The sequence below is a fragment of the Lithobates pipiens genome, unplaced genomic scaffold, assembly GCF_037356315.1.
Source record: "Lithobates pipiens isolate NorthernLeopardFrog02 unplaced genomic scaffold, aLitPip1_a1.2 Scaffold_18, whole genome shotgun sequence".
Classification (NCBI taxonomy): domain Eukaryota; kingdom Metazoa; phylum Chordata; class Amphibia; order Anura; family Ranidae; genus Lithobates; species Lithobates pipiens.
In genome coordinates this window covers 380,266,087-380,554,444 of record NW_027507758.1, presented here as the reverse complement: position 1 = coordinate 380,554,444, position 288,358 = coordinate 380,266,087, and the positions used below count along the sequence as shown (strand labels likewise).

The following is a 288,358-nucleotide window of genomic DNA, read 5'->3' as shown; positions in this document are numbered from 1 at the left end:
GTACAGGCAAACTAACGTACCTGTGCATGGCCCTTTAAGAGAAGGCCAGCGGTAAGCTCCGTGTGTCGGATCATGGGTCCCATGGACTCAATCACTGCAGGGATACCCGCGATCGCCTCACGGAGAGGAAGAATGAGGAAGATGCTTGTGTAAACAAGCATCTCCCCCTTCTGCCGAGTGACAGTGTCACTGATCTCTGCTCCCTGTGATCGGGAGCAGAGATCAGTGACCTGTCACACATAGCCACACCTCCCCACAGTTAGAAACAATCCTCAGGACACACTTAACCCCTACACTGCCCCTCAGTAGTTAACCCCTTCACTGCCAGTGTAATTTACACAGGAATCAGTACATTTGTATAGCACTGATTGCTGTATAAATGACAATGGTCCCAAAAATGTGTCAAAAATGTCCAATGTGTCCGCCATAATGTCATAGTCATGATAAAAATTGTTGATCACCGCCATTACTAGTAAAAAATAAATAAATAAAAAATATATATATATAAAAAATAATGCTTTTTTTTCAAAAGTGTCACTCTTTTTTTGTTTATAGGGCAAAAATAAAAACCTCAGGGGTTATCAAATACCATCAAAAGAAAGCTCTATTTGTGGGAAAAAAAGTACGTACATTTTGTTTGGGAGCCATGTCGCGCAATTGTCAGTTAAAGCAACGCAGTGTCGAATCGCAAATAGTGCTCTGGTCAGGAAGGGGGTAAATTCTTCTGGGGCTGATGTGGTTAAAGTGTGTGTTTAGCCAACACTTTTTTTCAAGTTTTGGTTAGAAAAGGGAAGTATTAGTACCTCTGTTAAGGTTCCCTGCTAGGTATTTTCACAATCTCTCTACTTTTCCCGGTGACCATTGTCACTAAAGCAGCAAGTTAGGGAAATCCAACATTTTAGACCAAGAAGTGAGGGTGATGGAGACTCTGCTTACTTTGTAGCAATGTTTTCTTGCTTCTTACTGCACTTCCAGGGCCAAATGTAAAAAAATCTTCCCAAGGGGACAGAGCTAGCAAAAAAAAAAATGATAAAGACTTTAACACATTCCTACTTTATCGAAAGCTAAAAAAAAGTTTGATTATCATTACACTATACACCAGTATTAAACCCAAAAGCAAACATTGATTATAGCTGTGTCCTCTGCTGGCTGTTTGCCCACACACTATTTTATTCTGACTCTCCCCCCCGCCAGTGTGTGGCCAAGTATACAGGAGCACTGGGACTTCTATGTATGTGGACAGCTACGGTTTTCCATTTTCTCCCACTGGTGCACTGAGATTGGCGCTGCCCTGTGTGTGCTCTCTAACCACTCCCCTAACCCCCGCTGGCCTGTGGTTGCTTACTGTGGTGACTGGAAGGCAGTGAGGGCTCTGTAAAATCTGCCCATTCCTCCCCCTCCCTCCTAGCAGCAGCGGTGAGGAGACTGGAGGAGGAAATAGTGCATGGGACTCTGGCATATGTAGTTCCCAAGGAGTGCAAGGTGTGATGTACAATGGAGGTATAGAGGCTAATGGAATTACAGACTTCAATACCCACAAATCTCTGAAATCAGAGGAGAAAAGACCCAGGACAGTTCTCAGGCATTCTGAGAGACTGAGAGGTCTTTGCTGAGAGAAAGCCAAGATGCATTGATGTGTTGCCTTTGCTGAGCCCATATGGAAACTGGGTTCATTTGCTGTGTCCTCAAGAGCCTGAAGACTGAGCTGCAGAGGGATCGCTTGCTGTGCCTTGGGACCAGAGCTGAGGGACCCACTGCAGTGAGTGCCCACACCAGACCTGCATGACTAAGCCTTACTAGGATCCAAGCAGAGAGCCTGAGCCTTGTGGGACTGAACATCAGAGAACTGCAGATGTGCAGTGATCTGGATTGGAACCCTGTATACCAGGAGTGGTGAGCTGAACATCTGTGCTTATCTCAACATTGACACAGGTAGTTAGGTAGTTCAGGAGAGGCTACCCTTTGTTTAGCAGACCACTAGCCATCTGATGTGCACTCTTGAAGGCATAGATGTGCACCACCTACAGAAGAGCCCCAATGAAAGCCAGATAACACTAACAAATAGGGGTATGGCACTTTGCCATTATTTTCAGGGGCACCCCTCGGTTAGGAATGCATACCCCCACCCGCTATTGGGGCTACATGCAAAGTGTGTACACTAGGACCTTTATTTAGCAGGGGCCCCGCTTTCAGAATACAATAATGCAGTGGGGGGAGATCCCTGCATTCACATCCACTTTTTTTGTACAAATCACTGGTTGAGAAAAAAATAGCCAGCTTAAAACAGGATGTGTGCTACTGTGCCATTATCAGCTCAACAGCTGAAAATAAAAGGGAAAAGCCTAATTAGTAAGCTGTATTACATATGTTGTTTGTTTTTTTTTTTTTAAGTTTGATACTGCCTTTACTTCAAACGTGTGCTCACGTACTTATTTTCCATATTTTCACAACACTTAATTTAGTTGCAATGTTGTCAACCTTTTCTGTGTTTTTCCAAGTTGAAACTAAAAGAAGTTATGCTGACACACTGGGGTTGATTTACCAAAACTGTGATGTTGAGGCATTACTGCAATGTGCTTATGTACACGGGAAGTTCATACTAAGAGTTTGCGTATAAAGCAGGGAGACAAAATATAAACAAAGCTAAGGCAAACTGTATTTTCTTTTTAACAAAATATATTATTATTATTTTCTTTTAGTTAGAGTGCTGAACAAAACTAATGATTATTTTTGGAGATTCCAGTTATACATATCAAGTATTCTATAATAAGATAATATTCACATTTAAAATTGTATTCCCCAACCCCTATTTTTTGAACATGCAATGAGTAAAAATTTAATTGTAGCACAGAGAAAAGGAACTCTACTACTACTCTTACATTTAGATATTATATTAATTTAGAAATACAATTTTTGGAAGGGGAGAGGGTGTTGAAGTCATAATCCGCTGTGCGGAAAATCTCACCAGTGAAAGTTTAGAAAGATGTGAGAAATTAGCAACAGTCAATGGGTTCTCATCTAAAAATGAAATATCAACTTTGAACCTTTAAACGGTGTATTGGCATTCAGTGATCAGACCTTGTTTGTTGTTCTAAATGTTTAAGGTTATGGTATCCATAAAGTATAGCATTATGTGCATTTTGAAAACATGGTGCCTAGTATGTAATTAAATGTTTAATATTCAGAAATTAGAATAGGAATAGGGACAGAAAATCACTTTAATGCCATTAAGCAGAGCAATGTTCTGCAATATATGATCTAGCAGTATTTGTTTTAATACAGAAGTAGCCAAACCTATATTTATTTCTATAAATAAGATGTTTAGCTGGTAACAGCTACCCTCTACAGTCATGAATGTCCTTATTCTCTATGCAGAAAACTATAGGTAATAAATGGTGGGTAAAATAACTGTAGGAAAAGTTATACGGTAAAGAAGAGAATACTGTGTAACCTTTTACTTTGCAACATTTGACTTAAAACTGAACTGTAGATATATATAAAATGATGATGTTGCCTGTATTCATTAATACATAATTAAGGCTTCATTCACACCTAAGCGTAACTGTAGCACCATGTTTTTTTTTAGCTTTTTTGTGTTTCTTTTTTTGTGGTGCATTTTTGGAGCAGCACTATTTATTTGAAGGGGCCTCCCTCCACTCCAAAACGTGCCAAAGAAGCTCATGTACCAAATTTTGGCACAGAGCCAGGCACATTTTGTGATTTTTGCTGTGATTTTAGCATGTCTTGTCACTCGACAATCGTGGCAAAACTGCACAGCATTTGGGGTGCTCTTAAGAAATAATGACATTGCAAACACACTTCACATTTTGCTGTGATTCTGGAATCGTGGGCAGAATCTTGCAATTCTGACCATAACTCCATTATGCTCAGGTGTGAATGGAGCCTAAATGTATTTTTAACATGAGCATGGTAAGTATATGAACTAGTATCAGTCTCTTGCACCCCCTGTTCAGCTCAGACTGGAAAGGGGAAATGCAGCATGAGGATCCAATTAATTTTCAAGCAGTACTGTGCTAACAAGGAAAATGCTGACAGAAGGAGAGAGTAGAGTGACAAAGAGATGTAAAGAGATATTTCAGGTAAAAATTTCATACAAGGCAAGATCGTTCAATGGTTGTGCCAACTCCAAAAAATTGAGGGGGACAGGGGAGCTCCAGCGCACAGCCAGTTATTGACAGTCTTAGCTGTGCATGTTTCCCTATGAATTTGTGTAGAGATGGGTGTGTCCTTCTCCTCCATTCAGGTCTCAGATTACACTCAGCTCTCCTCTCTGAGCTGTGCAGTTTGTGATATCAGATCCCCATCTCCTGCCTCTGGAAGCTCAGACAAGCTGTGTAAATTCTGCACTTTGAACTGAGAGAGGGCTGCATATAAACAGGTACAACTTATGCAGGAGGATTTGTTTCATCTCTGTGTGCCACCTGAGGCTAATCACTTCACTGGAAATACTGTATGTAAGGGTTTAAAACCACTTTGAAGTCATTCTGAATATGTGTGCTTTTTTGTGCACATTTTATAATGTTATTGTAGTTACTGTATTTACCAATCCACCACAAATGTCAATTGTCCCAGGTGTTACATAGACCTTTCAGGACACCAGGAAGCTCAATTGAAAGCTTAATTTAAGTACTAGGAATATAAGAATACATGAACTGGACAAATGATAAAGTTTGTTTTATATTCTTCTTAAAAGCTAGAATTTTGAACTTGTTCTATTTCTTCAAGCATGTATACTGCAAACAAACCTCTTTCAATAGCGGGTATTTTTATAAGTAAAAGCTTTAAAAAAAATGCACTTGTAGCTCTACTAAAACCCTCTTCAATAGTATAGCATAAAATAAGTCAGGATGTTTTTAAAGCTGACTGTCATCTCCACATTTTCCATTTCTATCTATTGAACAATACTCCATATTTATCAAGTTGTGTCTTTTAAAGGGTTTTTTTTTTGGAAATGTTCCCATTTTATCTTTCAGCTTGCATCCTTCCTTATATTACCGAATTCTACTCCCGAAGGTAACACTCTCTTCTCCTCTATTGACCACTGCAATTTCTTTGAGAATTTTTACATTATATTTATCAGATCCCTTTTCAGTCCATCACTTTCTGACAGCTATTTTTTTTTTATTATTACTTATTCAGTAAAATCCAGCTGCACGAATCTGACAAAGATTAAATCTGCACTTTTTCCCTTTATAAATTCCCTAAAAGGAACTATTGACAAAATCTCTTCCGTGCTCATTGAAAATAAAAAAAACACCTTTGTGCTCAGGCGGTATTAAAGATTGCAGCTTTCAGATGTATACTCTTGTATTTATACTCTGCAATATTGCTTCTTTAAGTTCTTATCTCTCTCTACTATAGGTATTTTTGATGTGCCGGTGCTGCCGATATTTTGTCATATACATCTATAATTACATATTGGACAGATAAAGTGTTTTGTAGAGTAAATATGAAAGATCTATAACATATGTGGTTCTTTTTTGCCAGGTCTCCATAGCCTGAAGGTTTATAGAGTATGCCTTTTTCTATAACAGAAAATACTAAATACTGTAGCATGTGGACCTCCAACTCAATGGTGATACCTTGATACATCTTGCAAAGGCGGCATACTCCACACTTCAGTGAAGGATATAGGCTATAAGTCTGATAACTGAAGACGGAGGATCACATACCATACACTAAGTGTCATTTCAAGGTATATTATCAGATGTGATAATAATTCTTATTTCATCAAGGAGACAGGAATTTAAAAATGTTTTCTTCACTTGAAAGCTTTTTTAAAGTGAAGGTTCATGCATTATTAAGCTATGGCATTTCCCTTGTAGTTTTATCAACTGATTCAGGCAGCTTTGTCAATAGTTGGATTGGCTAATTTTCTGTGTTATGATTGCTTTAACTTTTCACCTGTCAGGACCAGATGAAAGGCTAGTTATCGCATAATATACAGTACAGTGCTGCTGTTGAGTGATGATGAGTAAAACTCATGAATGAGCAAACTACACAATTTCTTGTCTTGTCAACTTGTCTTTAATATTATGGGGGATTCAAGAAAGCTGCGGCACCACTTTTCTGCCATTAATCCCTCTTGTTAAGGTATTGTGCCAAATTCATGAAGCATATGCAACACTTTTGGCTCTGACAACTACTCGTACAGCATATTCAAATGTGTCAATTTTGCATTGTGTTGCATCGAATACAACAAAATTAATTGGGTCATGTTTAGTGCCACAATTTCAAAATAAAATACTGACAATTTGTATCTTACGAAAGTGAGCTAATTATGACTAACTCTTTTTTGGCGTATAGCGATAAACTGGCTCAGACAGATTTTTCCAACGTGTCTTGTATGCATTCTAAAAGTGGTCAAGTACAAGTTCTAGACAGGTACATGAATTTGGAGCATGCTGCGTCAATTTTGCAACACATCAGAGGCCTGATTCTCAAAATATGTCTGCACCAGGGTATGTGTTTACATATTTTTTTATTTGTTATTTTAATTTAAATATGTATTGTAAATAATTAACCATAATTAAACCTTGTTAAAGCCTGACACCCAATAAAACATTCCAAATAAGATCGCAGCCAAGTGGTTCCTCACACCTCAATCGTAAGGCTTGGATATAGGGGCGGTCCCAGCCAGTATTGTTTTAAAGGCATTCAAAATGCTTTCTTTGTTTGAAAAAGGTATTTATTGTAGTTATATTCCCTGTTTTGTTTGTTTGTTTGCCTTACCTTGTAAAGATGGGCATACATGGTGTGGCTGCACCATGTGTGGCTGTTTGTAGTGTCATGGCTGATCATCTGCCCATGCCCATGTATTTCAGCTAGTTTATACCTATTCACCAAAGGGACAAGATACATTTCCTTTTCCAAGGTGACACAGCATCAGTTTCATGCCTTATCATGGGTTGGATGTTGTGTTGTATCACAAATGTGTGCGTGCTAATGTAAAAAATAATGTAATGCAATGTAATTACATTAATATAATGAGGCGGCACTGATGGGCACCGATAGGTGGCAGTGAAGGGCACTGATGGGTGGCAGTGATGAGTACTGATCGGTTACACTGATAGACAGCACTTGTAGGTGGCACTGATTGGCACCACTTGTGGGCATTGATGGGTAGCACTCGTGGGCACTTTCAAATAGTATAAATGAGGCATAATTGCCTCTTCTGTTTTGGGGCCGATGTCCCTTGAAGAGGAGCCGTGATTGGCTTTTTTTTTCTCCTCTGCTGTCAGCGTAAGGAGAAAAAAAACAATCACAGAGCTTTTGTTTTGATATGTGATCAGCTGTCATTGGCTGACAGCTGATCACATGGTAAGGGGCCAGGACCGGCCCCTTACCCGGAACGGTGATCACCTGAGTCTCAGTGACTCGTGATCACAGTGTTCTCCATGCACGCTCTGTAGGGTGCGCTCAGGGAGCGTGCACAGGGAAGGCCGTCATATGACGGCCTCCTGGAAATTAAATTCAATGTCAAGTGGTTAAATCTGTCCAAACAAGAGTCTAGTAGACATCCCGGGTATGATACAGTTTGAAACATGATATCATAAATTATAATATAATAAATAAATATTAATAATTATAACAAATAATAATATAATAATAATAAAAATTATTCAATAATGTAATCAAATCAAAAACATTGAATTTGCTCAGTTGCAGAATTGTCACTGTTATTACTTTCAGTGATTGATGACGGATTTCCCCAAAAATCACTATCGTTCAATTCTGCAAGTGATTCTAATTTATTATCGCTGTTTTCTAGCTGGTCTAAAACCACTTTTGATGTAAAGGGACGGTTATGGTTGCTATGGACAATCTCCAATTTCCAGGCAGAAAGAACAGTATTTATAATATAAAACTGCATGCAGGGCACTGGACAAACCACTAGGGACAAGGGATGTGAAATAATCTGATACAGTAATGTAATCTGTAAGATTACAGTGTACTGTATGTGTATTGTGTTTTTTACTTTTTTGAATTTGGCGCTGTTCAAAACGCTCACAGGAAACGGAGCTCGGCTCTGTGATAGATCCGGTGGAGGATGGCTTGCACACTGCGGGGAGACATCACAGGATCCTGGGGACAAGGTATGTTTGCTGTACCTGGATCCCGAGTGTGGCTCGGGGGTTACCGCTTTTGGTGCTGAAAATCCACCCCGAGCCATACTCGGGAATACCCTTATTTAAAAAATATCAATGTGTGTGATCACCCCTCACAAAACGTTAAATGACCAAACATGTAATAAATGGAGCGATGATAAGTCAATAGGTAAATTCCTAAAGAAATCTTTACAAGAAAAAGAAGTCCGATCACCGTGATTCAAAAGAAGAAAATACATTATTAAATGTTGTCCTTCAAGTGATGCTCCACCGCAAAACGTGCATGAGAAATGCAAACTCACCAAATCTAAAAATCATAAAAACCTTGAAGCAATGTTGGGTTTCTTGCAGCCAACAGCATAAATGAAAATGGTCCCCTTTATCTTTGGTTTTAACTAGGCAATATAAGTTGGAGAAAACATATAGAGGATCATAGCACAACAAGTTTTTCAAAATAGATACAAGCAGGTAAATGTAGCAATGTCCACTTACATTTGTATGTGCTATTTGTTAGCACCAACATGTACAGCTTTGAAACCAGTATGCACGTCGTCCTGTCAGCCACGGGGTTGGAAACCAGCAAGGCTGGATATGACATCAGTAAAACTCAGACAAGCAGCCTGTTCAGATCGTAAACCTGCGTAACTCTCACCTGCACAAGCACTAGACGGAGAGACTCAGGGATTGTAGGATATATAGTTTCTTCACAGGAAATGTCACACAAAGGTCATGTGTGACCCTTTGCAGAGCCATGCTAGATACCTCATGTTTCTACACATGTTTTCTATGTTAAAAGCGCTGTAAAATCTCTAAACATTTTATAAAGCCCATATGTCAATAATATCCGTGAAGGGTGAATAAGGAAATAAAAGTCAACTTTGCCCATTTAAAAAAATTGCAGCTATGTGAGACAATTAGGGATCCCATGTAGTGCTTAACCACTTCAATACCGGGCACTTTCGTCCATTCCTGCCCAGGACAATTTTCAGCTTTCAGCGTTCTTGCACTGAATGAAAATTGCGCAGTCATGCAACACTGTACCCAAACTAAATTTTAATCATTTTCTTTCCACAAATAGAGCTTCCTTTTGGCGGTATTTGATCACCTCTGGGGTTTTTATTTTTTGCTAAACAAGCTAAAAAAGACCAAATGTTCTTAGTTTCTGTCATAAAATTAGCATTCTCTTTCACTGACGGCACTGATGAGATGGCACTGATAAGGTGGCACTGATAGGCACCCATAGGCAGAACTGATATGCAGCACTGATGGGCACTGATAGCCAGCAGTGATGGGTCCTGATAGGGGCCACTGACAGGTGGCACTGATGGGCACTGACAGGTGGCACTGATGGGCACTGACCGGTAGCACTGATGGGCACTGATAGGTGGCACTTATTGGCACTGACAGATGGCACTGATGGACACTAATAGATGGCACTGATAGGCAGCAATGATGATGAGGTACTGACAGGTGTTACTGCTGGGCACTGATTGGCACTGTGATGGGCACTGATTGGAACTGTGGTGGGCACTCAGTGGCAGCTCTTGGACACTGATTGGCAGCTGATGGGCACATCTGATGGGAGCTGTGCTGATAATCAATGTGATGATTATCAGCAAAGACCCCCCCCCCCCCCGACAGGGAAAGATGCAGATTGTCTATCCCTGTCAGCACAAACTGAGGAATACCGCTTACTGGCACTTCTTGGTTCACGCAAGGATCAACTCTGATTGGTCACAGATGATCATGTGGTAAGCAGCCTCTTACAGAGGCTGCTTACCACGATCGGAGGTGCGGCGTGTAAGACTGACACGCCGCACTAGCAATCGCTATGCTGCACGCCCCCGCGGGCGCATACACCGGCATTATCCTGCTGAACATTGTATGACACCCGACCGTCAATCTGCTATAGGCCGGGCGGGAAGTGGTTAAGCATGAATTTACTTTGTGAATGTAAATGGGGTCTAAATTTAAAGTGGGGTCCAAATTCCCGTATTAAGGTAAAAAACTTTATACTAGCTGTTTCTCCAACACTTACCTGAAATCTCTCTTGATCCAGCTGTGCCCGTCTGCAGCAGCACTGGTCTCTTTTTCTGCCTTTACAGGACAGACTATTAGTGGGAGCTTAGTGGGAGCCATTGGCTCCTGCTGCTGTCAGTCAAATCCGATGAGAAGTGAGCAAGAGGCATGGCAGAGCCGCGCTGTATATGTCTATGGATGCACACAGCCCAGCTCTGGAGCACACCCGCACATAACTTGCTGTGGGGGTACACGCAGGAGTCGAGAATTGCTGGTGGGGGACTTCAGAAGGTAAGGTACCTCTACGTGTAATATGCCTGCACAAAAAGGTAAGTATAAACCTCCTTTTTATTTCAAGGTAGAACAATAGGAGCCTTTAATATCACATAGATCAATAACATAGCCACAAGACTGAAAATCACCCATGCAGTTGGCCTTTGTGACTTTATGTAAATATACATCCCACTTAAACAAAAATGTTGCAATTAAAACACAGCCTCTTACAGACTACCGGCTAAATTGCTTAAATGTTAGGTCAGGGCTTTTTGTTATACAGCTGGTTTGCTGATTTCCTTTTTTTTCTAACTCTAAGTCTGAAAAAGTGAAGGTCAATGTATTTCTATGTTCCAAGGAAGACTATATTTGAAACTGACTAAACCTGTCTCAAAATTAGTGTCATTTTAACCACTCTTTTCACAGCTAGAAAAAGGTTTTATGTGGACTTCAGCTATCAATGTAACAAGAGTACTGTTTCTCATATGAAAATGACCGTACATCACATTGCCAATGCAATAATCTGGTATGGTTTACGAGCAAAAGAAAGGTCTGGTAAATGACTTCAAGATGTATAGTGATATTTAAGGGCCACCTTCACCTACAACTGATATAAACAAGATGAACTCTTTTTACAGCTGGATTTTCAAAACATTATTTACTCGAAATTACAAGGAATTCATCAGCAAAACACGATACAGAGCTAGTTATTGTGTTATCATGGCCCTTGGGTAAAGGTAAAAGAAGCCAGCCTGTGATTCAACTGCTCATCATTCACATAAAATGTTAGCTGTGGGATACAAATCCACAAACCATTAAGGGCCCATTTACATTGCTGTGTTGTTGTAATGTACAGTAAAAAGTGCATTTTAATGCTCATTACTACAACACACAGTAAAACATGAAACAGGCAGTGGTGCATTGCGGTGTCTTTCATTTTGGATGGTATCCCAATACACCCAGGCAGTGTAGCACAACTCATGTGCATTTTAGCACATACACGTGAACGACTTTTGTATTGTAGTGTGCTGCTTTACTTAATGTCTAGTAAAATATGCTTTTGGGAGCATTGACAACTCATTCTAAATGAATGGCTGCCTTACAAAAATGCACATGACCACACAAAATACCACCCACTAATATGTGTGCAGCAGCCTAAATGAGCCCTAGAGCAAGTTAGGATTCGTCTCTGATTTCTCTTATTTAGGAAGTACTCAATACCTTAAGGTAGAACTCCATCTTTGGGTGCACACCCCCACTCCCTGAAGCACCTTTTTAAAAACAAAGCCCTGTATTCATACTATTTTTCATGCAGCTTTGACATCACAGGTCCTTTCTCTTCATTTGTGGTGGTGACAGGCATTCCTCCTAGACTGAGTCTTGGAGTATTGTGAGACTGTAAATCCTCCAGGAGAATGTGTCAATGACAGGCTGGACTCACAGAAAATGGGCAGAATGATGTGGTTGTCATTCTGCCTAAAGGGAGCCTGCAGAGAAAACTAGGGACAACTCTGAAGAAGTTAAGTAAAGCTTGAGCACTTTTATTTTAATTGGGGGCTGAAAATGATGACAAAAGTAAGTTGAAGCTCTGCTTTAACATTAGGGGAAACCTGTACTAAAAATTTTATTGTGGTCAATGCTAACCCCCCTTGGTATCCTGGTTTCTGCAATTGACATATTTTCATTGAAGTGGCTTTTGTTATTAGGTGGTATGTTGGGGTTTTCATTTCCTTTGCATATTTTGTTATTGTATGTTGAATTTTTTTTGTACGTTTCAGGTACTCAAAGCAGAGCATTCACTTGTTACGGACTATTTTTTTCTTTGAGCTGCCATTTGTTTGCTGCATGTGGCTACATCGTTGAAAGTTAAAAAAGCTACGTTCAAGAACAATGTGCATCTAAACCACCTCAAATTATATCACTCACATTTTCTGCCCCTTCCTCTATCCCCATAAATAAAATAAAAGTTAGACATACATCAGTTAAGCCTACTATCCCTACTTAAAATTGTCCCACTGCTGGACAATTTTAAACTGCTTTATTTTCTGCAGTATCTTATTTTTTTATAGTAAAACCTCAGACAGTGCTCCTTTTCTTTAGTAAATATGGCCATAGCCTGCTGATTAAAATTGTCCTGCTGCTCGACAATAGTAAACTACAATATTATATAGAGTCTCTTAATTTATGTAGTAAAACACCTACCTGTTTTGTTTTTCTCTAGGACAATTCAGCCAATTCAGTATCATTAAAAATGTCCTGCTCCTGGACAATTTTACAATGTTGTATCATCTGTAGCCTCTTCATTCCTATAGAGTGCTTGATAGAAATTGGGCAGCAGCAGTACAGAATTGTATCAGTGAGATCAGGCACAGCCTTTAAAAGCTACTGGACAAGTTCATGTCACTGGTCAAAGCAGATCTATTACCGTTTGATAAAAAAGTGTTGGTGCTACATTTGAAAAAAAAATTTGAAACTATAATGAATAATGTTGGGGTGCTACTGCTGTTTGTAAGTCAAGCTAATTGGAAAAGAAAAAAATCAATTGACTGCCCCCTAAAATTTTATTCTTTCCTAACACCACATACGGACTTTAATTGCTATTTTTTTTTATTTCCTTGTACATGATTGAGTATTAACCAATTCAGCTCTGGAAAGTTTTACCCACTTCCTGACCAGGCCATTTTTTGCGATACAGAGTATACCGATAAAAATCCAACTAAATCCAATATAATAAAATGGTGGGAAAACTCAACCGATATTATGGTGTTACCGATTCATCGGTTAGGACGAGATGCCTCCAAAGCAAATGAATCACAGAACAAATTGGGTTTGGGATAAAGAGATATCCCTGAAAAGCAATGAGGAGAATAAACTACAGTATATGATCAGGGCCGTCTTTAATATTGATACTGATTTCCAAAAAACATCTGTATTATTCTCCTGGAGCTCCCGCAGCAAAGGCATAATTGGTCATTATTAATAAAGCAACCAATTTTTGGTCCAAGAACTCCTCCTCTTCCTGTTCCTGGACTGAACTTGGGTCAAAGTAATAACTCCAAGGCCACTAATAAATAACAGGTTATCTCCTCTGATTCTGCAACATGTCTGGTTGATGAATGGCCATTCAGGAACGAACTGAAAAGAACAAAAAGAAAAGTGCAGGCTGAAAAGCACAAAATGAAAAGCGCGAACTGAAAAGCGCTAATTTAAATGAGCAACACTTACACTCACCAAACTTCTACTAATACGAAATTAGCAGAAGGAGCCCAAAGGGTGGCGATAAAGAGCTGAAAAAACACGTAGTACGTTTATTACAACACTACATTCGCGTTTGTTGGCCGACAATTCCGTGCTGTTTGTATGCAAGACAAAATCCAGGCACACGCCTTCGGACAAAAGTCTAAGGTTTTCTCTGCAGAAAATCCGATCGTGTGTACGAGGCTTATGAAGCATTGTCAGGTTATACATCTGCTGAAGCTAGGAAACTCTTCCTCTTTGAATGACTGTGGTCAACAAAGCATGAAGAAAAGTGCAATCCCTCAGAGGAAAAATAAGCATAAAGAAACACCAAGAGGTGAAGTACTTGTTAGCAAACAGAATGTGCTAAAGTTCATGTTCTATGTTTTAATGCTGCCATTGAAATCTGTAACGACAGTATGTCGTCATTCAGAAATAAAGAATGTTTTAAAAAAAACACCAAGAGAGGTTCTAAAGGTCCAACCCTTCGTGACTATGTCCAAAACAAAAACTGAATGGCTTGGCTGGAGGTACAGTATACATGTAATGTTTATTTGCACATTTACAGCATTCATTTTTTCTGTTTGCACTTCCGTTGTTTGGCAGCAGAGCAGTGTGAAACTCATACCGTTAAATGTGTTTTGACATAGACACTGCATAAGGTGAATCATAAGTGATGTTGCTGTTTATATATGAGGTGTTACAATGTGTCTCATTGTGTCACACTTTCAAACACTTTTCTTTTTTCCCTTTACTGATTATAGTTTGTGGTACTACTGCAGAATTTACAAACAAAACTATACAATCTAAAATGTAGTACTGCAAGCATTGTTGTTCACAGTTTAAAATGCATATAAACCCTAACAATATACTTCTGGTCTGTTACATATAATTGAAAGTGTTTTGCTATATCCAAGGTTCTTTTTCAGCTTGAACATGGCAGAAATCTTTTCTGCCACCTCCAGCAGCCCTTTCCTTTCCAACCTGTCACTAAACACATCCCATCGCTTCCTCTATTGGTTCTGTGTGCTATTGCCAGACACTCAGGGCATGTATCAGTGGGTGCCCCGGGTCCCTAAGCCACAAGTGCCACTTTTTTTTACTCAAATGGTGCTTTGAGAGGCAGTTTCTGTCCCACCCTACCTGTCAGATCTGTGTAGCACTGAGCCAAAAGAAGTGTTTTCAAACTCCTCCTCAGCTCTCTGAAACAGGTCTGATAGATGGAGAGGGCACTGAGTGGAAAAGAAAACAATGCACACCTAACACAGCATTGCTGACTGTAACACTCTGAGGTTTTTGAGAGGAGGAGAGAGAAAGCTGTGGAGGGGGAGGGGGGGAGAGAGGTATCTGTGGGGAGGTAACAGCTGGGGAGTGGGGGGATTTGTGAAAACAGCTGGGAATGGCAGTGGGGATGTATTTGTAAAAAGAGGCAAGTTCTGTAAAGGGAAAGGGGAGCATGCTGTGCAAAGTGAGCTGTGTACAGGGGAAGAAAAAGGAGAACTGTGGTTGGGGAAAGAAGAGGTGAGCTGCGGATGGGGAAAGAAGATGTGATTTGTGGACGGGGGAAGAAGAAGTGAGCTGAGGACAGGGGGAAGAAGAGGTAAGCTGTGGAAGATTAAAGAAGAGGTGAGCTGTGAATGGGGGAAGAATAAGTGAGCTGTAGACAAGGGGAAGAATAAGTGAGCTGTGGCTAGGGGGGAAAATAATTGAGCTGTGGACAGAGGGAAGAAGAAGTGAGCTGTGTCCAGGGAAAGAAGAAGTGAGCTGTGAACAGAGGGAAGAAGAAGTGAGCTGTGTGCAGGGAAAGAACAAGTGAGCTGTGGCCAGAGGGAAGAAGAAGTGAGCTGTAGACAGCGGGAAGAAGAAGTGAGCTGTGGACAGGGGGAAGAAGAAGTGAGCTGTGGCCAGGGGGAAGGGGGAGTGAGCTGTGGACAGGGGGAAGAAGAAGTGAGCTGTGGACAGGGGGAAGAAGTGAGCTGAGGACAGGGGGAAGAAGAAGTGAACTGTGGACAGGGGGAAGAAGAAGTGAGCTGTGGACAGGGGGAAGAAGAAGTGAGCTGAGGACAGGGGGAAGAAGAAGTGAGCTGAGGACAGGGGGAAGAAGAAGTGAGCTGTGGACAGGGGGAAGAAGAAGTGAGCTGTGGACAGGGGGAAGAAGAAGTGAGCTGTGGACAGGGGGAAGAAGAAGTGAGCTGAGGACAGGGGGAAGAAGAAGTGAGCTGTGGACAGGGGGAAGAAGAAGTGAGCTGCAGATGGGGAACGAAGAGATGAGCTGTGTACAGGGTAAGAAGAAGGAAGCTGAGGACAGGGGGAAGAAGAAGGAAGCTGAGGACAGGGGGAAGAAGAAGTGAGCTGTGGACAGGGGGGAGAAGAAGTGAGCTGCAGCTGGGGAAAGAAGAGGTGAGCTGTGGACAGGGTAAGATGACGGAAGCTGAGGACAGGGGGAAGAAGTGAGCTGTGGGCAGGAGGAAGAAGAAGTGAGCTGCAGATGGGGAAAGAAGAAGTGAGCTGTGGACAGGGTAAGAAGACGGAAGCTGAGGACAGGGGGAAGAAGAAGTGACCTGTGGACAGGAGGAAGAGGCGAGTTTGGACAGGGGAAGAAGGGGTGAGCTTTGGACAGAGGGAAGAAAAAGTGAGCTGTGGACAGGGGGAAGAAGAATTGAGCTGTGGACGGGGGAAGAAGAAGTGAGCTGTGGACAGGGGGAAAAAAGATGTGCGCTATGGACAGGGGGAAGAAGAAGTAGGCTGTAGACAGGGAGGAAGAAGAATTGAGCTGTGGACAGGGGGTAGAAGAAGTGAGCTGTGGACAGAGGAAGAAGTGAGCTGTGAACAGAGGGAAGAAGAGGTGAGCTGTAGACAAGGGAAAGAAGAGAAAGGAGAAGAGACTTTTCAGCACTGCTAAGCTTACCACTGTAGATTACAGAGGGTTTTACACTAGGGTGGCAATGCTGTTCCTTCATAATTACAGTACTTAAATGCATTGTTCCACACTGCGGTCATCTTGGTAAAGGTGCTGGGCTTTGCTTCCTCATGACAGTGTGAACCCCCTTACAAAGCAGAGAGATCCTTGCACTGCACTGTGACAATTAGGGATGGGCTGAACAAACACCTGTTCAGTTCGCACCAGAACTTTCGAACATTGTGAAAGTTTGGACATGAATAACGAACCCCATTAAAGTCAATGGGCCCTGAATGTCAAAAATCAAAAGTGCCCATTTTGAAGGCTTATATGCAAGTAATTGGGCATACATTGGTTATAGGGGTCCAGGTCCTGCCCTGGGGGACATGTATCAATAAAAAAAAGTTTGTTAAAAACGTAATTTTTAAATGAGCAGTGATTTTTTTGATTTTTAAACTAAAAGCATAAAAATGAAAATCTCCTTCCAATATAGTGCCTGGGGGGTCCCCTTATTCTACCTTTAAATTGACAGATCTGTACCATGTCTAGAATCTGCTGCAGCAATAATTGCATATATAAAGCCAAAAAAAGGACATTTTCCCTGCAGGCTGCCTTTATTTCATTTAGCAACAACTGGGAAGCCAGTGTGTAGGATGAGGCCACAATGTAGTGCACTGGGAACAAGATTAGAGATTTTTTGGATACATTTTGGTGTCACTTTGACTTTGGATAGACGTAGCGGGTGTGTAAAAATTGATCTTTGGGTGTCGGTGGTGCCTTCCCACCATAACAGTATAGAGGTAATCATGATGAAAGCAAGAATTGGCCTTGATGTAAAAAATTGCAATGATATGCACCTGTCAAACACTGGTCTTTAGGTGTTAACTGTGACCATGAAACCATAAAACATTCTTCCAGGTGAAATGATTGAACACCCTCAAAGCAAGGCAGCCTCAATGTCCTGCAGAGATTCCACATCCCAAAAAGACTTAATCGGTGACATTGGCATCAGGGGCTTCCTAGCTGGTAATCCAGGACCGATTTATTTCTATAAAAGTCAAACTATCCACAGAGTCTGTGGACAGACGCATTCTATGATCAGTAACAAAGCCTCCTGCAGCACTGAATGCTGGTTGCAGGGCAGCCCAACAACTCAATAGCATACTGGGCAAGTTCTGGCCAATGGTCTATTCTCATGACCCAGTAAGTCAGTGAATCGTCAGCTGGAAAGCTTTCCATCTCTGTTTTGGCCCTCGAGGTAATCGTCCACCATGTGATGCAGACGCTGCCGATGGGATGTGGGAGCTGACAGCCCTGGGTGGCGAGGACTAAAAAAAATCCAAAATGCCTCACTTATGTGGACGCCTTCTCCAACGCTCCTCTCTTGAACAACAGAAGACTCAAAACTACGTTTTCCACGACACTGTAAACCTACTGGAGTCAGGAAAAAATGTTCAATAAAATCCTCTTTATCGTGTCCTCAAGAGATTTTATCTTCTGTACTCTCTGTGAGGACGGCATGAGTTCTGAGACCTTCCCCTTATAATGGTAGTTATGGAGGTTGCAACCAGTAATCATCCTTCTCCTTTATGCCGCGTATTCTTGGGTTCTTTCTTAGGCTTTGAAGCATGAGATTGCCCATGCGCCTCAAATTTGCCGAGGCTTGAGCTGCAGACTCTTCAGGGTAACTCAGGATGATAGCATCTGGAACTTCCTTCTCCCAGTCACGTACTACTCCCAAGGGTCCTGGGGTTGAAAAGTCATCGCTTACAGATTGACGCATGTCTTCCTCTTCTTTGAAGCCTATGAAAGTGCCAGAATCCTCCTCCCCTCTCTCCTCCTGTGTGTTCTGTGACATAGGAATGATGGTGTCTGGATAAAGTGGGCCTTGAAAGGAAAGGAATTCCTCCTCTTCCTTCTGCTGCTCTGACTCCAGTGCCCTGTCCATAATGTCCATAATGCAACACAGAGTCTGCTGCAGCAGGAACACAACAGGGATTGGGTTACTCATGCATACGCTATCACTGCTCACCATGGCTGATTTTCGGCTATGGCAGGAATAGAATAGATGTGGAAAAGGAGGCAGGTTTATCCACTCTGGCAACTGCAGGGGACTGCACACTTGTCTCTGCTTGCGTGACCAAGGATGAGGAGGATGGGAAAGGTTTAATAAGCCAGTCCACCACCTCCTCTGTATACTGTGGCTGGATAGCACAAGAAACTCACAAAACAGAGGAAATGATGCCCTGCATGAGGACTGACCACCACGTCCACCTTTGCCTGGGGACACATTTGTTTCTGGCCCCCTTACAGTGCCAAGGGAACATCTGCCTCTCTCTTCTTGTTGTCCTTCAAGACATCATTGGGAGGGAGGGGGCAGTGCTTATAAGTAAATGTAAAAAAGAAGTTGAAATCTGTACATAGATGCACTTTAATCAATGTAAAGAGGTGTTTGGTGCACTTTAATTTGAGTACTCACAATACACATACATACTCTATGGATTCACTATAATATACTGCAATATAATGCGCCAAACGTTCAGTGACACACAGAACTATATGGTGTTAAACTGGCAGTAATGTACACAAAATGATATGGCATTAAACTGGCAGTAATGCACACAAAACGATATGGCGTTAAACTGGCAGTAATGCACACAGAACTATATGGCGTTAAACTGCCAGCAACACACACAAAATTATATGGCGTTAAACTGTCAGTAATGCATGCAAAACTATATGGCATTAAACTGGCCATAATGCACACAAAACGATATGGCGTTAAACAGGTAGTAACGCACACAGAACTATATGGCATTAAACTGGTAGTAACGCACACAGAACTATATGGCATTAAACTGGTAGTAACGCACACAGAACTATATGGCATTAAACTGGCATTAATGCACGCAAAACTTTATGGCGTTAAACTGGCAATAACGCACACAAAATGATATGGAGTTAAACTGGCAGTAACGCACACAGAAGTAAATGGCGTTAAACTGGCAGTAACGCACACAGAAGTAAATGGCGTTAAACTGACAGTAACGCAATCAAATTGCCTGAAGGGGACAATATTGAATTTAACCACTTCAATGAAGAGCACTTATACACCTTCCTGCCCAGAGCAATTTGCAGCTTTCAGCACTCTGTACCCAAACAATATTTTTATAGTTTTTTCCCACAAATAGAGCTTTCTTTTGGTGGTATTTGATCACCTCTGGGGTTTTTATTTTTTGCATTACAAATAAAAAAAGAACAAAAATTTTGAAAAAAAAACTTCTTAGTTTCTGTAATGAAAATAAGTTTTCTCCTTCACTGATGGGCACTGATGAGGCTGCACTGATGGGCACTGCTGAAGCAGTACTGATTGGTACTGATGAGGTGGCACTTATATGCAGCACTTATAGGCACAGATAAGCAGCACTGATGGGCACTGATATACAGCACTGATATACAGCTCTGATGAGCACTGCTAGGTGGCACTGATGGGCACTCATAGGTGGTACTGAGGGGTACTGATAGGTGGCACTAATAGGTAGCATTGGAGGGCACATATAGGCGGCACTGATGGGCCCTGGTGGGCACTGATTGGCGGCACTGATATATGGTACTGATAGGCAGCACTGATCAGAGGTACTGGCAGGCATCACTGATGGACAGAGCGCCATCCCTGATTGCCTTCCCTGGTGGGCTCTAGTGGGCTTACCTGGTGGTCATGGCTGGGCATCCCTGGTGGCCATGGGTGGTCATCCTTGCTGACCATGGGTGGGCATCCTTGGTGGCCATGGGTGGGCATCCTCAGTGATCCTGTGTGGGCATCCTTTGGGGGGCTGTACTGATAATCAATTAATGCAGACCCCGCTATTAGAAGAGCAGCCGAACGGCTTTCCTTTACTCGCGTCTGTCAGCGTTTTACTAAAACTGGAGCACTCAGAATCTAGTGCAGCTGTGCATGGTAGCCATTAAGCTTCTAACTTAAGCTGTTCAATTAAGCTTTGACAAAAACACTTAGAACATTACATTTTTTGTATGATTTTCTGATCAAGTATTCTAGGCATTATTGTGTGTTTTTTGGGTGTGGCTACAAATGAGGGTGTGTTTTGTGGATGTGGTTAAAAGATCACAAGGGTGTCTCCAGATTTCTACTTAAAAATGTGGCCAAATTATAATTAGGCGATGCTGTTACAGAAATGTAGCACCCTCTAGTGTGCTACTAGCGATAATACAGGTAAAGTATAGTCTGGCCCAGGAATAAACATGAGCCATGGAATCTGGGTCAGGGTTATTAGAGTTTAGGGCTGGATGGCTCTAGCATATGGAAGAATATTCTAGGAATTAGTGGGTGGTAGCTAGGAGTGTTGTCTTGGATATTTAGGGGCCCTTAGCTAATCCCCAGGAAGTGGACCTGGCAGTGAACTAAGGAGCCCTTACATAGACATGAGCCATGTTAGCCCACGAGTTGTGTGGAAGATGGAGAAGCAGTGTTGAGGGAGTCTCTCAGTGGCCCTTAAAGGGACCTCTGCCAGGGAGGGGTTTTACCTCTGGCCAGAGCTCGAGTGGCTGGCCTGGAAGGATCCTACCACAGAAGGCAGTAGGAGGAAAGCTTTCCAGAGAAACAGCAGGAGCAAAGAGAGACAGAGTGAGTAGATCAGCACAGTGCAGGGACAGACAAGGGGAGGGACTGCCATCTGTAGCAGGTCTCTCTTGAAGACAGCGGTGTGCTTAAGTCTTCATCTAACCTTGCCCTTGGAGATCTCCAGTGTGTGTCAGTCAGGTAGACTGGGAATAAGAAACAGCCAGTTGGGCTGGTGGAATGGCAGCCATGTGAGCTAGCATTCTGCAGGAAGTAGAGCTGGGACCAGTGTCTACAGGGAAGCAGAAAGCGATGCAGCATGCCGTTCTCTTCACATGTGCTACTTTTCTAAAGGGACTGGCAGTTCCTTGCCTGTAAAGTGCTGTTGCTAAGCTAACAAAAAGACTGTTAGGCCGCGTACACACGCGCGGACTGTTCGCCCAACTTTGTCTGTCCAACAGTTTCGGCTAACAGTCCGCTCAAACTTAGCATGGACGGACATGGCCACACACGACGGACGGACAGTTTGCTGAAACCGTGCGCGATGACGTGAACGGCGCGTACGACGGGACGAAAAATACGACGTCCTATACATTGCATTATAGCTTTCGGCGTGAAAATCCTTTCTGAGCATGCGCGCAACTTTGTTTGACGAACAAGCCTACACACGAGCGGACTGTTCGCTGAAACAAGGTTTCAGCGGACAGTTTTACGGAATTTCCGAAAAACCTTGTCCGTCCAACTGTCCGCTGAAACTGTCCGCTGAAAGCCCACACACGAGCGGACTGTCCGCCCAAACACTGTTCAGCGGACAAAGTTGGGCGAACAGTCCGCGCGTGTGTACGCGGCCTTAGCTCCTAAAGGAGTGAACCCAGCAGAGTTGTGCAAAGGATCAAGATTTGTGCAGGAATAATGGAAGTGGAAGTTGTAACTAGGGTGGAAGCTGTCCCTGGATCAGTTGTTATTATAAATGTGGGCATCCCATAATCCCTACCCCATCAAAGTTATTATCCCCTAATAAAAACAACAAAAACAAGCAAAAGACTGTGTTTCACACCCCACATAGGAGCCGCAAGTGAACTAGGATCAGCTGCAGATCCACCAAAACTATATAATATGAATTTCCACTCATATATGTAATATAAGTGTCAGTGAGATCCTTTTGATATATAGTTGTTGGTAGCTCAGCCTCTAAATGAGTCAGTACAGTGTTTGGTAAGCATTAGGACAGATCTTTCCACAAACGTACTTGTTTTTAGGGACTGACTTGGAGCTGAACTCTGCCTAAAAGTTTTTGCAGAGCTCATAGTGCACTAAGCTTTGTAAATAGAGTGAATCTTCTGTGCTCAGACCAATCAATCAGTCATGTGCTTTCAATTTATTTTTTTCTTCCTTAGCACAAACAATATTTTTTTTAAATTTTTGCTATAATAAATATCCCCAAATAAAAAAAAATGATTTCTTCATCAGTTTAGGCCAATATGTATTCTCCTACATATTTTTGGTAAAAAAAAATAGCAAAAAGTGTATATTGATTGGTTTGCACAAAAGTTATAGTGTCTACAAAATACAGGATATCTTTATGGCATTTTTATTATTATTATTATTTTTAATAGTAATGGCGGTGATCAGCAATTTTTAGCAGGACTGCGACATTGCAGCAGGCATATCGGACACTTTTTTGGGACCACTGGCATTTTTTACAGTGATCAGTGCTATATAAATGCACTGATTACTGTATAATTGACACTGGCAGGGAAGGGGTTAACACTAGGGGTGATCAAGGGGTTAAGTGTTCCCTAGGGAGGTGTTTCTAACTATGGGGAGTGGACTGACTGGGAGTAGATAGAGATCGCTGTTCCTGATCACTAGGACAGTAGATCTCTCTCTCCTCCCCTGTCAGAATGGGGATCTGTTTGTTTACACTGACAGATCCCCGTTTTGGCTCTCTGTGGAGGGATTGCAGTTGGCTGACAGACATTGCGGCCGATGGCTACGAACATCAGCTCCCCCACCCCTGCTATAGCTCTTAAAGGAGCCAACGTACATCTACAGCGATTTGTGGGAAGGAGACAACCTGCCACAGTATAAAATAATGCAACAAAATGTTCAGAGATAAACACTGAATTGTGGGTGTGGCTGAATTTTGCTAACAGTGAGAGGAGCTTAAAGGGCCCCCTCCCCCCAAGCGCATATTCCCCACAGTACAGAACTACCCTACCATGCTTAAATTCTCCTTAAAGAGGAGTTCCAACCTGTAAAAAAATAATAAGAAAAGTCAGCAGCTACAAATACTGTAGCTGCTAACTTTTAATATAACGGCACTTATCTGTCCAGGGATCCCACAATGTCCGCACCCCAAGCCGATTTGTCAGTTGGCTTTGGGTGCAGGCGCTGTTGTCATGTCAAATAGTGTCCCCCGTCGGATAGTGTCCACTGTGTACTGCGCATGCTCAGTATACGTGACAAGCAGATTCCGAAAATATCCGAAGATGAACGGCGCCCGTAAGTCCAAGTTCAAGCCCCACCATCCCTGCCCGAAGCGTGGAGAGCGTAGCGAGGCCGCGAGGGGCCGTCCACTTGGATGGTGGGGCTTGCACCTCGACTCACGGTGCAGGTGCCGTTCATCTTCGAAGATTTTCTGAATCTCCTTGTGCTCCGTACTGCGCAAGCGATGCGCCTGAGCAGTACACAGCGGACACTATTCGATAGGCGGACATTTTTGGAAAGAACACCGGCATCTGGAGTAAGGGAAACAGGAAGTGAAGCCTTGCGACCTCACAGCCTGTTTCCTACTGTGCATGTTCGAGTCATGCTGCACTTTCTGAATGGACCTGCCATCTTCTGGGACCTCTGTGTGTCCCAGAAGGCAGCTGGGGCAGGAGGAAGGGTCTGAAATGTCATAGATTACCGTGCAGCAATCTTACCCAGAAGTGGAAGTGGGTACCTGTCAAAACCAGGTGCTCCCACACCTCCCCCCAAAAAGTGCTAAATGTGGCAGTGGAGGGGTAAGGGTGCCACCAAGCGAAGCTTTCCCTTTTGGGTGGAGCTCGGTTTTATGTACAAACCACCCTGGCACACACCCCTCAGTACAGGCCAAAATCTCTTCACACACACACAGCACACCAGCAAAAAACCTCTCAGTACAGACCCCACCCTCCCATCATAGACACCCTTCTCAGTACAGACCCTTTAGACGAGACCCCACTCCCTACTACAGACCCCTCAGTACAGACACTCTCCACAGTACAGACCCCTCAGGACAGTGCCCCCAGTACAGACTTCCCTTCCCTGTAAAAACCCCTCAAGGCAATCACCCTCCAATACAGACACCTCTCCCCAGTAGAGGCAGCTCAGGACAGTCATTCCCCCAGTACAAACTTTTCAGTACCAGCCTCCTGTCCAGTAAAAACCCCTCAGGACAGTCACCCACCAGTACAGACCATCCTCGCCAGTACAGACCTCTCAGTATAGATCCCATTCAAGTATAGACCCCTCAGTACAAACACCCCTTTCCAGTCCAGACTCCTTAGGATAGCCATCCACAGTACAGATACTCCCCACCCCTGCCTAGTACAGACTTTTTAGGAAAGTAACCCAGTACAGATCCGCTTCCTCGGTTCCCTCAATAAATACAGTCACCCAGCAGTATAGACAACACTCTCCAGTACAGATCCCTTAATATAGACATAGATTCCCCTTCAAGTACAGACTTTTCAGTACAGACACCCCTCCCCAGTACTAACCCCTCAGGGCAGTCATTCCATAGTAGAGCCCCTCCCTCCCTGCCCAGTATAGACCTCTTAGGAAAAACAGAGAAATAGGCACATAGTATTAGATGCTTCAAATGCAATAAATGGATGTAGAATGGCTAATAAGATGTGGTAGAGTTCAGAGTTCAAAGGGACTGTAGTAAACAGAGAGGTTAAAAACACGGTTCAGTGTTTTAAGTCCATGGTTCAAGGGAGCCATGGTGAAAGGGTTAAATGCAATATAGTCCATACACCAGGGCTGGCTTTTCTCAAGAGCTGAAGAAGACTCTGAAGCTGTAGGAGCAAAAAGAAACAAGAGAAGCGCCTCTAGATGTAGACTGTAACAACATTTTAATAACTCATAAATAAAGCAACTTACATGCAGTAGGAGACTAAAAGGCTCATTAGTGTAACAATTCCAATGGAAAGTTGCCACTTCGCAGTGATGGGAGCTGGAGGTAACCTGGTTCATAGTTGCTGGCAAGGACCGCTTGTGTGAGATGGAAGGCTCATTAGTGTGAAATCCTCATGGAGGGTACACCACAACCCAGGGGTAGATGATGGAGGAAAGCCATGTTAGCCTGCTGGTATTAGTTGAAGAGTCGACCAGACCCACCGGTGAGAGGAAGCAAGGGCACGAGTGCTCTGTAGAAAACACTGTCAGTGTGGTGATGTCAATGGGAAAGGATGCAATGTGTTCCTAAGCATGCGCAATGGCAGAACCCAGCAACCCAGCTGAGAAAGCAGCTTGAGAAACTAGTCCTCTTGCCAGGTACTGGCATTGCACATGCTCAGAAACATGTTACATTCTTCACCAGTGACATCACTACGCTGACAGTGCATTCCTCAAAGCACTCAAGCCCTCACTTCCCCTCTCCGGTGATTCTGGCCAGCTCTTCCACCGATACCAGACGGCTTTCCTCCATCATCTACCACCGGGTGGTGGCATACCCTCCATGAGGATTTCACACTGATGAGCCTTCTATTGCACATGAGCGGTCCTTACCAGTGGCTGTGAACCAGGTTACCTCCAGCTCCCACTACCATGTAGTGGCGACTTTCCGTGGGGATTTTAACATTAATGAGCCTTTAAGGCTCCTAGTGCGTGTGAGTTGCTCTATGAGTTATTCAATTTTGTTACAGTCTACACTTTGAGACACTTTTCTAGTTTTGAGACACACTTACCGCTGTCAGGGGGAGCAGAAGGTGGAAACTCACTAGGGGTGTCCCCCTAACATGCTTTTTTTGTGTTGCACTGCAGCCCAATGCAGCACAACAAAAGATTGTTGGATGAACACTGCACCCCTAGGGAGTCAGCTGCTGATGCAGACCGCAAACCTCCACCCCCCCCCCCCCCCCCCACAATAACTACATGGGATGGCGTTTCATAGAAAAACCACAATGGGACCCCATTCTCTCTAAACTCCATCACAATAGGAATATCTCTAATTACTTTAATGGTTGTATTCATGCTATTATGTATACTGCTAACCAATACAGTACTACAATAAGGTAAATTTTAGATAAAATATTCAATAGGGAATCAAAATATGATTTGTAAGGAAAAGAGAGAAAATGCTTGAAAGTGTTGCACAATGGGACACATTGCAACACCTCATGTAAACAGACTGTGAAAACTCTTGTAAGATTTGTTTTATACAGCATGTATGCCAGAACGCATTTCATCTATGATTCCCATGGAGCCATGTGTTAAAATATCTGAGAGGAAAGAAAGGATACTCTAAACTTGTGAATATGCTAAGAATGTTAGCTTCAAACTTAATTTTGCGGTATGATTATAATTAAACCACCGCCTGTAAATTAAATGTAATTTCAGTTTAATATATTTATATCAAGCAGTTGTTGTATGTAAAAATTTTGAGCTTGAATTACCAAAGTAATAGAGCTTCTTCAATTATGAAAGTGAAAGTTATCTTGTTCCAAATATTTTTCTGCTATTGAACAAGAAGTTTGCTAGCATACATTCATGTTTTTTTGGGGGTTTTTTGTAAGTGTAATGCCTTTATGGTTTAATTAAATTATGTTCTATACTATCTGGTGCACTGTACTGTTTTATCTCTGTCTAGGAGATACAAGGCTGCTAGCATAAACAGTAGAGGTTGGCGTGTGTCCCTATCATAGGGATGAGCGTCCCTATCAGATAACCATAGGGACAAGTGACTCTGCCTGGATTCAATTTGCATCCAGCATTAAAAAACAATCTCAAAATTAAAAAAAGAATCAATTCTTGATATTTCATTAATTCCTATTTCTGGGGCTATTAAACAAATTATTGTAAAGAGAGTCCTAGGAATCTGGTCACTGTCATAGGGGACACATATCGATGCTAAAATTTCAATAATAAAAAAATAAAATAACGTACAGCAAGGAAAGGGCCTTTACATGCAACTGCAAGGGCTACATCAAAGACACAAAAGACTATTTAAACTACAGGTCTGAGGTACACTTTAAAGCTATACATGGGTTATGAAACAGCATAATGTACACTGACAGTCTCTCTTTTTTTATTTGCTTTTAGGTGTAGCTTACTTACAGCACTCGTGCTTTATTCCAGTTTAAAACAAAAATAGATTGATTTATAAAGAACACATACAGTAAGTCAATGTTGTCCTCCAACTGCTTAACCCACTTACTGTATGTATAATGCTTGTTTTGTGACGGTTGATAAGTCCCCCAGGAGCATGTATAGCTTCCTACTTCTCCTCCCCTCCAGCACCCTCAAATTTCCCCTTCTTGGCCTAATAATGGCAGCATCTGGCAGCATATACAAAACCAATGTTATCTCCAAACTGGGTCTACACTGGGACCTTGTGATTAGCAGCTTCTGCCTGCAAGCGGATAAGCAGATGTTTTGCTATTTTTATTTTCTTTCAAACCATGGACTTAGAATATGCTTTTTTTTTGTTTACTTGAAAAAAAAAAAAAACATTATTTTAAAAAACTAAAAAAACAACCCTAAAATAAAAAAGAACAGTTCAAAGCATTTTAGCTTCAATAGGCTTAAAATTCAGAAGCACTTGATGGAAGTTATCCTACAATAAAAATGATAACTTTGCAGCTGAGACACAGCTTCAAAATCGAAAATTCCCAGTGAGAAGACGACAAGTTTTTAAGCCTAAATAGACCTCAAATTCAGAAACGCGGCCGGAGGTCTCCTGCAAACAATTGCTGAAACAGAACTACTAAAAAATAAATTCCAGGGCGAGGGCAACACACTTTTAAACTAGGCATCAAATTCAGGGACACATGGCAGTAGTTTTCCTGTAAAAACTATAGCTTTGCAGCTGAGACCACATAAAGAGAAAAACAAAAGAGTCTATTTAAAAAAAAAATTATCTGTAAGAGAATGGCATGGTATTAACCACTTGACCTCAGAAAGATTTTACCCCCTTCATTACCAAAGCATTTTTTTCAGCACTGTCCTATTTTATCAGGCAATTTTTCTGCCATCTTAAAGCAGAGTTCCTCCCACAAATGGAACTTCAGCTTTAAGTGGAGGTGACCCCCTGACATGCCACATTTGGTATGTCATTTCTTGGGGGGGGGAGAGTGGATACCCTCTTTTTAGGGGCATCCAGCTCCCACTTCCTCCCAGGGCTCCATTGGAGCCGGACAGAAGTTATCATTTTATTTCACACAAATAGAGCTGTCTTTTGGTGATATTTAATCACTACTGTATTTTTTATTTTTTTGTTATATAAACAAAAAATAGCAAAAATTAAAAAAAAAACATGTTTCTATTATAATATTTAGATTTAAATTTACAAATTTAGAGAGAGACAGAGTGAGTGCAAGTCTGATACTGACCGCCTAAAGTTGTAATATTTTTGCCACAATTTTTGCTAAATTAAGAAAAAAACTTGGGAGATTTTTTTCCAATTTTTTTTTTACATATTGTCATCAGTACAGTACAGCATCATATGACTGATGTGGCAGTGATCAGAGATACTGACTGGTGACAGTATGTGAAGAAAAATGTAAATCATTTTTTATTCAATTAAAAAAAAAATGCATTTTTTTTTTTTACATGTTGTTTTCAGAGTAGTTCAGTGTCACCAGAGTGGCACTATATTACTCAGGGAGGTGATCAGGGATTAATTTACACTGGAAGTGATTGTTATAGTGATGATCGCTGTAACAGCAATCATTTTAACTATCATGAATGGCTTTCCTTTATGACTTATTGGGGCCTGTTTACAAAAGGCAAATCCACTTTGCACAGCATTCCCCAGTAATTATGCAATACAAGTCCAACCCCAGCACTTGCTGTTTACAACTTTCAATGCTGCTGGCTGTGTTAGCTTATAGATGGAAGGGGGAGGAGAGGAGTGTCTTGCCATTGTAGGTTACAGTACTGTGTGTTTCTATTGATGCACACCGTGTATAGCGACACCATTCTCATCCCTGCATGCAAGGGTAGCTCCATAACATACTAAAAGAGAAAGGAGTAACCTCAAAACAGAAAACCTGGGGCAGCTATCATGGCACTAGCTTAAACAGGAACAGGCAAGGAGTAAAAACTAAATAAAACTGCATACCCAGAAAGTAATTAAATTAGCTGCTGAAGGAGCTTACAAAACAGAAGATTTACTATCACTTAAAAAAATTAAATAATGCACAATTTGAAATTATTTAAATCTGTATTTTTTAAAACTTCTTTAAAGTCCTCACCTCAGAGCTTTCCAGCGTTCTCTGGGAAGGTTGGCCACCAAGATTTACAGTGACTACATTTACTACGCCCCCTCCATGTTAAGGCTTATGACTTTTTTAAATATTTTGTGGCCCCCCAACTAGTCACCCAGGTGGCTTAGCTCTAAATCTTGGGTTCTACTGAATGCTTAGCTTGCTTCCTTTCAGAAGCATCCAACGATCTTACTACTATCATGGTAATCTCATAAAAACCTGGAAATGCACCTTCTGTTTTGCCCATTAGCCAAGCAGGATATTTCATCAAACACTTCCTATGCAAAGTTAGATCATTTCTTCTAGCAGACATAGTATGTAGTAGCAGAATAGCATAATTTGATGTGCTAACAGCAACCTGCTGGCCACATACTTGTTCAAATGCATACAGGTTACCCACACCTACAGAAATCAATTAAACAGCCTGTTTTTCTTGAAACTACGGATCTTCAGATGTTGCTACATCCACCCTTTCATCTAAACCCACCTCTGCCATCTAGCAGCACATATTATTGAATAAAATCTCTTTTCTCACTAGACTTAAACAGAGGTGGCTTATGATTATTCAAATTTTTGATGTCCAACCTCTTCTTGACATGCTGACATTATGGACACCCTAATAGAGGTTTCCTCCATATTTTTGAACCTGTGAAAAAATAAAATTTGACTGGACCCAAGTAACAACATACATTGTGGACATTACCAACCTAATTCTTGTTATGTCACTTATAATATGTCTCCTCCTAGGTCTAATTGGTGACCAGGCTCCAACGAAGGTAGATGCATATTTTTGATAGGACCTCTACTGCACCACACCAGAAAAGCTATCACTGTGCCCTGCAATTTCAGAAAAATCTGATCAGCACCAGTCTCCCTCTATATCAGGAAACCTATAAAAACAGGAAATACTCAGCCAAACTCTAGAAAGCATGAGCTGTTGGATACCATATCTACTGCAAGTAACCTTCAATGAGTCATCACCTAGATACCCATCTTTATCATTCCTTACTTTACCTTCTGCCCAAACTTTTGTGCCCCTTGACTCCTCCTAGTTACGCTGCTTAATGCCAATATACCACTACAATTTAATAAACCCTATCTATTGCCTTGTGAACTGATTGGTCAATGACCGATTTATTGCTCCATTGCCCCTACATCTTTTTTCTCCTCTGAGGTTAGGTGTATCCCAAAAAGGCTGTCTTGTTTATCACAATGCTTTCCATATTTCTTTCTTTGGTATGTATATACATGTATATACAAGAATTTATTAACCACCTGTGTACTGCTTTTCCAGAGGATTAATGCAAGGATTAATCCCTTTGGATTTAACCTGATATACAAGTTGTAGTATGTTTTGTATTGTTGTACTCCATTAAAACTATAAATAAATAACTATAAAAAATGTTGTGCTTGTTATGCCGTGTACACACGATCGAACTATCAGGTGGACCGGACCGTGTGTGGGCTCCGGTGGACTTTTTCTTCCCAAAAGTCCGGCAGACTTTGAAAGAAGGCTTGACCAAAATTGTCCGCCGGACTCGGCATCCCCCGGGACTGTGACATCATAAGGGGCAGGTCACCATGTGGCATCACCCGGTGACCCCACCCTTATGCCTATATAAGTCGCCATGCAATGGGTCCCTCGCATTACAGCCGGAGAGAGCGTTGTGTCAACATCGGAAGGAAGAAGAAGGAAAAGGCGGCGACGGCGGCGACGGCGGCGACGGCGGCGACAGCGACGGCGAACGAGAAGACCGAGCCAATGCTAGTAAAAAAGCTGGAAGGAGATAGCGGAGGAGCACGGCAGAAGAACCGAAGAGTGGGAGAAGAGGCCGGAAAGCGCGGAGAAGTCAGAAGAAGATCCCCGAAGTCAGAAGAAGACCCCCGGTCGGCGACGATGACAAACGAGAAAGCCAGGCTCCTCTGCTAGCAAAAGAGTGGCAAAAGAGCAGAATATAGTGGAGGAGTCCGGCGAGAAGACCCCCGAAGTCGGAAGAAGACCACCGGAGCTGTCTAATAAACTACGTTAAAAACCTGTGTAGTGTGTTTTTTATTACCACTTTTCCCCCAAGGTGAATGGGTAGGGGTACGATGTACTCCATACTCATTCACACAGGGTGGGGGGGCAGGATCTGGGGGTCCTTTTATTAAAGGGGGCTTTCCGGATTCCGATAAGCCCCCGCCCGCAGACCCCGAAAACCAATGGCCAGGGTTGTCGGGAAGTATGCCTGTAAAGGGGCGCATGTTTTCCGTGTTTAGAACAGTCTGACAGCAAAATTACATTTCTAAAGGGAAAAAAAGTCATTTAAAACTACTCGTGGCCATAATGAATTTTCGGTCCGCAATACACATAAACGTTCATTGATAAAAACGGCATGGGGATTTCCCCACAGTGGAACCCCGAACCAAGATTTACAAAAAAAGGGACCCCTGAAGGGTCTGGTGTGGATTACCATTTTTTTTTTAATATTGGCGTCGGGTTCCCCTTAATATCCATACCAGACTTGAAGGGCCTGGTATGGAATTTAGGGGTACCCCCATGCATTTTTTTTTACATTTTGGTTCGAGGTTCCCCTGTCGGGAAATCCCCATGCCGTTTTTATCAATTAACCTTTATGTATATTGCGGACCAACAATTCATTGTAGCAGCGAATACTTTTAAATTACTTTTTTTTCCTTTAAAAATGTAATTTTGCTGTCAGACTGTTCTAAACACTGGAAACATGCACCCCTTTACAGGCATACTATAGACACCACCCAGGTACAAAATTTAAAGGAATATTACACTTTTATTGTTTCACTTTAAGCATTATTAAAATCACTGCTCCTGAAAAAACTGCAATTTTTAAAACTTTTTTTGCATTGATACTTGTCCCCTGGGGCAGGACCCAGGTCCCCAAACACTTTTTTTGACAATACCAAGCATATAAGCCTTTAAAATGAGCACTTTTGATTTCTACCATAGACTTTTAAAGGGTGTTCCGCGGCTTTTGAATTTGCCGCGAACACCCAAAAATTGTTCGCTGTTCGGCGAACAGCCAATGTTCGAGTCGAACATAAAGCTCATCCCTGTTTATTACATGAAACTTCTGCAAAGTGTCAAAGTTTCATGTCAGATTACTATACAGATCTGGATGAAATACACAAAGCACACCAAGATTCAAGAACTCATATGCCTCTTTTATTCAGACAATATATTTTTATCCTGGAGTTCAACTTTAAATATCCTGTTGGAAATCTAATATCTGCAAACAGAGAAAAAAACAAAAAGACAATGTTTTTCTTGGCCACGTTTTTGACCAAAATAAAGATTACAGCTTTCAGTTATGATGTTTTGTATCTGATTTGAACATTAACTCAACACATACATAGCAGAAAGTATCAGGATGATTTACACAGTTTCATGGCATGATAACAGAATATAGATATGTACATTATTGTTATAACTTGATATAATATGTAAATGTAAAAGAGGGAATATAAACTAAAAGTTGAAGTCCAGTCAAGCAAGTAAATATACAAATGAAATACATAGATCATTTGTTATATCTGCCAACGCATATATATTTCTGTATATTCAGTCTTAATATTTACACAGCTCTGCCAATCAGCACAGCCCTGCTTGGAAGGGGAGGAGACCAGATTTCTCTCTTCTGCAGTTCAATAATGCTTACAGATTCTTCCACACACACAGGGTGACTGGACAATTCATGGAGAAGTAGCAGGCTGATCAACACATTTCTCTGTGACTCTGCTCTCACCTCTATCAGAATGTTCTTTGCACTGCAGCGAAATGTGTTGGCTCCTTATGCTGCTTTTCTCTTCGCTGTCCAAGCTCTGCTGTACCGGGATTGCAAGAGGCTGATAGTAAATGAGTTGTAAAGGCAGAAGGTTTTTTTATCTTAAAGCATTTTATGCATGCACATCCATGATTTCAATCTCCCAGTCCACCACAGTGACGGGAGTATAGGGGTCGCTGAGGTCGCCATGGCAATCAGGCCCCATGCTGCAGGGGGCCCTTGAGGACCCCCTGTATATCCCCATGGGAGCGGGGCAGCTGTTACTGAGCTCCCCGATTGTCAGCCAAACTGTAATTGGCACTGTGCGGGAGCTCATCGCACTGATCTAAAGTGAAAGCAGTGTGTGTTGTGCTCTTTTTCTCCCACTACAGTGCAGTACCCGGCAGGAAGAGGTAAGATAAAGCACTGCCGTTTTTAAAAATGCTTTCTGTATGTATGTATGTGAGTTTATATGTGTGTGCATGTATATGTGTGTGTGTGCATGTGTATGTGCGTGTAGGTATGTGTGTGTTTGCATGTGTTTATATATGTGTGCATTTATATATATGTGTGTATTTATATATGTATGAGTGTGTATATATACAGTATATGTGTGTGTGTGTGTGTGTTTAGATGCAGTGACGGCCCGTGCATTAAGAGCGCATGGGCACCGCCCCCTCTCTCCAGCCACCCCCCTATCACCAATAGATAGATTTATGCATAGCATGAATCTATATATGGCCACCGCTGCCACACCCTATTCAGGGGCCCGCCCCCTTCTCGTGGGCTGGGTGCCTGAATTACAGTGGCGGGGGGTGTTTTTGAAGCACCCAATTAGAGCCATAGGCACTTATAGGCGTCAAAAAAGGTGACATGCGAGCACCATACTGGGCGCTCGCAGGTCACTCAGCTGTGTTAGAAAAGCAAATGACTTTTCGCTTTCCTAACACTAAACCACCTCTCCGCCAATCAGGTGCTCGGGTCTGTTACCTGTCACCTGATTGGCTGAAACAACAGGCGCCGCTATTGGACGCCTATCAGGCGAAGAGGACGGGAGATAAGGACGTCACCCGCTGCCCCACCAAGACAGGGTAAGTGCCGGGCAGACTGCGAGCGGGCGGGGATCACATTGGGGGCATTCAAGGGCACACTGGCAGCATTTAATGGGCACACTGGCAGCATTTGATGGGCACACTGGCAGCATTTGATGAGCACACTGGCAGTGTTTGATGGCACAGTGGCAGGGTTTGATGGGCACAGTGGCAGCGTTTGGCATATTGGCTGCGTTTGATGGCACAGTGGCAGCATTTGATGGCACAGTGGCTGCAATTGATGGCACAGTGGCAGCGTTTGAGAGCACAGTGGCAGCATTTGAGGGCACAGTGGCAGTGTTTAATGGGCACAGTGGCAGTGTTTTATGGCACAGTGGCAGTGTTTGAGGGCACAGTGGCAGCATTTGATGGCACAGTGGCAGCATTTAATGGGCACAGTGGCAGCGTTGGATGGTACAGTGGCTGCATTTGATGATTTTTTTTCAAAAAATGTTTGTGCCCCCCCCCCAAAATTTTGAGCACCAACCCCCACTGTTTAGATGTATGTATGCACATTTTATGTAAGCGCGTTTAATCCTGACCCGCTATAGAACTGATTTTTTTTTCTTGCTTGTACAAAGTACCAGCAAAAAAATGCTGTTCCTCTGAAAAGCAATCCATACTCAGATCACTTTTCAGAGGCATTTGACAGCCGGTAAAGAGGCAATATGTTACCTCCTGAACACCTGTTTTAACCCCTTAAAGTGAATGTAAAAGTTTGCATTTTTTTTTTTTAAATAACAAACGTGTCATACTTACCTCCGCTGTGCAGCCCGCTTTGCACCGAACACCGACTTCTGGGGTCCCTCGGCAGCTCTCACGGCTCCTCCTCTTATCAAATAACCCCTTAATAGAAGTGCTCTCCTGGGGGGGTTACCAATGTCAGACTCGGCCCCGCCCCCACCTCCTGCGTCACTGGATTTAAATGACAGCAGCGGAAACCAATGGCTGCGCTGCTATCAATCTATCCAATCAGGAGACAAGAACCTCTGGCAAAGGAAGGAGTTCCGCCAGGTGAAGTTCCAGGGCTAAGGTAAGTAAAAGGGGGGGTTGGGGGGCCAGTCACTGGCAGGTGTTTTTCCCCCTTAATGCATAGGATGAATTAAGGTGAAATTAGCATGAGAGTTTGCAACCCCTTTAAATGCGTCATCACTATGCTGCAACTGCATGCAATGCACACAGTAGCAAAGTGGTTGCAGTGAAACCCTATTCACCTAGGTGTATACTTCAAAGGCACTCTGACTGAAAAAAGGTTGAGAAACACCGACATAGAGGAACCCATCTCTATATTTTCCTTCTGCACCCGCTGAACGCCTGCGGGAGGGAGAGGTGGAGAAGCAGGGGGGGGGGGGGTGGAGAAATCGGTTCCTTTATATACAGCCACCCACTTGCGACCGGGCCCTGTTGTTCCGTCACTGGGCTCGGAGGAAAGGCCCCTATCCGGGGATCAGGGGGGCCCTTCATGGTTTCTTGCACCGGGGACCCTGAAGGTTCTAGTTACGCCACTGGTCCACCACATCCCAAAGGTGCTCTATTGGATTGAGATCTGATGACTGTGGAGGCCATTGGAATACAGTGATCTCATTGTCATGTTCAAGGAACCAGTGGTGAGATGATTTGCGTTTTGTGACATGGGGAATTATCCTGCTGGAAGTAGCCATCAGTAAATGGGTACACTGTAGTCATAAAGAGATGGACATGGTCAGCAACAATACTCAGGTAGGTCATGGCATTTAAACGATGGCCGGCTGGTACTAAGGGGCCAAAAATGTGCTGCCAAGAAAATATCCCCCACACCATTACACCGCTACCACCAGCCTGAACCTTTGATACAAGGCAGGATAAATCCAGGCTTTCATGTTATTTATGCCAAATTCTGACCCTATCATCTGAATGTCGCAGCTGAAATTGAGACTAATTAGATAAGGAAAAATGTTTCCAATCTTCTATTCTCCAATTTTGGTGAGCCTGTGAGAATTGTAACTTCAGTTTCCTGTTCTTAGCTGACAGGAGTGGTACCCAGTGTAGTCTTCTGCAGCTGTAGCCCATCTGCTTCAAGGTTCGATCTATTGTGAGTTCAGAGGTGGTATTCTGCATACCTTGGTTGTAACGAGGGGTTATTTGAGTTACTGTTGCCTTTCTCTCTTCTCAAACCCATCTGCCCATTTCCCTCTGACCTCTAACTTCAACAAGGCATTCTCTGTAAACCCTAGATATGTTTGTGCCTGAAAATCCCAGTAGATCAGCAGTTTTTGAAATACTCAGACCAGCCCATCTGGCACCAACAACAATGCCAGTCTGGTGCTCGGTTTGAACTTCAGCAAGTTGTCTTTGGCACCAAGCGCATTATATATTTTTTATCCAATTGAACAGGTGTACATAATAAAGTGGCCGATGAGTGTAGATTCTTAACATGAGCATGAGCATTACATTTAACCCTATGTTGACTTCTGTAGCAGAAGACACTGAAGCAATTCATTTTCAAAGTTCACAGCAGAAGCACTGAAGCACCTGATCTGTGTTTATGTGTGAGAGTAAAAGGCTGGAAAGCCGTGGTTACTGTGGGTGCTTACTTCTGAAAGGGGGTGCATGGTGAGCTGAGCTGCTGAGAGAAACTACTTTAGTATTTCTGCTTTTATGTTTGAGGATGAATTGCTTCCACAGTGTCTGTAGCTACAGAGAGTAGCAAAAGCTTGTTATAAAGCGTATTTACTGTTGTTAACAATATGTTCTTATATGTTCTTAATAGACTTGAATGGCTTAGCCTGGTAACAGGCTTACTTTAAACAATACAGATATTTACTCTGTATAACTAAGTGGCAGGCATTACCTCATATCTTTTAAACAGAATTCATCCTTAAATGCCCTTCCCACTGTATGTTGCTAAAAGCCAATTTCTTATTGGTTGCCCCATTCACACACCTTTGCCCGTACAGGATGTACAGGATTTACATGTTCTGTGCATCCATGTGCAAGTAGTCCCATTCATGTCTATTGGGGCACAGTGGGTACACAGACACAGCCACTGGTCTCAACTTGACAGCCAAGTGGATGCATGACTCCGAATGCACACTCCGTGTTCAGGGATGTGCATCCATACTTGCACGGCTGACAAGTCTGGACCAGCAACTGAGCTCATGCAGCTGCTGTTTATCAATAGACATGAATGAGACTGCCTGCATGCAGATGCATGGAACACCTGTGCATCTGATAGGGTCAAAGACAGGCCTTTGCACGGATATATGTATAAGTATGTCTGTGTATATGAGGCTTAAATGTGACACTAATACTGGCTAACTTTTGTAAAGAGTGAAGAAGAATTCCAGGTATAAATATTTCTACATATTTACATTGGTCCATTTTGGACCAATGTAACTATGCATATGCCATACCTCTGTGATCCTTATAGAAGCTGGATATCACTGTAGTAGGCACCCCAATTACAGAGATCTGCACTAGCTTATGGGTCCCATGCTGAGAGGTTCCCTCACTGTATTGTGAACACAGGACTGCTGGGAACAGGCCATCCTCTCAGTGAATGCAAAGTGTTCTCTGATTGGACAAGGTAGAAATATGAGGACGTGATGTCATGCTCTTCACCTGGTCCAATCAGAGAACAACTTTTCATTGTCAAGTGGCCAACTTCCTGTGTTCCCAATACAGTGGGGCAGCCGTTCAGAAAGGGACTCCGAAGTTAGTGGTTGGGGTGTCCAGTACAGTGATTTCCAGTTTCTATAAAGAACCCATAGGTATGGCATATGCATAGTTACATTGACCCAAGCTGAACCAAAGTAAATACAGTATGTACAAATATCTATACCTGTAATTCTTCGTTTAGGAAAAGGTCATACTAAAAAAAAGTTAACATGTATTTTCGGTTATTTTAACTACTTCCCACCCAGCCACTGGCGGGTGGTCCTTTCCCCATTCTGGGTAGACATTCAGGAATGTCTCTCAGAATGAGTGCTCACAGCGTGGCCATTCTGATCACAGGATCCAGCTGAGCAGAGATCGGAATATGGGTTCTACGATTGGCCCTCCCCATCACCTGAAGGCTGTGTCCAATCACAGCCGTCACAATGTAAACAGAGACGTGTGTCTCTGTGACAGGTCTCCCCGTCGAGCTCAGTGAGAGCTCAGTGCGGGAGGAGGGGAGAGGGGGAATCTGCAGATCTGTTACAGTTCTCTGTATGAGGATGATTTTACACAGAGAGCTGTTACAGATCACCCCATAAAGTACACCAAGCACCACTGATATACCCCTGTCCCTATACACATTGTCCCAATAAAAAATCTGTCTGTCCCTCATCACTGCCAACACCAAATAAACACAGATTTGGGTTATTTTTAAGAAATGTAGCAGCATCATTTTTGGTCAAAATGTATCAATAGAAAATACTTATTTGCTAAATTTTATAACAGAAACTAAGAAAACATAATTTTATTGGAGAATTTTCAGTCTTTTTTTATTTGTAACATAAAAAATAAAAACCCCAGTGGTGATTAAATACCACAAAATAAAAGGTTTATTTATCTGAAACAAATGCTAAAAATTTCATTTGGATACAGCGTTACATGACCGCGCAATTGTCATTCAAAGTGTGACAGCGCTGAAAGCTGAAAATTGGTCTGGGAAGGAAGGGGGTGAAAGTACCCTGTATTGCAGTGGTTAAATACTCCTTTATATATTTTAAACCAATGTTAAATGAAACATCCTAGTAACTGAACTAGAACTGGATAATAAAGACTGAAATTCTGGATTATTCTATCCTTATTATAGAGAAGCACTAAAAAATTCATTTTGCCATTCTACAATATGAAAGCACAGTAATGCACAGTTTATCAGAGAATATATTTAGCTAACTAAAACTGTCATTAGGAAAGTGAGCATCAGGAAGCACTCTCTGCTCCGTAATTGCATATGGTCCTTATGATCACAGATTATCATAATGCCCTTCAACCACTTCCAGGAAACAGTGCTAAAATGCTCATGAGTTAAACATTGAGGCTTGAGAAGCTGAATGAAATTTAGTAAATCCTGTGAAAAATTACTGTAAGTGATGACTTAGCTCTGCTGGAGGAAAGAGTCAGCTGCTGCATGATACTGTATTTATGGCTTCTTTGGAAGAATTTAAATGAGGCAAGTCATATTTTCAAATCTATTCAATTGTCTTCTTATAGTGAAGATATAGGGGCAAGCTTGTGATAACATTGTAATGCCCCCACCTAATCCGTTCCATTTTTGTTATCTTTAGTGAGGAGCACTTTGTTTGGAAACCCACATTTTAATCTGGGGTTCAAGTGGATGGACAGATATAGAAATGCCTTCTTTTTTGTAAGAAAGCAACAAACGAAGCCCCCACATATTATATTAATTTAACATGACATTCAGAAATGTTTTTAATTTAGCTTACAGAATAAGTCAACCAAACAATAATTTCTATATCTGATCTGTGTTGAAACCTCACTGCAATACATTCTACCATACTTTCCACCCACCCTGGATTTTTGAGCATTTCCCAAAACTATGAGGTGTAGCTATTTATCCTTTTGCATTTGACATAAAATAATAAGTGGAAGTAAACCCATCGATTTAAACAGTTAAAAAAAAAAGGCATGCCGGGAATGCTAACTGCACATTGGCTGTGCTCTCAACCAAACTATCAAACCATCCAATGGTTGGTGTCATAACGAATCACATGTGCAGCACCATAGCAGTTGAAGATTAAACAAAGGCAAAGATGGCAGCTTCCTTGGCTGAAAACGATAGGGGAGTTTACTTCCACTTTAATGAAAATATAATGTAGGGAGTGGGTCCAATTTACACTGCTTGCAGCAGGTTTAATCGCTTATGAAAAAGCATCCTTTATGTAGTTTAACTCTCTAGTATCAAAAACCAGCATATTTGTTTTGTATGAATTCATCATTTAATTCCAGAATTATATAAATTAATTCTGTTTGCAAGTATCTGGCTCTGGTGTAAAAAAAAACTTTTTCTTTTGATAGGTAACTGAGCTATTTCTAGCACTGCACAAGCCAAGGTAATCAGTGGATTAACAATGCCTGCATATGCAGTACTTTGAAGTGAACATTCCCAGTATCAAACTAAATTAGGAACCCATCTTATGTTATAGAAATCCACAGCATGCGCTCCTTTAAAAAGCTGCTCCCTTACTTGTTCTTCAACATGAAGTACCCTCAGTGATTTTAACTCCTTTTCTATTATGTCATGTTTTTAAATGGCGGACTGGTGGGCCGTTATTTACTCACTGCTGTCAGATGGCTAATCGCTGAGCTCAGAGCCACCATTAGATGGTTTGGTACACAAACACACTGTAACAAACTGACCCAAGGTGCTTGGTACCATGTCATATCTGTGATTATCCCACTGATCGCATGCTATTCTTTACATGATTGCATCCCCTCTTAAAACAGAGGAAGGAGAGATATTCTGTTATTTTGTGAATGGGGAAAGAATAAATGGATCAACAGAAACAGTTGAATATCAATTTGTTTAGTTTTAGTGATACTGGGATTTTTTAAACCCTTTCACAAACCCTCATCTACTATACATTTCATCTAAATGCTGTCTCTCTATTTGAATCATATATTCTCCCTTCACTACTTTTATCCTGCACATTAACCCCTTTGTCTCTATCCTGCCACTGTATGCCTTCATCCCCTCTTCCCTCTGTGTATGACCTGTACAGCAATATATCTAACAGCAAGTTGAGATGGATACCTGAATCAGTAGCACAAAACGAGCTTCACAATTACACACGTACCCTAATATCCACTATTCTCCCGGGATGCTCTTCCATAGAGCTCACCATAGACTGCATCCACTGCATACCCAAAGCAGCTCACCTAGTGGACTCAGTACCCAGAGATGTACTTATGAGAGTACATTTTTTTCAAACCAAGGAGAATCTGCTTGCAGCATCCAGAGCCCTGGGCTCCTTAGCAGCCCCATATGACAATATATAACTATTTGCAGACCTATCTAAGCACACCCTGCAAATCTAGTGACAACTTAACTCAGTCACCAAAGCACTACAGAATCATCATATCTTGTACAAATGGCACCACCCTGCTACCCTACTCATCAGCAATGGCACCTCATCATACTTGGGGCATTATACCGGATCCACCATGAGAGGACAAAGTGCAAGGCACACAACCTGCACCTTCACAATCTCGAAGATCTACCTCTGGAGGTTTCAAGCAGGACCTAATGATGATGTACCATGGAGACATACCTGCAACCATATTGTCTCTCTCCATCCCCATGAGAGCGAACACCTATTGAGTGAACTTTGATTGTAGTAGCTCCACTGCGTTGGCTTTCTTTGCTGCTACTTCAATTCCAACCGGTTCTATCATTGATAACCTATTTGTCTACACTTGTTTGACTGCTGTTTTTTCCCTAACAGACTCCAGTGTTTTTTTTTTTTTTTTTTGCAACCTCCAACAGGCTTTGCACGTCAACTGTATCCTACCTGCCTAGGTTTTAACTCACTACGTCTGGCTTCAACCTCATGTAACCTGATGCTACACACTGCATAAGTGTATCATACAGGGTTTAGATATCAGTATTCTGTTTACATTTCAAAATGGATCTACCCCTTAAAGGATATGTTTAACTTTGAGAACACATTACATGTTCCCCCCTTTTAGGGTGTAACATGTAACATGCTCCCGCTCCTGCAGCTTCTTCTTAATTCCCCTTCAAAATGTGACAATGGGCTGGGGATCTTCTCCCCGCACCTGCTGTCACATTTTTTTTTTTTTTTTAATCAAAGCTTTTTTATTTGTTTGATGCAGCAAATATTCATACAGGTATATAGCAAACATTGATAGGGCTGAATACATTAACAATCTGTCAGAGATATACAATGCATGTCTTCAAATATAACCATATATGTTGTACTGCACCATTACATAACCGTTAAGGCAAACATTTAGCACTTGGTTGGACAACTTGCAAATCAGAACACAGTCTTTTTTTTTCTTTCTTTTTGCTATCGGATTTTGCTACACCAAGTGTTTAACATAACAGAACTGAAACTTTTTTCCCTTCTCTTCTCCTTCCACCCCAACTCTTCATTTACTTCTTGCTTTTTTCGAGTCACAATAGTCTATCCATTACTTTTTGTGGGGGTGGGGGGCGAGAGCTGAATCAGACAGCCATGACTGCCAGATAAATTCAAAAATTCTAATTTTATCACAACATTTCTTTGTTTCCTAATCAAGAGTGAGTTTACATATATAATTTATTGTTTGCCTGTAGGTACAGTAGGTGCCATCCAGTATCTAGCTATAAGCTTTCTAGCTAGGTATAGTAGCCTAGTACTCATAATGTACATTCCCCTCTGGTACATCTCTTCATCAATCGCTCCCAATAGACACACCAGAGGGGTGGAGGGCACTGATACCTGCCCAAGCCGGGAGACAGATCGTGTGATCTCAGTCCAATACCTGTTGAGCTTTGAACACCGCCACAGCATGTGAATGAAATCACCTTGGTGTGTTTTACATTTTGGACATAGGGGTGAATCCCTCAGGCCCAATGCATACAGTTTCATTGGCATCCGGTAGGTTCTATGCAGAATTAGCTGTTGCGATAACCTATGGGAGGCCGAAATGGAGACAATAGGGATCTATTCCAATGCCATGTCCCATTTATCACCCTAAATCTCTCCAATGTCCGTGACCCATTTAGCTCTACATTTCAACGAGGCATGGTCCTGGGTAGAAGACAATAGTACTGAGTAAATTTTTTTAAATCTGCCCCTTCCCGGCATTTGCTTGAAGTAGCTCCATTAGAAGCGGAGGTGAGGTCGCGGTCAGGGAGGTTATCTGTCCCTGAGTCTAAAAAGCGCATTGGAGTTGGAGATATTGATAAAAACATCTAGTGGAGAGTGTAAATTCTGAGCAAAGTTGTACAAAAGATTTTAATACATTCTCTGTATATATCTGGGGAAAAAAAACATATCCCCTTGCCTTTCCATCGGGTGAATCCTTCCAGTTTATTGAGTTCTGGGTATCTTGGATTATCCCACAAGGGGGGTGAATCCCAGGGGGCCCTTGACCTTCAGTGCCTCCCAGGTTGCCTCCCACACTTTTCTAAGAAGACTCGCAGTTGGGGAGGTCGGGAGCAAGCCAGGAAGATCCCGGCCCAGATCATCTTTATTAAGATTACTCTTCCTACGACCGACAGGGGGGCTCTGCTGGCACAATTTGAAAAAGAACACGGCATTATTCATTCACAGAGTTCTGTTACTGAATGAACTACATGAGAAATGGGAGCCGACTTTCAAGCTCGGGTTGGTTTGGGTTACTAAACGTACAATAGGATCATCTGTGACATCATCTGTTCCCCACCCCATGATCTGCTGCATTTGGGAGGGCAGGAAATATCATTTGGGATGTGGTACCACCAGACCCCCCCTGTCCTTGCTATATTGTAAGGTATTTAAACTGAATCTAACTCCTTTCTGTTTCCAAATGAGATCCTGCATCTGTGTATACTCTTTTTACCATTTATTAGAGATCCACATAGGGGAATTCTGAGAGATATATAACAATTGTGGGGCCCAGATCATTTTTATTAAGATTACTCTCCCTACAACCGACAGGGGGAGCTCTGCTGTCACAATTTGAAAAAGAACACGGCATGATTCATTCACAGAGTTCTGTTACTGAATGAACTACAACAATCGACAGCATTTGTGGCTGATGGCTTGTAGGTCTCAATGAACTACAAGGGGCACTAGTGAGCGCTCTAGTAGTTCATTGATTCTTGCTATCATTCAGTAACTGCCTTCCCATACGAGGTACAGGCAGACTGCTACACAGACAGTCTGCAGGAGCCTGAGATGGCACCTGAAATCTGCTAATAATGGGTTGCAATGCTTTACAGGCTCCAAATAAAAAAAAATAATAAAGATCTTTTTTTAACCTATAAAAAAATGTGCATTTATTATTGTCTTTAGAAAGGGGAACTTATCCTTTAAGGCTCAGGAGAGAATAAAAGTAAGATAATATAAAACCAATGTGTTTTTTCAACACCAGTGTGTACCCTTTTTTGTTTTCCTTCAGTAGAACACTATCAGCTAAGACTTTTCTTTTTTTTTTCTTTTTTTTTTTTTAATCCACTGGAATCTGGTAAAAAGCCAGAATCCACACAACACACTTACATAAATATAAAATAATTTAGCTTCTGATATTGGAAGACTTACGTGTGTAAGTGTGAATGCTAGCGGAGCTCTAATGCTCATAACATCATTATTTTGATTTCTGGTGTAGTGGCCCTTCAAGTCATAAAAAAAAGGAGATCGTTTGTAAGTAAAGTGCATAGTAAGGGTGCCCAATAGATGTGCAAGGTAGAACATTAGCATGCATGAGTGATAAAAGGACAAGACAAGGAACATAGAAGTGATTTAATGCAGAAAAGGCACAGGTGTCTATTTAAGTTTATTAGCACAAAGCAAGGAAAACAACATTAGGTGATTCCAATATGGCCAAGTGACACTGCATTACAGGGAAATGTTTAATTTCCAATGATGCATACATAGACATAATCTGATATTTGTACTGGTTGATATGACAATAACACATCTGGTAAGCTTAGCTATGGGCTATGCTTGTTTTCCAAACTCCATGGAAGCTGTGTGCTGCTTTTCGCTGCTTTATATTAAACTAAGACCAGATAAGAATAAATTAAACCTTTGAATTAAATCCTCTTTGAGAACATACACATTGGGTGGCTGAGGACAAGATTATAAAGTTTTCTCGTAGACAAAACTGCAATTAAGTTGACGCTTGTTTTTCTCTTGCTGGACTGTTAATATCAGTAAACTATAAAACTTTTAAACTACCTCCAGAGGGTCAGGATTTATTTCCTGCCAACTGTGTAATTCAATGGCAAATAGCATCAGGGCATGTGAAGCTTGCTATTATGACATAATGAATCATTCTGGTAGCATTTTGGCAACTGAAATGTATGTCATGTCTTTTAAAAATACAAATTATATTAGAAGCCAAATATGTAATTAACTTGGATTTGGGGTTATTAATTTATTACAAGTTACAGTTGTCTAAAATTCAGGCATAGAGACCTTTGGTTTATTAAGTAGACCTGTTTTAAAAGCTTTAGCTTAATCCAAAAGATTTAGGAATTTAATTGAAGTGATATCTAGTATATATATGGTCTTTAACATTGTTACTTTTTTCCACAGCGATTATAGCTTTATTTTAAAATGTAGAACATTACAAGAGCACAAAGCCAGCGGGTCTGCATTATAAACATGTAGCAAAGCTAATGCTGTCAACCAGGTAGATATACTTTGATCTAATGTATTCTTACAGATTTACTTTCTGGTTGTCCTTCCTGCTCTGGGGGCTGCTGGCTTAGCTTTCTCGGGTGCAGGTGCAGGAGCAGGAGCAGGAGCATGTGCAGGTGCAGGTGCAGGTTTAGACATCTGAGTAGGTTTAACTTCCGGTAAGTCTTCACCATATTTGTATACACTTACAGTAATATCCACAGTTTCACCACCATACTTGTTTCTGACATTAATACCATATTTTCCAGAGTCTTCTGAGGACACATCTTTTATTGTAAGGCTGGCATACTTTCCTTGGTCAAGTGTGGATAGAAAATGGTCAGTTATCTCCAGATCCCTGTCATTTTTCAGCCATGTCACTTCTGGATCAGGGTTTCCAAAGACCGTGCAAGTAAGATTCAATGTCTGAAAATGCAACAAAATGGTATTATTATTTTAAATTATTATTATCATTATTATTATTAGGGAAATTAACCATTTATATTAAATAGATCACCAGATTATTATTCATCTGATCCTCCCTTAAAGCTGAACTTGAGGCAAACAGATATATACACATATAAACTACATATAGCTACCATAGAATTTGTGTTTCTGTCATCCAGTTGTAAGATTTATATGGCTCTGTCAAAAAGTACAGTTCCTTACCCAGCCTCTGAGTGGACAATAAAAGGAGAAGCAGCAGACTGATAATCTCTCTTTTGCACTGCTCTCTCCTTAGCTCACTGTGCTGGTTTTCTGTACAGGGACTGAATGAAGCTGATATTAAATAGAATTCAAGTATACTTTCAAATTAGACATTTCCTAACATCACACCAGCGTCAACCAGACTTTGCTAGATCACTCACTCCTTTTGAATCTCTCTGCGACACGATAGAACCCCAAAGACATCTCATATCTAAAATCTACACCCTCTTCTTCACGGACTGTAATCCCAAATCTCTTAAATCCTCCAGCAGTTGGGAATCAGACCTGGACCAGCAATGGTCAGAAGAAGAGTGGGAAACTATATTCTCTCATATACACAAGGGATCTGTCAATGTGTCAGTTCAAGAAAATGGTTTCAAAATTGCCGCTAAATGGTATAAGACTCCTTCCCAGTTACACAAATTTCTCCCCCAAGTACCCTCTACATGTTGGCGATGCTCTCAGGAAGAGGGAACTTTCCTCCACATTTGGTGGTCATGTCCCAATATCCAACCCTTCTGGACGGAGGTACACCGTCTACTCTGTAAAATCACTACCCTATCTGTTGACTTTACCCCTGCACAATTCCTTTTTCACCATTCCTCGATCTCGAGACCAAAATATCGAGGATCACTGACGCAGCATCTTATTAATGCCGCGAGAATGTGCATCCCAGTCCTGTGGAAATCCAGTACTCCTCCTTCCATCTCGGATTGGTTCCACCGCATTTCTAAGGTGGCTGAGATGGAAGAATTAATACACCAATCGAAAGATTCCCCATTAAGTTTCTGGAAAGTTTGGGCTTGCTGGCAGCATTTCCGAGATTCATCGGAATATTCCTCATTAACCTCCTAGGGTCTTACACTTTCACTTTTATTTTAGCTTTTGTCATTCTTTAGGGCTTATCCCTACTTCTTTATCCACTGTCTAACAACTGGTCTAATGGTGTTTTTAGTTATTATTTATTTTTGTTGAGATAATTGTTGAGAACGTGAACACCCATTTTCTTTATTATTGGGTTATGCTACTGTTCCAATACTTGAGGCCCATATTTCTGTAGAGCATTTCAAGAATTTAAGGCTATTAAAGCTATTCAAGTTGTATTAATGTATTGTAACATTTTAGGGTATTTACCCTCCCCACAGATGCGATATGTTTAAATGACTTACTAAGTACCTGCGGTACGCTATGTCGACTTTTCACATTGTATTTGTTCATACCTTTTATCAATAAAACTTTTGTTGGAAAAAAAAAAAAAAAAAAGAATTCAAGTACGTAAGCTGCTTGCATATACAGGGGGCATAGATGGAGTTATAGCACCACAATTTAAAAATATTAAGTTGTTGGGACTATATACAATACAATGGCACTTACACTGAAGTGTCCAACAGGCAATCATAAATAAGAATTGTGTAATCATATTTAAAATGTCAAATATATGGTTCCTCATACTGGATTAAAACAACTAATAATAATAATATGTATATAGAAAAATTTATGAGTAAAATGGTAAGATAGTGAGCACATACTGTATACAATAAACACTTTTAACAACAGTTTTTATTAAACCCAAGGTAACCTGAAAGCTGAAGTTTTAGGATTTTAGAATTGCACACTCGATCTATACAACAAGGTTCAGTAGAAGAACTGGGGGCATCTCTCCCATATTCTTGTTGTCCAAAATGACAGGGCTAAAATAGTCACCTTGATTAATGTCTAGGTTTGACTACCTTTTAAGCCCTAGCATCCAGCAGCTAGCAAAGATAAGCCAGTACAGACACAACAATGAAAGCAATGTCATGCTGAACTTTCTATACAGAAAAAAATGAAGTGAAAAAGTGTTTTTTTTTTTTTTGAGAGCATAGAAGACTTTTAGAATTATACACTTTAATAGCCTATTATGTTATGGATCAAAGGTTAGGGGGGAAATAAAAAAAGTCTGTCTACCTACAAGCAAATTAGAGGTGTGGGCATAAAGGTGATGTTACTACAATAATTGTAATCACTCTGATGGCCAGATATCACTCTAGCTCAGGATCCAATACCATAGAGCTTTATTGTTGTTATATGACATTGCTTTAACGAATGGACCCATAATTCTTTAAATTCTACTTTGTCTCCAGATACCAGTTTAAAAGCCTTCCTTTATTTTGTTCATATAATCATAAATCCATCTTAAGAAGCTCTGTAACAGCTGCACATTTTCATTGTTTCTCCAACATTCTGGACAATTAGCACAATAACATTTTGCAGGAAAAGGGGTGAGGTTATGGTAATGAAAAGTATTTGAAAGTACCCAATCCTCAAAGCTCTGGTCTAATTTGATTAGCTTAGTTTAAAAAGTCTACCAGTTAGTGCCACACTGTGCAGGCTAGCCCCATGTTAATCCAGACACTTGAGGGGAGTTTTTCAAAGCCAGAATGGGGCCCCCCACATGTAGTTTATTTTACTGTTTTTGTACTTAATAAAATGGCATTGCATGCTTAATAGTTTCCTTGTATTTAAATATTTTTTTTATGTTCTGTTTTGTGTTCCAAGATCAAGTGTCCAACCCTCATTTACAAAGTTATATACATGTAGATGTGGAAGTTTATATAACAGTCAACATATATCAACTTCAGGTAACACTCCAGTCAAAATATTTTATTTTTTATGATAGATCTAAGGTTTAGAACTCTACAAGGTGTTTATTGAAGTCATAGAAACTATGCCATAGAACCTTTTGGTCCTCTTATGTTTTTACTGCTGTCTGTGTGTCTATAAGGAAGATCTCTGCTCACTTTTCTTCAGGTTGGTCACCATAACAAGCACTGAGGGAAAAGCCTCTTTATTGGGAACAGAGACAACAATAAAACGTATTAGAATATTAGAAGTTCAAACCTTTTGGTTGATTTACTAAAGGCAAGTAGGCCATTCACTTTGTAGGAAAAAATCAATTTTGCGAGGGTATTTGCCCCAAGGCTTAGTAAATGTGGCAAAGTTTTACTATCCAAAGATTATCAATCACTTGAAAGTAAAATTAAAAGAAAAATAGAATTTTTACTTGCACATGATTGTATAATGGAAGTCAGCAGAGCGTAAACTCATTCACTAAGCTCTGGCAAATATTCTTGCAAAGTGCAACTTACCTTGCAAAGTAAACAGCCTATATGCCTTTGAAAACGAATGGATTGGTTCTACATATGTTTGTTTTTTAAGGTTATTTTCCCTATCCACTTTCAATCTTAACCCCTTCTCTATTACCCTTGAAACTTATTTTTCTGGAATGTAATGTGCCAGAAAAAAACTAAATGGATTGGGTGGCACATGTTTGGTTTTGAATTCCGTTTTTACTTTTAGGTATGATCTCTTTTTATTGTAGATAGTCTGTTCTGTATGTTTTCACACATATTTATAATTTAAGAGTGCATTATTGTTTTCACTTTTGCTTAATACTGAATGTGCAAGTCTAAAATAAAATTATGTATTTAGCATCTTAATAACAGTATGAAAAATGGTGGTGTTTGTTAGTGTTTTGTGTGCTGGTTTAATATATTGTTCCTTTCTGTAGCTTACAGACATTTAATTTTAATGCATTTCCTTCTAGCTCTGTCTTTGTTAATACCAAAAGGTCCAATGTTCTTTAACGTTGTATAATAAGCCTCGGCTGATATCTTTAAAGCTTTTATGAATGCTTACAAGAATCCCCTTAAGGCAATATATTGTACAAAATAATTTAAAAGCAAGTCTTGCACTACTTCAAATAAAACAGGCCTTCCCTTGCTACACTTTTCTGCCAAGAAAAATTTTAGAGGCACTGAAGAACATTTCAGCTTTTATGAACAATGTCAATGTGTATCCCAAAATGTTGAAAACGTAGTTCCTGGTGTTAATGATCATCAGTTGCAGTAATCGATGTTGTCTTTTAGTGAATAACCAGTATAAACATACAGGGAAATCATAAATCAGAAGTACAGTTAAACCTTGGATTACGAGCATAATTTGTTCTGGAAACAAGCTTGTAATCCAAAGTACTCATAGATCAAAGCAAATTCCCCATAAGAAATAATGGAAATTAATGGAGTATTCGTTCCACAACCATTTATTCATAAGTGCTTCAGTCTATAGTGCATAAAAAAAGATTATAGCAATGTGACCAGGTTATATAACCATAAAATGTCCATCCACAAATGGCAGCCTCCACATAGGGATTAGAAGCAAAATCCAGCAGGAGCTACAGAGTATAAAAGAGAAGAGTCTCTAAGTGCCTCTAAGTCTCTAAGAGCCTCTAAGTGCAGAAATATGGTTACATTAAATGATGGTACAACAATTAGCGACTCACGTGGTTGTCCATCGAGGATGGACTATGTGGAGATCTTTACCCCAGAAGCCTGCATACTTAAATGTGCCTCTTTTAACCACTTCCATAAAGGGCCTATTCTGGCACTCCTCTCCTACATGTAAATATCATTATTTTTTTGCTAGAAAATTACTCAGAACCCCCAAACATTATATTTTTTTTATCAGACACCCTAGGGAATAAAATGGCGGTTGTTGCAACTTTTTATCTCACATGGTATTTACGTAACAATTTTTTTAATTCTTTTTATTTTTAGAAAAAAAACTGTTTTATGATTTAAAAAATAACAAAACAGTAAAGTTAGCCCAATTTTTTTGTAAAATGTGAAAGATGAAGTTATGCCGAGTAAATAGATGCCCAACATGTCACGCTTTAAAATTTTGCACACTCACGGAATGACACCAAACTTCAGTACTTAAAAATGTTTACAGGTTACATGTTTAGAGTTTCAGAGGAGGTCTAGTGCTAGAATTGTTGCTTGTGCTCTAAAGCACGCAGCGATACCTTACATGTGTGGTTTTACAGCGTTTACATTTGTGGGCGGGACTTAATTGTGCGTTCACTTCTGAGCACAAGATACTGGGGACAGGGGAGTTTTAATTTTTTTATTTTTTTACACTTTCTTTTAAATTTTTTATGACTTTTATTCCTATTACTCTCTCTATGGTCGTCATCTGGCGGCAGCCAATTCTTTCTCCCTGTACCCGATGGCACTGGAGAGCCTGGAGGAGTACTGGTTGGTGGATATGTGGATTTGTGATTTGAACAGTGTTTACATTTTACATATGTGGGCGGGACTTACGTGTGCATTCACTTCTGAGCATGAGCTACTGGGGACAGGGATGTTTAAAAATATATATATATATTTTTAAAAATTTTGATTACTTTTATTCCTAGTACAAGAAATGTAAACATTCCTTCTAGTAGGAATCGTTTGTGACAGGTTGTGACCTCTTTATGGAGCGATGCAGGGTCAATAAGACCCCACAGCTCTCCTCCAGGCTGGAAAGCATGAGATCGGAAAAAAAATCTACAATCTTAAGCATACCAGCTGCGATCGTGGCTTTGTTTACATCCGCAGCCCGGACGTGACATCATAAGATCATGCCCAGGCCTCCAACGAAAATCTCTATGGTCGTCATCCGACTGATTCTTTCTCTGGGTCCCCGATGGCATGGGAGAGCCCAGAGAAGCACTGGATGGTGGCAGGAGGGGGGTTGTCCCCTCCTGTCGCCTGTAAGAATGATTAAAGCGTGGAACTGCTGGTATAATCATTGTTATGGTGCACAGAATCGCTGGCTGAAAACAAGGATATCTGAATGATGCCTGTAGATGCAGGCATCATTCGGATATCCCCACTGAAATTCAAAGACGTCATATGACTTCTTTGGGTGGGAAGTGGTTAATCATCAACTCATCAAATGTTGTACCTTCATTAAATGTAACCATATTGCTACACTTAGAAGCACCTCTCTTCTCTTTTATGCTCAGTTGTGATTGTGATACTACTTTTATATCAAGACATCGCTTGTTTATCAAGTCAAAATTTTTTACAAAAAAAAATTCAAACCAAGTTACTCTCAATCCAAGGTTTAAGACCCCTTTCACACCACACCGCTGATAGCGTCGGCGGTAAAACGCCACTATTTTTACCGTTTACCGTTTTGCGGCGGATTTGCGGCGCATTTCGGCCTCTAGCGGGGCGCTTTTACCCCCCGCTAGCAAAGGGTTAAAACCGCCGGCAATACGCCGCAATAGCGGCGTTTTGCCGGCGGTATTACAGCGCTGCCCCATTGATTTCAATGGGGAGCAGCGGTGGAGGAGCGGTAAACACACCGCTCCAAAGAAGCTGCTGGCAGGACTTTTTTTTGACGTCCTGCCAGCGCACCGCTGTAGTGTGAAAGCCCTCAGGGCTTTCACACTGCACACAATGGTGCAGTTTCTTTAGGGCGGATTGCAGGCGCTATTTCTAACGCTATAGTGCCTGCAAAACGCCCTGGTGTGAAAGGGGGTCTTACTGTATAAACATATTTATATTTGCCTGATTTATAAATGCCTGCATTTTTTTTCTCTGAAATACTTTGTAGCTATATATAATATGTCAAATGTTTTACCTGTCAAAAAATTTGTCAATTTGGCTAGCTGATTTTGCAATATATCTACCTCTTCCACACTGCACAGCCAGACATATGGCACAAATATTTTATAATTCAGCAATTTAGCTTCTTGGCTAAGCTTTGGAGCTCCTTATGTCATCTTTCCAACCTCCAGGCTGATCACTGAACAGTGAATTACCAACATACCTGTGCCCAATTAGCAGGGAGCTGAACTAAAATGAACTCTGATCATTAGAGTACCACAAGAATAACTGGACAAAATAAAAACTATTTACAAGGTAATGCAGCAAATGTATGTATATGTACAATATACTTCAATTGTGTATTTAGCATCTTGCCTGCCTTTCTATTTGAAGTATTTATTAATATATATATATATGTATATATATATATATATATATATATATATATATATATATATATATATACGCACATCACACATACACACACTATATTTTTCAATATTATGTTTTATTTCTCTTATGTTTCCATGGTGTTTATTTTTGCATTATTCATATATATATTTATAGTACATGTAGCACAGAACAAATAATATGACTATAAAGAAAATGGCTGTCAAACTAAAAGTCAGAGCAGGATTTGTTTTTTTTTTCATTTAAGTCTTCTGTCTGTGCTATTGCTCTCAATGATGTATATCATGAGACAGCGCAAGGTCATTATCGAACTGGTTTTTCTTTGCTTTTTGCGATGGCAGAATTGGGTCTGGTGTATTTGTGCTACTCCCTACTATACGGATGTTCAATAATGTTAGAGGCAAACTAAATAGTAATACAGTTGGAAAAATTATGAAAACGGTACATTTTTGATATTGGTTTCATACCTTGCTTTCCATTATAGTTACCACATCAGGGAGCCCACCAATTACTTTACCGCGGTCTGCGGATTAAAAACAAACATACTGATCATTATCACAGGTCTACAGTTTTAGAGTGCCTACTACTTAAGGAAAACAACACATGAACTAATTTTATTTCAAAGCATATAAAAAGGTATAGTGCAAATATTGCATATGGTCTCAGATATAAGCATTTTGAGCTCCCTAAGGTCCCTTTCACACAGGGCAGACTCCGTTCAGATCAGCAGGGGATCAGCTCATGGAAACACTGTTCAATTTATGCGTAGTGGACGGGGGGCAGAGACTGCTTTCCTCTATGGATGGCTGGGTGTAAACGGACTTTGCTGTCCATTTACACCCAATTACCTCAGATCCAATCTGCCTACACAGAGGAGGACAGATCCCCTTCTGTTTGATTTTAGCAGACCGGTTCAGATCGAAGGTAGGTGGGTGTAAACGGACAAGTCCGTTTACACTCACCGGTTCATAGGTGTGAATGGACAGTTCAATCAGGTCTGCCTGAAAAACTGACAGATGGACATGATCAGAATGGCCATGTGAAAGGGGCCTTGAGATGGCCATGGAATGCTTTCTGTGCATAGAAAAAAGTAACATTACTCCTAATCAGTACTGATGGCTCCACACTCAATTTTAACAATGGTAAATTGGATCTGTCCAGTAATTTCCAAATTTGCCAGTTCAAATTTTTTCAGTTAATATGAGAGAAGTTCATTTTAACCCTGATATTTAAGTATACAAATTGCGTAAACCTAGACAGACATCAGTCACCTAAATCAGCTAGGTTATTTGGCTAACATGTGACAATCACATTTATTTACAAAAGTTGTGGATATTTTCCCTTGAATTCTAGCCTCTTTTCATATTTTTAAAACATTATTCATGGTTTCATTATCTACCATGCATGTTTTATGAACTTTGGGAGCTTTTAATATAAGGGTGAAATTGCACAATGCAGCTTTTGCTAATTAAGACCTTGAGCTCATTATTACAATAATTTGCAATATACATTTAACCACTTGCCGACCGCCGCACGCCGATGTACGTCGGCAGAATGGCACGGGCAGGCATAAGCACGTACATGTACGTGATTTGCCTCCCGCGGGTCGGGGGCCCGATCGGGCCCCCGCCCGGTGCCTGCGGCGGTCGGTTTTCGTTCGGGAGCGATCCCGGACGAGGGGACGGCCATTCATTCATGGCCACCCCCTCGCGATCGCTCCCGACGAATGGAAATCCCCGGTGACATCACTTCCTCTCCTGTAATGTAAACACAGGAGAGGAAGTGATGTATTCTCTCCTCCGTGTCGGTATTTTTCGTTCCGACACGGAGGAGAGCGGATCAGTGAGTTGCACCAACACATCCCACACACAGTAGAACATGCCAGGCACACTCACACCCCCCCTTTACCCCCCGATCACCCCCCCAATTACCCCTGCCCCCCAGTCACAGTGACACCAATGTCATTTTTTTTTTTTTTTTTTTTTTTTTTGCATTGGTGTCATTTGTGACTGTAATAACTGTTAGGGCAGTTAGGGTTAGCCCCCTTTAGTTCTAATGTACCCCCCTAACCCCCCCAATAAAGGTTTAACCCCGTGATCACCCCCCGTCGCCAGTGTCACTAAGGCTGGGTTCACATTGCAGCGATTTATGAGAACGAATGTGATTCGCACCGCACTGCAGTGCAAATCACATCCGATCTCTGTGCGATTCGAGTTCAGCCATTCGCCGCACCCGCCGCACCCGCCACACCCGCCGCACCCGCCGCAAATTCGCACGGGACCCTTTTTTTGGCCCGCAGCAGAATCGGATCGCATGGGTGTTCACACCATGCGATCCGAGTTTGCAGATCGCACTGCGATATGCGAACTGATCTGGGGGTGTCAGTAACATTTCACTGACACTCCCAGCAGTTCGCATAGGGCAGTGTGAACTGCCGCCGGGAGGCATGCGATGCGGGAACCCGCCGCGCATTCGTGGCGTTCCCGCATCGCTCCAGTGTGAACCCAGCCTAATAAGCGATCGTTTTTCTGATCGCTGTATTAGTGTCACAGGTGACGCTAGTTAGGCAGGTAGGTATTTAGGTTCGCCGCAGCTTTTTATAGCGCCAGGGACCCCCATATACTACCGCATAAAGCCCCCTGATTGCCCCCTAGTTAACCCTTTCACCAGTGATCACCATATAACTGTTACAGGTGACGCTGGTTGGTTAGTTATTTTTTTATAGTTTCAGGGCACCCGCCATTTATTACCTAGTCTCACTAGTGTACCCCTAAATTTAGGGGTGTCTACTTTCTAAAATGGGGTCATTTGGGGGGGGGGTTTGTGCCATCTTGGCATTTTATGGCCTTCAAAACTGTAACGCCCTTAGAAAGCCTGAAGGCGGTGCTTGGTTTTTGGGGCCCCGTACGCGGCTAGGCTCCCAAAAAGTCCCACATATGTGGTATCCCCGTACTCAGGAGAAGCAGCAGAATTTATTTTGGGGTGTCATTTCACATATGCCCATGGCATGCGTGAGCAATATATCATTTAGTGACAACTTTGTGAAAAAAAAAAAAAGTTTGTAATTTTCCCGCAACTTGTGGCAAAATATAAAATATTCCATGGACTCAACATGCCTCTCAGCAAATAGCTTGGGGTGTCTACTTTCTAAAATGGGGTCATTTGTGGGGGTTTTGTGCCATCTTGGCATTTTATGGCCTTCAAAACTGTAATAGGTAGTGAGAAGTGAACTCAAAAAATTACGCCCTTAGAAAGCCTGAAGGCGGTGCTTGGTTTTCGGGGCCCCGTACGCGGCTAGGCTCCCAAAAAGTCCCACATATGTGGTATCCCCGTACTCAGGAGAAGCAGCAGAATTTATTTTGGGGTGTCATTTCACATATGCCCATGGCATGCATGAGCAATATATCATTTAGTGACAACTTTGTGAAAAAAAAAAAAAAAAAAAAAAAGTTTGTAATTTTCCCGCAACTTGTGGCAAAATATAAAATATTCCATGGACTCAACATGCCTCTCAGCAAATAGCTTGGGGTGTCTACTTTCTAAAATGGGGTCATTTGTGGGGGTTTTGTGCCATCTTGGCATTTTATGGCCTTCAAAACTGTAATAGGTAGTGAGGCGTGAAATCAAAAATTTACGCCCTTAGAAAGCCTGAAGGCGGTGCTTGGTTTTCGGGGCCCTGTACGCGGCTAGGCTCCCAAAAAGTCCCACATATGTGGTATCCCCGTACTCAGGAGAAGCAGCAGAATTTATTTTGGGGTGTCATTTCACATACGCCCATAGCATGTGTGAGCAATATATCATTTAGTGACAACTTTGTGTAAAAAAAAAAAAAAAATTTTTTTTTTGTCATTATTCAATCGCTTGAGGCAAAAAAATAAAATATTCAATGGGCTCAACATGCCTCTTATCAATTTCCTTAGGGGGTCTACTTTCCAAAATGGGGTCATTTGGGGGGGTTTTGTACTGCCCTGTCATTTTAGCACCTCAAGAAATGAGATAGGCAGTCGTAAACTAAAAGCTGCGTAAATTCCAGAAAACGTACCTTAGTTTGTAGATGTGACAACTTTTGCGCAAACCAATAAATATACAATTATTGACTTTTTTTTTACCAAAGACATGTGGCTGAATACATTTTGTCCTAAATGTATGACTAAAATTGAGTTTATTGGATTTTTCTAATAACAAAAAGTAGAAAATATCATTTTTTTTCAAAATTTGCGGTCTTTTTACGTTTATATCGCAAAAAATAAAAATCGCAGAGGCAATCAAATACCATCAAAAGAAAGCTCTATTTGTGGGAAGAAAAGGACGCAAATTTTGTTTGGGTACAACATTGCATGACCGCGCAATTACCAGTTAAAGCAGCGCAGTGCCAAAGTGTAAAAAGACCTCTGGTCATTTACCAGCAAAATGGTCCGGTCTGAAAGTGGTTAAAGAGTATTGATATACACTAATACAGGGTTACTGAACTGCACCCATTGGCCTAATATTAATGAATAAACAAATATAATTGCCTATAAAGGTTTATTAGACTATTGCTGGAATACATTATTTTCTTTGTGGGAAGGAAAGTATGTGTATGTATAGAAATAAGAAACAAACAATGTAGAAAAAGGAAAATACTACAGTTTTTTAGCATCAAATGGATAATAATAGTAATCAAAAAGGTAAATATTTCATTATAATAAACATAGTATGGACCATGATAATTTTTCATTGTGGACATATGTATAGTATTAAACATAACATGGGATATGGCAGACCATTATTTATATATACTATGAACTTACTCTTCTCAGCAAAGGCTGCAGCCCTGTGGAGTAAAAAACGAAAAGTAATTGTTTAACATCATTTTTAATAAATCAAAACCTGCACACAAAATAATGAATTTCACGTACTTAAGTCTCTGGAATTCAGCATAGGCTTCATCAAAAGCTGGAATTAAAAAGCAGATATGTAATTTCATTGCCATGACAACAAGTATAGAAGCAGTAACAGAAGTTGTGGTTCTATTTCAAAAGACAGCGGAAGGAAAAAAAAGGACAACATCATTTTTTTTAAATCTTTTCTCATACCAGTGCTAATCTAGGAAAATCCTATAAAAATGTCACGGATATGTAAGATATTACCTTGCCCTGATAAATCAACTGTTCTCTTATAGGATGTTTTAGCTTCAAATATTTCAAATGTATATTTTCCTTTGTCCTTCTCAGTAGGTTCACAGATCTGAAGCCAGGCATATTCATCGGTGCCTCCAATTCTCATCTTTTCACTTGAAGAAATCTTTGACTCCCTGTGGTTGAGAAATCACACACAAATAAGTTGTGTTAGCACATATATAAAGGACAGAAGTATACTAGCTAGCTGTATGCAATTTCTAATATAGTGGCAGATATTATGTATTTTAAAATGTCTCGATGTTTATTCATTAAAAAGGGTAAATTTCTTAAAAACTCCTCTATGTATAATATGATGTCAACACTAAACTATTATTTCGATGGTAGAAAGAAGCTGGCATTTTATAAGCACACAACATCTACTTACATAAACTTTGAGCTCCGGGGGTAACATTTTAATGGACTTTTTTGCTCCAATCTATTTTTCCAGCCCTGTCAGATAAAAGAAACTGGCCCATATTTGCACAAAGGGCCATACTACATAATCTAGTGAAGTGGTAATTTTATACCCTGAAACCTCATCCAGTACGGCTATAAAGTAACAGTACAGACCACAGCAACTTTGTTGTTTTGATAAAACAAAACAGGCTAGGGTAAAAAGACAGCTCATTTAAAAATGGACAGCAAAATACTGCATACCTACCCAAGAACATGATGCTATAGAGCAGGGGTGTCAAAATGGCAGCCCTCCAGCTGTTGCAGAACTAAAGTCCCATCATGCCTCTGCCTGTGGGAGTCATGCTTGTAACTGTCTGCCCTGCAATGCCTCATGGGACTTGTAGTTCTGCAACAGCTGGAGGGCCACCCATTTGACACCTGTGCTATAAAGAGTAGAGTAAATTAATCTATATCTGAACAAGGTAATGACTTAAGCGAGGCGGGATAAGCTGTAAACTTTCCAGGATTAAACTTAAGACATAATGTATGTGGCACAGCGAGTTTGGGCATGCCAGTGCTTATACAGTTTGTGTTTGAATTGTTTTAAAACCTTGGATGAGCAGTGACTCCAATATTGACTTGCTATAAATTACTGATATCCACCCAGTGCTGAAATGTTTGCACCATATACTTGAGATACCCTTTTAAATTTGAGAAGGAAAATAAATAAGGATTGACTGCTCTAGAAAAAGAATAATTTAGCAGGGAAGGCCCCCAAAGACAGCAGTCTAAATGTAGGCCTTCTCCCAGTTTATTTTACTAGAGAGAGAAGAAACTTTCTTCAAAATGGTTTATTGGCAGACCATAATAATGGGTCCAGTTCTGTAACAATAATTTTCCTTTTGCAGAAGTAAAGCTGCCTTTTAGAGTAACAATGGAAAACTTAAACAATAACTATCTAAAGAATGTCATTTTCACGCATCACTGAGATACATTTCAGAAACATTATAGTCAATCTGCAAAAAGGGAAAATTTTTGCTTGAAAACAAAGAGTCACCCCTGCAGTCATTTCCTTTCTAATTGGCACTGCTGTGTACAGCGTTTAGCATTGCAATAATGGCAGACTTTGAAAGAGATAATCTGAACCCATCATTAGCCTAGAAGATGAGAAACTACAGACTCTTGTAAATTAATGAACATTGCTCAAGTTAGGCACTCTCAGATAACTGAGGCATGCTTTGGAAATGAAGGTCTATGTTGCTCTGTAAACAGATGCTTAATTTAATTTTCTTATGTTTCCTACATAGGCTAAACACAAAATGTACCTAACAATAAAAGTTAGAATGTGAGCATTAATATGTTAACATAAAACTCAGCAAATCACTGCTAACATAATATAAAACAGACTTGCAATCAAAATAACTGAACCTAATTAATAGTATATCATTGGGGTAGACTGCAAAGTAGAGCAGCCTAGATTTGTAACTGTTTGCCCACAGAGAAAAAGAGTGTTGTAAAACTATATAAAAGTACATTTAGTTCATCAGAGAAGTCTAAAGGTAACAAAGATGGCATTCCAATGCATACTTTCCAACTTTTTGGGATGGGAATGATATATGTAGGTAAAGGGAACACCCTCTGCCACCTCTTTTATATATAAAAAAAAAAAGACATTAACCACTTCCCACCCGGCCAATGCATATATACGGCCGGGTGGGAGCCGTCTATTCCTGACAGGCCGTTCAGGAACGTCCTTCAGGAATAGCGGGATCGCGCGCGCGCGCGCTCGCGCGGCGGCGCGATCCCGATGTGCTCGTGTCACCCGGACACGGCACATCTCAGATCGGCAGGAGGGCTCTGTGATTGGCCCTCCTGATCACATGACGGCCGTGTCCAATCACGGCCGTCATGTGATGTAAACAAACAGCCGGTTGCTAGGCAATCGGCTCTCCTCTCCTCACACGGAAGTCACCGCTGAGGAGAGGAGAGCAGAACGCTGCAGCCGGCTGATGATCAGTGAGTATGGGCTGCTTTTTACAGCTTTTTACTCACTGATCATCAGTGTAGTGTCAACACACAACACACCACACAGTCCCCACACATGTCCCCAAAACACACATGTCCCCAAAACATACATGTCCCCAAATAATAAAAACACATGTCCCCAAATAATAAAAACACATGTCCCTAATAATAAAAACATGTCCCCCACATATGTCCCACTAAAATCACATGTCCCAATGATTATCTGCACACATATGTACGTGATCACCTGCACACATATGTACATGATCATTTGCGTACATATGTCCGTGATTACACAAACCAATTATTATACACTTAACGGAATTTTTTTTACCAAAAACATGTAGCAGAAAACATTTTGGCTTAAATTTATGACAAAATTTGATTTTATTGGATTTCTTTTCAAATAGAAAAAAGAAAATATTGTTTTTTTTCCAAATTTCCGCTATTTTTGCGCTTATATCGCAAAAAAAAAAACCGGAGTCGTGAATAAATAACACCAAAATAAAGCTCTATTTGTGCGAACAAAATGATAACAATTTCATTTGGGTACAGTGTAGCATGACCGCGCAATTGTCACTGAAAGCGCTAGAGCGCTGAAAGCTGAAAATTGGGCTGGGAAGGAAGGGGGTGAAAGTGCCCTGTATTGTAGTGGTTAAGCTGTGCATACATTTTAAACACTGTAGATCCCTTTAAACACATTTTATAATATATATTCTGAATTTATGCTTTTTTTTAAATATATATAGCTTAAAGTCAACAATACATGCTTAAAAATTAATGCAATCCTGACATTTGCACTGCTATTTGCATAGCGTTGCTATATTGGGTGCAAATGTACAATTCAATTCTGAAATCCAGTGTAGATACACTTTTTTAATTCAAATTATGTATAGCAAAAGTAATTTTATAGGTTAGAAATAGTTCCCAAGTGCTATGCATGCATCTTTTATGTATTAAATATCATTGTATGCAATTACAGTTAATTCCCACAACAATTTAGAAGGTCTGTTATTTACTTCATAAAGTTTGTGCTCTAATTATTTAATATGAAGCTGACTTTTTCCATCACAGTCAAGTTAAATCCTGAATGTGTCTATAATTTCATTTGGAATATGTATGTGTCCTTAGGCTTGTCATCACTAATTTAGAGAAGTGGCTCTAAATGTTCTTGTTTTCCCCACTGACCACAGATATCAATATCGCCAACAGTGCTTGTGTTTTCCCTGAGCAAAACATGAAAGCACACGGAAAGAGAAGATAATTCATCATATGAGTAAATAAGCTACTGCCTATAAGTAAGAAATACATTTTATAATGTACAGTAAAGAAAGCTGAAGTTCAGATTTTGTGACTCATCAGGGCATACTAGTGGGTTTAGTCAGGTCCAAAAGCTGACATTCCAGACTACACTTGCATAGCCACCTGCTTTAGTAATATGGTATTGGCAAGAGTTATTAAAATATAGTGATTGTACTTGTACTGAAAGTCAGCTTTGCTAAGGAGGTGGTTGAGCAGAGCATGGAATTCCTCTAGTGCATCAGTTGGGTGCACAGGGCTCTTTGATGTAATAGATTCCGAATAATCTAAATTAACAGTCTGGTATGTTATGGGGCCCCCAATGTGAGATTTGAGAGTCACTGAAGTCAAGTCAAGTCAAGCTTTATTGTCATTCTACTAGACATGAGGACATACGGTAGAACGAAATGTTGTATCTGACAGGACCATGGTGCTACATACTAATTAAACATAATTATAAATATACAAAGAATAAAACACAGCGAAAAACATACAATAAAAAATAAAAATTATAGACTTATACACATTTGGGAACTACGTAACTGTACATATACTGTGTATTTCTAAGAGTCTTTGTAGCAGCAAATGTTTATAAAAGTGTCTAGTGCATATTCAAGAGTAAAAAGGAGGGGAAGTGAGATGTTCCTGGTCACAATATATAGGTTGTAGAAGAGGTGTCAAAGAGAATTGGAGTTGAGGGCTCTCACAGCCTGGGTGAAAAAACTGTTGAGCAGTCTGACAGTCCGGGTTGTGATATTCTGGTACGTTCTACCTGATGGCAAGAGCTTGAAGAGACTGTGGGAGGGATGGGTAGAATCCTGCACGATACTAATAGCTTTGCATGCAAAATGTCTAGAATGGAGGGTAGAGAGACACCAATAATCTTTTCAGCCATCTTTACTAGCCGCTGCAGGGCCTTGCAGTCAGCACAACTGCAGTTCCCATACCAGGCAATGATGCAGCCGGTCAGCATGCTCTCAATGGTTGCCCTATAGAATGTAGTAAGGATGGGTGGGGGGAGACTGGCTTTTTTAAGGCGGCAGAGAAAATATAGGCACGTTGTGCCTTCTTGGTTAATAACGTGATGTTGGTTGTCCAGGTAAGATCCTTTGAGGTGTGTACTCCCAGGAATTTAGTACTGCTGACTTTCTCCACAGTCAAGGTGTCAATGGTCGATAGAAGGTAGATGAAGGGAGTCTGCTGGGTTGCAGATCTGAGTCACATGCAAAGAAGTGTAGGGTAAAGGGATAAGATGTTTGTGTAAATCTCCTTTAAATGCTGATCATTGGCTTCTCAGTTTCTTACCTTGTTTTGGTCATGCTGTGGTTAGAATGGGAATTGGGTACTGTATAAATTCTTGTAGTCAGTGATTACGGTCATATATGGTACGGTGGGCTCCTTACATGCCCCTTTGTTTTTATTCTGTTTTGATAGGGCCCTTTTTTCTGTTCTCTTTAAAAAAAATTGAGCTTTTGTTTTAGAGGTGGTATTTTTTTTTTTTATGTTGATAGAGCTGTGTCCAAATTAGATAGGGTTGTTGGAAGCAAAGCATTCAATTATACTGACCACCTGCTCTTGGAGCTGCATTTGTTTGTAGCACGTTGCTTCATTATTTGAAAGAAAACAATCTAAGTGTGCTTAAACCACCAATGTGCAATTTTACACTGTTGTATCCCCAGCATTATGCTATTTTTGTATTGAACCCCATTCATTGATCTTTGTCTCTAATAAAATTGGGCCTAGCCTTGTGCATTAAAAACATCCCACTGCTGACCAATGTTACACTACTGTATCATCTGCTGTATTACATGTTAGCCTGTTATCCCTGATTAGAATGATCCTGCAACTGACCAGTTTTACACTGCTGTATCCCATGCAATATTATATTTTATTTCTTGTAGTAAAGTACAAATCTGTGCCCTTTGCCCTTGCTATCTAAAATTGTTGTGTAATTTTACATTTCTATGTCATCTGTAGTCTCTTATTTCTTGTAATAAAATAGCTCTCTTCTCTTTCACTAGTACACTTCGGCTGAAGCTATTAGGGTTTGTAAACCTTAAAGAGGAGTTTCCCCTAGAAAAAAAATAATTTAAATTTAGCAGCTACAAATACTGCAGCTGCTGACTTTTAATAATCGGACACTTACCTGTCCCAGGGTCCAGCCATGCGGGGGAACGAAGCCACCTAGTCCCCCCCCCTCTCGGCGGCGCCAGCATTGCAACTGTAGGCACCCGGCTGTGGCTTTCCAGCCGGGCACCCACTGTGCATGTGCGAGCGGCGCCGCGTGCTGTGATTGGCCCAATCTGAAAATCCACTCAAAGATACAAAAAGGCTGACAAGATTCTAAATATCATGTGAATGTGGTATGTGAGAGAAAAGCACATTCGGAGAGCTGGGGTCAGGAATGACATTGGAAAATACTTCTATTTATTATGAAAAGTGAAATTCTGACAAAAAAAAGTTTCATTTACTATGAAGATATGAAGGTGAGTTACATTGCCAATAGCAGCCAGTTAGATTTCTGCTTACTTATTTCAAAGAAAAATAAATGTAGTCAGACTACTAAGAGTTAAGACAATCTAGAGCTTGTTCAACATGATAAGGAACAATGTTAATAAACTCCATACCTCTGGTACCAGGACACTTTCATGTCTTCTGAGAAGTATTTCATGAAACAATGGAATCTAATTCCTTCTGGTGTGCAGTGGATTTTCAGCTCAGAAGCAGATGATCCTAAAAAAAGGAATAAGAAACACTACATGATATCATTTCCTTTTATCCTTGCTTAGAAATGTTGTTTGGGAAGGCAGAAAAGCACAGTAGTTCTCTGGTAGGTTTAGCAAGAAGAGCTATTTTCGTCAATGCACAGATGTATCCTTTGTAAGCTTCAGTTATATTTGAAATAGTTTGAATAACTGACTTTGATGCATTTTTAGGACAGTCCCCCTTCAAGAATGCAGACAGCTAGAATAAGACATTAGAGTTCTCAGGTCTTTCAGGGTATTATTCTTTCAAAACCACCTTGTTTTTACATTGCCTTCTTAACAATGATCTTTCAAACACAACATGCCTTGGTGTGTATTTTCTCTATAAAATGATAAACACTCAGTAATTTCAGTAATTATCTTTATAATAGACTTCATCTTCCGAGAGCCATAACAAGATATTTCAATGTGTCTGTTTTTCCTTGCATTAGGAGATTATTAACATTATATATCACTATAAAATAAAAATATGTAGTTTAATTGGGTTTAGGCAATGTAAATCACGTCTGCTACCTCACGCTCTCAGTGTTAACATAATGGTCATTCTGTGTTTTTAGTTACTTTAAATATGATTAAGAATGACAATATAATACACAACTGTCAAAAGTCAGTCCATAAACATGCTTTGGCATATGCTTATTGGAAATATGTAAAATGTAGTTTCAACAAGAAAAATTAAGTGTATATTGCATTTTATCATAGAAAAATTGCAGATCTTTATCTGTGTGGCTGGGGTGTGCAGCTTATGGGTTGGTTTCCTAATGGGGTCTCAGAGTCCTCCGATTTTCTGCAGTCCCTTTGATATTCGATGCATTAGCAACTGTTTTGGGCTATATCTTATTTTAGCTTCAAGAACCAGTGGCGGAATTATAGGGGTCGCTGAGATCGCCAAGGCGACCGGGCCCCATGCTGCTTATAACTAAAGTGAAAGCAGTGTGTGCTCTTTGTCTCCCCCTACAGTGCAGTACCCGGCAGGAAGAGGTAAGATAAAGCACTGCCGTTTTTGAAAAGACTTTATGTGTGTGTGTGCATTTTGTGTGTGTGCATGTGTATGTGTATGTGTGTGCATGTATGTGTATGTGCATGTGTGTAGATGGCGAGCGGGCGGGGGGGCACACTGGGGGCATTCAAGGGCACACTAGCAGCATTTGATGGCACACTGGCAGCCTTTAATGGCACAATGGCTGCAATTGATGGCACAGTGGCTGCAATTGATGGCACAGTTCTAGCATTTGAGGGCACAGTGGCAGCGTTAAATGGGCACAGTGGCAGCGTTTGGCACAGTGGCTGCAATTGATGGCACAGTGGCAGCGTTTGATGGCACAGTGGCAGCATTTGAGGGCACAGTGGCGGCATTTGAGGGCACAGTGGCAGCGTTAAATGGGCACAGTGGCAGTGTCTGATGGCACAGTGGCAGCTTTTGGTGGCAGTGTTTGATGGCACAGTGGCTGCAATTGATGGCACAGTGGCAGCGTTTGTTGGGCACAGTAGCAGCGTTTGGGTACAGTGGCTGCGATTGATGGCACAGTGGCTGCATTTGAGGGTACGGTGGCAGTGTTTGACGGCACAGTGGCTGCATTTGATGATTTTGTTTATAGAAATTTTTGTGCCCCCCAAAAATGTTGAGCACCAGCCGCTGCTGTTTAGATGTATGTATGCACATTTTATGTATCTGCGTTTAATCCTGCCCCCCCTTCCCATGTTAGAGCTGGGCGATTGTCTAAAAAATTTGTCATTTAAAAAAAAAAAACTCGATTCACAATTCGAATCCAGTTTTTTTTTTTATGGACTCCGCACCAGTCCTGAGGAGCTGTGGACAGGAGTTTTTAGGTGAGGCCGTGGCTTCGTCCTAGTCCGTGGGTCCGGCCTCGTGGACTAGGCCGAAGCCGCGGCCTCACCTAAAAACTCCTGCCCTCATCTCCTCAGGACTGGTGCGGTGTCAGCACCGATCCTGGTGAAAAAATAAATATCTAAAAAAAACTATTTGCTGAAAATTTGAATCGATTTGACCTATCAACTTGATTCAAGATTCAAATAGATTTTTTCCCCAGCCCTACCCCATATGTGTACAATCAAAACAGTTTTTTTTTTTTCTTGCTTGTTCAAAGTTACAGCAAAAAAATGCTATTCCTCTGAAAAGCAATCTGTGCTCCGATCGCTTTTTAGAGGCATTTGACAGCTGGTAAAGGGGCAATATGTTGCCTCCTGACCACCTGTTTTAATCCCTTAATGTGATTGTAAAGGTTTGCTTTTTTTTTTTATAACAAACATGTTATACTTACCTTCACTGTGCAGCTCGTTTTGCACAGAGTGACCCCAAACCTTGTATTCTGGGGTCCCTCTGTGGCTCTCGTGGCTCCTCCTCTTATCAGACAACCCCCTAGGAAAAGCGCTCTTCCGGGTGGGGGGGTTGCCTTGCAGGCGCCCCCGATGCCCGCGTCATTGGATTTCATTAACAACAGTGGGAGCCAATGGCTGAGCTGCTATCAATCTATCCAATCAGGAGCCGAGAACCCCGGGCAAAGGAAGAACGCATCTCCACCTGGTGAAGTTCCAGGGCTCAGGTAAGTAAAGCGGTGAGGGCTGGGGTTCCGGTGACTGCCAGGTGTTTTTTCACCTTAATGCATAGGATGGATTAAGGTGAAAAAACACAAGGGCTTACAACCCCTTAAATGCATCATCACTATGCTGCAACTGCATGCAATGCACACAGTTGCAGGGTGGTTGCAGTGTAGCCCCATTCACATAGGGATTTACTTAGAGGGTGCCCTGACTGGAAAAAGATTGAGAAACACAGACATAGAGGAACCCATCTCTCCATTTTCCTCCTGCAGCCGCTGAATGCCTGTGGGAGGGAGAGGTGGAGAAGCGGCGGCAAATGGAGAAATTGGTTCCTTTACATGCAGCCACCCACTTGCAACCGGGCTCTGTTGTTCCGCCACCAAACTCGGAGTAAAGAGCCCTGTCAGGGGGGCCCTTCATGGTTTCTTGCATCGGGGCCCTGAAGGTTCAAGTTACGCCACTGTTAAGAACAGTAGCAATCTAACACCTCCATTCTACTGTATAAATATAGTGCTTCTGGCATAAAAAAAACAGGTGATCAGAGAACTGTCAACTGTCCTTTTGTTCAATTCACTGACAGCTAACTTCTGACAGAGTGCTTTCAAGTGCACCTGTGCCAAGACCATGGACATTATATTATTTATGTATTTGTAATATGTGAAAAAAGAACATTGAGACAAGCCATTTCTGATCTCTTTAGATGCATGTTATGTGAAGTAATTCATTCTTAAAGGTTCTTGAATACCTCAATGTAGACTCCAAAGTCTAATTCTAGTCAGTTTCTAACAACATCTATGTCTTTACATTGGAAGGTTGACATGCTACCAAGATTCTGCTTAAATATGAAGTAAAATGCAAAAAGGGTTGTGATTTCAGGGCCTTTATTGTGAAATTTCATTATTAATTTATCCACAGTGCCTATACTTTCAAAGTGATCAATGGCTTGTTTTAAAGTGCTTTCACTGCTTCAGAATATACAGTATAAAGACTTTAATATGCATAGCCTATGAACAGTCTTTGCCATTGCCTGTAGATGTGAAAAGCATTTGACACAGTTCCCCATAAACATTTACTGTACAAATAAAAGTCAGTTGGCATGGGCCATAGGGTGAGTACATGGATTGAAAACTGGCTACAAGGGTGAGTTCAGAGGGTGGTAATAAATGGGGAGTACTCAGAATGGTCAGGGGTGGGTAGTGGGGTCCCACAGGGTTCAGTGCTGGGACCAATCCTATTTAATTTGTTCATAAATGACCTGGAGGATGGGGTAAACAGCTCAATCTCTGTATTTGTGGATGATACTAAGCTAAGCAGGGCAATAACTTCTCCGCAAGATGTGCAAACCTTGCAAAAAGATCTGAACAAATGAATGGGGTGGGCAACTATATGGCAAATGAGGTTCAATGTAAAAAAATGTCATATAATGCAGTTGGCTGGCAAAAATAAGAATGCAATCTATACACTGGGGGGAGAACCTCTGGGGGAATCTAGGGTGGAAAAGGACCTGGGGGTCCTAGTAGATGATATACCCAGCAATGGCATGCAATGCCAAGCTGCTGCTAACAAAGTAAACAGAATAGTGGCATGCATTAAAAAGGGGATCAACTACAGAGATAAAACGATAATTCTCCTGCTCTACAAGACTCTGGTCCTGCCGCACCTGGAATATGCTGTCCAGTTCTGGGCACCAGTCCTTAGAAAGGATGTACTGGAAATGGAGTGAGTACAAAAAAGGGCAACAAAGCTGATAAAGGGTCTGGAGGATATTAGTTATGAAGAAAGGTGAGTGAGCACTGAACTTATTCTCTCTGGAGAAGAGATGCTTGAGATGGGGATATGATTTCAATATACAAATACCATACTGGTGACCCCACAATAGGGATACAACTTTTTCGCAAAAGGGAGTTTAACAAGACTTGTGACCACTCATTAAAATTAGAAGAAAAGAGGTTTAACCTTAAACTACATAGAGGATTCTTTACTGCAAGAGCAGCAAGGATGTGGAATTCCCTTCCACAGGCGGTGGTCTCAGTGAGGGGCATTGATAGTTTCGAGAAACTATTAGATAAGCACCTGAATGACCGCAACATATAGGGATATACAATGTAATACTGACATATAATCACACACATAGGTTTGACTTGATGGACTTGTGTCTTTTTTCAGCCTCACCTACTATGTAATTCTACTATGTAACAGGTTCACTTTTAAATTAATACAGCTATAAATAGACCTGTATATGCTGACAATTAAGACTAGTGATAAGGAGATCCGTTTGCTCAAACTAGGATCAACAGAAAATCAGATTCGAGACTCATAACTGGTAAATGACTTATTTGCACCACTTCATGTGTGGGAACTGTTTCTGGGGAACCCACAAGCCATAATGAATATTGGATTTCTATAAATCACACAGATCCTTGTAGGGTGCAGGCTGGGATATCAGTATCAGTATCTACTCCTTCAAATCAGTGACAGGGAGTTTGTGATATTCTGGTATGACGAAATAAAATATAAGCCATAGCTAAGCAATTCACCATATCCAATCCTAACTCGATGCTTATTCTAACAGTGTTTTTCTATTGCATCAGGCAGGACTATAGAATGTATCTTGAGAAACTACTTTATTCTTTTAGTAAAGTAGCAATATTTAATATGTAGCCAGGTACAGTCATATGGGACTACTTTCTGAAAAGTAATGTAAAGAAAATAGAAACAAAAAGTGTAGCTGCCTCTAATGAGCCATAAGGTGTCATCTTTCAAAAGAAAATAGAAATCCTATTGGATGTTGTTGATATATCATTATTTCGATTCCATGCTATTTATGGCTGAAATAGTTCCTACATTTCTCTATGATGTATTTTTGAAGCACTCAGCATCTCAATAGACAATTTTGTTGACAATTTACGTGTGCTTACTCTGCCTTCCCAGCCTGCACATGTGTATATCTCCTTGAAAAACTGAACATAAAAATACACATTAGTCAGCAAGACTTTCATAATACAGATGCACTAAGGAGCATTAGCATATTCATTTTTAGACCCAGTAAAAGAAAATTTAAAATGAGGTAAAACACTTTAAAATTCATTTTGAGCAAGAGCTTTGCAATTACTCAGGGGAGGCTGAGAATGGAAGGAAGAAAATTAAAAAGATAAGATACAGTTTATATTCAAGTGTCTACGGAACCGGTATTGCAATAAAGGTTTGTCTTCTACAATTGCTAACAGACTGAAGGGTATTAAGGCTTTTTAAAATCTATTATGCAATATCAAAGTCAAATGTGGATCATGACTTACAAAATGTCATATGTTGCACAATATACAACATAGAATACAAATCCAGAGGCGGCAAAACCAGCTGTTTCTTTTATTCTAACAGAAAATAACCAAATACATGAAGTCACTTCAAAACGATGTCTTCCATTTGTGTGTGTTCTTATTGCTATAAAACTAAACAAACAGACATCTAATTAGCTACGACTAGCCACTTATCATTTGAATGTTTACTTGCCTTGTAGTAGCCTTTTGTTTTTTATGTGAGGCTACAAATGTCAGTTTGTTATAGTTCTAATATAGACAATTTACCCCAAAAACAATCTGAGAAGATAAAGAGCCTCATCCACAAATACCACAAAGACTTCAAGCTGTCATTGATGTTAAAGGGGACAATACACTGTATTACGATCTGGGGTATGTAAACTTTTGATCAGGGAAATTTGGGTGGTTTCTGTTGTGATTATGATTTAAAAAGAGTAAACACATTTGACTGATAATAGATGGCTTTTCTCTAAAAAATGGCCAAGAAATCATAAATTCTACAAGGGAATGCAAACTTCTGAAACTTATGAGCACAACAGTATATGTTCAGCCTGTTCAGCCTGGAGGAGATGCAATGGCCCAGCTCCTCATTCCCCCCTGCCTCCTATGTTAAGGTTAGTCCCGCCACCTTCCCATCTGCCATTCATCTCTCGTGGGAGGGGTTGCTTACGGCGATCGCTGCCTTCCCGTCCATCTCCCTGGTGGGGGTGGATGGTGTTAGTTTGCCACCCCCCCCTAAATATTTAGCACCGGCGGCTGCTGTCATAGTGTATATTCAATAAAAGACTTTATACTTTATTTAATTTCTTTAGTTCATAACAGTAATGGACAAATCAGTATGACGACCAGATGAATCAGTGAATTGCAAACCAGTCTGTCCAACCACATGTATACATATAGATGTGTCCATGTTCAAGGTATCAAACAACAATACATCTTGACTGCTTGGATTTCTAAATTTCATAGCTCTCCACAATAAGACAAATACTTAATAGAATCCAAAAGTTCTGAATTATGAACTCTCCTGTTTTGATCATCCTTACTAATTAAGTAAGTTTTTTCAACATTTACCAGTTGTCTATTTTACCAGTTTTTAGCTCACTATTCATCGGGGGGCAGCCTTTATTAAGGGAGCAACCCCTACACAGAGACACGGTGAAGAACAAAGCATTGTATGCTGGTAGGGGAGAAAAGATCAGCTTTAGGAATCAATATTGGTGCCCAGTCATTTGCCCTATTGTTGCCATTTTTGGACACTGCTACCAGAGATCAGGTCCTCTTTAACCGCATCTAATAGACAACTGATTTTAATTTAGTAAACATGGTAAAAAACTAAAAAGACTAGTGTCATGAGTATCCCTTATTTACACATGTTTACAAATAAAGAAATTACATAACTATTTCTATTCTCAAAGGTATTTACTGAGCTATCATTACATGGACCCTTATTATTCCACCGGTGACCCCTAAAATGGACTGCTTTGCAACTGACTATTGATGTATTTTGCTTGACTGGCTTTTGCTTAATCATATGTAAATGGAATAAGAAAGAAATATTGCCTTACCACTGACTTTGCTCATTCCAAGAATAATGTCTTCATACACTGGGGAGAGAAAAGGCATTTATAAACACAGAAACTCAAAAGAAAAGATAAATACATAAGAGCCAGAACAATATGGTTCAAACACATCTACAGAAGGGCAATTTCCTTTTTAATCAAGCACATGATGGCATGACATGCAATAAAGTCCCACATTATTCATCATCGTTCCAATCTTGTGTATAAAATGCCAGATTAGTTATTTGACTTTGTTTACACAGCAGAATTATAATTGCTGCTCCAAAATGTTTAGTCAGGTGAATGTCTATAGAAACATAATTCTTGCCATAGTGTATGCTTAGTAAAATATTGCAAATATTGTTGGGATGGAAACTGCATATATAAATGAATTATTTTTATGATATGTACAGTGATGCATAGTAATGTCAAATACTATACTAGCTTTACCATTTTTCGTTATTTAAATACACCACACATTTCATGTGTGTAAAGATTGCAATCATTTTATGCACACATAAAATACACATTGGGGTTGATTTACTAAAACTGGAGAGTGAAAAATCTGGTGTAGCTGTGCATGGTAACCAATCAGCTTCAACTTGTTCAATTGAGCTTAGACCAAAAAAAATGGAAGCTGATTGGTTTACATGCAGAGCTGCACTAGGTTTTGCACTCTCCAATTTTAGTTCTATAACCCCACTGTGTGTGTATATGTTTTACAGGGTTAAATGAGTAGGATTGCTGAGAATTAATAACTTGAAATTCCTCTTCACAGATATTGTCCTGCAAATTAGATGTTTAAAAACTTTCTGTAGTTTAATGAGATATTAAATTAACATAGGGCAGCCTATGAGAAGTTAGCTTTTGGAAGATGAGCACAACTACCGTAATTAAATGAATTACAGCATGTGAAATTTAAAGTGAAATTCTATTATCTTGCCATGCCATGTCATTGTCACGCAATACAAAAGTAACAGAGTTATTGTGTTAGGTATCCTATAAAGTAATGGGAGTTATAGGAAGATACTATACAAATTATAGACCAGAAAACCATTTATTATTCTTAACAACAGCACCTAAACATTCCCTGCTTTCTACTTGCCAGAACTTGTCAAAATATGATGTAGCTACAAAACTAACTCCGGCTTATTATACATGTTCACATAGGTATTTTTGGTACTAGCAGCTCTTCAAATTCTCAAGAAGTAGGGGACAGCATCTTCTAAATAACCATAATTAATAATGTGCTAGGCACAAGCTCCCATTCCATCTCTACAATATATATAGGAGAAGAATAAAACAAGACTTATTTAGAGTAGGTCATAACACTTTTCTGTTACCCTTTTAGCTACCAAAAATCTACCAAAAAGTTTAACCAAAAGTTTTTATGTTTTTGTTTTGTTTTTATAAGAAAACTATTTATAGAATTACAGTCTACAGACATATACATCCATGCAACAGCTTATTTTACATATGCACAGAGATAGCACAATTACCTTTTCTCATACAAATGGGGAAAACCGAAGGCCTTTCTTGGTAAGCTTGGGGTACCTGCATTGGGCAGTACACTACCAACATGCATTTTATATATTTCATAAAGAATAAAAAAAAAATACATATTTACATTTTCCAGATAGTTCAAGAATAGACACATCTTGGCCTCTTTCATCTTTTAGTGTTGCTTTATATTCACCCTGGTCTTTTTTTGTCAACTGTAAAGAAATAACATATGTCAACTGTTTTTACTTTACATTTAAGATCATTATAAAAGGAAATAGACTAAGACTACTCATCTGTACACCTATAGAAAAAAACAATATTGAGCTGTTTGTAAACAAGCGTATGGCCCAGTATACAGAACACAGTAAGGGTTTGATTTTAAAATACTACCTTAGGAATGCGGAATATGCACACTCCTTGTTGCAGATCGGGAGCATCCAATGATTCTGCTGGTATCTCATCCTTGTACCATTTAAACACTGTTTCCTTCTTTATATTTGCCACCTGTAAAATAAAAATAAATTTGCATGTATTTCATCCAGACACTGCTATTTCTTCCCACAACCCAAAACATATGGATAGATTCACTTGTCTCTCTTCCAGGTACTTCTGTTTCCTGCCAAAAATGTACCCAAAAAGTTACTGGTGTCTGATAAAAGTGTACCTAATGTGTGTGTAAGTGTGTTTCTGATTATGGTAGGAACAATACACTGTAATCTACTTCAGGTTGGTATATAAATGCAGTAAATAAAGATTTTTTCCAGAGAGAAACTTTAAGGTGTATTTTCACATTGCCTGGTATTTTGCAGACCTTTTATTATTTCCCTGTAATATTTTTGTCATTGTAATTTTTTTATATAGCACAATTTCACAGTACGAAAAGAGCAGCAACAGAGCTGTAGTACCATGTTTAGCTGTAAGGGAATCACATAGAAAATTGAAAATGTTCTACTTGCCTTGTACCCTATACATTGGTGGTGCTTTGCAAGTGTAAAGCGGACCTGAACTCAAAATGTAAGTATTTGCAGTAAATCATATGTCACAGAGAACATATATAAATGTGTATTTTACCAAAGCTACCTTAAAAAAATACCTTTTGTCTGGAACTCCAGTGCACTTCCAGGTATACAAGAGGGCCTAGGCACTGTGCATACAGCTTAATAACTGCACATCTGATATGTTCCTCTACTGCTAGTCTCACCAGCTTTGAAGGGACAATTGATGCCTTCCCTACTGCACTGCTTAATGTTCTGCTTTCTGTAGGAATGTAAGTACATGAGGAAGTAATGTCCTTCCTCCACACAGAGACACAGGACACAACATAGATGTAATGGGAAAAGATCAGCTGTAGGGAGGCCACAAGCAATACTGGTGACCAGTCCTTTGCCATTGGCCTGTCTTTTTTGATACAGCTACCAGAGTTCAGTTCCTCTTAAATACCTACTAACAAAATACAATGGTTTCCATATATAGTGTTTTGAAAAAGTATTCATACCCTTGACATTTTCCACATTTTGTCTTTTTAAAACCTAAAAACTTAATTTTTTTTTTAATTGGGATTTTATGTCACTGAGCACTCACAGAGCATGGAAGCAGGGATCACTATGGTGTGGCTGGCAGAGGTGATGTAAGCATGCTCAGGTCTAGCATGTGAGCAAACACCAGCAGGGAAGTGTGGGTGGGGCATTTGTATTTACAATTAAAACAAGGCAACCATGCCTAGTGTGAATATAACCCTAAATCATTTGTTAAGTAGATATCCTATTAATAATTGTGACTTTTCTCTGAATTAATGCCAACCCTCATGCAACTGACTTTTTGCTGAACTTGGAGCTCCAATGCCACAAGCTATTAATATAGGTTAGTTTGCATTGTAATCATAAAATATTGATATTCTACAGTGCCAGTGTTACAACCAAAAATGTTAATATATTTTATTTGGATTTTATGTGATAGACCAACACAAAGTGGCACATAAATGTGAAGTGGAAGGGAAATTCTTTGTAGAACCACCTTTTGCAGCAATTACAGCTGCAAGTCTTTTTGGGGATGTCTCTACCAGCTTTTCAAATCTAGAGAGTGACATTTTTGTCCATTCTTCTTTGTAAAATATCTCAAGCTCTGTCAGATTGGATGGAGAGGGAAAAGGGGGAAAACACTGTGCTAAAACAAAAGTGACAAAGTGCAACATACAGCAGCTAACACTCAAACAAACAAAGCTGGACCAAATAAATAAAAAATTGTGTAGCGCTAATATAAAAGCATATAATTATGTATAGGTAAATGGTGACTCAATATATAAGATATCAATGAAGACTAAACATATAAATAGTCCATACCAATATGACACAAGTGAGTGAAAAGAAATAATAAAGAAGTGCAGATATAAAGTCCACAATTCACTGGGTATATGGATTCTATACTGAAAGAGACAGAAGAATGTCCCAGTAGGCAGTCCGCATATAATATGCAAAGAAAATGTATCAATAAAGGTCTTCCTACAAACGAGGTGGAGACTGCATGAATCAACTAGAACTAGAAACTTGGGGTCAAATATGCTTTGGCACAGTACACTCTAGTGTGAATATACACCCTAAATCTCATGCTAATAAGTAATAGTTTCTAGTTTGTAAATATTTTATTTGTAAAAGATCATAAAATCAACATGCTACATTTTACATAACTGCCAGTTTACAGTGATGTCGCATACACATGATCGGACTTTCCGGCAGACTAGGTCCGTCGGAATCAGCCCGTCGCACAATCCCATCATGTGTGGGCTAATCAGATCATTTTTCATTAAAAAAATCAGATGGACCTAGAAATAGAACATGTTTCAAATCTGTCCGACGGGCTCAATTCCTATCGGGAAAACCATTCGTCTGTATGCTATTCTGACGGACCAAATACGATGCAAGGGAAGCTATTGGCTACTGGCTATTGGACTTCCTTTTTTGTCCCATCTTACGTCATCACATTCAAAACGAACGGACTTTCGAACAACGTAGTCCGTTCGTGTGTGGGCAAGTCCATTTGTTCGGAAGGTCCATCAGAACTCCGCCGAAAGTCAGTCGGGAAGACCATCGGACCTAGTCTGCCGGAAAGTCCGGTCATGTGTAAGCAGCATTAGTTTATCCCTATTCTCCTGTTTTGTGAAATCTTTGATTTAAATAATTTTAAATTAATCTAGGGACGAAGCTTGACTGCTGCATTCATAATACAAAGAGAACATTGTATTAGATATTACCCTGTGAATTAATTTTCAGTGCACAAAAAAGAAGTTGAAAATTGTGATATATTTATAAATATATATAATGCTTGGCTAAGAGTTAAATATATATCAATAGCCAACTGCTTGGTAAGAATACAAAGTGAGTGAAACACTTGCTGCAGCTGCTCTCTATAGTTACTGCCCTGTGGTGCCGAACTGGTTAACATCTGTTTCCAGCAAGGGGAGAGAGTCAGATAATACTGCATTATAAGAACTGTCATCCAGAGAAGAGATTCTAGAGAGATAAAGAGATGCCTTTTTCCGGACTGTATTAGTTACAACCAGAGAGTGCACATCCAGTGTGCATCACTTGTTGCATATTGGCCCCCCAAGCGGAATGAAGAAGGATGAGTCCTGGCGTTCTGACAAGTTGCATTACCTGGGTGCAGAACTGAAGGAGGAATAATGGCTGTGTGTGACTGAATTGTGAGCTGTAATATTGCTGGGACTGCTGAGTTGTTATTGCAGTGATATACCATCTGCTGATAGGCAGACTGAGCCCTTTAGGAACTGACTATACAGTTATCTAGTAGCTTTATTCACTGCCTACAAGTTTTACTGGGACTGTACTTATATTCACCACTGGGAAAACTGGGCCCCAACACTAGCTGGCTGAAGAGATTGGACAAAGGACTGCCTTCCCCATAGCTGCTCCACAGACTCCTTTGCCAATTGCTTATTCCAAGCGGTACCTGTAAGAGGACATTGCACCATATCCTAACCATTATCCTAGAGTGCAATCTATACCAGTTATAGTATTCTTTTTCTTTCGACAGAAGGTATATCAATTCCCTCCTATCGTAAGACGGTATAGAAGAATTTAAAGCTGAATAGTACTCAACAAAATGTTGCATAACAGCCTCAGGGTCTGTAATCATGTCCCTGTCTGAGATCATATACATGGTACACTGACCGGAGCCCTCTGATCTGCCACAAGCATTGCCTATAACTTACCATTTTTGTCACCCTTTTCAAAAAGTGAATCAGCATTCACTGAGTCAAGACAAAGAACAGAGAAAAACCAACCAAGTGGCTCCTGCGGGGGTAGCAATATATATATTACACTGAATATATTTTGTTCCTTACATACCAATGCTCACATTGCAAGACTATGTCTTTCTGGCATAGAAAAACATATTTGTGGAAGGAACTCATCACAGGCAGGCTACATCAATAGAACAGAAATCAATAGATATTTTTAATGATAGAATATGAGCAGTTAAGCGTTTAACCATACCTTGCAAACAAGCAAAACTTCACATTCCTCTGATACCTCCCAGTACAAATATTCCTGGAAATGAGGGCCTGTACATTGAAGAAATTAAACTTAGCATCAGAAACAGCTTTGGTTTGATTATTATTTATTTGTAAGTATTTTCTGAACTGATTGTAATTTTTTCCTTAATATCAGGTCTGTTTACTGGCTGATCATTGATACTTCTTAATTGTATATTCCTGTTATATCTGTGTTTACCTCTACCTTGGGTATAAGAGGAAAATATGGGTTTATTGTAACAACCTCGCTGTTTGGATTGCTGATAAAGAATAAGCATGGAGAGAATAATTTAAAAAAAAGTTTAATATGTGTGCTGTATGCTGAAATCACAGACGTTGAACCCAACATTTTGGAGGGGGAGTGTGGAAGGAGGCCACAAATATGTAGAAGTCAGATAGAAGAAATGTTCTGCTTCTGATATAGAGTGGACAACCCGATACAATGCACATACACTCCAGCAAATCTCCAAATTCCTATCCAAATATGAACAGTAAAGCAATACCTGTTTAAAGCAGAATTACTGCTACCACTGTCACTGCAGGGAATGGCCATGAGTGCCTCCATATTGTATTGCATTTTTTGAGATAGCCTCTTTAAGCTTTAACTGTTCATGATATGTACTTATTATTTTGAAGTTCTCAGAATCTGTCTGCTCCCACTTAAAATGAATGATCTGGTTGTTCAACACAGATAAGTTGTACAGCATCTGAAGTTAAACCCCTGCATCAGCACCTAACTTTTTAGAGTCACTAGTAAACATAACATATTGCATAATAACAGCATCACATCAAAATGATGAACTATGTCACATTAATTCTGTGAAATATATGAATGATTACATTCTATAAAATGCCATGAAACTAATTTTAAAATGTTGGATATGATGAGGGTGTATGAAGCACTTTCATCAGAGCTATTACCATAAGGGAATGAATAGACAGTACTTTTCCACTTTACGTTAAGTGTAATGGTGTGTGTTCAAATTCCATTTTAAATGATAAATTCCAGCAATTACTGAAGGAGAAACTCATAGCATAATTTTTTTACGATTTACTGCAGTTGTGCCACTCTAATGAACCTGCCTCTTTAACGCAGGTGTAATATGGATAACACTTTAACCCCTACAACTAAAAGGCAGGACGTAATTTCATACTATTTTCTGTTTATCATGTTTCAATATTAACAAGCTGTGTTGAATGAATGTTAATTAGAGGAGCACTTGTTGAACTGTAAAAACACAGCAATTTTTATGAATGTAGATCATTTAATTGATGCAGTACTTATTATTATTCCATTATACCTTGCTTTCTAATGTATTCCTTCCTCTGGAACTCAGCTTCAGCTAGTACTGCCTTGAAGGCTGTGAATGTAAAGATAAAATGCATTAGAACTAAGCAAATGTGCATAGATAAAAAAAAACAAATTAAATATACAATGGCAAGTGAAATCATTCTTAAATTTTATTTTTACTCTCAGAGAACAATAGCAAAGGCATTTTTGCATTACTAATGATTCACATTAACTCGTTGATATTAGGGAACATTCCTGTTTTTAACATTCTTTAAAAAATTATACTGTAAACTCTAAATTCTACTGGAAACAGCAAAAAAATGTACACATTTATTTTTAGAGGTATTTATAGTGCCAACTATTTTATGCAGCACTTTACATATATTGTACTATTCATATCAGTCCCTGCCTTAAAGAAGCTTGCAATCTATGGTCTCTACCTCACATGCATACATACAAAATGTACTATGTAATCAAAAGCCAATTTACCTACCAGCATGTTTTGGAGTGTGGAAGTAAACACACACAAGCACAATGAGAACATGCAAACTCTTTGCAGCTAGCGTCATCATGGTTGGATTCAAACCAATGACCATAGTGCTGCAAGGCAGGAGTACTAACCATTCTGTTAGTTTTAAGAAAAGAGGAACTCAATTGCTTTCTTTAGTACAGAAAGTGATGGGCAATCTTCCCAACAGAGACAAGCGCACTAATAAAAGCTTGTTAGGTGATTACCCACTTTGCTAAAACAATGCTTTTTTGTTATCTTCCTAGAAAAATTTCAGGACTAAAGTTAAGGAATATTTTCAGAAGATACACAGAAGGTGAAATTCATCAGGGGTTTTAGCTCTTCCAATTGTGTTTTTTGCTTAAAGAGGAACTTCACCCCCACCTAGCATTTTTTTTTATTCTCTGACAATTGCTTCTGTATGTTTTTCCATGTCGCAATATTTTTCTCTGTCACTTTGCTAAAGTGCCACCATTTTGGCCCAAAATCTTGCACATGCACAGACACGCTACATCATCTATGAGACCTAGCAGAGCCAGAACATCCCACATGTGCAGACACACCAGGCTGCTCTGCCAGGTCCTATAGACTCCATAGTGTGTCTGCATATGCACAAGATTGCATTTCATGTGTCATCCTCCCCTAGTACAAAGGTTGCGAATGTTAACCATGTAAAAATTAAAAACATTTAAAAAAAATCCCAATTGTGTAGGAGGGAGGAGGAGCAGGCAGAGGAGAGACAGCCATATTCATGGATGAAGGTCTGCCTTAAGCTGCATGAAAACTTTAAAGCAGAACCTCATCCAAAAGGGAACATTCTTGCTTTAAATCCTCCTCCTGCTCCTCTGCAAAAAATCAGCGTGTCATTTTTTTGGGGGGAGCAGGTACCTAGTTTTGACAGGTACCCACTCTCACCTCTAGGAAATCCAAGTGGAAGTTCTCCTCTCCCCCTCCCTCCCCTTAGTCTTCTGTGACATGTCACAGATCCCAGAAGACTATTCAGAAAGCACAGCACAGTTCGCACATGCACAGTAGGCTGCCAGCTGTGAAGTCACAAGCATCACAGCTGGCTGCCCATACTTAAGATGCTAGCACCGGGAACCTGAAGGCTAGTGAAGGACTAGTCCAAGTGAGGATAGTGCTGGATCTCTGTACAGGTTAGTGTGCTGTTATTAAAAGTCATCAGCTAGAGGATTTTAGCTGCTAACTTTTAATTGTTTTTTCTAGAGTGAAGAGCCTCTTTAACTGTTTTTATGCTTATAATCAACTCCAAAATGATGACTAGTCTTTCATGTAATTCTACAGTTTCATTTACATTTATATAGTTAACCATACCATCTCCAATGAGAACTAATGAAGACTGGTTCTTGGCTTTTCCATCCTGAATTTGTATAGTGTATGTGCCCTCATTTTCAACTGTAAATCTGTCCATGACCATCTCAATAATTCCAGCAGACTTATCGAATTTTATACAATGGCTCTATAAAATAAGATGCAGAACACAGTGTGACTATTCACATTTCAATTTAGAATACAATCATAAAATGTTACCTTGTAAATTTCAGTCACTAGAATATATCAAGTAGGATCATACTGATTTGTCTGAAAGATCACCAGACATACAGTGCCTTGAAAAAGTATTCATACCCCTTGAAATTGTCTACATTTTGTCATGTTACAACCAAAAACGTAAATTTATTTTATTGGGATTTTATGTGATAGACCAACATAAAGTGGCACATAATTGTGAAGTGGAAGGGAAATGATGAATGTTTTTCATAATTTTTTTACAAATAAATATGTGAAAAGTGTGGCATGTACCCCTGAGTCAATACTTTGTAGAGCCACCTTTTGCTGCAATTACAGCTGCAAGCCTTTTTGGGGATGTCTCCACCAGCTTTGCACATTTAGAGAGTCAAATTTTTGCCCATTCTTCTTTGCAACATAGCTCAAGCTCTGTCAGATTGGATGGCGAGTGTCTGTGAACAGCATTTTTCAAGTCTTGCCACAGATTCTCAATTGGATTTAGGTCTGGACTTTGACTGGGCCATTCTAACACATGAACATGCATGGTTCTAAACCATTCCATTTTAGCTCTTGCAGTATGTTTAGGGTAGTTTTCCTGCTGGAAAGTGAACCTCCGCCCTGTATTTGGCTCCATCCATCTTCCCATCAATTCTGACCAGCTTCCCTGTCCCTGCTGAAGAAAGCATCCCCACAACATGATGCTACCACCACCATGTTTCTTGGTGTGTTCAGGGTGATGTGCAGTGCTAGTTTTCTGCCACACATAGTGTTTTACTTTTAGGCCTCATCTGACCAGAGCACCTTCCTCTACGTGCTTGCTGTGTCTCTCACATGGCTTCTTGCAAACTGCAAATGGGACTTCTTATGGCTTTCTTTCAACAATTGCTTTCTTCTTGCCAATCCTCTATAAAGGCCAGATTTGTGGAGTGCATAACTAATAGTTGCCCTGTAAACAGATACCTCCACCTGAGCTGTGGATCTTTGCTGCTCCTCCAGAGTTACCATCGGCTTTTTGGCTGCTGCTCTGATGAATGCTCTCCTTGTCTGGCAGTTTAAGTAGATGGCCATGTCTTGGTAGGTTTGCAGCTGTGCCATACTCTTTCCATTTTGGGATGATCGATTGAACAGTGCTCTGTGAGACGTTCAAAGCTTAGGATATTGTTTTTTATAAGCTAACCCTGCTTTGGAATTCTCCACAACCTTATCCCTGATCTGTCTGGTGTGTTCCTTGTCCTCCATGATGCTGTTTGTTCACTAATGTTTTCTAGAAAACCTCTGAGGGCTACACAAAACAGCTGTATTTACACTGAGATTAAATGACACACAGGTGGACTCTATTTACTAATTAGATGACTTCTGAAGGCAATTGGTTGCACTAGATTTTAGTTAGGGGTATAAGAGTAAAGACGGCCGAATACATATGCACAACACACTTTTTAGATATTTATTTGTAAAAAAATATTTGAAAACCATTCATAATTTTCTCTCCACTTCACAACATTTACGTTTTGGTGGTAACATGACAAAATGTGGACAATTTCAAGGGGTAAGAATACTTTCTCAAGGCACTGTGTATGAGAGGATATGTTCTATCTGTATGTTCTGGCATATCTAATAACAATTTTGGTGTGTTTGAAAGGGCACTTAGCCCTATATATCTTGTAGGAAGCCAGAGAACGAATCTCTGAAATAATTTCAGTGTCTGTGTCTATATATGTCATAAACCACATATAAGAAAAAAAACATTATTTCTATCATTATAGCATTTAGTGGTCATATTTGGGAATTTTATGTTATAACATTTTCTTTCCCTTGATCTTGCTGTTCTATATTTTGGTGTTATTTTTAGACAGCACATTAATCAAGCATTGACAAACAGTATACTGATACCAGACTTGCTAAGATCAGCGTCTTTCCAAACTCAAAACTTGTTTTTTTGGGTGTACAGTGAACAAAATGTATGGATAAACAGAGTTATCATCTTCTAGAAGAATCACAATAAATTTAAAGTGGAAGTAAACCCATGGATTTAAACAGTTAAAAAAAAAGGCATGCCGGGAATGCTAACTGCACATTGGCTGTGCTCTCAGCCAAACTATCAAACCATCCAATGGCTGGTGTCATAACGAATCACATGTGCAGCACCATAGCAGTTGAAGATTAAACAAAGGCAAAGATGGCAGCTTCCTTGGCTGAAAACGATAGGGGAGTTTACTTCCACTTTAAGAAGCATTCTGTGAACTTAACCCACATACCAGTCTATCAAAAATACTTATCATATATACTGTAGGAAAAATTGTATTATATAATATACTTACAATTCTGTTTGAGTTTTTGTCTTAGACCTCCTGTATAGTTTTAATGCTTATATCATAATGAAGAATTTAAGAATCTTTATAGATGGCTACTAACTATTCTCCATTTAGGAGATGTCAAACTGAGCAGTGTTGCATACCAACACAACTACAATGATTGCATGCAGTGCACAGCATTAATTGATTCATAAAGTTAGCATTATTAGCAAGCACGTTGAAAAGGAAACATATCTCTCCTGGATTTGAATTAATGTGATAAAGAAATGATTAGAAACTAGTCATTACTATCTTTTGGTTACCCAGTAGGATTCACTGTGGATGTTCTCAGTCATATAACATAGCCTTTATCTATCAATATTTGTGTTTGTCCCATAACTCTTAACACAGCGCACCTTGTCTGTATGCTTTAATTTGCCTTATAGTCATAAATGATTTGTGTAATGCTTCCAGTAGCCATTTTAGCAGTGGGCTTTCATAATGACTCTAAATTGACATGGCAATAGCACTCAAGCATGGTAAAGCAAATGTAACTGGTTAGAGAATGCTTTATTTCCAAACTGATTTGTACATTTGTTTTGGCCCATATTCACAATGTTGTTTCAAAGCTTTAAAAATATGGCATTGTGATTCTTTATTTAATGGATTGTGACAAGGATTAATGAACTCATTCATCTCTAAATAATACCCCATAAAACATTTTCCAATGCATTCTAATACTGTATAATAATTTTGTATGGTAGGTCTTCAGATGGATGCGGCAAAGTACTCGCCATCCTTATTAGTTTACAATGAGCAGGCTATCTTTATTTAGAGAGCTTTGTTATGCCAATAAGTTTGCGGAACTGATCTAATTAATGATGCATTTATAAGAACTCAAAGTATTATATCCTCTGCACAACAAATCAACCTTTCCAACCAAAGCACTGTATGCAAGAAATTCACAATGTGTTACAAAAAAAAAGAGACATTGCTTTAGGGGAAAGAAAACAATAATCATATCTACTCCTTAGGGGAAAACACAAATATATTTAGAGATTATGTAACAGATCAATATTAGCTGCAGCTTATTATACAGATCAATATCCAAATACCTGCACACTTCCTTTTGGCAAAGAAAATATTACAATAATCCTTTGCCGATACTGCTGTACATTAACTGTTTATATTGTAAGAAGACATCGGATTTTGGAAAACTGGGTTCATTTGATTACGGTACTTTGCAACTGTGTTGTGAGTCATCAGATAATTCTGAAAGCAATTGGTGTAATTCTTCTTAAGGGACCCATAGCCCATTCCATAGCAATAAGCTACGATATTAAGAGGAAGTAAGATTTGTGCAGAAAAACAGCATATTTTACAGTGGTAAATTGAAAGTCTATTAAAGTGATATCAGCAGGGATAACGAAGGATACGCACCTCACTGTTTTTAATCTCAACATCATTCACAACAAACCGGTAGTTCGTTTCTGCAGAGAGGTGTTGGGATTCAATCCAGAAGCGTACCCGGCCTTTTTCCAATATTTCATAAGCCAGTTCTGACTTAAGAGGAATAGCTAAAAGAGAAAACAAGTTGTGCTTGTTCATACATTTTGAACTGCATTCCATACACAATGGCATCTATGCATATCATGACATGAAGACAAAAAAGGGGTAGACTCTCTATAACAGTGTAGTTTTTAGATCAGACATTTTCAATCACTGTAATGGCATATAATGACCCTCTCCCATGAGATAAGCACACACAGCTATATGCAAATAACTTTGGTGCCAACATGTAGCATATGGGACTAAATGTGATAGATATGGGGTGCAATATCTATATTTGTGGCATGAATATGTTTCACTTATGAGTAGAATAAACCCAATATTGCCAGGGCTCCCAGTAGAAAGATTCTGTTATAAAGAAGAGAAACCCTACAACAGACATTCTTAACCACTTGCTGCCCGCCCGACGGTGCAGACGTCATATGATGTGATTGCCTTCCCGGCCCCCCAGGGGGCATGCACCTGCCGCGTCACTGAGGACCCAATGTGTATGGCCGGCAGCTGAGATGTCTGCTGGGCACTCGCGAATTCCCCAGTAACAGAGCAGGACCGTGAATTTGTGTGTGTGAACACAGAGATCCATGTCCTGTCAGAGGAGAGGAGACCAATGGTGTGTTCCTTGTACAGAGGAACACCGATCGGTCTCCTCCCCTTGTGAGTCCCCTCCCCCTACAGTTAGAATCACTTCCTAGGAACATAATTAACCCCTCGATCGCCCCTAGTGTTAACCCCTTCATTGCCAGTCACATTTATACAGTAATCAATGCATTTTTATAGCACGGATCATTGTATAAATGTGAATGGTCCCAAAAATGTGTCAAAAGTGTCCGATGTGTACACCGTAATATCGCAGTCACAATAAAAACTGCAGATTGCCGCCATTATTAGTAAAAATAAAATAATAATAAAAATGCTATTAATATATCCACTATTTTGTAGACACTATAACTTTTGCGCAAACCAATCAATATATGCTTATTTTGTGATATTTTTTACCAGAAATATGTAAAAGAATACGTATCAGCCTAAAGTGAGGAAAAAATTTGTTTTAAAAAAAAATTTGGATATTTATTATAGAAAAAGTAAAAATATTGTTTTTTTTTAAACTTGTCACTCTTCTTTTGTTTATAGCGCAAGAAATAAAAAACACAGAGGTGATCAAATACCACTAAAAAAAATCTCTATTTGTGGGAAAAAATTTATAAAAATTTCATTTGGGTACAGTGTTGCATGACCACGCAATTGTCAATCAAAGTGCGACAGCGCTGAAAGCTGAAAATTGGCCTTGGCAGGAAGGGGATGAAAGTGCTCTGTATTGAAGTGGTTAAAGACATGTAAGGATAAGGGTGTTAAATATTGCCTCATTTACTTTTATTTAACTATTTCCTATAGTAGTATGCACCACCATATTTTACAGTCATTTTTATCTTTCAGCGCTGTTGCACTTTGAATAACAATTGCACAGTCATGCAACACTGTACCAAAACTACATTTTAATAATTTTCTTCCCACAAGTAGAGCTTTCTTTTGGGGGTATTTTATCACCTCTGGGGGTTTGCATTTTTGTGCTATAAATGAAAAAAGACCGACAATTTACAAAAAAAACTGATTGGCACTGATAGGCAGCACTGACGGCACTGATAGGCGGCACTGATGGCACTGATTGGTGACAGTGATGAGCACTGATATGTGGCACTGGATGGGCAGCACTGATGAGGAGCTGCTGACAGGCTTTACTAAGTGGCACATTGATGGGGCACTGACAGGCATTACTGATGGGGCACTTATTGGCACTGTTGTGGGTACTGATCGGCACTGTTGTAGGCATTGGCAAGCGTTTTTTTCAGCTTTCGATTTTCAGCTTTCGGCTTTGTACAAACTAATAATGCAGGAGATAACACGAGGCGTACTATAGACCTCATAGACCTGTTAAACAAGACCTCCCACCCAGCTTTAATCTTAAGCCTTGAGCCTTGCACAAAAGGCCTTTGACTGGCTCAGTTGGCCATATATGTTCACCACCCTCTCCAATAATGGTTTTACTGGTCCCTTCACAACAGCTCTCAAGGCCCTTTATTTATGTCCCTCTCCCAGGTTCAGTTAGCTTCTTATTTGTCATGACCCTTTTCGCTAAGTAACGGAACCAGACAGGGATGTCCTCTGTCACTCCTCCTCTTCATCCTCTGTCTGGAACCCTTGGCGGAGGCTATCCGTTTGCACCCTGATATTGGGGGAGTCCGATTGCACCAAGGGGAATGCAAACTGTCCCTATTTGCGGACGATATCCTCCTAACCCTGTCTAAACCTCACATCTCTCTTCCCAATCTTATATCCCTGCTGAAAGATTTCAGCTCTATATCCGGATACAAAATGAACACAAGTAAAACAGAAGCCCTACCTCTACATATCCAACTCCCAGATCTTACCATACTCCAAAACAACTACTCCTTTCATTGGTGCACAGACTCTCTCGGGTATTTTGGAGTTAATATAACCCCCTCATATTCGACTCTATATCAAGCTAATTACCCCCCACTCTTTCGAGACATTGATAGACTTCTAAAGCAATGGGATTCCTATCCTATCTCCCTTTTAGGTTGCATCAATGTTCTAAAGATGTCTGTAATGCCAAGACTCCTTTACCTCTTTGACACACTCCCGATTCCCATCCCAATGCCACAACTAAAGGCCATGCAAAGAACCTTTCTTAAAGCGGGGTTCCACCCTAAAGTGGAACTTCTGCTGATCGGAACCCTCCCCCCCTCCGGTGTCACAATTGCCACCTTACAGGGGGGAGGGGGGTGGAGATACCTGTCAAAGACCGGTATTTACACCCACTTCCGGGCATAGACTCCCGTGGGAGTCTATGTCATTTCGTGCCCTGCCGCGCTGTCTGCTGGGACACACACGGGTCCCAGTGACAGCGCAGAGAATTCCTATTGCGCTGCGCGACTCGCGCATGCGCAGTAGGGAACCGGGAAGTGAAGCTAATTCGCTTCACTTCCTGATTCCCTCACCTAGAATGGTGATGGCAGCAGCCGAGCGCCGAGCGATCGATCGGCCTCGGCTGCCGGCATCGCTGGAACCCGGGACAGGTGAGTGTCCATTTATTAAAAGTCAGCAGCTGTAGTATTTATAGCTGCTGGCTTTTAATATTTTTTTTTAGGTGGAATCCCTCTTTAACTTTATCTGGCACTACAAGACCCATAGGACTGCAAGCTCGGTAATGCTGGCCCCCAGGGGGCAGGGCGGACTGGGAGCCCCAGACCTGATTAAATACTACTTCGCTACACATCTCAAAACAATTATTACCTGGTCATCCAGGAAGGCTCCTACTATCTGGGCAGAGATTGAGATGAGTATCACTAAACCGGTACACATTTGTGCCATGATTTGGACAGATCTATAATCTTCCATGTGTCAACATAGAAACATATGCCTGGCTCCAATGCTATTCTCTCTTGACATATGGAAGAAATGCTTGTGACAATTCCCCCTTGCTTCTCCATGTCCTCCATTGATAAACATACTGTTCAACCCAGATATCCGTGAAAGCTTAGCATATGACAGGATGCTCCCGTGGACCCAAGCAGGTATATTCCAATTTCACAATATGGTACACCCCCTTACCAGAGCGCTTCTATCATTTGCAGAATTGCAAAAACAACACCAGATCCCCAAACAGCTATTCCACTCATATTTGCAAATTAGACAATATTTTGCCTCTAAATCCCCCACTCTGAGTCTTGACAAACCAACTCCATTTGACTCCATTTGAACTTTTATGTGCTCAGGGACCATATCAGACCCATTTGATTACCAACATTTATAGATTCCTCCATGACTCTACGCCTGTTACCGACACATCCCACTCTTATATATGGAAATGGTCCCAGGTGTTAAAACGTCCCATACCACTTCCGCAATGGCAGAGAATCTGGGAAGCCATCCCCAGGTCATCGCAATGTGTGGAACAGAAAGAGACAGCCTATAAGATGCTACTTTTCTGATATAAAACACCTGAAATTATACACAAATATGACCCTAAGACCCCTAGGGTGTTTTTGCAGATGCCAGGGAGACATAGGCTCCCACTTCCACATTTTTGGGGAATGCCCTTTGATACTCTCATTTTGGTTGATGATTCAGACCTTCATCCAAGATCTGTTCAATATCTCCCTCCCATTGGACCCTATGCATTTTTTACTGAGCCTGCTGATCCCTGGACTTTCCAAATATGCCCAAAAACTCACTACTTTTATTTTACTTGTGGCTAAAAGGGCCATCCCCTTGCGGTGGCTTTCTTCTACACCACCCGCTCTTTCTCAAATCCTACAGGGAGTGGAACAAATTTGCCAAATGGAATGTCTCACTACAATAGTCCATGATACCCTCCCACAGTATTCTAAAATTTGGGATCTATGGGACCATTCTGAACTTAATCCTGGCTCCTACTCCATGCCCTCCAATGATATGTTAAATACCTGAATCTGTGTGCCTATCTGCTAGACACTCTTTTACATGACAGCAATGCCCTAACTTGCCACCTCTTTCGACATATGTTTTTATAGCGAACTATGACCTGTCATGCAAGTCTCTGCTGTACTGGTAGTGCGATGACTGTACTGATTCATTTTTCTTTTTTTCTCTTTTTCTTTTCTCTTTCATTTACCATTTGTATTGTATGCAAATCCCAATGTTCAACTACATACCTTTAATTGTGTATAACTGTTATCCTTTTAATTTCAAAAAATTACAATTAAAAAACAAACAAACATACAAACACCCTAATTCCGTATCCATATTGATAAAGTATATACTAAAATGGAAATAAATACAATGTAAATGAAAATAGATGTTTAAAAAAAAAAAAACATTGTCCACTAAAAGGAATAGGTACAAAGTCCACTCAAACACTTTCATATTTAAAACTATTAGGTGTTAAGCAAAACCTTAAAATAAAAACCCTATATAGGAAAATTTAACATAAAGTTCTTAGTTCACAGAGTATTCTTGGTCTTTTATGGTGGAAGTTCAACTTCAGGAGGACTGTTTATGATTAAAAGCTGTGTGGACTTCATGTTAACATTATTGTTATAATATCACAAATTGATTGTTATGTGGTACTTGTTTTCACATTTAAATAGTGTGTACATTTAACTACAATTTTATCAACACAGAGTATTTTCGTAAGCCATTACAGAGTATCCAGGTGGATAATTTAACTTAGAGCTTTGGGGGGGGGGGGGGGCTGGGTTTTTGGGGTGAGTGAGCTGGGTTTTTTAAAGGAATTTTGTGTTTTTAATGTTGCCCTTCCCCTTTCAGCCTTATAAAAAGAGCTACTCCCTGCTGAAAGGTAATTCTTGCTTTTTTTTGCATAGTATATAGTATCCAGGTCCCTTGTCTTAAAAATTGGGTGAATTTACTATTAAAAATTGCTCCCTTGTTGACCCACTGACTCCCATTCAATGGGGTTCACATAATTTATGGATGCCCTCAAACTGAACCCAAGAAAAGATTTTCTCATTACTTGTCCTGACATTTCATCACACCAAACTAAGACATTATACCAGAAATAAAAAAGGAGTTCTACTTACTTGGATTTCTGATTTCATGGCTTAGAGCCATCAGGCGTTCAAGTTCTAGAACAAAAAAAATAAATTGTTTACATTCATAATTAATTACCATATCTTAAACATTATTATATCTTATATCATATTATTTAGGAAATATTTACAAGCAAATGCGAGTTTATTTATTTATTTATTTTATACATTGTATTTTATAAAATGTTTCCAGCTTTACGTTACAGTATGTTGCATTAATATACTATTGATGTATAATAGTATACATTATCACTATCACAATTACCATAGGATAGAGTTAAATTTAGATTTGGTCATACTGTCAAAAGACAATGCTCTCACCATCAGCATCCAGCACAAAGCTTGATGATATGCCATCAGTATCACTAACTGCCACTGAGTATGTACCCAAATCATCCTTGTCTGGGTTTTTAAAGTAGAGTTTGGAACTGAAAATAAAAGAAGAGCAAGATTAATAACATATTCCCTATGTATGATGATTACATTCAGGGCACAATTTGATGAGGATTAAAGACATACTTTTCTTCAATGGTTTCAGTTTTGAATTTTTGGTCATCACTAATTTCTTCATAAGATTTGCACCAGGAAAACTGAGATGCTTCAGAGATTTCAGAGCAATTGTATGAAAGGTAAATACTCCCTTCTTCATCCACACCAGCAGTGATCTCCTGGACACCTAGTGCAAAAGAAATATGACAGCCAGTGATCCCAAAACAGTTATAGCAACAAAAAGTATCAATCAAGAACAGAAAAGACAGGTGGTCCTAAACTCAGTTCATATTTTTTTTTTTTAACAAAGAGTTATAATAGTAGATCTGTCTTAATGGAGGTACAGGTCATTTTGTAAAGTCTGCAAATTAGAAAGAAAGAAAGTTGTTTGCTCTTAATTTAACTAAAGCTATGTACACTTCCATTCAATGATATGCATACAACAATATGACATTTTATTATTTGGTGTTGCATTGAGTTTGCTTCTTTTAGATCTTGAAACACACATACCTGGTCTTGCATGGACAAATATTGGCTCTGAGATATCAGATGGTCTACCAACTCCTGAAGCGTTAACAGCTCGGATTTGGAAAACATATGTTTTTCCTTCTTCCAGTTCTTTGACCTGGACATCATCATAAAATGAATATTTTAATTAAAGAACAAATCTAGGAAAGTTTTAAAAACTTAAATTTACTCTTCTATTTCTTCAAAAGACATCAAACAATGTTGAATGAGCCAGTGTTACCTATCAACCCTTTTGTAAGTCATCATATCCCACCTGAAAGCTGAAGTAAGGCCTATAGTATATGCTTGGTTAACTGATGAGTTAGTGTGTGTGTGTGCACGTGGGGGGGGGGGGATTAGAAGTGCATATACAAGCATGGAAGCTAGGGATAGTTGTCAACATCTTTCATGATATTCTTTAGCAGCCTAAAACGCTCTAAATAGCTCATTTTTACTATCTAGTCATTATAGCCCAGCTGGAGTATGTGGAACTAAAAAGTATAAGCCCAAAGAGAAAAAAACTCCAGTTCTTAGTAAAAACACATTACAGAATCAGGCCTTAAATGTATTACTTTACTAAGCTTCCCAAAATTCTACATAGCTTGTAACAACAACACACTGAACAAATGCAAGGCCATATAAATGCTTATATTTTTTATGTATAGATCATAGTATGCAATAAACAAGAGATAGCTTGTTTGTGCCGTGTCTGGATTAGGTCTAGGAATATTGACTGACCAATGCAGATTAAAGCCCCATACACACTATCAGATTATCTGCTGACTTTTTCCTTCAGATTTACCAAAACCATATAATATGAGGACAAACCTTAGGAGTTTCAATGTGTACGCAATCAGGCAGGCCCTTCTACTACATGGTTTTGGTAAATCTGAAGGAAAAACTCAGCAGATAATCTGATAGTGTGTATGGGGCTTTAAGACAAAGAGGCAATTATACTTCAAGAGTATTTGCTCTAGATCTGAAGGGAAGCTCTGAAATTAGGAGAAACTCTGCTGATTTTTATCATCCAATTATGTGCATATATGCTATTTTTTTTTTCTTTGCATGTGATTAAGTATTCTTTGCAAAGTGAACCTTTACTTCGTTTACCAAGGTCTGGGATGCACAGTATACAGTATTTTCCTTTAGTAAATCAACCAAAAAAATCTGCCATTAAACTACTAACATGGACACAAATGGTTTAGAAAAACCAAATATGTTTTCAACATATGATGGCCCAGTATATACTGGAACTGTCTATCAGGTGTACCTTTAGGTAGCGGTTTGCTGTTGCAGTCTGGTTCACTCGTGTCCACTCTTCTGCATTCACTTCTTTGTAATCTACAAAATAGCCTGCAACAGGGCTGCTTCCTGAATATATTGGTTCTTTCCAAAGAATCACAAGAGAAGTGTTTCTGACCTCACAGAATGTAAGATCATATGCTGGCCCTATAATAATAAGAAAACAATGCAACATTTGAATTTGTCTCTCTACTGCTGATAAAATTGAATTTTTGGGGCATTGTCACAATACATCATCTTAAGTGAAGTCCAAGGCCAGTTCTGTTATAGATATGTCACCTATCTTTTTACCATCAGTAATTAGAGAGAGAAATAGGCCCATGAGCGGGGTGATTTACCAATGCAAGGTATATCAATGGGTTTACTTCAATGGTGGTCCCATTGGCTACACAGTCCTACACTACCAGATATGGGTGAGCATGGGACTCCTTCCCCAGTGTACCATGTCACAAGGTGGTTCTCAAGTACCTGGTAATAACACATAGGTGAAGGAATTCTATTATCTCATAGCTCACATTGCAAAGCCTTCTAGAAGCACATGCATTGTGCTAAAACTATGTGTAATACCTCATATAACATAATGATGTGCATATCATTAAATATTTATATCTTCTGTTGCTTAACTCTTCTGTGGGATGTAGCTCTTAATTTAGTCATGTTCACAATTTATGCACAAATTGCAGTTTTGGACAGAAGTGTCCCGATTTGCTAAAGGCATTTAGGCTATTCACTTAGACAGGGAATTTTCACTTTGCAATTGATGTTTTCCTTAGTTTGTCAATGTGGTAAAAAATCAATTTGCAAAGAATACAAAATTCTGCTCAAGGAAAAAAAATTGCATTTTTGATTCCACATGATTGGGTGATGGACGTCAGCAGAGCTTCCCCTCATTTACTAAACTAAGGGAAAACTCCTTTGGAAAGTGAATAGCCTTTTTGCCTTTAGATAATCAACCCAATTGTATCCTCTGCACAGACAATTGTTAAATTAGTTAGCGACAATGTTTGGGGCAGTGTCGCCACAATACAGCATCTTAAGTGAAGTCCAAGGCCAGCTCTGTTATAGATATGCCACCTATCTTTTTACAGTCAGTAATTAGAGAGAGAAATAGGCCTTATGTAGCAAGTATTATTATATCTGTGAAGTGATGTGTAATATGTTCCTTATACATGCTATTTAACCTCCCTGGCGGTATGATTATTTCTGATTTTAGGTGCTGAAAGCGGTACCATTATTTTGCATGGAAATTTGGCGTTTTATATTGTAGGCCTGCAATCCTTAGGAATAACTCATCCCAGGTATGATAGTAGTTTGAAACACAATATCATAAATCAAAAAATCAAAACACAAAATCATAAATCAAAAACACTGAAATTTGCTCATTTGCAGAATTGTTGCTGTCATTAGATTTAGTGTTGATGACAAATTTCCCCAGAAATCGCTATCGCTCAATTCTGCAAGTGATTATAATTTATTATCGCTGTTTTCTAGCTGGTCTATAACCACTTTTGACATAAAGGGACACTTTTTGGTTGCTATGGACAATCTCCAAATTCCAGGCAGAAAAAACTGTATTCATAATATAAAACTACATGCAGGGCACTGGACAGACCACTAGGGACAAAGGGGGTGTATAATTTTTTATACAATACTGTAATCTGTAAGATTACAGTACTGTATGTGTATTGTGTGTTTTAACTTTTTTGGTGAATTTGGCGCAGATCTCTGCTCCCGTGTGTTGCAATGTCTCAGGGAATGGAGCTCAGTAGCACTCGGGCACTGTGCGAATTGAACAGAGGACAGCTCGCACACACAACGGGGAGGACATTGCTGGATCCAGGGGACAAGTTAAGTAACTCTCCCTGTATCCTGCAATGCGAGTCTGGCTCGTGGTTACCGCTTATGATACTGAAATTCCACCCCGAGCCAGACTCGGGAATACCGCCAGGGGGGTTAAGGGTAAGTGCAATTTTTAATGCACTATCCAGATTATGTAACCCCAAACACACACATACAGAATAACCTCAACTGCATTTTGTCAAATTAACCTGAAAAGCCATATATACACTATGGCCCCTCATTGCACCAGTCTGCAAACCACAGCACCCTTATCTTTCAAGCTACATGACCTCCTATTTATTTACAAATTCAGTGGGCTTCTTTTTCTCACCGAAAATAGATTTTTCAGTTGAAAATTAAGTAGCTGTACCAGGTTGTGATCGAATCTTTATTTTTATTTATTGTTTACAGAAAATAACTTAGAAATAAACATCTCAGTGTCATGAAAATATCACTCTAGGAAATGGAGTTCCTTGCTGTGCCAGCAATATATCATACAAAATAATATATTGTACATTCTTACATAGATACGTATAAAATGTTCACATACATTATGCAGTAATAGAGCATTTTTTCTGATGCAGAATACCAATATGTAGAGATAAAAAAGGAATGAACATGGTGCTGGACTATTCTATATTTACTTTATACCAATGATATCATGGAATCTCCAAATAGGATAAAGGTGTATGTATGGCTTGCTCTGTAATGTATTGAATTGAGTATTTTAATCTCTCCCAGTGTCCAAAACTGCATCTGATACATAAAATATATGTAGCTGTTTGTTGTCACAAGGGTAATGATATTACTTTCTGAGCTAAATCCAATGTACTTTATACAGAAATGGAAATTTTAGATGGATGAAAATAATATTTAGAGTGCACCATAGGTTTGACATTTTTTCAACAATTGAACATTGCCTTGTATATTTTAAAAACATATGTTAGGACAAAGAAAAATACAACATTTGACCTTAAATGACCAAAAGATAGTAGGACAAAACCCCAAAAATTCTTCAAATATATTAATAGTAAAAGGTCAGGTCTGAGCATGTAGGCCCTTTACAAAATAATCTAAAGTAGGTGATTGGGGACAAAGACAAGGCAAATTTTTTAAATACTTTCTTCAACTTCTGTGCATACACAGGAGCATGGGAGAAATTATGTACATAATAGGGGCGGTATTGATCCACAATGACTCAAAAGGGATATGATCTAGAATTATTTAGACAGAATAAAGGTAGATAAAGCACCTGGATCAGATGGCACCCACCCACGGATCCTAAAAGAATTGAGCTCTGTCATTTCAAGGCCATTGTTTCTAATTTTTAGAGACTTGTTAATAACTGGAATGGTACCACTGGATTGGTGCAGGGCCAATGTAATGCCCATATTTAAAAAGGGATCAAAGTTTTTACAAATTAACTATAGACCTGTTAGTTTAACTTCTATAGACGGGAAGATACTGGAGAGTTTAATAAAAGACCACATAGACGAGTTCTTGTTGGAAAAAATATATTTTAAGCAAAAGACAGCATGGATTCATGACAGAAGTTGTCAAACAAAACTGATTTATTTTTATGAGGAGGTAAGTAAAACCTTGGACAGAGGGGTGGCTGTAGTATACCTGGACTTTGCAAAAGCATTTGACACAGTTCCCCACACATAGCTCATTTGTAAAGTAAAGTCTACAGGCTTGGAAAGATCAATTTGTAAATGGATAGAAAACTAGCTAAAAGATAGAATTCAGAGTGGTTAATGACTCGTACTCAGAATGGTCTAAGGTTATCAGTGCTGTACCCCAAGGTTCAGTGCTGGGATCCTTACTATAATATCTTTATAAATGATATAGGGTCTGGGATTAAAAATACCATTCATGTCTTTGCTGGTGCAACTAAGCTATGCAGTGGAATAACGTCCTCACAGGATGTCTCCAATTTACAAGCCAACCTCAATGCACTAATTGGGCAAATAAGTGGAAAATGAGGTTTAACCACTTAACAACAGCCAAATGCCATTGTACGTCATTACAATGGCATGTACAAGCATAAGCACGTACATGTACGTGCTTGCCTTCCAGCGGATGGGGGGTCCGATCGGACCCCCTCCCGCTGGATGCGGTGGTCTGGTTCGCTTCAGGAGCGATCCGGGACGAGGGGATGGCCGTTGGTTTCTGGCCATCCCCTCTCGATCACTCCTGGCGAATGAGAAGCTTCCTCCCACTGTGTACTGTATACACAGGCAGGGAGGAAGTGATGTCATTCTCCTCGGGGCGGTCTTATTGACCGGACTACGAGGAGAGGACACAGTAAGTCTGCACCAAACACTACACTGACACTAACTAACACACAGGCACACAACACACTTTTGCCATTGTCACTAAGCGATTATTTTTCTGATTGCTGCATTAGTGTCGCTAGTGTCGCTAGGTAGCTAGTTATTTTTTTAGGTTCCCCATCAGGTTTTTATATAGCGCCAGGGACCCCCATATACTACCTAATAAAAATTTGAACTCCCTGATTGCCCCTAGTTAACCCTTTCACCAGTGATCACCATATAAGTGTTACGGGTGACTCTGGTTAGTTAGTTTGCTTTTTATAGTATCAGGGCACCCACCATTTATTACCCAATAAAGGTTTAACCCCCTGATCACCCGGCGGGTGATATCAATTAGGTTTTAGGGTCAGGGTCTGAGTCGCCCCAGGCAGCGCTAGGCTAGTGACAGTACCGCTAACACCCACGCACAAAGCATACACCTCCCGTAGTGGTATAGTATCTGAACAGATCAATATCTGATCTGATCAGATCTATACTAGCGTCCCTAGCAGTTTAGGGTTCCAAAAAAACGCATTGTTAGTGGGATCAGCCCAGATACCTGCTAGCACCTGCGTTTTGTCCCTCCACCAAGCCCACCCAAGTGCAGTATCGATCGATCGCTGTCACTTACAAAACACTAAACACATAATTGCAGCGATCGCAGAGTCAGGCCTGATCCCTGCGATCGCTAACAGTTTTTTTGGTAGCGTTTTATATTTAAATCCGGAAGGCAGTGCTTGGTTTTCGGGGTCCCGTACGTGGCTAGGCTCCCAAAAAGTCCCCCACATGTGGTATCCCCGTACTCGGGAGAAGCAGCAGAATTTATTTTGGGGTGTAATTTGACTTATGCCCATAGCATGTGTGAGCAATATATCATTTAGTGACAACTTTGTGCAAAAAAAAAAAAATTGTAATATTCCTGCAACTTATGGCAAAATATAAAATATTTCATGGACTCAACATGCCTCTCAGTAAATAGCTTGGGGTGTCTACTTTCCAAAATGGGGTCATTTGGGGGGGTTTTGTGTTATTTTGGCATTTTATGGCCTTCGAAACTGTGATAGGTAGTGAGGAGTGAAATCAAAAATTTGCACCCTTAGAAACCCTGAAGGCAGTGATTGGTTTTCGGGGTGCCGTACGCAGCTAGACTCCCAAAAAGTCCCACATATGTGGTATTCCTATACTCAGGAGAAGCAGCAAAATATATTTTGGGGTGCAATACCACATATAACTATAGCATGTGTGAGCAATATATCATTTAGTGATAACTTTTTGTAAACTTTTTTTTTTTTGTGTCATTATTCAATCACTTGGGACAAAAAAAAAATATTCAATGGGCTCAACATGCCCCTCGGTAATTTCCTTGGGGTGTCTACTTTCCAAAATGGGGTCATTTGGGGGGGGTTTGTGTTATTTTGGCATTTTATGGCCTTCGAAACTGTGATAGGTAGTGAGGAGTGAAATCAAAAATTTGCACCCTTAGAAATCCTGAAGGCAGTGATTGGATTTCGGGGTGCCGTACGCGGCTAGACTCCCAAAAAGTCCCACATATGTGGTATCCCCGTACTCAGGAAAAGCAGCAGAATATATTTTGGGGTGCAATTCCACATATAACTATGGCATGTGTGAGCAATATATCATTTAGTGACAACTTTTTGTAAACTTTTTTTTTTTTGTGTCATTATTCAATCACTTGGGACAAAAAAAAAATATTCAGTGGGCTCAACATGCCCTTCAGCAATTTCCTTGGGGTGTCTACTTTCCAAAATGGGGTCATTTGGGGGGAGTTTGTACTGCCCTGCCATTTTAGCACCTCAAGAAATGAGATAGGCAGTCATAAATTAAAAGCTGTGTAAATTCCAGAAAATGTACTCTATTTTGTAGACACTATAACTTTTGCGCAAACCAATAAATATACGCTTATTGACATTTTTTTTACTAAAGACATGTGGCTGAATAAATTTTGCCCTAATTGTATGACTAAAATTGAGTTTATTCGATTTTTCTTATAACGAAAAGTAGAAAATATCTTTTTTTCTCAAAATTTTCGGTCTTTTTCCATTTATATCGCAAAAAATAAAAATTGCAGAGGCAATCAAATACCATCAAAAGAAAGCTCTATTTGTGGGAAGAAAAGGACGCAAATTTCGTTTGGGTACAACATTGCATGACTGCGCAATTACCAGTTAAAGCAGTGCAGTGCAAAATTGTAAAAAGACCTCTGGTCCTTAGGCTGAAAATTGGTCCGGGGCTAAAGTGGTTAATGTTGATAAATGTAAAGTTATGCACTTGGGGGGCTAAAAATATGCATGCATCACAAATACTAGTGGAGTACAACTGGGGGACTCAATGGTGGATAAGGGTCTGGGGGTTTTGGTAGATCATAAGCTCAATAATAGCATGCAATGCCAAGCTGCGGTTTCCAAAGCAAGTCCTTTCTTGTATTAACCCCCTGGCGGCATTCTCAAGTCTGGCTCAGGGTGGAATTTCATTACCATAAGCTGTAACCCCGAGCCAGACTCGGGATCACATTGCAGGATACAGGGAGAGTTACGCACGGGAGCAGAGATCGGCGCCAAATTCAAAAAAGTAAAAATACACAATACACATACAGTACTGTAATCTTACAGATTACAGTAATGTATAAAAAAATTACACACCCTCTTTGTCCCTAGTGGTCTGCCCAGTGCCGTGCATGTAGTTTTATATTATAAATACAGTTTTTTTCTGCCTGGAATTTGGAGATTGTCCATAGCAATAAAAAAGTGTCAATGATGTCACTGGGATACACATGATTGTATATGGTGAGATTTGTTTAGGGGGTTTGTAAAAAGATTTTTCAAAATGTGTTTTTTTTTACTGTTTACATGAAAGGGCCCCATCTTGGAGCCCCCTAATTGTTAAAGGGGGCTTCCAGAATCCAATCATCTCCGCCCAAAGATCCCCACAACCACAAGGCCAGAGTTGTGGGACAGAAAGCCTCAGCCTCATCAACAGTATTACAAGGTGCTTTGACAGGTAGGTCTCCCACGGCAGAAGACCCCCCATGTTGAGGGCATAGAATATGGGGGGGGACCTCATGCCACTTCTTTTTTGTTTTATCTGCATTGGGTCCCCCTTACAATTCATACCAGACCTGAAGGGCCTGGTATGAATTGCAGAGGACCCAATTCCCTTTTTTTATCCTCATCTACTTGCTTACATATCTAGAGATTCCTGTCCATGAAAGTGAATGTTGCCAGTGATATTACTAGTAGTACTGGTAGCAGGAACCTGTTATGTATAGTAGTGGAAGTCATGTAAATGGTGTTCAGTTCCTGCCAGATAGGTAAACGTTTAGCAGTGCCATGAACTGGTAATATAGGAAACATTGATATGCTGGAACAATAGAGACATGCAAATATGTGTCCTTAAAGTTCAGAGAAGACAGAAAGTCACTCTGTTGAAATGGAGGCAATGACAGAATTGATTGAATGTTTGCAGAATTTTTGGGTTTGACATGCAAAGCTATGAGATTCTAAATAAAGACATGTCTGTTTGATTGGCAAACAGATTGACGTATCTTCCCTGATAACAGTTCTGCACAAGAACTAGAGCAACAACACCTTGATCCAGAATGACCAAAAGTAAATAATAGTGGCAAGTCACATACAAAAGACCTAATAAAAAGAATGAGTTCCCCTAATTGATACAACAAGAATGGGGCTGCAGCTCACCCCAAAACTAGAGACCGGGACAAGCAAATGACTGCCATGACTCTGACCCAAAGTTACTCTGCAGAACCTCTTTAATACTGGTCTGACTTGTAGGGGAGTCTTCTGAAACTAGAAAACAAACCACGTTACACATACTCACGATATGCTATGGCCCTGGTCTGAACCTTCCCCAGAAAATATTGGCCCTAAATGTGAGATCTAGTGATAACTAGAATACAAACAAAGTTGTCAGTGCTGTAAGTGCAAAGCCAGCAAAGAGAGAACACTAATGTGTAAAACTTGGGGAACCTATGCTGAGTGAACTGGAGAGTATTCCAGGATTTTACAGTATATATCTGACATGAATCTACCAGTGCATGTTGGCTGACTGGTGAGATTTCTTTTTTTTTTATAATTAATGTTTATTGAAGAAGAGAAGTGTGTACAAAGCATAACGATCAATACATAAACCAATATCAGGGGCAGCATTATTACATCGTTAGTTACAATGAAACAGTCAAATACACCCACCTCTTCCATTATGAAAGAGAGAATACAGTAGACAGAGAAAGAGGAAGAGTAAAGAAAAGGAAAAAGAAACAGGAAGAAAGAGAAAAAGAGAAACAAGGGGGGATGTGAGAGCAGGGGGGGGGGGGGGAGGAAGGCAGACCACCCTCTGATAAACAATTTCAAAGATACAGTTGAGATCGCAAGAACAAGAGCTATGATCACATCACATTGGTTGAGACATTATGGCTGCATAACTAGATGAATATTTAAAGGCAACCCAACAGGCCCAGATCCTCGTCGCCAGCTCAGATTTACCCCGGAGGGAGAGAGTCATGTCCTCCATGTAATATGTGGTATCCACGTTGAGTAACCAACGCTGGAGCGTGGGGATCGTCTTCAGTTTCCAAAACTGAGGAATGAGGGTTTTGGCAGCGTTTAGAAGGTGTGGTGTAATCGACCTTTTATAGGGGCCCGTCGGCTTCCCCGTGCAATGGAACAGAACATACCACGGGTCGTTAGGGACCTCCCACCCCTGGATTTCCTTAATCGTATATAAAATCGCCAGCCAGAATGGGCGGATCCGCGGGCAGTACCACCAAATATGAGCATGAGTGGCTACCTCTCCACACTCCCGCCAGCACAGTGGGGAGGACTGAGGAGAAAACCTGTGTAAAACAACCGGTGTGTAGTGCCATCTGGTCAGAAGTTTATACGCCATTTCCGATGCTTTAGATGATCCAGAGGAGGTATGAGCCAGGGTTAAGATTTGTGACTGCTGGGACGGAGATAAATCCGTATGCAGTTCCCTTTCCCAGTACCGTAGAAATGAGGGAGTACCAGTAGAAGTGAGGGACAACAATGCCTGATAAAAGTACGAAACCGGCCTCTCAATGGGGTCAGGGTCGGCGAATGCGGTTTCCACAGGTGTAAGCTCTGCCAAGGAACGCAAGGGCTTTGGGAGCATGCGAACAAAGTTCAATAGTTGATGATGTTTCCAGCGATCCATGTAGGATATGGGGGAGTCACCCATGATGGAAGAAAGTGGCATAACGCCGGATGGGCCGGTGAAATGATGTAGGCATGGGTTAGTGCCCAGCCGCCACGGGTGAATCTGAGGGTCCATGTTACCCGGAGGGAAGAAATCATGACCCACCAAGGGCATCAGGGGGGAGTTATACAACCAGCCATACATCTTACAGATAGAGTCCCATACCATCAAGGAGGAGTGTGTTAGCGGTGACGTGGTAGGCAAGAGATTCCGGAACTTCCTCGGGTTCAGGTTCAGCGCCACAGAGGTCCGTTTCTAAGTTTACCCAGAGTTTCGTGTCTTTGCAATATTTCAAATCAGAGAGCCTAGTCAGCACAATGGCTCTGTAGTAAAGCTTAAAGTCTGGTACAGCTAAACCCCCTTTACATTTAGGGCAGATGAGGAGAGATCTACTCAGTCTGGGTCTTTTCCTATTCCATATGTACCGGTATACCAAAGATGTCAAGATTGTAAAAAATCCCACCGGTATCCCAAACGGGACCATCTGAAGCATGAAGAGTACCCTGGGCAGCAAATTCATCTTAACCAGTCCAATTCTGCCCAGCCAAGAATGTCGTAGCTGGGACCACTTTTGGATATCTGACCTAAGTGTGCTGAGCAAAGGCAGAAAGTTAGCGCGGAATAGGGACGATAGGGAGGGCGTAAGCTGAATGCCCAAATATTTCATGGAGCTCAACTGCCAGGTAAAGGGATCGTTTTTTTTCAGGTGAGACACCTGTCTGGCGGGGACAGAGATGTTTAACATTTCCGATTTGGACATATTGATTTTAAAATTGGACACCGCACCATAGGCCGAAAACTCGGACATAAGATTGGGGAGGGTGATCAGTGGTTGTTGTACATAAAACAATATATCGTCCGCGTAAGCCGCGTATTTGTGTTCCGTCTTACCTATTGTTACGCCCCGTATGCTCGGGTTTCGCCTAACAAGGGATAGAAATGGTTCCAGGGAGATCGCAAATAAAATTGGCGAGAGTGGGCAGCCCTGGCGGGTGCTATTGTATAGGGTGAAGGGGTCACTAAGGGTACCATTAATCCGTATCTGAGCAGTGGGGCAGTGGTACAACGTCGCTATTTTAGAGCGCAAAGAGGGTCCTATACCCAAGTGCGTCAGCGTAGCCATAAGGAAGTCCCAGCCCACCCTGTCAAACGCCTTTCAGCATCCGTGGAGAGCAACAGGGTGGGCTGGGAAGTCCGCCGCACATATGCCATCAAGGAAAGTGTGCGGAGAGAATTATCTTGCGCCTCCCTCCCAGGGATGAATCCCGTCTGATCCCGCGATATCCACTGTGGAATCAAGGGGAGCAGCCTATTCGCTATGGCTTTAGCATAAATCTTCGCATCAATATTCAAGAGCGAAATAGGGCGGTAGCTCGCGCAGTCACTAGGGTCCTTGCCCTCCTTGGGTAATACCGCGATGTGGGCATTAATGGTCTCCGGGCGAAGGTCCCCGCCGGTCGAGGTCACGTTAGCGTATCTGGTCAAGTACGGAAACAGTATGTCAGCGTACGCTCTATAATAAGACACCGTGAGGCCGTCCGGTCCCGGTGCCTTACCACACGCCATATTTTTCATGGCGCCCAGAAGCTCCGCAGCCATAAACTCCCCCTCCAAGGAAGCCAAAACCTCCTCGGAGAGCTTCGGGAGGGCGGCACGGGCCAGGTAGTCCCCAATAAGGCGTCCCCGGGCATCTCTATCTTGGACACCCTGGTGCACCTGATATAGACGCTGATAAAAGTCCCTGAATGTCTTGGCTATACGGGGGGTCTCAAACACCAGGTCTCCCGAGGGGGTCTTAACTTTAGCAATAAACGCCGCGTTTTTACGCTGTCGCACCGAGTTGGCCAACAACCTACTGGGTTTATCCCCCCACTCATAAAATCGGTGAGCTACTATCCGAGAGCGTCGCTTTTGATCTAAATGAAGGAGGGACTTTAGGGTCTCCCGTTTCTCCGTTAAGGCGTGAAAAAGGGCCGGAGTCTGGTTCAGTTTATGCCGGCGTTCTAAGTCTGTAATATTGCGTAACAAGTTGGACTGTTGTAGTAAGCGCTCCCTCTTTTTCCTAGAACCCAATTCCATAAACTTACCCCTAATATACACCTTGTGGGCCTCCCATAGCACTCCCGGTGAAACGTCAGGACTGACATTAGTCTTAAAATAAAACTCTAAACTGTCACCCATCACCTTTTTATCTGCCTCCTCGGCTATAAGGTCCTCGTTCAACTTCCAATTAGTTGATTTCAGGGGTATGGACGCCACTTTAATGGTTAAGGAGATCGGAGCATGATCTGAAAGGGGGGATGAGTCAATGCTTGACTTCACTATGAGCGGTAGGTGCTGGTGATCAATGAAGCATAGATCAACTCTGGAGTATGTTTGGTGCACAGAAGAATAGTATGTAAAGTCCCTTTCCCGCGGGTGATTCATTCTCCAGACATCCATCAACTGCAGGTCATGGAGCCGAGATCGTATATACCTCAATCCTCTGCCAGAAAGCGAGGAACCACCTCTAGAGGTGTCCAAAGTAGGTTCCAGGGGAACATTAAAATCGCCCGCTAGTAGAATGCATCCACGTGCAAAATTTCGTAGGGAGTAGAGTGTGGAGGCCAGGAAACGCGCCTGGTTTTTGTTAGGGGAGTATAAGGTGGCCAAAGTACACTGCATGCTGCCCAGGGTACCCCGCAGAAACAGAAAATGTCCCGCAGGATCACTCAACATTTCCTCAAACGTGAACGCGGTTCCCCTACGAATCCCATGGCCACACCTTTTGCTTTAGAAATGTCGGAGAGGCTGTAGAACCACGTGGGGTACTTTGGTGAGTGTAGCCTAACTAGAGTCGTCTGCGTGAGGTGGGTCTCCTGGAGGAAGACCACGTCCCCCCGCAAACGGTCCAGCTCCCTATATAAGTTGTGTCTCTTCCCCGGGGCGTGAAGGCCCCGTACATTAAAAGATATAAGGTTCACAGTAGCCATGGGGTCTCAGAAGGAGGAACCGCGACCACCACATCATTACCACTGCAACACAGAGGCGGATCAGAGGGGATGGAGGCAATAGACAAGAGAGGTGAAAGAGAAAAGGAGAGGGGAAGGAAAGGAGACAAGAGAATGAAAGACCCCACCGTAGTGGGAAAAACAAATTGAACCAAAAAAAGTGCTGTCGGAGAACAGCTAGTAGTGCACGCATTGCCATGCCGTGCGCGAGCGGGCTGCGCGACCGCCACAGGGCCCCCACGCCCCCCACCCCAGCAGGGGCACGGATGTCAGGGCCCCGCGCCGGGCAGCCCCCGCTCAAAAAGGGGGGGACGGGACTCGGGCAACCGGGCGCAAACCACACCGTAAAGGTCCAAAGTAGCGCCCCGCGGTCCGGTGCCGACACCAAGGCATAAAAATATAGAAATAACATCATCCAGAACATAATACAGTAAAACACCTGTAGAGAACAATATGAGTATGAAGCTAAGGCGGTAAAACGTATAAGGGGGGGAGATACCGCGAGTCAGTCACGCTCCAAAGGCAAAGGGGGGGAGAGGGAAAAGTAACATGCCATTAAATAAAACGACAAATCAGCAATGTCCACTTCCAGACAGGGGCCCCCAAGGAGGTACCGGGGTGTGAACCACACGGCCAAGGGTGACTCATCCATGGCCTTGCAAAAACTAGTTGCCGCCAGAGGCTGTCAGCTTCCTCGTACACTCTCGGTAAGGGAACCGCCCAACTGTGTTCAGGCGGTATGCCCCACAGATGCAAGTAGACATCCAGAACAAGGAAACAAGCTGTAGGGCAGAATGCCATTTCAAGGGCGGTAATCAGGTGCAGAAGTGCGGCGGGCACGGCTCACTCTCTGCCAGCCCTGGTCAGCCCCAGCGGGCAGAGGCAGAATGCCGTCCTGCCATCCAGGCAGTTCCGGGATAGGAACGGACATATCAGTGCAGAATTTGGGCAGCTCCTCCGGGAATCGAAGTATTGCGGTTTTGCCATCTCTAGAGGCGATCAATGCAGCAGGGAAGCCCCACTTATATTTAATGGACGCCGCCCGAAGTAGTTCCGTGAGGGGACGCAGGGCCCTGCGTCGATCCAAGGTCTCCTTAGCCAGGTCCGGGAAAAAGGATAACATCGCTCCATCAAAATCAAACGGTGTAGCTCCCCTAGCTTTCTGCATAATCAGTTCCTTTTCGGGATAATGGTGGATCCGGCAAATGACGTCCCGTGGGATGTCTGTAGCAAGGTTGCGTGGTCGGAGCGCCCTGTGCACCCGGTCAATCTTCAAGGGGGCGTCAGCGGCTCTGCCCAGAAGACTGTTGAAAATACCCCGAACGGACGGTAAAAGGTCGTCGTCCCCAGTCGCTTCGGGGAGTCCCCGGATCCGAATGTTATTACGTCTGTTACGATTCTCTTGATCTTCGAGCTTGTAAACGGTCGTACGATGCGAAATGGCAAGTTGGCGTGTAGTCGCCTGTAAGGCTCGCATGGCGGTCTAGACGTTGCTCCGTCTCTTCGACACGAACCAGCACTTGCGAGAGATCCGTTCGGACTGCGGAGACCTCCTTCTTAATGACCCGCTCGAGGTTCAGCAGCATGGAGGCTAGATCGGAGGTGGTAGGGAGGCCGCTCACCCTCGGCGCCGCTCTGGCAGAAGGATGTTGATCCTCTTCGTCGCCCGAGCCCACCGAGGACTCGGGCGAGCGCGACCTCCGGTCCGGCCCATCGCGGGAGGCGAGCTCTACTCCACCCTACAGCTTGCGGCCTAGGTCGTCTTGCTCCTCCAACTCGTCCGGTTTCACGGAAAGGAATCGCTTGATTGACCCCGTCGAGGCACCTTTCTTGGGCAGAGACTTGCCCGTCCGCCGGCCCATCGTTCAGGAGGTAAAAGTATGACTTTTTGGATGATTTTATGCAATTTTATCAGTGTCGGCCCCGGAGCTCACAGAGCACACGTCTGCTCTAGCACATCACCAGGCCACGCCCCGACTGGTGAGATTTCCAGGATTTCATATGTCGGGCATGAATCTACCAGCAGTAGATGATAATAGAAATTCTTCCACAAGAACAGTGAACAGCAGAGCCAAAGAAAATGCATCCACTCTCCTGAGGACACTAGCAACAACTGAGGCATGATGGTTGTAGGTGAGGCCATTCTATGCTGGCCAACAGCTTTTTTGCTGTCAGTATCCATTTCTCTTTTGGGAGACAGTGTAACCTGGTGGCCACTATCTTCTTACAAAATACATTTGTGTCTGTGCTGTAATACCAGATTATATAAATATATATATAATACAGATGACATCTCAAATTAAAGCTGCCAGTACTATTAAAATTCAGTAACTGCCGACAAGGGACAATTCTGCATGCTACTGCACTAAAACTTCAAATACTGGGATGTGCAAAATATTCTGCCTTTTGAAATTACAATCCGTTTAATGACCAGCAGCAATCAAAATAAATTACTGAATATCATAGGCTGCAGACATTTATTGTATCCTTTTGTATTTGTTGGTTCACCTAGGCCACATCAGGGTCCCATATAATCTCTATGTACAGGAAATATCTAAATAAATTGGAAATCCACTATAATAAAGCCCAACACAATGATCAAAATGCAGTAATCCATATATTCTAAGTCAAGGGTGTCAAATAAAATTTCATCGAGGGCCGCATCAGTATTATGGTTGCCCTCAAAGGGCCTGTTGTATCTGTAAGACTATACACATTTATCCAGGGATTTTTTGTCACATAAAAGGTGCAGGAACTCAACTAACCCCCACAACCAGCCTAACTGAATAGAATAGTGGGTGTGGCCAAATTGCACTACCAATGGAAGGATCTTAAAGGGGCAATAAATACCAGGAGGTATGTTTAGTGCAGTGTTCAGAGGTGTCCTATGCACAGAGTGAAGTCTCATGGGAGCTTTACATATCTAATGCAGAGTTCAGAGGTACACTACATACATAATGCAGGGTTCAGGGGTGCGCTGCATATCAACTGCAGGGTGGAGGAGTGTGCTACATACAGATTGAAGGGTTTAGAGGTGTACTATGCATAGTGTGCTGGGTTCAGCTCTCTTTCACAAGTTGTCCACATCTCACTTCCACCCCTCTTCAGATCTGAACTCTGCATCACTTTCCCCCATCCCCCACCTTTGCACACATCTCCCTCCACAGCCCTCAGAAGAAGGCTTTGTGTTTACAAGCGACAGTGATGAGTGGGAAATGGAGGGCAAGAGCTGGAGATGGCAGAGTATATTTCTGCCAGGTTACATCTTAAAAAAGCCCTGGGTATGAGGGCCACATGAAATGGGCTGGCAGGCAAGATTCAGCCCATGGGCCTCGTGTTTGACACATGTTCCAAGTTATCCAGAAATCACTCTTTTTAACTAAAAATAACTGATGAAAGCTGACTCCTGGTCAACTGTATCTATAGAGTAAAATTAAACTAACCATAGTTCTAGCACTTAAAAAGACATGAAACTGCATTAAACATTTAGTAAGCAATTTCCAGCATTTGTCATGGCTATCAAAAAATATGCACATTATCAATCCTAACTCAATATTAGCGTGCATAACAAGAGTATTGAAAACTGATAAAAATGGCCTTGTATATGAAGGGATGGTAAAATAAAGAAAAATTTGAGTAGTATAGCTGTCATGGATGATATAACTATTCTGCCGCATGGGATTGTGCTCTGTTCTTGTGGCATTGTGTCTTGTAATAAAATAAGTTGTTTTCTCTGCATGCAGAATTGTTTTTCTTATGCCTAAGTTTCAAGTTTTACTTGTGGTAAATTGTAATGATTAGAGATGCAGCTTCCTACAATTTATCTTTTAAAACTCATCAATAATGAACATATTTTAACACATTGAAGAGATAAATTGCAGATCCCTGACAATGAACTAAATATTAGCTTTTAGTAGCTTATAATATGGGGAACTAATAATGTTTAGTCATTGATATATCCCATAAATCTGCTCTCTTACAAAATGATTGCTTATTTCCGGGTATGTCCTAACAGCTGTTGATAAGTCAAATCAACTTTAGATCAAACCATGCACTGAATTATTATTTTTTCTTAGGAAAATGCTGAAGATCATTTGAGAGAATATTTATAGTATTCTTCAACCCCATATACAAAGCTTGAGTTTTATCCAAAGCATAGCAAGATTTAGACATTTCTTACCAGTCATTTATTTTGGATACAATAGGTTAATGCAAGACACAGGGGCAGGACTAAAGATGTATGAACTGAATAGGTCATACCTGGCTCTGGTGATGTCCATGCCTCACATTTAAAGTGTTCACTTGGATCAGAGGGAAGGCCAAGCCCAGCAAGATTGGCTGCAGATATTTTAAATTCATAGAAAGCACCCTCTTCCAGATTTTCCACCTGGCAAAAGTCAAGATACAAAGTACATACTGTTACAGTCTAAGTAAATTACACATTGCATACAAGAACATTACATCATTTATAAATATCACTGTTGTGCAAGCAAACTCTTACAATGCAACATTCTTATTTGCTCCCTTTGATCTGTTACATTTATGATTGGAAGCATTTTTTATAAAAGCTCATCATTTTTCCTCCAGCTTTGAGCCCACCCCGACTTCCCATTCAAGAATAATAATGTGACCATCAGTCCCCCCCCCCCCCCCCGCATGCCAGGGTGCTAGGTGAAATCATGGACTCTAACCTGTGCTTTCAGCCCCAAATCCAATCACTGTCCAAATCTTACAGACTTCACCTCCGAAACATCTCCAAAACCTCTCTTGTTTTTTCTCGCCTTGACTATTGTAACTGCCTCCTCATTGGCCTACCTCTCCACAAGCTACCCCCTCTTCAGTCTATTATGAATGCCACTGCCAGACTTATCCACATTACCAACCGTTCAGTGTCTGCCACTCCTTTCTGCCAATCCCTCCACTGGTTTCCCATTGCCCAATGAATAAAATTCAAAACACTAATGCCTCGTACACACGATCAGACTTTCCGACAAAGACTTTCCGACAACAAAACCATGGATTTATGTTCAAAGGTTGTTGGCTCTAACTTGTCCTGCATACACACGGTCACACAAATGTTGGACAACAATTACGAATGTAGTGACATACAAGACGAACACTAATTTTACAAGACTGGCTTCTGGGTCGTACTTACGAGCGTGCGTGAACTTTTGTGCAACGGACTTGTGTACACATGATCGGAAAGTCCGACAACAAAGTTTTGTTGGTGGAAAATTTTAGAACCTGCTAGCCAACAATTGTTTTTGCGGAAAGTCCAACAACAAATGTTCAATGGAGCATACACACGGTCCAACTTTCAGCCAAAAAGCTCACATCCAACATTTCCTTTTGGAAGTCTGATCGCGTGTAAGTGGCATTACAATAACATACCAAGCCATTTACCATTCTGCCCCAAGCTATATAACCAATCTTATCTCCAAATGCAAACCGTCCTCTTTGCTCCTCCCAAGGCCTTCTGCTCTCTAGCTTCCCTGTCTCTTCCTCCCATTCTCTTCTCCAGGAATTCTCCGGAGCCTCTCCCATCCTCTCAAACTCACTACCCCAATCCAGCTATCTCCTATTCTGCCCACTTTTAGGCGGTCGCTGAAAACTCATCTCTTTAGAGAGTTCTATCCTGCCTTCAGCTAACAACCGAATCTTCAACTTCCCTCATCAGTTCATCCTTCCCCATTATTATGTTTTGTTTCATCAGCCCCTCCCACTTATATTGTAAGCCCACAAGAGTAAGGGCCCTTCTAACCCTCTTGTATTGAATTGTACTATTGGTGTATTTTCTCCCTTTGTATTGTAAAGCCCTGCGCAAACTATAATAATAATTTTGTTAAAGTTACATAGTTTGGGAGAACATTTAGTTCATCCAATAGAAAAAATAATAATAAAATAATAAAAATATAATAATAATACAATTGAAAAGCTCCATAAACATAACCCTATATCCAAAGATGATCAAGAGAAAGGCAATAAAAATAAAATAAAAAAACGTAAAACATAAAAAATCCTCCCTGATCCCCTAATGCTTCCTTCATCCGTACCTACGCACATCACTTGTCATTGCCTGAACACATGAACGCAAACATCCTTTCACTGATCCTCCTGGCTAGAATGAACCTGGAAGCAATGTGTAAAATGCCCCTTCCAGTTTCTGATGTCACTTTCCTGGCCCTTGCAGGCAGAAGTTAATAGAGTGCTAGATTTGCTTTAATAGAAGGCAAGTGAGACATCAGAGTCTAAGGTTGGGTTCACACTGGTGCGACAAACGCTCCGACATTGGGAGCTCATGTCGCATGACATGTGAAAATCAATGTTTCCCTATGGGAGCCATCTTAACTGGTCTGACACAAGTCGGTCTGACTTTGAAAATGCTCCCCGCACTACTTTGGTCCGACTTTGATCCTACTTCAGCCCATTGAATTTCACTGAGGTGGGATCAATGTCGGATCGCCTTTTTGACTGAATCGACTTGTGCTCTAATGATCTTGAGAGGAAACTCCACGCCAAATTTTAACTGAAAAACCGGCATGAGTGTACTCTGATACCTGAGTGGAGGGAATGGACACACCGCTTCTACACAGTCTTATTGGGAAACATGCACATCTAAGGCTGTAAATCACTTGCTGTGTCTTAGAGGGGGATGGGCTAGCACCATGGATTGCCTGGTGTCAAAGAAAACTGTCAGAAGTGACAGATGCAGATTGCAGGGGAAGGAGAGATTAGCCAGGATCCACACTAGGTGCTATTGATTAAGGTAGACTTTATATGGGGATATGCATTGTTCAGTTTTTAATTGTAAAGGTTTACAATCACTTTGAAACATGAATTATTTACTATGCCTAACAAACTGCCAATAGGACTTCTAGTGCACCATGTCATGCCATGATTGATGTAAGCCATGCCTGTGGCACAATTACCCAAAAAAGGACAATACGACGGGTTCTACTAAAACTTTAGTGTGCAACATCTGGTGCTGCTCTGCATAGAAACCAATCTGATTCCATGTTTATTGTCAAAGCTTAAATGAACAAGATGAAGTTAGAAGCTAATTGGCTGTCATGCACAGCAGCACCAGATTCTGAGTTCTCCAGTTTTAATAAATCTTACCGTAAATGTTAAGCGTATTTCTGTTCTGGTTTTGCACAGAACCTAAAGTTCTGGCCTTTAGTCCCTTTAAAGCAAGTGAGCTGCACAACCCAGGCATCATCGTGTCTGCACTGCAAGTTGTTCTTCCTCCTTGGTGGTGATGGACAGGCCAGAGGCAAACTGGGAGCGGACTGGCTGTTTTGGTGGCCAAGAACCTAAGAGGGGACCTCCTCACCCCCTCATTGTCAGTTGTTTAGGGATACTTTGTGAAGATATTATTACTCTTTTGAATTTCAGATATCTTCACTTGACAGTTGGTGCTCCCCCATTGCGTTTCAAAGGCCCTGTCCCCAGACTTACCCACTAGCAAGTTGCTACCTAGAGACTATTTGAATGTAGTTGGGCCCCAAAAATGAGCCACATACCTCTTATTACTTATCCAGGGTATTTGCTGCATTGAGTGTTGTTTGCTATTGCTTGCAGTGTTTTTCTTCACATACCTACTGTGCTTGAGACAAAGCCTCTGTCAGGTGGTAAAGAGTATTTGTTTTACCTGTCTGTGGGAGAACTCGCCCCATAACAGCAGCTCCTGCCAGGGTAGTGCTACAAATATAGGATAAATTGTTAAAAAAAAGTCTGGGGGTTTTCTATATAAGTGGTTTATTGGTATTTTGAAAGTCTCAGTGGTATGTGAAGAAGTATGACTATAGTTCCACTATTAACAACTATTAATAACTCACTAAGAGTGCCCATAGACATAAATAGACAAACACTCAATATAACAATTTTTTGCTGGATCAGATCAGTATTTCATATGTTTTAGTGCTACAAGACCTCACTGTGGGCTGGATCAATTGGACAGAAAAAAAAGTGGCGCTGATTGCTGTACCAACTCCATAAGCCAACACCAGGAGCCACTACACTGCTGCCCTTTCTGTCCCTCTCCCCTACAATTTATTAGTTTTGCAGACAAGTATATGGAGTGCTATAGAGGGGTCTTATTATCTTGTGCCTTGAGGCTGTCAAAATGTACATCCACCTATTTTTTTAGGGTTGCTGATGTTCAGGATATGATCTGTGCAGCCCAAATAAAAAAGCTGATCCACTTGGGGAGGGCAGGGTGTAAAAAGAGAGCAAATATTGGTCATGTGGAACCCTCTTTAGTGGGACTGCTCAATTTGAAAATAAAAGGATAAGTTCGCCTTTTTGGGCAGAATTTCACTTTTCAAAATAACTAGAAGTGTTTTCCAATGCAATTCCTGGCCCAGCCACCCCAATCGGCAGCAAACTGGTGTAGTTGTTAGCAACTTCACCTAGCAGCAAAAAGGGTTGCTGGTTTGAATCCACAACACCATCTGCCTGGAGTTTGCATGTTCTCCCTGTGCCTGTGTGGGTTTCCTCTGGGTATTCTGGTTTCCTCCCACACTCTAAAGACATGCTGGTAAGTTAATTGGCTCCTGTCTAAATTGGCCCTAGTATATGTGTGTTAGGGACCTTAGGTTGTAAGTTCCTTGAGGGTAGGGACTGATGTAAATGTACAATGCATATGTAAAAGCGCTGAATTGACGGTGCTATAAAAGTACCTGAAATAAGAAAAATACTGTAATTATTGGCATATAACATGCACTTTTTCACCCTGAAAATCGGGTACAAATAGCGTGTGCGTGTTATACGCCAAAACTTAAATTTTAGCTGCCTCGGAGGGGGCAGGGAGGGGGGCGGGATGAGTGCCGTTAGATTACATACAGTGAGAATCTCCTGTTTACTTGGCGGCCTCTGTAATAGGAAGTCCCTTCTGCTGGGCCGCCATTGGACTACTGTTCTGTCTATCATAGGAAATTCTCACTGTATGTAATCGGTTGGCACTCATCCCGCCCCTTTCCCTGTCCCTTTTAGGTTGCAGATGGGCATTGATTAGGCTGCACTGATGGCAATGTTGAGGCTGCTGCATTGAAGGCAATGGTGAGGCTGCTGCATTGAAGGCAATGGAGAGGCTGCTGAATTTATGGCAATGGTGAGGCTGCTGCATTGATGGTAATGGTGAGACTGCTGCATTGATGGCAATGGTGAGGCTGCTACATTGATGGCAATGGTGAGGCTGCTGCATTGATGGCAATGGTGAGGCTGCTGCATTAAAGGCAACGGTGAGGCTGCTGCATTAAAAAGCAATGGTGAGGCTGCTGCACTGATTAAAAATGGTGAGGCTGCTGCAGTAAAGGCAATGGTGAGGCTGCTGCATTGATGGCAATGTTGAGGCTGCTGCATTGATAGCAATGATGAGGCTGTTGCATTGAGGCAATGGTGAGGCTGTTGCATTGATGGTACTTGTGAGACTGCATTGATGTGGACTGATGAGGCTGCATTTATGGCATTCGTGAAGCTGAAGATGGGCATTGATCAGGCTGCATTGATGGCAATGGGGAGGCTGCAGATGGGCACTAACCCTTTTTTTGCTTCAAAGTTCCTTATTTAAAATGTAAGCTTTTTTCCCTGAAACGTCCCTCTTAAAATGAATGTGCGCATTATACGCCAATAAATACAGGTAAATGTGCTTTTTTTTCTCATAACATCCTCCACAGGAGGTATAGAATCTTGTCAGTTTTTTTGTATCTTTGAATGGATTTTCAGATTCCATCACTTCCTGTAGCTTGCATCAACATTCACTTCCTATTATGTCATCTTCCAGCAGCCTTCACTTTCTTGTTGCATCATAGAATAGGGTATGATAGGTCATGTTCACCACTCTGGACCACACTTCCATCATTGCAATACCACCTTCCACCCACTACCTATACAATCTGATTGTACAATCTCCTTTAGATCTCCCATCAGCTATGTAGTACTAGTAGTACTAGGGTCTGTCTGATTGGATACAAATTGAATGGATTGTTCAGGTGTGACCCCCTATTCCATAGGTCTGGTAACTCTAAAGAAAATTGTATAGGGATTGTACAATCAGATTGCATAGTGTATGGCCATATTTATACAAGTACATAGGAGGGAGTGGATGGGGACACTGAGTTGTCAGGCCTTGTTTACATCTTCACATAGCGAAGACTCACATTCCCGCATGCGTTTGTTTTGGGTGTTTTGGATCGTTTTCACTGGTCATGCATAAGGCAGCCCATCTACTGCAGAACTATTTTTTGAAGCAGCGCATAGTGTATTATCGCAGTTTTTGGTGTGTTTGCCACACCGGGGGAGCCTTTAACATTTCTGAAACACATGGCAAAGCGCGTATTTTCTGTGTGGTTTGCCATGCGCTTGGAAACATGTAGATGTGAATGGAGCCTCATTGTTCTTGTGTAAATGCACCAAATTCATTTTTAGACCCCATTCACACCTATTGTAGTGAGAGCACATGTTTTTGTCTTGTTTTTCCAGTGACACACATAAGGCAGCCCATTGATTTCAAAAGGCTGCGCTACACCTTGCAAAGTAGCTCGTGGGATGTTTTTGTAAGTTTTTTACAGCATTTGTCATTCGTGGGATGCAGCAAAATGTGTATTTGCTTCTGTAATTGGTGTGTTGTTAACAATTAATGACACTGAAAGTGCAACTAGGTAATTTTAGATTTATAAATGTGGTCATAAATTATACAATCTGATTTTTAGAAGCTCTGTACAATCTCCTTTAGATTTACCAGAACTATATAATAGGAGGACCATCTATTTAATCACTCTGTATCCAATCAGGCAGGCTCTTTGCCCCGTGGGCTGTATGTTGTCCTAGGGAATTTAGCATGCATCCTGAGCCTGTCTGAAGGGGGAAGCCAGACAAATGCACACATGGAGGAATGCCGGAGGTGCTGTGAAAATGTAGTTGATGGGTGAAGGTGTGCTAATGAGGTCAGCTGGTAAACTCCTTCCTGTGTTGTACTGGCTAGTCTGTCCGTGTCTGTATACCAGGGAGTAGGGATTTGTGAAATATAGCCATGGATGAGGTAGGCCTTGTTTTCAAAATCAAAGAAAACTTGTATTTTTGTGCAACAGAGGTACATTAACCTCCCTGGCGGTATGATTATTTCAGATTTTTGGTGGCGAAAGCGGTACAATTATTTTGCATGGAAATTTGGCGTTTTACATTGTAGGCCTGTAATTCTTAGGAATAACTCACTTAAATCTGTCCAAACCAGAATCTAGTAGACATCCTGGGTATGATAAAATTTGAAAAACAAAATCATAAATTAAAATATAATGAATAACTATAAAGAATTGTACCAAATAATAATATAATAATAATACAAATTATTCAATAATGTAATCAAATCAAAAACACTGAAATTTGCTCAGTTGCAGAATTGTCGCTGTCATTACTTTTTAGTATTTGACAACGTATCTCCCCACAAATCACTGTCGCTCAATTCTGCGAGTGATTCTAATTTATTATCGCTGTTTTCTAGCTGGTCTAAAACCCCTTTTGATGTAAAGGGACAGTTTTGGTTGCTATGAACAATCTCCAGTTTCCAGGCAGAAAGAACAGTATTTATAATATAAAACTACATGCAGGGCACTGGGCAGACCACTAGGGACAAAAGGGATATGAAATAATTACATACAGCAATGTAATCGGTAAGATTACATTATAATGTATGTAATGTGTGTGTTTCACTTTGGCGCCATTCTTCGTCCCCATGCGTCGCAACGCTCACAGGGAACAGAGCTCGGCTCCATGATAGATCGAGCGGAGGACGAGCCGCTCGCACTGCGGGGAGACATCGCTGGATCCAAGGGATAAGGTAAGCACACTCATCCTAGATCCTTCGATGCGATCTCGAGTCTGGATCGGGGGTTACCACTAATGGTACTGAATTTTCACCCCAAGCCAGACTCAGGGGGGTTAATGGTATATTGGCACCTAGGGGAGCTGGATTTTAGGGGGAAAATAAGGTGAACTTAGCCTTTAAATACTTTAAATCGTGTGGCAAGTTGTTAATGATGTTTGTGGTATACAAAAAATATGAAATGGCACTGGAATCAGCCAAAGTAAATAAAGTCGTATTTGGTAAAATGTGGCTGGAAACAGATACACAATGAAAATAGCTTTGCAGGTTCCAGACAATATAGGGGACATTGAGTCTCTGGTCCATACACAGATAAATGATGCATGATTATCCAAAAGCCAAAGAAACCAGTTGCTAATTTTATGATTTGTATGTTCCTGTCAATATAAATCTGGAGCAATTATATATAAAAAATAAAATAAATAAAGTGGTGTTGCTCATGTCAAGCCATCAGCTGTTTAGGCTCACTTTCTTAATAGGTAAATATTGACATCTATATAATCAACTGTTAGCAGGCAGGAACTATTCTATCCTTTGCATCCCTAAACATTAGGTTTAATAAATGAACCCTATTAAAACCAACCACTGTTTAATTATTTTTCCTTTTTTTTAATACTGCGGCTGGAGCTGTATGTATCGTCCTGTTTTTAAATCATTAAAATAAATGAACAAAAGCAAATTCAACAGAGTATAATCAATAAGAACATGCTGGTTCTATGGTATTTCTCTGACTGATACTGTAATGAGCTTGTGAACGACGAGCCTGTAAACAATTGCAGTAATTATAAACAAACAACATTAAGGAAATACATTTATTGCCGGTACTATCACACAGCTCTGAAGGATATGCTTTTTGTGAATTTAATGTCTTAATAATCATAACAAAATCAGCATAATATTCTAGGGATTAGCGCTGATTTTCTTTTCGGGCTTCACGTCAATATAACTGCTGTAGCAATGAGAACAAGTTCAATTCACCTTATCTCTAATTCTTTGACTCAGAAAACTCTATACTTACAAATAAAGAGTTATAAGGAAACTTACTTAGTGGGCTAAAATTGCATATGCTATATCTTGGAAACTTTTAGAGGATGACATTTTTTATTTGCCAGTATTATTAACTTAAAAGGTTTTTTAATGTGTAAAAGTAACATGTTACCCTGATGTGTTCTTTCCTGTTTGTGTGCAGTTGATTATTTTGCCTCAGCGGATCTCTTATAATAAAACTGCCTGTTTATATTTCCATTTCCCTTATGGTCTTCTTCTCCCCTATTATTTTTATTATTAAATTATTATTATTATAAGATATTTTCTGTACATAACAATGCATAAGATATTTGGGGTACTCTGTAATTACTAGAGGTATGTGTAAACTACCACCATCATTTCACTGACTTTTGGTTGTTCTTAATGGTGTAGTATGGGAAAAATCAGGAATAGAAATAGAAAGTTAGCAAGTTAAAGTAATGGAAAATAAAAGCTCTACCCCAATAAACCAATAGTAGATGTCTATTCTATTCTAGGCGACATACAAGGTGCGACATATGATCCGACTTTGGGAGCGCATGTCACATGATGTGTACAAATCATAGTTCCCTATGAGAGCCATCTTATTTGATCTGACACAAGTCAGTCCAACTTTAGAAAAGGTTCCTGCACTACTTTGGTCAGACTTTGGTCCTACTTCAGTCCATTGGATCAAAGTCAGATCCTCATCCTAACCATCCGGCTTGTGACATCTGACATGGTGATTACAGAAGCAGGAAAAGGAATTTAAGTCACACTGGAATTGTTTTGATTGGTCAAAGAACAAGTCAAACTATCGCAAAGCTGGAACAAAATTATATCCTGTTCATTCAAGTCGGATGGAAATAGGACTGAAGTAGGACTGATGTAGGATCGATGTTGCAGGGTAAAGTAGGATCGACAGTCTACAACAGTCGTGTAGTACCAGTGTAAATCCGGCCTCAAAGTGTAAGAAAATGCTACATATAATTATGCTTAAACCACTGCTCCATCACCCCTCCCCCTCCTCCTACCTATGCTGTATGGTGCTGGTAAGAAAGATCTGTGTAAATACCTTATTTCATACCCACTCCAATCAAGTCAAGTGACGCAGAAGCTCTGGCTCCCTTGTATCATGGGATATTCAAATAAGAGGCTGAATTCCCGGGAGCTGTAATGTCACTCATCAGCTTCCATTGCCCATCCATTTTTGGGGCACCCTCCTACCCTACCCTGCAAAAGAAGCCGTATCTTCCGCATTACATGCGTAGACCATAAGAGCACGTGACTAGGACATGACTAAGCATATTTATATGTAGCCTTTACTTCCACATTAGGTTTAAATCATGATGATGTAATGATGAAGATAAAATGAGAATCAGTCTTCTAATGATCGAAAAACAGGGTGGGCACAGGCAAAAAATTGTGGCAACAAGTGCAAGTTTGCTGACACTTATTTCCAGCTGAGGTGAAAAATCAGGAACATTTTAGAGACAGTCTGGTTGCGAAACATACCAGTTTTTTGATGTTTTGCTCTAAAGCTGTGCTTTATTAAATTGGGGTATTTAATGCTTAAACAAAATCATGTATACTGCAGAAAGGAAAAATATCAAGTCATGTTCTCCCTGTGCCTGTGTGGGTTTCTTCCGGGTATTCTAGTTTCCTCCCATAATCTAAAGCCATGCTGGTAGGGTAATTGGCTCCTGTCCAAACTTGCCCTAGTATGTGTATGTATGTACATAAAGAACCTTAGCTTGTAAGATTATTGAGGGCAGGGACTGATATGAATGCATAATATATATGTAAAGCACTGTATAAATTGACAGCGCTATATAAGTACCTGTAACAAATAAAGTCAACATCCTGCATATCATTATTATTCTTAACCTCAGATACTGGAGTGAAATTGTAATTAGGTTAGGTTTAGTTTAGACCATAATTCATATTTAACACAACAAGGCTAAATTACTAAAGTAGCTTACTTAAACAAAGAGCTATATTTCATTTCCACAGTCTAATCATGTTTGAGTAACATATAAAGACAGGGATTTTCTTTTCAAATGATGGCATAAATAACGTGAATCTTGTTAATGTTCACAAATATTTTCATAGATCAGCCTCATGGATGCTACAAAGTTTATCTTTACCCTACTGTAGTTGTTAAAGTGAACCTATATGCAAATGTTACCATGAAGCTATTTAACCATACAAGCTGGTATTGATAACAGAATAATAAACCAAACTTCTAGCCTTTTCTTGAGAAACATTTCAGTAGACTAAAAAGTCACCTTAACCTCCCTAGCGGTAATCCCGAGTCTGGCTTGGGTTGGGAATTTTCTAGCAGGAACGGTAACCCCGAGCCAGACTCGGGATCGCATCGCTGGATACAGGGGAGGACACAGGGGGAGTTACTTACCTTGTCCCCTGGATCCAGCGATGTCCCCCGCGCTGTGTGATCAAGCTGTCCTCCGCTCGATTCTCAGTGCCGAATGCCGCAGAGCTCCGTTCCCTGCGGCGTTACGGTGCACGGGAGCGGAGAACGGCGGCAAATTCAAAAAAGTAAAAAGACACAAAACACACACAGCACTGTAATCTTACAGATTACAGTGCTGTATTAAAAAATGACACACCCCCTTTGTCCCTAGTGGTCTGTGCAATGCCCTGCATGCACTTTTATGTTATAAATACTGTTTTTTCTGCCTGAAGTTTGGAGATTGTCCATAGCAACCAAAAAGTGTACCTTTTTCAGTGTTTTAGGATTTGATTACATTATTGAATAATTTTTATTATTCTTTATTATATTATAAACTTTACCATACCCGGGATGTCTGCTAGACTCTGGTTTGAAGAGATTTAAGAGTGTTATTCCTAAGAATTACAGGACTACAAAATAAAAGCCAGATTTCCATGCAAAATAATTGTACCGCTTTCAGCACCTAATTCCAGACTGAATCATACCGCCAGGAGGTTAAAGGCCGGTTTACACTGGTCCAACACATGCTCTGACTTTGAGAGCACAAGTCGCATGACATGTCAAAATCAATCAACCTATTAGAGCCGTCTTAACTGGTCCAACTTTGAAAAAGGTTCATGCATTACTTTGGTCTGACTTGGACATGTTTTCAGCCCATTAATTTGAAAGTAAATTGCATCCAAGTTGGATTATCATCTTATCTGATCCGACTTGTGGCATGCGACTTGTGCTCTGAGGATCTTGAAAGTGAAATGCACCGTAGAAAACGAAAACAAAAAACAGTGTTGGATTCCCCCCAAGATCATACCAAACCCTTCAGTCTGGTATGAATTTTGAGGGGAAAGCCCACGCCAAAAAAACAAAACGGCATGGGGTCCCCCACAAAATCTATACCATACCCTTATCCGAGCATACCGCCTGGCTGGCAGGGCACAGTGATATCACAAGTGGTGAGGTCCCCGGGTGACGTCACTGGATGACAACTCCCCGTAGCTATATAAGAACTGGCAGACAATGGACCTGATACCATGGTAGCAGCCAGCATCAGAGGAGGACTGTTCTTTTTTTATATTTAGGCAGTGGCAGAAGACATTACCGGAGAGAGAAGACTGGAGGAAGAAGACATCAGAGAAGGGAGAAGATATCACCAGAGGTAGAAGACATTGCCAGAGGGAGAAGACATTGGTGGAAGAAGACATCAGAGGAGAGAGAAGACCGGAGGAAGAAGACACATTGGAGCGATCACATTCTTCATTTTTAATAAAAGACTTGTCAAAAACCGTCTCTTGTTTTTTGTAGGAGGGGCCAAGAGCTGGGGGCTTCCAGTTTCCGATAAGCCCCCTGCCCGCAGAACCCCGCAATCACCGCCCATGAATTTTGGGGTGACCCCACGCCATTTTTTTGTTTTTATTTTAGTATGGGCTCCCCCTCAGGATCAACAGCAGACTCAAAAGGCCTGGTATGTATCTGAGGGGGCCATGCCATTTTTTTTTTCATAAATTTGGCATGAGGTTTCCTCAGTACCAGAAGCAAAGGAATTGTTTTGATTGGTCAAAGAACAAGTCACAATCATCTCAAAGTCAGATCAAAGTCACATCCTGTTCATTGAAGTCACATCGAAGTCGGACCTGAAGTCGCAGGACAAAATCGGATCGGAAGTCGTGCGACTTCCGTGTCGGACCAGTGTGAACTGGGCCTAAATTGTAGGTGTAGCCTACCCAGTTGTAAACCTTTTTTATGCAAACTGGTTTGTTTACGATTATTGATAACCCTTACCTGACATTTGACATTGTATTTGAGAGTGTTCTATGTACAGAAGGGGACATATAGGCAGTCTATGCTGCAGCATAAGAGCCCAAAAAAATTAAAACCAGATTCACACAAGTAGGATATTTATGGAGGGCTGGTTGGAAAAGACACAGTAGAGTACATTTGGACCATCTAAAACCCTCTATGCAATGAACAGTCTTATATTTAACTGTTTAACCACTTGCCGACCGGCTCACGCCGATATACATTGGCAAAGTGGCACGGGTGTGCAAAATTACATACCCGTAGGTCACTCCATCATCGACAGCTAGCAGGCAGCCGCGCGCAGCACACCACAGGAGAGTGCCTGCCATGGGAGCGTGCCCGCAGGTCCCGTGGACTTGATGTCCGCCAGTGGCCCACGATCATGGCATAGAGAGACAAAACGGGGAGATGCTATGTAACCAAAGCATTTCTCTGTTCTGCCTAGCAAGATGACAGGGATCTACTGCTCCCAGTGATCAGGAGCAGTTATCTCTGTCATGTTCTAGTGAGCCCAACCCACCTACAGTTAGAACACGCTGAGGGAACACACTCAACTCCTTGATCGCCCCCTAGTGTTTAACACCTTCCCTGCCAGTGACATTTACACAGTAATCAGTGCATTTTTAATGCACAGGGAGTGGCCGGAGGTGGGTGTAGACCGGATACCTGAAGTGAAGTGAGAAGGCGCTTAGAACGCCATATTCTGTATTTTTTATGTTGTTTTTATATAAGCGTCCAATCATTTTTACTTAATAATTTATGCGGTTAATTAACTTACTACACTATTGGAGGCATTACTTTCCTTCTCTTCCTCCTGTGGTGATTTTGGTCACCATTTGAGCATATAGGGCCGGACACGGCTTATCAATCACTGAATCCCAATACTTGGTGTATCATTCCTGGACGAGGATGCCATATTGAAGGCTGGACCAGCATCCTGGTGTGGATGCTGGTTATTTACATATTTGAGGTGAGAGTTCTGTGAGCTCATTTCCTATTGGATATCCAGTATAGAAGGAAGTTAAGTCTATCATATGATATAATTGAGAAGTGGACTTTTCTTTGACATATGAGCATATATTTATATATGGACTCTGATTATTTTTGTTTTAATCTGATTTATTTTTGATATAATATTTTTGGGGTCTTATTATCATCTGATACCCACTATTCATCCTTTTGACCATTTTTCTTGGACTACTATATATTGTCACAACACTATTTAGGTTGATTGCTAATGTGCCAATGAGCAAGATCACTGTTTATTATTAATGCTTTTTTTTTGGTGTAATGTGAACACGAATAGGTTTTGCAGCAGGTTTATTTTATGAGCACTTTTTCTTTTTTCTCATTTAGAATATACATTTGTTTGTGTGTTTTATTGTGTATTTTTCATTAGTTGTTTAGGGACATCTTTTTGGTAGCGCGAAGGCCTTTTTGTTTTATAATTAAAAAACATACATACAAGACATGACAACGTTGTCACAATAAGGCGCAGGACCAATATGCCCCACTCATATACATCCCCACATACGCCCAGCCCAATTTAAAAACATTAACATAGGAAAACAGACACTATTTCAAGAACTTGTAATTAGTAAAGATGTATAACTAAATGTCCATCACAGACGTGTTGCAGTTCCCAGTGTCCATATTCCAAGGATGTTTCCTAATTGATATTTAAAGAATAATTAGTGAACCGTAATCTGAGCCAAGCAAGTGCTAATGTTCGAACTGAGATACCACAATTGTCAATAAAGACTTATCAGGAGGGTACGTGAATAAGAAGCCTGGTATACACACAGGAACAGTGTAAAAAGTAATTTGTTTCCTCCCAATCGTTATTGATTCTACTGCAACATGCACAGTTAACAGGGTCACATCATATAGTCATATAATCACTACTCGTATAAGGAAACTGAACAAGGAAGAAAGCGGGTAATTCAAATGGTAGCCCAAAGACTCTCACAGTAGCCGCCAAAGGCTCCATAGCCTCCGTGATCTCCCAGTTTTGCTTGTTCCTCCGGTAATAACAATGCTGCTGACAAGTGAGTCAAATCAGAGTGACCATATGTGCAGGCAGCTAACTGCGTCTCATCTGAGTGTTGAACAGTCTAGTCAGCTATTGTGGCTCAAAAGGCTCAACAATCTTTACAGCGCAGGCATAAACAAATAGAACAACCAGAGATGGAAGTGCGGAAATACCATGCACATTTTAGCTGGAACGCACAGTGTATGATGGGGCTGGTCAGACGCTCCCTACAACAAAGCTGCTCAGGAGGTACATGCTCAGCCCTTTTTGGGCAGAGTAGTTGCATGCACAGTTACGGGCGGCGCCATTTTTAAATATAAATCAGCAGTGTCATCTCTGTGAGGTCTCTCATAATGGCTGGGTATTACCCCTCTGCATCCTCTGACTACCTCCTGTTATTGCTCTCCTGCACCATGTCTGCAGCCTCTGACCATCTCCCCTCGCATGATGTCCACAGACTCTGACTATCTCCTCCTGCACCATGTCCACAGTCTCTGACTACCTCCTCCTGCACCATGTCCGTAGCTTCTGACATCTTCACCTGCACCATGTCTGCAGCCTCTGACATCTCTTCCTGTACCATGACTCTTGTTTTATTTTTTCCCTTATATCAAACTTATTTAATTTATATATGGTAAAGGTGAGCAACAGTTGGGTTTCTATATAACTCATATATATATATATATATATACACTACTGTTCAAAAGTTTGGGGTCACATTGAAATGTCCTTATTTTTGAAGGAAAAGCACTGTACTTTTCAATGAAGCTAACTTTAAACTAGTCCTAACTTTAAACAAATATACTCTATACATTGCTAATGTGGTAAATGACTATTCTAACTGCAAATGTCTAGTTTTTGGTGCAATATCTACATAGGTGTATAGAGGCCCATTTCCAGCAACTATCACTCCAGTGTTCTAATGGTACAATGTGTTTGCTCATTGGCTCAGAAGGCTAATTGATGATTAGCAAACCCTTGTGCAATCATGTTCACACATCTAAAAACAGTCTAGCTCCTTCCAGAAGCTACAAAACTGACCTTCCTGTGAGCAGATTGAGTTTCTGGAGCATCACATTTGTGGGGTCACCAAAATGGCCAGAAAAAGAGAACTTTCATCTGAAACTCGACAGTCTATTCTTGTTCTTAGAAATGAAGGCTATTACATGCGAGAAATTGCAAAGAAATTGAAAATTTCCTACAACGGTGTGTACTACTCCCTTCAGAGGACAGCACAAACAGGCTCTAACCAGAGTAGAAAAAGAAGTGGGAGGCCGCGTTGCACAACTAAGCAAGAAGATAAGCACATTAGAGTCTCTAGTTTGAGAAACAGACGCCTCACAGGTCCCCAACTGGCATCTTCATTAAATAGTACCCGCAAAACACCAGTGTCAACATCTACAGTGAAGAGGCGGCTGCGGGATTTTGGGCTTCAGGGCAGAGTGGCAAAGAAAAAGCCATATCTGAGACTGGCCAATAAAAGAAAAAGATTAAGATGGGCAAAAGAACACAGACATTGGACAGAGGAACACTGGAAAAAAGTGTTGTGGACGGATGAATCCAAGTTTGAGGTGTTTGGATCACAAAGAAGAACGTTTGTGAGACGCAGAACAAATGAAAAGATGCTGGAAGAATGCCTGACGCCATCTGTTAAGCATGGTGGAGGTAATGTGATGGTCTGGGGTTGCTTTGGTGCTGGTAAGGTGGGAGCTTTGTACAGGGTAAAAGGGATTCTGAATAAGGAAGGCTATCACTCCATTTTGCAACGCCATGCCATAACCAGTGGACAGCGCTTGATTGGAGCCAATTTCATCCTACAACAGGACAATGACCCTAAACACACCTCCAAATTGTGCAAGAACTATTTACAGCCGAAGCAGGCAGCTGGTATTCTATCGGTAATGGAGTGGCCAGCACAGTCACCAGATCTGAACCCCATTGAGCTGTTGTGGGAGCAGCTTGACCGTATGGTACGCCAGAAGTGCCCATCCAACCAATCCAACTTGTGGGAGCTGCTTCTAGAAGCGTGGGGTGCAATTTCTCCAGCTTACCTCAATAAATTAACAGCTAGAATGCCAAAGGTGTGCAATGCTGTAATTGCTGCAAAAGGAGGATTCTTTGACGAAAGCAAAGTTTGATGTAAAAACAATGTTATTTCAAATACAAATCATTATTTCTAACCTTGTCAATGTCTTGACTCTATTTTCTATTCATTTCACAACGTATGGTGGTGAATAAGTGTGACTTTTCATGGAAAACACAAAATTGTTTGGGTGACCCCAAACTTTTGAACGGTAGTGTATATATCGATAATAACAAACCATGGGGTCTGCATTCAGGTATATAACAATATTTTATATATTCTTTATATATATATATATATATATATATATATATATATATATATATATTTATGGTTCAGAGCCCTATGACCGATACGTATAACGATGACAAACAGGGTTAACATAAACTTACCACTTGAACAGACCTGCAGGTGTGCCCTGGTCTAACGTACGGTATACCAAAATAAGGGGGCATACCCTAGATAAGAAATGAGGATTAAATTAAATGAACATGAAATGAAGTGAAATGAGTACTCTGTGAGGAGTATGATGCCTTGAGAAATGCCCTAAAAAGGGGATGGGAGGGTGGGTATTGCACACAGGAACCGACAAGGAACACAGCAGAATGGGCTGATTAAATACCCCTCCGGGCTCCTCCCATAAATTCCGGCCACCGTACTGGCTGATAAGGAACACAGCTGAACGGGCTGATCAATTACTCCTCCGGGCTCCTCCCATAAATTCCGGCCACCATACTGGCCTTTTACATATATATATGGGTTTGAATGGCTACTAAAGGTAACCATCCTCATCTGTGGTCTGTTTGCTTGTAATTAGTGTGTGTGCATAAAAGGTCAATAAGTTTCTGGACTCCTGACAGACCCTTACATCTTTCATCCAGTGAGGCACTGACGTATCTGGATTCTGAGTCATGGGGAAAGCAAAAGAATTGTCAAAGGATCTGTGGGAAAGGGTAGTTAAACTGTATAAAACAGGAAAGATATCTAAGGAATTGAGAATGCCAATAAGCAGTGTTCAAACGCTGATCAAGAAGTGGAAAATGAGGGGTTCTGTGGAAACCAAACCATGGTCAGGTAGACCCAATAAAATTTCAGCCTCAACTGCTAGGAAAATTAAAAATTGTTTGGGATGCAAAGAAAAACCCATAAATAACTATAGGTGAAATACAGGACTCTCTGAAAACATGTGGTCTGGCTGTTACAAGATGCACAATAAGGAGGCACTTGAAGAAAGATGGGCTGCATGGTCGAGTCGCCAGAAGGAAGCCATTACTACGCAAGTGCCACAAAGTATCCCTCTTACAATATGTAAAACAGCACAGAGACAAGCCTCAAATTCTTTGGCTCAAAGTCATTTGGAGTAATGAGACCAAAATTTAGCTTTTTGGCCACACCCATAAATGCTACATTTGGAGAGGAGTCAACAAGGCCTATGATGAAAGTACACCATTCCTATTGTGAAACACGGAGGTAGATCGCTAATGTTTTGGGGATCTGTAACCTACAAAGACACAGGAAATTTTGACAAAATTGATGGCAAGATGAGTGCAGTATGTTATCAAAAAATACTGGAGGAACATTTGCATTCATCAGCTAGGAAGCTGCGCATGGGACGTACTTGGACATTCAAACATGACAATGATCCCAAACACAAGGCCAAGTCGACCTGTCATTGGCTACAGCAGAATAAAGTGAAGGTTCCAGAGTGGCCATCTCAGTCTCCTGACCTCAATATCATTGAGCCACTCCGGAAGATCTCAAATGTGCAGTTCATGCAAGACAGCCCAAGAATTTATAGGAACTGGAGGCTTTTTGCAAAGAGGAATGGGCAGCTTTACCATATGAGTGGATAAAGAAACTCAATCACAAATACTACAAAAGACTTCAAGCTGTCATTGATCTTAAAGGGGGGTATGAAGAACTGGAGTATATAAACTTTTGATCATGGTTATTTGGGTAGTTTCTGTTGTGATTATGATTTAAAAAGAGTAAACACAGCTGACTGATAATAAATGGCTTCAGCCAAACACGTATTCATATTTTCTGAAAAATGGCCAAGAAATCATAAATTCTGCCAGGGTATGTAAACTTATGAGAACAACAACTGTGTATATATACATATACACACACACACACACACACATGTATATTATATACATGTGTAAGTCCGCCCAAGCATATGACTTTCTTTACTTCGCTGCTATGGGCTCTAACACTAGATCTTTTGTAGACCTAGCAATGCCCCTGCTGGTTTCATTGAACATATGCCTACTTATACATTTTTTTATTAAACTTTATGCCTAGGTTTATCTAGTCCCTGTTGACTTCCTCAGTAGTTAAAATATAAAGGTTCCAATTCAGACTTTCACACTGTAGCTTATCATAAATAATCCTCATCACATCCCATAATGTGTTTATGTTGCTGGTGGGTAGTTAATTTAAACCTGCCATGTCATGGGTGTGTTTAATAATATTTCTAGCTGAAGTCAGCAAAACACTGTATGAAAAAAACTGCTGTCTTTTTTTCCCCTTTAATACTCTAATCATATTTGCCACAAAATGAATTGTGGAAATGTAAAATTAACCTGCACCCTTGGAATTTATTACATATACTATTACAATAATACATAATTACAGAAAAAAAAGATTCATAGGATTAAAAACTAAGGAAACTATTAGATTGGCAAATAGCTGCTCAAGAGATAAAGATTCATCACTGGGAGACAGAGTAAGCTCTAAAATAATTGTGCGAAAGTACTATTAGATCTGCTTTGTCCAAATTACTTGCAGATGTAATTTGTTTCATGAGGGTACAATGCTATATTATCTCATTGAATTCTGACAGATTGATGACTGCTAAAATCTACTAGTTGCTGTGTTCCTGGCATATGAACTCTAAATGCATCAGTCTGTCATCTAAAAAGAGTACCACAATTGTGTTAAATCCCATTTAACTTAAAGTGCTCTTTCAAGTTGCCTTCAGCTCAGCATCGTTCAAAATTACTTGAATGTGGAATTTGTTTTATTTGAAACATCACACATGGTACACCAAATTCTATTTCACCAAGAAATCAGATTTTATGAACTTTGACCAATCAAGGTACCTGCAGACATATGGATGGGCATTCAGAGAAATAAGACAGATGAGAGTATGCTAACATTAAAGGGTAAGGTCACCTTTACAGAAAAATCTGTAAGGTGACCGTACACAGGACCCCCTCCTTACTCCCCCCCCTTTAATCCCGCTGACCTGGACCACAGCAATCTTTTGTTCTGAGCCCCAGTATATCCGCATAAGGAGACTAGGGCTTAGACATCCCCTCGGCATCCATGCATCTTCTTCCCAGCTGACAGGATGGGCTATGCTGCTTCTGATTGGTGGCGCATATTAAAGTAAAGTAGAAGGATGGAGACATGGCAAAGGTATTGAATGTATTCTTCTCCTCAGTCTTCACAAGGGAAACGTTGGGCTTCAGTAACCAAAGCTGCAATGTTTATCCTGATGACACATCACCGGAAGCACCCTCATGGCTAAATTAGAAATAGACTTGAAAAACGTAACATTAATACGTCATCTGGACCAGATGACGTGCACCTGAGGGTTCTTAACCACTTGTTGATCAGCGGCTGTCATTATACTGTGGCAGATTGGCACAATCCCATGAGCCATCGTAGCTGTATGTCGGCTCCTTAAAGTGGCATAGCAGGCAAGCACGTGCCGTTGGAGGCACGTGCATGTGCCCGCTAGACTGGGAGGGTGTCGATACTTGTGATGGGTGGACACGATGACCGCCAGCCATGAGCGATCACAGGCACGAGAGGCAGAACAGGGACGTGTGTGTGTGTGTGTGTGTAAACACACAAATCCCTGTTCTGTTCTGAGAGGAGATGCAGATCGTGAGTTCCTAATAGCTAGGAACCATGATCTGTCATCTCATGTAGTCAACCCTCACCCCCTACAGTTAGAACACACAGTCAGGGAACACAGTTAACCCCTTGATCGCCCTCTAGTGTTAACCCCTACCCTGCCAGTGACGTTTATACAGTAATCAGGTACTGATCGCTGTATAAGTGTCAATCATCCCAAAAATGTTGCAAAAGTATCCGATGTGTCTGCGATAATGTCGCAGTCATGATAAAAATTGCAGATCTCCGCCATTACTAGTAAAAAGAAAATAATAATAAAAATGCCATAAATCTATCCCCTATTCTTTAGACACTATAACTTTTGCACAAACCAATCAATATACACCTATTATGATTTTTATTATCAAAAATATGTAGAATACATATCAGCCTAAACTGAGAAAAAAAATATATTTTTAAAAAAAAATTGGGGATATTTATTATAGCAAAAAGTACAAAATATTGTGTTTTTTTCAAAATTGTTGCTGTTTTTTTGTTTATAACGCAAAAAATAAAAACCACAGAGATGATCAAATACCACCAAAAGAAAGCTATATTTGTGGGAAAAGAGGATATCAATTTTGTTTGTGTACAGCGTCGCACAACCTCACAATTGTTAGCTAAAGCAATGCAGTGCCATATCGCAAAAAGTGCTCTGGTCATTAAGCAGCCAAATCTTCCGGGGCTGAAGTGGTTAAGGAACTCAGTCAAGTAATTGCCAGATCATTGTTCCTAATTTTTACGAACAGTCTACTGACTGAAATGGTGCCAGCAGATTGGAGAAAAGCCAATGTAGCTCCGATATTTAAAAAAGGGCCAAGATACATCCCTGGAAATTACAGATCAGTTAGTCTAACATCAATAGTATGCAAGCTTGGATTCATGAAGAACCTTAAACTGCATAGAGAGTTCTTTACTGTAAGGCCGCGTACACACGGGCGGACTGTCTGTCCAACTTAGTCCGCTGAAACACATTTCAGCGGACAGTCCGCTCGTGTGTGGGCTTCAGCGGACTTTTTCAGCGGACAGTCTGGCGGACTAAGTCTTTCGGAATTTCCGTAATATTGTCCGTCCAACTTTGGTTTCAGCGGACAGTCCGCTCGTGAGTAGGCAAGTTGGACGGACTAAGTATGGCGCATGCTCAGAAAGGATTTACACGGCCGAAGGTTGCATTGCAGTGTATTGGATGTCGTATTTCTAGTCCTGTCGTACGTGCTGTACACGTCATCGCGCAAGCTTTCAACGGACTGTCTGTTCATCGTGTGTGGTCAAGTCCGTTCATTCAAAAGTAGGACGGACTGTCTGTCGGATTGTCTGACGGACTTAGTTGGCCAGACAGTCCGCCCGTGTGTATGCGGCTTTAGAGTGGTAAGGATGTGGAATTCTCTTCCACAGGCAGTGGTTTCAGTGGCGAGCATCGATAATTTAAAAAAACTATTAGATAGGCACCTGAGCGACCACAACATACAGGGATATATGTAAGAATGCTCCGAAACGTCCCTCCAGACGGGGTATTTTTTTCAGCATTCAGCTGAGGAAGTTTCTCAGCCCCTGACTCCTGACACAGATATATCGGGGCTCAGAATGGAAGATTGCGCAGTCCAGGTCAGAGGGACCAGGGGGAAAGGGGGTGAAGAGGGGATCCTGTGTAAGTTCACCTTACAGATTTTTCTGTAAAGGTGAACTTACAATTTAAGTGGAAAGAATATGGCTTAATTAATGAGTGCTAATAAGTAGACATGTGTACACTGAAATATTTTGTTTCGGAACTTTGTTTTCGTCCAAAAAATACATTTATTTAGTTACTCCCAAAATTCGTTTTTATTTATTTTGTTTAGTTAAAAAATGCATCTGTCCGAAAATCCAAAATAATTAAGGTCGAATCTGTCATTGAAGTCCTTATGGTGTCTGTCAAATGAAGATTAGACGGAGCAGCTAAACTGTACGACGCCACAATCATACATTTCCTGTCAAATGTTCCGTCTACAAGATATAGTAGAATTCTAATGTTGTATGACACTAGTAATAATTATATTTATTATTATTACTAGTCAACCAACATTAGAATTCTTCTATAGCCTATGGGCGAAGCATTTGATCACTCGCGGTGACTGCTTCATCAAATCTTCATGTCAAATCTTTTCTCTCTATGTCGAATAATCTTGGACTAATTGAGTTAGGTTAGGCACATTCAACCTTTTTTGCTATTGTCTCTATAATGTTGAATCCTTTTTCTCTATGTCAAATCTTTTCTCTCTATGTAGAATAATCTTGGACTAATAGAGCAGCGGTTAGGCACATTCGACCACAGGTTCAATGGACACAGATTGCTATTGTTAGCGTCATGTCGAATCTCTTATCTATATCGAACTGTTGTCACAACGAAAACGAAAATAAAGCATTTGTTTATGTCGGATCTTTCAGTTTTTGGATTCTGCAGTTCATCATCGTTTGTTAAAACGATAACAAAAATACCCGAAATTTTGACGAAAATGTATTCAGACGAAAATGGATGCACATATCTACTAATAGGCACAAAGGCACTTATCACTGGTCATGGTGATTAAGTTTCTTCAAAAAATGTAAGGACAACTATAACAAATATTTTTCCTATATTTTCACAAAAATCTCTGTTTTTGTTGGCACCATTTTTGGTGGATTTTAAAGGGGTTGTAAAAGCTCAAGTTTTTTTACCTTCATGTATTCTATGGGTGACATGTCAAATTGCATGTCAAAATGGCCCGATGTGAACGTGGGTTAAATTTGAATTTTTGAGCAGGAGTAAGTAGGACAAGTGAAGAATGAAGATTTAGCTTTGAGAGCAAAAGTTTTCCTACCACACTTTATGGAAGCTAAAATGCCATATATTTGTTCTAAACTGAATGTGCTTCAAGCACTGGATAATAAATATGAAATTGTTAAATTTTGTATGCTTTTAAGATGTTCTTAAAGTGTATTTTCGATAGGTAAATGTAATAACAATGTTCAATAAAAATAATATTTTTTTTCAACATGAAATTAAATTTAAATATTAAAGCCTAAGGCCTTACAATACAAAAAACAAGTTTTGGCTGGAGTTGAAGTTTAGCATACAATATACTCAGTTAACAGGTTGAAGTTAATTATAAGAATTAAAATGGTTCTAAAGCCTTAAGATTTGACTTAACACTCTGTGCTGCAGGATCCCCCCATCCACCTATACTTACCTGACCCCAATCCAGCAAAGTGCATGAGAGCAGCGGCTCTCATCACTGTCTTCATCCTAACTGGGCAGATTGATAGCCATTGGCTCTGCTTCTGTCAATCAAATGCTGTGACGAGGCCGAGCCTCCCGGTCTGTGTCATTGGACGCAGACAGGGTGGCTCAGGAGTGACTTTTTATGGGACACTCGCTCAAGAGAAGAAACCTGGCGTGAGGGGTGACCCCAGAAGAGAAGGCTGTTCTGTACAAAAGTATCACACAGAGCAGGTAACTTTAACATGTTTATTATTTAAATTGAAAAAAAAAACCTGCAGGTTTAATGTTACTTTAAATTTAAATCTCTCTTTCAGTATTGATACCTATAAGACCTAGATGATGGAATCCTGTAAAGTTCAATGCTCTTGAATTGAATGTTCAGTAAAAAAAATGCCTTGACATGCAATTTAAAATGAGATAGACAGCTTAGAAACGTGTAACTTTCTCAGACTTAGATACCACAATGTTCAAATTATTCGAATTATGAAAGCATAACTTCCCAATGGCTGGTATTTACACACCAATGCAAAGCTCCAGGTCTAGACTTGTTAAATGTAAAATATTTTAAATAAAAACATCTCTTTTGTCTTACTAACCTTGTAAATTCTTTGGGTAATTAGGCTGGTATTCACTTCATGCCAGTTGAGGTGATTAGCTTCCCGTTTGTCAATGTAGTATCCAGTGATGTGAGATCCTCCAGTGAATTTGGGTAACTTCCAGCCCAGCGTCATTGAATGACCATCACAGCTCAATAGGGTAATACCGTAAGGGTGAGATGGAGCAGCTGAAAAATGACACATAGATGTTGACAATGCCACCTGAGATAAACATTTCCTATATGTACAGAGTAGCTGAAACAATCAAATTGTTCAAATTGCTTAATCAGTTTCTGAACTATAAAAAATGTAATATGCTGACTACAATGTTTGCAATAATAGAACATAGTGGTGATGATGCAATAAATAGTAATACTTCAGAGTACATGCAAGTAAAATTTAAGTATACTATAAGCTGTTATAGTGTGCAATATTATCTCCTATTTATTACACCTTGTGTGACATATTACACTCTCAGCCTCACCCTGTGCAGAAATATTTTATCTAGTGGGACCACAATCTAAGTGCCAACAGATTCAAAGTGATCATCACTGGGGCAGGTTAACGCTGCAGTTAACCCTTTACTCGGTGGCATCCACCACCTGTTTTATTGGAAACATATATCATTCACACCATCTGCAATTCTGACCTTTTCCACTTCAATACCAGGCACTTTCCTCCCTTCCTGCCCAGACCAATTTTCAGCTTTCAGCGCTGTTGCATTTTGAATGACAATTGTGCGGTCATGCAACACTGTACCCAAACTACATTTTTATCATTTTTTTCCCACAAATAGAACTTTCTTTTGGTGGTATCTGGTCACCACTGGGGTTTTTATTTTTTGCACTACAAATAAAAAAACTACAATTTCGAAAAAAAAAATGTTTCTTTGTTTCTGTTACAAAACTTTGTAAATTAGTACATTTTCTCCTTCACTGCTGGGCACTGATGAGGCTGCACTGATGGGCACTGATGAGGCAGTACTGATTGGCACTGATGAGGCCGCACTGATGAGGTGGCACTGATGGGCACTGATGATGAGGCACTTATATGCAGCACTGATGGGCAATGATAGGTGGCACTGATAAGCAGCACTGACGGGCACTGTTATGCAGCACTGATTGGCACTGATAGGTGGCATTGCTGGGCACTGATAGGTGGCACTGGTGGGCACTTATGTGCACTGATAGGTGGCACTGGTGGGCACTGATGTGCGCTGATAGGTGGCACTGGTTGGTACTGATGGGCACTGACAGGTGACACTGTTAGGCAGCACTGATTAGAAGGCACTGGCAGGCATCACTGATGGGCACTAAGTGCTATCCCTATTGGGCATTGATTGGCATACCTGGTGATTCTGGGTGGGCATCCCTGGTGGTCCTGGGTGGGCATCCTGGGGGGCTGCACTGATAAGCACTCAGCGCAGACCCCCCTGTTTGGAGAGCACCTGATCGGCTCTCCTCTACTCGAGTCTGTCAGTGCGTGTGGAGAAAAAGCTCATAAACAGCTCCTCCTATTTACACTGTGATCAGCTGTGATTGGACACAGATGATCATGTAATAAAGAGCCTATATCAGAGATCAGGCTCAGAGATCAAGATCAGAGATGCGGTGTGTCAGACTGACACACCACACCGCTGATTGCCACGCTACATGCCCCTGTGGGCATGCACTGGCTTGTTATTGTGCTGACCATCATATAAAGCCCACTCAGGATAACTAAAACACTTCACCGACCGTCATTCTGCTGTAGGCTGGGTGGGAAGTGGTTAATGAATAAGTCCACCTTAGCACTAAACTCTTTACATCTACAGATATCCACTATCTAAAACTAAACCTGTAAAGAAGAAATCATTATACATTACCTTTTTGAAGTCGATCCAACCCGATCCCATGCTGAGCTGTCAGCTGTGGCTTCGCTAGGCAGGCGGGTGCAGAGGACACAGCCAATAACAGAAGCCCCATAGTAAGTCTATGAGTGACATCCCTCCCCAGTCATTTCACAGCCGTTTCGGCTGTGTCCTTGGCAGAGCTTCTGCTGCTGGAGACCTGACCGGATCGGCTTCAAAAAAAGGTACAGTGTGTATACCTTCTTTTTTGTGGGGCTAGATACTGTAGGTTAGTGTTAGATCGAGGATGTCTTTAGATGTAGAGATTTTAGTATTAGGGTGGACTTATCCTTTAAAGTGTCTGTTTTGCCTGCCAGTTTTAATGTCTATGACACTAGTTGCCATGCCCAAACAGTAATAAAACAGAGTTTTAAAATGCAGATGCTTTTACAGAGGCAAACATTTTTAAATTTCTGATTAGAGCATTCAGAGATTCAACCTAATGTTTTAAATGATTTAATATAATAAAAAAAGCAAAAGTAAAACAGTGCAAGAAAATATTTGGAGAAAAGGTATTACACAACAGTCAATAAGCAACAGTAAAATAAATGAGATTAAAACTGAACAATAGTAAAGTTTGCCTGTGCAGAGTAAGTCCAATCTGATATATCAGACTTGCTGGCTCTCATAAATTACTCTGTGCATTCCTTTATCATTTTAATGGTAAGTGACTGCTGCAGCTGTGAAATTGCAGCCATCTTCTCAGGTCCCAGGAAAGGCCATTTACAGAATCAACATAATCAATTAACCACTTGCCGACCGCCGCACGACGATATACGTCGGCAGAATGGCACGGGCAGGCATATGGGCGTATATATAAGTCCCTGCCTGCCCGCGGGTGGGGGGCCCGATCGGGCCCCCCCCCCGTGCCTGCGGCGGTCGGCATTCCTTCGAGAGCGATCCGGGATGAGGGGACGGCCATTCATTCATGGCCACCCCCTCTCGATCGCTCTCGACGAATGGAAATCCTCCGTGACATCACTTCCTCTCCTGTAATGTAAACACAGGAGAGGAAGTGATGTATTCTCTCCTCCGTGTCGGTATTTTTCGTTCCGGCACCGAGGAGAGAGGTTCGGTGAGTTGCACCAACACACCACACATACAGTAGAACATGCCAGGCACACTCACACCCCCCCTTTACCCCCCGATCACCCCCCCAATTACCCCTGCCCCCCCCCAGTCACAGTGACACCAATTGCTTTTTTTTTTTTTTTTTTTTTTGCATTGGTGTCATTTGTGACTGTAATAACTGTTAGGGCAGTTAGGGTTAGCCCCCTTTAGTTCTAAGGTACCCCCCTAACCCCCCCAATAAAGGTTTAACCCCGTGATCACCCCCCGTCGCCAGTGTCACTAAGGCTGGGTTCACATTGCAGCGGTTTGAGAACGGATGTGATTCGCACCGCACTGCAGTGCAAATCACATCCGATCTCTGTGCGATTCGAGTTCAGCCATACAGATAGTATGGCTGAATTCGTGTCGCACCCGCCGCACCCGCCGCAAACTCGCACGGGACCCTTTTTTTGGTCCGCAGCAGAATCGGATCGCATGGGTGTTCACACCATGCGATCCGAGTTTGCAGATCGCACTGCGATATGCGAACTGATCTGGGGGTGTCATTAACATTTCACTGACACTCCCAGCAGTTCGCATAGGGCAGTGTGAACTGCCGCCGGGAGGCATGCGATGCGGGAACCCGCTGCGGATTCGTGGCGTTCCCGCATCACTCCAGTGTGAACCCAGCCTAATAAGCGATCATTTTTCTGATCGCTGTATTAGTGTCACAGGTGACGCTAGCTAGGCAGGTAGGTATTTAGGTTCGCCGCAACTTTTTATAGCACCAGGGACCCCTATATACTACCGCATAAAGCCCCCTGATTGCCCCCTAGTTAACCCTTTCACCAGTGATCACCATATAACTATTACAGGTGACGCTGGTTGGTTAGTTATTTTTTTATAGTTTCAGGGCACCCGCCATTTATTACCTAATAAAGGTTTAACCCCCTGATCACCCGGCGGGTGTCATTTGTGACTGTAATAACTGTTAGGGCAGTTAGGGTTAGCCCCCTTTAGTTCTAAGGTACCCCCCTAACCCTCCCAATAAAGGTTTAACCCCGTGATCACCCCCCGTCGCCAGTGTCACTAAGGCTGGGTTCACATTGCAGCGGTTTATGAGAACGGATGTGATTCGCACCGCACTGCAGTGCAAATCACATCCGATCTCTGTGCGATTCGAGTTCAGCCATACAGATAGTATGGCTGAATTCGTGTCGCATCCGCCGCAAACTCGCACGGGACCCTTTTTTTGGTCCGCAGCAGAATCGGATCGCATGGGTGTTCACACCATGCGATCCGAGTTTGCAGATCGCACTGCGATATGCGAACTGATCTGGGGGTGTCATTAACATTTCACTGACACTCCCAGCAGTTCGCATAGGGCAGTGTGAACTGCCGCCGGGAGGCATGTGATGCGGGAACCCGCCGCGCATTCGTGGCGTTCCCACATCGCTCCAGTGTGAACCCAGCCTAATAAGCGATCGTTTTTCTGATCGCTGTATTAGTGTCACAGGTGACGCTAGTTAGGCAGGTAGGTATTTAGGTTCGCCGCAGCTTTTTATAGCGCCAGGGACCCCCATATACTACCGCATAAAGCCCCCTGATTGCCCCCTAGTTAACCCTTTCACCAGTGATCACCATATAACTGTTACAGGTGACGCTGGTTGGTTAGTTATTTTTTTTATAGTTTCAGGGCACCCGCCATTTATTACCTAGTCTCACTAGTGTACCCCTAAATTTAGGGGTGTCTACTTTCCAAAATGGGGTCATTTGGGGGGGGTTTGTGCCATCTTGGCATTTTATGGCCTTCAAAACTGTAACGCCCTTAGAAAGCCTGAAGGCGGTGCTTGGTTTTCGGGGCCCCGTACGCGGCTAGGCTCCCAAAAAGTCCCACATATGTGGTATCCCCGTACTCAGGAGAAGCAGCAGAATTTATTTTGGGGTGTCATTTCAAATATGCCCATGGCATGCGTGAGCAATATATCATTTAGTGACAACTTTGTGAAAAAAAAAAAAAAAGTTTGCAATTTTCCCGCAACTTGTGGCAAAATATAAAATATTCCATGGACTCAACATGCCTCTCAGCAAATAGCTTGGGGTGTCTACTTTCTAAAATGGGGTCATTTGTGGGGGTTTTGTGCCATCTTGGCATTTTATGGCCTTCAAAACTGTAATAGGTAGTGAGGAGTGAAGTCAAATATTTACGCCCTTAGAAAACCTGAAGGCGGTTCTTGGTTTTCGGGGCCCCGTACGTGGCTAGGCTCCCAAAAATTCCCACATATGTGGTATCCCTGTACTCAGGAGAAGCAGCAGAATTTATTTTGGGGTGTCATTTCACATATGCCCATAGCATGTGTGAGCAATATATCATTTAGTGACAACTTTGTGAAAAAAAAATTAAAAAAAATTAAAGTTTGTAATTTTCCCGCAACTTGTGGCAAAATATAAAATATTCCATGGACTCAAAATGCCTCTCAGCAAATAGCTTGGGGTGTCTACTTTCTAAAATGGGGTCATTTGTGGGGGTTTTGTGCCATCTTGGCATTTTATGGCCTTCAAAACTGTAATAGGTAGTGAGGAGTGAAGTCAAATATTTACGCCCTTAGAAAACCTGAAGGCGGTTCTTGGCTTTCGGGGCCCCGTACGCGGCTAGGCTCCCAAAAAATCCCACACGTGTGGTATCCCCGTACTCAGGAGAAGCAGCAGAATTTATTTTGGGGTGTCATTTCACATATGCCCATAGCATGTGTGAGCAATATATCATTTAGTGACAACTTTGTGTAAAAAAAAAAAAAAAAAAAAAAAATTTTTGTCATTATTCAATCGCTTGAGGCAAAAAAATAAAATATTCGATGGGCTCAACATGCCACTTATCAATTTCCTTAGGGGGTCTACTTTCCAAAATGGGGTCATTTGGGGGGGTTTTGTACTGCCCTGCCATTTTAGCACCTCAAGAACTGAGATAGGCAGTCGTAAACTAAAAGCTGCGTAAATTCCAGAAAACGTACCTTAGTTTGTAGATGTGACAACTTTTGCGCAAACCAATAAATATACAGTTATTGACTTTTTTTTTACCAAAGACATGTGGCTGAATACATTTTGGCCTAAATGTATGACTAAAATTGAATTTATTGGATTTTTCTAATAACAAAAAGTAGAAAATATCATTTTTTTTCAAAAATCCATTTATATCGCAAAAAATAAAAATCGCAGAGGCAATCAAATACCATCAAAAGAAAGCTCTATTTGTGGGAAGAAAAGGACGCAAATTTTGTTTGGGTACAACATTGCATGACCGCGCAATTACCAGTTAAAGCAGCGCAGTGCCAAATTGTAAAAAGACCTCTGGTCATTTACCAGCAAAATGGTCCGGTCTGAAAGTGGTTAAAGGGTCGGAGGGGTGTGCTAAAGGGGGTGGAAAGTATTTTATGATTCTCAGCAGACACATCTACATGACAATTTTCCTAATAATGTCTATATTTCCAGATAACAAGGTTTCACATGAAAATGAAATTACAATTTGTTAGCGGGTCTAGATATTATATGGATTTTGTAATAGAGGCACGTTTGGTTTCTAACTGATTGTTATTTTCTTATATATTAGTGTGACCAATTGTTATGATGGTAACATTATCACAGCATAAATTGTGGAATATGGATAAAGCTTCAGTCTTAGGTTATTTACAGCCACACTGCATTAGGAGGCTTTGCAGATTCTGCTAAGTACTGTTTATGACAGGGACATGCAGTCAGGAGGCAGGTGAGGCAGGACATTAAACGAAAATTTCATTAATGAATTAGTTTAAAAAAATTGAGCATTGAAGGTCATAGCTCGGTGACCTCAGGTCACAGAAAAATCCAAAGTAGCCTAAGTTCTACCCCACCACTGGTAAAAATTTGGGAATCCTTCGACCTATGGTTCCGGAGATACGGGACTCTTTGCACAGCCTGTCAGAAGCTACATACAGAGCGGCCAGTTTAAATACACACTGGCACACTCTGTTTGCAGCAGACTGAGAGGTTGAGCTCACATTGCCTCTCCTTACCTCTTGTCAGAGGCACTGAGCTCAATGAACAGCTTGGAGTCTTGGACCAATAGTAAATTACCATTAGCCCAAGCTGTCCACTAAAAATGCTGCAGTGGAGGGGCATGTGTCTAAAATGTGCAGTGGAGGGGCATGTGTCTAAAAGACAAATGCTCCCTTCCAGCCCTGCCCTCTTTACTACAAGTAAAAAATATGCGTTTATGAGAATCTGCTGCTTTTAAAAGGTACTGTTATAATCAAGCTAAATCATATATTATTATTCTATATGTTATAAGATATTAATTTAGTTATAACTTCAAACTTCAGTAATTTGTCTGTTAAGCCACCTGCTTGAGTACAGTTTTTAAAAATATAGCAAACTACCTTAAAAACAATATATAATAATTATTTGTATATTACTTACTTGCCACCCAGGCCAATTCTGACACGTCTCTCCTACATGTATTAATCATAATTTTACACGGTATTTGTGCAGACATTTTTCAAACGTGTTTTTTTTTGGGGGGAAAAAAAACTGTTTCATGAATATAAAAAAAAACACTAAAGATTACACGTGATTTTGTTGTATAATGTGAAAGATAATGTTTCGCCAAGTAAATTAATACCTAACATGTCACAGTTTAAAATTGAGCATACTCCTGGAATGGTGCCAAACTTCAGTACTTAAAAATCTCCATAGGTGATGCAGATGTTTAGAGTTACAGAGGAGGTTTAGTGCTAGAATCATTGCTCTCGCTCTAACGATTGCGGCGTATGTAACCTGTGTGTATCTGGCTCTGATACTGACATTCCTGGTTTATGATGCTGTAAAGGTGTTGTGACCAACCTACATTTAAACAAAATGATCTACTTTGTGTCAATGTGTCTTAGGATTGCTTTATTTATTTAATGTGTACATCTCTGCTGCACATATTGGGGAAATTAGGTTAGCACTGTGTGCAATATAACTTCCCCATCCTTGTAACACAGTTTAGCGTCATCAAACCTCATTAACATGTCTAATTTACATTAGGATGAATGGGTTGGTTTGAGAGGGCAGGAAGTAATGGCAAATTGATGCAAAACTGAGTGTTTCAATGTCATTTAGGCATGGGAGAAGCCATGATATAGCCTAACCTGAAATCTATATGTAACACTAACCCCCGAAAGAGCTGCTGGTTTGATTGGGCTTACCGTTACCTTCTTCACCTCGATTTGCATCTAGGGGTTTCCCGTGGTAGATGGCCCAGAAACTTTAGAGACTGACCACAGATCCGCTTAAAGGGATTTTTATTTGCAAAAACTTAGTTAATGAACAGTCTCTTAGTATAGGATCAGAGGGTTAGGAAGAAAGTGCAGGTACTCTTAGCCCTTGTACATACGGTCGTACAGTCCGACGGAAAATGTCCGATCGGACCGTGTTGTTGGATAATCCGACTGTGTGTGGGCTCCATCGGACTGTTTCCGTCAGAATATCCGAAGAACAAAGTTTTGGAGCTGGGCTATAAAACTTTCCGACAACATGATCCGATCGGGCTTTGTCCGATTGTGTGTAGAGAATTCCGATCGGACAAAGTGCCACTCATGCTCAGATCAAATTCCTAGACCAAAGCTATTGGCTACTAGCCTGAACGTAGTCCCGTCGTAACAAAATAACATCATCACGTTACGTACGATCGGATTTTCCGACAACTTTGTACGACTGTGTGTATGCAACACAAGTTTTGGACAAAATCCGTAAGACAAAATCCGACGGATTTTGTTGTCAGAATGTCCGACAGTGTGTACAAGGGCTTAGTGTCAAAGTCAATAATAAAGGACTTGCTTACTTCAACTAAATCCAGAGAATAGCCATTCACAGCTGGATGTTCACTCAAGTTGGATAGTCCCTCTCTCACAAGGCCTAGCAGCCAACAATGTGCTTAAATTGGGAATAAGTCTCTGCCACAGACTTTGTTGTAGAACACGTAGAAATAAGTCTCTGCCACAGATGTTGTTGTAGAACATGTAGGAAACTAAGACTTGTAGAACACTCATGTGGTACCAGTATCTTTCAGCCGGTTCGGCGATACTCACGAGATTGGATTAACTTAGGCCCCTCAGCCTCACCAGGCTCTTGCTAGGAAGCCAACCCGTACTTGGCCTTCTTCTGAAGAGTCCTCCCCTGGATAGCTACAAAGTTGCTGGGCCTCTCCACAACTGGAGACGGCACCGGACCACCTCCGAATCCTTTCTTTAGTTTCCTTGCCTTGGGCTAGCCAGCCCAGAGACATAAAGTTGGGTGGATCGGCACCCCAGGCCATAGCCTTCCTGGGGGCTGGTCAGAAAGACCAGGCCCATGGAGTCAGAACATCCTTCTGGACCAGAACCCCAAACCACGTGACATCTGCATCTTAAGTATCCTCTCCCAAAAAGCACAGCAAGAGTGACACTCCCACTGGGCTGGCTCCGAGATAAAGTTACCCTGCAAGCACCCAACCAGACTGTGTTTCCATGCCTGCCAGAAGAGACAGTGCCCCCTATGGCCAGGCTGAACACCCTATAGTCCAGTCAGACTGATGTTGAGGTCCAAATTTGGAATAATTATACCCAAACAAAACTGCAGTTCAGGTGTAACATTAAATTTAAAAAAACATAGCGTGTGCTCTTCAGGAGCCAGCACTACATATACAACTTTTTCTCAGGCTCTAGCAGGTTAATGGGAGGGATGAGAGTGAAGGAAAGCAAAATCTCAATAGCAGAAAAGGGGGATTCTTAAGGAAACCTGTTCATTTATTTTTTTCTCTTTATTGTTTTTTTTCTTTAAATCAACAAAAGAAAAAAACACAAAAAAGAAAAAACACACATACAATACACAGTACAAAACACACTACACGTTGGTCAAAGTATATATCCATCATTCCATCATTGATATCCTCATCCGATCACAATACCATTTTCCTATCATAAGTAAATTAGTGACATGCTAAAAAAATAAAAATAAATGCTAGATAAATCTAGAACATCACATGAACCCTTTCAGTCACCACAATATCAGCCTTATCATGTATATTATTAGCAAATCATATCAGAAATAATCAATTTAATCTACATAGCAATATATGTATCGATGTCATATCTAAAAAGTTATATTAAAGATTAGAAGTCAATATTGTTGAGGGATACCGTGTAGGGCTCCTCCAACCACTTAGCCCAAATTTTTTTTTTGTATTTATGAGGACAACCCTGTTCACATAGGTGTATCTATGTAATGGTAAACTATTATTAACCAGTTGCTTTACTGACGTTGACATTAACAAATTTCTGCTCTGCCTCTGTTGGAAGAATATCCTTAACCAAACCCAACAAACACACTGACATAGTAACTGGCATATGAGCATGTAAAATAGAATTTAACAAAGCCACCATCTCCATCCAAAAGCCTACAATGTGTGGACAAATCCAGAAAATGTGTGTGAAATCTCCCAGAGCCACACCACACCGCCAATGGTCGGAGAACACATAGGATTCAAACCTGTTCATTTTACCTGAATGCAAGTTTGATTAATGATCCTATAAGCTGTCTGGGAACTTGAACATGCACAGCCCTCTCCTAATTTAACATCAATGTACCTGGTATACTGGGCTATCGTTATTGAGGAGGGAAGGGCTCCTTTTTTCATGGGGAAAAAAATTATAAAAATATTTGTCTAGTGCCAATCTGGTAAAAACACTGTGTCAGCTTGGGTAAGTGTAATGTCGCTGATCAGTGTTCATTTTAAGCCAAGCCTAGTCCAAATGTGCAGTGAACAGTAAACTTGGATACAGGATAATTACCACTTATATTATTACTCACTATCATGCCTGTTTTTCCTTTATGCCTTTTTTGAGAAAAACCTTTCCATAGAAAAATATTGGGGCTAAATTCCCAGACTTCTCATTCTGTTTGTGCTAATTGTCTGGCTGTCATGATGGCTATCTAGCCTTAATACTTTCTGTGATTGACCTGAAAAAGTATATAGATCATGAAAGTGAGAGGAAACTAAGAACTTCTTTGTACATACTTGATTCAATTCAGTTACTCAGAATAATTAAACAGGAACGTCAATATTGTAGACAGGAAACTAAAATTTGCAGAAACAGATGTCTGCAATGACAGCCTTATTGGTTCTCTCAGAAACAGTTTCTTTTAAAAAATCAAGAATTAATCTGCATGTGAAGTTTGACATAATTACAATCACTAGTGTCACTCAGTGCCCCAGCATTTGATGAATTAATCCTTTAGTCTCCAGTCAGGATAATGCTATTTTTGTGATCAGTTGACATCTTATAAACAGATCAATCACTGAAATACTGTAGTTACAACAGGTTGTGTATTCCATTTTTAACAGAAAATGCAAAAATGTTTACTTATTTCTCTGTTTAGTTTGTCCCCTTACCTTTTTTGTCGACTTGCACATATTAGATACCAGAAAAGCATTGTTTCAAAATTGCAGTTAAGGCTACTTTCACACTGGGGCGGGTGAGCGTCAGCGGTAAAGCGGCGCTATTTTTAGTGCCGCTTTACCGTCGTTTTAGCGGTGCTATTCAGCTGCTAAGGGTTAAAACCGCCCGCAAAGCACCACTGCAGCGGCACATTGCCGGCGGTTTGGCGGCACTGCCACATTGTTTTCAATGGGAAGGGACTCTTTAGGAGCGGTGTATACATCGCTCCTGCAGTGCTGCAAAGATGTGGCTTGCAGGACTTTTTTAACGTCCTGCAAGTGCGCCACTCCAGTGGGAAAGCCCTCAGGCTTTCCCACTCGAGAGACAGGAGAGTCTATTTACAGGCACTATGCAGGCGCTATTTTTAGTGATGTAAAGCACCTCAGTGTGAAATTAGCCTTAGAGTAACATACATGGCCAACTTCACAAAGTTATCACATATCTAAATGCATTTGGAAATAGTTAAAGGGGTTGTAAACCCTTGTGTTTTTTCACCTTAATGCATCCTATGCATTAAGGTGAAAAAACTTCTGTCACTGACCAGCCTCCCAGCCCCCCCCCCCATTTTATTCACCTGAGCCCCGTAATTCCCATGCCGGAAGGGTGCAAATCCTCTCTTGTCGGGGTCTCGGCTCTTGATTAGATAGATTGATAGCAGTGCAGCCATTGGCTCCCACTGCTCTCAATCAAATCCAATGATGCGGGCACTGGGTGGTGGGGCCGAGTCTGGCATTCTGTGTCAATGGATGCAAATGCTGAACACAGGAGCACGCCTCCACGGTAACCCCTCGGGAGAGCACTTCTCCTGGGGGGTTTCTCAATGCGGAGAGGATTTGCGAGAACTATTCAAAAGGAACTGCACAGTGGAGCTAAGTATTATATGTTTGCTAAAAAACAAACAAAAAAAAAAACAAGGGTTTAAGTCTGCTGCCAGATTTTTTTTTTTGAGGGGGAGAGTGCTTTTCTCTCTTATGTGAGGGACAGCCCCTCTTAGGGATCTACTGAAAGAAGTAATAATGTTTATTTGTCTTATGGTTAAAATACTGAGGGCATAGTTAGTTGAATCTGAAGATAGCCATGCAAGGATTTTTTTTTAGGTGGTAAACATAAATGTGATATCTAGGGGATGATATACTGCAGCTGATTGACTGCAGTCATTACTAGACATGCGCAAACTGAAATATTTTGTTTCGGAATTTCGTTTTCGTACGAAAAATAATATTTTTTTAGTTACTCCTGATTTTCGTTTTTATTTATTTTATTTCTTTAAAAAATGCATTCGTCTGAAAATCCGAAATAATTAAGGTTGAATCTGTCATTGAAGGCTTATGGTGTCTGCCGAATGTTCTAAGAAGATTCGACGGAGCAGCTAAACGGTATGACGCAGCAATCGTACATTTCCGGTTAAATGTTCCGCCTACAAGCTATAGTAGAATTCTAATGTTGTATGACACTAGTAATAATTATATTTATTAATTATTATTACTAGCCAACCAACATTAGAATTCTTCTATAGCCTATGGGCAGAGCATTTGACCATAAATGTCCACTCGCAGCGACTGCTTCGTCGAATCTTCATGTCAAATCTTTTCGCTCTATGTCGAATAATCTTGGACTAATAGAGTTAGGTTAGGCACATTCGACCTTTTTTGCTATTGTCTCTATAATGTTGAATCTTTTCTCTCTATGTCGAATCTTTTCTTTCTATGTAGAATAATCTTGAATAGAGCAAAGGTTAGGCACATTCGACCACAGGTTCAATGGACACAGATTGCTATTGTCAGCGTCATGTCAAATCTCCTATCTATATCGAACTGTTGCAATGAAAACGAAAATAAAGCATTTGTTTATGTCGGATCTTTCGGTTTTCGGATTCTGCAAGTTCGATAACGAAAATACCCAAAATTCGGACTAAAATGCATTCAGACTAAAACGAATGCACATGTTTAGCATTACCCATCCAACAGTTTTGTCTCCCAGCTCTTTCAGGCAATGTTTAGTGAGCTGGGTGATGCGGGCCAGGCCATGCACATATCTAATTTCAGCTGTACCAGCAAAAAACAGCCAAAGTTTGATATGTGTATAGTCAGCTTAAGTTATAAAAAAAACATTTCTAACAGTCAGAGGTTGTATACTTTTTGAAATATCCCTGCATAAGGCAGTACTGATGTTTTCCTATCTGTAATATACTACCCACATTTAACACCAGAATCAAGACAACTACTATGGCCAGTCCCAAAAATGCTGCAAAATGGCATTATTCTCTCTACTGGTCATCGTGAACATAAAAATTACTAAAAACTCTGTGCATGATCAACTTTACTTGCAATGTCACTAAACCCACATCATAAAAAACTATCAATAAATGCTGTGTTACATGCTGTTCTTTCTCACTCAGTAACTGAGATTTGTTTTCTGTATTCTGCAAAAAAAATGGTTGATCCTGCTGCTCCCTATCTCCACATTCTCTCCTTGTCCCCAATTCAGCTAGGGATTTTGCAGCTGTGGTGGCAACTCTGCACATGCTCAGTTTTCAATGAGTTTCTATACTGAGCATTTCCAGCCTATCACTTCTGAGCAGCCCATGTTACTATAGAGTCACACATGTGGGTGTATACACAGTGGTAAATGACAGTACACTCCCTCCCTCCTTCATGCCCACTAATCACCTAACACAATAGGGGCTGGATATTACATGGATATTACATTACAATGGAGGCTTCACCTCCCTCTTATTCTAAGACAGGCTGGAGTGCTGTGACACAACGTGTGACTTTTGGAAATATGTCCACACCATGTTATTGCCAAAAAGTAACAAAGATTTGATTTCAAAAATATATACTTGTATGACAAATTAAAGCAGTTTATTGACATTCATTATTTACTCTGTATTCCAAAGGCTGTTTTTTTTAGCATGTGACCAGCAGCAGAGGTCTACACTCCTGAGGACTCCTGCTTATGTTTCCCTGCAGACAGGCTGGGAAAGAGCTGGGTCATAGGACAGAGGTATATCAATTTGGAAAAATTTACTTTTTTAAATTAAAATAATTACAGTGCCATCATCCATATACAGAAATAGAAGGGACAATGTAAATTAAACAGTGTGTGATTAGTATCACTCTTAGGTTGATTACATTTGGTGACAGGGTGCTTTGTGAAATAAAAGTGATTACAAATTGAAAATGAAAAAGTGAACAGTGTGACATGTGCAACATGTGACATCCTTTCTAGTATAACCTACCATGTGGAACACCTCCTCCTAAAACAATGAAATTGAAAGAAAATGCAAAATATATCAGAACATGCAAGAATAACAGAATATGTCACTTTACTACATACAGAACTTACAGTGGGGTTGATTTACTAAAACTGGAGAGAGAAAAATTGGATGCAGCTTTGCATGGTAACCAATCAGCTTCTAACTTCAGCTTGTTCAAATAAGCTTTGACCATAGGCGTGCACTGGGGTGTGCCGGGGGGGGGGGGCCTGGGCACCCCCTAAGCACCCCATGCGCATTGCCATATAATCCACTGTGCAGGAGTGTGCAGGGGCACACTGCCCTGTCACAGACTGCACACCCAGAGTACTCCATCCTAGCTCATCAGCAGCGATGCGGGCTGCATCATCTACCTGTCTTTGCCCCCATGGATGCTTTGATTTAGATATTGAGATGCACAGTGCCCGCCACAGTGTGCTATATGGATGAGAGAGAGGAGGCCAAACCTGTTCAATCTTCCACCCCATTCATGCTGTGTCTGCCCCACCACACCCCTCCATGGAGGTGGCAGATTTAACTATAAAGCACACAGTAGCTGTGGATCCTGGCTGTCTGAGCCTAGGGGAGAACAGCATGAGGTCATAATTTGTGAGTGCAGGTATAATCTCTCTCTCTCACCCCCTTCTCTTCCTCGTCCCCTCTCTCTCTCTCATCCCCTTTCTATATATACATTATATATATATATATATATATATATATATATATATATATATATATATATATAGGAATCCCCGGTTCAGTTCGCAGCAGAACATGCTAACAGGCAAAAAATGTATGTGAACAAGCAAACACCATTAAAGTCTATGGGACGCGAGCATGAAAAATCAAAAGTGCTCTATTTAAAGGCTTATATGGAAGTTATTGCCATAAAAAGTGTTTGAGAACCCGGGTCCTTCCCCCAGGGGACATGTATCAATGCAATTTTTTGGGAGCAGTGATTATAATAATGCTTAAAGTGAAACAATAAAAATTAAATATTCCTTTATGTATCATACCTGGGGTGTCCTTAGTATGCCTGTAAAGTAGCACATCTTTCCTATGTTTATAGCAGTACCACAGCAAAATTACATTTCTAAAAGGAAAAAATGTTATTTAAAACTGCTGGCAGCTGTAATGTATTGTCGGATCCTGGCAATATAGATAAAAATACCAACAATGCAAAATCTATACCAGGGCAGGAATGGGCCCTGCTGTGAAATATTACATCAAAAAGTGATAATTAAATGACCCTGTTAAACAGGGGCAGAAAAATTGGTTTTGGTGGCGCCAGAACACTGTAACCCCTCACAGTTTCTCTTGTTGGGCGCAGGAATGGGCCCTGCTTAACTATTATTTTATAAATAGTAATTACATGCCCCTGTTAAACAGGGGCACAAAAATCGGGTGTTTGGTTTTTGTCACTCCAGAACACTAGTAACAATGTACTCGCTTAAAGGAACCTATTTAGAAAATAAAAAAATAAAGCTTTACAACCCCTTTAACTATTATTTCAAAATTGTAATTGTATGCCCCTGTTAAGCAGGGACAGAAAAATTGGGCCTTTGATTTTGGTGGCACCAGAACAGTGTAACCCCTCACAGTTACTCTTGTTGGGTGCAGGAACAGGACCCTGCTGTGAAATATTAGATCAAAAATTGTAATTGCATGCCCCTGTTAAACAGGGGCAGAAAAATTGGGCCTTTGGTTTTGGTGGCGCCAGAACACTGTAACCCCTCACTTACTCTTGTTGGATGCAGGAATGGGCCCTGCTGTGAAATATTAGATCAAAAATGTTAATGACATGCCCCTGTTAAACAGGGGCAGAAAAATTGGGCCTTTGTTTTTGGTGGCACCAGAACACTGTAACCCATCACAGATACACCTGTTGGGTGTAGGAACGGGCCCTGCTGTGAAATATTAGACACAAATTGTAATTACAGCTAACTAGCATCATCAAGATTGAGGAGGAATAGGATAGTCAGCATAGGCAGTCTTCAAGGGATCCCAGATCCATAGCAAATTCAATCAGTTACATCAGCATCAGGTGTTTGATAGCCGTTGATCCAAGACTGATTAATTTTTATAAATGTGAGCCTATCAACGTCTGTGGACAGGTACACGCTTTAATCCATTACGAACCCTCCAGCAGAAATGAATGTGCATTCAGAAAGCATGCTGGATGCAGAACAGGCCAGGAGCTCAATTGCATATTGAGCAAGTTCTGGCCAGTGGTCCATCCTCAAGACCCAGTAACCCAGTGGATGCTCTATTGGAAAGGTCTTGAAGTCTGCTCTTGCCTCTAGATATTCCTGCACCATATAATGCAGATGCTGGTGATGGTTTCTTGAACCGATCAGACCTTGGCACTGAGGACTGAAAAAAGGCAACGGTCAGCCGGCCACCTTCCCCCCACTCTTCCTCTGGCTGAGTTCAGCCAGAGGAAGAGTGGTGGAGAAGGTGGCCGGCTGACCGTTGCCTTTTTTCAGTCCTCAGTGCCAAGGTCTGATCGGTTCAGCAACATGTTGTCCTGCACCAGGAAATGGTAACCTCCCAGGGTCTGGAAATGTGTTACACAAACCATTTTCCAAGGACTCCTGAAGATGTTTCATCCTCTGCTCCCTCTGCAAAGGCAGGATGAGTGCTGCAACTTTGCCCTTGTAATGTGGATCAAGAAGGGTTGCCAGCCAGTAATGATCCCTCTCCTTGGGTCCTTTTGCAGGCTTTGCAGAATCAGGAAGGCCATGCAGTGTAAGTTTGAAAGGCATTTGATTCTGAGTCGTCTGGGTCACTAAGGATCACATTATGCGTAACTACCTCCTCCCAGCCACGTACAAATCCTTGGGTTTCTGGGGACTGAAAACCATCCCTTGAAGACTTCTGTTGAGTGTTATCCTCTACATCCATGCTGACACAATCCTCTCCCTCCTCCTCTTCTTCTTGTGTGTTGGATAAAGGGGGCCTTGAGAGGAAAGGCAATCCTCCTCTTCCTCCCGCTGTTCTGCCTCAAGTGCCCTGTCCTTGATTTCATGAAGCGTGTGCTCCAGCAGGAAGACTAGAGGGACAGTGACACTGATGCATGCATTGTCATCGCTCAACATCCTTGTGGCCTCCTCAAATGGTGACAGGACAGGGCATGCATCCTTGATCAGTAGTCACTGGCATGGCAAAAAGAAGCCAAGCTCCCCTGAACCTGTCCTGGTGCCATACTCGCATAGGTACTCATTAATGGCCCTCTGCTGTGTGTACAGCCACTGTAGCATTGCCAACATTGAGTTCCACCTGGTGGGCATGTCACAAATGAGGCGGTTGGTGGGCAGGTTGCGCTCCCTTTGAATGTCAGCCAGTCGAGCACTGACATTGTATGACCACAGTCTTTTCTGGCCTGCCTCAGGAGATCTTGTAAGCCTGGGTCCCTGCTCAAGTACCACTGCCCCACCAAATTCAGGACGTGTGCCAAACATGGAACGTGGGTCAAGTGTCCCTGTCGGAGGGCGGAGAGAATGTTGGTGCCATTGTGACATACAACCATTCCTGGCTAAAGCTGTGCTGGCATCAACCAACTCTCAGCCTGCCCCTGAAGAGCTGACAGATCCTTTGCCCCAGCGTGGCTCCTGTCCCCTAGGCAGGCCAACTAAAGTACTGCAGGGCATCTTTTAGCCTGACTGCTTGCATAGCCCCTTGAACGCCTACAGGGCATCGCTGGTTCAGAGGACAAATCTGCAGAAGAGGCCATAGAGGAAGAAGAAGAGCTGGGGGTGGAGAAGAGAGCTGTGGCATCATTAGCATTTTGTAGGCGTGGTGGCGGAACAAGCTACAACAACACTGAACCCTGTCCTGCATCCTACCCAGCTGCCAGCAGAGCTACCCAGTGTGGCGTGAAGGAAAGGTAACATCCTTGCCCATGCCTTCTGGACAATGAGTCAGCGGTAATATGAACCTTACTGCTGACCACCCTGTCCAATGAGGTCAAAACATTGTCTTCCACATGCCGGTATAGAGCCGGAATGGCATTTCATGAATGAAATGGTGTTTTGAAAACTGCCACTAAAGTACAGCAGATTCCACAAATTCACGAAAGGGGGCAGAGTCTACCAGCTGAAAAGGCAGCAGTTGCATTGCTAGCAATTTGGCCAAGCTAGCATTCAGACGCTGAGCATGTGGATGGCTGGGACCAAATTTCTTTTTTGTGGCAACTGGGGTAGGGAAATTTGCCTGCTAAAATCAATTGGTGGCGTACTGCTAGCAGATTGGCTGCAGATACTTGGGACACCTTTTGCTATACCTTCATTCTCAGTGCAGGTTTTTGAGAGGACTGGAGGTATAGTAGGGTTGGGGATCCCAGATGAGGAGCAAGGAGAAGTCTGCCTTTTTCTTTGATGTGGATCTTTCAAGTATTGTTTCCAATGGACTGCATGGCAGGTCATCATATGTCTGGTCAAGCATGTGGTGCCCAAGTGGATGCTGTTCTGGCCATGCTTTATTCACTTCAGACATATGTTGCAAACAGTCACTAGACTGACTGTATATATAACTGTATATATAACTAACTGAATAACCTGCCTGCTTAATCTAACTCAAGCTATCTCTCTGTCCACGCCAACAACATTACACATGGCCACCGTATAAGCAGCTTATATAGTGTGGGGCATGGACTTAGTGCCCCCAAGCCATGATTGGCCAAAGGCACCCTGCCTTTGGCCAATTATGGCTCTCTCAGAGAGCAGAGCATGCTGTGATTGGCCCAAGCATGCAGGTCAGGTGCATGCTTTGACCAACCATCATACAGTGATGCACTGTGATCTCGCAGTGCATTATGGGGCATTCCGCAGAGCTCGAATTTCCCACGAATGCCCAATAATGTTCTCTGTTCTGCAAACGGGCGAATACCCGATGTTCCCGATGTCCGAGATGAAATTATGTTCAACCCGAACATCGAGCTCATGTATGTATGTATATATATATATATATATATATATATATATATATATATATATATATATATACACATACACTCAGTGGCAGAACTACCGCCATAGCAACACATGCGGGCGCTATGGGGCCCGCAGTCAAGTGGGGCCCGGTGAGGACAGGTGCCGCGGCTCTGTGGGAGATAACGGATGGCTCTGTGGGTGAGAGCGGGCGGTCCGCGGGTGGTCCGCAGCTCCGCGGGTGGTCCACGGATCCGCGGGTGGTCTGCGGGTGGCTCCGCGGGTGAGAGCGCCGGTCAGCCGCTCTGCGGGTGAAGAGACGGATGAAAGCGGGCGGTCCGCTGGTGAGAGAGTGGGAGGTCCATGGGCATGAGCGGGCTGTCCAATCAGGGAGCTGACGGGTGGGGGAGCATAGAGATGACATCATCTCTCACTGCCCGGCGCCCGCCCTGCATCCCTGCAGTGCAGTTCTCCCCTCACTGTGCAGGTAGCCAGGAAGCAGAGAGATGACATTATCTCTCTGCTGCCTGACTGATAATCTGCTGCCTGACTCTGTGACACAGCAGGAAAGTGACAGAGCAAGTGACAATCCATAATGTGTGGCAGGCGACGTGGCAAGTGACAACCCGGGACGTGGCAAGTGGACAATCCGCAACATGTGGCGGGTGATGTGACAAGTGACAATCCTTAATGTGTGGCAAGTGACAATCCAGGACGTGGCAAGTGGCAATCCATAATGTGTGGCAAGTGACGTGGCAAGTGACAATCCAGGACGTGGCAAGTGACAATCCATAATGTGTGGCAGGTGACTTGGCAAGTGACAATCTGGGATGTGGCAAGTGGACAATCTGCAACATGTGGCAGGTGACATTCCGCAATGTGTGACAAGTGACAATCTGCATCTGGTGGCAAGCGATGATGGCAAGTGACACGCTCAGGGATCCCACTGATTTTGCATTATGGTGAGTTGAACTATTTTGTTTTATATAACAGAACAGAAATTGGTTAGTAGGTCTGCAATGTGTTCCCTTCAGGGACTGCATACAGTATACTGCATACTTTGTTGTTCAAAATTAATATAAGCTGTTGCCTGGGTACTGTGCCACTTGGGTGTGGTAGTCTGTTGTCCAATGGCATTAGTTCATTTTTTTTGTGTGTGTGTGGGGGGGGGGGTGCACACCCTAATGAAATAGGCTGCGCACACCTATGGCTTTGACAAAAAAAGCATGTAGTTGATTGGTTATGCAGAGCTGCGCCGGATTTTGCAGTTTTAGTAAACCAACACCAGAGTGTCTATCAAATGTTCTTGGTTAGTGCTTTCTTTTGGATCACTTAGAATCTTGATGAGGTACAGTGTTTGCCTAAATATTTTAACACATTTGCTTTTGGTTGAAAACCGCATGTTCTATGTGGCAACACCTTAACTAATTTTTTCCCATACAAAGTCAGTATTAAAGCAGAAAAAGCAAGTCAGTAGCAATTAAAAAGTAATTCAGACTGATCTCAAATGAAAGCTTTTTACATCTTGCAACTGACTTGCCTCTGAGTCAGGAAGTAATGTACACAAACTTGTATGTTGTTTTGAGGGTGGGACCAAATACAGCATGGCTCCCATGGACTCCCACAGACCTTAAAACAGTTAAGGGCACAAACAGAACTTTGACTATGTATAGCATATTAAAATGATAAACTTACACTGTGGCTAGCACAAGGTGTTTTGTTATAAATATGTATAGCATATAACAGTACACATATAGTACATTCATTGACAGGTGTAATTGGGCATGAATTAGTACATTCTTAAATGGCTACTAAGCAGAAATTATATTTTTAAACTACCTTATGTAAAATATATTTATAAAAACATAATGGGTAAACAAGTTGTAAATTCAAATTGTTATTGAAACAGACGATAATAAAACCTAATATCTATAGTGTAAAGTGATACGTTTAAAGAAAACCTGTCATAAGACAAAAACTAAGGCTGCCTTGGCAGTACTATACTGTAGTATTAGTCATATGGCTGCCTTAAAGTAACCGTGTCACTGTGTTTAAAATCCGAAACAAAAGCCCCCCTGCAAATATTGTCAGCATCTCCCACAATACCTGCTGCATCTAATATCTGATCCTCTGCTGCGTGTTGTGATTCTTACACCATGAATATATTTGCCAGCACACAACGGATCATATGTCCAAACATTTTTTTATTCAAGCATGATCACATCACAAGCACGAGATTGCAGCGTTTCCGAGTCTCGCAGGTTCCCTTCATCAGGCATGTGATGTGATGGTTCTTACACCAAACCCTATGCCCTATAGGTTTTTTTAAGCACATGATTAGAGCCTTAGGCTTTAATTGGCTTTTAAAAAGTGTGGGCTCGGGGCGCAGAGCACTGCACAGCCTGAGCCCACCCACTTGTGTGGCAATAGCGAATTACTATTCACTATTGTCTTCCTCGTTCTCCTCCCAGCCAATTAGGAAGCCCCGATGGGCCCGGGAGTCTTAGTATCATGTCTCAGGACACACTATCTGTTCCTCTTCGGCCAGGGGAGGAGAATGTCTCTGTGTGTGAGAATCTCTTCCTTCCCCCTCCCTCCATAATAGTAAGGCATCTGATTGGCACATTCACATTCCTGTGGAGGGGATGGGGAATCGCCACCGTCTGTCTCCTATGGGGGGGAGTGTGTGGTGGTGATCGTTGCCGTCCATCTCCTGTGGAGGGTCGGGGGTGGTATTCGTTTTCCCACCCCCAAAATGTCGAGCACCAGCTGTCACTGCTTACCAATGACGGCCTGAATATTTCTACCATGGCAAGTTTTCAATAAATGTACAACTGAGACAGCCAACTTCCTGTCTAGTAATCACTTCCTGCCTCTTTTAAGTAACTAACCAATTAACATAAATCAATATTTTGCACAGAAATATCAAATGTCCCAATCGCTATATAGTACATACTGTATAAAGAGGCCAATACGCTAAAAACTTACAGCACACAATATTATTTTCCAATTTTGCCATGGAAAATCCTGTCGATCACTTCAATGCATTGCATGTTCTTTATGTTATTATTTTACATGGGGAGGGAAGGGGGGTTTGTATGTAAAGACAATTCACAAAACTAATTACATAGGTTTTTACTTTTTGAAGTACTTCTAATTTCTGACTGCAATTAATTGTGAGTCAGCTAATCTTCAGCAATTAATCTACGAGATATTAATTGGGGAAAGCAGAACACGGAGCCTTTGTGGTAGAGATAAAATGATGATCCATTATAAAAATACTGATGCATGAGAAATAAAGGCTTAAGATAATCAAATTACTGTTTTCATGCCAGAAATAACACCTGCACACTTATTAGAGCGTTATGTATGTTAATTAAACAATTTCATTAGAAAACTTTACCAAGATAAAAATTAGCCCAGTTAAAACTCAAAACACTTTTTGATCTGAACCCATTGTTATAACTCTTTCAGTTTTCTTTTTTGATATAGTGATCTATTTACAAGCAACATTTGCATTTTGCTTCTGATCTTTTTTTCTTATTACTGCTTAGTTAGCTGGTCTGATGAGATTGGAAAACTGCTTATGAAAATAACATTAATATCTTAACAGACAGAAGCAAGTCACTGGATACTTACTAAGGGCAGCTTTAACGGTTATTGCCTCTGATTCCTGAGAATTCTCACTGACACCGACTGCATTTACTGCCTTTACACGGAAAATGTACTTTTCTCCAAATGTTAAACCATGCACAATAAACCTAAGGAAGGAAATTAGTCAATGTTATTACATGTTCATTGATTTGTACACTTTCCCCCCGAAGGTGATGGATAAATATGCTCAGCCTAAAAGACATGATATACCAAATGACAGTTTAAAAAAAGTGATTGCGGGATTTTTAAAGGGATACAGGATAAATAGCTTTAGCACAGCTAGTGAGGTAAGGACTCCCATCCAAAAAGAACAAAAGGGGGCACTAGCTAAGTGCATCATCTATAGGTTTATTGCACTTAAAAATCCAAATGCAAACTTACAGAAGTATAAGATCAAAGAGCTTATCTGCAGCTAGCTCTTAGATTTTATATTTCTCAGAGTATGCATTTGGCTTTTTAATCATAATAAAGCCATTGGTGCTGCACTTAGCTGGTGCCCCCTTGTGTTCATTTTTGTAATTTCAGAGATTTGTTCCGTCCTCCAGTGAAACTGCCTACTGAAGTACAGCACCCTTCCTATGGGATTTTTTTTATGAACTCCTTATGAACATTTTATGAACTACCTATGTTACACAAGTGTATATTCATATTTATCTGGGGGGTAGAGGCTAACTTATGTTTGTATCACAATTTCATTTGTTGTTGAGGACTCCTAGTCAGAATACTTGTTCTAGGCTAGTAAATAGTATTAAAGAAAGGATGAAGCAGAAGAATACACTTTAAAGAGGAGCTTCAGTCTGTTGAAAAAAAAAAGACAGCAGCTACAAAAAGGCCTGTAAAGGAATCCAGAGCCATCCTCCCCAGGGCCAAATCTATTCCAGTCTTCGGTTTACTGTGGAAACTTTCTGCGACTCCTTGTGGCTTAACAGCCGCCTTCCCACTGGGTGTTTATGAGCCCGCTGTGCTTTATGAATGCTCCTGCAGCAATCTGGGACCTATGCCATGTCTGAGAAGGTTGCGGGCAGGGAAGAGGAGGGAACTTCCAGTTGAATCACAATGATACAACTGGAAGTGGGAGCAGACAAAACCAGGTCCCCCCACCCCCCAAAAAAAATTAAAAGGCAAAAGTAGAAGGGGGTAGGGCATAAAGCATAACTTCCCCTTGGGTGAAGTTCCACTTTAAATATTAATCAGCAATGAAAGTTTCAATTTGGTCTTCCATTTAATCTAGAGGTATTTATACATTTTTTTTATCCAGATCCTCAGAGTTCTTTGCCATGAGGTGCCATGTTGAACTTCCAGTGACCAGTATGAAAGAGTGAGAAAGACTAATTGGGCCCAATTTGGACATTTTCACTTAGGGGTATATTTACTTTTGTTGCTAGCGGTTTAGACATTAATGGCTGTGTTTAATAATTTTGAGGCAGCAAATTTACACTGTTATACAAGCTGTACACTCACTACTTTACATTGTAGCAAAGTGTAATTTCTTCAGTGTTGTCACATGAAAAGGTATAATAAAATATTTGCAAAAATGCGGAGAGTGTACTCGCTTTTGTGAGATACTGTATATATATTTTTTAATGCTTCCAGTGTAACATCATTTTTTTTTTTTACATATGGGCTTCTTTCATTTTCTTTATAGCAGCACTCTGGGAGATGTAAGGTCTGCACTAAAAGCTAAACAGACTTTTTGGGGGCATATGCGCTGAGAGGGAACATGTGGACAATAGTAATAGTACTTCTGCTCCTGTATCGTTTTATCAACAGGTTTAGGTTGTCCTTTACTGAGACATGATGTTACTGCCTTGGAGGTCCAGGACTTGATTACCTTGTCATGCAGGAGTGCCAAGATTGGAGAACTGGCTACACAAAATAACACTTTACTTGAAAGGTAAAACATATATGTGTTTTTAGTGTGTATTTAGCTACTTGACTTGAGGTTACAGAAAATAAAAGATGCATTTAAGCTACAGCAAAATCTTACAGTTAAATAATCCACACACACACACACACACATATATATATATATATATATATATATATATATATATATATATATATATATACATATATATACATTATATGCTGCTCAATTCAGTTTATACAGACTTTTACTGTTGTTATATATATTGGGAGTTCTACTAATTTGGCTTGGTATCATGACACAGTCTGGGAGTCATTTGAACCCTGGTCTCAGATTTACAATCTCATAGTTATTTATTCACAAAATTTTACTGTGGTGATTTGGAGCCACTAGGTAGATGGGTCAAAAGAATAACATCATTTGTAAAGTAATATGTGCCAAATATAGCATTTACAATGTGCACTCTTCCATCTAAATGTATGTCTTGGTATCAACTCCATTTACATAATGAACAGCACTAGAAATAGAACACAACTCTGAAAGACCTAAAATGCAAAGGACTGAAAGATGTGTCTTTAGCAAACGCATCTTCCCACTTGGTACTGCTGTTTGATTCACATTGCTGTATTATAAAGGCTTTTCAGGTCAGTTGACTGTCCACCCCTCTGCAACTCACATCATTTTCAGCTTGATGTAAACGGATTTCAAATTAAGCAACTGTCAACAAATCACTTGCAACATAGTAATTTAAAAAGAAATCTGATGTTGCTGAATCTATATTTTATGCATGCAGACTAAAGGCTCGCTAAACTCATAAAGACCAGATAACTCATAGAAGCCGAGCTGTGTTTGCTACTGCCTGTATATTATACATCTACAAATGTTTATTGAGGTATATACAGTGGGTTATATACAGTGGGTATAGAAAATAATTACCCCCTGTAAAATAATCAAATGTTTGCTGCTTTGCAGCCTGAATTGAAGACAGAAACTGTTTTTGTTATATTTAGCTGTATTCCCTAGTGCAACATATAACATTCAAGCGAAAGATATAACACCAACATGTCAGAAAAAAAAAATCAAAAACAGAATCACTAAGTTAAAAATAGGGTCACCCTTCTTGCGTCAGTATTTTGTTGGACTACATTTTGCTTTAATTACAGCCTTTAGCCTGCTGGGATATGTCTCTAATAACTTTGCACATCTGGAGTTTTCAATATTTGTCCACTCTTGTTTGCAGAACTGTTAAAGTTCAGTTTAATTTGATGGTGCCCGTTTGTGGACTGCAGTTTTCAAGTCATTCCACATATTTTCAATGGGGTTTAAGTCTGGGCTCTGACTAAGCCATGCAAGGACATTTAACTTTTTCTTCTTCAAAACACCTTGTGGTCATTTTTGCTGTGCCCTCTGGGTCATTGTCATGTCAGAAGGTAAACCTTCTTCCCATTGACAACTTTCTGGCAGAGGGTTTCCTCAAGAATTTGATAGTATTTTGCTCCATCCATTTTGACAAGTGCCTCAGTCCCTGCTGCAGAGAAATACCCCCATAACTGGATATTACCACCTCCATGCTTTACTGTAGGAATGGTTTTATTTGGATGGTGAGCTGTATTGGATTTCTGCCAGACGTATTGTTTGGTTTTTAGGCCAAATAATTACATTTTCTTCTCATCTGATCACCTTAAATGCACCTTGAAGATTCCGAGGCCACATGAAAAAAAGGTGTTATGGTCAGATGAGACTAAAATTGAATTATTTGGCCTGAACACCAAGCAATATGTCTGTCAAATATGTCACCATCAAATATACCTGAACTTGGGCAGTTCTGAAAAGAGGAGTGGGCAAATATTGCAAAGTATAGATGTGCACAAGTTAGTAGAGACATATTACAACAGACTAAAGGCTGTACTTAAAGCAAAAGGTGGTTCAATAAAATACTCACATAAGGGGGATGACCTTTTTTTTCAAAACTCAGTGATTCTGTTTTTGAATATTGTTATTTTTTTTCTGACATGCAGATGTTATATCTTTCACTTGGATGTTATAAATTGCAGTAGTAAATACAGCTGGATAAAACAAAAAATGTGTCTTCGTTTCAGGTTGCAAAGCAAGAAAATTTGATTATTTTAAAGGGGGGGGGGGGGGTGTTTTCTATACCCACTGTATGTAAGGCTATCTAATCCATTGCTCTAAATCTACAGCATGACCAAAACAATATTTGAAACCTGGCAGTAAGATCATGTGACAAAACCTAAACGTGATTTGCTGCAGCTCTCCTAGAGTGATTGCTTATGCATCGTTTAAAACATCTTGAATAATGTTAGTCCTCAACTGTGCATTGTACATTCATGAGAATGTATTTTCAATATGCATGACCTGAAGTGTTAACAAGGCTTAAGTTGTATAGAATGTCACCCATAACAAAAACCCTAAAATTAATAATAAGGACTTATACGGACTGATGTTGGTGAAGGTGGTAAATGACTGAAATACAGCACAGAAGTATCTTACTGTATTTTGAGAGGCTATGACAATTGAGATGAGTCTTTACTTTGTCTCCTGCTCTAAAAACAAGCCAAATAAAAATACACATCGTTTGAAAGTCAAGTATCATTTGTCACAAAACCTAGTGTCTAAAAAGTGTTATATATATTTCAAAATAAATTTCACACCTGGTATATTTAATGGGTTTGTGGTTGCAGTGTTCCCAGTGGTTAGACCCCACAACAGATTTATCTATATAGTATCCAATTAATTCTTCCTCTACTTTAGCTCTATCAAACTGTACGACAACTGATGTTCTGGTATTTCTAGATGCCAATATACGACCAGGAGCAGATGGCACAGCTTTAAAGAAGAAAGAAAAAAATACATCAGCATATAACTCTAAAATAAGAGAATGCAAGCGCATAAAAACAGGCATATAAATCAGTAAACAAGTACAATCGACCTAACTTTTACTAGCAAGAACTACATACTAAATATAATCTTAATTATAGCTCGGTGGATTTATAGGATCAGATAAGTATACTAAAGAGTATACTAAAGAAAGCAATGTACTGTATAGTAAATTTACAACACTTATTCAAATAAAGTATTACAAAACATGGATTACCCAGACGCTCCTGTGCCTGTATTGGTGGTGTTACTTCAGAAGGTTCACTGACACCATGCTTATTGACTGCAATGACTCTGAAATTATAAGACTTCCCTTCCACCAAATCAAACACTGCATAGCGAGGTGATCGTACTGGGATCTGAGAATTGACCCTCTGCCAACTTCCACTACCAACCATTGTCTATAAGAAAAAAAAAACAATAGTTTAATTAGTACATAGTGAAAAACCTTTCCCCATTCAATAAATAGTCTTGTATGACTATTAAAATGAATACAACTTTGCCATTGCATTAGAGACCAAGCAAGTTTTTTTTATCCCTTGCCCATTGCTAACGATTGGATTCATAGGTTTAAATTCACAATGATAATACGTATTAATAATAATAGCTATAATAATAATACTTTCAGGAAAAGTACAATTATCCCTTTGGTATATGCAAACATACCTGTGACCCTGCAAAAATAGGCTTCATTCCCCTGCCAGTGCCTCAAGCCTTTCCTCTATTAGAGATAGTTCCATAGAAGCATATTGGGCGCCACTTCTCAGATATGGCCAAGGGATGGACTATTTAACTTGGAGGTTTCCTGTTTGATTTAGATTACTTTGAAGTTCATACAATTTTAAACTGTTGTTTGATATCTTTTTAACTATCTATATACAATCTTTGTTTTAAAAATACACATTTCACACATGACAAATGGTTCCTGGAGCAGTATACGTGGAGCAAATTCCTAGATTGTAAGCTCTAATGAGTAGGGCCCTCTGATTCCTGATTCCTCCTCCTGTATTAAATTGTATTGTAACTGTGCTGTCTGTCCCCATGTTGTAAAGCGCTGCAAAAACTGTTGATGCTATATAAACCCTGTATAATAATAATAAGAGGATGGGGAAGCTTGCTATTGCTACTTGCTACTTCATTTTATCTCAAACTCAGTTATGTGCTAAAAGTTGAGTCATTGCTCTTAGCAATGCTCTTAGCAAAGCTGAAAAAGTCATGTCCATAATAAAAAGGAGAAGAATATGTAACTGTGAAACTAAAGCTGCCTCCATCCTTATATATGTTTTCCCATGATTTCACCTAGTCTATCTAACATGGAAGCCCCACTATACCGCTTGCTATCTTGCTGTACTGCTATCCCCTAGAAAGGAGAAGATTGATTCCTGCTTCAACTCTGTCTCTACTGCTTAATATGTTTGTATCATGCTGTGTTTTAAATAAGTGCCTAACATAGCTCCCCACTGTCCCTGCTTTTGAGGGACTGTCCCTGATTCAGAACAAAGTCCCTTTGTCCCTCTTTCCTCCTCATTTGTTCCTCATTTTGGTCTGATCTACATAGTTGTATAGAAAATTTACTTTTTATTTATTTATTTTTTTCAAAAAGTGTTTCCTACTGCAAAACCTTTCACTAATTTATAAAATTGCTGCATTTATAAATTTTAAAAGCCAGCATAAAGGAAGAGTAGTGGTAAAAAAAAATGCGCTTGTGGGTTTAACCAATCCATTTTTTTGTACAATTCTCCTTTAAGGGGATGTGGCAGGGGGTGTGTCCTACATCTACATACTTTTGCTAATAGGTATTCACCTCTCAGAATGTTGGGAGGCATCGAATAATGATAGAAGAAAAGGGGGTTGCAAGGAAACCTAAATCATGCTCCTTAGGTAACCACAGAGAATAAATAAAGTTAAACTTAGATACACATTTAAAAAACATATATGTGAACTATTTTAGCTGCACAGTATTGTTATTTCTATATATTCAGTCCTGAGATTTAAACAGCCCTACCAGACTGCTTAGCTATGCTGGTAACATGACTTCTCTATACTAGACTTATGCAATAGAGCTTGCCTACCTTCTACCACCAACCAATGATTAGACAGTGGGGCAGCAGCACTATAATGGGCTCATCACTCTGCTCTCCCCTCTTGTCAGCAATGACAGCAAATGTGCGTGCAGCATACCTAATGGGATCCTTTTGCTTCCCCTCCTCTCTCTGTCTATGTTCTATTGTACAGGGGATTACAATAGATTGATATCAAGGAAGATATCAAGGAGGATTTTAGTAATTGCACCGGTTAAATTCATAATGCATAAAGATCAGATTAAATGTGTGTGGTGCTTGATGATAAGGCCACACATTTTTCACATTAATGACTACTGTTGAAAGTGATGGCCATATCTTCATGTGTGATATTATTAGAACATTTGATTTCACTGTTGGGAATGTTTTTGACTATGCTGGAAAGGTTTCACTGGTAATTAAAGTTTATGTCAACCAAAGAGTAATCTTCTACACAGACATTATATGACTTTTTCACTTCCACGCATTTTCAGCTTGTCATACTTCAAAGTGAAATGAATCCTCTGCCCTACGTAAACTTCAAAGGACACAAAAGTAAAGAGTTCACATTTTCCATCCTCAAGTAGCTAAAATTACACTGAGTTAATGATGTCTTTTATAACACATTACACATTTTCTCTGATCCTTGTCAAGAGGTACTTACGGATAAGACTAAAGAAAAATAATTGACCATCCACTCTTTACCTTTTCAATGTAATAGACAAGTGGAACTCTACCACGAGGAACTGGTGGTTCCCAACTGAGCACAATATAGGTTTTGCTGGTTTCCAAAGCCTGGACATTAGTGGGAGATCCAGGAATTTTGACATCACCTAATAAAAAGCCATACTTAGTAAACAGGCTAATTATTTGTGAACACTGATTTTATTTGTCATTTTTATTCACTGTTACAAGATACAATGAAGAAATTAAATAAAACTCAAGATCACCACTCTGTAGCAACACATGTATTATCAAAGTCAATATCAAAGCAATGTTGCAAGTAAGAGAAAAAGTTGTAATTTCCAAAACAGTCAAACTAAACAATGCAAAAAAAAAAAAAAAAAAAAACACACACTGGCATGTACATAAATCAGAAATAGCCTTTAAAAGCATCAGCTAGGAAATAGCACTATAAAAATACTGGCATCCATCATTTTAAATGCTTAACTCCTTAGTATTAAAATATAAAAGCAATTTAATTGCAAAACAGTAAAATTACCAACTGAGCCAGGACATTCAGGAATTGTTTGAACTTTTCTATATGCCAAAGTACTTAAACATAATCAGTATTGCATTATGCTACTGCCAATGGTAAATACAATTTACATATGTAGATTATATTTTATCAAAGAAATTTGAAGATTTACTAAAAAAAAAAAAAAAACAAACATCATAATTTGATAGAAAAATGGATAAGATACCTTCCAAATCATCCTGACAGATAACAATTTCTTGTCCCCCATCCAAATGGATTTCTAAAAAGAGAAAGCATGTATTTATTTCTGTTAGGAATGATTTTGTGCTGCATGTTTAAATAAGATAGCCTACCCTATCTTCACTTGTTCCCCTCATGAAATTTAGTAATACTTATAAACAGTACAGAGACAGGGGCATCCAGTGCCCAAGGCAAGGATGCAGAATTGCGTCCCCTTCCACCACTATTAATACATGCTGTAGAATGGGTGTACCCCCCTGCCTCTATTTTTTGCCCTTTTGCTTCACTGCGCCCAGGGCAACTTACCCTCCTGCCAAACCCTTGTCTAGGTCTGCTTAGAAACCTCAGGTGAAGATCTACCTTATACTGTCACAATTTAGTTCAGCCTCCTAGCAGCTCTCCCACAGTTTATGAATTCACTGGTCTGGCCATGATCCGATCCAATCTACTGCTTCCTCTCTGTTTAGCCAATTATAGCCTGGCCTTGTCCTTCCGACTTTACATATTGTTCATGCCCATCAGTTCACTTTCAAGTAAAGTTTCAATTTGCAAAATAAATTTGCCCCAGAGCCTAGTGAATGAGTTAAACTTTCACTTTACAAAGAATACTCAACCTTATGCTTGAACATGATTGGATGATTGAAGTCAGCAGAATTTCACCTCATTCACTAAGCTCCGAGGCAAATCCCCTTGCAAGTAAATCAACCCCACAGTCTGGTTTAAGTATATAGCTTGCAGTTCTCAGTAAAAAAGCAACATTATTAAATCTACCTCAAGCCAAAACAATTAAATAGAGTGGTAAAGAGATTAAATGTATCCTATAAGATCAAGACAAAACAAAACAGATTGACAGTCGCAGACAAATAAATCAAAGACTTGTTAAGTTATCTCTGGAAATATTTCCTACCACTTCTTTCCCCAATGATCTCCTGTCACCAGGACTGGAAGTGAAGAGAAATGAGGACACAAAAAAACTATGATCTATCAAAAACAAAAAGAATTGTCTGGAGTTGGGCTTTACTGATATAAAGGAAAAACAAAAATATGACACAACTAAGGCCAATGCATTTCTGATTATACAAGCAGATTTTCCATCTCATCTCTTTAGTTACTGATGCATATGAATTACGCAAGTTCTGTGACCGATAAAATGAAGTTTAGGCAATGACTAAAGCTTGGAACCAGTATCAAACAGATGTGTCAGTAATAAAAGGTATAAATTGGCAACCATGGAACTGAATGAAGGCATAGAACTGCTGACTGTTGGATGGACATGTTCTTTATGCTTGTTTCATTGTGCGCATCTACGCTTTTTGTTTTTTTTCTCATCTTCAAATTCTAGTTAAAATCTCTTATACGATACCAAGATTTGTATGATTGAAGCAAGCTTCTAGCTTAATGTTCATTTTAAAAACACAAAATGTGCACTAGGTTATAATACAGCTCTGTGATTTATTGACACTAAGGTATAACAAGCTTTTTTTATGTTCTTTTTTTGGTGGCATACAGCCTGACATCTGTTTTTATACTGTAAGCTCTGCAGGAGCTATGCGCAATATATGCTTCATCGCTCTGCATTAAGAATAATAAAGTAGTTTATTGCGCAAATGTTTACTACTACCACACAGGGAAATAGGTAAATAAATATATATATGAGCTGTGGAGGCGCAGTAGACAGACGTTCCTGAGGGTCTTGCAGTGTTTTATAGACAGTACAAGCAGTAAGAGCATGTTGAAAATCAGTTCATTATGGTGGTAGAGCTAAGCAACTCTCTGGCAAATAGATTTATGTACAGAAAAAAAATGACATCTCATCTTTCAATTTTTGTTACTATACCTTGTTATCTTTATCATTTGTTATATAACAATATTATGATCACATCTTTTGTATAACCAAGATGATTGTACAAACTTAGGAACAAAATGTTATGCATCTGTTAACTTTAATAAAAACAAATGAACCCCTAAAGTTGTGACTAATATAGATGTGGCCTTTTCATGCTTTAAAATATATGCTAAATAAGAAGAGTGGAATTTAATTTTAGTTCTCAGACCCATACTCAGTATAATCAGATACATGTTTCTAGTGCCAATTTACCTGAAAGGTATTCAATCGCGACAAATGGGAACAAAAAGATACAACATGAACCAAAATATAAATCAATCAAAAAATATAAATAATATAACATGTGTAGGACCAAGGACTATGGGTTAAAATGTTCAGCAACTAAATCAATCTAAAACGCAACTAGTATTATCAGAACACTAATTTTACATTTCTTTTTTTTTTTTTTTAAGAATTATTTTACATTTTTAGTCTCTCATCAGGCTGATAAGTGGAAATATAAATGGGGCTTGTTGTCAATCTGCAAGCTTTAGACCAAACAGTGCATAAAGGTCAGGTTCACACCAGAATGTAACATAGACAGGAAAGAAAGCAGCGCCTTCTATGCGTAGTAAATAAAAAGTTCTTTAATGGGTTCAGTGTATAAAAGTAGCAAATACACTCACAAACAGATGATGGGACCGAGCATATAACATAGGAATCATCCTTTGACTGGTATGTGCCGTGAGACTATCCCTTGTAGCAACTACAGAGATGGAGTCCAACACTGTCGGTATCCGGGGAAGAGGATCTGCAGACACCGGAACGTAGCACTGTGGTGTTGTCACGTCTGGATGCAAGGTCAGCGGGAGGATGCTCCTCCTACACAAGCTCAGATGATTCCTATGTTATATGCTCATTCCCATCATCTGTTTGTGAGTGTATTTGCTACTTTTATACACCAAACCCATTAAAGAACTTTTTATTTACTATGCTTAGAAGGCGCAGCTTTCTTTCCTGTCTATGTTTCAGATCTACTTCTATCTGCAAGCTGACAGCCTTACTAGAATATTATTTCCCACATTGCACATATGGGCATTCTATTTTGGACTCTATTTAAATACATGTTTTTATCTATTGCACCCCACCCAGCATGCGCTGCCGCTTAATTTACCCTATTCTGTTCACACCAGAATGTGGTGCAGAAAAGATGTGTTCCATGTACATTTCCTCGACCACAGGTGAATGCACCCGCCCTTGTGATCTGCATACGGATACCAATGTATTGTTAACAACACCCCAAATGCAGATTGAAAACGCATTGCATTTATGGGCACCAAATGACCAAATGGCTTGGTACCGCAGTACCATGCAGTTTGGTGAAGGGCATTTTCAAAAGTAGTACAAGCACTACTTTTTGCGTTGTCCAGTGCTTTTTGCAAACAAAGCTGTTATTGTTGACCTCCTTCTCAAAATGCTATTTTCCTGGGCACTATTAGCGTTGATATTTTCTCAAACATTGACCCAGGCTCAAAATATTTAAGCCAGTGGTAAGCAAGATAACCAGGCAAGTAGTATTTTCAGAAGAAAAAGTTGGACATGGAAGCTCTCATGTTTCATAATGAGTTTTATTTAAAATGTACAAAATTAAAGAGGAAGTAAACCCTGATGGGTTTTACTTCCTCTTTTTTCCCCTGCAAAGTAAAAGCATAATGGGCTAGTATGCACATGCCCATTATGTGGCACTTACCTGCAAATGAAGCCCGCGCTGTCCCCGCTGGTAGCTGCATTAATCATTACCCCTCTTCCTTCCATAGCCACAGACTCTGGATGAGGGGTTTACAACTACTTCATTAACCGGAAGATTTTCCCCCTTAATGACCAGGCCATTTTTTTGCCATATGGCACTGCATCACTTTAACCGACAATTGCGCGCTCGTGCGGCACTGTACCTAAATAAAATTGAGGTCTGTATCCGCTCCGTTTATGCACAGGGAACATGGACACAGCTCACTCTGTTCTATGGACTGGTAGGTTTAAATAGACCCCTGCTGTCTGTTTACACCTGACTACCCTCCCATCTGCCTAGAGGGAGGGGATGGATCTTCTTTTTTTTTTTTTTAGTGGACTGGAATTGGAGGTAGGTGGGTGTAAATGAACAGGTCCATTTACACCCACCAGTCCATAGGGATGAATGGAGATTGCCGATGAGCTGGGTGTTCTAGTCGAATGCATGATCGACTCGAACACCGGGTGTTTGCCCGTTCGGCGAAACCAGAACGTTATGGGGCGTTTGCGCCATATTCGAGTGGCACTCATGGCCCACAATGCACTGCGGCATCACAGTGCATTGTTGGCTGATGATTGGCCAAGCATGCACTATAACCCACATGCTTGGCCAATCACCGTGTCGGCAGCGAGGAGAGCCATAATTGGCCACAGGCATCATAGCTCCGGGGGTTTAGTACACGCCCCACACTATATAAGGCCGCCTGCGCAGCGGCCTTGTGTAGTGTGTTGTGGCGGCTCATAGAGACAGGCAGAGACAGTGTCTTCATTTCTTTTGAACCTAGTGCAATTACAGTCAGTGTATTATGCCTATACCACAGGCAGATGCAGCAGTTACAGTCGGTGTATTGTGCCACCTACACAGTGTACACCTGAAGCAACCCCAATTGCTGGTGTTGTTCAAGTCCTATACCACAGGCAGCTGTAGCAGTTACAGCCGGTGTATTGTGCCACCTGCACAGTGTACACCTGAAGCTACCCCAATTGCTGATGTTGTTCTAGTCCTATACCACAGGCAGCTGCAGCAGTTACAGTCAGTGTATTGTGCCACCTGCACAGTGTACACCTGAAGCTACCCCCAATTGCTGATGTTGTTCTAGTCCTATACCACAGGCAGCTGTAGCAGTTACAGTCAATGTATTGTGCCTCCTGCACAGTGTACACCTGAAGCTACCCCCAATTGCTGGTGTTGTTCTAGTCCTATACCACAGGCAGCTGCAGCAGTTACAGTCGGTGTATTGTGCCACCTGCACAGTGTACACCTGAAGCTACTCCAATTGCTGGGGTTGTTCTAGTCCTATACCACAGGCAGCTGTAGCAGTTACAGTCAGTGTATTGTGCCACCTGCACAGTGTACACCTGAAGCTACCCCAATTGCTGGTGTTGTTCTAGTCCTATACCACAGGCAGCTGCAGCAGTTACAGTCAGTGTATTGTGCCACCTGTACAGTGTACACTTGAAGCTACCCCAATTGCTGGTGTTATTCTAGTCCTATACCACAGGTAGCTGTAGCAGTTACAGTCAGTGTAATGTGCCACCTGCACAGTGTACACCTGAAGCTACCTCCAATTGCTGGTGTTGTTCTAATCCTATACAACAGGCAGCTGCAGCAATTACAGTCGGTGTATTGTGCCACATGTACAGTGTACACCTGAAGTTACCCCAATTGCTGATGTTGTTCAAGTCCTATACCACAGGCAGCTGCAGCCATTACAGTTGGTGTATTGTGCCCCCTGCACAGTGTACACCTGAAGCTACCTAAATTGCTTGTGTTCTTCAGATCCTATACCACAGACAGGCAGCTGCAGTAATTACAGTTTGTGTACTGTGTCATCTGCACAGTGTGCACCTAAAGTTACCCCAATTGCTGGTGTTATCATCTTCTTGCAGGCAATTAGTATGTCTGTAAGGCCAACAAGGAGAGGCAGACAGTCACGAGCCAATAAAAGAGGGCAAGCCGGTTCTGTGTCTAGAGGCAACAGTGCTGGTCGTGGACGCAGTGCATCGTCATCAGCACATGGCCATGGGACACGCTTATCCATATTTTCGGCAGCTGGACGTGTTGAGCCGCAACATGGCAAATACTTGGTAGAGTGGATGACCAAGCCCTCCTCATCCTCCTCATCCTCTCTCACCCAGGCTCAGGGTACTGGCAAAGCAGCTGCCAATGCGGCCTCTTCCCTAGTCTCAATGGCATCAGTCACTCCTTCCCTATACCCACCATGTCCTCCTGAGGAGTCCCCCAAACTGTTTGAGCATAGTGTTGGGTACATGCTCCAGGAGGAGGCCCAGCGTTTTGAAGGTTCTGATGATGATACTCAGCTAGAGGAAGGCAGTAGCGTGAGCCCAGAGAGAGGGGATGCCCACCAGCTGCAGCATGCTGCCATGTTTGCTCCAGTGATGAGGAGGGAAGGGATGATGAGGTCACTGACTCCACGTCGGTGCCTGATAGGAGAGAGAAGGAGGAGGAGAAGGCTCATCTCCAATGAGGAAGGATACCCTCCAGGGGCCAGCTTAAGGGAAGCACACTGACTGAATCCTACCGCAGAGCTCCGCCTGTGCAGGGCGCTGCCTCTGCAAGTTATTCCAAAAGTTCTTTGGTGTGGGCTTCTTTTGAGACGAGTGCATCAGATCGCACCGCTGCTATTTGCAACGTATGTCTCAAGCGTATCTCGCGTGGCCAAAACATCAACCTCTTGGGCACCACATGCTTGACCAGGCATATGTTGACTTGCCATGCAGTTCATTGGCAAGCATACTTTAAAGACCTACACCAAAGAACAAAGCGGAACTCTCCTTGCTCCTCATCAGCTGGGATCTCCAACCTCACTATACCTTCAGTCCTCTCTGAAACCTGCACTGAGAGGAATGAAGGTGTAGAATTAGGTGTGCCACAGCCAAGTACTTGTGGGCACTCTGCTAGCAGTACACCGACATCTGATTTTACCAGGCAAATTTCCCTGCCCCAGCTGCTGGACCATCGAAAGAAGTTCACTCCAGCCATCCACACGTCCAGTGGTTGAATGCTAGCTTGGCTAAATTGCTAGCACCTTCATGGCCTCTTCCTGTGCTTTGTCCTCGGAACCAGCGGTGTTCCGTAGGCATACAAGGGGCTATACAAGTACGCAGGCAAAAATATGCCATGCCGTGCTTGCGCTGGTGTGCTTGAGGGCCAGGAGCCACACTGGGGCAAATATTCTGTCAGCTCTGCAGGGGCAGGCTGAGAGGTGGTTGACGCTATGCCAGCTTAAGCCAGGAATGGTGGTTTGCAACAATGGTACCAACCTCCTCTCTGCCCTCCGACAGGGACAACTGACCCATGTGCCCTGTCTGGCTCACGTGCTTAACTTGGTGGTGCAGCGGTTCTTGGGCAGGTACCCAGGCTTACAGGATGTCCTGAGGCAGGCCAGGAAAATCTGTGTTAATTTCTGCTGGTCATATAATGCCAGTTCTCAGCTGGCTGAGCTCCAAAAGGAATTGAACCTGCCCAAGAACCGCCTTATCTGTGAAGTGCCCACCAGGTGGAACTCAACGTTGGCCATGCTGCAGTGGCTGCACATACAGCAGAGGGCCATCAATGAGTACCTGTGTGACTACAGCACCAGGACAGGGTCAGGGGAGCTCTTTTTTTTCCCCATGCCAGTGGGTCATGATCAGGGATGCATGCACTGACCTGTCACCATTTGAGGAGGCCACAAGGATGGTGAGCAGTGACAGTGCATGCATCAGTAACACTGTACCTCTTGTCCACCTGTTGGAGCACACGCTGTATGGAATAATAGACAGAGCACTTGAGGCAGGAAGAGGGGGACTTCCTTGCCTCTCAAGGCCCCCCTTTATCCAGACAGTGTTCCTGCTGTCCCGCCGATCACACAGGAAGAGGAGGAGAAGGAGGATTGTGTCAGCATGGAGGTGGAGGCTGGCACTCAGCATCAGCAGCAGTCTTTTAGGGATGATTTACAGTCCCAAGAAACCCGTGGATTTGTACATAGCTGGGAGGAGGTGGCTGCGGATTATGTCTTCCTTAGTGACCCAGGAGTCACTGGACCAAATGCCTCAGCTAACCTATGCTGCATGGCCTCCCTGATCCTGCAAAGCCTACGGAAAGATCCTCATATTCAGCAGATAAAGGAGAGGGATCATTACTGGCTGGCAATTCTCCTTGATCCACTGTACAAGGGTAAGGTTGTGAACCTTAGCTTGCCTTTGCAGAGGGAGCAGAGGATGAGACATCTCTAGGAGGCCTCGCAGAAAGGTCTGTGCAACCCGTTTACAGAGACTGGGCGGTTACAAATTCCTGGTCCTGGACAATGTGTTGCTGAGGCTTCGGTCAGTCACAGAAGGAGCGATGGAGAAGGTGGCCGTCTGACCGATGCATTCAGACAATGTTTTAGTCCGCAGCCCAAAGGTATGATCGGTTCCAGCAACCATCCCGAGCTTCTGATTTACATGGTGCAGGAATACCTAGGGGCAAGGTCAGACTTGGACACCTTTCCCACCAGAAAATCCTCTGGGTTACTGGGTCTTGAGGATGGATCACTGGCCAGAGCTTGCACAGTATGCAATTGAGCTACTGGCCTGTCCTGCATCCCGTGTTCCTTCGGAACGCACATTCAGTGCTGCTGGAGGCTTTGCAACAGCTCACAGGGTGCGCCTGTCCACCGATTCGGTTGATCGACTGACCTTAATAAAGATGAATCAGTCTTGGATCACCACCAGCTACCAAGCGCCTGAAGCTGATGTAACTGAATATTTTTTTTCCTTCAAGACTGCCTATGCGGATGCTGAGTGACTATCCTGTTATGCTGACTGACTATATTCTTCCTCCTCAATGATCCTGCTGATAGCTTGGAAGAACATTTTTGGTTCTGGGTGCCGCCACCAGTGGCTAAGGCCCAATTTTTCAGCCCCTGTACAACAGGGGCGTGTAATTAAAATTTTTGATTTAATACTTTGCAGCAGGGCTCATTCCTGCGCTCCAACTAGAGTATCTGTGAGAGGTTGCAGTATCTTGGCACCAGCACCAGTGCCTAAGGCCCAATTTTTCAGCCCCTGTTTAACTGTGGCGTGTAATTACAATTTTTGATGCAATACTTTGCAACAGGGCTCATTCCTGCTCTCTAACTAGAGTTTCTGTGAGGTGTTGCAGTGTCGTGGCCCAATTTTTTAGCCCCTGTTTAACAGGTGCATGTAATTACAATTCTTGATATAATATTTCACAGCAGGGCCCGTTCCAGCGCCCACCGAGAGTAACTGTGAGGACTTACAGTGGTGTGGCACCAGCACCACCAAAGGCCCAATTTTTCTACCATGTTCAACAATGGCATGTAATTACAATTCCTGATATAATAGTTCACAGCAGGGTGTTCCAGCAACCACCAAGAGTAACTGTGAGGGCTTACAGTGTTGTGGCAACACCAACACCTTAGGCCCAAATTTCTGCAGAGCATATAGGGCAGGCCCTTACTTTCAAACATCCAATTTACAAACGTCTCCTACTTGCAAACGGAAGGAGACAACAGGAAGTGAGATGAAAAAAGACGGACCACAAAACAAATTATACAGGGGTGATAACCCTTCCCTATGTTTTCCAAAAAGCTTAAAAATAGACTTTTTGACTGGAGCTACACTTTAAAAATGTACCAGTTCAAAATTACAAACAGATTCTACTTAACACAACAAACCTACACAGTCCCTGTCTTGTTTGCACCACCGGTATACTGCTGTTCTGAGTATATAGGGCCTGGGGGCCACACGCCTTTCCTTTTTTTAATTTGGGTATGGGGTTTCCCTTAATATCCATACAAGACCCAAAGGGGCTGGTAATGGATGGGGGGGGCTACCCATGCCATTTTTCTCAATGATTTTCATCCGTATTGCCGGAACCAGACATTACATTAAAACTGCAAGCAGTTTTAAATGACTTACATTAAAACTGACAGGCGGATGCGATCAGACACTTAATATGAAAGGAGCCATAACCAGCCTAAAAGCCAGATTTCCTATAATACATTAGCAGATACATAGAGATATTCCAAAGTGATCTATACTGTGAGTCACTGCTAAGGATGAGCCAAACACCCCCCCCCCCCCCCGGTTCGGTTCGGTTCGCACCAGAAGCTCCGAACAGACCTAAAGTTCATGTGAACTTTAGAACCCTATTAAAGTATATGGGACTCGAACGTTCAAAATCTAAAGTGCTAATTTTAAAGGCTAATATGCAAGTCTGCCAAGGTGGAAGATGGGACTTGTAGTTTATTTATTCACAGATCCCCGTGAATGAATGACACAGCTGTGTGGGTAACGGAAGGGGGGGGGGGGCTGCTAGAACATGTTACTTGCTACACCTTAAATAAGGGTGTACCATGTAACATGCTCCAAAGGTGAATTTAGACGTTAACATACGTTAGTGTAGCACAGCTTCTAAATGTTTAACACTTTCTTGTTGAGAAGTGATCTCTCTGTCAGCACAGTACAGACAGGATTAATTATGGTAATTATAGCTACCCAGCCTCCTCATAAACAATGATCACTAAGTGGGATTTTTCTTTGTCAAGTTTCCAAAAACAGCATCTAAAAAAAGAAATGCTGCAGATTTTAAATATTTCTTTAACCACTTTCAGACCGGACCATTTTGCTGGCCTAAGACCAGACCACTTTTTGCGATTTGGCACCGAGTCGCTTTAACTGACAATTGCGTGGTCGTGCGACGTGGCTCCCAAACAAAATTGACGTCCTTTTTTCCCACAAATAGAGCTTTCTTTTGGTGGTATTTTTTTTAGCTATAAACAAAAATAGAGCAACAATTTTGAAAAAAACGCATTATTTTTTACTTTTTGTTATAATAAATTTCTCCCAAAAGTATATAAAAAACATTTTTTTTCCCTCAGTTTAGGCTGATACGTATTCTTCTATATATTTTTGGTTAAAAAAAATGCAATAAGCGATTATTGATTGGATGTAGCAAAAGTTAGCGTTTACAAAATAGGGAATAGTTTTATGGCATTTTTATTAATATTTTTTTTTTACTAGTAATGGCGGTGATCAGCGATTTTTATTGTGACTGCGACATTATGGCGGACACATCGGCCATTTTTTACACATTTTTGGGACCATACAAATGCAGTGATTCCTGTGTAAATGACACTGGCAGTGAAGGGGTTAACCAGTGGGTGGCAGTGTAGGGGTTAAGTGTTCCTCCTAGGGGTGTGTTACTAACTGTGGGGGGACTGGGCTTTGTTTTAGTGAACACTGATCTCTGCTCCAATCACATGGAGCAGAGATCAGCGTCACTTGTTGCTAGGCAGAACGGGGAGATGCTGTTTACAACGGCATCTCCTTAGTCAGCTGCCCCGTGAGACGATCACGGGTATGCCCACGGCGATCAAGTCCGCGGGACCCGTGACCGGACTCACGGGGGTCCCGATGGCAGGGCGGCATTTAAAACTGGACGTACCTGTACGCCAGTATGCCTGCCCGTGCCATTCTGCCAATGTACATCAGCGTGCGCCGGTCGGGAAGTGGTTAACATTATGCTATGCGAATGGGAACATGTAACAATGTAAAAAAAGGTATTCTGATGTACCTGCAAACGTGGAAATACAATTAATAACAGATTAGCATGTCAGGTGAAAAATAGAACTGTATGCAAATAAGTTACCTCCTTTTTTAAAGTTAAGGAAATACCAAGAGAAGTAGTTACTGTACAGAGTAATAAACTACTGTGGAGTCACAAAAGACTATTTAATTGACATGTGCATTACAGAGCCTGCCTGCAAATAAAGAAAAAGCATGGCAGCTGTACTGCAGAGTGTCAGTGTATGCTTTATCTTAAAACATGCAAGAAAAAAATGTATACATGGTTATACAGTCATTTCTAGTGATCATACTTTGCAGTCTTGATAAATCAGCAGGATCCAGAGCCGCAACTGCTATAGAAACTCTTGATGGTCTACTGATTCCTGCTTTGTTAACTGCTCGGACGCGGAAAATGTAAGATCTTCCTTCATATAAGCCAGTTACTGGATATCTACAGATCTTAACGGGTGAATCATTGCACTGGATCCAGTTGTCTGTTCCTACTTCGCATCTGTCATTAAAAAAAAATGTTCAGTTAAAAAATAGTGTATATTGGCTTTCAGAAATAATATTAATAGATAGTAAGCCATAGTAATTAGTGATGGATACTGCATTTCATCACTATTTTCTTCCTCACATTAATTATTTCACACACCTGTTATCTGATGATATTTCCTGTTTGACATTTAGATATCTTCAAAGTTCGGGAACATGATGGTGCTGCCTACACAAATGTCTAATTATCCTTTACATCTACTGTTAGAAAGGTCTTTAAAATTATAAATAAACGAATCAATTGAGATGGGAATGTGGTTAAAAAAAAAAATATTAGTGCCAAGTACTTACTTATCAACAAAGTATCCAATGACTGGAGCTTCACTGGCAGTGTTTGGTGGCTTCCATGATACAATCACATAATCTTTGTTAGCATCATGGCACGCAACATCCATTGGAGCACCTGGTGCCCCTAAAACCAGAGCTGCAGCATCTTTAGAGAAATAGGAATAAAACATAGGAATCAGTGCCAGTTCAATTAAATATTGCTAATCCAGGGAAAATAAAGTATTTAGCATAACTGTATTAATGCTGCTGCTGCTGTATAGTATGTACTGTATCATCCTGTGACCTTGGATGTTCTAATTCTAATTTATAAAGCTCAGACATCCCCATATAAGTAAATGATTTTCCCTCTATTACTTTTCTGGGGACAACCCAAAATTTGGGATTTTCTTTACTTTCACTTTCAATGATAATGTTAAACAGAACAAATAGAGACAAGCATTCTAATCTCTCTCAACGCTGTCCAAAACAAAAACAAAAAAGTTTTGCCTTTAGTTATACTTTAAGTGAGGTATCGGAAATGGAGTTCTGAATTGATGTGCTCTGCATTGAGCTGTAGTCTGACTCTCTAGTGTGCTGTTAGTGTAGGGGATTTTAACCTTTACTGCAGCAAATAGCACTGTTAAAATGTAAGAAAAAAGCTCTTGGTTATTAATGTGTATGCAATCCGGCTGCACTACAGTAAATGATAAACCTTCAGATGAGCTTTAACCCGATGTTCTGTCTGTCCCCCCCCCCCCCCCAAAAAATGAAAAGTCAGCAACTACAAATACTATAGTTGCTGACTTTTAGTATTAGGACACTTACCTGTCCAGCGTTCCAACGATGTTGGCGCCCCAGCTGATTTTCAGATCAGCTGTCGGGTGCTGCCACCACCATTCCTGGTAAGAGAAACCAGCTGTGAAGCCTTTCAGCTTAACAGTCGGATCCCTACTGCAGTGGAATTTCAGGAACTTGGATGGAATTTCGCTTTAAGCTGTCATGGGCAAGACTCCCTTCTTTTCTTTGCACTGTTAATCTATGCAGGTTTATTTGGGGATTTTTCCCAGGTTGACAACACCACAGAATATACATATGCTCTATCAATAAATAGTAATTATAATAACAGCAACACTAGTAGTATGCTATGTTGTTAAAAGCAACAGAACAATGTCATTACCAACTTGCTGTTTTTATTGTTGTTGTTAATAATTGCAGACATTTACAACTGCAAATTTTAAAAGGATCGTTTAACCACTGTTTAAATTGTTTACATGAAAATTATTAAAGGCACTTGCCAACAAGATGGCTAACCCTTTTATTTTTGGTTTTGCTAGATTACAGAGTATGCCAACTTTGGACAGATGCTGTATACTTCCATTACAGTTTTCATGCACAAAAGAACATTTTCAGTGAAGGTTTAAATTGTTTATTCAAAGAGTTAGTCACAACATCAAGTGATTCATGATATTTAGGCCAGTATTGTTGAGGGGCATTACTAAGATAATTGTAAAGTGTTTCTTAAAGTATTTCTAAACCCACAACAGTAAAATCAGTCTATATATGCAGTAATGCATGCATGTTATATTCACTGTGGCACCTAAAGGGTTAATCCTCTGCATTGTGTAAAAAGGCTGTTCGATCCTGTCTACTCTGATCCTTTCCCCCTTCCACTGTCCCCAATATATTTCCTGATAATACAGAGCCAGGGGACAGGCTGTGCATGTTTAGTTTGGTATGTATTTTCAGAGTTTTTTTTTTTCTTGGGAGGGTGCATCAGCACAGGGCCAATCAGCACTCCAGACAGAGAGTCCGGGGTCCTGCATCCTGATAAGACAGTCAGTGCAGAATAGAGTTGCCACCTGTCCAGGATTCACCTGGACAGTCCATGTTTTGAATCATGTGTCCGGGTTACAGGCGGACTGAAACCTGCACACATTATTCAGACAGGGCTGTGGCTCCCCAAGTGTTAAGGAAATTTGTAAGTTCTGTATATAATTGTATTCTATTTTCTATGTATTGCACACTGCCCTCACTGTGCACACTGCACACGGCACTAATAATGTTTTCAGTACACGTTTGCATTCTTTCGAGTCCTGATTAGAATTAGCCTCCCCTGTTACCATAAACGTACAATTGTAGTATTAATGTGATAGCTATGTAATCATCTGTATAAAAACCTTAAATTGCGCCATAATAAAGCAGAACAGTTATTTGGAAAGATGCGGATCTTTTGTGTCTGTTCCCTACTGCAGTAATTATTATTAATTTGGAACCGCTAATCAATATGAGGATAGGAGTAGCCTATCTATAAAATGTTTAGGTCAGGTGGCGAGCTTTGTCTAGGAGGAGGATTTACAGGTTGCCCTGAGTATCCAAAACTAGACGATCCGGGAATTTCTGATAATCAGCCGGCTGAGGTGAGCCTTTTGCTTACATTTGAGTTATCAAACTTCCTTGATTGGTAAGGCATTTTCAGGACAAAGGGTACCTATTTTACCCCCCTTAATCGAATTGTATTGATTGGTGGTTATATGTTATGTTGTCACTGTCTACTGTCCATCTGAGTGTTATAGATAAGAAAGGGAAGAATAGTGCTGTTCACAGGTATATGTAATACACATCTGCTAGATAAAGTAGTTTAGAGGCAAGAGGGTATAATCACACATAGAGAAGACTTGATGGGAATTAAATTAAGTAAGGGAATGGAGGGTAAGAGACCTTCAAAAATGCCCAGCGCAAGAGGAGCGCTATAAAATATATGAACCAAAGATGCGGTTCGGCCTATACTGAGCCCCTAGATTAATGGTTAAAATGGACAGGAATCCACAATGGGTAACTGGGTTACCACCAAAGTCCACAGGGACTAAGAATCATGCAGAGTAAACAGCTAGAGAAACAGCTATCTCTGTGAGCAGGATGAATCAAGGATGACAATTAACACTAGACAAAAAGGGACATTTTCATGTTAAGTTGTGGGATGGATTTGGGATCAGGCACTACAACAAGTAAAGTTATAACAGAGAAATGAGAGGTAAAACGGAATGCTTTATATGTTGTCAGAGAGGGAAGATGGGATGAGCACTATGGCTGCCCCCGTCTGATCATAGAATCATAGAAGCTAGAGTATGTGAAGTATGGGATTACAATACATGGGATGCAAAGGATATCAGAACAAAATAAGGCAAGCAGAATTTAAACAGGGAAATATTAAAGAGAGTTAAAAGAAAGTGAGAGAATGATATGCATGTGTTGTGTAAAAATGGGAAATATGTAAGCGATTTTAGAGAGATATTCGTGTATGTGTGTAAATGCTGGAACCTTTAGTTCTATCTCTTGTGTGTGTCAGGTATGCAGATGTGACCCCCCTCCTTTGCACTCTCATGTAGCAGAGATAAGAGGTCAGTGATAACCTGGAAGGACACCATGCCAATTTCAGTTTTTTAGACAAAACATTTATAAAAAAATGTGCCGGGTTTAATTAATCTAATGATAATGTGGTCACGATTATTTTTTAATCTGTTTTCCAAACATGGTAAAATGAATCATTTAACCATGTATTACACAAATTGAATATCCTTTGATAGTGGAAACTGTCCTCATTCAAGGAAATGTATCTGTGGATATATTAGTATTAGGGTGTGATATTGAAATTATCATTTGAGTATTAATTTCTAATATGAGTTTAACAATTTTATTAATAGTATAGATATAATGTAACTGGTTTAGACAACCTTTGGTTGGAAATGAAATCCAGGTTATTGGGGGAATTTGTAAAATGGTATTAGCGTAGATTAAGAATTTGTAATTTTACATTTATACAATAACCCTTATTGAGAGGAAAAAAAAGATGTGGTTGTTAATTGGAATACAGAGAGACTATTTGGATTGAGAGACTCAATGCCACTTAAGCTCCAGGCCTAAATGAGACCCAATCATATAAACCATTTCTGTAAAATTCCCCTGACCTCCAAAATAACCCCCCCCCCCTTCTTTTCCCCCTTTTTTTTTTTTTTTTTTTTTGCTCGCTTGCCAAAAATTCCCAATGCTAATGTTAGATATTTGGACACTTGGATAGTGTCCTTAAATACTATTGAACTACATAGAGCATTGGTGTTTATGAGTTTTCATAAAAGTTTTTTATTTATGTTCTATAAATGATAACTATTTTATATGTTTATGTTTTTTACTTATGTTTAAATATTTTTATTTTGATGGTATATATTTTTTGTTTAAATGTTTTGTTCTTCTGTATGTAAAGGATGTTTTTTTCTTTTTTTTTTTCTGTGTTTTTTGGACTGATTTGACCGCAATATGCGGCCACATAAGCACTGCCCGTAGTGACCTTGTTGCTTTTTGCTCAGGGTCTACGGGTTGGCGCTGTCCCATGGGGGAGTCTGACATCATCAACTCTCCTCTGGGGTTCCCTTAGGGTTATCTGCCTCGACCTGTCCACCAGCCTGTGGATGGGTTTGAGGGGTCCCCCTATTGTTCGGCGTGATTGGCTGGCTAGGGGGCAGGGCGACTGTTCCGCCCGCTCCTACTAGTTGCACCGACCTTTGGAGACGCCGCACTCCCGGTTTGCGGCGTTCTGGCTGACGGGGGCCACCCGAGGGGGCATGGTCTGGTTGCTGAACGTCACTTCTGCTAATCGCGGAGTGACGTCACTTCCGGGGCGGCTGTGCATAAGTCGGACACATGGGGCCAGCGTCTGTGCACAGCGGTCCCACTTCTGCACCAGATGGAACAATATAGGGGCTAACAAGGATCCCCCCTCTTAACTTGGATCATTTTGGGAGAACCTGTTCCCACCTCTTTTGCACTTTGATGCTGCTGGAAGTTACCACTTCATTTTAAAGGTGACACTATTTTCTGATCTACCCTTCACCTTCTATCCTGCTTTTTATTGCACCATTATTAGCACATGCTGAGCACAATTTTTTGTGCATCACCTTTCTCCCCTCCCTCCTTGCTCTTATATTTATCATTATGTTTGTTTTTACATCCTTTCCAGATATACCTATCTTATATTACTTGATACTTATCAATACTCATGGTTGTTTTCTTAAATGATAAACAATCGGCTAAATTATTGAAAATCCTTTTATACTCACTTGTTTCACTACCCTTTAATATTAGTGCATTCTTTCACAGTAATTTCTTATATTAAACTTGAATACATTTGCATACTACCTTACATAAATTTCCCTATTATCTCGTTTTTCAAACACTCTAAAAAGTATTTTCATTTTATTTCTTCTACACAGAATACGGGGTACCAGAACCCCTTCCTATGTCGTCTCTGGCCACTCCATACTACATGGTATCTGGGGCCTCTATGCTAGACTGCAGGCATATACATAGATTGAAGTGTCTTCCTGAATTGAAAACTGGTTACTTTATTCTATTTATTTGGAAAAACATTCTCTGGTTATCTTCCCTCTGGTACATTTCTCTTGGGGCATACCCATGAAGAAACGTAAGTAAATTCAGTATAATATCTACACTACATGCACGAAATTGAAATGTCACATCCGTTCCCATATTGTTTCAAATCATGAGAGTCCTTACAACACACAACCCCGTCCCAACACCCCCCTTCCCCTTTTTTTATATTTTTTTTATTTATTTTTATTATTTTTTATAAATAAATGTATGTGCAATGTTTTATGTTATGATATAAATGTTTTTTAGATTTTAGAAAATTGTTAAAGCTCCTGAACGCGAAACATGTAGAGCGCCACAACATATTTAAGCTTTAGTTTCATACCTGATATCCTGTCTCATTTACTCCTTGTATGAATGTATAAGCTCTAAAAAAAAATTTGGATACTTATATGGAAATGAATATAAACTCTGTGTAGACTGTATAATCTTGACAGGATATTTAGTTAAGACTTGATGTGTTTCCCCTTGTTTTGTTTTCATTCTTAAAATTTTTAAAAAAAAATCTTTTTAAAAATAAATAATAGTTTTGAATATATTGTTTTTTACTTTTCATTTTTGCCTAAAAAGTCCAAACAGAACCAACACTTCTCTTTGAGGTCTTTTGTGTGTAGGTTTTTTCTTTTTTTTTCCCCCTTTCCTTTTCCCTAATAATATATTTTTTCGTGATATTGAGATTATCATTTGAGTATTAATTTCTAATATGAGTTTAACAATTTTATTAATAGTATAGATATATTGTAACTGGTTTAGACAACCTTTGGTTGGAAATTAAATCCAGGTTATTGGGGGAATTTGTAAGATGGTATTAGCGTAGATTAAGAATTTGTAATTTTAGATTTATACAATAACCCCTTATTGAGAGGAAAAAAAAAAAAGATGTGGTTGTTAATTGGAATACAGCTGCCATAATATTTAACAAAACCGAGATGGATGGAATACATAAGAAGTTTTTCTACAGAAATTAAATCTAAAGGGTTGATGATAACTTGATGTGCGGTCCACGATGTGAGAGTAACAATACATAAAATGTAAATATAACGGACCCATTACATCAAGTCCACACACCCTGTTAGGATAGATGCCACCTACAGACAATTGTATAGTTTTTGATGTGGCTTTCTGTTCTGTCATATACAGATGGTTGGTCCTTTTTTTTTTATTTTTTTTTTTTTTTGAAATCCAAAGCAGAATGTGTGGATTGTGAAATGATGTGCCCCTTTTTTATGTAAGTGCAGTGGTATAAGCAGAAGAATATTTTGGATTTATGGACATCTCTCCACGACCACAGGGAATTGTTATCATTTATTATAATATTGCCAGAAAAAAGTTGTCTTTTTTAAACATGAACAGCATGATAGAAAACAAGCCATTGTAATATATTTATGCAAACTGGAACCAGTAATGAAGGGTTCACCCTGATATATCAGAATGCAACGTTTTAACCACACCTCCTTTTGAACAGGTGCCCGGAGCCGATCCAGTATCAGCCACTATCCCTGCTTGGTCTCAGCTGACCTTCGATTAGCACAACATCTGCAAACAGCTCATCAACGTCTCACTCTCTCGCAAAACACCCTCAAAGTCTACCAGACAGCCTGGAGGGCCTTCAACAAATTCCTGACACACCACTCCTAGGAAACATCAAACTTCAAGCAGATACTGGGCTTTTTCTCTTTCTGTCATACCCAGCTGGCCCTATCCCACAACACTTTTCGGCTATACCTAGCCGGCATCCAACATTTTTTGTCCTTACGGGACCCCAAAAACCTTCCTTATTCATGTCCCATGCAATTCGAGCCATGCTATGTGACATCCAACCAGTGGTCAGCGCCAAACACTTACCCAAACGGGTGACATCCTTAGGGGTATGTGGACCATCCTGACTACCTCTCCATTTGGTCTCCCCCCCAGTATGGTCCTACAAGCAGCCAGGTATTTGGCCTACTACGGGTTCTTGCAACCTGGAGAGTGCACCTGCAGCAATCCAGCAGGCCAAGTGCTACGCAGACGCCACTTAGTCTGCTACAAAGATCACTTCGTCCTTCACCTAGCGGTTTCTAAAAACCCAGCAAGTAGGCTCCGGGATAGACATCCACCTTTACAGAACCAATAATAGCGGGTGTCCAGTTGCCACACTCAACCAACTGTTGTCCCTACTGCCCGAACAGTCCCCTTCTTCCTTTCCCATCAAGCCCTTGAGTACCTGTTAGTTCATGAAACACATGAGGATACTTCTCCGCAACTATCACCTGAACCCTAGCCAGTACTTGGGTCACTCCTTCCGCATTAGGGCAGCCTCAGCAGCGTCCCATCACGGGGTCCCAGTCCATGTCATTAAAAGACTAGGCAGGTGGAAGTCTGCCTGCTTCGCCCGGTACATTCCCAATCCACATAGTGGAAATGGCTCAGGCATTTACTAAACTCACTCAATGATCAAACTCAAATTAATAAAGAACTATCCCCTACCTGAATGTTTTGCCCCCTTATTTTGGTATACCGTATGTTAGACCAAGGCACACTTTCAGGTCCATTTCATGTGGCAAGTTTTATGTTAACTCTGAATGTTATCCATATCCGTATTGGCCATAGGGCTCCAACCATAAATAAGAAGGCCAGTATGGTTGCCTGAATTTATGGGAGGAGCCGGGGGAAATCTTAACCAGCCTGTTCGCCTGTGGTCTCTGTTGGTTTCCTGTGCGCGATAACCCACCCTCCCCTTTTTAGGGCATTTCTCAAAGTATTCATACTCTTCAGAGATTACTCATTTTATCTCATTTCATAGTTTATTTCATTTCATTCCTCATTTCTTATCTAGGGTATGCCCCCTTATTTTGGTATACCATATGTTAGACCAAGGCACACTTTTAGGTCCATTTCATGTGGTAAGTTTTATGTTAACTCTGAATGTTATCCATATCCATATTGGCCATAGGGCTCCAACCATAAATAAACATATATATATATATATATATATATATATATATATACAGCAATCTGATTTGAAAAGTAGTTTAGCCATGTTGAAGTCATATTTGTCTTTTGTACGTCTTCCATTTTATGTAGAATTGTCTGTGTTTACATATGCTGATAAATCAGCATGCCAACAATTAAGCTAGAAGGCCATTCTGGCCACAGGGGTGTACAGCCAGTACTCTGTAAATATGTTGTATCAATCATTTGTTTTTCACAAGTCATTTTCTAATTAAAAAGCTTCTCAGCTATTATTTTCTCCACAATGCAGTTTTTGCCTCTTGGGCCCGGACTACCTCCACCTAAGCGTGTGGAGGTTCCAGGTTAAATGTGATACCAAGTATGGTTAGTGATCAAAATATTGATCAAAAGAGAAGAGACTGTTAAGGAAATTTGTAAGTTCTGTATATAATTGTATTCTATTTTGTATGGATTGCACACTGCCCTCGCTGTGCACACAGCGCTAATAATGTTTTCAGTATGTGTTTGCATTCTTTCGAGTCTTGGTTAGAATTAGCCTGCCTATGTAACGCCCCTTGTTACCATAAACATACAATTGTAATATTAATGGGATACCTATGTAATCATGTGTATAAAAGCCTTCAAACCTTGCGTCATGATAAAGCAAAACAGTTATTTGAAAGGATACTGAACGTATCTTTTGTATCTGTTCCCTACTGCAGTAGTTATTGTTAATTTGGAACCACTAATCAATATGAGGATAGGCGTTGCCTATCTATAGAATGTCCAGGTCACCAGGTAACCAAGATAGTCTTACACAAATATGTATTGTTCTCTGGGAGCTACGAGTGGCTGTCTGGGGGAAGCTCAAGCATCACTGGGGGCAGGGCAATAATGTCCTCATGAGCAACTAGGCCACACCCACTGTTCGCTGCAGCACACTATGCACACTGCATTAATACATTAATATGAGTGCCCCAGGCCGCTAAAGTGTTTGGGTTTGGCTTGAAGAAAAGGTGACAACTTTAGTGCAGAATGAAAACTTTCCCTACAAGCTTTAACCAGACACTCACAGAAGTTACAAGACTACAATATACTGCTGATGAGAAAGAGTATTTAGAAGTTTATATTTACTAAAATAATTTTATTTCCATGTTCTGTACTGTGGAAGACCAGATATAGTGAATACAGGGTCCTGGATTTAGTAACACTTTCAAGTCTTGTGTGAAAAATGCAGCATAGTAATATGGTAGCTCCCATTGTTAACTTGCTCTTGGAAATGCATGGTCCCGGATTATCATCCTGATCCTGGCTTCACTACTTGGTGAATCACTCACCTGAAACAAGCATGTGTCCTCCAGGTTTGTCAGCTTGTTTCAGGTCAATGATCAGAATGACAACCCTAGAACAAGAATGTCAAAAATAAGTCAACAATGGCTCATATTTTTTATTTTTTTACCCTGACAGGTTTCTTTTGAACCTATGGTTTGAAAATTAAGAACTGTAAATGATAAACAAAGTAAACTGAAACACAAACCAGCTACAAAGAGGAATCCGCTGTGCTGATTGACTCCGCCTCTGGTGACCATTCTTACAGTGTACAATCCTTCATCGTCCTTATTCAAATGTGTCAGTGTCAGAGTGGTACGACCTTCTCCAAAATGCAGCTGGTGCCATTTGGATTCTTTCACCAACACATCTAAAAGAAAATCAAATTGGAAAGAAAGAATTAAGTGCCTTTTACATTTACATAAGCCCAGGCCAAAATAGACTGTGCTAAGTATTTATTACTCTTGCTAATGATTGCTGACACTCGTGGTAGTGCATAAATCAAGTACAGTAAAACCTTGGAATGAGAGTAATTTCATTTGAGAGCGTTTTGCAAGACAAGCAAATTTTCTTTTCTATGAATTTTGACTTAATAAACGAGCGATGGCTTGATATACAAGTAGCATCATGTCACAACTGAGTATAAAAGAGAAGAGAGGTGCATCTATGTGTAGCAAATTGGTTACATTTAATGAAGGTACAACATTTAGCAACTCACATGGTTGATGATTAAAACATGCACATCTAAGTATGCAGGCATTGGGGGTAAAGCTATCCACATAGAGTGTCCTCCTCACCACCATCAATGTCATCCCTTCTACGCTGCACCCCACAAGCACTTCAAGCCATGCCTTCAGATCGCAATACTACAGTGTAGTATTCCCGGTCATGATTGAAGATTGACAGCGGTGACAGCCAGTGGTGCTAAGGATGTTCTATGATGTTCCATTTGGTAATATATTTTGCTGCAGCTTGTTATCATTTGCTATGATGGGCTTTTATGATGATATAATGTGCTGTTGTAGCTTTATATAATGTAATATTTTGTCATAATGTGGGCAGCTTAGTGGTTAGCATTTCTGCTGGTCAGCAGTTCAAATGCCGACACGAAGTTTGTGTGTTTTCCTTGTGCTTGCATTGGCTTTCTCCCACACTCCAAAGACATGCTGGTAGATTAATTGTCTAAATTAACTGTCTAAAACTGGCTCCGGTGTGCATATGTATGCATGCGAGATATATTTAAATTTAAGATTGTAAGCTCCTCAAGGTGCATGAATCGTACAGTATATATTGTGTTAATTGTCATCTATATAAATAATGCTTGTTTGCTATAATAAATTTAAACTGGGAAACATAAATTTTAATGTGCTGTAATAAAAAAATATGGTGGAGCCATGCTATTAAAAATGTCAATACAGGTGGTCCCTGGGTTACAAACAAGATAGGGCCTGTAGATTTCTTCTTAAGTTGAATTTGTTTGTAAGTTGAAACAAGTACATTTTATAAGTATAGCTCCAGCCAAAAGTATAATTTAAATATTTTTTTGGATAGAATAGGGAAGGGTTAACATCCCTGTAATGTTTTCTTTACTGTCTGTGCCCCTGTTAAGAAGATTTCACATCACTTTCTGCCTCTTTGATATTGGATTCTGAAAATTTTGGGTTGTTGGGGAGACAAGAATTGGTGATAAAGCTTCACCTTTTTCCCATAATAACTCTTATGTCTTGTACACACAGTCGGACATTCCGACCACAAAATCCGCCTGATTTTTTCCGACGGATTTTGTCCTACTGGTGTTCCATACACACGGTCAGACAAAGTTGTCAGAAAATCCAATCGTTCGGAACGTGACGCCGTTCGTTCGTTATGACGGGACTACGTTGAGGTTAGTAGCCAATAGCTTTGGTCTCGTAATTTGATCTATGCATGCGTGCCACTTTGTCCAATCGGAATTCTCTACAAACGATCAGGAAAAATCTGATCGGATTTTTTTGTCAGAAAATTAGATCCTGCTCTCAAATTTTTTCCGTCCTAATTTGTGATGGAAAAAGTCAGACAGAGCCCACATATGATCGGATTTTCCGATAATATAATCCGATCGGACCTTTTCCGTCGACTTTTCCGACCATGTGTACAAGGCACTACAGGAGAAAATTTCCCTTCCTAAGGTTAGATTACCTTCTAAATTCACTATTCACAGTGGAGCATTGCCTGCACCATTATATGGTGAGTCCCCACCCACATTTCCTCTGGTGGGCCTCAGGTACCCTTGAAAATCTCTCCAAAACTAGGAAATAGTATCTTTTAAAGATTAGTTACTGTTGGAGAAGTACTTTTACCTTCTTTTCCTGTGATAAGTAAAAATGTATTCCCCTCCTCACTTTACATCCCAGTGACAGCTGTTGCAAAGACAGAGGGGTTTATTTTCCCTGCAGGGCTATAAACAGCAATAAAAATCTGATGGATAGTCTAACCTTTTCCACTTTATCCAAAACGAAATTACAAAATGGTAAGAGAGCTTCTTGCAGGCCAAAAAAAAAAAAAATGACCATGCCTGTAAACCATAACATTGAAATGGCTGTATACTCTTGCAGTATTGAATGAGTAAAAACTAAAAGTCAGTATAAAGTTAATGTTTTACATCTCCTTCACAATAAATGTCTGCTGTAAATGTCAGCCCTTACTTTCTGTGTGAAATGTCATGACAAGATATATTACACAAACTGCATGCAACCTTTCTGAGCAAAGTATATTGGTTTTAGCACTGTACACACCTGTAGTTGTTAAGTTCTAGGTGCTGATAGAAATGTAGTAGATACAGACCCTGACTACAAATCAGTTTCGCAAATGCTGCATTATACAAATCCTTTCAGAACCAGCTGGATACATGATAGGAAACTTCTGAAATTTCCATACAAGGTTTTAAGGGGTAGAGCTCTAAAGTAGTGGTCTCCAAACTGCAGCCTGGGGGCCAGACATGGCCCTTTACTTGCCTTAAGGTGGCCCTTGTGGGCATTGTTCCACAAACTGACACCAATGATGGAGCACCATTCCTCCTACTGACATCACCGATGGGCCACTATTCTTCTCATTGATATCAACAATGAGGCACTATTCCTCCCATTATAACCAATAATAGGGCACTGATGGTGAGGCATTTTCTACTCGCAATGGCTACAGCCTGGCCCCCCTAAAGCCTGAAGGACAGTAACCTAGACAGTAAACTTTGCTTAGAAAGTTTGGAGACTACTCGTCTAAAGTATCAATGTGGAAGATTTTCCCCACCGCCAATGATCACGTTCAGATTTTCAAGCCAGGTGTAGCCACAATATCCTTAGCATGCGTGACAATTTAAATGTAGTCTTTTACTGTTTTTCCCTAACTTGGGCATTATTGTTTGCTTCTGCCTGCTGCTGGGGGAAGTCTCTGGCAATAGTGTGGGAAACTGCAATGACCTGAGTTATGTATTTTAATAACACCCTGGCCAACCACTAGGAGGTTTATTGCCAGTGGTGCAGGCTGTGGGAGGATATAAGTAATTAGAGGTACCTTCTGGAAGCTCTTTTGCCTCACCTGCCTGGTGAGGAGGTGTTGCCACCAATGTTCTTTTCCTCCCAGGCCTACTGCCAGGGGAGGGTGTGCTGAGTTACAAAAAGGCCCAAGCCTGGGGCCTGAAGCTTCCGGTTATCCTGCCGGAAGGTATATCCAGGGGAAGTAGAACAGGAAGGTGATTGCCTGGATTAGAGGACCAGGGGTTTAACTTTGTCTGATGGATAGTGTCCAGAGAATTTGTATCCTGATCCTCTTGAGTTTATTAGCCTTATTAAGCTCTAATAAACTGTCTTAAAGTGACTGGTGCCCATCTGTTCACAACCCCATTATAAGTCAACGAATGGACCCTGAGGTGAAATATCACCCTGCCTGGCCTCTGGTCCCTGATAGTCTCTAGTGGGTGCTACAGAGGTTGGAATCTGATTAGTGGCTTTGGGTAAATAACACTTATGCTGCGTGCACACGATCAGAATTTTCGATGGACTGGGTCTGACAGAACGAATCTGCCGGACAATTCGATCGTGTGTGGGCTTCATCAGACCTCTGCTGTCTTAAAATCAGACAGACTTTAGATTTAAAACATGTTTCAAATCTTTCCGATGGACTTGAGTCTGGTCGAAAAATCAGTTAGTCTGTATGCTAGTCCGATGGACAAAAACCGACGCTAGGGCAGCTATTGGCTACTGGCTATAAACTTCGAACTCCGTTCATTCGGAAAGTCTGTCGTAACTCCGCCGAAAGTCTTTTAGGAAGACCGTCGGACCTGGTCCGTCGAAAAGTCCAGTTGTGTGTACGCAGCATTACTCTTAGTAAAAACACATTGATACATCAGCATTATGAGTGCACTCTATACTAGCAGATCAACTCTTCATATTCTACTAAATATTCTTAAATAACCATATCTACCCTGGTGGTTGAAAATCCATTCCGGCATGAAAACTGTTGTGTAGCTTAGCTATACAGAAATAACATGCAACAAATATAATAGGTATTAAATATATACAATTTTCAGTACTTGTTCCTATACAGATTAATGCTTGATTCACACTATTACGAAAGCGACCTTAAAGTGATTTTCAGTGCGATTATGTAGTACAACTTTGATGTGATTTTGGATGTGGTTAGCATATTCTATAGAGCCAAATTGCACTGAGATTGCACTGGTAGCACAGGAACCGTTTCCAAAATTGCACCAGACAGAGTCACATTGATGTGAATGAGCACCTTTGAAAATAATGTGATTTTCCTTAAAATGTGATTCTGTGCGACTCAAGGTGCATCAAAAATTGAACCAGTGTGAATCAGCACTTAAAGGTAATCTGTTGACTGCTTTTTACACTATTGATTAAAACCTGCTAGCAGCACACATGTAAAAACACTAAGAACACTAATAAGGTTTTTCAAAAAATGCTCACCATCTCTGTACCATTCTGCCTCTGGTCGCAGTCTGGTAAGGTCAGGAGTTAAAAGAACTGAACATGACAAAGTTAGCGTTTCACCCTCAACTCCAAACGTCACACCAAAAGTTTCCAGAAATTGAACTTCAATGTGGGTAAAACAAACTGCAGCTGTCAGGGGCACTGAAAGGAAATGGTGTGTAATAATTATACATTGAAAAAGCATGGGTCATGGACAGAGTTAGATTTATCATATTGCACAGTAGGGTGGTGCCTGTAGGTGGAAGGTGCAAACAGCCTACTTTTTTCTATATAAATAACAACCACATTTCTTTTTATTCTTCAAAGAAAATTAAGTCATATAGTATATATTTATTTTACATTAATGTATTGTATTGCAAACTGTCACAATATTCCAATTTAGACGTAGGCACAGTAATACAGTAAAAAATAAAATAAGTTAACCTCCCTGGCGGTATGATTAGTTCTGATTTTAGGTGCTGAAAGCGGTACAATTATTTTGCATGGAAATTTGGCGTTTTATATTGTAGGCCTGCAATTCTTAGGAATAACTCTCTTAAATCTGTTCAAACCAGAGTCTAGCAGACATCCCTGGTATGGTAAAGTTTATAATATAATAAATAATAATAAAAATTATTCAATAATGTAATCAAATCCAAAAACACTGAAATGTGCTCATTTGCAGAATTGTCGCTGTCATTAGATTCAGTGTTTGATGACGAATTTCCCCACAAATCGCTATCACTCAATTCTGCAAGTGATTCTAATTTATTATCGCTGTTTTCTAGTTGATCTAAAATCACTTTTGACATAAAGGGACAGTTTTTGGTTGCTATGGGCAATCTCCAAATTCCAGGCAGAAAAAACAGTATTTATAATATAAAAGTGCATGCAGGGCACTGGACAGACCACTAGGGACAAAGGGGGTGTGTAATAGATTACAGTACTGTGTGTGTTTTGTGTGTTTTTATTTTTTTTAATTTGGCGCCGATCTCCGCTCCCGTGCACCGTAATGTCGCAGGGAACGGAGCTCGGCGGCACTCGGGCACTGTGTGAATCGAGCGGAGGACAGCTTGATCACACAGCGTGGAGGAAATCGCTGGATCCAGGGGACAAGGTAAGTAACTTCTCCCTGCATCCTCTCTGTATCCAGCAATACCTGATCGATCGCTCGGGTCTCGGCTGCTGCCGCCACCATTCTAGGTGAGGGAATCAGGAAGTGAATCATTGTGGCTTCACTTCCCGGTTCCCTACTGCGCATGCGCGAGTCGCGCAGCACACTAGGAATGGTCCGCGCTGTCTCTAAGACCCGTGTGTGTCCCAGCAGACAGCACGGCGGGACAGGAAACGGCATAGACTCCCGTGGGAGTGTATGCCCGGAAGTGGGTGCAAATACTTGTCTTAGACAGGTATCTGCACCCCCTCCCCCTGAAAGGTGCCAAATGTGACACTGGAGGGGGGGGGGAGAGTTCAGATGAGCAGAAGTTCCACCCCGCTTTAATATCTAAAATTTAGTTCAGATTTAGGTAGCCTGTTTGTTAGTAAACTGTACATTAAGCACATTTTGTGACCATCCAGCTGCAGTAATTTGTGACAATCTTTTTCTTGCGGATAACAAGAAATGTTAGAAGCGCACACCAAAAGCCACTAAGTTTCAAGTATGATATAAAGGCTTTAGCTTTGTCCCCTCACAATCAATGCCCCTCTAACACACTTCACTCATCATGGGCTTAATCATAGAATTCTACAATTAAGCCCATGAAATGTGAAAAGCGTTAGAGCGGCGGCATGGCTTGTGGGGGGGTGAAGATGAATCGTTTCTATCGTACTTGAAATTAAAAAACCTTTGATGTGTGCTTCCATCCTTTCTTCCTATCCAGTTGATGATTAGGCAAGATGAGCCTTTGGTGGGCTGCACTAGGAAAAAGGTGAATCTCAGGGCTAACCTGGCAGTGGGGTTTGGACCCACTACATACAGACATACCCCGCTTTTAAGTACACAATGGGGTTTATTTACTAAAGTTGGAAAGTGCAAAATCAGTCTCACTTCTGCATAGAAATCAATGAGCTTCTAACCCCAGCTTGTTCAATTAAGCTTTGGTAATAAAACCTGGAAGCTCATTGCTCATTGTGAAATCAGGCTCATTCTATGCAGAAGTGAGCCTGATTTCACATTTTCCAGCTTTAGTAAATAAACCCCATTGTGTACTTAAAAGTGGGGTATGCCTGTATAGTGGTCATATAGGGGTTTATTTACTAAAGCTAAAGAGGGCAAAAATAGTCACATTTCTGCATAGAAACCAATCAGCTTCTAAACTCAGCTTGATTAAATAAGCTTTGGCAATAAACCTTGAAGCTGATTGGTTTCTCTGCAGAAGTGACACTAAGTTTGCCCTCTCTAGCTTTAGTAAATAAACCCCTTAGTGGACATATATGCTTCATATTTGTTTGGCTCTTTTTCTTATGATTCACTGTGTAGACAAAGATAACACCCAATAATGATATGATATGAAATTTTTAAAATTGACCTAAACTAATGGTACAGCAATGACTACATTGCAAACAGGTTTGCATCAATTTACAACGTATTGTAATTTAAGATGCCTACTGCTCTAAGCAATATAAACGTAGACATTAAAAAAAAAAACACCAAAAAAGTTGATGTTTATTTATCATAGACATTTCTATTGCTTGCCGTTCAATACTGAAATAAGTCCAAAAACACTATATACCACTCCGAGTCAGACCATTATTCATTCCAACCCCAAAACTTGCCAGGTGCTGGTCTTGCTTGCAACACAGAACCTCAATAGCACACTGATTCTGATAAGGTCCAAAACATTTATTCTAAAATGTAAAAGTCCATAACTGGCGTCTGTCCAAAATTGGCCCTAGTATATGAATGGCAACCTTGAATTGTGGGCTCCTTGAGGGTAGGGACTGATGTGAGTGTGCAATGTACAGGGATAGGGGCAATTGTAGACACTCACTCAGGTTGAACTGGATGGACTGGTGTCTTTATTCAACCTTACTAACTATGTAACTATGTAACTATAACAGAATACAGCACACACACAGAGCAAATGTTGTGTTTTTTTTATGCCAGTGGGGCTTAATCACAACATAGAGCTTGTTATGTTTAAGTGCCCACTTGTGTGAAACGCATCAACATTTTCTCTTTGTGTGTGCTGCGTTCTGTTAAGGACTTTTACATTTTGTAATAAATGTTTTGGACTCAGAATCAGTGTCTGGTCAGGTCATCCACCTTTGCTATAGATATGCTGAAATAGGGTTTACTTACAATGTGGCACCAAACCAGGGTGAAGGGGCTCTTCTTCTCCTCTGAATCCTATAACAAAAAATAGTACAGTGTGTTAAGCATATTCAAATCAAACTTTATGCACAGATTATTTTAAATTGATAATTAAAATAAAAAAGTAACTATTCTACAAGCAATCTGCACGGCAGCATATATATCAGTGATTATCTCTTATGTTCAGTGATTATTAGTAAGTCAAAGCAGGGGGCTAATTGGCAAGCTGTGACAGCAGTGAAGTCCCTATCTCTCCTAACATGTTGTCAGGTCAGCAGGCAGCATCTCTATACAAAGCTGCTGCCTCTCTCAAGACTGACAAGAAAAGTCAGCAGGCCATATGTACTGTATTATTGATGTGATTTAGAATGTGTGAACCTGTGTACCCCTCGTTAGTTGTGACAAAAGATCAGAGACCTGCCTGTTAGCCACAAGGCCAGATGCCCAGTTTGATCTTTTTTTTTTGCTGAACTCTGTTTTACTACATGCAAACATTTCAGCAGACTGAAAAATGTCTACACCCAATGCTAAGCATTTCTACTTGTTATTCTTTGTACCTTCCCATCGAACTTTCATGGCACTCTGCTTGCTTCATTGAGTCAGTGAATGACTGCAAATGCCTGAGTAGAATTGCTATAGCAGACGCCAATTCTCAGATGTCCAGCTTTAAGGCAATCCCACCTGGGAACCCTGTGCAGTAACTAGCAGGAATACCAATGGCATTGATAGCATCCTAACACAGACCTGCAATACATTTATTTTATAACAATTTGTCACACTTCCTATGTCACTCTACAGTTACACATAGGGCCCCTAGAGGATTTTCTCTATGCACCTGTAACATTTCTAAAACACTGCTGCAAGGGCACATATCAGATATATCCCAAATTACCTTTATCTAAATAAGTGATCTATCAAAGATTAACTGTTAGAACCACAAGTGCACAAATGTTCTTAGGTTTCCCACTGTTTTCTGATTGTGGCAAAAAGCATTTTATGTTTGAATCGATTCCCCAAAGGGACTGTGTTAAATCATTTTATATCCTCGATGACAATTTACTTACTTCTGACAATGACAGCTGCATTGGTGGATGATTGGCCATGCACATTTCTTGCCACTGCTGTGTAAGTAGCAGTGTCATTTATGGTAGCTCTGAAAAAAAGAAAAGAAAACAGATAAAGTATACATCACTTACCAAGAGTCTGCTTTCATAGATATTTCTTGGATTTATTACTTGCTCATAGTTGTTTTTTTTCTTATTCTTCTTTTGAAGTATAACTAAAGGTATATATATATATATATATATATATATATATATATATATATATATATATATATATATATTTTTTTTTTTTTTTTTTTTTTGTTTAGACTGATAAGAGGTTAACACCCATTTCAGGGTTTTGCTGCTGTCTGTGCCCCCTTTAGGAATATTGCTAATCTCCAGGGGCTAACTGACCATTTGGGCACTCGGGCACTGCCCGAAGGCCCCAGGCCACTAGGGGGTCCCATCAGGGTTGCCAGCCTCAGTAAAACCAGGGACAATATGTAAAAATATGTGTTTTTTTTTCAATTAAATCTGACTCTGAAATGTCCCTTAGCGACATCCTTTTGGTCCAAAAATCCTGAGATTATAGCTGCCCAACCTCTCCAGTACCTTCTCAGTCAATAGAAACATGTCTGTGTATACTGTGTGATTGTATTCTGCGTGTGTATACTGTGTGGCCCCATAATCTCTGATTGCCTGAGGGCCCCATAATCTCCTATTGCCCGGGGGGCCCCATGAGTTTTCAGTCCGCCCCTGCTCCTCTATATTTGTCATGTTCACTGTTATCACCGAGGGTAACAGTGTAGGAAAATCACACATTTTAGGTTGCCACCAGAAGAGGAATAGAGGGGAAATCTTCCAATAGGGACACTAGTTCTGATGACCCTGGTGGCAACCAGGGATTCTCTTACTTGTATTTCACTTGTTGTTTTGATTATGGGACAAGAGGTAAAGGGAACTCTCCCCAAGGAAACACAGATGACAAAAAAGAACTGACAAGGGTTTTAACTCTCCCTTACTCTATTCAAAATTAAAGGAACAGTTTCATCTTTAGTTCTACTTTTTATCAGGATTTATACATCAGATGCAGCCAATGGGGTTGATTTACTAAAGTGAAATACCATAGGTTGTTAACTTTGCAAGGGAAATTGCACTTTGCAAGGGAATTTCCCCCCAAGCTCAGTGAATGTGATGTGAAGTTTCACTTTGAAACGAATAATCAATCATATGCAAGGAAAATAAAAAAAACAGCATTTTTGCTTGCACATGATTGACTGATGGAAGTCAGCAGAACTTTACCCAAGTCACTAAGCTCTTGGGTTAATTTATTTGTAAAATGAACAGCCTATTGACTTTAGTAAATCAATCCCAATGACTTTTCAGCTGCTAAAGAAAATGCAAGCCTCAGAACTCCATGACAAACAATAAGTATGTACACCCTTTAAACATGTGCTAGTGTTTCAAGTGATTGACAATAACACACCACTCTACTCCGTACAGAAAAGTATATTCATGTAAACCTATTAAAATGGTAAAAACATGGATATGTTGCATACAACTTTTTTTTTTTTTGTACATTATATGCAGTATATGATATCATCTTTTCCTATGCATAATAATTACAACTGCGTTTCCCAGGTACGCCACTTGATGGCACTCATTGGAAAGAAAATGTTTCATTCTACTAATACAGTGCTTGTAAAATAGACAGCTTAAAGTACTAGGAATGCCATAAATAAACATTTCTATTTACCTAAATACAACTTGAAGTTACTCTATGAGAAAAGTGTAATATCATTGATAGCAAAAGTGGCTGCAGACACCCCTAATGCAGGTACAGAAGATATGTGCATTGTATGCAGTGTTGTGAGATGTCCATTGATCTTCCATCCACTGATGTGCCAAAAGTACAGTTAGTGATCTCTGTTTATTACTATGCTGATTTAATGTACTTTATCCGAGAAAGGAATGTGGGGGTGCATGTACAAGTTCTCTATAAAGAAATGTGTAATAACCTGTTTATCATCACCAGTCCAGCTCACAAAACAGCCAGATTCACTTTAAGATGATTTTATATCTTTGTGCATGGAGGATGCCAGGAAAAAGGAAATATTCCAACTACCTAAGGTACTGTCATTTAATAGAACTGTAGTGTATAGTGATTTGTAAAGATAAGAGCAAAGAAAGTCAGGGAGAAGTGTTCCAGCATTTGTTCTGTACTGTATTAGATTTCACCTTTATATCACCAGATTTCATCCAATCATCATAAACTGATCTATTGAAAGGTAAATGCTTTGGAAAATATTAGTTTGTACTAAGAAGTCAATATATAGTGCTTCTGAAAAAAGCTATGTATGCCTTTCATTCTAAACCTGTACACAACCTAAGGCTTGGCTATTATATATGTGGGTGCTGGAATGTGTGTAAATCAAATAAATTCCTGCGCCAGCAGGCACCCAAAGGCAAACCATGCTGCTATTCAGCCAACGTGCGGAGCTGCTATTAATTCTTAATGACACCCCCACGCATCTGAAAACACAGTTTTCCGGTTGGGGAAAGCACCAGGCGATTTCCGTGCGACTGCATTTTTTAAAAGGCGCAGGGGCCTTTTTCCTGCTTTTCCCACAGGTAGAGCAGCCCATTCAAATGAAAGGGATGCTATGCCGATGCAATCGTGACCCACACCAATCACATAGGTGTGTACCTAGCCTTAAGGGATATTAGCAACAGTATTGTACTTGTACGTAAAGGGAAATGCTAGAATTATTACAGTACAGTGTAAACAGTTTATTATAGCTTTGTGATTCAGTGATCCCAACTATACATGTAATTTACACATAGATGTATCACTTGGTGAACAGAACAGGGGTGCACACACCGCTTCAGGCAAAAAATGGACATACCCGATCCAAGGTGCTAATCCCGGCTCATGACCGGAGGCAATATCAAGAAGAGAAGAAAAGATTATTTGCATACTTGAATCCAAAAGATGCTGTGGAAATGTCTTTATTGTCATGAGCCAGACAAAATTGCAATGATGATCAGTTGACGCATTTCATGCGAAAAGAACTGTGCTTGTTCACTTGGTGGGTTTGGGCTAGTTTACACTTTCTTCTAAACAAGGCTTCGGACAGGCTTTGTTAAAACTCTCTGAATGCTACTCAAAGCTCCTGTCACTAAATAAAATGGTTAACTTACAGTCCTGTTTACACATTGCTTTTTCTTTGCTTTGGCTTTGCTTCACAAATTATACCCCATGCCGCTTTAGTGGTGCTTCAAAGCATCTTCAAAGCCTCCATAGAAGTCTATGACAAAGCTCGCTTGAAGCACCACTGAAGCATCATCGAAGCACCAACGAAGCATCAAAAACACATAAAAAAAACATATTGTGTTAATGATGTGTGTTGAAGCCAAAGCAAGTGTAAATAAGCCCATATAGACACCTTCCTGTCTTTTTAGCTGAATTTAGAGTGATACGAGAACTCTAAGGTTTCATTTACACTTGATTTGGCTTCAACACGCATTAAAGCTCTACCACTTCAACCTGCTTTTAAGATGTGTTTTTAAAAGCTTCTTTGGTGCTTTGATGTAGCTTTGGTAATGCTACAGTGATGCTTCTGTAATGTTCTGTTGAAGCCTGACAGATGCCCTGTGTGTGTGTGTGTGTGTGTGTGTGTGTGTATAGCTCATATCTGCAATTTCTTCAAAACAAAGTGGAGCTAAAGCTGAATTAAGGCCTCTCAAAAGCTGCAGATGCTTCAAGCAAGTTTTGTCATAGAGTTCTATAAAGGCTTTGAAGATGATTCGAAGCACCACTGAAGCGACTAGGGATGAGCTTGGTGTTTGACTCGAACGCATGTTCGAGTTGAACATCAGCCATTCGTCTGTTCGGCAAATTCAGAACTTTGTGGACCGTTCGCACCAAATTTGTGTGGCACGAACGGCCCACAATGCACTACGCCATCGTAGTGCATTGCTGGCTCATGATTGGCCAAGCATGCACTGTGACCCCGCATGCTTGGCCAATCACAGCGCCGGCAGTGAGGAGAGCCATAATTGGCCACATGCACGATGCCTGTAGCCAATTATAGCTCAGGGGGTTTAGTACATGCCCCACACTATATAAGGCTGCCAGCGCGGCGGCCTTGTGTAGTGTGTTCCAGCATGCAGGGAAAGAGCTAGATAGGCAGGGACAGTGTGTTATTTTCTCAGGCATCTTAAATTTAAAGGGGTATTGTGTGCCTCCAGCACAGTATACACCTGTATCTACCCTTTATTGCTGTTTTTCTCTATTTAAGGCATCTGCAGGAGTTCGAGGGGGTTGTGCGCCTCCGAAACAGTATACACCTGTATCTACCCTTTATTGCTGGTGTTCTCTAATACAGCCATCTGCAGGAGTTAGTGGGTGTTGTGTGCCTCCAGCACAGCACAGTATACACCTGTATCTACCCTTTATTGCTGGTGTTCCCTAATACAGGCATCTGCAGGAGTTAAAGTGGGTGTTGTGTGCCTCCAGCACAGTATACACCTGAAGATACCCCTTACTGCTGGTGTTGTCTGTTGCATATCTTGCATATTAGCCTTTAAAATTAACACTTTTGATTTCGAACATTCGAGTCCCATAGACTTTAATAGGGTTCTAAAGTTTGTACGAATTTTGGGTCAGTTCGAAGGGTTCTGGTAAGAACCGGGGGGTGTTCGGCTCATCCCTAAAACTGACATGGGGTATAATTTTTAAAGCAAAGTAAAGAAAATCCAAGGTGTAAACAGGACTGTAATCTAATCATTTTTGGGATAGTTTACACTTGCTTCAAAACAAGGCTTCAGACACACTTTGTTAAAGCTCTCTGAATGCCAGTCAAGCTCCTGTCACTAAATAAAATGGTTAGCTGTTTATGCCTTGCTTTTGCTTGGTGCTTCAATGAGGCTTTGAGGAGGCTTTTATGAGGCTTGGGGGGGGGGGGGGGGGCTTTGGTGGGGCTTCGGTAAAGCGTTGTGGGGCTTCAATGAGGCTTTGGTGGGGCTTCAGTGGGGCTTAAAGCTTCTATGGAGGATTTGAAGACACTTTGAAGCCCCATTAGAGCTACATGGGGTATCATTTTTGAAGTAAAGCAAAGCAAGATGTAAACAGGGCTGTAAGCTAACCATTTTATTTAGTAGCACGAGTTTTGACTAGCATTCAGAGAGCTTTAACAAAGCTTGTCCAAAGCTTTGTTTTGGAGCAAGTGTAAACTAGCTGTGTGTTGGAGCAAGTGTAAAGGAGCCCTTAGGGTCAATGGCATTAGTTTGAGATGCTCCTAAGATTATTAAGAATTAATTGACAGGTACATTTGACCCACAGTGTAACAATGTAACAATGCTTTGAATGACAATTGCACGGCCGTGCGATGTTGCACCCAAACACAATTGACATGCTTTTTTCCCACAAATAGAGCTTTGTTTTGGTGGTATTTGATCACCTCTGTGTTTTTAATTTTTTGTGCTATAAACAAAATTAGAGCGACAATTTAAAAAAAACTCAATATTTTTTACTTTTTGCTATAATAAATATCCTCCAAAAATATATAAAAAAAATATATTTTTCCTCAGTTTAGGTCAATATGTATTCTTCTATATATTTTTGGTAAAAAATATGCAATAAGGGTATATTGATTGGTTTGAGCACCCCTAGAGGCCAAAAAAGGAAGCAACATAAGATAACGGCGATTCACGCAGCCAAGCCATGTTGCCGCAGTGCAACTGTGGCGGCAGGTCAGCAAGTGGTCAACAGCTTGCACACAGCACTAAGCCCAAGTGCTGAAACAATCAGCTTCTGGGCTTCTGATCCTGTTTCACGGCACTCTATGGAACCTTTCACATTGGCATTCTAATCAGGTCCACCTGTCAGATAGGAAGTTTCATCCAGTCCTATGGACAAGCAGATGTAAATGAACTTGAGTCTGTTTACACCCACCTACCCACCTCCTAGTCTGTGCAGGGCCAGAACAAAAATTAAAGAGGACTACATCCTTTTCTGTTTTTCCAAACCTAAATCTGACAAATCTGAGGTAGCCTAATGTAAATGGACAACACCAATCGTATTCATTGGGCATAAACTGAACAGACACGAATGTCAGAAAACTGACATACATCCTATTTGGCTCTGATTCCGCAGGGGGTCTGCTCATAGATAGGGCAGACTCAACTCCTTGTGAAAGGAGCCTATAGGGGCACCTGTAGCAGATCGTCATCAACAAACTTCTAATGCATTGTGTTTACACTGGAAGCAATTGGAAGCAATGTGACATCACAGTTATGTCACATCACTTCCTCGGAATGTAGAGCCTTCATTACTGCCAAGACCTCCTCTTTAGGTCCCTTGTCACCTCCTCCCACGCTCGCCTCCAGGACTTCTCCCAAGCCTCTTCCATCCTTTGGAACTTCCTACCTCAATCTGTCTGACTATCCTGCCTACCCTGCCTCCACCTAACAACTGTACTTTTATTTTCTCCATCAGCTCACCCCCCACAGTTATTATCTTTTGTATCACTTGACCCTCTCTCTTAGATGGTAAGCTCTAATGAACAGGGCCCTCTGATTCCTTCTGTACTGAATTGTATTGTAACTGTACTGCCCGCCCTCATGTTGTAAAGTGTTGTGCAAACTGTTGGTGTTATAGAGATCCTGTAAAATAATAATAATAAAGACAGATCTGTCTCCGCTCTGTCCGATGTCTCCACGCAGCAATAGATCTATCTATAGTGAGATATGGCTGAGTGATTCTAACTAGCAATAGATCACTATTAGAAGTGTATATATAAGTATTTATACACAGTGTAAACAGTATATACTGTATACATGTACTGTATATGCCAAAAATTAATCCATTTTTTCCTCCCCATGTTCATTTCCAGATTCCAGCAAGCTTGTCAGAAGATCTGGATGACACATGAGTTCACTGAACAAGCATCAAATGCTCACGTAAGCGAACACAATGACATTCTAATTTTTTGTGATCTGAAACCTGTGAAAATGTCACCATCATGCTAATTTATGCTCTCAACAACCCAACTATATCTTGTCTTGATGTTACGCTAACAATTTACGCAAACCAGATTTTACCAACTACATGCATTGTAATGTAGAGCCAAAAAGGAGTAAAGCTTCCCTTAAATAAAATGCATACTTAAATTACAAGAAAATGCATTTTTTTTTTTTTACAATTTATTGCCAATAAAAATCCAAGGAAATAAAAATATATGCATCTAAACCTGCCACCAAATGTTGCAAATAAAATATAATACACTAGGGTAGACTATATAGGAAACAGTAAAATGTGTGAATCCAAACCATTGCCAAAAATGCCCTGGAACTAAAGGGGATTCATGGGGGAAAAAAAGCCTGAAGACAGAGATAGATAATAAGAATTGGGAATCTCTTAAAAACAATCTATGTAATGTCATAAGTGCCCTGTGAACAGAATTCTTCCAATTTACATAAAGAAAAACATTTTTAAGCCATTTCATGAGCTAGGGTAGAAGGGCGGAGAAATCCTTGGGACTATGCCCAGGATTTTTTGCTTCCTTAAAGTGGTTGTAAACCCTCCCCTACAACTTTGTCCCATGTGAATCAGCATAAAAAAACCCTAATGAACACTGCTTGTAGATATCTCCTTACTTGCTTAGTATTGTTGTAATCCTTTTTGTTCTTTGGAATGACATCACTGAGCATGCCCAGATCTCCCCTGATTTACAGCACACTCTCTATGTCTTATCTATCTGTTATCAGGACTTCCTACGGCACACAACACTGAACTCCCAGCAGGCTGCAGAGTCATTCAGAGCTTCCTTCTACACACCATGTGATCATGTGACCTCACATAAAGTGTAAAGCAGGGAATGGGACAGCAGTACTGCAGTCTTATCAGCTGAAGCTGATAGGACTCATACAGGCAAACACTAGGTAATCAGCACAAGTAAATACTATCAAATAAACAAGTCAGCTATGAACAGGGAAGCAGGGTTGCCATAGAAACGTTGGATTGATAAGGAGGCATGGTTAACAGTACAGGAAATGCTCAATGTAAGGGTGGAAATACACTCCATTGTGGACTCAGAAAACAATACTTAAGATGGAGCTGCCTAACCCCTGGAAACAATTTTTTTAAAGTTTCTTTAAACAGTAAGTAATATGCGATTTGGGCTGGATTACAGTGGCTATAGTTTGATAATTACTTATTATAATGGACTAAATGAAAAGATGCATCAGAGTGGGAGAGTTTACTTCCTCTTTAATATTGGCCAATCCAGCTTAAATTGTAATCCTGTAAATTCTGATAAAACAGAAAAGAGTGAACAAATAGAGGAATTATTGGAAGTACTGTGTATTGGCTGGATGGGCATTTATAATTAAATATGATGCTCTCTAGTCTAGTATTTTCCAGTCCAACCAAAGAACACGCAACATATACCCATAGACAAATGTCACTAAGGAAAAACTCACTAACATTAGAGTACAGTCAAGATGACAGCCAAGACATTCCAAGCTGTTTTAAGTATCAACAGATCAGATTGCACACAGCTCAGCAATATGGTATGAACAGCTGAGAATACAGAAGAAGCCCAGAGACACTATAGTCTCAAGTACAGAGATAAAAAATTAACAAGTGCTTCTACCCATGAGTTTCATTCATATACTTCACTTCCTGGTCTAATATTCTTATTGAAGTAGAAATGTCTGCATTCTGTTGCTTTCATTAGTGCTTCAGACAGCTGCAGTGTCGCAGTCTAGATTCTGCTATTGTTAGCTCTCCAAAGGAATTAAACACAGACTTCAGTATGACCACAGATTAAAGCTTTATCAAGTGTAAGAAAGAAAATAGTTGACATCTGTCTTCAGAAACATTTAAAAAATATATCAGTAAACAAGACACACAAGTAAAAATGATGGAAGCTGATATTGAATTTCATACAAAAGAATGCTGAATGTTAACACCGTTCCTAATATATATATATATATATATATATATATATATATATATATATATATATATATATATATATATATTGTCAAAAGTATTGTGATGCCTGCCTTCACACATACATGAACTTTAATGGAATCCTAGTCTTAGTCCGTAGGGTTTAATATTGAGTTGGCCCACCCTTTGCAGCTATAACAGCTTCAACTCTTCTGGGAAGGCTGTCCACAAGATTTAGGAGGGCGTCTATGGGAATGTTTGACTCTGTAAAATGTGTGTATCCTGCTACTGGACAGAGTGTTAATTGATGTAGATGCCTCTTTACAATATTTAGATCCTTGTCAGTAGGGATGAGCCTGATGTTCGAGTCGAATGTAAGTTTGACACGAGCATCAGGTGTTCGCCTGTTCGCCAAACAGCGAACATTATGCGTTGTTCACGGCAAATTCAAAAGCCACAGAACACCGTTAATGGGACACTAACATGAAAAACCAAAAGTGCTCATTTTAAAGGCTTATATGCAAATGGTTGCCATAAAAAGTGCACAGGGACCCTGGTACTGACCCAGGGGACATGTATCAATGCAAGAAATTGTTTTACAAACTGACGTTTTTTTCAGGAGCAGTGATTTAATAATGCTTAAATAATAAAAATGAAATATTTCTTTAAGTATCATGCCTGGGGTGTGTCCTTAGTATGCGCATTTTTCCGTGTTTAGAACAATATTGTATCAAAATGATATTTATAAAGTAAAAATAGTAATTTAAAAGTGCTTGCGGCTGTAATGGATTGTCAGATCCCGGCAATACAGATAAAAATCATTGAAACAAATGGCATGGGTCCCCCCCCCCCCCCCCCCGTAAATTACCAGGCTCTTTGGATCTGGTATGAATAATAAGGGGAACACCGCAGCAAAATAACAAAAAAATGCTTGGGGTCCCCCCAAATCCATTCCAGGCCCTTCAGGTCTGGTATGTATATTAAGAGGAGCTCTGCTCCAATTTTTTTTTGTGGAGTAGGGGTCCCTCCAAAATCCATACCAAGTCCTTCAGCTCTGGTATGGATTTTAAAGGGAACCCTGCACCAAAATAAAAAAATGGCCTGAGGTCTCACCAAAAATCCATACCTTATCTGAGCATGCAACCTGGCAGACCACAGGAAAAGAGGGGGGATAAGAGAGCACCCCCACTCCTGAATCGTACCAGGCCACATGCCCTCAACATGGGGAGGATGCTGTGGGGTCCCCCTAAAGCACCTTGTCCCCATGTTGATGGATACAAGGGCCTCATCCCCACAACCATTGCCTGATGGTTGTGAGGGACAATGGCGAGGGGGCTTATCAGAATCTGTAAGCCTCCTTTAACAAGGTGACCCCCAGATCCCACCCCCCCCATGTGAATGGGTATGGCCTACCCATTCACTCAAAAAAGTGTCAACATTTTAAAAATGACAATAGACAATTTGGGACAAGTCCCAATAAAAAAAAAGCGATGTCCATTCATCTTCAATCACAGCGCCAACAGAAAAAAAAAACGCAACATGTCCACTGACTGAATCCTCTTCGCAATGACAGCTGTTATATAGCTGAGGACGGGGCCACACGGTGTTTTAAATAGATGACCCCACCCCCTTCTGATGTCATGTGACGTGGCTATATAACAGCTGTCTTTGCAAAGAGGATTCAATCAGCGGGAGCATCCCATGGAGTTGGGGTAGTTGCGGTTTTTCGGGGGGGGTTTTCTCGGTCCATCAGCGTGATTGAAGATGAATGGATATCGCAGGGCAGGCTTTTTTAAAAAAAATTAAATGTTGACACTTTTTTGGAAAATGTTTAGGGGTGCAATATACGCGATACCCATTCACATGGGGGGTGGGATCTGGGGATCCCCTTTTTAAAGGGGCTTCCAGATTCCGATAAGCCCCATGCCCACAGACCCCCACATCCACTGGGCAAGGGTTGTGGGGATGAGACTCTTGTCCTCATCAACATAGGGAAAAGGTGCTTGGGGGGACCCCAAAGCATCCTCCCCATGTTGAGGGCATGTGGCCTGGTACGGTTCGGGGGGGCACTCACCCCCCCTTTTCCCGTGGCCTGCCAGGTTGCTTGACTGGATAAGGGTCTGGTATAGATTTTGGGGGACCCCTACGCCATTTTTTTTTATTTGGCGCAGGGTTCCCCTTAATATTCATACCAGACCCAAGGGGGCCTGATAATGGACTGGGGGGACCCATGACATTTTTTTCAATGATTTTTATCTATATTGCCGGGATCCAACAATTCATTACAGTCGCAAGCAGTTTTGAATTACTTTTTTCCTTTAGAAATGTAATTTTGATATGGTACTGTTCTAAACACTAGAAAAATGCACTACTTTACAGGCATACTAAGGAAACCCCCCCCCCCGGAACGATATTTAAAGGAATATTTCATTTTTATTTTTTCACTTTAAGCATTATTAAAATCACTGCTCCTGAAAAAACAGCAGTTTTTAAAAAGGATTTTCATTGATACATGTCCCCTGGGGCAGGTCCCGGGTCCCGTATACTTTTTATAGCAATAACTTGCATATAAGCCTTTAAAATTAGCACTTTTGATTTTTCATGTTTGTGTCCCATAGACTTTAATGGTGTTTGCGTGTTCATACACATTTTTTGCCTGTTCGCATGTTCTGGTGCGAACCGAACCAGGGGGTGTTCAGCTCATCCCTACTTGTCAGCACTTGCCTTATCTATATACCACAGCACCAAAGTGTGAGTAAACACCATGTGACAACAGGTGTTAAAGAAAATCTGTATTTTGGATGTATGAAGGTTGTCATTGGTGACCCTTGCTTCTAAAAATAGTAGTTCCCCAGCTGTCATGCTGATCTACTACTAAGTCACTCATCAGGAACAATTGTACACATTGGAGCTGTGACTTTACTTTGACTTTACTCATCTGGATGAAGTCAGCAATGCCAGCTTCTCTACTGGTACTGGTAAAAATAAAAAAAAATTAAATTGCACACTGTTTATATTTTTAAGAGAAATCTATAGATGCCAATGACTGTTTGCTTAATGGGCAAAACAGCGCAAACTAGATAAGTAAATGTTTTAAATGAACTGTGTCTTGGTGATACAGTGGGGTTGATTTACTAAAGACAAATAAAGTGCAGTTGCGCTCTGCAAGGGCAGTTGCTCCAGAGCTTAGTAAATGACAGAGAGCTCTGCTGACATCCATCATCCAATCATGTGCAAGGAAAATTACAAAAACAGTATTTTTGTTTACACGTGATTGGATAATGGAAGTCAGCAGAACTATCCATTATTTACTAAGCTGTGGAGCAACTGCCCTTGCGGAGTGCAACTGCACTTTGAAAAATGCACAGTTAATTTGCCTTTAGTAAATCAACCCCAGTATGTTTAATCAGAAGGCGTAAGCCAAGGTCAGCTTTGTAAAAATCTATATGCTGCTGCAAGGTTGAGGTTCATGCTGCTGGACATCCAAGAAGAGAGCAGTGTAGCTAATACCCGGAGGAGTATGGATATTAAAACCAATTCTGGTTGGCATTGAGTGGTGGCCTAGCGGAGAAGGGTCTGCTTGCTTGGCAGTGAAGATTCTCCTGGGTGTACATGTGCATCAACCTGGGCCTCCATGTCTCATGGGCCTCAGGTGTTTAGCAGGATTGGATCTGGAACTATTGGAATACCATGACTGTATAGATCAGTAAAAATGAGGCGGCTTTTACTAAAGGTTCAGTTAAATTATACTTCTACTGGGATAGAATCAAATGAGATGCAAAACAAGTTCTTTTAATTTCCCCTAAACTTAAGTGCATGAAGCAAGCATAGATATGCTAGCCTGCAGTACACTCAATACAACCTAAATAGCTAAATCCAAATTTTGTTTCCATTTTTGGGGATGCAACTAGGGTGAACGAATTTGTATTAAGTATCATTAGAGCTTGTTCAGACATTTAAATAAACCCTACTGCTATTCTTGGAAACACATCCTGATATCATAGTGCTACATTCATTGCCAGGTTATCAGGATATGTTACACAGCTACAAGTACACCAGATAGCTTAGATGGAAGATATCACTATAAAGAAAGATATGATTATTTCTAAAGCAATTACATAATTCATAGAGGTACAATTTTCTGTATGCATTTGCTAATTTGTAGTGAATCTGGTGACCAATTGTAAAGCAGCAAGAGGTGAAGAAAATGTAAATACCCTACATCTGCATAACAGAGAGGTCCCACTCCAAGCCCACAGTATCATTCTCCCAGGTTTATACTCTGTAATTCAGGTGCTGACAGAGACAGAGTATATATCGCCCCAAGATACAATATAGCATACAAGTATCTCAGTCCACTGTAATCAACAGTGAAAGGCAGGCTTTACCTCAAGTCCCCTCCATTGCTCATGGCATTGGTCTCAATCGTATGATTAAGCCCAATTCTGGATGAAACATCAGAGGGGCATGGCAAAAGGTCAGGGACTTGAGCTGAAGCCTGTTTTTTATTCACTTTCCACTGGAGTTGAATACAGTGTACTATGGTTCTTGTATGCTATATTGGATCATACAATTGTCTTTATACCCAGGGTAAAACAGCTAGTATACTAGGCAACCATAACTGGAATCTAAAGTGGAAAAAGGATCCACTTTACCAAATAACTAATGGCAGCCTGTTTATTAGGAATTTAGCAGTTATTACTACTCTGGGGCAACTTGTATTGTGGTCATCCTCTGAGGTTCACTGTATCTGTAAAAAAAATTCTCTGTCTTTAAATGTCCTATTTGAAAAAATGTAAATGTTTTTGTTATTTCAGCAGAAATAATCAATACAACACAGATCTTTGAACCAGTAAACCCCAGCTAGCAATTCAGTAAGCAGAGGGATTTCCACTCAAAGTTCTAGAACCGATTTCATTTTAAAGAGCCAAAGGTGGCACTGATCTTCAGTGTAAGGAAACACTTATCCCACTGTCACCAATACAAAGGTGTATTTCTCCCACTGACACGACAGTAAGAGGGCCCATTTGCCATTGATACCGATGTAAGAGGACCTTCTACCAATGACACCAATGTAAGGGGACTTTTTCTTTTCCATTATCTTCACTGAAAGGGAGTTATACCACCACTGACATTTATGTAACACAGCACTTCTCTCCTGGCCACCAATACGGAATTATTTGTGTCAGATGAGTGACATTCACACAGAAATGTTTCATAAAAAGACTCTTAAGCCTCATACACATGATTGGATTGTTGGCCAATAAAACCGTCCAAAGGGCGTTGGCCCAAACTTGCCTTGCATACACACGGCCACACAATTGTTGGGCAACAATTACGAACGTAGTGATATACTACATTGTTTTTCAGGTCTTCAGCACGCCCCTTTGGGCTCCTTCTGCTAATTTTGTGTTAGTAGAAGTTTTGTGAATGTTGATTCACATTTTTCATTTTGCACTTTTCATTTTGCACTTTTCAGTTCGTTTCTGAACAGCCGTTAGTCAACCAGCCATGTTGCGGAATCGGAGGAGATAACGTGTTATTTATTATTGGCCTTTGTAGTTATTGCTTTGACATTATTCTTTTGGTTGAATAATGATTTTATTTGTTATATTTTCTATATTTTTGGATGCATAGAATGCACTTTTTGGTTAAGTTCTATTGGCAGATAGCATGTCTAAATTTATTTGTTTTCTTTTTTTAATGCACAATAAAAAAATAGTGTAGAATAATACTTGGCTATATGTTTTACTTCAAATGACAGTTTGGGAGTAGGCAGTTGCATTTTAAAAAAATACAGTGTAAAATTAACAAGGGACACCAATCTAGTTGTATCTTTGATCTTAAAAACTACGGAATAATGGTGTTGTGGTAACTTGTCCAAATAAAAAAAAAGGAAAATAATATTATTATTGAAATCACTAGAAATAAAAGAGCCTTTGAAAATTTGTTTGCAATAACTCCATCGGTATCACCAGCAAAGCAGCTTCATTATTATCCCATTAAAGAAGAAGAGAATATGCACTGCATTTGGAAATTTCATAATCTCCATACGGGTGGCGCTAAATAAACTATGTAATACATCACTACATTCATCATTGTCAGCCAACAATATGTGCGGCCGTGTGTATGCAAGACAAGTTTGGGCCAACGCCCTTTTGACAAAAGTCCATGGTTTTGTTGGCCAACAATCCAATAGAGTGTACAAGGCTTTAGTATGTTGAGAGGGGGAATAAATCCTATTTTTTGCACAAGGGCTCCTTGTTGACATTGTCTGTCATGATTTGAAGTACGCCTATTGCTCTAACTGGGTACACACATACAGTATTTTTTTTATTCAGTCATTGGGTTGAACTAAAAAAAACTGACAGATCCAACACAAGCTATGTTGATGCAGGAATCTCTCCCACTGAGACTTTTTATTCTGACAGGACCACTACCCCCCACCCCCCTCAGAATACACAGCAGCAAATGGCTGTAATCAAATGCTGGTTTTCCAACATGACCGTTCAACAGATGCTTGGTTGTTAGACAGCCTTCTGTTGAACAGACAGCTGTGCACACCCAGAAGGATACGCTTGGTACATTTGGGTTCTGTTCTGCGCCTTGATCCCAAGAACAACCTCAGCCCCTCTGACACACCTGGTTGAATAAAAATCACTGCAACACAAATACGGACAAAAGCGGAAAATACTTTTATCCTTGCTGTGGATTATGACCAGAAAATAGTCAGAAAATTACAATAATACTATACTGGTTTAGAGTGCACTCTAAAGGTTGGTCAAGGTGTAGCACAGTGTCTCCTAAAAGGTACCCCTTTAAAAGGGCAACGGGGCAACAAACATTAGGGGCAGTGTTTAGTCCTGACTCTTTGGCCAGCAAAAATGGTCTCCCTCTGTCTCTGGAGATGGCTTCCCGTGGCACATCCTCTCACCCCTCTGTACCCTGGGTAGCACCGCCAAATTTGAGCATCCTGGAGCCTGTAGTTTCCCCCAACATTTCCACCATGGGGCCACCTGTCTTCAGGGACTACATGGCCCTAGATCCTCCCCTCTACCTCTGCTGATTGGATGGGGAGGAATCAGAGCGGACAATGAGCCTAATCAGAGCCACTCTCTCTCAAGCACAGCTGACAGGTGCAAGGGGGGGGTGTGGCAGAGATACATTGACAGAACCGCAGCTTACCTCTGCCTCTGTCACAGTGCTGCTGCCTGAAATCTGCCAGGTGGGAAGAGCAAGCGGGGGGGGGGGGGGGTATGTGCCATCTGCTGCAAGACAATGAGGGTGATTTACTAAAGGAGTTAAGAATCTTCATATACTGTGTGAAAAGCATCTGCCCATTTTTGTCAAAGTGAAAAGCAATTGGATAAATTAAGTGAGCATTTATACAATTTTTAAGTAAAGATTCTCAACTCCTTTAATAAATCAGTCTCAAATCAAAAAATAAAATGATAGCTCAACTGGAAATGATAAAACAATACATATATTTTCTTGTTTCCTATTTGTTTTCTGGACAATTTGCTGGTGTCATTCGATTTTTCTTCAGTAACAATGTTTCTTTACCTATAATTGAGATAAAATGCGTGCCAGCATCTACCCATTTTGATGCTGTAGTATACTTTCTCTTGGGTGTCACTTGGGTGAGCTACTTTAACCTTTTCAGATAATAAAAAATGAACACCAGATTGGGTCAAGTTCACACCTATGTACTGCAATTTAGTGTAAAAAAACAAAGGGAAACTCTGTGGGCCCATTTACACCTGCATGCGCACAGAACAGTGAAAAAACAAACTGCTAAGAGCATGAATCAGCCTTATACTCTTATGCCGCGTACACACAACCAGTCTTTTCGACAGCAAAGGTCTGACAGAATGAATGCGTCGGAACAATTCAATCGTGTGTGGGCTCCATCGGACGTTTGCTGTCTGAAAATATGACGGACTTTTGAAATAGAACATGTGTCAAATTTTTTCACCGGAACTCCACCAGACCCAGTTCCTATCGAGAAATCCGCTCGTGTGTATGCTAGTCTGACGGACAAAAAACAATTCTAGGGCAGCTATTGGCTATTGGCTATGAACTTCCATATTCTAGTCCAATCATACATCATCACGTTCAAATCAGCTGGACTTTGGTGTGATTGTGTGTGGCCAAGTCCGTTCATTCGGAAAGTCCGTCAGAATTCCGCAGAAAGTCCGTCGGGAAGACCGCCAGGTCTAGTTTGTCGAAAAGTCCGGTCGTGTGTACGCGGCATTACCGTTGTTGCCTTTGTTCTGCCACTTGGTAGCACTCTCTGGATCATTTATGGGCATCAAAAACAGCACCCAATCTGTACCCCTTGGCCAGCAATGTCAGGCCTGCGGTGGGCATTCTTGTTGGTAGGCAGTAGATCATTCCATCTGCTAGCCTCCCTCCCCTTACATTGGCCAATGACCACACACTCCTGGCCTTTGGCAGCCCTGCACTAATTGACTAAATGCCCCTGGTGCTGTATTTAAGTGTCACAAGCCCAGGGCTCTGTTTTTTAGATCCCTTCCTGCCTGCTGATTTCTGATTGCTGACCCTGGCCTGGTGCCCAGATTACTCTTTTGGGTTGCTGTCTGAACTTGACCTCAGACTGTTTACAGGAGTATGCTTGCTTGCTACCTGCCCTAACACTGGAACTGTCTTTGCATTACACTTGTCCATTAACTGCCCTGACTTAGGACTGTCCCAGAATTCTGCTACCAGACTCTGCCTTCTGCCTAATCAATGTTGAGGCTACAGGTATCCTTCCTTGTCTTTTTTGTTCAGTCCTAGTGCCATCTGGAGCAGCACTGTAGCATCACGTTCTTAGACCTGGGGGTAATCAAGTGCTGCCACTGATAGCTGATGTGTCCTTTTCTACAGAAAAAAAGTTAATAAATCTTTACTGCAAGTGCACTACATCTGTCAGTCAAAGTGGGGAAAAGACTACTGTGGTCTTTAGGACATATGAATCTTTAGTAAGCATTCAGATGTCTCCTAGTCTGTGATTCGTAAAACATAGTATTTAGTAAATAATGTGTAATAATATATTTATGACATTATTCAAATACACATGTAAATTATCTTTGCTTCTAAAGCATTTGTGATTTGTCCAGTTAATTTTTGTGAATAATATGCTCTTGCCAGAAGGCACAGCTAGGAGGTGACACCTCTGTCTTTGTAAGCATTACAGAATACTTTGCCATCATCATGTCAGCCACCTCATTCAGACTAGGCAATAATTGAAGTCATCAACTATGCTCATGTTGTGCATTCTTCTGTATGTTTGTACCATGCTAGTAAATGTGCAGGTATAAGAACTGGGTTAGCCTTCTGATTTGCCCCCCCCCCCCATTTTAAAATCTGAGTGGCGCTTTATAGGGGATGAGGCTGGTACGAGAGAGGCAGGTTCAGGTAATTATGCCATTTATACACTTGAAAAATACAACTGTTCAATGGTTTACAGCAGACCATGGTATCTATATACGTTTTATACAAAGCTCTGAGTGTTCAGTTAGTTACATGTGCATTTATAAAGAAAATATGTGCTTTCATAGAAATTTCATTGTACTTGTGGGATGTTCTGATTCAATCAATTTTCTGCAATCTGAGAAGTATTTTTCGTTTTTGCCATTGTGTCCATTTTACTTCTACTATGGATTTCTGCAGCATGCTAGAAATACATTTCAGTAATTCTGGGATTCATATAATGAAACCACTTCAGGTTTCAAGGCCAAGGGTTCCCCCATCATAAAATCCCTTTTATATTCACAAATGCATTTTATACCATTGCACTGAAATCAATCAAGTCTTCCATTCTTTTATATCTTTCTTTCATTCTATAGTGCGTCTATTCTGCATTACATGTCAAGCAGTCACTCCTTTCACCTCCTTCCACCTAAACTTCATTTGAGAATGGCTTCTGGAATATTCTTCTGTGCGGACTCTTAAAAGCAGAATAATGTCTGACCCTAAGCCAAGTTTAAAATATTATGATCAAGCCCACTATTATTAAAGTGAAAAGCGCTGAACGACATTAGTCATTTCTCACCGGATAACAGAATTATTTCTAGTTCACTCCCATTGCCTTTATACACGATCTGTTGACTTCAGATTGTCAATTATATATTCCTAGTTCTGATTTAAAACTCTTTGAAGTAAAAAAAAAAAAAAAAAATGAACCAATGTTCCCCATTCCAATGCACTATAACCAGGACCCACAATAATTCATTTTATGCACTTTCATTTAAGCCGTTAAATCAGTTTGAAAGGGAAAAATCTTAAAGTGCACCCATCATTTTGTAGCAGTTATAGAGACTGCTGTCAGGGGAAAATAAACTACAGATCTCATAAAACTGGAACATTATCTCATATGTTTTGTTTACTTTCATTTTTTTTCCAATTTCACAGATTTCCCTCTCTTCTTACTGACTTAGTCGCGCCATACAGATATAACCCTTCTTGAAGCAAACCAAATAACACTACCTAGTGCAGTGAGAAAAATTGGGCTGCAGCATACATTAAAGTGGAACTAAACTCTTTCAATAGACATTAATTATTTTTAGTCCTTATGCTGTCGGCATTAGTAAATAGATAGGAAGGCTCACTATATATTTACTTGTTTTAATTTTTTTTTTTTTTTTTGCATTTCTTCAGGTGCTTCCTGGTTTCTGGCCTGGGCCAAAATGATCTGTTCCATTGCTTCTGACGCTGCTCAAAGTATAGGTGAAAGCATATCTATGTGTCCCAGAAGATAGGATGCAGGCTTGTCCTAATACCAAGCCAAGGGGTTAAGATCCTTTAAATAAGCCCTGGTGCGCAGGGCAAAATGCATTAGGGTGTGTGGTTTGGTGGAGACATGCAGGCAAAGGCAGTGACAGTCGGGCGATGGCAGTCGGGTGTAAATGGATAGATGGTCACCTTCCATGCAACTGCCCATAGAGGATAGCAGACTGTGTCTGTGTCTGCTTTGCAAAGTGGAGCAGACATGGACCAACCATCCGCCTGCTCAGTGGGGACCAATGGACAGATTCCCCGCTGACTCCAATGGAACCCACCCAGTGTGTAAGGGGCTTTAAGCTGACCCCATATGTTACAATCTCCTTTAGAACTACCACCAACTATGGTTATATTTTGATACAAATCAAATTAATAGGATAGACTAGGTAGATCCTAATATTGCATCGTTTTGGTAACTTGCAAGTTTTCCATTGATTGTACAGTCAGATTGTAATGTGTATGGTCACCCATGCAGGGACTTTAACAGTAATAGACCCTGACAAAGGTTTTAAGTCTCCACAAAATTATAATTTACTTTGGATGATATTCTGTTTTTTTTTTTTTTGGGCAAACAGTGTGAGAGTCTTCCATGGCTGTTGTATGATGCTACTGGTATTGAGTTGACATATTGTATGATGCAACTGATATTGAGTTGACATATCTTAGTGGTGGGTGAGCATTTATGCTGTGTTAGTGATTTTAATGTCTTTTGTGTTTAACTTTAACTACAGCGACATGAATGAAGTGTACTTTTGCATACTTCAAAAAAAAGTTTGTACAAAAATCGCGCACCATACTGCCCCATACCTCAGTCGGCAACAGACATTTGCCAGAGAGGTAAAGCGCTCTGGAAGCCTGTCTGTTCTAGTTTGAATTTGCCCTTGATAAATTAGTTGTGCTATGATGGTCTCCTTCTTCCCCGCTAATCCATTTATGAGTGTTACCCTGAGACCCCTGGAGGTGTGGTTCCAATATTGACAGCAGTTTATCTATGAATTTTATATAAAAGTCTTCTAAAACCCACTTATTGGTTTAAGAGGTCAATTTGGATTGATGAGTCTCTGTGTTTAGGGAAAGTGGGTCTGCGGTGGAAGAGTTAACACCTACTTCTCTGATTTGATATGGACACTTTATGAGCTAATTTGAATTGCTTTCTGCTATTGCTACACAGGAATTGCAGTTTGAATTGAATTGTTGTATGAGTTTTTTTATGGATGTGTTCCATTTTATGTCCATGCACTTTATGATTTGTGGTATTTTTAGCACAGATTTATTTATCACACATAGGGATGAGCTTCGAGTTCAGCGAACAGTGAACAATTTGGGCTGTTCGCAGCAAATTCGAAAAGCCGGAACACCCTGTACAAGTCTATGGGAGAAATCTAAAGTGCTAATTTTAAAGGGTAATATGCAGGTTACTGTCCTAAAAAGTGTTTGGGGACCCGGGTCCTGCCCCAGGGGACATGGATCAATGCAAAAAAAAGTTTTAAAAACGGACGTTTTTTCAGGAGCAGTGATTTTAATAATGATTAAAGTGAAACAATAAAAGTGTAATATTCCTTTAAATTTCGTAGCTGGGGGGTATCTATAGTATGCCTGTGAAGGGGCGCATGTTTCTGGTGCTTAGAACTGTCCCTGCACAAAGTGTCATTTGTACAGGGAAAAAAGTCTTTTAAAATCACTTGCGGCTATTGTCGGGTCCCGTAATACAGAGAACACTCAATGAGTGTTCTCTGCATTAGCCGACAATTCATTCATTCATTGATAAAAAATAAATAAAAAAAAAGCGTAGGGGTTCCCCTAAATTCAATTACCAGGCCCTTCAGGTCTGACATGGATATTAAGGGGAACCCCGTGTCAAAAAAAAAATTGACGTGGGGGTCCCCCTAAATATCCATAACTAGACCCTTCAGGTCTGATATGGATATTAAGGGGAACCCCGCATCAAATTGAAAAAAAAATTGACGTGGGGGTCCCCCTAAAAATCCATATCAGACCTTTTATCCGAGCACGCAACCTGGCAGGACGCAGGAAAAGAGGGGGGGACGAGAGAGCGGCCCCCCCTCCCTCCTGAACCGTACCAGGCCACATACCCTCAACATTGGGAGGATGCTTTGGGGGTCTGTGACCCCTCAAAGCACCTTGTCCCCATGTTGATGAAGACAAGGGCCTCATCCTCACAACCCTGGCCGTTGGTTGTGAGGGTCTGCGGGCGAAGGGGCTTATCAGAATCTGGAAGCCCCCTTTAACAAGGGGACCCCCAGATCCCGCCCCCCCCCCCTGTTTGAAATGGTAAGGGGGTACAAAAGTACCCCTACCATTTCACAAAGAAAGTGTCAAAATGGTTAAATAAGACAAACACACTTTTGAAAAATTCCTTTATTAAAAATAAAAAAAAGATTCCAGCGGTGCTAATCCACTCTTGCTATCCAGCGACGGGTCTCCGGGGTCCAGCGATGGATGATCATATCCAGCGACGGGGGATCTCTCAGTCCAGCGCTGTCCATACATCCTTCTTCTGTCTCCACTCCGGAGACACTGCAGAGATCCCAGCGCTGACGTTTCTTATATTAGGAGGGCGGGGCCACCCGTCACCTGACCCCGCCCCTCTGACGCTGGAGAGGGAAGCCAGGGGTTCCCCAGTGACGTGTGGGTGACCCCGCCCCCTCTGATGTAACGGAAACCTGCGTTACATCAGAGGGGGCGGGTCACCCACACGTCACTGGGGAACCCCTGGCTTCCCTCTCCAGCGTCAGAGGGGCGGGGTCAGGTGACGGGTGGCCCCGCCCTCCTAATATAAGAAACGTCAGCGCTGGGATCTCTGCAGTGTCTCCGGAGTGGAGACAGAAGAAGGATGTATGGACAGCGCTGGACTGAGAGATCCCCCGTCGCTGGATATGATCATCCATCGCTGGACCCCGGAGACCCGTCGCTGGATAGCAAGAGTGGATTAGCACCGCTGGAATCTTTTTTTTATTTTTTTTATTTTTAATAAAGGAATTTTTCAAAAGTGTGTTTGTCTTATTTAACCATTTTGACACTTTCTTTGTGAAATGGTAGGGGTACTTTTGTACCCCCTTACCATTTCAAACAGGGGGGGCGGGATCTGGGGGTCCCCTTGTTAAAGGGGGCTTCCAGATTCTGATAAGCCCCCCCGCCCGCAGACCCTCAAAACCAACGGCCAGGGTTGTGAGGATGAGGCCCTTGTCCTCATCAACATGGGGACAAGGTGCTTTGAGGGGTCACAGACCCCCAAAGCACCCTCCCAATGTTGAGGGTATGTGGCCTGGTACGGTTCAGGAGGGAGGGGGGGCGCTCTCTCGTCCCCCCCTCTTTTCCTGCGGCCTGCCAGGTTGCGTGCTTGGATAAAGAGTCTGATATGGATTTTTAGGGGGACCCCCACGTCAATTTTTTTTTAATTTGATGCGGGGTTCCCCTTAATATCCATATCAGACCTGAAGGGTCTGGTTATGGATATTTAGGGGGACCCCCACGTAAAAAAAAAATTTAATTTGACACGGGGTTCCCCTTAATATCCATGTCAGACCTGAAGGGCCTGGTAATTGAATTTAGGGGAACCCCCACGCTTTTTTTTTTTTAATCAATGAATGAATGAATTGTCGGCTAATGCAGAGAACACTCATTGAGTGTTCTCTGTATTACGGGACCCGACAATAGCCGCAAGTGATTTTAAAAGACTTTTTTTCCTGCACAAATGACACTTTGTGCAGGGACAGTTCTAAGCACCAGAAACATGCGCCCCTTCACAGGCATACTATAGATACCCCCCAGCTACGAAATTTAAAGGAATATTACACTTTTATTGTTTCACTTTAATCATTATTAAAATCACTGCTCCTGAAAAAACGGCCGTTTATAAAACTTTTTTTTGCATTGATCCATGTCCCCTGGGGCAGGACCCGGGTCCCCAAACACTTTTTAGGACAGTAACCTGCATATTACCCTTTAAAATGAGCACTTTAGATTGTGAACGTTCGAGTCCCATAGACTTTAATAGGGTTCTAAAGTTCACACTAAGTTTAGGTCTGTTCGCAGGTTCTGGTGCGAACCGAACAGGGGGGTGTTCGGCTCATCCCTAATCACACATATTTTGCACTAAGGATTCTATTGCTACATTTTTAGCACTATATCAAAAATAATCTCTTGATATGATGCAAGCAAATTATTGCCTTTACCAAGAAGATCTCCACAAAAAGACAGAGGGTCTGATTTACTAATGGCAAATCGACTGTTCACGCTGCAAGGGTGCTTAATGGAATAGGCGGAGCTCTGTTGACTTTCATCATCCAATCATTTGCAAGAAAAAAATATATATATTCCTTGCATATGATTGAGTATTCTTTGCAAAGTGAAATTTCACCACATTCAGTAAGCCCTGGGGAAAATTCCCTTGAAAAGTGAACATTCTATTTGCCTTTATTAAATCAACTCCACAAAGTGGAACAAGGCATGCCTTATTTCGCAATGTGGGGTTGATTTATTAAAAGCAAATTGTTTACTTTGAAAATGCAGTTGCACTCTGCAAGGGAATTATACCCAGAGCTTAATGAATGAGGTGGGGCTCTACTGACTTCAATCAACCAAACAATTGCAAGCAAAAATGCAGTTTGTTTTTTCTCTGCAAGCCTGTATATTCTTTGCAAAATACAATTTTACCGCATTCATAGGAAAATTCTCTTGCAAAATGAACAGCCTATTTGCCTTTAGTAAACCAACCCCACATTGTGGAATAGAGTCCAGATCCTCTTAAAGTGTCTGTAAACCTCAGACATGAAATATACTGTGTTCTTGTCTCTCTCCAAAGCGCTGAGTGTCTTTTCTATTTGCTGCCTGGTTCTTCTATTATCTTATCATCATGACTCAGTTCTGGCATCTTTTCCCAACACCAGGAGTTACAATGGCAACAGGGGAGAAAGCTACAGTACTCAGCCTGTGATTGTTTTCCACATCTGTGCTTGCTCTAAACCAGGGATATGCAATTAGCGGACCTCCAGCTGTTTCAGAACTACAAGTCCCATGATGCATTGCAAGATTCTGACAGCCACAAGCATGACACCCAGAGGCAGAGGCATGATGGGACTTGTAGTTTTGCAACAGCTGGAGGTCCACTAATTGCATATCGGTGCTCTAAACTATGTGGAGGGGGTGTGTCCCTTCTGTCCAGAGCTCAGAGTCCATTCCAGTTGTGTGAAGATTTCAGATCTGTGCCCCCTGCTCCTAGAACTAAAAATAAATTATTTCTTCTGTGTGTTTTCAGAGCGATCTTCAGAAGACATGACTACGAAAACACAGCTCTAACTTATGTAGGATTAATTGTTAAATCTCTGTGAATCATCTAATCATCTAGTCACCAGGCTAATCACTAATCATCTAGTCCCTTCGCTGGATACATATGAGGGTTTACAACCACTTCAAAGTGGTTGTAAACCTCATTCGTGAATCTGACCTGGGCATTTCTCTCTGTAGTGTTTACTTATCTCTCTCCAAAGCTCTAAGTGCTGTGTCTTTCTGCAGCTCTGTTCCTCTGACAAGTTCTCCGGCACACAAGATGACAGAAGCTGGACATTTGTGTTGGGGAGGGAACTTAGAGATAAATAAGCAGAGAGCTTGTCTATTCACAGTACAGCTCTGCAAGTTCCTTCGTTCCTCTGCCTATGTGGAGTGGGGGTGTGTGCCTTTCCTCCAATCAGCTCTCACACAGTGTAAGCCCATACTCCACACTCACTGCTGATTGAGAAAGAAAAGTCAGTAACATGATGTGCACTTTCCAACGAGTCTAGAGGGGGGAAAACAGCAGATACACATGTAGGACTTATGTAGGAGGATTTGTTTCATCTCTGTGTATCACCTAATGCCAGTCACTTCACTGGGTATAGGAGAGGGTTTCCATCCACTTTAAAGATCATACTATTACCAATGTAACAGGTAAACACAACTAGTTACTTAGTATAAGCAAATGCTGTCTACTTACCTGTAGATTTCCAAACTATTCACTCCATATTTACTTTCAATTCTATACTTTCCTGGATCACTTGCTGGGCTAATCAAAGATTCATTCTTATACCTAATCAAAAAAAAGAAGTGGTAATTTTATCCCCATAAACGAAATTGTTTTATTAAAAAAACAAGTACGTTATAGTTACACAGTCCTGAAGTGCACTGACACTGCAATGCAAAGAAGAAGTTATTCTGTGCATTGCAAATGCAACACACCACTTAATTATAGCTAATGGCAAGCTTAAGCTGGGCATTCACCTTTTAGAGCTTTTCAAAATTGGATTTAAGTGTTTGCTGTGCTGCTATAGGGCACGTGAACCATTCAAAGTTTTAAAATGTGCAAGAAAGACATTAAACAGGAAATAAAATTGAAAAACGAACACTGAAATTACTTTCAAGACTTTTTTGTTATAGAATGTGTGTAATAAAAACAAGCTGGTGAAAAAAACAGCTTGTAGACTGAATGATATGACATGCAGGAAATCATTACTAAATATACTATCATTTGCATATGAGGAAATACAGTAGAAACCTCAACTAGATCTAACACAAAGGTTCCAAATATAAAGCTGCTTGAATTTTCAGTTTTAGGAAAACACATTTCTGAGCTAAAATATTTTTTTCGAGTTTTGAGTACGCACGATTTTGCTATAATGAACAAGCTAAAGTACTGCAATAATAATTTCTGTGATATATTTTTAGAGGATTATATTGAAACAATGAAATTCATCTTTTTAAGCTGTATTCTATACATTAGGAGCCATGCTGTTATAAAAATCAGATTTGTGAATTATTTTTTTTCTGCCATTGAACTTATCTATGGCTTGTTATGTCTACTGATAAGTGCAAGCACCAAGAATAATAATATACAGAAGGGTATTCTGAGTATGAAGTTTAGGACAAGGCTGAAATTTTATATATATATATATATATATATATATATATATATATTGTAGACATGTCACTGGAGAAGTGATCGAGGGGGTGTACATCTCACCTAGGTTGCTACACAGTGTGAGATGGTAAATCCAGGATGGATCAGTTTCTCAGCAGCGATATGCTGCTGAGTTGTTATTTAATTTTGCCGGGCCTGGGTTTATATGGAATGGCAGGTAGGTTTGGTAGAGGGACCTGTCATTCCACATCCCCCGATCCAGTTCTGGGTTTGGGATCAGGTGAGCTTTGATCCTAATTAGCCTGGGAAGCTAAAGGCACTGCAGGGTCTGCAGGTGGTTGCTCTCAGCCAGGGAATGAACAATCTGTGTGTTGAAGGAAGCTGCAAGCACAGCCACTGCTGGAGCTAAAACTCACCCTGCGATATCCAGGCGAAAGACGCTGTGTTTGTAAGTGTCAGATAGGTGAGCAGAACCTGTTAGTAAGCGCCCAGCCGGGCTAGGACTTTTATTTTTGTTGTACTTAGAAAGCACGGTGTTGCTGTATATTTTGTTTGCTGGACTGTTTGTACCACGAATAAACGCCAAGATCTGCTTTATAAATTCCAAGTCTGCTGTGAACTGTGTCCAAACACACCCTACCCCGGGAAGATCCCTTACAATTGGTGGAGGTAGCGGGCAACACGGTTGCTAGGGGCAACGGTGTGGACAGACTTGGCTACAGCTGCTGATGTCCTGGGTGAAAGCTGCAACTACACTCCAAGAACAGTCCAGCAACATGGAGGAGATGCTGAAGCAGTTTATGCAAGTGAGTTTGCAACAACAGCAGGCTCAGACAGAGGCCAATAGACGACATGAACAGTCCATGGCTGAACAACAGCAGGCGCAGACAGAGGCCAATAGACGACATGAACAGTACATGGCGGCACAACATCAGATGCATAAGGAAGAGTTGCAAGCTTTGCGCCAAAGCCAACAACAACTTATCGAGCACCTGATAGTAAATCGAGAGGCGCCTGTGGTTGCTAATCCACCCACAATGGAGGGAGCCGCTCCAGAGATTTTTTTTGGGAGAAGGACTGTGCAGAAAGCGCTGCAAAAGATGACTGCTGAGGACGATGTTGAGGCCTATCTAACAGTATTTGAGCGCGTGGCTGAGCGAGAGAAGTTACCAGCCGCTGAGTGGGCAGAGGTAATTGCGCCCTATTTAACAGGTGAACCTCAAAAGGCCTACTATGACCTCAGTGAGCAAGAGGTTAAGGACTATACTCGGCTAAAAGAGGAGCTACTTGCCCGACTAGGAGTTACTACTGCAGTCCGTGCCCGGAGGGTACGCAACTGGAGCTACAGTCTGGACAAATCAGCGAGGTCCCAGATGTATGACCTAATCCATTTGGCAAGAAAGTGGTTGGAGCCAGACACTTCTACTCCTGCACAAATCCTAGAGAAGGTCGTGATGGATCGCTACCTCCGAGCGCTTCCTACTGACCTGCAACGCTGGGTGGGACAAGGTGATCCTAGGAACGCAAACGAACTTGTCAACCTTGTGGAGAGGTTCCAGGCGACTGAGGACTACCTCCGTGATGTTCCTGCAGCATCTTCACCTCCCCGGAGCGCCAGATCTGTGCCGTCAGCTGGTAAGAGACTTCCATCTATTGGGGGAGTGTGGAGGGGTGCTGATGGGGGGAAAAGGGCTCAAGTGGTGTCTCAGGGACAAAAGACTGGTGATGGTCCCGGGTGGCTAAGGGGCTCTGAAAAGGACTCCTTGCCAAAGAGACCAGGCCCTATCCAGTGTTGGAGATGCCATGAGGCGGGACACGTGTCTGCCCATTGCCCTCTTACCTCTGAACCCATGGAATGTGACGCTAGCCGGCGTCAGTCGCTATTTGCGGAACCATCTTGTGCTGCAGTTCCTGGACTAGAGACTGAACCGCAAATCTGCAACATCACAATCAATGACTTTCCTGTTAAAGCGTTAATGGACTCAGGAAGCCTTGTAACCTTGGTGCATGCTAGCCTGGTGACTGGGGACTTAGAGTCTAAAAAGCATATGAGTGTTGTGTGCATACATGGTGATACAAAAGTGTACCCTATAGTGCTGGCTAAAGTCGGGACTGAACAAGGCACCGTACAATATGAAGTGGGTGTGGTTAAAAACCTCATGCATAATGTAATATTGGGGCGCGATTTTCCATTATTCTGGGCTCTTTGGGAAAAAAGAAAAATCCCCAAAAGGAGTGAGGATACCTCTAAGGGGGTTGCCTTGTCCACTGTGAATGATAAAAATGTGCAGGATGAAAATGATTGTTTTCCTTTGCAGGTCCTGGCTGGGGAGGAGGAGGCTCCTCCCACTGAGCAAAATATACTAGACTTAGAGGTGTCTAGCGATAATTTTGGGACTGCACAATTACAGGACCCCACTCTCAAAAATGCGAGAGAGCAGGTTGCTGTTATGAACGGGGTACCTCAGGAACCAGATGCTGAAAAAAGATTTCCAAATTTTTCGGTGACTAATGATCTTTTCTATAGAGTCAATAAGGTTAAAGATGAGATTGTGGAACAGCTTCTGGTACCTAAGCCGTACCGGCGTCAGGTGCTTGACATGGCACATAACCATGTTCTTGGGGGACACTTGGGGACTGACAAAACGCGAGAGAGGGTTCTCCAGAGGTTTTTTTGGCCGGCCATATATGATGACATTAAAAAATACTGTGAGTCGTGCCCCACATGTCAGGTTAGTGCCCCAGTGTCACATTTTCGCAGTCCTTTGGTTTCGCTCCCTATTATAGAGGTGCCTTTTGAGCGTATTGCCATGGATTTAGTGGGTCCCATTGTAAAGTCAGCTAGAGGACACCAGTATATTTTGGTAGTCCTGGATTATGCGACCCGCTATCCTGAGGCTGTACCCTTAAGAAACACTGCATCTAAAACAATTGCACGTGAGTTGTTTTATATGTTCTCTAGGACTGGGATCCCCAAAGAAATCCTAACTGACCAAGGTACGCCATTTATGTCGAAAGTAATGAAGGAATTATGCAAACTATTTAAAATCTCACACATCCGTACCTCTGTGTACCACCCCCAGACGGACGGATTGGTGGAGAGATTTAATAAAACTTTGAAACATATGTTGAAGAAAGTGGTGGCAAAAGATGGTCGTGACTGGGATCATTTATTACCCTACCTCATGTTTGCTATTAGGGAGGTGCCCCAAGCGTCCACAGGGTTCTCACCATTCGAGTTGGTCTATGGTCATCACCCTAGGGGTCTACTGGACATTGCAAAAGAGACATGGGAGAATGAGTCCACCCCATACAAGAGTGTTATTGAGCATGTAGCACAAATGCAGGACCGTATAGCCACTGTAATGCCCCTGGTAAGGGAACACCTCCAGAGGGCTCAAGAGGCCCAAAGTAGAATTTACAACCGGTCCGCAAGAATCAGGACATTCAACCCAGGCGATAGGGTCCTTATACTAGTCCCCACTGTTGAGAGTAAATTCTTGGCGAAGTGGCAAGGTCCTTATGAAATTGTTGAAAAGATCAGTGAGGTGAACTACAAGGTGCACCAACCAGGTAGAAGGAAGCCTTTCCAAGTTTATCACATAAACTTGATCAAGCCCTGGAAAGACAGGGAATCCTTGGTGGCGACAAATACTGTTAATGATTTGTCACAACCAATCCCTCCAGTCAAGGTAGGTGATACTCTATCAGTGTCACAGAAACAGGAGGCTCAGGAATTTTTACAGAAAAACAAAAACAAGTTCTCTGACCTCCCAGGGCATACACACCTCATCCATCATCACATTGAAACTGAGCCTAGAAGCAGAGTAAACCTTAAGCCCTATAGGATACCGGAGGCACGTAGGGAAGCCGTATCTGCCGAGGTAAAACGTATGCTTGCTCTGGGGGTAATTGAGGTGTCACAGAGTGAATGGTCCAGCCCAATTGTGCTAATCCCAAAGCCCAATGGAACTTGGAGGTTCTGTAACGATTTCAGAAAGTTGAATGAGATCTCCAAGTTCGATGCGTATCCTATGCCCAGGGTAGATGAGTTGATTGAGAAGTTGGGTAACGCCAGGTACATAACCACTCTCGATCTCACAAAGGGCTACTGGCAGATTCCACTTTCTGGTGAGGCTAAAGAGAAAACTGCATTCTCCACCCCTGATGGGCTATTCCAGTATGTAGTGATGCCATTCGGGTTACATGGAGCGCCTGCAACTTTCCAGAGGTTGATGGACTTGATTCTGCGACCACATCGTGATTACTCAGCTGCCTACCTCGATGATGTGGTCATTTTTAGCCCTGATTGGGAAAGTCACCTCTGTAAGGTACAGGCCGTGTTGGATGCCATAAGTGATGCGGGGTTGACCATAAATGCCGAGAAGTGTGCTCTAGCCCTAGAAGAGGCCAAATATCTGGGCTACATTATTGGGAGAGGGTTGATTAAGCCACAGCTAAATAAAATTGAGGCAATACAGAATTGGCCTAGACCCCTGACAAGGAAACAGGTTAGAGCTTTCCTGGGTATTACGGGGTATTACCGTAGATTTGTGCCGAACTTTGCCTCAGTTGCTGCTCCACTAACTGACTTGACAAAGGGCGGAAAGACAGCAATGGTCACGTGGACCCCAGAGGCCGAGAAGGCTTTCCAAAGCCTTAAGTCTGCCTTGTGCCAACCACCTGTGTTAGTTACCCCCGATTTCAGGCGAGAATTTCTGGTCCAGACAGATGCCTCTAACACAGGCTTAGGTGCAGTACTCTCACAAGTAGTGAATGGTGAGGAGCATCCAGTGACGTACTTGAGTAGAAAACTAACCCCGGCCGAGAAAAATTATGCCATTGTGGAGCGAGAATGTTTGGCAGTAAAGTGGGCCCTAGAATCTTTAAAGTATTACTTGCTAGGCAGGAAATTTAAGTTGGTGACAGACCATGCCCCCCTAACATGGATGAAGTTAAACAAGGAGAGAAATGCAAGAGTGACTAGATGGTTTCTCTCCCTACAAAACTTTAATTTCACGGTGGAACACAGGCCAGGGAAATTACAGGCAAATGCTGACGCATTGTCAAGGGTAAGTTGTCTGTGGGGACAAAAGGCTCAGCCCTCCGGTCTGAAAAAGAGGGGGGGATATGTAGACATGTCACTGGAGAAGTGATCGAGGGGGTGTACATCTCACCTAGGTTGCTACACAGTGTGAGATGGTAAATCCAGGATGGATCAGTTTCTCAGCAGCGATATGCTGCTGAGTTGTTATTTAATTTTGCCGGGCCTGGGTTTATATGGAATGGCAGGTAGGTTTGGTAGAGGGACCTGTCATTCCACATCCCCCGATCCAGTTCTGGGTTTGGGATCAGGTGAGCTTTGATCCTAATTAGCCTGGGAAGCTAAAGGCACTGCAGGGTCTGCAGGTGGTTGCTCTCAGCCAGGGAATGAACAATCTGTGTGTTGAAGGAAGCTGCAAGCACAGCCACTGCTGGAGCTAAAACTCACCCTGCGATATCCAGGCGAAAGACGCTGTGTTTGTAAGTGTCAGATAGGTGAGCAGAACCTGTTAGTAAGCGCCCAGCCGGGCTAGGACTTTTATTTTTGTTGTACTTAGAAAGCATGGTGTTGCTGTATATTTTGTTTGCTGGACTGTTTGTACCACGAATAAACGCCAAGATCTGCTTTATAAATTCCAAGTCTGCTGTGAACTGTGTCCAAACACACCCTACCCCGGGAAGATCCCTTACAATATATATATATATTTTACAGAAAAAAAAGATTTTTCCCCTGTTCACACCGCTGCGACTTGTCATGCAATTTGAAATCAGTTTCAAATCGGATGACAAATTGCACCCTATTGTCCGCATTGGAAGTGGTCAAATTGGTGCCACTCCGACTCCATTGGAGTCACACCAATTTTGAAAGTAGTTCCTACACTACTTTTTTGCAAGTTCAGGTGCAACTTGCATAGACATCTGTGCCCAAAGTCACACAGATATCTTCCAAGTAGCACCTACTTCAAGCAAAGTACTGTAGCATGATTTCAATGTCGTGATCTGTGTGACCGGGGTGTTCAAGTGTACTGTATGTATAGCCCAAATTAGTTTTTTTAAAGAGTAGGAAAATATTAAAACCCCTGACATGTTTTATTTGCTGTTATTTACCCTCTCTATTAGCCCCTGAGTCAAATCCAAAGTTGTACAAATGCCATTAAAGTGTATGTTTCCTTAAACAAGTGTGTGTTCTCCATTATTTTCAGGTACTTCTTCTATTTGAAGTACCTGATTTATCACGCCAGTCACTTTTCTTCCTTGTTCTAAATTAATCACACAAAGCACAGAAGCTGATTTCTGTTGGCGTGATCAGTTTTCATTTGGCTGTCAAATCAGAGGTACAGGACGTTGTGCAGACACACAGTATGTCTGTATTGGGGAGTTTGTTCACCCACCACACCACCTGACGAGTCACAATTGCTTATAGCACACACCCCAAAACAGAAAAGCTGTTTTGGTGACAATTGTCTAATAAGGGAACCTTTCTCACTTTGTAGAGCGTTCCCCTCACTTTAAGTTGTATCTGTAGGACATGAAGGGAAATCTACCAAAGGGAACACTGCAAACAAAAAAAAGAAACTGATAGGGAATTTAACTAATCCCTATTTTAACCAAAAATATTTTGGCTATACATACTGACAGCCCTGACGACAGAGGTGACACTGCTTGGATTTTATTTGAGCACTGTCCACATTTGCAGATGGGATGGTGATGATTCCAGGTCATGAACCTTTTTTCACCTTGCCTCATGGCAGGCAATGTCTTGTATAAAAGCTGCTGGAGTTTCTACTCACCACTGCACAAGAGGTGTAGGATATCCTTGTACCGTGAAGAAAAGCTTTACAGCCATGCCTTCCCAAACAGTGTGGGATCTGAGTCGTACTAAGATATCTGGAGCACGACTTATGCAATCTTCATGGATCTGTCTCTGCAATGCCAATTTTTCTTCTACCTGCCAAATGAAAATATGCATATGGTCAGTTAGTGATATGTATGCTGCAGGGGCCAAAGGGCTGATTCCCAAACCCTGTACGTTTAGCTGGGCCCTTAAATCTCAACCCTTCCCCCACATTATTATATGTGCTGTACTTGTTTCATTTACCTATTAAGCTCAGCTCTTCAGCATCTCACGTTTCGTTAACATGTTATTCAGTATTTATGGAAGGGCTCATAGGACATGTATGGCACAAGAGAACAAGTACAAGAAATGGCCTAGAGTTACTCATGATTGCACTATAATGAGCTTTATTATTGCATTAGCACTTTAATTATAGTTTATTTGATACTTAAGAGCAGCGCTAAGTTTAAAACATGTTGCATTATCTTCATGGGTTTTTTTACCTTACACGATAGCAGCAACTCTAATATATTTACTTAATTTATTTACACATTACCATAGGTCAGGTATTTATATATTTTTAGCATACGTTTGAGCCTTGTGTGGGATATGTGTGGGGAATGTGTAGGGAATGAGACATAATAGGGTTGATTTGCCTTTAGCAAATAGACTGTTCACCTTGCAAGTTCAGTGACAATTTGTAAGAGAATGTCTGCAGACCTTGGTAAATGAGGTGATGTTCTGCTGACTTCCATCATCCAATCATTTGCAAGCAGAAATGCTGTTTTTTTAATGTATCTTACATGTGGTTGGGTAGTCTTTTTCAAAATGAAGTTTCACCACATTCACTAAGCTATGGGGAGCGTTCCCTTACAAAACGAACAGTGTGATTGCCTTTAGTAAATCAACCCTGATGTGTTTTGGATCCATCAGTCTTTCAACATTGCAGAATATTTCCATCGTTGAAGTATAAGATCAAATAAATAGATTTTAGCCAAGTCAAAGGGAACAATCCTTTGTGAATGCTAATTTTGTTATTTAAAATCTTTTGCATCATAAGAAATAATCCTATATAATGCTGAGAAACAGTAATCATTTAGAAACAGGTAATCATCAGAACTATAAATGCTGGAAGGGCACAATTTGACTGTATATAGGCATCTTTATTATTATTACTATTATTGCTGATTTGGATCATTTATCTTTTTTAGTACTATACACAATAAGGACATACAGTATCCACAATGATGGCATTAGAATATTTATTTTTTATATATAATATGAATAAGAGTCCTACCTAATGAAGCTTAAACTTATAAGAAGGCTATAGACATCAGAGGACTGTTAGAAATGCAGATACAAAACACTTGTTAGTGAAGTCTTTTTGAGCAACTTCATAGATTCGATAAGTATGTTTTTTCTCCTAGGGAGAGCTATGATGTCTTCTGGTGCATAAAAAAGCCACCTGAAATAGTCTAAATCAGAGAGATCTGGTTATTACCCTCACATGTCTATGGTCTTATTTCAAGGGATGGGATTAATTCAGTTAGGTTTGGTGGAAACAGTTGCATAGGAAGTCTAGAAATATTTTTGTGTTGGAAAAGAATGGTGTGATGGGGCAACCTGGGTATAAGTTGTCTGCAGAGATTCCACAAAGATGTGGTTGGATCAGGTGATACATATTCAGATGATGTCTGTAGGCATCAGCTACTATTGCTGGAAAGTTTGACATGCAAACATAGCTGTATAGAACACCAGGAAGGATTTCATAAAAATTTAATTTAAAATAAATCTATTTAGTCAGTGAAAGAACTCCACTTGATAAACTCCATTATCCTTCCTACAACCCCTTTCAGACGAGTGACACGAGGCATGTATTGTCTATCTAATTAGAGCCCTTTCATGTCTTATGGCACTACTGGCATATCTGGTTACATTCCTCTTCTGCCCCCAGTCTTACCCACTTGAAATGCTAAGTATGGAAGCTGGCAATAGAGAGAATGTAGAGATGTGACGATAGATAGATCTAAACAGTAAGAACGACAAATGTATTGTCAAAGGGATACCTATTATTAGTTAACATAAAAAAGATATTATTCGAGGTTGTACTGGACTTTCTATTACTCAGTGGTGCTTATCAATAGGGTTTGGATAGTGTAATATAACATTGGTTTGTGCCAACAAGAAAGGCAATCATTGCATTACCAATCTGTGAATATACACTTTATCAATCTGTTCTCTTGCTAAAGCACGCGCGATGCGAACATCTTCTTCCAAATGGGCCAACTCCGTGGCATAATGCACACTTCTGTCATAGCTTCTGTGTTGATGGGTATGCTGCTCACTGTATTGCTGCGTTTGTTGTTCAGCATGTTGCTCCTGGGTCCTGCAGAACAAATATACAGCTATAAAAGTGTAGTGATGCAGTGGATGATAACAAATAATGAATGAATGTAAGGCCCCAAAAACCAAACTGCTGAACTATGGAGTCTTTTAAAAGCCAAGATTTTTTTTTAAACAAGTCACTACAGTATACATAGCAGAAAGCATTATTGGACCAATTATTACCACAAACATACACACTCATAAAACCATAAGAAATATTAGAGAAGATCTAAAATTTATGTGGCAAAAATGGTTATATATTTATGTTACAAGTTGGAATTTTCTAAAACAAATACTGTAAAATGTATAACAATACTGTATGGTATGTAGTCTGACAGAAAATGCTCTAGTGTTCTTCCTACCATATTAACAGGTTTTTACCTTTTACAGTACATACTTAGTCTAGGCTCTGTTGGTACTTTAAATATTTTTAGGCCCGATTGATAGAGGAAAGTCATAAAATGAGCAAATTGATATATTAAAACTATAAAGCACAGTGAATAGAAAAAAATCACAATATTGGCAGGCGTGTTGTTTCTCAGAACCCAACAAATAGATTTTGTTTTATAGGTTTAGCACTCCAGTGACTTATTAATGAAATGCAAGTGAATCTGATATATTTTCCCCTCCCACTCCAAAACGCAAAGCAGCTATATTTTTCAACAAGTGTTCCTCATTGTAAATGACTAAACTGCAATATGTGAAAGGAGAAACAGATGGAGTGAAATAATTATAAAAGGGAGGGAATATGTCACTGCTTACAACAAATATTTGCAAATCCTGTATAATTATAACTATGGTGTCATATACAAATGATTTTTTTATATAAAATATACGTGCATATCCCAAATCTCCTTATATCACAACTAAAAGTAAAATCTAGCTAAAAAAAATGCTAAACTTGTGTCTGTTGTATCCAGTATATGATACCTGAAAAAATGCCTTAATAAATCAAGTAACATAAAAAATAAACAAACTAAAATCAATGTAAAAAGCTAAACCAATATATAAGTCCAAATCTGTGATAAAGAACTATCGGCAATAAATGTCCATAATTCAAAAAATCCCAACGTGACTTGTGCAGAATCCAGACGATGACACTTTATCACAATTTCTGTGCAGAGAAATAAGGTGACTTTTCTGTGCTCCCTATTTGTTTTATGCACTCCCCAAAAAACCCTACCCCTGCAGGGGTAAAGAGCGTGTAGTCAGATATGCCTCTGGTCCTGGTGTCCCAATGATCAATATGACCTCCTGCTCCATGGAGTTGCTTGTGTAATAGGGTGTCCACATAAAATTAATAGTAGAAACGGGCACTCATATCGTAAATCCGGGATAAACAAAATTTATTTTCCAAAGGTAAAATCTTTTAAAAAGAAGGAGCACCAATTGCCCCAATTCATATAGGCATACAAACAGTTTCCTGGGTCTGAACAGTGTGCATTCCACAGACCACAGCGCAAAAAACGGAAGTTTCAGAAGTGACATGAATGCGTACCAAGTGCCGTCTTGTGCGTTCCGTTGCCTCAGACGACATCTAATGACAAAAACCGTAAGATGGGACTTGGTACACATTCATACCGGATTTACACTATGGGTGCCTGTTTCTACTATTAATTTTATGTGGACAATGTTTAATGCAATATAAACAATGTACACTGCCAACAGCCAACGCATCATGCTTGCCCAAAGCTAGTCTTTAGCAGGTTGTTTTGACTTGCTATAACCTAGGTACAAAACAGTTGTCCTAAGCTGTTAAAGTATATGATGTGGCCCTTTTTTTTATGTTTCTGTGAGTTTTTTTGTGACACTAGATCTAAGACATGATTTAAAAATGAAAGTACTCCATATTTCCATACACCTAATCCACCAGATATTAAAATGTAAGTATTAATTAAATTTTCTGTATTTTTGCAATTTTTTCTCCTCTTCATAATTTGTAATTCTTGTGATGATAATCGTGCCATAATTCTTCTAGACTAAATAGTACCATTCCTTTTCTTTTTTACTACTATCTGTCTATTAATTGTGCATGAGGCTCATGTTGCTTTACTCTATTTCTGTGCTGACTTTATTGATCCTTCTTCTTGCTGTACCATCTTTATTTTTTTCTTGCTTTATTTCCTGCCTTTTATTCTTGCTCCTCAGTATCTCCCTTATTCTCTATCTCCTGCTTGCTACTTTATATTCTTAAACTGCTTACTGATTCTTACTTTTCTCATATTCTTCCTTCATAATTGGTCTTATTTTCTCATCAGCTTTTTGTAATCTTATGGCATATTTGCCCATGATGCTTAAGAATTAAACATGCATAATACTATCCTATTCCCAAAGTGTCTCAGTGCTGCCACACTCCTTATAAATAGTGAGTAGATTATACTATCAATAAAGAAGAATTTAAAAGGCAATCTAGTATAAAGAAATAATTGCACAATTGTCATCTTCATTAAAAATGTGAATGGTGCACAGGAAAAAATGTCTAAATAGTGTGAAATAAGTATTAGACAGTATTTTCTTTATTTAGTGGGTTAGAATATGGTGCACATCAATTTCCATTAGTTTTTTTATAATCAGAGCATGGTACAGCTAAAATATTCCTGGCTAATAAAGCTAAGAATATGAACCTTGTAGACTCTGCTCTTGTACAGAATGGTGTATAGGTTCACTTTAACCCTTTTTTTTATAATATTGTTCTCGAAGACGGTTCCAATTTATATATTAACAATGCCCTTTGTTACCATTGATGATACAACTTTTGCCTAAATAGAAACTGATAAAATATTTGCATTACACATAAACAGCCATATTCTTCCTGACTGATCCAAAGCACAAATAGGTTGCATGTGCCAAAGGGAAAAAAAATATTTTTATTGTTTGTTATGGCAAATTATGGCTATTGGAGGTGAGGGAATTGAGTTAACCATATCAAGATATCACCCATAAAACATCATCCATACACTTACATACACTGTTGGCAGGGCAGATGTTGAAAATAAAATAAACAGAAGAGATTACTGACCTTATCGTGAAGAAGATTAAGCCGGGATTTAGCATACACTTGCATATGATCATCAGAGCTAATTTGCTGATCTCTAATGATCTTGACCAAGGCATTTTCATACAGAAAATCCTAGAAAACTGAAAGAGCTACCCAGAATGTGCGTATGAGTTGCATAGAGCATGCATATGCACTAAGCATACCTAGCAAAATTTTACAATGATGTTTATTTGTGGCAATTAGTCAAACAAAGCTTAGCACGGTAGGCTGTAAACTTCTACATTTCCGCCAAGCTGTAAAGCTGAATTTTGTTTGAATCTATATTAGAGTAATGCGCAAGATGAAAGAATAAAAAAAAAAATCCTTACCTGGATGCCTGGGCCATTCAGGCTGTAAACACTAGTAGCACGCATCTTCTTTACACAGTTAAAAACATTAAGCTGATAAGTCTACGTTTTGTAACGTTTTGTTTTACCAATTTAATGCTATTGTGGGTGGTACTTTAAAGGTAAAAAAGGGAAAGGAAATTTAGGCTACATCCACACGTTTTTGAAAATATTATTTAAGTGCACCTGATCTTTATTTCATTCTAAGAGCTTTTTTTTCAGCTGCCTCTGTCCCCATGGGCACAATTCATTTCCTGTCCTAGAAACGCACCATAAAATTAAAGGAACTTTACAACGTGAGGGTAATTCCTCTTGCAATGGGAACACTTATTCCATGTTTCACCGGGATTTGTGTTCTTATTGGAAGATCTACCCCCATGTCTTGCTCTGGTGACAACTTAATAGTATTGTCTCTTGAGGAGACTCCAACAAACTGCTTATACATATGGTCTGAGAATGTGGGCCATATATACAACATAGAATTGTGTATGTGGATGTAACCTAGAAGGAAGGAAAATATTATCATGCTTTAATATGAATGTCTACTTTTCCAATTTAAGTTATTTCAATCTCTAAAAACTCTCAGACTACGCATATTCATTAAAATGTTTATTAATAAATGTTAACATTTTCCATCACCCCAACAACATTATGTTTAATTGCTTGTTATGTATTATTAATGCTAACTACATGTTTAAAAGTTTAAACATATTCTAAATGCAATTTAGTTAATTAATGCATTCTCAAAGGACACTGAGAAGTTCAGTTGTATCACAAAACCAATACCTGCTTTAAGTTATTTAGTATAAAGGCTATGTATTCCCTGTTTCATAGGTTGTGCAGACTCTAGTGTATACTTATATTAAATAAGATAAAACAAACAAGAACATTTTGCGAACTCTTCTTTGATGACTAGGTGGCTAATTTTACATTTATGTAAAGTATGCCATTTAAACAGTAATTTTTTTTTTCCAGTTTATTTAATAGTAAACAATATTCATATATTTACATTTGTATTATTACTGACAATATGGGAATAAAGTATAAAACACATTTTGGTTGTTAGACTTGCTGATGCTATTAATGGCCATCATGACATTGACCCTACTGCATGTAAAAATGCAACTTAATATTGTTTCTATAAAGTCTAAAGATTAGTTCACCATGACTTTGAAGGAAGTATCAACATATATACAGTACAGCTTTGATAGTTAAAGCTGATCAAAATCTATCCCAAAAAAAATATATTTATAGATTTCTAATGTGAAATGTTTAATTTTGCAAAATGTATTTATTACTTGTGAAATACGAAGCTAATTTATATCATTGGCAGTTTTCTCTAATGACAGCAAACGGAGGATAGCAAGGAAATGCCTGTGACCGCTTGCTACAAAAAGTGACTGCCACACCCACACACTATGTACTGCAGGTTATTGAGTGGAAAGAGCAAGGCCAGTTAATTTCCTGAATTGCTACCCCAGAGCAGGGTTTCTATTGCCATTTTGCAGCCAAACAGCGCAGCAGAAGTCAGTTCATGAACTGAAAAAAATATCATCCCCACTGAATTACATGGCATTTTATAGATGGCTACAGTTAAGTTTTAAACCAATTACTTTTGTCAGGTTTTTTAAAGACTGAACATTTTCATCTGAATAAAAAGCCATAAATTAATGATACTATTACCGAAGAGAAAGATATTTTTAAATTAATCATTATAATTGTTATACCTTTATTCCCAATAATGTCATTGAACGTAGTTCCTGTACTTGTAAATTGTATGCACAATGACATCAAGGAGTCTCAAGGTTTCTCAGTGCATCATTGTTTGACATATATGCTCATCTTGTTAGTTGGTTGTATTACCTTGTTATAATATAAATAAGATATATGAACTATAACAAAGAGTTTAAAATACTTTAAATTGTCATTACCAAGCTCCAAAAGTAAGATTTTAAAGTAGAACTAAAGGCAAAACTTTTTTTTTCCTTTTGGATGAGCAAGAGAGTGTTATAACTAGTAGAGTCTTTTTTTTTTTTTTTTTTTTAGCTATCGGTGTTTCATTGGTGAGATTTCCCTATATTTCCTGTCCCATAGCTAAAACAGGAAGTGAAAGGATATCCCTCCAAAGTGAGTAATCCCTGATTTTCACCAGATTCACCCAAATTAGTGTCCCCAGATTTCAGCTCTCTTCCTGTTCTGGTGACAACTCAACATTTTCGATTATCTGTTACTTTAAATTTTGGGAATATTGGTAAATAGGTCAAATAGAGAGGGTGAATCTCCCTAACAGGGGGCACAGACAGAAATAAAGATCTATACAACAATGAACAAAAAAAGATTCACCTTTAGTTAATTTAAGGTAAGTTAAGCTGTTGCTACTACAAAGTACTACTACTGCTACTGTTACTACTACTAGTGTGTTAATGATCCAAAGCATATCAAGAGTAAAAAAAAAAAAAATATGTCACTATTTTAGTTTGCCTCTAACCATCCATGCATGGTACACAGTTGCATGTACCTTGTTTTAAATGCAGGGACATGGTATTCTTGAACATCTCTATCAGCCCCACAAACGCATTTTATTCTTGAATCGGAGAAGGAAGTTGCTGAACTTCTTACAGCAGAAGCTGAGGTGCTTCTTCTGCAGTGACAGAGAGGAGATGATGTCCAATCAATCTATTGCAGCACTTTCATTTGACAAACATTCCACCTTCTTGAATAAACCATTTTTGTGTTATTCTTGTTACATTTTTTTTTCCTATTTAGGAATATATTGTCATATTATTAAAATTCATTAAATTGAAAACATTTTTATTCTATGTTTTGTTTGTGTTTGAAGCTGTCTCAGAACTGTACATGGAGCCCCAAAATATTATCTGTTTGTCCGCCCAACCAAAAACTCTGCCTGATTCATTCAGAAAGTTATTTAACAAGTGATTATGACTTCATTAAGAAGACATGCAAATGCTCATTCAAGTGGAACTTAAAGTGTATGATAACCCACAAAGTAAGATTTAATAAATGTGTGGTACACATGTATTTTTTTTTTCTTGTTCAAATAGTTTATGGATAACATGATTTAGGAGTACAGAAAATACATGTCACTTTTGAGACAAATGGCATACAAAGAGTGTACAACCAGTCAAATAGAAAAATGACTTAAAGGATAAACATAACATGAAATAATGGTCAGGTATCCAAGGCAGAAACAGCGCTATTACAGAAAGCAAAGCAGAAGGAGTTTCTGACATTGGATTAAAAACAGGAGGTATGCTTTATACAACCATAAGGGGGTAGTGGGGGCCACCAATAGAATGGGGAATATGTTTTCCATAAAGGTAGTTAAGCAGGTTAAGACTATAAGGTGAGGCACCTATGGCATAGGGTCCTAATAGGATAATTGGGTTAAGAAAACCATATGTGGGGACTCTGAAAGGGACATAAAATTGACATGTATTTTTTTATTTTATTTAGCTTTCTAACTTTTATTTACTCTACCTCTTTTAAAACCCTGCTGATCCTGACAGTTCCCTTGGGTCCTTGCTTCAAAAACACCATTGTAAACATGGAAGAAAATCCATGCTGACATGACCAGTTTGCATCCCTGTGATGTTACAGGATGTTACAGGATTGCATGCCTACACACGGTGAGCCTGAATCTCCCATCGTCAATTTTATGGCCACACCCCTCCAAGTTCCTATTAGTTTAGTAAGGTGGTAGATGTGGCTTTGAATAAACATAGTAGGTGGGATTATCACGTAGTGGGGGGACAGGATTACTGACACAGCAGTCAAATGAGTGGGTTTACATCACACAAACACACAGTGGTGGAGTTACTACTCCGTATATGTGTGCTGCATTGCAGGGCCAGTTTTAGTTTTGACAACTGGGCTTCAGCTGGGAACTACTGTCAAAACCAAAGCTGGTTCTGGACTGCAGCACACACATTCGGGGAAGTTGCATCTCCACTGTGTATATGTGTAATGTTAGCCCGCCTGTCTGATGCATGTGACTAAGCCATAGACCAGGACATTTCCACTGTGTCTTCACCCTCTAAACAGTTAAGAGGGACTGAGGAGGATATGATGTCACCTGCCAGCCACAATAAAAGGATAAGGTAACGGTTAAAAAATTGTCATTTAAAAAAATAAAGTTGTATTGAGACATGTAATTGTATAGGCTGTAATACAATGCCCCTTTGAAGCAGTGTGCTCATAAATACTTTAACCCAGAAGGTGAAGATTTGCTGTAGGAAACATTTAGTTAAGTGCCTAGGCATTATCCTGAAAATTTTACATTTTGTTTTGGTTTCCTCTTAAAGGTAGCAGTGCACTTCTTGGTGTGTGAGGGTGCCTAGACCCTCTTGTTCCTACAACCCCATAGCTACATTGTAGATTGGATATGTGAGATATAAGGCTCTACTGTCTCTAGAGATGTGGAATGAGATTTAGTGATATCCCTACTGTATTGTTCACTGTCTCCTAGCTGGAGTTTCTGAGGAAGCAATAGATTTCCTTTAACTCCACACAGACATACAGTGCATAGAACATCAGTAATAGGGGAAATCAGCTGCAGGGAGACCGGAGGCAATGAGCTGCTAGTCTTTTTCCCTCAGCCTGCCTATTTTGAGAACAGATTACAGAGTTCAATTAGTCTTTAAATGGAGGGAGCTCTTGATTCCAAATAGGTCATGCAGGTCTAACCACTGGACCCAACTATCACTGTCAAAATTATATTACTAAATATTAAAACTACAGTAGTCATTTGTCTCCTGGACATAATTATAATCTATACAAGTTTCTTGAGTAGTCATCATGTATTGAGAACTGTACTGTATACATTGGTCCAGTAATATTCTTCTGTAAGAGGTGGAAAAAGGCCCCAGTCTGTTTAGGAAAGAACAAATTGTAAGACAGTAGAGCTAGTACAATAGTGGACACATACTGTATGTTTTCACTGCTATTCAATATCTGTAATTATTCCTTTATAATGAAAGTTTGGATCAGTCTATATCAGTGAATTCTAACAGAAAACTGTGTAGTGTGCACAAAAGACAGATTTCAACATATAATACAGTGTTACAAATTATATTTATGTGAGCACTACTTACCTTTGTGCAGAATATTCCTTAACTACATATCTGGTATCAACATTTCTGTATGATTGGTCATAATGCCTGTGCCTCTTCTGATAGAAAGGGACAACATTCGAAGACATGGCACCAGCCTATCCTTATAACTAGAATGAAAGATATTTAAAATTATATCAAGGTTAAAGCACATACAGCCATAATAACAGGCATGTCCAGTCTACAAAATCATTCTCTCAAACCATGTAGAACCACACAGCAACATTATAATTGGCAGAAAATACATATGAAAATATTGATAATTTAAGCAAGCAGTAGTCCAAAATGACAGAAAAATAAATAAATATTTATATACAGTATTTATATGTATAAATATGGATTGGGTATAGATAAAATATATTATTAAATACAGTAGATGATGTAGTATAAAGCAGAGGGAGACATCCTAATTAAATATAATGATTCAAATAGATAAGATAGCTAGACCAGTCCAAATCGCTCTAATCTGTCCTAGAAGCCCTGAAGAAAGAGGAGGAAGAAGAACAGGGATTTCAAAACCCCAGATCACTATTCTGGCTGCGTGGGCACTGGCAGCTCATAATCCATGACTGCAGGAACTGGGCCAGTGGTTAGGGTATTTGATGTTAGGTCACCTTTCAATTTTTTCTGAAAAAAAAGGCACTTAAAATTGTCAATAGCTGTAAAAAGGCTTTACAGGTCACCATTTTAGTGTTAACCCTGAATGATGACCTTAGAATTATTGATCATTGATAGTGTGCCTGGCGATACATAATACGTATGCTGTTCTCATCATTTTCATGCATACGTACACTCTATTTGTGCTTTTACTTTCATGTGTGAATGCAGGGGGTTCAAAAATATTTTTTTAATTGATTTTATTAAACTTACATTTTTTTAAGTTTTTCTTTCTTTCACTTAACTTTATTGCTATATCAAGCAGGCTGAAATTCCACTTATGTGATCTCATATATGGAGTGACAGGATCTCTTTTATGACACATTGAGAGTTTATTAGACCCCTAATATCACCTCTGCACACCATTGAAGCTAATCAAGCCCAGATTGTATTGAGTAGCTTCTTCCTTCCTTCCTTCTTCCTGGTAGCACTGAATCTAGAAGCGAAGAAATGCTGAAGGAATGATCAGTTGAAAAATGGCGTTGGGTCACCCTGCAAGGGAACCTGAAGGGAATCCCCATATAATTTTTTTTTTTTTAAATGGTGTAGGGCCCCACCCCCCAAAAAAATACCAGACCCTTATCCTTTGTTTATTGACCTGGATAGAGGGTGAAAGTGTCTGTTATTGAAGTGGTTAAATACCACCAAAAGAAAGCTCTATCTATCTGAAAACAGTTTAGCAAATTGATATATATGACCCAACAATTTTAGTTTAAAACCAAATTCACAAATAGTGCGGTAACAGACATTTTACTGCATTGTAAAACAACTGTCAGCACAAAGACACACCGAAAACAATTGTTTCTCGTGTGTCCCATTTACTCTGCAATGCAGCCTGGAGCTGCACTGTAGCGTGCTGCAATAAGGTGCAGACATTTATTACAGTGCACCATACCAAACTGCATGGAAATGTACAGCAACACAGTGCATTGCGCTGCTGCACAGCACCATGAATGAAATGTACATTTTGTACACTTCACCTAAAGTTTTTACAAAAAAAAAAAGAAGAAAGGGACCCCATGTGATGTGCTGAATCCCGCACCACACTTCTCCCTACTGCAGCCGGGAATGGACAGCTGTCCGAGTGGTAAAGCTCTCCATTGCTGTGCAAACTTAGCCTAAAAATGGAAAAAATATATGAAAATTACAAAATGATGTTATGAACTGCTCTATAATAATATATAGGTATGCGCACTGTTATCATCTCATATACAGACTGGTACAATAAATATATATAAAGTTTTGCCCTCCTTTTCATCATCTTAAAAGAAAATATGTATGAAAAATGGAAAAACATATTCACATATACTGTACACAGCCAGCTCCTGATTGGATTTGATCCAAAAAATCCAGCACAGGAGAACCTTGTCCTAAGTATAGCACTGGCCAGCTGATCCTCCAAACTGCACACAAGTGGTTCCACTTCTTACGCGCTCTAGCCTTAACCTAGTTGTGTTATATGTCAAGATAATAATAAGATAATCTGCCCTTACTCTGAAACCCGAGGCCAATACCTAACTGGCCGAATTTGCTACCTGACTCTAGCATATGAATCTGATACTCAATCTGATTCTGAAACATATAACCCTGAGGTCTCAATCTGACATGTAACTTTGACGTTTGACTTCTGATTTAGATGTTCAACCTTAGAGCAGTATTAAAAACAAAATCTTATTATAATCAGCTTACCAATTTTTAAATGTGCGGGCTGCATTCATTTTATTTTTTTATTTTTTTTCTTTATTTTCACCTGGTGGACCAGACAATAATCTCTTAATTTTCAACTCCCTTCATTTAACAGGCCAAGCTGTCCAAAAAAAATGACAGTTAGAGGGTTGAGACAAACTATTTACCACTGATAGGGGTGCTTATAATGGCCAGCTTTTATTAATCTATGTAAAACTTTAATTCCAAAAGGAAAAAAGAAAGTGTTGCTGTCACTGCTTAAAAAGCGTTATCTGGTGTTCAGCTTTAATTTGTTAGTCAAGTCCATTTAAATCTGCTACAGTATATGTAGCGGATGACATTTTGGACAAAATGTTATACTCATGAAAATTTAGTTTTTGCCTCAGAACAATAAAGTTTCTGAGTGTTGATTATGTAGGTGGGCCTTGACACCAGTCTGGCCAGGCTGTGTTTAGAAGTTCTGCTTGGTCATGTGGAGCGGTGAGGTGTACATGACAGGCCAGAACCAGGTCTGGTTGGATGTTTGGGTATCTGCCTTCTCTGAGCCAATCAGTGGGAGTGCCGGGGCCTGCTAAGGAGTCAAAGTGTTCACTTGTTAAGGCACTTGCAGTTACAGCGGCAACTCAAACAGGTGGCGTGAGTTGGCAGAAAAGAGTGGTAATGCGCAGAGACTTTCCTTTTCACTAGTGATTAGAGTGTGTTAGGAAAGATATTTCACATGCTTGTGAAAGAGGAAATTCCACTGTAACAATGCTGGAATTTTGCCCTTCAAAACTTAGAGTGTCTAGTGTACAGTAAACGTTCCAGGTACGGTGGAAAAAGGTTCCTGTTCACCCTTAGTTGATTGATCAAGTTTGAGTCAATGTGCTGATTGTCATGATCTCTGGCTAGAGATCAGTTCAGCCTTGAAGTACCCAGCTGTGAGTGGCTACTCTCTGGGTGGAAATAGAGACTTTGCTAGACCTGCAGTTCAAGGTGCCTGAGTTCTTCACCTGTGCCCTCTGTTCCCTAAGAGACTGTGTTATTTGAGAGTTCTTACTGCAAAATAAAACCTTTTAAAGAGGACTTCCTCTGTGTCAGTGTTCAAGTCGTTGGGTATCAACCCTGGGAACCCCTAGACGTGGAAGAGCAGGCCACGAGAAGGTAACTGGTAAGCCCAGTCAAGGCCGTCCTGCAACGGGTTATGGCTGCTACACATATATTATTACACTATTCTTACACTATTCTTCCTGCAGAGTGACAATTCTGCGCTCCAAAAGTGCCCCCATTGTTCCTCAATCCAGAATGGAGATACCTGAAGACAGAATGTGTGTTACTGGCCAGATCTCCAGGCCAGATAAAGGAAAACAAGCTTAAAAAAGAAAGCTTAAAAAAGAAAATGAATGCAGCCACCACATTTAGGAATTGTTAAGCAGCAATAAATTACATTTTTGTATTTGGGTTTGATACTGTTGTAAGGCTGGCCTATGGTGCTGCATCTGTTATCTGAGACTTTCACTGAGTCTGCAGAGATAAGTACTGACTAAGATTTGGGGGATGACTGAGTTTGTAGGATAAATAGAAATAAAAAAGGAAGGTCAGTAAACATCTTTAGGGATCAGACTGACTCCTTGTATAAGGCATAATCAACATTTGAAGAAAGACGTACAGCTTGAGAGAAGGCTTATGGAAGTATGGTGGAGTAAAAAGCATGCTGTGGTATATCTAAACTACACACTATATTTCTCTCCCATCCTTTAATCAAATGCATTGTAAGTGGGTGTCAGACAGAGTGAGGCTGTTTTCAGTAAAATAAGAGGTGGGTCAGTGAGGGTATGAGCATAATTAAGGGAACTGGTTGGGAAAGGAGGTCAACACTGCTTACCTATCTCTCCTCATGACAACCACGCAGCTGCTTCAAGCCTAAGGTGATCTCCTTGGGTGTTTGACTACTGGCGGCAATACATATGCAGTTGTTTCCTAGAAGCTAGTTTTCTGTTGTTCATATGAGTGATAGGAATAAGAATTGCTTTTTTTTTTTAAAAAAGACATTCCATAAATTTTATGGTGATTGGCAACCCATAGCTACTTTAGGAGAAACCGTATAAACAGATGGCTAAACTTTCATGGGGGTTGCATTAACCTAAATAATAATTGCCAGATAGCTGCATCATTGTTTTGGGGGGCAGAGAGGAGCTTGTACATTGCTTTTAGGCATCTCTTTGTAGAATAGGAGTCAAAGATCGGGCTTTATTAAACAACACCTTCATAAATGGCATTTATATTTGACAGCATCTATTGTTAAGTGCTGTGTGTATTCTGTAAGTTTTTGTTTGTTTTTTTCTTTCTAAAGGGTCACCAGAAGTACCATTAAGTGTCTTTAGTACCCTCAACATTGCTCCTAGTAGGGCTAAAATAAGCATGCATGTCATTTCTTTGTGCCTGGACCATCTATCCACTTCAATTTTAAAGGATCTGCTGCAGTGTTTGTTGGAAAAAGCTGTATGTGGCTGAATCGAGTCCAACCAGGACTTTCAACCTGTAATTTGGAGGATTAGGAACAGTAAAGGCAGTGCTTGTCTGGGTCTAATGCTGCGTACACACGATTGGAATTCCAGCCAGAAAAGGAACGATGAGAGCTTTTCATCGGAAAATGCGACCGTGTGTATGCTCCATCAGAATTTAGCTGTCCGAATTCCTGCCAGCCAAAAATTGATAGCATGTTCTCAATTTTTCTGATGGAAAAACCTTCTATCGATAATTCCGATCGTGTGTATGCAATTCCGACACGCAAAAAATCTTGCATGCTCAGATCCAACTACGAGACAGAAGCTATTGACTACTGGCTGTGGAACTTCCTTTTTCTAGTCACGTCGTACGTGTTGTACATCATTATAAACGATCGGAATTTGGAGTGACCCTGTGTAGGCAAGACAGCTTGACCCAAATTCCGTTGGAATTTCGTCGGGAAAACCATCATAGCTTTTTCCGACGAGAATTCTGATCATGTGTACGTGGCATTAGTGTTCCTCCTTCTCCTCCCAATGTTTAATGGAAGGTTTATAACCCAAGCTGGCCCTAATGTGTGTGGTAGAGACATTAGAGTGTAACCTCCATTTGGCAAGTTTTGAAGAGGTCCAGGTCCACTATAATGAATGTATTGTTAATGAATACATTTAAAAAATTTAATTCATAGTAAACCTTCCTTCATTTAACTTTTGCCTTCCCATAATGACTAATCATGGTTTCCCAGCATTCTTTCAAACCAAAACCACCTTGGGTAAGTTCAACAATGAAATCAGAGCAGCATTAATGTGCTACTGATAGCCTTCGTGTAAACTTTTTCATTACAGCAAAGGTCTGATATTTACCTATTCTCCAATTGAAGAGAACCACATCGATCCAACATCATACTCCTGTTGACACTTTTATATCACATGGTCCCTGGCTTAGACCCTTTTAAGTTTTGGGGACTAGTTAACTTAAAAAAATATATTTTTACCCTGGTGTGTTTACTTCAAATACCTTATTGAGACAAGGCAAAGCATTTTATATTGTAAATTGTACTTATTATGACTAGGTTAATTAAAGTTCTTCTAGGTGAAATTATATATTTTTTGAGGCATAACCAATTTTAATTTACACAAATAATTGCAAGCTAAAAGATATTTTTCACAGTGTTTGCCGTTTATTGATCTCGTGATTCACAATGCTTAATAGATACAGTAAAATAAAAAATCCATTACATTTGTCAATAGGAAATAAGGAAAACAAGATCCTCAGTGACCCCTGCACATTTGTCTCTCCAGTGACCACAGCATGTCCAGTGACTACTGTACTCCTGCTTCACCTTGTGACCTCACAGCACCCTGTGACAGAGCATCCTCACGCAGTGACACCGGAGCATCCTGAGTCAACCTGTGACTCCATAATGCACTAAGCCTCTATGCTCAATCCTAGGTGCATTTCTGTATTTCCTGAACAGATAGTTCCTCTCCCCTTGTAGATATGAACCCCTGTCTATGACATTAACATTTGTTTTTTTTCTCTCACATTATTCTGAGATTATGTTGTACGCCCACTAAGCAATACTTGTCTTTTTACAAACAAACATCTAAGAGGAATTGGTTGCCTAGGTGCTAACTGATTTTATATTTCATAATGTAATACATCTGTAAAATAAGACTTCATTTAGCAGTTAAGGGGTCATGCATACAGACATTGTTCAATTTTAGCTTGTAATCTTAGCTAGTAAATACTAGTCTCGAGTACATTAAATTCATCAAGCATTTAAAAGGCCTTGGGCAGCTTTTATGAAGCCCTTCAAGTACTTTTCAGCTCCAGACTTGGAAAGCTGAATACAGCTCATAATGTGTTTGCCTTCTGTAGTGCTGATGTGTCTAACTGATATTGCTCTAAAGTTTCTTGGCTAAGCATCTGTTCAACCTGTACTTGTTCTAAAAAAATAAGTTATTCATTCAACATAGCAGACAATGCCAACGAGAGTTAAAAAGAACTAAACAGTGAAATCTCTGCCCAATAAAAGGCAAACAGAGGACAAAGGACTAGTCACCAGAATATTCTGTTTTACCTGCAGCTGATCTTTTCCCAACTACTGACTTACCATGCCTTGTACTGCACTGTGTCTCGGCATGGAGACATTTGTTTAGAAGCGAAGCTTTGTTTCCTAGTGATAAAGTCTCCAACAAGAACAGTGAATAGCACAGTGTGACAAACCCCCCATACTCAAGAGGAGTATGTCCACCGTATAAGTTTCCCTTGTCTGGTACCAGCACGATCCAAGATCCCTGAGCATACTCAGTCACTTGACGAGACATCATTGTAGGGTGGTAACAAACATAAGACTGTTTTTTCAAACACAGGTACAAAGAGATATACACTTGGGGGACAATCCCTCTATCTTTGCATAATGACAAGGGCGGTGTAAATTACATTCAATTACAGGAGACACACAGGTACAATCAAACTTCTCATCAGTAAACCATCTTATCAGCATGGAGGGCTGTTGGAGGAATTCCCCCCTTCCTCCACCCTGCCCCTGATCTACATGCTAGAAATACATATAGATCCCATAATAAGTTGCTCCCAAGGCAGACAGAAACAATAGAACAATGGCACACAGCCACACCTCAAACGATCTAGTAAAAAGTCTACAAAAGTCTATGAGATCAAGCTCATACAATAATTCAGAAATCGGAAAGGGGGAATTAATTTATCTTCATATATTTCCTGAGGGATATTGTTCAGAAATGTCACTGTCCCAAGTGAAAGAACTCCTTAATTCTTTCAACACAAGCCACACAAATAGAACCCGGGATAACAGGGGTAAAAGGAAGTGTGGTTGTACTGGGAGTCTGGCTAGTGCAGACCTGACTGGGGTTCTCCGTAAACCTGTGCCCCTAATAGACACAGAGTGACTTACACAAAGGAGGGGCCAGGGAAGCTGGACAAGCAGTTTCCCGATCTCTCTAAGGTAAGCTGGATTCCAGAAGGCCTCCACTCAAAGTGACTCCCATCACACACAGTAATATTACCAAATCTTACTTCAAATCTGCTAAGACAACAATCAGAGGCAGCGGTGCCTTAGTTCCCACAATACAGATATATAGCTATGAGGCCATGGGCAAAGGATGCATATTAACCATCACATACCAGTAAGGGCACTGCTTTTTTTTTAGGAAGAATTTAAGAAAATAATATATAAATGTATATTCAAGCTACTGCATGGGCCAATCAACATCTTTAGATGTTACTTATAATTTTGTAACGCTTTACTTTTTGACTTCAGTTTCATTAAACTAAAGTCTAAAACTACCTACAACTAAAGCCGCGTACACACGGGCGGACTGTCTGGCCTACTTAGTCCGCCGAAACACATTTCAGCGGACAGTCCGCTCGTGTGTGGGCTTCAGCGGACTTTTTCAGCGTGCAGTCTGGCGGACTAAGTATTTCGGAATGTTGGAAATACTGTCCGCTGGACTCGCATTTCGGCGGACAATCCGCCCGTGTGTGTGCCAGTCCGCCGTACTTTTGAAATGAGCGGACTTTTCCCGCCCGGAGAAAAGTCCGCTCATTTCGAGCGGGTCTCCAGGTAGGCGGGGCCCGCGACGGAGACGTCGCTGACCCCGCCGCCTGGTATGGTCTTAAAGGGGAACCCCAACGCTGAAAAAAATCACGCTACCCGGCCGGCCAGGAAAGGGGGGTGAGCGAGCGCCCCCCCTCCTGAGCCATACCAGGCCGCGTGCCCTCAACATGGGGGGTGCCTTGGGGAAGGGGGGGCCGCGCGGCCCCCCCACCCCAAAGCACCTTGTCCCCATGTTGATGAGGACAAGGGCCTCTTCCCGACAACCCTGGCCATTGGTTGTCGGGGTCTGCGGGCGGGGGGCTTATCGGAATCCGGGAGCCCCCTTTAATAAGGGGCCCCCGGATACCGGCCCCCCACCCTATGTGAATGAGTATGGGGTACAATGAACCCCTACCCATTCACCTGTGAAAAAAGTACAAAAAAAACACAACACAGGGTTAAAATATTTTATTGCACAGCTCCGGGGGTCTTCCGTCTTCGGGGGTCTTCTCGCCGGACTCCTCTGCTATCTTCTTGTAGCTCTTTTGCTAGCGGAGGAGTCCGGCTTTCTTCCTCGCCGCCGGCCTCTTCTCCCGACTTCGGGGGTCTTGTCCCCCTCTTCGGTTCTTCTGCCGGGCCACCGCGCCTTCTTATAGCTCTTTTACAGGCGGTGGCCCGGTCTTCTGTCGCCGCCGCCTTCCGTTCTTCTTCTTCTTCTTCTTCTTCTTCTCCAGGAGATGTTGCCTCGACGATCTCTCCGGCCGGAATGCCAGGGACGCACTGCGCGGCCACTTATATAGGGACAATGGGGCGGTGTCACATGGCTTTATGTCACATGGGTTGGTCACATGGGTTGATGTCACATGGGGACTATGATATCGTAAGGGGGCGGGGTCACCATGTGACCAACCCATGTGACATAAAGCCATGTGACACCGCCCCTTGTCCCTATATAAGTGGCAGCGGAGCGCGTCCCTGGCATTCCGGCCGGAGAGAGCGTCGAGGCAACATCTCCTGGAGAAGAAGAACGGAAGGCGGTGGCGACGGCGGCGGCGGCGACAGAAGACCGGGCCACCGCCTGTAAAAGAGCTATAAGAAGGCGCGGTGGCCCGGCAGAAGAACCGAAGAGGGGGACAAGACCCCCGAAGTCGGGAGAAGAGGCCGGCGGCGAGGAAGAAAGCCGGACTCCTCCGTTAGCAAAAGAGCTACAAGAAGATAGCGGAGGAGTCCGGCGAGAAGAACCCCGAAGACGGAAGACCCCCGGAGCTGTGCAATAAAATATTTTAACCCTGTGTTGTGTTTTTTTTGTACTTTTTTTCACAGGTGAATGGGTAGGGGTACATTGTACCCCATACTCATTCACATAGGGTGGGGGCCGGTATCCAGGGGCCCCCTTATTAAAGGGGGCTCCCGGATTCCGATAAGCCCCCCGCCCGCAGACCCCGACAACCAACGGCCAGGGTTGTCGGGAAGAGGCCCTTGTCCTCATCAACATGGGGACAAGGTGCTTTGGGGTGGGGGGGCGCGCGGCCCCCCCCTTCCCCAAGGCACCCCCCCATGTTGAGGGCACGCGGCCTGGTACGGCCCAGGAGGGGGGGCGCTCGCTCGCCCCTCCTTTCCTGGCCAGCCGGGTAGTGTGCTCGGACAAGGGTCTGTTGTGGACTTGGGGGGGACCCCCACGTCGATTTTTTTCGGCGTTGGGGTTCCCCTTTAAGTCCATACCAGGCGGCGGGGTCAGCGACATCTCCTTCGCGGGCCCCGCCTACCTGGAGACGCGCTCGAAATGAGCGGACTTTCCTCCGCGTGTGTGGGCGAGTCCGTTCATTTCAAAAGTAGGGTGGATAGTATGGCGGACTTAGTCCGCCGTATTAGTCCGCTCAAAAAGTGCCGTGTGTGGGCAAGTCCGTTCATTCGAAAGTATGACGGACTGTCCGTCGGATTGTCTGACGGACTAAGTTGGCCAGACAGTCCGCCACGTGTGTACGCGGCTTAAGAAAAAAGTTTCAGCTTTGACTAGGTGTTGTCTATTATTCCTGACCTCTTGATGTCCAAAAAATGATCACATGTTTTCAAAAAAATTGAAAAAATCATACACTAGAATAACCCTACAGGAAATATTGTTCATGGCTCATAGAACCATCACTACAGTACAGCTGTGGCCAAAAGTTTTGAAAATGACACAAATATTCATTCTGACAAATTCTGCTGCCTCAGTTTTTATGATGGCAATTTGCATATACTCCAGAATGTTATGAAGAGCGATCAGATGAATTGCAATTAATTGCAAAGTCCCTCTTTGTCATGAAAATGAACTAGTGTCAGGAAGGGCAGCAAAGAAGCCATTTCACTCCAGGAAAAAAATCAGGAACAGACTGATATTCTGCAAAAGGTACGGGGATTAGACTGCTGAGACCATTCATGTGTGGGGTTGCTTCTCAGCTATCGGAGTGGGCTCATGTACAATTTTGCCTAAGAACACAACCATGAATAAAGAATGGCACAAAAACATCCACTGAGAACTTCTCCCAACCATCCAAGAACAGTTTTGGGGTAGAATAATGCCTTTTACAACATGATGGAGCACATTGTCATAAGGCAAAAGCTATAACTAAGTGGCTTGGGGAACAAAACATTGACATTTTGGGTCCATGGCCAGGAAACTCCCCAGATTTGAATCCCATTGAGAACTTGTGGTCAATCCTCAAGAGGCTGGTAAGCAAAGAAAACCCCACACATTCTGACAAACTCCAAGCATTGATTATGCAAGAATGGGCTGTAATCAGTCAGGATGTGGCTCAGAAATTGACAGCACGGCAGAGCGAAATGCAGAGTTCTGGAAAAAGAAGGGTCAACATTGCAAATATTGACTATTTGCAAAACCTTAATGTAATTGTCAGTAAAAGACTTTGACACTGATGAAATGCTTGTAATTACACTTCAGTATACCATAGTACTATCTGACAAAAAGATATAAAAATACTGAGGCAGCAGACTTTCTGAAAACTAATATTTGTGTTATTTTCAAAACCTTTGGCCACGGCTGTATATAGTGGATGAAACAGCCCCCCCCCCCCCCCCCCCAGTGTATTTCAGTAGAACTAAAGAAAGTTATGTACATTGTATGAAAGAACAAAAATATCCTCTTAAATTTCATAAAATGTAGGATGTATGCTGTGAATCTGTAATTATCTGAGATAGTAATGGTATGGCCTTCTTAACCACTTAACAACTGGCCCATAGCCAAATGACGGCTACAGGGCGGTTCAAAAACTCTGGGAGGGGGAACTATGACATCCTCCCAGAACTGTGCTCCCATGCGCCCCCTGGGGCATGCACATGGGAATATCCGCGATCACATGTAAAAAAATAGGCGCCATGTTCGGTTCCTCCCTCCCCTCTCTGTACCTATTGGTACAGTGTGAGAGGAGAGGGGGAGAGATCAGTGGCAGCAGTGCTGTGGGCTGCATGTGTAGTGCCCACAGTGCTGCTCAGTGACACAGAGCCACATCCATGCCTGCATACTCTGCCATCCATCCATCCCTGCATACTCTGCCATCCATCCATATTCTGCATACCCTGCCATCCCTGCATACTCTGCCATCCCTCCATACTCTGCATACTCTGCCATCTATCCATGCTCAGCCATCCCTCCATATTCAGCCATCTATCCCAGCCACCCCCAGCCATACTTAACCATACTCAGCCATACTCGGTGATACCCAGCAATACACAGCCATATGCAGACATACTCAGTGATACCCAGCAATACTCAGCCATATCCAGCCATACTCAATGATACCCAGCCATACCCAGCCATACTCAGCCATACTCGGAGATACCCAGCCATACTCAGCCATACCCAGCCATACTCAGCGATATTCAGCCATACTCAGTGATACCCAGCAATATTCAGCTATATTCTGCCATACTCGGTGATACCCAGCCATACTTGGCCATATTCAGCCATACCCAGCCATACTAAGCTGTACCCAGCCATACTAAGCCATACCCAGCCATACTCAGCCGTACCCAGCCATCCCATCCATACCCAGCCATACTCAACCGTACCCAGCCATACCATCTATACCCAGCCATACTCAGCCGTACCCATCCATACCCAGCTGTACCCGGCCGTACTCAGCAATACTCATTCATGCTCATCCATGCCACTACAGTGCCTCACAAAAGTGTAAAAAGTAGTCAAATTAGATTTGAAACTTCTGCCCCTAGAACACTTGATGGTGCACCCTGCATGTTGGGCCTCTGTATATGGCCAGGCTGTGGAAAAGTCTCCCACATGTGGTATCGCCGTACTCAGAACCAGTAGAAAAATCAATTTTGGGCTGTAATTTTTGCTATGTACATGCTATGTGTTAGAAATATTGTGTAAATGGACAACATTGTGTAAAAAACAATTGCGTTTTCATTTTCTTTACACATTTTCCAAAAACTTGTAGGAAAAAATTAAATATTCAAAAGACTCATTATGCCTCATAGATTATACATTGAGCTGTTTTCTTTACAAAATTGGGTCATTTTTGGGGCATTTCCATTGTCTTGGTGCTCCAGGGCCTTCAAAAGTGTAAGAGGTAGTCAAGAAATTATATGTGTAATTGCTCCAATAACACCTGATGGCGCTCCCTGCATGTTGGGGCTTTGTATGTGGCCATGCTGTGTAAAAGTCTCACACATGTGGTATTGCCAATCTCAGGAGGAATAGTAGAATGTGTTTTGGAGTGTAATTTATGGTATACATATGCTGTGTGTGAGAAATAACCTGTTAATATAACAATTTTGTGAAAAAAACTAAGAAAAAAATCTTGATATTGCAAAGAATTGTGGGAAAAAATTACAACTTGAAAAAACTCACCATGCCTCTAACTAAATACCTTGAAATGTCTACTTTCCAAAGAGGGGTCATTTGGGGGGTATTTGAACTTTCCTGGCTTGTTAGAATCTCAAGAAATGAGATAGGCTGTCAGTGCATCAGGTATGATCAATTTTCAGAGATTGGCACCATAGCTTGTGGACTCTATAACTTTTACAAAGACCAAATAATATACACCAATTTGGGTTATTTTTTCCAAAGATATGTAGCAGTATAAATTTTGGCCAAAATTTCTGAAGAAAAATGAAGCAAAGAAGCTCTATTTGTGTGAAAAAAGGACAAAAAAAATCATATAGGTACAGTGTTTCATGACTGAGTAATTGTCATTCAAAATGGGAGAGCACCTAAAGCTTAAAATTGGTCTGGTTAGGGAGGGGGTTCAGTAGGTAAGTGGTTAATGTAATCTTGAAAATCTACTGTGCTTATTTCAAAGAGAATATTTGACCAAATGTTGGTTATGTTATAATGACTAACTTGAGACTACTGGACAGTACTATTTAAAGTTAGTCAACCCCCCAAACTACAAGTGTTGTATATTAGGCTAAACTTTACAAACCATTACCATCTTTCACATTGTTTACAGCAAATATATAGTGTTGTGCTGCCAGCCAGAAATGTCCCATAGACTTGAATCAGACATACCCATACCGTTACATTAAAGTGGATATAAACCTGATTCATGACATTTGAGCTGATATATATATATATATGCAGTGTTTTCTTATCTCTCTTCAGAGCCCTATGTCCCATAGCTTTCTCCTGCTCCATTCTGCTGTTAACAGGCTGATAACGTCAGAGACAAGTTCTCCGTCACATATGATAAAAGCAGCTGGAGTTTTGTATTGGGGAGGATGCTCTAAATAGATTAGCACAGAGCTGACGATTCAACAAACAGCTCTGAATGTCTCTAACTATGAGGAGAGGGGGTGTGGGCCTTTCCTCCGATCAGCTGTCTTGACTGCATACCCAGGCTTCACTGCACTGCTAAGCCAAAATAGAAAATCTCCTAACACGATCTGAACTTTCTAAAGAATATATAAAACTGAAGACAGCACTTCACTGGATATATATGAGGGTTTACATCCACTTTAACTACTTCAATACAGGGCACTTACACCCCCTTTCTGCCCAGATAAATTTTCAGCTTTCAGTACTCTCACACTTTCAGTCATACAGCACTGTACCCAAACAAAAGTGTGTTAATTTTCACACAATAGAGCTTTCTTTTGGTGGTATTTAATCACCACTGTTTTTTTTTTTTTTTTTTGCAACATAAGTGAAAAAAGTGCAAAGATTTCGGGGGAAAAAAGCTTTTTTTAAGTTTCCATGATGAAATTTAGCAAATAAGTAATTTTTGTTCATAAATTTGGGCCAAAATGTATACAGCTTCATATGTTTGGTAAAATAACCCAAATAAGTGTATATTATTTGGTCTGTGTGAAAGTTATAGAGTCTACAAGCTATGATATCAATCATTGAAAATTTAACACACCTGATGTATTGATGGCATCTCATTTTTGAGGCCCTGACATGCCAGGAAAGTACAATGTCCCCCAAATGACCCCCTTTTGAAAAGTAGACAGTCCAAGGTATTTAGTTGAAGGCATGGCGAGTTTGTTGAAATTGTAATTTTGTGCCTACAATTCTTGGGGAAATGAAGAAATTATTTTTCTTTACACACAATTGTCACAATCAGGGCAGGACTTACCATTGGGCTTGACTGGGCTCAAGCCCATGGGCCCCGCCAAATAGGGGGCCCCGCTGAGATACATAGCCGAGTGTACTCAGCTCAGCTCCGCTCACAGTCACGCCCAGTCCCGCCCTATGATGGACATAACACAGGGACTGGGTGTGAACGTGAGCCAAGCCGAGTACACTCGGATACTCTCTGCTCCGCTCGGGACTGCAACAGGACCCGAGAGCCGCCAAGATGTATCTCGGTGACTCTATTTTTAAACGTCAAGACTGCAATGACAAGGCTACAAATGACAAGGCTGCAAATGACATTGGGGCAAGGCTGCAAATGACAAGGCTACACTGACAAAGCTGCAATGACACTGGACAAGGCTGCAGATGGATGGGCAAGGCTGCAGATGGACACTGATAAGGGTGCATTGATGGGCATTTAAATGTAAGTTTTTTTCCTTAAAATCCCCTCCTAAACTTCTGGTGCATGTTATACGCTGCTGCATGTTATACGCCGATAAATCCGATAATGTATAGAAGGTAGGGCCCGAAAATGACTCAAGCCCAGGGGCCCCCACCACCCTAAGTTCTTCCCTGGTCACAATAACAAGTTTCTCACACACAGCATATGCATACTTCCAATTACACCCCAAAATAAATTCTGCTACTCCTCCCGAGTATAGCGATACCACATGTGTGTGACTTTTTCACAGCACGGCCACATAGAGAGGTCCAACATGCAGGGAGCCCCGTCAGGCGTTTTAGGAGCATAAATTACACATCTCATTTCCTAGAGACCTATTACATTTTTGAAGGCCCTGGAGCACCAGGACAATGGAATTACCTACAAAATGACCCCATTTTGGAAATCAAACACCTCAAGGTATATTCTCTGAGGCAATATGAGTCTTTCAAATGGTTATTTTTTTCCACAAGTCTTTGGAAAACGTGGAAGGAAAATGAAAACTTTTTATCTTTTACACAAAGTGGTCAATTTATTTCTATTTATATATTTAACACTTCGCATGTATATAACAAAAATTACACCCCAAAATACATTCGTATACTCGTCCCAAGTATGGCAATACCACATGTGTGAGACTTTTACACAGCCTGGCCGCAAAGAGAGGTCTAACATGGAGATAGCACCGTTAGGCGTTCTAAAAGCATAAATTACACATAACATTTCCTAACAACCTATTACACTTTTGAAGGCCCTGGAGGACCAGGACAATTGAATTACCCACAAAATCACAACATTTTTTACACAAAGTTATCAATTTATATGATATTTCTGTTACATAGAATGTAAATAGCAAAAATTACCCCCAAAAAATACATTCTGCTACTCCTCCTGAGTATGGCGATACCATATGTGTGAGAATTGTACACAGCCTGGCCACATTCAACATTGAAGTAGTATCTTCAGGCGTTCTAGGAGCATAAATTACACATCTAATTTCATTCCTACCTATCACACTTTTGAAGGTCTTGGAACACCAGGACAGTGGAATTACCCACAAAATGACCCCATTTTGGAAGCAAATACCCCAAGATATATTCTATGAGGTATGGGCTGCAAATAGGTACTTGGGTACTCTGATGGGCTGGTGACAGGTACTTGGTGTCTCTGATGGGCTGGTGACAGGTACTCGAGTACTCTGATGGGCTGGTGACAGGTACTCGGGCACTTTGATGGGCTGGAGACAGGTACTCGGGTACTTTGATGAGATGGAGACAGGTACTAGGGTACTCTGATTGGCTGCAGATAGGTACTAAGGTACTCTGATGGGCTGGTGACAGGTACTCTGATGGGCTGGTGATAGGTACATGGATACTCTGATGGGCTGGTGACAGGTACTCTGATGGGCTTGTGACAAGTATTCGGGTACTGCAATGGATTGTGACAGGTATTTGGGTACTCTGATGTGCTGGTGACACGTACTTGGGTACTGTGATGGGCTGGTGACAGGTACTTGGGTACTGTGATGGATTGTGACAGGTACTCAGGTACTCTGATGTGCTGGTGGCAGGTACTTTATTGGGCTGGTGACAGGTACTTTGATGGCCTGGTGACAGGCCCTCTTTATTACTGAGGGGGCAATCAGTGTGTGTTGGTGTGCACTATAAATGGTAATGAGCTGTTACTGCAACCTTCTCCTCACACACGGTCGATGTGTGAGGAGGAGAGCCCAGTAACAGCTCGTTACCATGGTTTGTTTACATTCTGTGACCGACAGTGATTGGACACAGCCGGGCACATGGTAAAGAGACAATTCCAATGGCTCTTTACCATGATGGGGGATGGGCTGTTTCAGGGTGACAAGCCTCATCCCCATTTGCCACTTTGCATGCCCCTAGGGGCGCACACGATGACATTGTATGTGACCGGCTGTGATTGGACACAGCCAGTCACCTGATTAAGATCCATTTTTATTGGCTCTGTACACTGATCTGGGATGGACTGTGTCCCGAGGGACACGCCTCATCTTAGAGAACAGAAGGACATTCCATGACGCCCACACAGGATGGGAGAGTGTTCCTGCTGGCGTTATTTTACTATGGCCCAGTATGGAACAGGTTAAACCTAAAGTGTAACTCCACTTTTGTTGAGAGAAAAAAAAATCCCCTCTGGGTGTATGTACATTGCAAGGATTAGAACAACCTTTGTTGCAGATTCCTACTTTATGTTATTCTGAAGAAATCCCTGTTTGTTCCTCTGTGCCTCTGTGCTTAGTGGGTCTAATGGGAGTGGTTTCATTATTATCCATCAGCTGTGCAGCTGCAGAGCACTAATGAGGAAATCTGCTGGGCCTGCATCCCTTTAGACATGTTCCTATTGGAAGTATCTCACCAAAAGTTACATTTTTGTTACAGGGAATGCCTGAAATCTGACTCGTATCTTAGGCAGACTTCTGGGAAAATTGGTGAGCCAATCACACAAGCAGGAAATTATGTTTCTGAGGGTGGTCAGTACACATTCTGTGTACAGAAAAACTCCAGGTAGTTATATTGCATTGCATTATCAGAAAATTAGAGCGGCTGCAGATTGAAAAAGAAAGGTAATTTTTAATAACATTCAATTACAATATGACTTGTGTCGCACTTGAATATTTTTTTTCTTTATTTGCTATTTCCTTTCCCCCATGAAAGTGGAGTTACCCTTTAAGTAATGCACTTTTTAATTAATGGTATGAAATTATTTCTCTATTTCGATCTGCTACGTTTTTATTTATGAGTACCACTGTGTCAATGTCCATTTCACTGACCACATTTGTATTATCCATAAACAGAAATCACTAACACATCCTGATCTTCTTATAAAAGCTGACTTTATTAGAATAGATGAGAGAAGCAATGCTTACATGTTTCACACAAACTCATCATTAGTCATAGCGCAAGAATTTTTCAGCATTCTAAGATGAATTGAGCTGTCATAACCATAACACGCAGTTGATTGCTACAAGAGAAAAAGGCTAGTACAAGGGGACATTTTTGTGTGTTATTGACTACCAATGTTTCATACAGCATCAAGCTCATGGAGATGACTTATGGCTGTTATACAAATGGTGAGACACATGAACATAGGGGGTATTGAACTGTGCATGACATGCTTCATTTCTCTAGTGAATACAGCAAAGAGGAAGATTGCCAGACATACACTGAATAATAGATTTGCTTGCTGAGTGACCATTTATTTCATTTGTAACCACTGATTACATTTTCTATATGCCATAGATTAGTTATTAGCTCATACACACATAAATAATGTAGAGACTAATGTAGACTCACTGTACAAAACATTGATAGTATGTACCTCATTAATATAATAGCTAAAGAGTCAGTTTATAGAACAGATGGAAAGCATCAAGCATTGCATTTAAGGATATGTGCAAAAAGGATGGTTAAAAGTTATTTGAAACTTCTATGAATTTGCTAAATCACCTATTAATAAAAGTGTGAAACAGTCCAAACTCTGGGCAGACTTAGAATTCATGCCTATTCCTACATGGCAAGCTCTGTCTGAGTCTCTCCTTCCAATGGAAAGTAGATTGCCAAACCAAGCTGTAAATACATATTTGGAATGTATGAGCTGTAAAGGGCTTCTGTAAATAGGGGTCACACTCAGAAGCAAGTGGAAAGAAACCACAAGAAAGCAGTTCAATTCAGAATGCTTACATTCTGGATTCTAGAGCCTTCCCAAAGAGCAGCAAAACACAATTTCATTGGTACAGCAAGGTCTGGTAACCATTGGGTAAGTGATTCACTCTGTACCTAATACTGGCCAACTAAACACAGTAGGAAAAAAAGTGAGGTGACTTGTTTCAATTGAACCAGTAAGAAGTTGGACTGATTTATATGACCTGGTGCAAACATGGCACAACTGTCTATAGCTAACAGTCATGCCGTCTACACATGACCGGACTTTCCGGCAGCAAAGGTCAGACGATCTTGCCGACGGAGTTCCGGCGGACTTTTGTCAGAGTTACAATGGACTTCTGAATGAATGGATTTGCCCACACAGGAACGGACCAAAGTCTGTTCATTTTGAATGTGATGATGTACGACGGGACTAGAAAAGGAAATTCAATAGCCAGTAGCCAATAGCTGCCCTTGCTTCGTATTTGGTCCATTGGACCAGCATACAGATGAACATATTTCCCGAAATTGATTCAGTCGGACAGATTTGAAACATCTTCTATTTCTAGGACTGAATTTTTGAAGACAAAAGTCCGATGAAGCCCACACGCGATCGTAATATCCAACGGAATGATTCCGTTGAGCCTTTTCTGCAAGTTTGGTCGTGTGTATGCGGCATCAGGCTTCGTCTTTCAAATAACATAGGTATTTGGTTGTTATGAGTATCTCTTCCAGTTTTACTCCATAAATTTTTTCTCAGTTTTTTTGTAAATTAGCACCAATATCAGTAATAGGTCACTGAGAAAACCCAGGAGAAAAGTAGTGTTAGCTACAAAATTCTAGTTGAAATAGGAATATTTTACCTTTCACTCACTTTCCTTATCCAAGCTCTTAAATAGATAGTGCTATAAGATGTTAGTTGCTCAAACTCTGGTCTGACTTTTTACAGTGGTTGCCCTCTCTCCTCTACATCTGTTCAAAGTGCGGAATTTATAAGCACGTCTAAAAATTCAGAGAAAAGGGGGTGGAGATCTTAAGTTACACCCTGCAGAGCTCAGTGTGGAGAACTCAGAGCTGATTGGAGGGAAGAGATGACCCCCTTCACACAGCTCACAGGAGTAGAGCTGATGCTGTCAATCTGCTTGAGCCCCCCCCCCCCCCCCCCCCCCCCACCGTTCACAATTTTTCTCTTAGTGTCAAGAAAAATTGTCAGAAGTGAATCATGCTGATAGCAGACGAACAAAGCAGCAGACAGTAATCACACTTGGTGCTCTTAATTGAGACAAGAACGCACTATATAGGGTTAAGCTTTCTTCATATTTCATGTCTGAGATTTACAATCTTACCCCATACTACTACTGAGTTCTATGGAAGCTAGGTGAATCAGTTCCTTTTAGTCGGACTCAGTTTTTCTGCTTCATCTGAGTAGGGTCTAGAAGGTCTCAATAGATTGGTCTTTGAGCTGTAGAATGGTATTTAGGTGCCCATCAAGGCAATTAAATTAATAGGGAGAAGAAGGTGGATTCTAATTGGTTGATATGTATAATATACTTCACTTCGCACTTGGTGATTTAAGCCCTGCACTGTTTTTAAGTCCAATAAACTTACCATTTCCACAACTATACACATTAAAAAATACAGTACATATAGACACAGCACACTAAAGCATTCTTAAAACAGAAGTTATTCATGTCCCACATGATATATCCTAAAATAAGAAGGTTGTTCCTCATTTCAAGACAGTTGGATGCAAAAATCATTGTTTTACGTCCCATTGGCCAGATGCACATTCACAGCCGCTGTATATCCTAACTGGAAGTATCCTGTGCCTAATATTATAGAACCATTTATTCCAAACTGCATTCTGTTATTTTAAGCTATTTGAGCATCATCAGTGCAGTGCATGGAGAACCATAGCTCCTATGAAATAAGATTTGGGACTCAACAATGGTATAATCCTTTTAATTTTTAGATATGTGATGTAATGAATACTTTATGTTTTAAAAAAGCTTTACCGTGCTGCACATTGAATGAGTGGGGAATTTGTGATAGCTTTAGCCCCTTTTCACCACAACCTGTATGATTATCTGTCTTGTACTGTCCCAAATACATATAGCAAAAGATGATTTAAATACATGCAAGCATGAGCATTATACATGACCCATACTGTACACACATACACATTGCACATACAGTGTAGGCAATTCAAACATCAATGAACCTGTAATAAACGACATATGCCCATTGAGAAATCTCAAGATCAAAAGTAAGATTCTAACAGTTTGCAGCACTGGGTAAAAAATTACTTCTAATTGACGGCTATGGACAATAGCAAATCTTTTGATCTGCCCGTTTTATTTAAATAACCTCCATTGTGATCCTTATCCAACTATTCATAACATCAATAAGCCACTGGATTATAGTAGTTGATACCCTGGAGCCTCTGGGGAAACCCTGCTACATAAAATAACAAGAACCAATAACGTGTTGATCCTTATAATCCATTTGTGTCCTTATAATCTCTAGTTTCAGATATACTTTGGAGCAGTGCATTGCTTGAATACGATTCAAAGTTATCACGAACGAAACTCAAACCTTTAAAAGAAGATCTCCTAATAGGAGATAAGTTACTGGTGTTTATCCATGAGGAAAAACACAGGTAACTGCACATATATTGTGAACTGGCCCTAAAAAGTTGTGAGTGCAACCTGTTTGCTGGACATCTCTTTTCCCAGCAGAAGGCAGCCTGTAAAATGTCATGCGTATGAAATTGCTTCCAAATTTGAATTAATATTACTTTTTTTATAATATTGTGGTCAAACTCATTTCATACATGCAAATTTGTCTTTATAAGGGCTTGTTCACACTTTCCCGTATGTTAAATCAGAGTAGTTTAACATGTGGGCAGCAATCCATTTTGGACTGAAGTGCGATGTGACCAGGACTGCTGTTAGAAATTACAGGGCCCCATACATCCTACCTACCTACCTACCCCACAAAAATATCAAATTCCATTTTTTCGAAAATGCGGTGGTCGCAATGTTGTTTTGCAGCCATGGAAGAAATAATACCCTTACTACTGCTGCCTCCTGACACCCGTATTTTGTTATACTTTTTTAAATTGCTGAACAGTAATTTTACTTTGCGAGACTGGCTGCAACTGTGGGCAACTCTTGGCTGCAACTGTGAACCAAGTGTTTGGCTTGCAGTTGCAAAGCGGCTCCATTGAACTCAATGGGGAGTTTGATAGGTGGTGCTGCTTGTCAAATTCTGCAGCCATGTCTGACTGTATTGTTAGGATTTGGGTGTGCAGCCAGGGGCGGTGATAAATCCACGGCTCAGCCACCCGTGTGAAAGAGTTCTTATGCCCCATACACACTATCAGATTTTCTGCTGATTTTTTTCCTTCAGGTTTACCAAACCCATGTAGTGCAAGGGCTTGTCTGATTGCATACAAATGGAAACTCCTAAGGTTTGATCTCATATTATATGGTTTTAGTAAATCTGAAGGAAAAACTCAGCAGAAAAACTGATAGTGTGTATGGGGCTTGAGGCTGCATTTACACTTTGTATTTCCTGAATGTGTGACAAAGGGCAAGGGAAACGCATGCTTTTCATGCATTTTAGAAATGCACTGCAATCTCGCATAGTGCTTGTGGTCCCGTTAATTGTTGATGGTACCCCAAAAACAGCAGACTTTCATTTTGTCATGTGACTGCCCTATGTATAAACAAGCTATATTTTTTTTAAACGAGCAGGAACATGTGTTCTCCCTATGCCAAGTGTCAATGGGGGCCTCAGGAGTGGTACCGTATATACTCGAGTATAAGCCGAGATTTTCAGCCTCTTTTTTGAGGCTGAAAGTGCCCCCTCGGCTTATACTCGAGTCACCGCTGTCTGACTGCTCGATCAGCGTATCGAGCAGACAGACGGCGGACATTAAAATTCAAAAGCCGCGCCTCCTTCTCCGCCTCCGCCTGTGATAGGCGGAACACTGAATTTCCCAGCAGTCAGTGTTCCGCCTATCACGGACATCCGTTCATTCTCATACTACGGACGAGTATGAGAGGATGTCCGTGATAGGCGGAACACAGGCTGCTGGGAAATTGAGTGTTCCGCCTATCACAGGCGGAGGACGGAGGCGCGGCTTTTAAATTGTAGAATGGGCGCCGAGAAGAGCGGCGATCCTGGAGCGGCGATCCATCGGCACGGCACGGGACGGAGGAGGCACGGGACGGAGGAGGCACGGGACAGAGGAGGCACGGGACAGAGGAGGCACGGGACAGAGGAGGCACGGGACAGAGGAGGCACGGGACAGAGGAGGCTCGGGACGACGGCGGCTCGGGACGGAGGCTTGGGACACAGGTAGGCTGGACACACACACAAGGCTGCACGGACACACACACACACACACACACACACACACACACACACACACACACACACAGGGATGGATGGATGGATGGATGGATACACACACACACACACACACACACAGGGATGGATGGATGGATGAATACACACACACACACACACACACACACACACACACAGGGATGGATGGATGGATGGATACACACACAGGGATGGATGGACGGACACACACACAGGGATGGATGGATGGATGGATGGATGGACACACACACAGGGATGGATGGACGGACACACACACAGGGATGGACAGCCATGTCTCACCCTCGGCTTATACATGAGTCAATAAGTTTTCCAGTTTTTTGGGGGTAAATTGGGGGCCTCGGCTTATATTCGGGTCGGCCTATACTCGAGTATATACGGTATATAGAAATAGCTGGTGCATTGTGGCTGGTGGAGATGTTTGTCAGCTGGAATTCTGAACTTTCTGCAGCTTCACCGCCCCCTTCTCCAGTCACCCCTTTCCAGTAGAAGCACTACAACATTCAAACCCTATAGCCACAATGCACACAGAGCATGGAGTGTAGGTCAGGAGAGCAGAGCTCAGGACTCATCAGGGAGGAACAGGCAGAGAACTTCTTACCTCCAATCCTTCTTCTTTGCAAAATAACACTGCCAATCACAGGGGGAGGGGAAGGTGAGTTTAAGGACCCGCAAGTGTAATGATTGCTGCTCTAAAATTGTGATGCAGCCTGAGAACAAAGACAGCATGGGACAGCTTGCTAAACAAATGGACTGTAGGCAATTAAGTAGAACAGAGGGATAAAGCACAGGAGTCACAAGGCAGAACAGCCAGCTACTCCTCCCTTGCAGTTGTCCAGGCCCCCTTGTGGACTGATGAGGCTCAGGCCCCCTACAGGAGGGCTGGCTGTACTAACTTATCAGCAGCGGCCCTGGATGCGACACTTCAACTTTATGTGAAGTGTACAAAGTGACACTTCATTGTTGTCACTGCAGTAGCTGTGTACCGACATGCAGTGCCATACAGAGAGGTGCGATGTAATGCAAACATGTTGCATAACATTACACAGTTCTGGAACACAGTAGTGTGTTAAGGTGTGTCATTTCAGTTACTGGTGTTTATCCATGAGGAAAAACACAGGTAACTGCACATATATTGTGAACTGGCCCTAAAAAGTTGTGAGTGCAACCTGTTTGCTGGACATCTCTTTTCCCAGCAGAAGGCAGGCTCTGTAAAATGTGTCAAGATCAATCTCATACACTGAGCGCAATTATAAACGCAACACTTTTGTGTTTGCCCCTATTTATCATGAGCTGAACTTAAAGATTTACGACTTTTTCTATGTACACAAAAGGACTTTCTCTCAAATATTGTTTACAAATCTGTCTAAATCTGTGTTAGTGAGTACTTTTCCTTTGCCGAGATAATGCATCCACCTCACAGGTGTGGCATATCCAGATGCTGATTAGACAGCATGATTATTGCACAGGTGTGCCTTAGGCTGGCCAACATAAAAGGGCACTCAAAAATGTGCAGATTTATCGCACAGCACAATGCCACAAATGTTGCAAGTTTTGAGGGAATCCTGGTTTTCACTGTACAGGGTAAATGGCAGACAGCATGTATGGTGTCGTGTGGGTGAGCGTTTTGCTGATTTCAATGTTGTGGATCGAGTTGCAGATGGTGATGGTGGGGTTATGTTATGGGCAGGCGTATACTAAGGACAACGAACACAGGTGCATTTTATTGATGGCATTTTGAATACACAGAGACACTGTGACTAGATCCTGAGGCCCATTGTTGTGCCATTCATCCACGACCATGACCCCGTATTGCAGCATGATAATGATATTGCACGGCCCCATGTTGCAAGGATCTGTACACAATTCCTGGAAGCTGCAAAAATCCCAGTTCTTGCATGGCCAGCATACTCATCGGACATGTCACCCATTGAGCATGTTTTGGATGTTCTGGATTGGCATATACAATAGCGTGTTCCAGTTCCTGCCAATATCCAGCAACTTCGTACAGCCATTAAAGAGGAATGGGCCTACATGAGGCAAATGGTGGTCACACCAGATACTGACTGGTTTTCGGACCCCACGGATCCCTCCCTCAATACAATAAAACTGCATATTCTAGAGTGGCCTTTTATTGTGGCCAGCCTAAGGCACGCTTGTGCAAAAATCATGCTGTCTAATCAGCATCTGGATATGCCCCACCTGTGAGGTGGATGGATTATCTCGACAAAGGAAAATTGCTCACTAACACAGATTTAGACTTGTGAACAATATTTGAGAGAAATAGACCTTTTGTGTACATAGAAAAAGTCATAAATCTTTAAGTTCAGTTCATGATAAATAGGGGCAAACACAAAAGTGTTGCATTTATAATTTTGCTCAGTGGAAGTAAGTAAGCTAGAAATAATTGAAATACAATGTGGAAAACATAGACCATAGATCATTCTATATTTTAATTGACATTTGGCTAAAGTAGAACTATAGGCAAACCTTTTTTAGTTCATTTTGAATAGCGTAAGGGAGGGTTATAACCCCTGTCCTTTTTTGCCATCTTTGCCATTTACCTTCACTTCTTGCCCCGTATCCAAAACAAGAAGTGAGCAGAAATCCCTGTAAAGTAAGGGAATCCCTTGGGCCCCCTCAGGTCACCAGAACTAGTGTCTCCATTGGAAGATTTCCCCACTATAACTTTTTTACTTTTCTGAGGACAACCCAACATTTGGGATTTTCTTTTACTTTCACTTTCAGTGATAAGGGTAAACAGGACAAATTGAGGGGATGAGTCTCCCTAACGGAGGCACAGGCAGCAATGAACACCTGACAGGGATTCTAATCCCTCATCACTCTATCCAAATGGAAAAAAAAAGTTTTGCCTTTAGTTATACTTTAATTTGCACTAGTCTGGATTTTCTGTGCAAGATAATGTTCTGGCAATCAATGGCATATTCATTACTGTATCTAGAAAAATAAATAAATTGGACAGTCATAATACGATAAAAATCCACAATGGCTAGACTGTGCCACCCAGATTATCCTAGTAGAACCCCAGCTCTTAATGAAAGAATGCATTGCTTTTCTGAGAGAATATCAAATGTATATGTGTATCTAGAGCTATTTTATGCATTGTGTGCAAATAATGTACAATTTTAATGGTGAGTATAATAAATAGTAACAAGTAGGGCCATATTTACCACTAGGCACAGTAGGCACATGCCTACAGTATAAACAGCAAAGGCAAAGAGGCAACCTTTTCCCTGTATAATTATTAGCCGCATATTTTTTTATCTATTTTCAGTTAGAGTATTCATCTCATACATGGGTATGCACACATTATCACATTATTCTAAACCACATTAGGAACAGGAAAACAGGCATACGTCTTGAATAAAATTAGTGATTCTAACTTCTAAGTATTTCTTGGGACTCCAATTCTTGTGTGCCTATAGGCTCTAGTGATGAAAAACCATATGAACACATTTTGCTTCTTGTTCAGAAATGTTCCCTTGTGTATGTGTATATTGCTTGCCTAAAGCTGAACTCAGCTAAATACATCTATGGGAGCTATTTTACCTGCCAGAGTATTTGTAATTTAGTTCAGCCAGTCCTACCAGACACAATCAGATTGATGACCTCACCTTTATTTACTGCAGATAAGCAGTATAGCCAGCAAACCTCCATGCCCATGTCAACATGTTTCTTGCCAGTAGAGATGAGCCAAACTACCCTGGGTTCAGTTCAAGCAGGATAAACTGCAAAGAAGTTCAGATGGCAAATCTGAACCCCACTGAAATCCATGGGAGCCACATAAACAAAACTTCATATTCTGGACTAATTGGCAAAATGGTGTCATAAAAGTAGCATGGGCGATACTTCCCTGGAGAGCACGTATCAGTACTAAAGAAAGATTAAAATTCCATTTATCCAGGAGCTTTTTTTAAAGCACTGACATTTACAAGGGAAAATGGTTTTAAATTGCTAGCAAATTACATTTCCCTATTAAAAAATGCCACACAATCCCCTCTAAATGTTCCCCAAACTTCTACTAACACGAAATTATCAGAAGGAGCCCAAAGAGTTAAAAAAAACACTTAGTACATCACTATGTTCGTGTTTGTTGACCGACAATTCCTTGCTGTTTGTATGCAAGACAAGTTAGGGGCCAACGCCCTTAGGACAAAAGTCTGAGGTTTTGTCTGCAGAAAATACGATCATGTGTATGAGGATTTAGTTAGATCCTGTGGTAACTGGTGAGGTTTTTAAATTTCGTCAATGTCAGCAGACCTTAATTTGTAAATTAAGCATTTATGGGGTACTGTATCAAAGGCTTTGGCGAAATCCAGGTACACCACTTCCATAGCCCTTTCTCTATCCAGATTATAGCTCACTTTCTCATAGAATATTAACAGGTTGTTCTATCAAGAACGTTGTTTCATAAATCAATGCTCTTTACTACTAATGATGACTCTACTTTCATCAGAGAATTCTTGGATATGGTTAATTATCATCCTCTCCAATAGGTCACATAGTATTGATGTTAGGCTGACTGGTCTATAATTTCCAGGTATATACAACAGCCCTTTGTTTTAATATTGTTACTACATTAGCTTTTCACGTTTGGTCACAGCTCTAAATTGAATTGTTGATATCAGCCAAGATTTGTGTTTATTTTTACCAGCTATATACCACCATATGAATGTGTGGCACTTTTATGGAAAGTGATAAAAATATACACAACCTGCATATTGTAGCCACAACTCTTTTAACAAGCCACGTCATGACCAAAAGAACCAGGCAAATGTGTACCTACCCTTATAGATCCACCTTGACAAAACATTAAACTTTAAGACTGTGGAATATAAAAACAGGTGCACAGCTATGTATATACTGTACAATAATGTATACTGGTCTGATATTTTTTACATGAATATTGCTTTTGGTTTTGCTGAATGCTTACCACTTTCAGAATGTATGCCTGCTAGATCTACACAAGGACAAAATTATTTTCTGCTCCCGAGTCTCTTCCACTTGTGACATGTGTTAGGAATGATAATATCCAAAGCAGCCTTTGCAGCTGTTCCAAACATTCAGCATGGTTGCTAAGACTTCCATCCACATAAGCGCTTACACGTACTCTATCGAAAGAGACTGACTTAGACATGCACTGCTAAGACTACAAGGCAAGTGTCTGCTAATATACTACTTTAAAACTATTTTGTTTCACAAACCTAAAGCCAATAATACATGTGTTACTTGAATTATACAGATTCTTGAGGATTATGTTATACTGTAATCTTAAATTATCTGCTATATATTTCTTATAGAACATCAAAATAAACTGTTTAAAATCAAATGTTTTTTAAATTAAAATTGTGAAATTCAGAAAACCTTAAATCTTATTTGTGGCCATTCGTTTTCAGACATAAAGCGAATATTCTCAGAGTTAAAGGCAAAACACAAGTGTACAACATTTTGGCACACTCTATTTAAATCTACCATTCCATCCATAGCAGACATTTCCAAGGAGTCATAAGTGCTCAGTAATGCACTGGGCCTGGCAACAGCAGGTTAATATGCAAAATGCTGCACTAGAGTCTGGTTATATTTGGTGTAATATAATGGAACTTTTTATATTTGTGTTAGTAAATATATCAGACATTAAACATTGTGTTATTCTATAATATTTAAAAAGAATAATTCTAACGTTATAACATTTTATACCTATTTAACAATTTCTTAAATATGTAACTATGTCTTTCTAGATAAACAAATACTTTGTGTTATTCTATAATATTTAAAAAGAATAATTCCAACGTTATAACATTTTATACCTATTTAACAATTTCTTAAATATGTAACTTTGTCTTTCTAGATAAACAAATACTTTGTGTTATTCTATAATATTTAAAAAGAATAATTCCAACGTTATAACATTTTATACCTATTTAACAATTTCTTAAATATATAACTGTGTCTTTCTAGATAAACAAATAATAATTCAAACACTGAATATTAAGTATAAATTTTTCTTATCTAGATGGAACTTTATAGAAATTAAAGGATTTCTAGTTGCAGCCATTAATTAAACATACAGCACCGTATTTACAAAAGAAGTCACTCTAGAAGGTGTTTGATGGGGTTCAGAGGAAATCATTTTTTTACTTTGAAATTTATTTGAACATAACTGAATATTTGAACTGAACACATGATCAGATGAAAATGACTCCTTTATTGAAATTGTTTACAAGAATATTGTTATATATAGAAACTTGTATAAGCTATTGTGTCTGTCCTGTTCACTCATCACTTACAGTATTTGCATCCTAAAATATCATGCTGTGCCATGTCCATATGTCATTAAGATCAGCTGGTTTGAAAGTCAACATCAAGATTCCATTACACTCTCAGCTATCAGATGGGCCTAGACCAAACTTTAGACATACTGTAGTTAGTGCGTTATGATAGCACATTTTCTGAAGCACTCGCTGACTCCTTTTTTTAACATATCGTGGCATAACATTCTTCAAAACACATTTCTAAGGGGTTGAAGAATCTTCACAGAACACAGAACTCTTGCTGCTCTTGCTGGGAACCCTTCACCTCCTAAAGTCAGGCTTCGGACGAAGAGTTTGTTTCTTCCAGCTGTTCCTCAACCTCTCTTAGACACAGAGACACCTTCTCAGGTCAGAGGGCCTTTTCACAGAGATTGTGAGAACTATCAAATCAAGATGCTCCAGTGGACACAAAAGTCAGTTCACTAAACATCCCCCAAGTCCCAAGTACCTTCTCTTTACATGTCTAGAGCTTTGTGCTTTTCCAGGCATATTGCAGCTTAAATAATGAAAAGTCAAAAAAGACAAAAAAAGATCATATTTAGTGAAGAAAAGTAAAAATTACAATTAAGAAATTAGTCTTCCTTAGAAAGAAGGTCACATATCTTTCTGTTTCAAAAAAGTAATGGCTATGGTGCTCAAATAATCTCATTGCAAATAACTTTTATTGTAAGACCCTCGCTTACAACAAAATAACCTCCAAGAGTGAGTGTAGCTCTTTCTGCTGAGGAAAATGCAAGGAAAACTTTCATGATGTCAGAAAGTAAATGTAAGAATCCTAGGATCAAACTGTCATTCTCTGATTCACAGTCTGTTCATTGGGCAGTGAAACTAAACCTATTCGGCTTCACTCCAAGTCCCTGGCCCAGAGCAGCAGCTCAAAATGAGAAAACTGCAGCTTGTAACATAAGTGATGTGATAGATTCTCATAGGTGATTTGTGATAGCTTCTCTTTAAAAGCAAAGCAAATACACACGCTAATTTTAATGACTCTGGGCTAATAATACTAGACCAGATTGCTAATTTTATTATGTAAAGATACTTGTACAAACTAACCTTTTGACAACTTATTACTATGTATGAGTGCTAAACACTTTCAATGCCAGTAAACATCTGAGAAAGATAGCAAAGGAAAGTACATGATGCTTGCTGATTAGCAATATTATTTTATGTCTAGCAACACAAACCATCAAAATTAAAAAGGCACTGTATTTATTAGCCTACAATTCAGAATGACACAAAAATTCTCAGTCCAGGCAAACAACTTTGCTTCCAGTTTTACTGCTTGAGATTATCTAGTGCAGTGATGGCGAACCTTGGCACCCCAGATGTTTTGGAACTACATTTCCCATGATGCTCAACTACACTGCAGAGTGCATGAGCATCATGAGAAATGTAGTTCCAGAACATCTGGCGTGACAATGTTCGCCATCACTGATCTAGTGTGATCATGTGGACCTCATTTATGGTCCAGTATGAAACAATTAGGCCAAGATCTCCAGTAGTAGACAACAATTCAAGCATATAATTTTACACTATCCCAGTGAAAAGTCTATTTCAAACATACAACAAAGTTTGCTGCAGATGTATGGTTCCCAATTTCCCTTTAGAGCTCATTTGCACCATAATGCATGCATTAATATGTGTGGCATTGATGTGTGCTGATGTGTATTTTACTTTGTTCTGGGCCCTTTTTTAAAGAATGGTGTTAACTTAAAATAAAGAATCAATGCACCCAAAGTATAACAGACAAGCCTTGTTTAATGCACTAAAATATAATCCACTGGTCCTACTAGAAATCATTGTAAATCTCATGTCCATAGATTTTTCCTGCATTGAAAATTGTAGCAAAATTATTTACAACTCTTTTGAAGTTAATGAACTCTAACGTGATGGGCTATAAAAACAATATATTTCAATAAAAAAAATTTAGAACTGGTTTTAAGACCTAAATGCTGACAGCTTGATATCTCAGATTTGGCTATGCATTAGTAAGCCAAATCTGACACAGAACTGAATGTACTGTTTGGTTATTGGCAACATATTCTCTAATAGTTGCCAACATTTGAAAACATGTAGGAGGGACACCAATACGCTAAAAGAAAAATGCAGCATGCAAAGCGTGCCAACTAGCAAGTGCATAGGGTTGTGGCCAATATAGTTTATATGGTCAATAAAGTGGGTGTGGTTTTACAGCAGATATCTTGTGGAATCACACCTTTCTCCCTCGTTTGCTATGCTTAAGGCAGACCATTGATTATGTAACCACAAGTTTCAGGAAAGAAAATGACTAGATTCCCCCATCAACACAGTCAGTGTTGATGGAGGAATCACTCCCGCCGTGCTATTGCGTTCTCCCACTGGAACTTCTAGTCTAGAGGAAATAGAACCAAATAGGGAACATATGGCACAGTGTGCAAAATGATGCCGCGTGGAAAAAAAATGTACACTTCAGCATAAGGAAAAATGCGGAGAAAGGAATGTACGGACCAGCAAACAGAATGAGGCAGCATGAAATAAGGAATATACAGTCCAGTGTATATGGTGCCGTGTGGAATAGGACATGTACAGTGCAGAATCAGGTCAAGTAGAATAGAGAATATACAATATTCATTTGTCTGCTATATATAAGGGCTAATTTACAGTAAAACACGGGCACTTTCACACAATCATTTTTGTGAGTTGAAGCAGCACATTCTTACTGAACGGCCTATAAACACACCAGAATGCACATATAAGTCACACCTGTAGAGTGTCATGTAACTTTTTTGTAAATGGATATATTGCCAGACTAATGTTTTAACACCAGATGAATAATCTGCCTTACCAAGTTGCTAGTGGTACCACTGAGCATAACTTGTAAACTATATGCATGCAGGTGCAGGTCTATGTGGTTGACCATTCTGGAAGATGTGAGGCCCATGTGTATCCTAGACATGGGTGTTTCCTTTGTGTGATTCAGGAGAACTCCAGAGTACAGCAGAAGAGAGACTAGTATATGTAAACTCTCACCTTGTAAAACAACCCATTCAATTTAAAATAGAAATGAAAGGCAAAACTTTTGTATATAAATATAAATATACAGCAGGGATATGCAATTAGCAGACCTCCAGCTGTTGCAAAACTACAAGTCCCATCATGCCTCTTCCTCTGGGTGTCATGCTTGTGGCTGTCAGAGTCTTGCTATGCCTCATGGGACTTGTAGTTCTGCAACAACTGGAGGTCCAGTAATTGCATATCCCTGATATACAGTATCTCATAAAAGTGAGTACAGCCCTCACATTTGTGTAAATATTTTATTATATCTTTTCCTGTGACAACACTGAAGAAATGACACGTTGCTACAATGTAAAGTAGTGAGTGTACAGCTTGTATAACAGTGTAAATTTGCTGTCCCTTCAAAATAACTCGGAGCTGGTGGATGTTAGAGACCTTGCGCTCCTCCACCTTCCATTTGAGGATGCCCCACAGATGCTCAATAGGGTTTAGGTCTGGGGTAATGCTTGACCAGTCCATCACCTTTACCCTCGGCTTCTTTAGCAATGCAGTGGTCATCTTGGAGGTGTGTTTGGGGTCGTTATGTTGGAATACAGCCCTGCTGCCCAGTCTCTGCAGGTAGGGGATCATGCTCTGCTTCAGTATGTCACAGTACATGTTGGCATTCATGGTTCCCTCAAGGAACTGTAGCTCCCCAGTGCGGGCAGCACTCATGCAGCCCCAGACCATGACATTCCCACTACCATGCTTGACTGTAGGCAAGACACACTTGTCCTCCTTACCTGGTTGCCACCATACACGCTTGACACCATCTGAACCAAATACGTTTATCTTGGTCTCATCAGACCAACACGGTTCCAGTAATTCTTGTCCTTCGTCTGCTCGTCTTCACCAAACTTTCTTGTGCATAATCTTTAGAAGAGACTTCCTTCTAGGGTGACAGCCATGCAGACCAACTTGATGCAGTGTGTGGAGTATGGTCTGAGCACTGACAGGCTGACCCCCCCCCCCACCCCTTCAACCTCTGCAACAATGCTGGCAGCACTCATACGTCTATTTCCCAAAGACAACCTCTGTATATGACACTGAGCACGTGCACTCAACTTCTTTGGTTGACCATGGTGAGGCCTGTTCTGAGTGGAACCTGTCCTGTTAAACCGCTGTATGGTCTTGGCCACTGCTGCAGCTCAGTTTCAGGGTCCTGGCAATCTTCTTATAGCCTAGGCCATCTTTATGTAGAGCAACAATTCTTTTTTTTCAGATCCTCCGAGAATTCTTTGCCATGAAGTGCCATGTTGAACTTCCAGTGAACAGTATGAGAGAGTGAGAGCGATCGCACCAAATTATTCACACCTGAGACCATGCAACACTAAAGAGTCACATGATACCGGGAGGGAAAATGGCTAATTGGGCCCAATTTGAACATTTTCACTTAAGGTTGTACTCACTTTTGTTGCCAGCTGTTTAGAAATGAATGGCTGTGTGTTGAGTTATTTGTTATACAAGCTGTACACTCACTACTTTACACTTTACAACTGTAGCAAAGTGGCATTTCTTCAGTGTTGTCACATGAAAAGATATAATAAAATATTTGCAAAAATATGAGGGGTGTACTCACTTTTGTGAGATACTGTATATATCTATATATATATATATATATATATATATATATATATATATATATATAGATATAGATATATATCTATATATATATAATATATATATATATATATATATATATATATATATATATATATATATATATATAAAAGAAACATTCTAAATAACTTATTTTTCTTTTTTATAACTAATGACATACCCTCTGTTCTCAGCTGCATAAGAGCTAGAGGAGAAGAAACAGCAGCACACTGGTCTCCTCAGTAAATATCTGTGCAGCGGGGGGGGGGGGGGTGGCAGGACAAATCTAATGATTGCAGGAGAGCAGGCTCAGTTCTCAGCACAGCAAGAGAACTGACCACGCTGTGTTCTCCCACCTAGTGTGGTCAGTTTTTTTAATAGGAAAGCAGATGGACTGGCAGGAACACCAAGCATTTCACACAAAGGAAGCAATACAAAGAGGACATGATACATTACCATACAAGATCATGCTACAGCTGACACACCAGGAATATGAAATGTTAGGTTTATATATTCTTTAAAAGCACAGTGTGTACTCATGCTATTACGAACTTTGCCCTTAGTTCAGAAAAGTCTTCTGGAGATGGACAGGACATAGTTCAAAGTATTTTTATAGTTCTAACTAAGCACCTGTGATACTATAAAAAACCTAAGAACTAACAAAATGTTTGTTATATAAAAATTTGCCTTAAAGTGGACCTTCACTCAGTTTTACAACTTTCATGTATCATACACCCCCCCCCCCCCCCCACCTCCTACAACCAATCAACATTTTTTGTAAGGGTGAGGATTACCCCTTTTGTGGAGCACAGCCACGATCCTACTTTTCTCACCTAGGCAAAAAGGATGTCCCTTTCCCATTTGAAGCCTCCTAATATACCTACATTGCACATCCAAAGAGGCTTTGAGGCTATGAAGAACACACTGAGCATGCACCTTGAATTGCCATCAGGGGGCTAGCTGTAAGGAGCCAGAATGCCTTTTAAAGATGTCATCAGAAACACATCAGAGATCAAAATTAACCCCAGGAAGTGAAGTTCATCTTTGTAAAAGAAGACTGTTTGCTAACAAAGTATGATAAAATAAATCTACTCAAATCTGAACATTCTGTGTCTGAAATAGGCTAGGATAGGGAACATAAGTGTGCACAGCCTATTGCATTATGACCCCGACATATTGATCGCCCTTTCGATACAGTGAAAGAGAAGTGCATAAACACTTCTCTTATGGCAGATCCCGTAAGCGGGAGATCTTTCCCATGTTCCTGCCAGCATACAAAGCGATAATGTTAATGCGCATGGGGTGATTAGGGTGTGCCTAGGCCCACCTGACACACCCTGTGCACACGCCCATGATAGGAAGTGAAAACAAACGGGAGTAGAAAAAGTGTTTGGCGCCATCACAAGCTCTTGTTCAGAAATGAATAATTAGTTATTGGTTGTGGGGTACATGGGTTACTGTTCTCCTGAATTATTAATGCTTCTGGCCAGCAGTGTGAAGAGAGGCCTTTTGAATTAAAGCAGTTGTATACCGCGGATGTTCAAAAACAAAACCTGCAAGGCAATGGCATAATGTGCTACTATGCATCTGACGCGGTGACTGGCCGTAGCCGCGATGAAGTGCATGCGCCAGTGATGTCACTGGCTGCATGTAGGGTGAAAATCTCCTAAATTGGTGCACATTTAGGGGATATTAATTTTACCTACAGGTAAGCCTTATTATAGCCTTACCTGTAGGTAAAAATTACTAAGCAACGTTTACAACTGCTTTAAATGTTTCTGTGACATCACAGAAGTTGTTAAATAAGTTAAGGGATTTGGTTTCTAACCTCCCTTAACTGTCTGATAAGTAAGATGGCCCTCCAGCAGGAAATGGCTTATCAACCTGCTGGATAGATCGCTAACATGTTGGCATAGTCATATCCCAGCTACTAGGGATAGCTGCCTTAACCACGCAAGCTACATGCAGCTGTAGATATTTTAGCACAGCTTACTCTGGCCACTGTAAGTCAGCAGTGGCTGCCTGATATACTAGGGTAGCACCAGTCTATCCTTGAGTTCACTGCTTAGTATCTCAAACCATGTTGGACAGCCCATGGAATGCAAATACTGTCAAACAGTATCAAAATTCCTGGAACTAGTCTGCAGAATTCAAGACAGTTGGTAACTATAGTTGCTAAGGGTTAGAGCACAGACCAGATGTTTATACTAAACAACAAAATGAACCCTATGCAGTATAAATACAACTAATCTCTTTCAAAGGTTACATAGAAATAAAAAGGTGAAGCATGGTTTGCTAATCCATACCCGCAAACTATATATCAGATTATGCACAGCTTATAAATAATAACATCATTGAGACTTGTTTTTGAAGGCACAGCATCTCAAGCATTCATCTTTACCCCACCTTCTCTACGTGGAACATTTCTGACCCATAGCAAGCACCAGAGTGCCAGGATACCTGATACATACATGCTTGTACCAGACCTGAAGAACACCAACCCAGCAGCATGTACCTTCAAAAATAAGACAGACAGCTACCTCCTCTACCTTGTTATTCTAATATTGTTTCATTAAAGTATATTTAAACCCAAACTATTTTATTATTTAAAGATTATTATTTTAGAGTGGGCAATTTTAAAACCCCTCTTATTTTTTTTTTCCATTGGGGAACTTTCCATTCCCTGTAGGCAGAACAGAAATTGAGAGGAAGTCTTAGCAAAGTAGAAATTGCAATTTCCCTTGTACACAGTTGTCACTGGAACAGTGACTCAAATATTGAAATTTCCTTCACTGCCAGTCCTTTTTGCAATGGTCTTCAGTGTAAAAAGAGACAAAATAAAAACTGACAAGGGCCCTAACTCTCCATCATTCTATTCCAAACTCAAGGAAAAAAAAAGTTATGACTCTAGATCCACTTTAAGAAGGCAATACAAACAGTTTGCAAGATACTGAGAACCATAGTAACAAGATTTTATCATAGTCTCGTTGTGTTTTAGCTTTTAAGAAAATAAAAAGAGTTTTGCTATATTGCTTGCTGTGGGTTTAATGCACGTTCTGCTTTTATTTTCCAAATGGTTCATTTTAAGCCACATTTAACCACATAAAAAGAACTTCCAACAAGCACCCCCATGTTCTTTTATGGGTTTACACTGATATTTTTGAAAGCATAATAGATAGTGTATGCTAGTAAATATATAATTTAGTGAAATAGAAAGTTGCATGTGCCTTTAATAATGTAGTTCATCATAAAGCATAGAAAATATTTCTATTGTTTTTCAACCCACGTAACTTACTTGGTTGTTCTACAGTGAAATATCAGAATACATTGTTGAAATGCATGGCATTTGCCTAATAATCCCGTATTGCAAGCAATTGCCATGTAATGCCTTTAATACCACTTTGGAAGTGTCAGTTTATTAGCTATCTGGCTTGTATTCAAGGTGCTGAAGTACATGGATTGTTATAGTAAAATCTTAGAGAGCTAAGAGAGCGCATTAGATGATTCAGAGGCTTATAATAAATGCTTTTGAAAAGCTGCCATTCATTTTCTTCAATCTATATAGTTCACCTCTAATTTTCACCCTCTAAAAAAAGCCTTAAAGACGTAAGCAAAAAATAATTTGTTAATTAACTGCTTTAACCTTGACATCATTAATTACCTAGATGCTGACTATTCACCTGTACGCTAAATACACAGCACAACGGAAGGACACGCAGTTAACTTCAGAGCAAAGTGACATAACCCCTGTTTAGTAATTAGGAGCAATAAACTTTTACACACGAATATTGTTTTACAGATGAAAATTAACTTACCAGTGATGAGAGGAGAACTAAAACCTTCCAAGCAGGGTATTGCAGAGTCTGTGTTAACCTGCTAACCAGACCCTGGGTGATGAAAACAAAAATAATATCTATCTGTAAAGGAATGCTGCAGCCCTTCCATCCCATGTATGGCAAAGCATGATGCTATATATAGCTGCCATGGAGTTCGACTACCACACTTTTAGGTCATCCTGATAAAGTATATCTTAACTCTGAGCATATTGGTTCACATGTTGGTGGTTTAATTTGCATTGGCGATTACAAGATGTATTTTGTATGATTTCAATCTTACTATTTCAATAATAAATTGAATATTATTATTCTGTCTGATGCTTAAATTTCTAACACAAATATTTTGCATGTTAATATCTATCTATCTATCTATCTATCTATCTATCTATCTATCTATCTATCTATCTATCTATCTATCTATCTATCTATCTTGCTAGATATAAGACACATTGTTATTTTTATCTTATTATCTAATGTACCTGGCAGAAAAAAAATAAAAAATATTGCAAACCAGTTACCTTATTCCATAATACAGGGACAAATTAGTTGATACTTATCTGTATACATAGATATAGCCGTGTAATATGTTCCAGTAATTTTTTTAGGATAGTCATAAACAATCATAAACAATTTAGTTTATTTATTATATGATTTTTTTTTAAAGGCAGTGACATGCTTTTGAAATTGTATATGTATGATTATTATTATATGATATATTATTATTATTATACAGGATTTATATAGCGCCGACAGTTTAAGCAGCACTTTACAACATTAGGGCAGACAGTATAAATACAATACAATTCGATACAGGGGGAATAAGAGAGCCCTGTTTGTTATAGTTTACAATCTTAGTTCTCTGAATGTCTATCTATCTATCTATCTATCTATCTATCTATCTATCTATCTATCTATCTATCTATCTATCTATCTCTCTACCTATCCTTGTATCTACACACCCAGTGAGCTTGATATACTAAAAAGACTAAACGTTAATGCAGAAAAGCAGGGAGATATCATTAGGATGAAAGTTGGTATGCTTGTAATGCAGATGCTTCCGAGTGAATGTTTTCAATGCTCTTTGCTGCTCTCTTGCAGATAACTGGTACTCTGGAATACAACGCAAAACTGAGACTTCTGGGATTGTTCATCTCCTGGGTTCCCTGCAGATTGTGCTGATTCCTCCCTTTGATCTCACGTCACTACCATATTATCCAGTGATGTAAGGTCAGAGAGAGCAATCAGAAAGTGTTAATTGATTGACACTCCCAGAGGTGTCAGTAACATGATGGACCTTGGAAAAAATGGACAGGTGGATGAATGCAAGTTCCACCTTCTTTATTCATAGAATGCTTTTGTATTGCTGATAGCTATAGTACAGCTTCTATGAATGGAAGAGGGGGAGGAAAGGGTGGGCATAGTCAGCACTTTTGATGAGTGCCTATGACCAGTCCAGCAGCTTGCATTAACCTCTACAGCAATGGAAGATTACTGCTGAGGGGTATAGAGGAGGAGCAAAGGACTTCAGAATTCAGGGAAGCCACCAGCACAAGGGACACTTCTCATTCAATTTAAGAAAAAATAAAGATGAACTAAGCCTAGGTTTTAAGGTATCCCGCAAGCATTTTATTTAAAGTATGTGTGTATTTTCAATGTTGAACCTCCCCCACTATATGACGTAAAACAAAACAACAACAACAAAAAAACATTTGTAATTTACAAAACTTCATAAGACCTTCTTTTTTTTTTTTACAATAGTTTGTCTATTAGCCCTAGAAATTAGCCCTAGTATTAAAAGAGGTCAGCTGTGTATTGGCTCTACCCCCTCCATTCACCCCTAGCCCTGCCATTATGGTGCATGAGTAGATGTGCTGAATGGCTCTCCCAGCCTTTGGGTCCAGGCAGAGCCCTGCGGAGACCTGCGGAAGTGAATACGTTTTCCCTCGTGCATGCCAAAGATGGAAAAAGTTTAGGACAATTGCAGCCATTGCACATGCATGTAGGGAACCCGTAAATGCCCAGGTATTCAGGAAAGCCTGCACATGCAAAGATCTGCTGCAGCGCTAACTCATATCCAAAAGCCTACATATGCGCACACACAGGGGGGACACACAGCGCAGCACAAATAAATGTCACAAAAAATACATTTATATGTAATTATATCTAATTGTGAGGGAAGGAGGTAGGGCAACATGACATTTACTTAAAGCGGAACTTCAGTCATTTTTTCATCTTCCCGTCTATTAAATCGTCTGCCCTTGTTGTTTTAACTTTGGATAGTAAAAAAAAAAAATTCTGCCAGTAAATATTCCTGTTTCTTCTCTGGTAAAAAGCCTAGGCTTATGACATCATGCACAGCTCCCTCTCTCACTCTCATGAGAGTTTGCCAGGAAGGGAGGGGGTGAGTTATAAGAGGGTCAATTAGAGCTGCAGAGCTGGAGGTGTGCCTCTGTGTGTCTGTGTAAATACAGGAAGTGAACGGGCAGCAGCTTCAGCTGCCCACAGTTAAAATGATTCCAAACACACTCAGTAGAGGGAGATTTCTACAGCATATTTGGCAAGTACAGAATCACAGTATATATAAAATAATATGCAAAGTGGTTGGAGGGAAGCTTCAGAATGGCAAAGATGTTTTTATTACAAATTATGTGAGCAGACTGCAGTTCCTATTTAAGGCGTTTGTTAACGTAAAAAAAAAAAGATCCTGTTCCCTTAAAGCATGTTATACAGCACAGTGCTTGTGCTTTGTCATTTGGCCCCCTGTAACACCTAAAATACCTGACTGATACTGCCAGTTTCTACCCTCCCCTTTGTAAACTGACCACGGTATATCATGGCTGCTGAGCCCTGACACCATGGTCAGTTTACATGCCTTTGCCATCCGCTGTGTCTCCTGTGTCATGTAATGTTGCCCTGTGACAGCCAGTGGGTTACGTGAGTGCCAATCTGCATTCTGTAAACAGGGATATACTGCATTATTTTTGTAAAGCACAGTCACAGGGTGACATCACATGAATACACAGAGAGGATAGTGTCAATTTAACCCTGTGGGTTAACGGCCACTTTAAGGGCAAAGGTCCATTTTAGCAACAAGATCCACCCTTTCAACTCCAGTTGGATTCAACTCTACATAGTTACATAGTAGGTGAGGTTGAAAAAAGACACAAGTTCAACCTAAAGTCCATCAAGTCCAACCTATGTGTGGGATTTTATGTCAGTATTACATTGTATACCCCTGTATGTGGTGGTTGTTCAGATGCTTATCTGCCAATTTTTGAACAAGATTCACCAAACCCTTGGCTAATTGAACCGGGACAGATTTGCTTATCACTACTGTAGCACAGTGTGAAGTGCTGGTTGTATAACTCTCTATAGTTATAACTTGAAAATTTACATTAAAGTAAATATTAAAGAGTTTACATACTATTTAGCTTCAGCAATTTACAGTGTAAGAAATAATGAAAGATGCAAGAAGTTGCTTCAAGCGTTAAATTACCCAAGGTACCAAGGCATGCATTCATTTTATTAATACTATTTACAGTTCTGTAGAATTCTAATATTTACCTAATTGGAGAATATATAGTACATGGTAAATGGTTGACCCCGAAGACATACAAGTAAAGTACATTTCCCTTGTTTCTTTACTCTTGTGACTACTTATTATTTGGAAAAGGAGAGCTTCAAGGCTTTAAAGTAGCCATTTGCAAATACATTGAGGGGAATATAAGCATATACAACCCCCTACCACCACAAGTAATTTTCCAATTGATAGCTAAAAAATAAGCAATAGATGCACAAGTGCTGTTGAAGTAAGCTAGAGCTGAAGATTTATGTTGTCTGGACAGTATGTATATAAATGTCTGTCTCAAAGATTGTTGGCATGATGTTTTGGTCAGTGCTTGAAATAATATTCAGACAGATAAGCAGCCTTCCCTGCTGTATATCATGTCAAATGTACCTTCTAGCCAGCAGGTGACTAGTGGAAAGTGACATTCAGATTTTAAATCCATTAAACACCTTTCAAATAAAGCAGGGTGTTTAATAAAATAGGCTACATGTGAAAACAATATGGAGTGATAGGCTGTCATTATATGCCTTGATATTTCAGCGTGATGATTTTGGCTTAGTTTCCAAAGAACATCATATGAAAAAATATAAATAATTTGTTTTTCATTTACCATTTGGAATACAAAGATATTACATTGTGGGTGGATGTTACTTTGTTCAAGAGTGAGCCTCTACAATCCTCTCTAAAGAATACCTGTCAAGAATCAAGAAGATTGCCATTGGTAGCTTCATTCTGAAAATATTAGGCCCCTTTCACACGGGATGGATCAGTAATGATCCGCCCCGTGATGATCCGCTTGCTCAGCGGGGATCGCTCTGTTGTCACCGCTGAGCTGGCGGATAACAGGGCGGTCCCGGCACACTGTGCAGGGACCGCCCTGTCAGCTCTCCGCTCTCCTCTATGGGGGATCAGATGAGCACGGACCGTCTGTCCGTGTTCATCCGATCCGCTCTGCAGACGGATATAAAAATAGTATTTTCCTCCGTCTGCAGAATCAGACAATTGTGGAGGCGGACGATAGTGGGTGTCTGCGGATGTTCATCCGCAGACACCCGCTATCCCATAGGAATGCATGTATATCGGTATTTCATCCGCAAATGGATGGATGAAATACGGACATAATGTCCGCATGTGTGAAAGGGGCCTTAGTTGCCTCGTTGTTGATGACTTCAATGAATTTAGCTTGCAGTACATGTCTGAAAAGTGTAATGCCACGTACACACGACCGGACTTTCCAACTGACTTCTGAATAAACGAACTTGCCCACACACTAACGGACTAAGTCCGTTCGAAAGTCTGTTAGTTTTGAACATGATGACGTAAGACGGGACTAAAAAAGGAAGTTCAATAGTCAATAGCTTCCCTTGTGTCGTATTTGGTCTGTTGGACCAGCATACAGACAAACGGTTTTCCCGATAGGAATTGAGTCCGTCGGACCGTTTTGAAACATGTTCTATTTCTAGGTCCGTTGGATTTTTTCAAATGAAAAATTATTGGATTAGCCCACACACAATCGGAATGTTTGACGGACTGATTCCGTTTGACCTAATCTGCCGGAAAGTCCGGTCGTGTGTACGAGGCATTAGAATGCCTTATCTTTATCCTGGTCCCTTCAAGAGTGAGCCTCTACAATCCTCTCTACAGAATACCTGTCAAGAGTCAAGAAGATTGCCATTGGTCGTTTCATTCAGAAAATATTAGTTGCCTGGTTGTCGATGACTTCAATGTATTTAGCTTGCAGCACTTATCTGAAAAGTGTTAGAATGGCTTATCTCTATCCTGGTCCTGGGTCCCTGACTCAGACAGTTTAAAAGCCAAAGCATCAGCATGATAGATCGGGACGAAGCATCTTGGAGGTCAGAAATGGAAGCATACCATTTTCTTTCATGACCAGTACTTTAAAAAATAACTAACCCCCAAGAACCAAAGACAATACATTACAGCTTGTGATCCTTAGATGTGGTGTTTGAATTCATTTTTTTTTTCAAGCTAGGAGCATTTTCAACAAATATCTATTGATTTAGTCAAAATATGCAGTATCCTTGTAACTTCCTGAGAGCTGAACTATCCTTCTAGCTATCTTCTGTAAAATAACATTTCCATATTTAAAAAATGAAACACTCTATCATGCCCACATTTAACTACACCCCCAAAAGAACACCTATATGTTTAGCCATGCCCACAAAATCATGCACCATTTTTAAATAACCCTCAAATGAATTGTCACAGACTTTTAAAACAAGAGAGAGAAATTGAAGCAAAAAAGACAAAATGCATTGGGCAGCATGAAAAAATAAGTGCGGCCAAGTTGCAAAAACAGTGGGAGGTTCTTAAAGGGTAAAGGGTTCTTAAAAAAACAAGCCCACTCTATTTAAGAGTGCCTAATGCACAGACTGTAGGGGTCAGGAGTGTGCAACACAAAATGTAATGGGGATCAATCGTTCGTAAGGCACAGAGCACAGGAGTGCATGGTGCAGAGTGCAAGAATCAGGAGGAGGTAATGCACAGAGTGCAGAAGTCAGGAGTATGTAATGCATGAAATACAGGGTCAGGAGCATGTAACATGCAGAGTGCAGGGGTCAGGGGTGTGTAACAGACAAAGTGTAGAGGGCAGGGATGTGTAATGCGTGAAGTGCAGGAATCAGGAGTATTTAGTGAACAGAGTTCAGGGTTTAGATGTGTGTAATGCATGTAGTGCAAGGTTCAGGAGTATGTATTGTACAGGGTACAAGGGTCAGGTCCGGAATATCAAATGCGTGAACTGCAAGTATCAGGAGTGTGTAATGCATGGAGTGCGGGGGTCAGGAGTGCATACCGCAGCACATAACCTGCATGTAGGTGTACACATAGACCAAAATCAACCCCCTCTTCCTAGTACAAATCCCCCCAGTACAGATCAGGAGTGTGTAACAGGGAGTGTAATGGTCAATAGTGTGTAAGGCACAGAGCACAAGGGCTAGGAGTGCATAACACAAGAGTTAGTAGTGCATGGTACAGAATGCAGGGATCAAAAGAGTGCAATGCATGGAGTGTAGGGTCAGGAGTGCCTAGAGCAGCACATAGGGGTCAGTAATACATAACATAACATACAGGTTGGTGTACACATAAACCAAACTCAACCTCCTCTTCCCAGTATGAATCACTCCCAACACAGATTCATTCCTTAAATCACTCTCACCAGTACAATTCTCTCCCGCCCAAACCCCTCCCAGTACGGAGCATTCTCCTCTCAAAATACCCCCCCCATAAGGCTTTCCCGCAATATACCCCCCAATACAGACCTCTTTCCTACAGTAGAGACTCTTTCCCCTAATACAAATCTTTCCTCCCAAATAAAGACCTCTCATTCCAGTACAGACCTCTCACTCCAGTACAGACCTCTCACCCCAGTACAGACCTTTCCTCCACAGCACAACAGTGCAGACCTCTTCCCTCCCAGTACAAACCTCCCTTTCAATACACACTACAGACCCCCAGTACATTTACCAGTAACAGATACAGATACAGCGGTAGGTTGCAGTGAGGGGGAATTCCTCAGCAGTGTCATTTGACAGAGCCAATGAGTAGATTAAGGGAAGCCTTCCTATACTCTGTACTGCTGCAGTGTCTGTGGTCTGTAAAAGCCAGAGGCTGCAGTGCCGAAGTTTAAAAAAGTCACATGGTCATGGCGTTAGGATCCAGGACACCATTCAAGAGGTGTTGGTGCCCAGGGCTAGATGGCATAACCAGTCTTCTAGGGATAACGACAAAAGACTCCCAGGGACAGACCCCCACAAAACAGAGGCCGTCCCTGTCAAACAGGGACAGATGGTAAATGTAACCTGCTTCCTGCCTTGCCCCCATGTATTGGAGATGAAGATATGTTTGTAGTTCATATCAGGAGAGCAGCCTAGGCTCCCTCAGTAGGGTACTGACATATCCACCCAGGGACATTAAGTGTGTTATTGGCAGGATTATCACGTGAAAATAGATGAAAGAAGCTTGAAAAAAACAAATGCAGCCACCATACCAAGGACTAGTAAGCTGCAATATATTACATTTTTGGTTTTGGTTTTGGACACACTTTGTTCTTGCAGCCACAGGTTTTGGGGTGGAATTCCTGACTGGTGGCCTCCACCAGGATCTCTTTGAGCCCAATGCCCACCAAAACTTTAGAAATATTGTTTAGTGTCTTTCATAAACTCTAATTATTAATTTTGTTTTTGTTTTTAACCAACATACATCCACTATTTAAAGTGGTTGTAAACTCAGAAAAAAAAACATCCAAGACAAAGGCATAGTGAGCTAGTATGCATCGCATTCTTCAGCTGCTGAAGAAATGGACCGAGTGGGCAGTTTCTTCAGTGCGCATGTGCCGATGACAATGGCACATGTGGATACTGTGAATATCTCCTAAGCTGTGCAAGTTTAGGAGATATTCGTGGTACCTACAGGTAAGCCTTATTATAGGCTAGGCACGGGTTAGCGCCTCCATCCCGGTATTTAGCACAATCAGGAGG

The 288,358-nt window shown here is 40.8% G+C and overlaps 1 protein-coding gene across 2 annotated transcripts; it reads right to left on the bottom strand.

Moving 5' to 3' along the window:
• Nucleotides 1–44,886: 44,886 nt before the first annotated feature.
• MYOM2 (myomesin 2) lies at nt 44,887–280,402 on the bottom strand. 2 transcript variants are annotated; one of them, XM_077487771.1, is made up of 37 exons: nt 280,271–280,402; nt 241,940–242,067; nt 239,347–239,469; nt 233,265–233,445; nt 231,016–231,173; nt 223,262–223,354; nt 197,544–197,632; nt 196,468–196,515; nt 193,164–193,328; nt 188,405–188,566; nt 178,516–178,657; nt 177,981–178,180; nt 166,465–166,518; nt 165,746–165,873; nt 163,198–163,381; nt 162,755–162,929; nt 158,201–158,322; nt 134,948–135,135; nt 110,200–110,326; nt 93,511–93,689; nt 92,244–92,358; nt 91,764–91,920; nt 91,566–91,672; nt 91,236–91,280; nt 85,510–85,646; nt 81,587–81,731; nt 79,754–79,813; nt 78,415–78,482; nt 74,297–74,410; nt 74,031–74,118; nt 72,410–72,448; nt 64,828–64,933; nt 58,451–58,614; nt 58,220–58,256; nt 58,112–58,134; nt 53,789–53,844; nt 44,887–46,209 (listed from the first exon to the last, which is right to left on the bottom strand). In XM_077487771.1, exons 2-37 carry the CDS (start codon nt 242,044–242,046, stop codon nt 45,832–45,834), a joined length of 4,464 nt encoding a protein of 1,487 aa, XP_077343897.1. In that variant the 5' UTR covers nt 242,047–242,067; nt 280,271–280,402; the 3' UTR covers nt 44,887–45,831. The 2 variants fall into 2 exon arrangements, with proteins under 2 accessions (XP_077343897.1, XP_077343898.1); XM_077487772.1 differs by lacking the exon at nt 239,347–239,469.
• Between the last annotated feature and the right edge of the window lie 7,956 nt (nt 280,403–288,358).

Excerpts from the sequence above, each read along its gene's own strand:
- MYOM2 (XM_077487771.1), bottom strand. The coding sequence starts at position 242,046 with ATGTCTTCGAATGTTGTCCCTTTCTATCAGAAGAGGCACAGGCATTAT. Across the intron at positions 193,329-196,467 it reads CCCTGGTTTGGTGCCACATT|TGCCCCTGACAGCTGCAGTT; the intron begins GTAAGTAAACCC and ends ATTTCCTTTCAG. Across the intron at positions 79,814-81,586 it reads ATTAGTTCTCATTGGAGATG|CCTTCAAGGCAGTACTAGCT; the intron begins GTATGGTTAACT and ends TTACATTCACAG.